Source organism: Vulpes vulpes, chromosome 3 (assembly GCF_048418805.1).
Source record: "Vulpes vulpes isolate BD-2025 chromosome 3, VulVul3, whole genome shotgun sequence".
In the NCBI taxonomy this organism is placed as follows: Eukaryota; Metazoa; Chordata; class Mammalia; order Carnivora; family Canidae; genus Vulpes; species Vulpes vulpes.
In genome coordinates, this window is record NC_132782.1 from 16,557,194 (window position 1) to 16,842,119 (window position 284,926).

The window sequence follows — 284,926 nt, forward strand, 5'->3', positions numbered from 1 at the left end:
AACAAAAACTCAGTGTGAAAGCTCAGAGATGGTTTGGAGTTGAAGTTTTTTTTTTCCATTATATTGCAACATCCTTATTTTGGAACCATCTAGTGACTAAACAAGACTGCTTTACATGGAAGACCTTGCTGGCTAATTAAGTTGGGGCAAGGTTAATTTATTAACAGTGCCATGAAATGTAAAGAGGGAAGCTAGGAAGTGCTAACAGGAAATAGTTTTTCTGACTTACCAGCAGGAGAAAGGAAGCTGCGTTTGAACCTGAATGCATCCCAGAAGCTGTTGAGTAACTTCACCCAGCAGATGTATAGAGCTGGGCCCACCCCGGAGAACAGTTGTGACCAACCCGCACCAAAGGCCCTTCTAAAGACAAGTCTATCTCATAAGATCTTTGTGGCAACCTCCTTCGGGCACATGAAAACCATACTTCTGGTTGATTTCTCTACTTCCTGCCCCATGTTAGATTCTTAGAAACCAAAAAGTGCTCTGAAGACAGTTGTTCAACAATTCAGAGAATTCCAATCTTACACAATTGCCAGTGCCTGCAACACAGTAACGTACTGCCACAGAACCTTTTATGCAACAAAAATTTTAAGTATTGTTTTGTTACTTACCTGGCTCACTTTCTGTAACAGATTTGGTTGTAGGAAGCCTTTTGGGTTTTCACCACAAATGATTTCAAACCGTTTGTCATGGTAAATTCACTTCCTCTTCCTTTTTTTGCATAGTTCAACTCACTTAAGATGCCACAGTGTGGTTACCCCATATTTTAACACATCAGAAACATAACATATAAATATACTCTGTTGATGTGCACACCGAAGTTTAATTTTTCAGTACTGTTTTCTTATGCGGGAGACAAAGGCAAGAGAAAAATTAAATTTCCTTACGACTTACAGCCCATTGGCAAGTCCTTGAAACAGGCAGAGTAACCTTCCTCTGGGAGCTCAGCTGCCTCAGTGTTGACACTTTGCTAAGGGCAAAGAGCAATCTTAGCCCGACCCCCTCGGATCCTGTGAGTCTGCTTCAAACATATAGAAATTCCTCTGGAAACTTCCTTTATCTCACCCCGCCAAGATAATGTTAGCAATCACCCTCCAAACTTAGAGCCCACCAATATACATCTGAAGGGTCTCATGACTTGAGTTTTTCCTAAACAGTAATCAATAACCTTTACCCAACAAAAACGAGCCCTCTCTGGAAACCTTGTTCCCAAAATACCTTGGAGGCTTGTGCTGTCCCTAACCCCTTCCCAACTTGAAAGTATATAATCAGCTTCCCCTCACACCCCCAGTGCAGCTCTTTCTGCCCGTGGGTCTTGCCCCTGTGCTTTAATAAAACCACCTTCTTGCACTGCAGATGTCTCAAGAATTTTTTCTTGGCTGTCAGCTCCAAACCCCAACATTTCTACATCAGTTTCCACTGACCACTCTTAGTCCAGTATTCTACATCACGAATATATGTGGTGATACAGGAGTTAAATGATGCTCCGTTCCCCTCTCCCTCTCAGTTTAAAGCCTGTCTAACAAGCCCTGCCAGTTTGGAACTCCAGGAATTGATCAGCATCTGCACAAGTTCAGCCTGGCCAGAGGTTGTGGTTTATCACACAAACACATTTCTGGTTCCCTCCCTGCAAACTCCACTCCTTCCAATGCTACCTTCTTGCCACTTGGACCTAACATTGCCAAATTTCCTGAGATCTCTTGGGTTGATATTATCTTCAAATCTTGTAATAAGTCCTGACGTTTGATTTTATCGTATCTTTCTTGCCTGAGTAAGTTAATATGTTCCCTCAAGCGAATAAGAGACATCCTATTAGGCTTCCTTTATCAACATCAGTGTGGTCTAAGGGAGAAGGACTTGGAACCAGGAGATAGAAGATTTCAATTCCAGCACCAGCTCTTTTTATAACTGGTTATGTGACCTTGGAAAAGCAATTTAAGTCCTCTGTTCTTCTAGCATGTAGTTTCCCAACTGTAATAAATATTATAAATCCATTCTGTCCTCATCACTTTTATCATCAAAGAACATTTATCAAATTCCTACTTGGTGATGGCACCTTGCAGGGTGAGGCAGGTAGTCAAGGTCCCTGTTAGTCAGGGGTCTGAGGCAGAGCATTCGAGCTTCATATGAGGCTTTGTTCAGATGAGCCTCTTATCAGCATTTGTTCACAAAGTTTTACTGCTTTTGGAGGAATAAGAAAAACAAACAGGAAAAATCTTTTTTAAAAAATAGCCAGATTTATTTAATATTTTTTAAAAATCCATCCTTTATCTTAAGATTATACCTAATATAATTTTTAAGATTTTATTTATTTATTCATGAGAGACACAGAGAGAGAGGCAGAGACACAGGCAGAGAGAGAAGCAGGCTCCCCGGGGGGAGCCTGATGTGGGACTCAATCCCAGAACCCGGGGATCACGACCTAAGCCAAAGGCAGACACTCAACCACTGAGCCACCCAGGTGCCTCTATACCTAATATTTTATTTTGATATTTTAAAAAATCACTTCTTTTATGAAGTTGTGGTCAGAGTAGATGCTATTTTCTTTTAAGTAGGCTTCATGCCCAGTGTGGAGCCCAATGTGGGGCTTGAACTCATAACCTTGACACCAAGAAGAGTGGGATGCTTAACCCACTGAGCTACGGAGATGCCCAAGTAGATGCTACTTTCTAAAATTATACTCACCAAAATAAGAGATTTTTGCTTATAAAAAACGTTTATCTACAAAAACTTTGCTAATAGTTGAATTCCAAGTCCAACCTCTGGACTGGGCCATATCTCCTTGAGAAAGGGTTTGCATCCTGTCTCTAGAAGCCAACATCTTCTTCTAGACTCTGTGGTGTGGTTTTAGAACATTCTAAGCTGGTTTCTGGGCAGTTGGAGGCCTAGTGTCTGCACTGCACTTGCAGTGTCCAGTGGTGTGGATAAGTCCTTTAATCCTTTTACATCTCAGGCTCCTCATCTGTAAAATAGAGTCAAGAGAGGTGTTGGGAATGGGAAAATTTTCTTCCTCCCCTCTTAGTTCTTTTGGCTAGTTGAATAATTAAGATGACATAAAACAGGTTAACAGGAGTAAAACAAAATTAATTACATACTTACCAAGAATCTACATCAACATGAGAGATTTCAGACAGGCCAAATAAGGTATATAAGTTATCTTGAATGAAGGAGAAGTGGGTATGGGTCTGGGACTTCAAAAGGAAGGAAGACAAATCACAGGAAGATGGAAAAGAGTAAATGTTTGCTAAACAAGTTTACTAGAATATATATATATCATCCTAAAATGAACCATATGCCAAAAAGACATATTTGGGTGGCAAATTTTGCTTCCCTATAGTGTTTTTATCCTAATGAGTGACAAAGACTTTCTTCTTGACCTAACTCTACTCTGGCTCCTCTAAACTCGCAAGGTCCTGACCTTGGGCACTATCCATGAGCCATTAGTCTGGGTTTAGCAAGAACCTTGTTGGGTCAGTTTAGCAGAAAATCCCCCATCCCTGATATCTGATCAAATTCTTCATTCTCTTCCCTGAATATCTTATCACTCTGGCCTGCCTTCAGCAAGAATCCTGTTCAGTCAGTCAAGCAAGAATCCCATAAGCCTTGATGTTTTATCTTAGTAATTTTCCATACCCTGATCTCTACTCTGCTTTTTGGCTATAGGTCTCCACTTGGCCTTGTATTCAGAGCCAGATTTTTCCTTCCCTGCTATAAACCCCATTGTAGTAGTCTTCTTGAGTAAAATCTTCCTTTTAACAAGTGTCATGAATAACTTTTTAAAAGACTTATTTATTTGTTTGAGAGAGAGAGAGTGTGTGTGTGTGTGTGTGTACAGCCGGAAGGGGCAGAGGGAGAGGGAGTCTTAAGCAGATTCCATGCTGAGTGTGGAGCCCGGCTTGGGGCTCTATCTCAGGACTCTGAGGTCACTACTTGAGCTGAAACCAAGAGTTGGCCACTTCACTGCACCACCCAGGTGCCCCAATAATTCTTTTTTTAACATGCATACACAAAGGAGCCTGGATGGTAGTTGCAGTATACATCTTCATCCCTTTCACTCTCCCTTGGTAAGGCACATCTAAATGCCAGGTGAGTTAAATTAATGCTGCTTTTACAATGGTTTTCAAACTGAAGTGACCTCAGAATACCCTCCAGCACTCGTGGATAACAGGTTGCCAGGTCCCATCTAGAGCCTCTGATTCAGTAGGTCTGGGATATGCTGCTGCTGGTGGTCCTGGAACCACACATTAAGAACTATGGTAGGAGAAGAACTTTGAATCCACTAGAATATTGTAATCAACCAATCAATCATTCACAAACTGTACTCATTTGTAATAAATTACTACATTTTGGGGATCCCTGGGTGGCGCAGTGGTTTGGCGCCTGCCTTTGGCCCAGGGCGCGATCCTGGAGACCCGGGATCGAATCCCACGTCGGGCTCCCGGTGCATGGAGCCTGCTTCTCCCTCTGCCTGTGTCTCTGCCTCTCTCTCTCTCTCTCTCTCTCTCTCTGTGACTATCATAAATAAATAAAAAAATTAAAAAAAAATTACTACATTTTGGTTCAACCAAAATGAGTTTGCAACCAACCTCTCAAGGGTCTTCCAACTATAAAATTCTATGATTTTTTTAAAAAAGTATTTTATTTATTTATTTGAGAGAGAGACAGAGAGAGCATGAATGAGGGGGTTGGGGAGAGGCAGAGGGAGAAGCAGACAACTACCTGCCAAGCTAGGAGCCCAATGCTGGGCTCCATCCCAGAGCCCTAGGATCATGACCTGTGCTGAAGGCAGACACTTAACTGACTGAGCCATCCAGGTGCCCCAAAATTCTATGATGTTAAAGTGAAGCAAGACAATGAATTCAACAATTGAAGCCTGGCTCCCACTGCAATCATATCCTCTTTCAATTCTTTCTGGTATCTCCTCCTACCTGAAAACTCTAACACTCAGTGATAAGGACCAGGAATGGCAAACTGTGGCTTAGTTTCCTGTATGAATACAGAACAGAGTATTCTCCTTCACGTCCTGTCAGTTGTGATGAGAATCCTTTATTCACCTCAGGTATCTCTCTAAGGAGATCAAATCTACATTCTGACTTTTCTGGGGCTGGAGAGAGGTCATCCAGCCCTAGCAAAAGCTGCAATTTGCTTTCAAGAACGTCAAGACAGGTACCATAGTGATGCATTGCCCTCAGGTCAGTTTAAGTTGAAATTCAAAAGGAAACAAAGAAAATATAAATTTTATATATAGGCTTTCCTAATACTGGTGTATTTTCTTTGGAAACATTTCAGTCAATTGTTCTTCAGAGGCTGATTGTCCAAAAGAAAAAAAGAAATGTTCCCCTGTGGGTTTTGGAAGTCCATTGGCTTATGGGTCTGCAAGAAGCCAGGAAAGGCAATTTAGCAGCATAGGGAGTGAGAAGTACACTGGGCAGCTGCCCCTCCAACCAGGTGCAGTTTCTCTTAGAAGGAGGCTCTGATAGGGGTGCCTGGGTGGCTCAGTCAGTTAAATGCCTAACTCTTGATCTCCACTCAGATCTTGATCTCAGGGTCATAAGTTCAAGCCCTGTGTTGGGTTCCATGCTGGATGTGGAGCTTACTTTAAAAAAATAAAAAAAAAAAAAGGAGGCTCTGATGGGTGAATTCACACAGTGGAACACTTTATTTCCTCAGGTTTTTTTTTTTTTTTTTTTTTACAACATACCCCACCACTACACCTTTCTAATGGGAACTGATTATAAGAATAATCAATTCTGGTGCCTGGCTGGCTCAGTTGGTAGAGCATGTGACTCTTGATCTTGGGGTTGTAAGTTCAAGCTCCACATTAGGTGTAGAGATCACCTAAAAATAAAATGTTTAAATGGGCACCTGGATGGCTCAATCAGGTAAGCATCTGACTCTTGGTTTTGGCTCAGGTCATGATCTCAGGGTTGTGGAATTGAGCCCCATATAGAGCTCCATGCTCTGTGGGGAGTCTGCTTGAGATTCTCTCTCCTTCTCCCTCTGTCTCTCCCTGCTCTCATGTTCTCTCTCTCTCTCTAAAATGAAATAAATTAGCCTTTAAAAAATGAAATAAAATCTTTTGAAAAAATAAGAATAGTCAATTCATGGTTACTCATTTTTAATTAAAAAAGCTAACATTAGGCATCTGGGTGTCAGTTAAGCATCTGCCTTCTGCTCAGGTCATGATCCCTGTCCTCCACATGGTGGACACTATTATAAGAACTTTCCTCACATTTATTTAACCCTTATAATAGTCCCATCAGTACTATTATCTCCATTTCCCAGACAAAGAAACTCCGGTACAAAGAATTAAATAATTTGCCCAAGGTTAGTAACAGGTAAAGATAGAATTATAATCAACTCTGGCCTCAGAGATGTATTCTATGTTGCCTTTTTTTTTTTTTTAACAGAGAACAACATTTAGATTAATTAAACTCATAGTTCAAATGTTTTATCGAACCACTTGACAATCAGAATGTGTTATGGGTTGAATTGTATTCCCCCCTACAAAAGATATGTTGAAATCTTAACCCCCAGTTTTACAGAATGTGAACTTCTTTAGAAATAGGGTCATTGAGGATGTAATTAGTTACTTCATACTGAAATAAAGGAGGTCCTTAATCCAAGATAACAAGTGTCCTTACAAGAAGGCCATGTGAAGACAGAGACTACAGAGAGAACACCAAATGACTACAAAGGTAGATATTAGGGTTAGGCAGCTGCAAGACAAGGAATGCCAAAGACTGCCAGCAAACCATTAGAAGCTACGAAGAGTCAAGAAAGGATTCTCCTGCAGAATTCAGAAGGAATTTGGCTTTGCCTCAACATCTTAATTTTAGACATCTAACTTCCAGAACTATGGGGACAATAAACTTTTATTATTTTAAGTCACCCAGTTCATGGTTACCTCGTTCTGACAGCCCTGGGAAACTAATGCAGAACAGATAAGATTTTTTCTCCATTTTCTTCACACACATTCCCCCCACCCCCACCCCGCCCCAACTTTCAACAGGAATGCCTTGGAATAGCAGATCCACTTGGTAAGACAAAAGGCAAAAATCTGACTTGTTCATTCATTCAGACAGAGCCTGTCTGGCATGATTCCCAGAATGCTGTAGTTGCTTAATAAATGTGTGTTCATTTGGATGGATTCTTCCAACATTTACTAAAGGACCATTTTTTGTCATGATTATCTAGAAATGGCACAAGTCCTGAAAACCAAGAAGAGGCAGTTAGTCACAATCCTCCTTTCAAATCTACAGATGACTTGATAAGAATTAGCTACCAGAATGTCTTCCAACTATCCCTAACATAAGTAAAAATGACTGTTAAGATTTAATTTCTGTGCCCTCTTGTTCCATTGATCTGTGTATTTTTGCATAGTGGTTCACCTCTTTTCCATTTTCTTGCCCTCCTTTGGTGGAGGTGCTAATGAATGGAGAAAAGTATGAAAAGCAGACAGCAGGAGGGAGAAGTACAACCCCAAATTTGATCATGAGGGCTTGGATAATTGAGAGGACACCATCGTCAAACTGTAGAAAAAGCCCTCTGAACACATTTTAGACACATTAGTATATAATGAAGGCTTATAAAGATATTTTTAAAATGGTTTGCCCAAAGACAAAGCATGAAATGATTTTTTTCTGAAAGTAAATTAAAGATACTGAGTGAAAAGAGAAGAAAAATATATATAATATAGTCTCATTTTTATAAAACAATGACAAAAGTATTTGTGTGTATAAAACTGTTTATGTATATACTGGGGTATAGTTGTTTCTAGGCACTGTCAATGAATAAAGCTGGGTTTTCTGGCATTAGTTTTAAAAAATAAAGCATTCTAATTTATAAATGTATAAGATATTCACCCACTCACTCATACTCCCCTTCCCCAGTAGTACTTCTGTGAGTACTAACGGATTTCCATTGGTTGAGCACCACATACTAGAGCCCCAAGGAAATAAGTTGCATACTAATGTATGGAAAATGTTGGAACATGGAGTGAAAATAAGAAATAAACTTTCATTATTATAGGCCATTGAAATTTGAGGTCCTTTGTTGCAACCATGGAATCTAATCTAACCTGTTACAGTAATTATGCACAAGGAACTGGGCTAGGTACAAATAGTCATTTTATTTTATTTTTGATTTTTTAATTTTTAAAAATTTTTAAAGATTTTATTTGTTTATTTGAGAGAGAGAGATAGCAAGAGAGAGCACTAGCAGCGGGGAGAGGGAGCAGCAGGTTCCCTGCTGAGTAGGGAGGCTGATGCAGGACTCGATCCCAGGACCCTGGGATCATGACCTGAGCTGAAGGCAGATACTTAACCAACTGAGCCATGTAGGCACCCCTATTTTTTATTTATTTATTTATTTATTTATTTATTTATTTATTTATTTAGAGAGAGTGCACACATGAGTAGGGGGAAGGGGCAGAGGAAGAGAAGAGAGAGAATTTTTAAAAAAGATTTTACTTTTTTTTTTTTTTTTTTTTAGATTTTACTTATTTACTTGAGAGAGAGTAAGAGCACAGAGGGAGAGAGAGAAGCAGACTCCCTGCTGAGCAAAGAGTCTGACATGCCGCTCAATCCCAGAACCCTGAGATCATGGCCTGAGCCAAAGGCAGACACTTAATTGACTGAGCCACCTAGGAGCCCCAAGAGAGAGCATTTTAAGTAGGTTCCACAACTAGTACAGAGCCTGACCCGGGGCTCAATCTCACAACCCTGAAATCATGACTTGAACCAAAATAAAAAGTCAGACATTTAACCAACTGAACCCCAAATAGTGATTTTAATAGAAGTAGCAAGAAGTATTAGGAAATTAAAATCTTGTTTGCTTTCACATAAATCGGTAAGATATCAACAAAGCAGAAGACCTACGAGAAATTAAAAACTGGCCAAATTTTCTTAAAGGCATCTGGTACTCAATTCTGATATAATAAGGGCCAGTCTCTCTGTAACAGAGGTTAAAACCCCAAGAGAAATGGAGTAACAAGGGTATGTTTTCCATATAAAAATCACTTTGCTAGAATATGAGGACTCCATGTCACTGTACAGATTTATGAAGAAAACAGAATTCTTAATAGAGCCTCAGGCATCTGCTCCTATCATGGAGGGAAAGCACTCCCAGAAGCAAGTAGACAACATTTGCCTAGAACCTGCTATTATTACACTCTGTGCATATGGTAGCTAAAAACTCATTAGTTCTATAATTCTGGCTGAAGTTGGCAAGCCACCTCCAGAAATATTTCATACAAGCAAAGTGACAGATGGCAATTTCCTTTGTTATAGGAGGAGCTGGTTAGGGTAGTGGTCACACGAAAGTCATCTAGATAAGAGTGAAGCTACTCTTATGTAATTACAGCAACCTGGGATAAGTCAATCGTCATAAAACTAGCCTCATTTTTGTCATCCAAGAATGTATTATTGGTCAAACTTACATAATTTCTTTCAAATAGGATTAAAATATATTTCAGTGGACATTGTGAGGTAGATATATAATTATTTGTAGCAGCAAAAAAGAGGGTAGCCATTTTGTTCTAATTTCCCTACAAAGCTGGAATTCCTTCTGTTAGGGCTGTTTGTTTTCTTCTCCAACATACCATCCCCATCCTCCTTCTTTTAGTAAAAATGCCCCAATGATACTTTGAGGCTCCTGAACCCTCCATGTGCTTCAGGTAGAGCTGACCCTCACTCACATCCCCCTGGGCTAAGTGATGAATATATGACTCAAACCAGTCAAAATACAGTATCTCTTGACCTCTTGATTTATTCAGAGATGGCCATGTGACCCAGAGTGAGCCAATGAGAGCCTTAGTCCAACTCTGTGCTGGAACTGTTCAGGAAAAGATATTCCCGCATTTCCTCGGTGGCCCAGTCAAGCGACGGACTCGTGGTTCCAGCGCATGTCATGATCTCATGGGTCCTGAGATTGAGCCCCATGAGGCTCTGCACTCAGTGGGGAGTCTGCTTGAGATTTTCTCTCTCTCCTTTTTCCTCTCCTCCCCCTACTCTCTTTCTCTCAAATAAATCTTTAAAAAGAAAAAAAAAATCAAAGAAAAGAAAAGAAAGAGATATTCTCTTTCCAATGGACAGAATGCAAGCCTAAATTGTTTTTGGAATCTTTGCTACCACTTCAGGAGAGTCTGTCAGACAATGCAGACATATAGAGGAAAGCAAAATCAAGAGATTTCTGGCTTCATTTTTGTATATATGGGTCCAAATAATCTTGAAACTATCATACTCTACACTTCTTCATTTATATGAGTCAGTAAATTTCCTCTTTTGCTTTAAGCCAGTTGGGTGTTTTGTTTTTTGTGTTTTTTTCCTTTTGCTACCATGAGAGTTCTGACTAATGGACTCACTATCATAGGACCAACAGCCAGAAAAAATAATATAGTCTTCCCTGGTCTTATCTCTATGACCCACTGAACCAGAAACACAAAACAAATAAATCAAACTTCAAATAAAATTTCTTACCAATAAAGTACATTTTCCCAAAGAATCTCAAAGCATTAGAGAATAAGTCCCTGGAGTTGCACAAGGCATCTTGGAAGGATAGTTAGTAAAGTTAAGAATAACACTGACCTTTTCCTGAGGATAATCTATGTGACAAAAAACTGTACAAGGCATTTTATAGCTTTACCTTATTTTTTTTTTTTTTTTTTTTTTTTTTTTTTAGCTTTACCTTATTTAACAGTCACAACTGCTCTATTAAATTGGTATTATTATGCCCAATTAACAGATAGGGCAGTTGAGGTCAGAGAAGTTCATTTTCCTCAGGTAATACAGGTTGTTAGTGATCTCTCCTACATTTACCTCATGTCTTTCTGCCCCAGAATCTGTATTCTTCTAAGCAACATGGTCTGTCTCTTTTTTTATATCCATATTGCCCTTTTTGTCAATATCTCCCTACTTATCCCTTCTGATTGGCCCTTCTCCTTCTGAGGTCCTAGCTGTATGGACCAGAAATAGACACCTGACCTGGGCAAGGGAATTGTATCCACTCACTTGAGAATTTAAATATGAGAGACAGAGGGAAGTTCCACTCAGTGGTAGATTCTTTTTTTTTTTTTTTAATTTATTTATGATAGTCACAGAGAGAGAGAGGCAGAGACACAGGCAGAGGGAGAAGCAGGCTCCATGCACCGGGAGCCCGACGTGGGATTCGATCCCGGGTCTCCAGGATCGCGCCCTGGGCCAAAGGCAGGCGCCAAACCGCTGCGCCACCCAGGGATCCCTCAGTGGTAGATTCTTGAGCTGAATGGCATACATGTTACTTCTAAGACACACTTTTCTAGCTTAGGGAACAATATGGTCGTAAATCTTTCACTTTTCCAATAATTTACTCAAATTCTCATATGTTCTTTCCCAAGATCTCCTCTGTGGGGACTTACCTCTGAACTGTCCAAGTCTTTCAGGGGCTTTCTTGGTACAAAAGGATCCACCCTGTCAAATCTCAAGAACACAGAACTTGAAATCTGATTAGGTCACTTCTAGTAATAGTCTTGTCCCTGATCACAGCATCACACTTCAGGGTTGGTCTTGTGCAGGCTGATGGATGCTTGCCTGTCTTCATTAGCCCAGAGTCTCATTGTTGGCCTCCAAGTTCAGAGTTTTGTTGCTTTGCATTCACATATTCAACACAATGCCGGAGAGCTGGGTCTCACAGGGAAACCAACCATTGGAATTTTGTGTTTTGTTCAAGTCAACAACTTAAATTCACTCTTCCCTCTCAGTGCCATCCTTTTGTGAAACTGTGGTGTCCTATTCTACCAGAGGAGAGAACCTCTTGGTTGACACTGATAGGCTACTGGACTTTAATTCTAAGGAAAAATGGATGGGTGGGTGGGGGTCTCTTCTTTTTCCCAGGAAGTCCCTTCCTCAAGAGTAAAGGGTGCTAATAGCCCTGATATTTGCATAACTAAGGTGGGGGGCAGCATTCAAAGGATTCATTTTACAATAATGAAACTCTGCACCTGGATCAGTTACTATCTTTACCTAAGAACACGGACACCTCTAAAACATTTTCTAAAACTGTATCTTACCAGGCCTCCTGTGCCATCTTGGATCAGAGGCATGATAAGTTAGCTAGCTGAGAGAGAGAGAGAGAGAGAGAGAGGGAGAGAGAGAGACTTTCTGACTTAGCATAAAACTCCCTGCTCTGGGATCCCTGGGTGGCGCAGCGGTTTAGCGCCTGCCTTTGGCCCAGGGCGCGATCCTGGAGACCCGGGATCGAATCCCACGTCAGGCTCCCGGTGCATGGAGCCTGCTTCTCCCTCTGCCTGTGTCTCTGCCTCTCTCTCTCTCTCTGTGACTATCATAAATAAATAAAACAACAACAACAACAACAAAAAACTCCCTGTTCTACTGGGTGTAAGGCCTTGCTGCTCTTTATTTAGGTTCCACACAGGTTAGTGAAGTGCCACCTCTCTTTAGTAGTTCATGTTGCAGGTCAGGTTTATGTTCCAGGAAAATGCAACTCAACAGTACTAAAGGCTAATAAAGGGAGATTGTTTTTATAATAATTAATGGGAAAAATTAATATGCATTTCTAGAAGCTCACTAACTCTTTATCCATTAATTGCCATAAAACACACTAGCATTTCATCGCTTTACATGAATAATAAAGAAATACTAAAAGACTTTGTGTAATCATTCTTGAAAGTGTTGGTGTTGGGATTGATGCAAGAATTTTTTAGTCATTCTATGGAGAACACCAAAATCAAGGACAATGAAAACTTTTTGGTCAAACAGCTGGAATTAGGCAAAAGAGAAATGGAGTAGAGGACTGACTTTATTCTCCACTATCAAGTTTGTATGTCTATCTGGAGCCAAAGGCAGCTGGGTGGGAGACATGCAAGAGTATTTTTTCATAGGCTGGATGGGCCTATCCTTCCCATCTCTATTGCATTGACACACACTTTTAAATTATGAGTTATTTGAACTATATAGAAAAATACAGTGGTTGGTGCCCCGAGCTCGGGACCTTTAGGGAGGACAGATGTGTGGAACCTGCAAAGATCCCAGCGAAATACCCTGACCGGGTTCTGGTGGTTGTGGAAAAAGTCTCAGGCTCTTAGATCGTTGACATTGACAAATAGAAGTGGCTCAGTTCATGTGGATTTTTAAACGTGATTTGTTATTTTATTATACACTTTATAAAAAGTCCAAACACACACATACCCTCCCATTATGGTCAGGAATGGGGCTCACATCTTTAATGTAAACTGGCCACCTTCTAAAGTAGGCCATATAATTGTTTTTCAATCCCAAGATACTTCTCATCCCAACTCCAAAAAAAAAAAAAAAAAAAAAAAAAAGGAGCTGTAAAGGGTATATAAAGACAAATGAGGTTTTCTTGCTCTTGTTACAGTACAATCACTTAAGATGACTAACAAACCATAAGTATAAGAAGGAAGGGGGGAAAAATCACCTTAATTAAGGAATGGAATATGTATGTTACCTGCAAGCAGCGGATGTATTTGCGGTCATTGGCACCTCCTCTAAATTAACTGGTTTGTAGGGACATGGGCACATGAAACAGTGAGACAACACGTGCCAGGCAATTGCTTGTACTTGTTTCCAGAGGGCACATGTTTCCTGCACTCTTTAATAACTAAAGACAAATTACAGGAGGACTTGGCATTTAGATTTTGCCCACTTTGAGAAGCGATCTTCCTGTTTGTGGATAAAACAGTCCCACAGTCCAGCCTAACTGTGGGACAGCTTCATGAGAAGGAGAAAGATGAAGATGGATTCTTGTATGTGAGCTACAGTAGAGACAACACTTTTGGCTTCTGAGGGCCAATGCTGGGCTAGCTGCATCGTTCCTGCTTGTGTAACTTGTTAACAGCGGCCATTTTCAGTTACCAGACCTCTTCACAGAGACCTGCTAGTACATTTGTAACTGGGCTTATTTCTTAATATATTGGAAGGTTTGGTTTCCTGAGGCTAGTAAATTATCATACAGAATTCTATGTTGAATTTTCCTTTCCTTTTTGTGCACTGTCCTCATGGCTGTACTCCAGGGAACTTGTTCCTCTGAGGATTATATTTAATGAAGATATTTCCAGATTAAAGTGAGGTAGGAGGCTATTAAAGTAAATGGGAGGGAGATGATGGTTTTCTTCTGGATTATGTTTGAAGTGTTAAAGCTGGCTAAGTATGAAAAGCAATCCAAATGGCATCCTTAGCAATCAAAACACTTGCTTCACTAGATTTGGGCAACTGCCAATCATATTGGACTGAGCTAATGTCTTTCTCTTTCTGAAACTATTAAGGTATATCACTAACAATAAAACTTCCCCTTATAAAGGCAAAAAAAAAAAAAAAAAAAAAAAAAGAAAGAAAGAAAAGAAAAATACAGAGAATAATTCCCAATAAGTAATACCCAGTATACCTCCAAGCTTTGACATATTTGAACTTTTTGCACTATTATATTAGTTTCCTGGGGCTGCCATAACCTATTAGCACAAAATTGATGGCTTAAAACCATAACAATTTATTCTGTTAAAGTTCTAGGTGCCATAAGTCCAAAACGAAGATGTCACCATGGTTGATTCCTTCTGGAGGCTTTGAGGAAGAATCTTTTGCATCCCTCTCTCCTATCTAGTGGCTGCCAGCAAACCTTGACATTCCTCTACGTGTTTTCTTCCCTTCTCTCCTCTTCAGAAAGATACTTATTGGATTGAGGGCTCACTCTGATTCAGGATGATCTCATCTCCAGATCCTTAACTGAATTACAGCTGCAAAGACCCTTTTCCCAAATAAGGTGATGAACATAGGCTTTTGATAGAACATACTCTTTTGGAGGCCACCATTCAAGCCCAGTATAACTATTCACTTTAACTCTTAAAAATAAAATGGTGCACATATTGTTGAAATTCCCTCCTCAACCCCCTTCTATCTATTTTGCTTTATTCCCACATGTAATAACTATCCTGTGTCACTGCCATGTATGCTCTAGTACTTTTACTACCTTTGTATTCACAAATAACATGCAGTTGTTTCTATACAGACATTACCTTTATAAGACTAAAAGATTTTTATAAATGATATGGCTCAGTATATTTTCTTTGCAACTTGTTTTTTTTTTTCACTGAACCTTAATATTTTAAGATTGATACATGTAGCTTTGATTTATCGCTTTTGACAGTAGTATGAATATCCCACACTTTATTTATACAGTCTTCTGTTGAAAGAGACTTAGTCTTTTATAATTGGTGTATTTTAAACGTTATGGTCATGATCATCCCAGGGTGTATCTCCCTATCCTTATACACATACATATGTGAGAATTTTTTACAGTGAAGACCCTGGAGTGGAACCAATAGGTTTTTTCCACCTCTATTTTTCTATTTCCTAGAAGAGACTAGGTAAATATTAAATGTTGTTCTTAAAGGTTTGCTAATATTAAACTATAAACTGTCAGGGTCTCATTCTGTTTTGGGGATGGATTTTTTTCACTATAGTTCAATTTAATGATTATAAGCATATTAAGGTTTTAAAACTTCCTTTTTAGTTAATTTTGGTCATTTACTTTCGTCTAGAAAATTATCCACTCTGTTTTTATATTTTCAAACGTCTGGGCTTACGGTTATTTATAGTAACACACTCTCTCTCCTAAAAAATAAAATAGATTTTTAAAAAGGAGAGGTGCTTGGGTGGCTCAGTTGGTTAAACTTCTGACTCTGGATTTCGGCTCAGGTCATGATCTCCAGGTTGTGAGATGGAGCCCCACATAGGGTTCCTGCTGGACATGGAGTCTGCTTAAGATTTTCTCTCTCCCTCTCCCTCTGCTCCTCTCCTCCTTCTCCTTCTTTAAAATAAATAAAATATATAATGACATGAAATTGTGGTTTTATAAGGTCAAAATGTTGAATATTGGCCATTTCATAAGATTTAATTGACATAATTTCTTGTGGCTTTATTTTATTTTATTTTATTTATTTATTAAAGATTTTATTTATTTGACACAGAAAGAGAGAGAATGAGTACACAAGCAGGGGGAACTATAGAGGGAGAAGCAGGCAATCCACTAATCAGGGAGCCTGATATAGGGCTGGATCCTGGGACCCTAAGATCTCATGACCTGTGCCTAAGGCAGTTGCTCAACTGACTGAGCCACCCAGGCACCACTCTTATGGCTTTAAATTTTCCTTCTTTATCTGTAATTATAAACTTCTTCCAATCTTAATATCATTATATGTACCTCCTGTATATTTTTAGTTTATCACCAAACATTTTATTAATCTTTCAAAATATGATTATCTCTTCATTTTTTAAGAATTTCTACTTAAAAAATTTCTTCAGGCTATCTTTGAATTTACTCTGCTTGTGTTTCTCCAACTTATTGAACTGAACATGGAGCCATGGATTTTTAATACTTCTATTATCGTATATGCATACATTGAAGGCTATACTCTCTCAGGTGTATCCATATTTTAATAAGTAATATTTTTATTGTCATTTAATTCTACATATTTATTTATATATTAATTTTTCACTGAAAAACAAATTATAAATTATTTAGGGGTGCCTGGGTGGCTCAATCAGCTGAGTATCTGCCTTCAGCTCAAGTCATGGTCCCCAGAGTTCTGGGATCAAGCCCTGCATCAGGCTTCCTGCTTGGCAGGGAGCCTGCTTCTCCCTCTCCTGCTCTCCTTGCTTGTGCTCTCTTTCTTTCTCTGTGTCAAATAAATAAATCTTTTTTAAAAATTTTAAAAATAAGATTAAAAAAAAGTAAATTATTTTAAAATGTATTTTTTAGTTTCTTCAATATATGTCTTATTTATTCATTTACTTGCCATCTTTTTAATAATTCACTTCAAATTTTATTACATTTTTTTAGAGAAAATATATCTTTTTTTTTGGAATTTCTCCTTTTATGGTCTAAGGTATGACTTTTTTTTTTTAAGATTTTATTTATTTATTCATGAGAGACACACAGAGAGAGAAAAAGGCAGAGACATAGGCAGAGGGAGAAGCGGGCTCCATGCAGGAAGCCCAGTGTGGGCTCGATCCTGGGTCTCTAGGATCACGCCCTGGGCTGAAAGCGGTGCTAAACCACTGAGCCACTGAGGCTGCCCAATTGTTTTTGGAAGAGTTTATGTATGTTTGAAAAGAATGGGCATATTTTCATTTTGATGGTAGAATATTGTTTTTACATGAAGCTCATAATTGTATAATTCAAGTCTGCTAGAGGCTTAATGCTTATTTTCCCCATTAGATCTATCAGTTTTGGATAGATGTATTAAAATCTTCTGCTATGATTCAGATTTGTAAAATTTTCTTGTGATCCTGTCCATTTTTGCCTTTTATACTTTGGCTTGGTTATTAGGAATATACAAAGATGGCAGTTATTTTCTCTAAGTGCTTTTACAACATTAATTCCCTTTGCCTCTATTTTGTTATCTATCCAATGTAGGTAATCTGTTTTTCCTTTTTGTTTATTTTTTTAAAGATATTTCTCTTTGTCTTTAATGTTCTGCTATTCCATCATGATGTTTCTAGGTAATTCCTACTTGGAAATCTAAGAGAGTACCAAGACTGCAAAGGTGCTGCCACTCAGCACTCAGCACTAGCTGCCACTCAGCACCCATACCTGAGGGCCCATATCCTGATTTAGTCTTACCTTGAGCTATTGGCAAATTTTGGATTTTACTACTCTGGCTTTGAGCTTTTGCTTCATTTCCAGAATTAATTGTTTCTCATACTATTTTCTTTATTCATTTCTTCCCTGAAAGAAGGATTTACTAGGAGCTCCTGGGTTGCTCAGTCAGTTAAGCATCCAGCTCTTGGTTTCAGCTCAGGTCATGATCTCAGGGTCCCACACTCAGTATGGAATCTACTTAAGATTCTTTACCCCTCCCTCTCCTTCCTCCTCCACTCCTCCTCCCCCACTCAAGTTCACTCTCTCTCTAAAATAAAGAATAAACAAGCAAACAAATAAGTAAATAAATGTCTTCTAAAAATGATTTAATAATATTTTCCCCAGCACTGCTATGTATTTACAGTGGGAAGAGGTGCTTTGTCAACTCTGTTGTCAATATTAATAAATCAGTAAATAAGAAGAGTCTGGAATCTTCTTTACTCTTCTGTGAGATCATGAAGAAGCAATGAAGAGTCAGCTGCTTTCCACTGAGAACTTGGCATTGAGAATCAAAAAACAATATTCTTTCATCCACAATCCCTGCATGACTTAATATCACTGCAACTTAAAAATGTGACAACTTGGGATCCCTGGGTGGCGCAGCAGTTTGGCACCTGCCTTTGGCCCAGGGCGCGATCCTGGAGACCCGAGATCGAATCCCACGTCAGGCTCCCGGTGCATGGAGCCTGCTTCTTCCTCTGCCTGTGTCTCTGCCTCTCTCTCTCTCTCTCTCTCTGTGACTATCATAAATAAATAAAAATTTAAAAAAAAAAAAGAAAAAAAATGTGACAACTTGTATATTAAAATGTATAAAAGTGAGTGATGCTATTGTGAAAGGACATGTTTTATTCACATTTTATAGAGGAAGAATTGAGGCTCAGAAGTTAAGTAACTTGGGACACCTGGCTGGCTCAGTTGGTGGAGCATGTGACTCTTGATCTCAGGGTTGTGAGTTTAAACTCCACATTGGGTACAGAGGTTACTTAAAAATAAAATCTTAAGGGTGCCTGGGTTGATCTAAGCTGAGGTCTTAATCTCAGGATTGTGAGTCCGAGCCCTGCATTGGGCTCCACGCTATGCATGGAGCCTATTAAAAAGAGAGAGAGAGAGAGGTAATTTGTCCAAAGTTACAAAGACTCTAAGTGAAAGAACTGAGATTTTAAGCTATGATTCTGAGACCAAAGCACACACTTTCCCTACTATGTTGCTTTCTAGGAAATTGTAATCTTTATAACAAGAAGAAACACATTTAAAAGGTAAAAACTAAAGAATCAGAATATATATATATAAGGGCTAAACTGTAGTCCAGAAAAAACTATAAAAGGAAGATATCAATGTGGTGTGTATATATATATATATATATCTTTATTCCTTTGGAGAGAAATGAAATAGCTACATGCCAGTTGAATGCATTCCTCACAGATAGAATTACCTGTTGAGTACAGTTTTGGAGGAGCTCACCAGATGGCATTCCAAATGAGAGATGCCCACATGGACTGTGAAGGTATAACGGCTTTCAAACATCTATGTCTGTCTCTCTGGTAAATGACACTGCTTTGAAAGGTAGAATTTTTTTTTTTTTTTGTCTTTTGAAGGTTATGTTCATTTGTAAAGAGAGGCACATCTGCCTTATATTGGATGGATCTGTGTAGACATCAGATTGTATGTGGTAGTTAACTCAATGATATTGGGTGATTCTGAGGGCAAAGATGCTCTAGCTAATTTTATTGCCCCTAATATTCCTATTCTTATTTCTTCATATGACAAAGGGATATGATTTTACAAGCAAATATACTATTTCCTGATGTAAAGTTGATGATATCTGATGTTCTGAATTTTAATTCTAATGTTTTATGCTGTATATAACAGAAAACCCAAATTGAAAGTGGCTTAAACAGTAAGGAATTAATTATTCCATATAGGACTTCTGAGATAGAGTGACTTCCAGAGTGGTTAATTTAAGAACCCAACAGTGTCATCAAAGACTATTTCCATGAAAAATGTGGCTCTTTCCATGTGTTCTTGCTCCTATCCCCAGTGTGTCATTTTTTGTCCTCCTGCTTTTCTCATCATGGTTCCAAGATGGCTGCCTCATCCCCAGGCATCTTTTCCTATACAACAATGTTAAGATATCAAAAAGTGGCAACTTTCCCTCACAATGGCAGAAAAACCTTTCCCAGAAGCTGTTGTAGAAAAGTTTCTTTCAAGTCTTTCAAAAGCAACTTTCAAGTTGCTAGAATTACCTTATACATCCATTCCTAAACAATCAATGACAAGAAAGATGGAATTTCCACAATGGACTTTGCTATCAGAGACTTACTCTTTGAAGCTAGAAAAGTACTCCTTCACTGAGTACATGGCCATGATAAGGGTGAACCAAGTCAGAGTTCTGTTGGTAAGCAATATAGGAGGGAGTGGCTGTTGATAGGCAACTAACAGTACTTGCAACATTTAAGACCTGTTGAACAAGGGAAATGTGCTAACAATGATCAATTATTAGCTTGGTCTTGTTTGAAGAAGGGGGACTATCATTATTTAACCACCAAAGTGCTATGAATGACATTTTGGCTTTAGCCACAAATACATTTTCTTTTTCAGTTCATGAAGCTTGAGTTTGTATCTTAAAATAGTATAGTTTTGCCTGCTCAAAATAGCATCCCCCTCCTTTTTGTTTTTGGTTTTTGAAAATCAAAATTTTCACCACTCCAAACAAATGAATATTTTGGGCACTGCTAACCACTTAACTCCTTCTCTAACCATAGAACTGAGTATGTGACTTAGCATAGCCAAATATACCCCTCTCTCTGCACACAATGATTGGTCTGTGATGAGCACATGGCACAGACTAGGTCAGTGTCTTTCTCAAGATTTGTCTTACTGGAGAGGAAAGAAAATAATACATTTCTGAGAGTTAGTTAGAATTATAAACCTACACACAAATGCAGCCATGATTCTAGATGCGTAGCTACAGCTGTCTTGAAACAATGAGAGCACACGCAGAAAAAAACAGAAGCAAGATTTGGAATAGAGGGGCAGCTCGGGTGGCTCAATGTTTAGTGCCGCCTTCAGCCCAGGGCCTGATCCTGGGGACCCGGGATCGAGTCCCATGTTGGGCTGCCTGCATGGAGCCTGCTTCTCCCTCTGCCTGTGTCTCTGATGAATAAATAAATAAAATCTTAAAAAAAAAAATTGGAATAGAGAGAGGGAGAAAAAAAGGACAGAGACAGGGTAGCATTTAATTCCCTGAACCCCGCATTTCTGCCCCTCTTAAGACTTCGTGATTTGAACTTACAAATTCTTTTTTGTTTTAAGTTTAACTTGAATTAGACTACTCTTAATTGCAACAAGAAGAGTCCTGATTAAATCGTCTTTAATTACCTAAAGTATAGTTGGTTAAACTATAGTAGAGGAGGATGCATTGTACAATCGAGGGACTGTATCAATCAGGATTCAATCAGGAGGTAGAAACCATACAGTAATCTGAACAGATGAAGTTTAACATGAAGAAATATTAATCATAACAGAGAACAGCACAATGAAGGAATGGAATAGTAAGAAGTAAAGGAAGCTCTAAATAATATAGGAATAGCAGCTATAATGGAGCTGCCTCTACCCCAAGGGCTGAGATAGGGTAAATGTGGAAGAATTTCCCAGCCTGACTAGGTTTACAGCCAGACCTTGTTGGAGTGGGTGGGGCAGGCAACTCACTGAAGGGCAGAGAAGTCTCTGTGGTGCCATGTTAGTGCAACTTTCTGAAAATACTGCTAAGAAAAGCTGTTAAAGGAGAGGTATCTTTCTGGAAACATTCCACTACAAAACCACCTGAGTGGGTGCCAAGGGAAGCTTCTGGCTGCAGTGGTCCAGTTCTGGAGAAAACTCTTGTACTGCTGGTTGCCAGAGTTGCCACCTACACTTCAGGAGCCTGCTGCAAGGCATGCAGGAACCAGGAAGGAAAACAATTTCTACCTGCAGTGTATCTCCAGCAGTTCCTGCTGTCAAAGCTTAATGTCCCATCGGTTGGCAAAGAAAAAAATATTTAAAATATTTGAATATTAAAAGATCAGAGCCTGATAGGAATTTTTATTAGGCCCTCTTCCCTATGCTAAAATGAAACTATGTACCCAGAGGTAAAGGAAAACTTTCTGAAGACTTTGTGGAAGAATTTACTAAAATATTCCAAAGACAGATAGCTCTAAATCCAGAACTCTACAGCCTTTTGATTTCCATCTAACCTGGAAATATTCTCCCCGATTTAAAGATGCAAACTAGGATAATGTAACTGGATGGGTAGATCAACGTGTGATGTGATTTCAGTAGAAACCACATTCTTAGAGGAATTGAAAGCAAATATCTTTATATCTTTATCCTACAAATGTTTGCAAGACCAGATATCCAGCTCTGGACATAATTCAAAATCTACCTATCTATCTATCCTTTTTTTTTTTTTTTTTTTTTACAAATGCCAAAGCCTCCCTACTTATCTCAAAAGGATTGTAAGTATTGTAAAACTTCTGGCCTTAGGAAACAAAAATCCCTCCTAGAGGAACTGGCATTCTTTCCCTGTGCCTATGAGATGTAAATGTTCTATGTGGTTTTCTCCAGCAACTCTCATCTAGGTGATCTCCTCGAAATACTAACTTTAGAGAGGTAATCCTTATCAGAAGAAACACAATAAGGGAAGTTGATGCGAATGAAGAATCTAAAGTGTCTTCTCCACAAATAATAGAAAAAGCTTTTGCCATCAGAGCAGGTTAACTTATTCCAACTATTTTTAAAACAGCTAGTGAGCTGGGACGCCTGGGTGGCTCAGTGGTTGGGTGTCTGCCTTGGGCTCAGGGAGTGATCCTGGGGTCCTGGGATGGAGTCCTGCATCAGGCTCCCCTCAGGAAGCCTGCTTCTCCCTCTGCCTGGGTCTCTGCCTCTCTCTCTATGTCTCTCATGAATAAATAAATAAAATATTAAAAAAAAAGAGGAGAAACTCAAGCAGATTCCACTGAGTTTTGCATTATCATACACATCTCAGGATTAAAATTTGAAAATGAAAACCATGCTTACATGTTTACATGTCTACATGTTTAAATGTATCTCTATACATGTGTAGCAAATGTGTGGCATTTTCCACTTGGGATCATATTGTTAAAATTACTTTGTAGAAGAGCTCTGTTTAATTGGCTTAAAGAAAACTAAATGTGTTGGGGCCTGTGTGGCCCAGTTGGTTATGCATTTTGCCTTCGGCTCAGGTCATGATCCCAGGGTTCTGGGATGGAGCCCCACATCAGGCTCCCCACTCAACCCTCCCTATCTCTCTGTCAAATAAATAAATAAAATCTTTAAAAAAAAAAAAAAAGAAAACTAAGTACTAATATGAATTGAATATTTATAAAATTCTCAAAAATATAATAGAAATTAACCTGAATGCTCTACAAGTTCATGTGATATTGGAAATATTTGGTATTAAAGCTAATTTAAGTTTGTTCATTTAATTAAAATAGAAATGTCTTTGGAATTATTAACTTTTTAAAAAGATTTTACTTGTTTATTCATGAGAGAGATAGAGAGAGGCAGAGACACAGGCAGAGGGAGAAGCAGGCTCAATGCAGGGAGCCCGATGTGGGACTCGATCCCAGGACTCCAGGATCACACCCTGGGCTGAAGGCAGGCACTAAACCGCTGAACCACCCAGGGATCCCTGGAATTATTAACATTGAAGGTAATGCAGACACACAACTTTTATTCTACCTGGATTTATTAGTCAAATAAGTTTATGTTATGCCTTTTATGAAGTTTGTCAGCAAGAAAAATAATGGTCTTTATGATATGCCTACATTTAAAAAGTTTCCAAATCATTTTGACAACCTAAAACTTTAAAGTTTATTAAGTTAAATTAAATGACTGATGGCTGATAAAGATCTATATAATTTCCAAATAAGATATAATACTGAAACCTTAATTCCTGAATATAGGCTTATTCATTTTTGGTTTGCTCCTACAGAGAAAATTAAAAAATAATTTATATTAGGAAACATGTCTAATACATTAATACTGAAAAATGTACAAGAAAGTGCATTTCTAAAGGTTACAGAAATAATTTATAGGCCTGCCAATCCGTAGACTGCTAATGTAAGAGATAGCTCGCAATTGTTTTCTTCTTAATTTCCACTAGAAACTAAAGTTTTTAAGGGTTAAGAATTCTAGCATATGTAATTAAAACTACTTGAAATATTAAGGGAAACATCTCTATATGCAAGGATGCATGTTTTCAAAAAGAGAAGGGATGAGGAATGGGGACATGTTTTTGCCAAGGGAAAAGAATATACATTTGTCCCAAAGTAAAAAAGAAACTGGTTATTTCAGAATGGGAAAAGGGAAAATAAAATAGAAAATTATATAGAAAATTGGGAAGAAAAAAAAAAGAAAGAAAATTGGGAAGAGAGGAGCACCTGGGTGGTGTAGTTCAGTAAGTCATGGACTCTTGGTTTTGGCTCATGTCATGAGCCATGTGTCAGGCTCTGCACTCAGCAGCGTGGAATCTGCTTGAGTTTCTCTCTCCTCCCTCTGCTCTTCCCCCTCATGTGCTCTCTCTAAAACAAACAAACAAACAAATATTTCTTTAAAAAGAAAGAAAATTGGGAAGAGAGAAAATTTTTACGTAGTCAAGTTAGCTAAAAATGGAATTTTTAATATAAGGATTTAAATATAAGGTTTAATATCAAGTGTACTTATATAAAACTAAAACTTATTTTTTTCCCTTTTTTAAAAAAGATTTTATTTTTTATTTTTTTAAAGATTTTATTTATTTATTCATGACAGACACACAGAGAGACACAGGCAATGGGAGAAGCAGGCACCATGCAGGAAGCCCTATGTGGGACTCGATTCTGGGTCTCCAGGATCAGGCCCCAGGCTGAAGGTGGCACCAAACCGTTGACCTCCCCCCACCCAGGCTGCCCTTTTTTTATTTTTTTAAGATTTTATTTATTTATTCATGAGAGACAGAGAGAGGCAGAGACACAGGCAAAGGGAGAAGCAGGCTCCATGCACTAAGCCCGATGTGGGACTCAATCCCACATCCCCAGGATCACGCCCTGGGCCAAAGCCAGGTGCTAAACTGCTGAGCCACCCAGGCATTCCTCCTTTTGATATTTTTGACAAATTTTCCAAATTCAAATTCTTTTTTTTTTTTAAATATATTTTTAAAATTTTTATTTATTTATGATAGTCACAGAGAGAGAGAGAGAGAGAGAGAGAGAGAGGCAGAGACACAGGCAGAGGGAGAAGCAGGCTCCATGCACCGGGAGCCCGACGTGGGATTCGATCCCTGGTCTCCAGGATCCCGCCCTGGGCCAAAGGCAGGCGCCAAACCGCTGCGCCACCCAGGGATCCCCCAAATTCAAATTCTAAATGAAGTCCTTTTGATCTCAAGCTAGCTGGAATTTTAAAGAGCATCCCTGGAATATTTCAAAGGATTTGTTCTCCCTCTTCATAAAAGAGAAATACTAAACAAATTGTATGAAAGCCTAGAAATCTGATATGTCCTGGTATAATGTTTTCAGTCATAATTTTACTAAATTATGTTGTTGTTATGTTGTTTGTCACAGAAATAACCAAATGTGTTTGTCAATTGCAATCTAATGAACTCTAATCAGATCTTTAATTGTGGCCATTTTTAAGTCTTTGTCATTTATAGAAGTTACTGTTTTACTCTGACATTTTTTGTGGGTGTGTTTCATCTTCAGAGAGAGATTCATAGAAAGGACCCTAACAAGTACAGATTTCTTATAACTTTAAGATCATCCCATTGAGCTGAATAAGAATTTACGTAACTCTAAAGGAAAACCTGATTCATGAAACTTAACAGCAGAACAAGAGTTAATAACATGGAATTGAATGAACTGATGAGGATAATTATAATTTGTTATGACTTTTTTTGTTATGACTTTTTGTTTGAAACACTGCTGATCCTTTAATGCTTTGTTTTTCTGGATTTGAGGAAATTTTTTTCTCTTTTCTCTTAACCTATCTATGACCTATAGCAATTTGGAACAAAGATGAAATAATTATTTTTCCCCACACGTGGCCCCTCCAGAACTCAGAAACTAAGATCTTAATGAATATTCTTATTTTTCGTGTCAATATAGTTACTTGCATAAATCAATAAGAATCTGTTCTCCTTGTAATGGACACAGTTGGAAACATTGGTTATATTACCAAGGCTTTGGATGGAATGTCATATTTGAAAATGATGTGCATAAAATCAGGTAAGACCAGTTAATTTATTTATTTATTTATTTTTTAATTTTTTTAAATTTTATTTATGATAGGCACACAGTGAGAGAGAGAGGCAGAGACACAGGCAGAGGGAGAAGCAGGCTCCATGCACCGGGAGCCTGATGTGGGATTCGATCCCAGGTCTCCAGGATCACGCCCTGGGCCAAAGGCAGGCGCTAAACCACTGCGCCACCCAGGGATCCCAAGACCAGTTTAAATAAACTGAGGTTGACTTTACAGAGCCAATAAAACCACTTGGAAAAACAGCCTGGTTTCTTACTTACAGAGTTCCTGACAGCTTTTACCAGGTGAGTAAGAGAGGTCATTTCCTGGCAGATGCAAGAATCAGGATATTTGGGAGACCTTGAAAAGAGAGGAACTCACCCAAATTATAGGTATTTCAGGCAAAATCTGAAGGCAAGTCCTTGGCTTCCTAGCTTCAAGAGACTTTTAAAAGACCAATTTGAGATTCCTTATGAAAAGTTTCAGCAAAGCAGATTTAAAAGGGTCTATACAGGGGTACCTAGCTAGCTCAGCTGATAGATCATGTAACTCTTGGTCTCAGGGTCTTGAGTTCAAGCCCCATGTTGGGTGTGGGCGCGTACTTATAAATAAGTAAGTCTATATGGCCAATCACTATTCTTGTTGTACTCGTGTATATATGGGACAAGTTTATCGAAACTAGATTTATTTTGTTTTGTTTTGTTTTTAAATATTTTATTTATTTATTAGAGAGACAGAGTGAGAGAGAGTGCACAAGACAGGGGAGGGTCAGAGGGAGAAGCAGACTCCCTGCTGAATGGGGAGCCCAATGTGGGGCTTGATTCTGGGACTCTGGGATTATGACCTGAACCAAAAGCAGATGCCCAACTGACTGAGCCACCCAGGCACCTCTAAATTAGACTTATTTTGTAAACAAATTTGTATTATTTGGTCATCTCTGGTAGAAATAAGGATGGTTTTAAAGAGAAAAATTATGTTTCAATAGAAACTATAATACACACTTGTGGATATCAGATTCTAGTTCTGTTAATTGTCTTTGAGGTTTCGTTTTCTACCTATAAACTGGACTGGATTCTAAATTTTAGTTTCTCCAAATATCTGGCTACAATTCTCCAAACTAATGTTTCCATTTTCTCCCATCGTTCTGATTTGTAATTACTACAATGACTGCCCTTGAATGTCCTAGGACGGTACTATATCAGTTTTCCTCATTATCCAAATGGAGGCCAATTTCAAAGACTTGAACCTTGGTTACACATCTCACAGCTAAAAAAGGGTCCACTTGACATCTAGTCCTGTGCAGACACCGGAGACCTCTAAATCACATCAACTAGGAAGAGAAGTAAGTGACATCAATGTAGCCCACTTCTACACAAGGTGCTGGGCCAAGACTTCATACTCTAAATAAACATAAAACCTTTTCTTTTTCTCTTTCTCCCCTTTACTCTGACATTGGCCTGAAAAGATAATGTCATCATCTGTATCTGCCAGACCAGTTAAGGGGGATAACTCTCACACTGTTGGATTTATCTCCAAAAACTCTGATCTGTCTATTAACAATACCACCTTAGTGGGAGTGGTTTGTGCCCAGAGTTTATATATTTTTTTAAATTTAAGTTTTATTTGCCAACATATAGTATAACACCCAATGCTCATCCTATCAAGTGTCCACCTCAGTGCCCGTCACCCAGTTACTCCATTCACCTGTCTGCCTCCCCTTCCACTACCCTTTGTTCATTTCCCAGAGTTAGGAGAGACAGAATTTATCTTTGTCTGTGGTGATTATCATTCTCCTTGGGCCTATACATGCCTCAATGACTGGTGTATAACTGGGCAATGTCTCCTAGGTTGCCTAACTGTGCCCCTAACTATTTATAGATAAAGAGACAGCTTTTTTGTCAACTCCCCCAAATTTACACTGTTAAGTTAGAAAAGACCTATCAGGAGACATTCATGATTCAGGATTTATTTCCTTTGCCAGGGCCCTATTTCCTTTGTTAGGAACAGAAGCAAATGAGGCTATGATCAGGAACCTCTCCTGAACTTTTGAAGATATCATAGCATCTGCTACTAAAGCAATGGCTGCCCAATAAAAATCCTTAGGCTCTTTGGCCAAAATTGTTCTTGATCATAGGATATGACTTCACCGTCTTTTAGCTGAGCAGAAGGTATCTGTACAGTGGTGAGTACCACCTGCTACACCTGGATGGATTAACTCTTCTGGGCAAGTTGAAATTCAGGAACATAAGATCACAGAGCAAGCCACATGGCTTAAAAAAGTGACTCAACAAGATCTTACTTTGGCTTATTTTATTTTTTAAAATATTTTTTTAAGGTTATTTTTTTAAAAGACTTTATTTATTCGTGAGAGACACACACAGAGAGAGAGGCAGAGACACAGGCAGAGGGAGAAGTAGGCTCCACTCAGGGAGCCTGATGCGGGACTTAATCCCAGGTCTCCAGGATCATGCCCTGGGCCGAAGGCAGGCACTAAACTGCTGAGACACCCACGGATCCCCTAAAAAGTTATTTTTAAGTAATCTCTACACTCATTGTGGGGCTCAAACTTAAAACCCCAAGATCAAGGGTTGCATGTTCCACCAACTGAGCCAGCCAGGCACTCCTGATTTATTTATGATTGATTTGAGTCTTGAGGACCATGACTTTGAAGTGCACTCTAGACATTGTGAATTATCCTGCTTATAATAATCATAGGAGATCCCCTAGTGAGCTATATTTTCTCAATTTTCTCAAAAGTTTTAAATGTATGTTTGTAGCTGCTAACCACCAAGCAATTGATCTCCCTAAGATTGGAACATCAGAAAAGGAATGATGAGAATAACTGACTTTTAAAAATGTGAACATGAAGTTATGATCTGTGAATACTACAGAAATTCAGCAAAAAATTCCATGACCTGTGAACGCCACACAAAAAATCAGCAAGAACTGCAAAGACTTCAGACTGGTAGCTGGGAGTTGTGCTAATGCCTTAAATTTCGATCACATCTCTCAGTTATGCTGAGAGTCTGATCAAAAAGGGGGAATTATTAAAAAGAGATAACAGGTCCAAAATGGAGTCACTAGGACTAAGCCCCCCATCAGCATATCAAGACTTAATATCTAACCTAATTGCAGTTTCAACCTCCCCAGGAATATAATCTTAACTAGTCAATCTGAAATGATCTGGTCAGCACTAATAAGATTATCGGACGGTCTTTCCACAAAGGAAAGTGACCTTCCTTGAAATACTCCACTGTTTGCTAGAATAACTTCCTTGCCGTGCCTCCTTCTGCATATAAAAGTCTATAGACATTTTGTACAGCCCCTTGGAGCTCCTTTCTATCTGTTAGATGGGATATTTCAGCTTCATGATTTGTTGAATAAAGCCAATTAGATCTTAAAATTTACTCAGTTGAATTTTGTTTTTCTGTAACACTATGTATTAGACATTGTGCAGGATCTGGAGTTGGGTAGCCTGAGTTTGAATTTTCATTTGACCCTTTACTGGTTATGCAGGATACTCAACCATTCCCTTTCCTATTTCTTTCATTTATAAACTGATCATAATAGTACCTCCCTCAATGGTTGGTTTGAGGATTGAGTAAATTAATATGCTCAATTGGTTAGAACAATTCCATTCCTCATAGTAAGTAGCATGGAGGAAGAAAAAGATTTTTAACTCTACCCTTCTGGATTCTTGGCTGAGACATCCCTGTAATAAAAAGTCAGATTAGGGATGCCTGGGTGGCTCAGCAGTTAAAATGTCTGCCTTTGGCTCAGGGTGTGGTCCTGGAGTCCTGGGATTGGGTCCCATATTGGGCTCCCTGCATGGAGCCTGCTTCTCGCTCTGCCTGTGTCTCTGCCTCTCTCTCTCTCTCTCTGTGTCTCTCACGAATAAATAAATAAAATCATAAAAAAAGTCAGATTGACAGTAGAAAAACAAACAGAAGTTTAATAATGTATATATCTTCTGTATACACTAGATAGAAATCAAGGAAAACTCAGTAACTCTCTGAAATGGCCCAGGCCATCACCTTAAATACCATCTTCAGCTGAAGACAAAAGAAAGACTTTGGGGTTGAGGAGTCACTTAACCTGTGAGGTTACCAGGAAGGCACAGTAAACAATGGTATGGTGGCTAAGCAGATTTGTCTCAGTGCCTTCTCCATCAATAAGAATTTCTAGAGATTTGGTCATCCCCCTCTTCCTGGCACAACAAGGAAGATACCCTTATGAATGGAGATTTTCCTTATATGTGTTATATGTCTTTTAAGAAAGGATAACTTCTACTTGGTTTCCAGATCTTCTCCAGTGTCTGTGATTTTTTTTTTTTTTAAATAACCAGCTTCAAATAATCAATATGCCAAAGAGGCATATTTTGGGGTGACAAATTCTGTTTCCCTTCAGTAGTTTTTATTATTAAAATCAAACCCTGGAAAATACAACCACCAGAGGCCTATAAAAGAAGACAAGGCTGAATTATTTGCAGACCCAAACCGTTCTGCGCTCTAATTCTTGACACTTTCCTCTACCAAAAGAGCTTTTCTAAGTGAGTAAAACAAAGAAATAGAGAAGAAAAGTGGACAGATAAAGAGACAGAGAGATACTGCAGTGTTTTCTTTGTCCTTCAGTAACCAAGTGACCAGTTTCTGGTCTTTCCTCCCATGCTCCTAATTAGGTTCTACTTGACTGAAGAACCCACTATTCTTTAATTTCTATAGTGAAGCCTGGGTCAGTGGCAAGAGGAGTCTATACTCTTTAGTTGATGCTTTCTTAGAGAGAGAAGCTCTGTTCTGATTTTATTATGTAACAGATTATTAATAAAGTGAACAATCATCATGTCAGTTTAAATTATGCCCTTGAGGCACTTGGATGGCTCAGTTGGTCAAGTGACCTTGCCTTCGGCTCAGGTCATGATCCTAGGGTCCTGGGATGGAGCCCCACATTGGGCTCCCTCCACATCAGAGTCTGCTTGTCCTTTTCTCTCTGCCCCCCCCCCTACTTGTGCTCTCTCAAATAAAATCTTAATAAAATAAAATAAAATAAATTATGCCCTTCATCCTGACTCTAACCAAAAATTTGCAAAAGATCCTCTCTTTGTCAATTTGCTATGATCAGAAGTGCGCTTTCTGTGAAGCTTTTCCTCCGATTCACAGGCACCAAAATGCAGCAGTGGGATGGCGGAGGTGGTGGTGGTGTAAAAGAGCCTAGAAAAGAGGAGTCCTATGGTAGTGGGTGCAGGGCCTATTTGTAGATTGAAATAAGGAAAGGACGAACTGTACACATTCCAGGTTGTAGAACAAAGACTTAAGAGAAGTGAAGGGTGGATTTTGGCTGAATATAAGGTAAAATTTCCTAATAGAGCCACTCTAAAGCAAATTAGGCTATCACATTAAGTAGTGACTTCTCCAAAGTAGACATGTTCAAACTCAAGTAATAGGTGTTTTTTTTGTTTGTTTGTTTTTTTGTTTTTTTTTTAAGTAATAGGTTTTATAAAGCAGATTCTTGCGTTGGTGGGAAGAATGGAAGAGGTGACCTCTAGGCTTTCTATGAGTCCATGGCATTTGATGATATGAGGGACAGCTGGGTGCTGACAATCTTACAGGGAGCTACTTAGTAATAGTCACTTGTTCAAAGGCTTGGTCATAAATGGATTCTTACTTGGGTATGCTGACTCACCAGACATTGTCAAGGCTCTCATTATTTGATCTTCTCAGCAAACCAAGTATCAATTATTATGCTGCTTTTACAAAGGAAGCAACTGAGGGTCGGAGAATTAAGGTTGCCAATCTTAAATTGAATCCAGTCTTGTCTTTGACGATTGTGTTCTTAAACACTTTACTAAACTGAAACACTGATTGCAAACATGTAAACATATTTTAGACCCTATAAAAAATCAAGCACACTTTAAAGGTAGTAAAACAGGGGCAGCCCTGGTGGCCCAGCGGTTTAGCGCTGCCTTCAGCCCAGGGCATGATCCCAGGATCAAGTCCCAAGTCGGGGCTCCCTGCATGGAGCCTGCTTCTCCCTCTGCCTGTGTCTCTGCCTCTCTCTGTGTCGCTCATGAATAAATTTTTAAAAAATCTTTTTAAAAAGGTAGTAAAACAAGTTTAGATACAAAACGTTATAACTACAATGCCCTTAATAGCCAGTCATTAACAAAATCTCTTCTGCTTTTCAGAAAATCTTCCTCCCCACCCTCCATACCCCCCCAACCCCCTCAGTTTTAAAGCCTCCAGGCCTAAGGCATGCTATGAATAAATCACTCTTTAAAGGTCATCATAGACTTTACAGTTTCTCCTTTTGTGTATGCTAATTTAGAATTTTGAATAGTAAAACCCCCGTGTTTTTAATGACATCACTGTTGTTCTTATATCCTCTTTCCTTGACCCTTCTAGTTCCTGCTTAGAAAAAAAATCATGTTCTTATAGGTGAGGAAATTGTTTTCCTTCTATCCTTTTAGGTTCTGTGGCTAGTCTAAGAATTAAGTTGCCATGAAGCAGATTAATGGAGGGGGGAGGGTTGGATTTAATTAGGGGCCTGGGAGCCTCCTAAAGATAGAAGACTCACAAGTCAGCCAGGTGACTGGGACGGTATACCATCCTGAACTATGAAAAAGGATAAGGATTTGGGGCTTCTGGGTGTGTGGGTGTGTGGAGGCAATTTCTGAGAAGATGGAGGAGGAAAGGCAAAGTAAATAACAGATTTGTTTTGCAGATAATTTGTTATACAGATGATCTCTCAGGTGAAAAAAGTTATCCCTGGTAGTAACTCTCTTCCTTGTCCAGGTACCCTTTTCTAATGGAAATTCCTTTTATAAATCTAGATTTACCCAATACATGGAGAATTTTATACCTACTTTTAGGCCAGGAGGAAGATAAAAAGCTTCTCCTAAGACTTCTGGGTCTTCGTTCTCTGCAGTTCAAAATAATCCACAAGCCTGAGTGGTATGTTTTGGGGTAGCATGTTCTGAACACCTTCACTTTCCTTTTTGTTGTTGTTGGTTTTTTTCCTTCTACCAGTGTCCAAAGTCTGTCTAACCAATTTGTTTTGTTCAAACCAGGAAAATTTGTTCTAGTAACTGAGTTACTAATTTGTTCAATTAACCTCCTCCTTTCATCACTTCTCAATTAGCTGAAGTGTGTTCTTTGCTAAACCCTGCGGTTTTACAATCTGCTCTGGTCAACCTGCATCTTCAAAGAGACTTTTTTTGCTTAATCAAAAATACTTTAAATGCTTCTTAATAAGATAGAACCATTTAAAAATAAGTTACACATGCTAAAGGTACAGGGCTAGGTAGTCTATACACCTCACTTGATTTATAGTCTCAAAAATGATGCTGTCAATAAAAATGATTTCAGTTGAATCTGATTGTCCCCTTGGAAGCCATAGAAAGGAGATGAAGCATCTGACAAGGGCCTGAAGCCCATGATTTAATGAATGCTAGGAACTCATTAAAATGAAAGAAGTGAGAAACTGGAAGGAATTTTAAAAATCAACCAGAGACTCCATTTCTTCTACTTCACAAGTAAGAATAGCAACCTCACACTCCACGGTCAATAAATCATATATTTAATGCTGAATAGTGTGTAGTTTTCAAAAATATATGTAATCCAAATAGTAATTCATCACACACAACTTCAATTTTCATGATAATAACATAAGAACACGCTATAAAAAGTCTTTTTTAATATTCTTCGTAATTTGTTCCTTATTTTTACCATAGCAAAGCAAAAATTGAAGGATCATTATACCTCAAGCCAAGGAACTGAAAACAATTTCTAAAGTAGATTTTGAGAAAGCTTCCTGGGAAGGTAACTTTGAGGAATATTTGGGCGAGAGTTTTGGGCACATTGTTTAGGAAAGTTTGTTTCATTGTCTAACTTCCTAGCTTTGTAACTAAAATTAGTGGTGTTAAACTGAGGTACTATAAAAATACATATTTGGTCTTTGCCCTTAATTCCTGGCACTGGATCTCTTTAAACCCTTGGAATGTCCTGAGTGGTGGGAGTGTCTTTTGTGGTTCATAAGAAGCCCCTTTTAAACATATCAAAGTATATGCTAATGAAATGACTCCAGGTGGGAGCCCCTAGATAGCTTCACGATGGGGACTGGTCCAGGAATGGCCAAACCTGTGATTAATGCCTTGGAACTTTCAGTGTCCCCTCCTTTCTAGTGAGGGGAGGAGCTAGAGATTGAGTTCAATCACCAATGACCAATGATTTAATCAATCATGTCTACTTAATGAAACTTCAATAAAAACTCTTGAACAACGAGATTCAGAAAGTTTTGAGTTGGTAACATCAATGTGCTGGGAAGGATAGCATGGCAGCTCTGCACTGGCACACACTCCCACCTCCACAAGCATTCCTTTTGCATCTCTTACATTTATCTGTTACCGAGTTGTATCCTTTAAAATAGACCGGTAAACATAAGTAAAGCTCTTTCCTAGGTTCTATGAATTGTTCTAGAGAATTATCACACCTGAGGGAGGGTCATGGGAACCCCTAAATTTGTAGCCAAGTTGGACAGAAGTGCAGGTAGCCTGGGGATCTAGGATATTTGACTGGCATCTGAAGTGGGTATTCTTGTGGGACAGAGTGCTCGGAGTGATTACGGAATTGAGTAGAATTGCAAGACACTCAGTTGGTGTGCGATGGAGAATTGGTGTTGGAATAATGCATTTGTTGTTGGAAAGAAACCAGATTTGGTGTCAGAAAAAAATACACATGGGCATATGCAAGATTAGGATCTATTAAATGTTTGTTTCCATGCAAAAATTCATATGTTGAAGTCCTAACCTCAACTGTGATGGTATTTGGATATGGTAAGTAATTAGGTCATGAAGGTGCTGCCCTCCTAAATGGGATGGGATTAGTGCCCTTTTAAGAGGATGATGGTACTAGGGTTTTCTCTTTTAGCCACATGAGGATATAGAAAGTCAGCAGTCTGCAACCTGGAAGAGGATTTTCACCAGAACCTAACCATATTAGCACCCTGATCCCAGACTTGTAGCTTCCAGACTGTGAGAGAGAAATTTCTGTTGTTTGTAAGCCACCTAGTCTTTGGTGCTTTGTTACAGAACAGACTAAGACAGGATCCATTTTCTCCCAATTGGTCAGATGATGCTACATCACAGCACTTGTTAAACTGTGTTGAACTGCTTCTTTCTTTATCTGACCTCCTAGACAGGAGCACTTGAAAGTGTATCTGTGTTCCAAAGCCACACATAAGGGGTAAATGTAAGTTCTGTGGGCCTAAGGCTTATAAGTTTGGGGAGGGGAGAATCCTTCAGTAGAATACAAAATTAGGTGGGAAGAAATCACAGCAAATTACAAATATTAAGACCTGATTAGGGGATCCCTGGGTGGCGCAGCGGTTTGGCACCTGCCTTTGGCCCAGGGCGCGATCCTGGAGACCCGGGATCGAATCCCACGTCGGGCTCCCGGTGCATGGAGCCTGCTTCTCCCTCTGCCTATGTCTCTGCCTCTCTCTCTCTCTGTGTGACTATCATAAATAAATAAATAAATAAACAAATAAATAAATAAATAAAAAGACCTGATTAGTACTGTAAAACTTATAAAAATGAAATCTTTTTATTTAACTGCCCAACAACTCTATAATGCATTTTTTAAATTAAAGATTTTATTTATTTATTTGACAGAGAGTATACAAGTAAGAAGAGAGGCAGGCAGAGGAGAGGAAGAAGCAGGATCCCCACTGAGCAGGAAGCTGGACATGGACTCAATCCCAGGACCCTTGGATCACGACCTGAGCCAAAGGCAGAAGCTTAACTGACTGAGCTACCGAGGCGCCCCTCTAAAGTGCATTTTTTCCTACTTTTTTGATTCATACTTTTTGATTGCCTCTTATGAAAACAGTTTAGAAGTTCATTTCCTACATAGGGATTAGAAAGATAGTTCATTCCTAAACTGGGATGGCCAGCAATAACTGAACTATTCACAGAAATGACTGCCAACCACATAAAGGTATCCCACTAAAACCAAACAAAATGTATTCCTAACTTAACTTCCCTTAGATGGGTCCCTGAAGTGACCACAGACTTTCTAAGGCCATCAGACACACGGGAAAATTATGATATCAGACTGGAAAGAGATAACAGTCTTAACCAACTGTGGTTAAAATATTTTACTTTTGCAAATTTTGCAAAAACATATGATCACGTGAATATATTGCTAGATGCCCCGTGAAATAATGAGTCCTTGAAAAATCCAGATTTTTTACTTCACAACAAATCCTCTTCCTAGCACAGTGCCAGGCACAAAATCAGTGCCTAATAAGTACTCGAAGAGTCCATCAGTGAAAGAAGTCACCTGTGTGCAGTCTGTCAAAGGGTAGTAACTACTACATGAGTGGGGAAGGCAGAAGTAAACGCTTTGAGTTCATTATTCCAAGTCAGGGTGTGTCTGAGCTTTCCTTTTACTTATTTATTTATTAAAAATTTTTTTTTTGCCTTAAAGATTCCATTTATTTATTTATGAGAGACACAGAGAGAGAGGCAGAGACACAGGCAGAGGGAGAAGCAGGCTCCCTGTAGGGAACCCGATGTGGGACTCGATCCCAGGACCCTGGGATCATGCCCTGGGCCAAAGGCAGGCACCAAACCACTGAGCCACCCAGGGATCCCCTGAGCTTTCCTTTTAAACATTTGTTCCAATGTAGTAAATAATAATAATAATAATAATAATAATAATAATAATAATAAGTTCCTCTGGTTGAAAACAGTGAAGTGATTAAGTCCCAACAACTCTGAAAATAACTTTTGCAGCACATACCTCGTGTTCTCTTCTTGCTGCATAAAAGCAAAGAGAAGGCTGGCAAATCTATTGGAAGATAGGGACTTTTTCCACATCCCTCCTGCCCTGATTCTGAATATCCCTTTAACTGCTTAGCCTCATCGCCCTGGTGAGTATCACCATAATTTGGGACAAAGTTTTTTAAAAACTTTGATATGATAAATTCTTTCTCATCTTCAGATGAGGGCTTAAATTTTATATTCATCAAATAAAAATATGAAAAGATTTTTTTTTTAGATTTTATTTATTTATTTATGAGAGACACACAGAGAGAGATTGGCAGAGACACAGGCAGAGGGAGAAGCAGGTCCATGCAGAAGCCTGATGCGGGACTCAATCCCGGGTTTCCAGGATCATACCCCGGGCTGAAGGCAGACGCTAAACTGCTGAGCCACCCAGGGATCCCCTGAAAAGAAGTTTAAAAAATTTTTAACTGGCACTTAATAGTCACCATCAGGAAAAGGCCTTCACAAACTATTTAGGGAACACTTCTGATCATGAAAATAAGAAACATTTTCATAGTTTGAAAGAGTAACTTCAAGAGTTCATATAAAAACATACTCCATCCTAATCATATGGGCCACCTACATCCTAGCTGAAAAATGAGCTATGTGCTAATATTATGGAATATGTCAAAGGTCTGTATTGCTGTGTAGATTATGGTTTCTTTTATAGCCTCAATTTTGGGTTGCACCTCAAGTCATGACTATGGGGACAAATGGTTGTGACCTCACTGGGAATCAGACAGGCGTGTCAGACTAACAAGATCAAGTCCAAAGTTGGAGAAAAGTAAAGCTAATAAATATAGGCTATATAATGGATAAGGGGTCACAGAAAGAAACACTGGTAACATACCCAAGTTAGACATGAGTCCTGTTGGATGTGTATCTATAGTTTCTCCAACATTAGGTAGTCAATTCCCCTTAAAAATTCTACATAGGGGATCCCTGGGTGGCGCAGCGGTTTGGCGCCTGCCTTTGGCCCAGGGCGCGATCCTGGAGACCCAGGATCGAATCCCATGTCGGGCTCCCTGCATGGAGCCTGCGTCTCCCTCTGCCTGTGTCTCTGCTTTTCTCTCCTCTCTGTGTATTCTCATGAATAAATAAATAAAATTAAAAAAAAATTCTACATAGGAGATATTTACTATTGCTGGGATGGTTACTCAACATCTGAAACTCCTTGTGTTTGGGAATGAACATCATTTTATGAGTCTTAGTGGGAAATGGTGCTTACTTCTCACTTGAGAAGTAGAAAATCCAGATGCTCATTTCCCAGTTTCCTTGCTGGGAGGTTGGGTCACACAGTGGGCAAAGCTAATGAGAAATACCTGTCTTAGACTTTGAATCAGCGATGGGAAACACACATATTGCCGAGAATCTTTGTGTGTGTGTGTGTGTGTGTGTGTCTGTTGGGGGATGGGGAGTGGCAATGTCACCAGCTAGACCACAAGACCCTGGCCTTTACTGTCCACCTGCTTGAACTCACCTTTGTCTTAACATTTTCCCCTGAGCTCTTCTTTCTGGGTTTCCTCTTAACTCAGACAAATGCAACCAAAAACCACCCCCCAGGTGATGGCAACTGTCCTGACAAAATCTCCCACTGGCCCAGACCACCTAGATGGTTGGAGCTAAGCCTGTACAGATGGACCATGGAGTGACCTCTAGAATGACCTACAACTACTTTTACTTCATTATAATACTAATATCTCTGCCCAAGGAGACAGGATGAATAATACAACGTTTATGTATAGACATTTCCTTAAGCTGTGTATGTGACCTTATGCCCGCCTCTACATAGGATGACAAGTCTTCACTATCTAATAATCATTCTAACCCTAAACAAAAGAAACCCATTCACCCTCTGTCAGGGAGTCATGGTTTTGGAAACCATTCTCAGCAATCTCCTTACTTGCTACAAACAGAAGTTTTCTTTGTGTGACAACTCAGCCTGATACAGTTTCTGACTCACCAAGGAGCCAACTCAGGTTGGTTTGGTTACATCAACAGTAGCAACATCAAGTGGGGGGGGGGGGGGGTAGTGTTTGATGACATGGTTTTTTTTTTTTTTAATTTTTTTTTAAATTTTATTTATTTATGATAGGCACACAGTGAGAGAGAGAGAAGCAGAGACATAGGCAGAGGGAGAAGCAGGCTCCATGCACCGGGAGCCCGACGTGGGATTCGATCCCGGGTCTCCAGGATCACGCCCCGGGCCAAAGGCAGGCGCCAAACCGCTGCGCCACCCAGGGATCCCTGATGACATGGTTTTTGATGCAGCAAACAAAGCCAGAAGAAAAATTACTCCATTTCCTTACTACCTACAGCCCACTGACAAATCCTTGAAACAGGCAGAGCGACATTCCTCTAGGAACTCAGCTGCCTGGATGTTAATGCCTTGCTAACCTTAGCCCAACCCTCAGGGTCCTGTAAGTCTACTTGAACATATAAAAATTCCTTTAGAAAGTTCCTTTATCTCTATCCCCCAAGATACATGTTGGCAATCACCCCCCAAGCGTATGACACACCAACATACATCTGAAGGGTCTCATGACTCAGGTTTTATTAGACAGTAATAAATGACCTTTTCCCAACAATAGCTAGGCCCTCAAGGTCCTGGAAATCTTATTTTCAAAATTCCTCAGAGACTTACGCTCTCCCAACTTGAAAGTGTCTACTGGGCCACTCATGCCCCATTGCAGTTCTTTTGGCCCACAGGTCCTGTCCCCATGCTTTAATAAAATAATTTTTTCTTGGCCCGTTCGCTTTGAACCCTAACGTTCTTTCCTACATCAGTTTTGGCCATGGTCCTGGCTGCTTTGTGCCCTCCTTGTTCTTACCCATTTTTCAAGCCTGGCAATTGTAGGAATTATTCAATATTGTTTTCAAAATTTTTTTCTCTCACACATCCTTGATCTTTCTTTCTTCCTTTCTTCTTTCTTTTTCTTTCTTTCTTTCTTTCTTTCTTTCTTTCTTTCTTTCTTTCTTTCTTTCTTTCTTTTCTTCCTTTTTCTTCCTTTCTTTCTTTCTTTCTTTCTTTCTTTCTTTCTTTCTTTCTTTCTTCTTTCTTTCTTTTCTTTTTTTTCTCTTAAATCAGCCAGAAGGGGCATCTGGGTGGCTTAGTGGTTGAGCATCTGCCTTTGGCTCAGGTCGGGATCCCCAGGTTCTAGGATAGATTCCCACATCAGGCTCCCCGCAGGGAACCTGCTTCTCCCTCTCCCTGTGTCTCTGCCTCTTTCTCTGTGTCTCTCATGAGTAAATAAATAAAATCTTAAAAAAAAAAAACAAACCAGGGATCCCTGGGTGGCGCAGTGGTTTGGCGCCTGTCTTTGGCCCGGGGCGCGATCCTGGAGACCCGGGATCGAATCCCACATCAGGATCCCGGTGCATGGAGCCTGCTTCTCCCTCTGCCTGTGTCTCTGCCTCTCTCTCTCTCTCTCTCTGTGTGACTATCATAAAAAAAAAAATCAGCCAGATTTAGTTTCTGTTTTGTGAAACTTGTGACCAAATTGTAGCTGTGACACCTTGGTCACAAGTTAACTGCTATTTTAGGGGGCTTAAAGGGCACTTTGAAATTTTGAGTAGTTCTCTTTAAGTATTTAAACATAACTTCATTCTGCATTTTAAACCAAAAAAAAAATGTTAACATCTATTATGATCATTGATCCTCATAGTAACACTTAAATATTATTATTTAATTGTATTAAGAATGTATTAAGAATAAGCATGTATTAAGAATACAACTTTATGGCTTAGGAAACTGAGGCAGAGAACCAAAGTGCTCTGCCGAAGTAACAAAACCCATTTCATGGCAGAGCTAAGAATGCTAAAACATAGACTTAAAAAATAAAATAAAATAAAAATAAAACATAGACTTATATCTTTCTTTTTGTCTTTAATAATCTTTATTGTGAAAGAAAAAGAAAAATGGAGAGAAAAGTGCAGCCTCAACTCAATTCATATAAAGAGCAAAAAGGTAATGACCAGTGTCAAAATAGTTCCTTCTGTCAAGGCAGCCCCCAAACTCTGAAACCAGAAGTCACCAGAAAAGGGCTTTTAAGTTCCTCACTTGTTTTACTGCTAAAGACCCAAATCAAGAGATTCCTCCTTTTTCTGTGGCCAGCTTAGATTGTGACCAATGGTGGAGGGCAGTCACCAGATAACCAATCATCAATTCTCTCTGTTTAAGAATGACCTCTGTAAGGTTATCTTAAGGGGAGCAATTGCTGCTAAAAACACAGCCATGAAGTAATCAGAAAGGCTTTTTCTAGCACAATTCCCAAAGGAGATATTTGTACCAAATAACATATTTAAAACAAACCTACTCTGAAGAATACATTTCAGTTCCCTCATAATGCTTCTGCTTTATATAAAACTCAACTCTGTAAAGAGTAACTTGAACAATCATAGCTCCCAGGATATCAACCCCAAAACAGTAATGTGCATTTAATGAGAACCTCAAGGAACGTTCCTTAATTTGGAAGAGGTGCTGTCTACAGGCAATGGTTGTAGTTATTGCAGGCAACCACTGAGAGTTCAGCTGTTGTGTTAAAAATAAAAGGTCGGATTCCATCTTGGAGTTTCTCACAGATGATGTTCTATTCACTCTGACAAATAACAAAATGCTTTGGAAAGTTAATTCTTTTGTGTACACTGCTTTAATTCTGTTTTTTTTTTTTTTTTGTCTAGATTTATTTTTAAAATGTATGGCTGCTCATTTATATCCTGTATTATCTAGCCCCAGATAATGAACGGCAGCCTGAACGAAGCGTCCATAGCAACTGCTGCCTCTGCTTGTCGCTGGAGGGCAGGGGAATGAATAAGTCTAGCAAAAGGGAAAGCCGATTTTTTTTTTCTTTTGAATAAGCTTTTTATTTTAAAAGAATTTTATATTGACAGGATTATTGTGAAGATGGTACTAGGAGGTTCCACATACCCCACACCAAGTTTCCCCTATTGTTAACGTCTTACATTAGTACATTCGTTACAGTTAATGGACCAAGATTGATATATTGCTATAAACCAAAGTCTGCCATTTAGTCGGATTTCCTCAGTTTTTTCCCCTAAAATCCTCTTTCTATTCCAGGATCCCACTTAGGATGCCATATATTTAGTTGTTGTGTCTCCTTAGGCTTTTGGCTCTTAGAGTTCCTCAGTCTTTCCTTGTTTTTGATGACCTTTTGAGGAGGACTGGTCAAGTATTTTATAGAATGTTCCTCTAATGAGATTTGTCTGATATTTTTCTCATGATGAGACTGGGCTTATGGATTTGGGGGAGGAAGACCACAGAGGTAACGCGTCATTCTCATCCAATCATATCAGGGGGTACATACCATTAACATGGCTTCTCATGTTAATGTTAGGGAAGGCTCACTCTTTCTCCCATTCCTCGGTACTTTTCTCTAGGTCCCCAAATAACACTGACTTGCTTTCCCTTTTGCTTATTTAATTATTGTAATTTCAAAAATAAAATTGAAGATCTAATATTCAAAGGTAGAAAGAGTCCCTAATGCAGTCAGGAAGTCTATAAATTGCAGACCTGCACCCAAGGAGAGGCAGGGACAGACCTTTGTGTCTGAGCCTCTGCCTTCTCATTGTTCCCCTGACAAATCAAATCACCCCAGACTGATGAGACTTCTCACATCAGAATATAAACCAGGTGATACTGTCAGTAAAGGACAAGAGGAACTGCCAATTGTGTCAATCATATTGTCCAGAAGATTTTTATATGGCTTTGGTTTAGCTAAATACAGTTGTAATCCATTTCTGTTGCTAAGCATCTTATTTTTATTAGGCAAGTTACACTATTTGAAATGCAAACAGAATCTGGGTTTTGTAGTGTAGTGCCTGGGAAAAGAAAGGGGGGGCGGGGACTAAATGTCAATGACTTTGGTCAGTTTGAGCTTCCAGAATAGTGTGGTACAGTTTCCTAAATCCACCTTACAAATGAGTCCAGGGAATGACCTGCTTTCATCTTGCAGCCTACTTTATTTTATTGCCATCTCTGTATGTCTTATTTCACATATCTTTCCTGTCAGCTACAGAAAGGCTGAGCTATGGCTATGGCTGCTGAGCTCTGTCTATCCACAGTCATGTGGCTCAGGTGACAACGAAACAAATGGCTCACTCAGATGAGCAAAGGCTCTCCAGAGCAGAGTAATCTATAGGAGAGGGAAACAAAAAGCTATTTAAAATCTTTCCTCATGAGAAGACTCTGGAAATATATTAGACAGTACAAGGAGTCTATGGGTTGCTAAAAATTGCAGCAGGTGACCCAGGGAGGTTTATGTAGAAAATTCTTCTCTGGCAGTTGAAGAAAAGCAGAATGGGTATTTGTCTATCTCAGTGGCTTAAGAATAAGCTTCTCTTAAAACAAGCATAGACTAAATGTACTAGTGTTCTTAGTTGCAAATGAGAAACCAACAGTAGGCTGTTTGAGCAGAAAAGGAATGTTTTTACAGAGGTCAGCAAATGTGACCTGCCATTTATTTCTGTATGGCCCGCAAACTAAGAATAACTTTAAAAGGGTATTTCATGACCCATGAAAATTATATGAAAGTCAAACTTCCATATCCATAAGTAGAATGTTATTGGAGCACAGGCACACTTATTTGATTATATATTTTCCATAGCTGCTTTCCTGCTATATTGGCAAAACTGAATAGTTGGGACAAAGTCTGTGTGCCCCACAAAACCTAAAGTATTTACTAATGCCTTAGTCAGTTTGGCTGCCATAACAAAATACCATAGACTGGCCTAAACAAAGAAATTTATCTTCTCAAATTCTGGACATGAGAAGTCCAAGATCAAGGTGCCAGCATGGTCAGTTTCTGGTGAGTGTTCTCTCCTGCGGTTGCAGACTTGGTTGCCTTCTTGCTGGTCCTCACATGAAAGAAAGAAAGAAAGAAAGAAAGAAAGAAAGAAAGAAAGAAAGAAAGAAAGAAAGAAAGAAGAAGAGCAAGATCTCTGGTGTCTCTTCCTATAAGGGCATTAGTCTGGGCCCCACTCTCATTATGCCACCTAAACCTAATTACCTCCCATATCCCAATTTGAAATATCATCATTTTGGGAGTTAGGACTTCAACATATGAATTTTCCAGGGGACACAATTCAGTCCATAATCCATTCTATAAACTATCCCTTTACAGAAAAGTTCTGCTAATCCCTGTATTAAAAGATAGCAGGACACTCACAAATTCTCCTAGAAAGCCAAAGCATCATGCTACACTGTCAGAGGCAACACAGCCAGTAAATTCACAAAATCATATTGAAAACTGGCTCAGGGAGACTCCACTTCCCCCACCCTTAGGTGCTGCTAGTACTTCCAACACCAGGCAGTAGACAGAACTCTAGGAGCCTTAGCACTGCAGCCTCTGTAAACTGGAATGTTGCTCTTTGCACATCACCAGAATAGATGCAGCCAGTGCCTGCTACTTTCACACAAACTTTTGACTTAAAGTCTGGTGGAGATGGAGGTGGTTGGCTGGCTCAGTCAGAGAAGCATACAACTCTTGATCTTGGGGTAATAAGTTTGAGCCCCATGTTGGGTATAGAGAATACTTAAATAAATAAATAAACAAACAGACAAATAAACTTGAAATAAATAAATACTTAAAGTTCTTTGAGAGTGGATCTGTTTACTGTGTTCCAGATCATGTGACTATGTTACCTAGAGCTGCAAGGGAGGCTGAGACAATGAGCATCTGGAGGTGCAGTGATTTTTGCAGTGATGGGGGTAGGGAACCCATCATGTGAGGAATTTCCTAAATATGTAATGGTACTATTTGGTAGCCAGACACAGTGTTAAAATGACTTGTTTCTGCCTTGTTTTCCCTTTACCATTTCCCCTGATGACTATTACTCTTAAATGAACTCTTGTTCTCTTTGGGAAGTATCCCCATGTGGCATCCCAATATTTGACAAGCCTTCATGGATCTAGAGATTGTTCTTGACAAAATGAGAAGTGGGATAAAGTCGGGCTCAGTGATAAGGAACCCTCCTTCAATGGCAAGACATGCTTCTGTCTCTCCCTCCTTTCCTTTCTAAATTCTCTGCACCAGAGATGAGCTGCTATCAGTCTTTACCACTTTGGAATTAGGATTTTTCTCCTCTCTCTGGGCCAGAATTTACTTTGATTCTTTCTGACCAAAACAACACAGACATTTGGGGATAACTAGACCAAAAAAAATCAGGGTTTTGCATTCCCTTTATTCTCTTTAAAATCCCAGGTTAGGTGAATTTCCACTTTGTAGCCAAGGTGGGGTAACAGACACCAGCTTTGACTTTGTGCCCCGAACAACCAAATTTCCTGACTTCCACTAAAATGACAACAACAGTGACAATAACAACAAAAACCCAAACCCACAAAAACCCACATGAAATATATAAAACAATAGGTTTCAAACACTGGACATAAGGCATTGAAAGATTCAAGATGAGCCCTATAATCCACGTAACTGGTCCTCACAGAGAGAAAGAATGAGCTTACTGCCTTGGGAGAATTTCTAGGTAGCAGGTACTGGTACAGGTACGGAGATCCTGGGAGGAGTATGGCCCACTTCTGGTGCTGAAAGTCCTGGTTGATCAAGAAATCTAGTGTTCCGGGGAGGAAGGAGCTCCACAGAGAGAATTCTGGCAATCTGCAGAGTCCCTTTTGAGTGCTAAGCAGAATACTCATCAGCCCATGTCAGCAAGAGAGCTGTCCAAGGCTGGGGAAAGAGCAATCTTCCGATTGGAAAGAACAGTGCTCATTGGTAACACAGGACCAGGAATTTTGCCTGCTTCCACCAGCTATACTGGTAAACCTCAAAGTTCAGAGGGCATTTAGGAGAGTATAAAGTAAGATCTTAATGGGGAACTGGTCCTACTTAACAGAACTTAGAAGCAAGATAAAAGATACTTAAGCTCTTTCTAGGTAACTTAACTGTATCCCGGAACAAAGTTTAAAATATAAGAATGCAAAAATATCCAGCACCTAAGAGAGTAAAATCACAATATTTGCATCCAGTTAAAACCTACCAGGCATCAAAGAAGCAGGAAAATACAACCATAATAAGTAGAAAAACCAACCAACTGAAATTGATGCAAAACTGACAGGAATTAGTGACAAGACGTTAAAACAGTTATTATTATATTCCAGATGTTCAAAAAGTTAAGCAGATACATGAGAAAAAAAAACAAATTTCTAGAGATCAAAAAACATCTGAGATGAAAATTACAGATTAATGGCAGAAGAAAAGATTAATGAACTTGAGACACAGCAATAAAGATGAAACAAGAATGAAAGAAAAGAGGATTATAAAACAACAGAAAGAGAATCAGTGAGACCACTTCAAGCATCCTCATATACATGTAATCAGTGTCCCCAAGTGGGGAGAGGGACAGAAAAATTATTTGAAGAAATTATAGCTGGAAATATTCCAGCTTTTTTGAAAACTATAAATCCACTGATCCAAGAAGCGCAATAAATTCCAAGTACAAGAAATGTGAGGAAAACTACACTAAGATACCTCAGAATCAAATTGCTCAAAATTAGCAACAAAGAGGAAATCTTAAAAAAAAAAGAGAGAGAGAGAGAGAGAATCTTAATAGCAGTCAAAGAAGAAAAGACACATTATGTATAGAAAATCAAAGATAAGAATGTTTCCTTATGGGAAACAATGCAAGGATAAGACAGTGGAACAAGATCTTTAAACTGTTGTAAAAAGCATTGAACTATGACCCAGAAATTTATACCCAGCAAAAATATTTTTCAAAAGGTAAGACAGAACAGACTTTTTCAGATATACAAAAACTGAAAGACTTCATCACTAATAGACATATGCTACCATAAATTGTAAAGGAAATCTTTTAGGTAGAAGAAAAGTAACACCAAATTGAAATATGGACCTACATAAGAATGCAGAGCAATAAAAATGGTAACTATGTGAGCAAATATGTAAGATCTGCATTTTTTAAGGTTTTTTTGTTTTGTTTTGTTTTTTTGTTTTTGTAAAGTCAATCCTCAACATGGGGCTGGAATTCACGACCCAAGATCCAGTCACATGCTCTAGCAACTGAGCCAGCCAGGCAACCTGTAATATTGTTTTTTTTTAAAATTTAAATATCTTTAAAAGATAATTTATGGCTCAAACAAAAATAATAACAATGTATTGGGGGGATTCTTATGCATGAGTAAAACATGCAAAAACATTCTTTTTAATTGCATACAAAATATTTGCCAACATGGACCTTAGCATAGGTCTATTTAACAGGTCTCAATACATTTAATAATTTAAATATATTTTCTCTGCCCACAGTGAATTTATATTACTAATCAAAAAGGTCACAAATATTTGGAAATTAAATAACATGCTTCAAAGTAACCCATGGGTCAGAAAAAGAGTCAAAGGAGAAATTAGAAAACTATTTGACTTGGATGTAAATACAACACACCAAAATTTGTAGAGGGCTACTGAAGATGTACTTAGAAGACAATTTATGGCTCCAAATGCCTGTACTAAAATAAAGGACTCAAATGAGTGACTTCACTTTCCACTGTGAGAAACTAGGAAAAGAAGAGCAAATGACACTCAAAGTAGGCCGAAAAACAATAATAATAAAGATCAGAGTGGAAATCAATGAAATAGAACACAGAAAACCAATAAAGAAAAATCAATGAAACCCAAAGCTGGTTTATCATCCTTATTTGGAAATAGAGTCTTGTAAATGGGATTTGCAGAGCTTCTATCTGACAAAGGACTTGCACGTAGAATATATTTTTACAAAGCCTTCAAAGATCAATAATAAAAATAAGCAACCCAATTAAAAAAATGATCTGGAGATTCAAACAGACGTGGACGGCAGATAAGCATATTTTAAAAGATGGTCAGCATCATTAGTTATTAGGGAAATGCAAATTAAAACCATAACTAAATACCATGATACATTTACTGAATGGCTAAAATTAAAAAGATTGATCATACCAAGTGTTGACAAGGAGGAGAAAGAACTTGAACTCTTCATACTGCTGGTTGGAAAACGGTTTGGCAGTTTCCTAAAAAGTTAAACATACACCTACCATATGATCCAGACATTCACTCCTAGGTATTTACCTTAGAGAAAATAAAGTCTATGTAGACTTATACATAAATGTTCATAGCATCCTCATGTGTAATAGCCCCAAACTGAAAACAACTCACATGTCCATCTATAGGTGAGTGGATAAACAAACTGTGGTATATGTACCCAAGGGAAAACTCCCCAGCAATAGAAAGGAATCAACTGCTGATATACTCAACCACATGGATAAATCCCCAAATAATTACGTTGGGCAAAAACAGCAAACACAAAAGAGTATGTACTGCATGAGTTCATTTATATAATATTCTAGAAATTCAAACTGACGTATAGTTATAGAAAACAGATTAGTGAATGAGGAGATGGGCAGGTACAAGAGGAAAAGATTATAAAAGGGCATGAGTAAACTTTTAGGGGTGATATTTAAACTATCTTGATTGTGGTGATGATTTCTTGGGTATAATTCATACATCAAAACCTATCAAATTGTGCATTTCAACCATATGTTATTTACTGTATGTTAGTCATACCTAACGAAAGTTGAGGTTTAAAAATAATAAATATCAGTTATTTTAAAAAATCAATGTTAGCCAGTCATCACCCATACTGTGTCTGACCTCCTCACTCTTTGAAGTGGGGATTCTTCATTCATCATAATGGTTCATGCCCAGAACTGGTAGTTCTTTTGTGGAGTTTGCTCTGTTCTCTTAGAGCCATGTCTTTGCAAGCCATCCAAGGTGATAGGAACGGGTGGGGGCCATGATGTTGAGCTTTTGTATTTCTCTCTTCAAGGCAGAAATTGAGGACCCTTGGGGTCTTCCAATCACAATTTTCTTATCTCATTTGAGTGGCTACAGGCAGGTTTCTTTGTTTTATTTTACAGAAACGTAAAAAACAAGCATGATTCCTAAACAAAGTAAGATATTTGAAGATGTTCTTGTCCCTCGATACAGATATAAAGCCCTATCTCGTGAGAAAGGACACAAAGATTCATACGTGCCTTGCTTGAGAACAAGAGATGTCTCAGTTTGGTAATCTCATCTGCTTCCCATGAGAAAAAAGAATTTTTACAATGAAGTGTCAGAGGGTCTTCAGCCTCCATGGAAGGGATTTTCCTGAGGGGATCCCTTAACAATCTTCCTGTGTATTTAAGCCAATATCTTCTACCTCCTGGGGTACTTTGCCTTACCTCTAACTGTGGAATAAAAGGTTTTGTCTTATTAAGAGATTCTGAGGCATGGGGAGAATGGAAAGTATTTTGGTTGGTGGGGGATGAAGTCACATGGTTGCATTCTTCCCTGGATATGATGAAATCATAGGGGAGAAACACTCAAGGTAAAGTACTGTCAACTACCATATTCCAGAGATCATTAGCTTTCCTGAAGCATTCAGTGACTGGAGCAGATAAACTGCTGGCAATAGATGGTAAGGACCATAAAGCAAATGAGTTCAACTTTGTAGGCCTTATTTCTCCATTCTTTCTTTTCTGGATTTGTGGGTGCCCCTTTAGCCCCCTTCCCTAGCAAAATTTCCCAAACCTTGGCTGCCTCCCAAGCTTCAGAGTCACCTCTAACCCATCAGGCCAAGTGGCAGGCTACTCTGCAATGTGATGTGTGTGTGTCCAAAGGGCTCCCACCCAACAAACTTCCCTTCCTTTAGGATGATTCGAGCATTCTTTCCAGTCTTCTGCACACGTGGACTATGTGAGAGGAATCCTCAAGGGGGAATTACTCAGGATTGCAGACGTTCCTCCTGGCAAGTTTCCCTGACAGGGAAAACTGATTGGACTCTGGCCTCAATCAGCTGGATGGGGCTGGGATGTGTTTTGCATGCCCGGGTTCCCAGGATATGGGTTCCTGCTTTGTGAGAGTGAGGAACTGAGGGTCAGCTTTACGGCTGGGGATGTGTGTGAAAAAATAGTGTGTGCATTTTGTATTTTGCCTGAAAATTACTATGGAACTCTAGGGAGACCCTCAAAAATGAATAAAAAGACCATTTGGTCTTTTAGTAAATGTAAGCTCTCCTCATAGGAAGCACCTCAGAGAATATTTTCAAAGGTAAGATCTGAATAAAGTGAAAAGTGTTACTTTTATCTCTATTACTTGATGGGCAACACTAAGCTATTCTATTCTTTAAGGCCTAGTAATCAGTCCCAGAAATTATCTGAGTACAGGAATACTTTAAGTGGACATAAAACATTAAAATAAACTACATCGATCAACTTTCAGCAAAACCCAACTCAACATTTTGTTCCCCCTCAAAAAGTACCTAGTAAATCAGTTTGAACAAAAATGAACCCCAGATGTAATTCAATTGAGAAATAAGTACATAAACATGAAAAATATTCAACAATAAAAAAGGAGACTACAATAAAAGTAGTTTCTTATCTAATCTCTGTCCCTTGTTACCCTGTCCCCTCCATGGAGCATTGTTAACAATTACTTAATCTATACATGCTGTTGATATATACATTGTGTATATACATAGATACAAACACACATACACAGAGCAGATAGATAAGTAGATAGATATATAGGTATCTCTTATCTCCTTTTTTATTATTGTCTTCAAACTTATAGAAGAATTTATTTATTTATTTTAAGATTTTTTTATTTTATTTATTCATAGAGACACACAGAGAGAGAGGCAGAGACACAGGCAGAGGGAGAAGCAAGCTCCATGCAGGGAGCCCGACGTGGGATTCGATCCAGGGTCTCCAGGATCACGCCCTAGGCTGCAGGCGGCGCTAAACCGCTGCGCCACTAGGGCTGCCCCTTATAGAAGAATTTAATGCATCAATGACAGACAAAGATTACAACTAACATGAACATTGTTTTATCAGGCATGGTACCGGAACAGGCGGCATGATCATATTGGGGAAATTGAGTAGAGTTTAGTAAAATAACGATTTTCCAAGTTGCAAGCAGGTTTAAGGAAAACAATAAAGTATAATGCAGTATTCAATGGCTTATCCAGGTTTTGTGGTGTCTAAGGCATACTCAATTTTTAAAACCTTCTTTAAGAAAAGGAATGCAAAATAATTGATGCAAAAACAATTTAGAGGTTAAGATGAGAAAGAAAGCATATCAAATCACAAACCTATAAAACTACAAATACCACATGTCACAAAAGCTAGATAATACCATCCTCATATCACTATTAAACGTATCACATCTCTTTCATATTCTTTTTGGTTTTTGTTTTGCTACATGCTCTTTGATCGCCACTTCATATGGCATTGACATTATCCTCTATGGAAAGAACAGAAAGCTAATTTAGTCTTTCCTCTAACAAGTCTCTTTCTGGATTCTCTACCCTGTTCAGTTGGTCCATGAGTTCCTCCCTATGAAAACAGTCCAGTGTCACAATTGGAAAAATAATTTATAGCACATGTCCTGCCAAGCATTGCTCAGAGATGTTTTTTTTTTTTTTTTTTTTTTTTTTAAGTGCAAAGGCCAAGGCATTTTATAAAGCTAAGGAAATTTAGTCCACCTTCCATGCCTAAGAATGATTTTATCACTCTTATCCCTTCAGGATAAAATCTAAACTTTTCTGCATGACAAATAAGGCTTCTTATCCTCCCATTCCTTCTTACCAATCTGGCCTCATCCCTTATCACCTCCTTTCTACCACCTCCACCTGTTCTTTACGGCATATTGCAGTAACACTCAGCTATCTATTGCTCAAGAACATGCTATGCTCAGTCCCATTCCTGAGCATTTGCACGCAATGTTCTCTCTGCTTGGAATATCCTCCTGAGCTTGTCCACCTGGCAAACCTACCCCATGCCTTCCAGTCACAGATGAAATGCTATTCCCTCGGTACAGCTTTTTTTGACTCCCTCAGACACATGTCAGGTTTTCTTCTCCTTTGTCACTATCCCATTGATACAATTTTCTTATCCTCATCCATAACTTTCTGGAGGTCACAGCCAGAGACTTCTCATCTTTGTATCCAGGTACCCACCACGGGGCCTGGCATGCAGTAGGCATTCAATGACTGTGTTTTCAATGAATGAACACTGAGCAAACTTCTTTATGCCTAGCACTGTGTTAAAATGTTATCTCACTTTTTGTTCATAACAACCTTATGAAGAAGTATCATTATTCTTATTTTACAGATGAAGAAACTGATGCTCAGTGAGTTTAAATAATTTGCCCATAGCTACTTTAACCCAGTTCTGACGCCAAAAATTTATGTTGTTTCCTACATTATGCTATTCCCCTTACAGGTAAATTGTGCAATTTTGGTAGTACTTATGCTAGCTGCGAATGGCATGCTGATCCAACTTTTTTTGAAATAATGTACTGTTCTTCATTCCTTGAGAGATCAAAACCCCATTATGTTTCTGACCCACCCACCCCCGCTGAAATTGTTCTTCTTTCAAGGTCAACAAGTGATCTTTTTACTGCTGAATCCAATGATCACTTTTATCTTTTTGACTCTCAATAGTTTTCTACAAAGTTGACTCTATCTTCATTCTGGAAATAAGTTTCTCTCTTGGCTTTTGTGACATTCTTTCGGGTTGTTTTTTTTTTTTTTCTTACCTCAGTGGGCACTCTGTCTTAATTCCCTTTTCTGACTCTTCTCTTACCTACCTCTAAATACTAGACTCCTTAGAATGAGGTCTTGAACTGGCCCCTCTTCTCTGCCCACTCACTGCCCTAAGTGGACTCATCCAGTCCCAGGAAAGTAGATAGGATCCGTACGCTGCTTGCCAATAGCCTATCTTCAGTCCAGTTGTCTGCTTACACTCATGAGTCCAACAAACGACTTGATGTCTCTACTCAATTGCTTCAGTTTTCATTGGCATCTCTTAGTTTCTCCCCTCAAAGATGTCCCTCTCCCAGTGGTACAATTACTATTTGCTATGTGACAAACCATTTCAAATCTTAATAGGTTAGGAATTCAGACAGGACACAGCAGAAATGACTTATCTCTTAATAAAAATATCTTGGGGCCTCAGCTGGAAAGACTGAGACTGAGGGTGACTTAATAACGCAGGGCTGAAATTATCTGGAGACATCTTTTACACATCTGATTGCTGATCCTGGCTGTGAGTTGGGACCTCAGCTAGGACTGTTAACTGGAACACTTACACATGGCCCCTTTATGTGCCTAGGTTCCTTCACAGCCTAGAGAAGCCTCAGTGTAGGTGGACTTACATGGTGGATCAAGCAAAGTTCGAGCAGAGAAGGTATGATTTTTTATGGTCTAAATTCAGAAGTCCCAGCTTCAATTCCACTGTTACTCTATTGGGAGAAGTAGTCATAAGCCCGCCCGAACTCAAGGAGAAGGGATGTAGACCCCACTTCTCAGTAGGATAAATAGATAAATAGATATCACTTGCATCTCCTAACTGGTCTCACTACTTCCATTTTTGTTCTATTTCAATATACTTTCTTTTAAAAAAATATTTTATTTATTTGAGAGAGAGAGAGAGAGACTGCACATGCACCAGAAAGAGAGTACAAGTGAGGTGAGGGGCAGAGGGAGAAGCAGACATCCCGTTGAGCAGGGAACCTGATGCGGGGCTTGATCCCAGGACCCAGGATCATGACCTAAGGCTGAGGGCAGTCGTTTAACTGACTGAGCCATCCAGGTGCCCCTCCAATATACTTTCAATATAATAGTAAAGTGATCTTACTAAAATGTCCAATCTTTTTCTCCTGCTTGAAAACCATCAATGATTTCCTATAACCACTAATTATAGTGAACTTTATTTATTTTAGTGAACTTTTTATTCACTCTCTCATCACCCTCAGAGCTCATTTACAATCTGTAAGTATAATACTTATTTGTGTACCTGTTTATTTTGGGACTTCTCCATTAGAATGTAAACTCCATGAGGGTCTTTTTAACTGATTTATCTTCAGCACCCACACTGCTTGGCATATAGTAAGTGCTGAGAAAAAAAATTGTTGAATATAATAAATGGATAGGTGATGGATGGATGATCTATTTATCCAATGGCAGCAAAAAGAAAATAAATTTCTTCCTGAGTGCCTTTTTGGTCAAGAAGAAATGATAATTTCCTTAAGAAGTCCTCCCCCCATGAAAGCCAGTCCAGTTCCTTGCCTTCTGAGATTCCCAAACTTCATGAGATTCCAGACATCAGATCCAGTCCTAGAATGTACCTGGCATCTTGGGCCACACTCTGTCCCTAGAGGAGGTAGGCTTGTCAAATGATCAAAGCAATATATCCCCTGCTCTCTCTTAGAGGTATGGACATTATTTAACCATGCTGGTTTTTGGAGCTCAGAGAGATCTGTAATAGGTTTCCTAATATCCCCATTTTTTGTTGTTGTTGTTGTTCAGGTAGCCTTTTAAAGCCAGACCTGACCATCCACTTTTAGATCATCATCTTTGCAAACATTTTGTAATCCCAAACATTCAAAGAAAGAGACACAATGGTTTCCAAATACTTTGAATTCATTACAATACCACATCTATGCATTTTAGTCCCTATTCCTCTAAGAGCTATAGGCATTTTTTGATTTTCCCAAACTAACTAAAGAGAATCAGAATGAAGTAATTTTGAAAGCATTTTTTTGAGAATTTTGTCTATTTCTTTAAGCTTAGTAAACAGCTTTAGGTGTCAAAAGACCAGCACTCCAAATCACCCATCTAAAGGCTTTTTGACAATCACATTCAGTACTAAAGGTTGGTTTACCATTTCATTTGGCCTTATCACGATGTTATTTTTTTTTTCCCTTTTATTCACACTGGATCTTCAGCCAAGGAAATGTACTTCCAGTTTCCATTCAAGGAAGATTTTGTTTTTATTGTTTTTGCTGCACTTCTTTTTCTTTATTTTTTTCTTACCTTATGATAGCTTGCTATGTTCTCTCTATAGTTTACTCTTAAAACAGTATTTAGGCTTTTTACAACTTGCTACCTTTATTGATAACAAAATGGAAGCTTATTTGTCTCTTCCCTTTGAATCTCAGGAAGGATTTGTCAAGTGTGATGTTTAAAAAAAAAAAAAACCCAACAAACCAACTGTATCTGTTTGGCAAAGATTCACTGCTGCATTTGTGATTCTCCTCTCTAGTACTTTTCCTGGGACTGACAGTTTTTTGGTCTATTTCACTGGCTGCTGTTAACATGTTCCCCTACACTGTCTCATTCCCAAAGGTTTGGTAGCAAGTCTGCGATGAATGAGTCTGGTGAACTGGAAAATAGAGTTAACATCTGGATCCCTCCACATTCTCCCTTGACCCATGTATAGGCTACTTCTTATCCTTAACCCTTGCAAAGAGCCAGGCAACTACTCTAATACCTATTCATTTATCTACAAGTGGAGACTGTGAAACCTTTATGAATGCAAAACATGGCTGCCATATGTGGGACTTTTCTCCCCTACATTTTCTCCTTGGAGAGTTTAAGATTTAACTCTCTGATATTTAAAGGATAGTTTTATGGTGAGGAAAAAGAGAGAGTGAATGTTAATGAGCAACATTTTTTATCAATTCTCTCAGGCTTTACCCAAACCATTCAACTATCTTATTTCTAAGAAGAATTCTACAAAGTCTTTTCAGATGGAAATCCTTTGGACTGGTGCCTTCCAGACCAACCTTGAGAACAATTTAACGTGGCTGGGTTTTTATTGTTTTCAGTGCCTTCAAAGAAAGGCAAATATTTACTACATCTGATACTTTGTCTCTAGTCAACTGATTTTCTAAAAAGACAGGGTCTTTTTGAGCACTTTATTTTCTTCTAAGTACTCTGAAAAGTATTCTGTTTTGCAGTGCACTTCGTAATGTTCCATCTGTTCTGATTTTTCAGAGGCTTTTTTTTTAATCTCCTCAGAAAATTCAATGAAAAAAGGTAAAGGCTTTACTGCCAGTAAATTTTTGTTTCTCTTCTTTCTGGGAAAGAGCCAGTTTGAGTTTAAAAATAGACTTGAGAAATGTCTACAGCTTGAGATTCATTCAATCCACTAATATTTGCTCTAGAATAATAAGGAGATTTGATACATCTGAACTAAAACGATCCCCATATTTGTCACCTTTCCATTTCACATCAAATTAAACACCATAGCAGCCTTCTGTCAAAGCAAATTCCATTATGTTAACCACCCCCTCTCTCTTATTTTTAATTTATCCTGAAAAATGTGAAGTCGGCTGTATAGGTCATTCTAGTGTCCTATGTTAAACATTTATCAATTGATGGTATTTATTATTAATTTCCAATAGCAGTTACTGTGGTCCTAGTATCAGATAGCCACTGGAATAAAAATATTGGGGCGATAAAAAGAATGGCTTAATTTTAAAGTTTTTTTTTTTCTTTTTAAATCAGCATTATTGAGGAATAATTGACTACAGTAAAATTCACAAAATTTAAGCGTACAATCAATTAATTCTCATAAGTACATATATTTGTTTAATAACCCTCACAACTGGGGTTACTGTGTGGCACAGTCAGTTGAGCATCCAACTCTTGGTTTCAGCTGGGGTTGTGATCTCAGGGTAATGAGATTGAGCCCTGCATGGAGCATAGAGCTCCATGCACAGTCTGCTTGGGATTCTCTCTCCCTTTCCTTCTGGCCATGATCCTCCTCCCCCATACTCTCTCTCTCTCTCAAATTAATAAATCTTTTTTTTTTTTAAGTTCAAGTTCTTTTTTTTTTTTTAAGATTTTATTTTATTTATTCATGAGACACACAGAGAGAGAGAGAGGCAGAGACATAGGCAGAGGGAGAAACAGACTCCATGCAGGGAGCCTGATGTGGGACTTGATCCCGGGACTCTTGGATCACGCCTTGGGCCAAAGGCAGGTGCTAAACCACTGAGCCACCCAGGCGGCCCTAAATAAATCTTAAACAAAACAAAACAAAACAAAAAAACCCCTCACAATTATGGCATAGGACATTTCCATCAAAGCTAAAAGATTCCCTCCTGCCCCTGTGCAATTCCCTTCCTATCTTTGGGACCAGCCAACCACTAATCTGCTTTCAGTAATTCTAGTTTTGACCTGCCCAGTATGTTACATAAATGAAATTATAGTGTGTGGTCTTTCAGATCTGCCTTCTTTTTCTTAGCATAATGCTTTTGGGATTCATTCATGTTATGTCTATGAGTAGTATGTTCCTTTTAAATTCGGAGTAGTAGTATTCTACTGTATAGACATAGAACATATTACCTATTCATTCATTAGCTGGTGAACATTTGGGTGAATCCAGTTTTTGATGATTATAAACAAAGTTGTTAGGAATACTCAAGTACAAGTCTTTGAGTGAAGTACATTTTCATTTCTGATGAGTGAATATCTAGGAGTGGGATTGCTGGATCAAATAGTAAGTCTAGGGATCCCTGGGTGGCTCAGTGGTTTAGCGCCTGCCTTTGGCCCAGGGCATGATCCTGGAGTCCTGGGATTGAGTCCCACATCGGGCTCCCTGCATGGAGCCTTCTTCTCCCTCTGCCTGTGTCTCTGCCTCTCTCTCTGTGTCTCTCATGAATAAATAAATAAAATATTTTTTAAAAAATGGTAAGTCTATGTTTAATTTTCTAAGAAACAGCTATATTGCATTCCATAGTGGATGTACAATTTTACATTCCCACCAGCAATGTACAAACACTGTAGTCATGCCACATTCTTGACAATACTTGGTATTGCCAGTGTTTTTAAATTTTAGCCTAAATTTTAGTGCCTGTGTAGTGGTATTTTATTGCCATTTTAATTTGCATTTCCCTAATGACTAATGGTATTAAACATCTTTTGATGCACTTATTTGCTATGTTCTTCTTCAGTGACATGTCCTCAATTTTTTTGCCTTAAAAAAAAAACAACTGAGGTTTAAGAGTTCCTTATTCTGTGTATAAGCCCTTTATCAGATTTATATTTTAGAAATATTTTCATCTAAAAGAATGATAGAATTTAGCTAAGTCAAAGGATCTCTGATTAGCTGGTAAATCTAAAATTGTGGCTTCTTGAATTTCTAATGTCAAATGAAAGTTCTAGATATTAACACATTGACACTTTGATATAGACTTATGAACAATGTCAAAAAACTTATATAATAAGATGCTTTTATTCTTTGCCCTAGGAGCAATTCATCTATGCTTATAAAATCAATTCTGAAGTTGCTGTGGGTAAATTCCCATATAAAATGTTTCCAGAGTAAAGTAAATATTCCCCACAGTGGGGATGAATTTAAGTTATGGCAACTCTAATGCTTACAGGAAAAGTAGAGTGTACTCTATGAAGAGAGGCAGATAAAGGACACTTAGGCAAGTTCCTGTATGTGTCCTCTTCTGGTTTTTATCTTACTTTCCTTAAAACATATTTTCCTTCTTTTTCTTAGTAACTTTTAATCTTTATAATTTCAAACTTACAGAAAAGTGACAAGAATAATACAAGGAACTCCTAAATAATCTTTATCCAAGTTCACCAGTTTTTACATTTTGCCCTAACTTACATCTAATTTTTTAAATATTTCATAAAAAAATAAGGCTTAGGTTTTTCTGATATTTTTATTTCCATTTATCTTTAACCTAAGTGGTAGAAAAAGTAGTAATTAACATTCCAGTTTAATGTCCTGGAAGAGGGTAGCCCTGGTGGTTCAGCGGTTTAGCGCTGCCTTCAGCCCAGGGTGTGATCCTGGAGACCCGGAATCGAGTCCCATGTAGGGCTCCCTGCATGCTCCCTGCATGGAGCCTGCTTCTCCCTCTGCCTCTCTCTCTCTCTCTCTTTCAATCTCTCTCTCTCTCATGAATAAATAAATAAAATCTTAAAAAAATATATATCCTGGAAGACAGAGACACAAAGAATCCTGTCACAGAAGTTTGGAGACCCAGCACTATCTATAGCCACCATATGAAGCCAACCACCATTCACCTCTGTAGGCTAGCTTTGCAGCCCATTTCCTGACCTCTTTCTGGTATCATTGGCTCCCACCAAAAGCTCTTGTACTTGACTCTTAGTTTTGATAACTGATACTGTTTTTATTAACCTAATATCTTTTTATAATAGTAATTTTTAAAAAAGATTATTTATTTATTCATGAGAGACACAGAGAGGCAGAGACATAGGCAGAGGGAGAAGCAGGCTCCATGCAGGGATCCCGATGTGGGGCTCGGTCCTGGGTCTCCAGGATCAGGCCCTTATCTGAAAGCAGACACTCAACTGCTGAGCCACCAAGTCATCCCTAACCTAATCCTTTATGTATCCTCTACCATTGGTAAAGCCAACCCAATTCAACCCACCAGGGACCTTAACCCCGGTATGCTGCTTTCTTAAGCACTGACAGCAGGCAAGGTGTCCAAGCAAAACTAGTGATACTAGGTGTCCCAGCACTGAGAATCAGAGAAGACACATTAGTACTGAAAGAACCTTGAGATCATTCAGTACAACTTGCTCATCTTCAGATGAAGACATTGACGCCCTAAGTGATTTAATATTTTATCTGAGGTCACAAGTAAGTTAGTAGCAAAGGCATGACTAAAATTCTGGTTTCATATTTTTTTTCAACAATATAATGCTGCTTCAAATAGTTATTACTACTAATAATTAATTTTCAGGTAAAAAATTCATATATTTGCTCATGGAGTTAACATATATTTATTGAGCATTTATAATGTGGTAGGCACTAGGTATAGAAGATACTTAATGTGCCTTCTCAGAGCTTACTGTCTAGCAGAGAAAAAATTAAAAAGTAATTATGTGAGGAGGCTGGGTGGCTCAGTCAGTTAAACAACCGATATTGGGTTCAGGTCATGATCTTGGGATCCTGGATTAACCCTGCATCAGGATCAGTACTCAGTGTAGAGTCTGGTTGTCTCTCTCTCTCTGGTCCTCCCCCAGCTCTCTCTCTCTCTCTCAAACACACACAAACACATAGACTCCCTCTCTCTCTTACATAAATAAATAAATAAATAAATAAATAAATAAATAAATAAATGAAATCTTTTTTAAAAAGGTAATTACACACAGCAGAAAACAGTACAGAAGTTCCTCAAAAAATTCAAAGCAGCTCCACTTCTGGAATTCAAAGCAGGGATTTGAACAGATACCTGTACACTGTATTAGTCAATTCAAGCTGATGTAACGAAATACCACAGACTGGGTGACTTAAACAACAGAAATATGTTTTCTCTCTTTTCTCTTAAAAGAGAAGTCCAAGACCAGGGTGGTTTCAAGGTGCATTTCTGGTGATGTCTGTCTTTCTAGCTTGTAGATAGCTGCCTTTTTGCTGTGTCCTCATTTAGCCTCTTCTCTGTGTATGCAGACAGATCAAACTCTCATCTCTTTCTCTGCTCTTAAGGACAACAGCCCTATGATTAAAGTCCCACCCTTATGATGTCGTTTGGCTCAGGACATTATCTTGGGGTCCTAGGATCAAGCCCTCTGTTGGGCTCCATGCTCAGCTGGAAATCTGCTTCTCCCTCTCCTTATGCCCCTTCCCCCACTCATGCTAGCACTCTCATTCTCTCTAATAAATAAATCTTTATATTCAGTGAAAGAAGCCAGACACAAAAGGATAGATATTATATGATTCCACATATATGAGGTATCTAGTGTACCCAAATTCATGGAGACAGAGAGCAGAACAGTGATTTTCAAAGGCTGAAGAGAAAAGAAAATGGAGAGTTATTGTTTGATGGGTACTGGGTTTCAGTTTAGGATGATGGAAAAGTTGTGGAGGTAGATGGTGGTGATGGTTGCACAACAATGTAAATGTACTCAATGCCACCGAACTATACACTTAAAATAGTTAAATATAAGTTCAATGATATGTATACTTTACCACAATAAAACAAAAAAATAATTCTGACTTCACTATCTGTCCATACTATGGAGAAACTGGATTTAGTCTTTTCACTTAAAATTGAGAAACAAACAAAACAAAAACAAAAACAAAAACAAAAAACCCTACCAGTGAAGGGTACTACCCCTTTATTACAGACAGAAAATCTGAGGCTTAGATACATTTACAGCTTGCCCGTTATCATAAAATGAGTAAGCATCAGAGCTGTCTCTATAATCATAGCCATTCCTGAGTATAGAACCTGAGTTCCTTCCATTGCACTAAGAAAGGTTCAAGCCAACAATAAAAATTTTTTTAAAAAAAGGAAAAACAGGAAATAAATAAATAAATAAATAAATAAACAAATAAAGTTGAGAAACAAGTGCTCACTTTGGCAGCACATATACTAAAATTAGAACAATAGAGAGATTAGCATGGCCCCATGAAAGGATGACAGACAAATTCGTGATGTGTTCCATTAAAAACAAAATTGAGGCTTCTGGGTGGCCTTTGCCTTTGCCCCAGGCCATAATATCCAGGTCCTGGGATCAAGCCTCACATCAGGATCCCCACTCAGCAGGAAGTCTGCTTCTCCCTTTACCTCTGCCCTTCCCCACTATCCCACTCCCATCCCCCACCCCCACCCCACTCCCACTTGTGTTTTCTCTCTCAAACAGGTAATAAAATCTTTTAAAAATTTGAGACACAAGACAAAGTATGAAGTAATGGTTTTCAGACATTGGACTATGAAATAGTAATCCCTCAGTGAAAAGAAGTAAATGAGGTGATCCCTATGATGGACCTAGTTTAGTACCTAGAGAGTTTCCAGGCTATAGCACAGGGAGAAAAATCCCAAACAGAGCCCAGCAATCTCCCTGAGTTGAGTAGCCAGAGTTGAGAGTTTGGAGGAAGCAAGGTAGACAGAATTCACAGGGCAGAGTGCCAGAGAGAAGAGTTGTATGAGAGAGCAAGGGCTCCAGAAAACTATGGTTCCTTTTCAGTCTCCAGGTAAGTAGCAACTGGACATGTGAATGAGGAACCTACCCAAGTAAGGGAAAAGACCCACCAGAAAGAAGCTTACAATCTTCAGACTTCTCACAGGGCCAGAAATATTTTATGTTCCTAGCACCCAGAGTGGAAAAACTTTGTGCTATACTGGTTATCAAGAAGAATGCTCAGAAGGGTATTGTTCTGGTATGGCTAAACTCAGTACTCTAATCCAATCATGAAAATAAACCAGATAAAATCCAAAAGAGAGGCATCCTCTTATAACCTAACCAGACCTCTGAAAACTTGAAAGGTCATTAAAAACAAGGAAATTCTGGGATCCCTGGGTGGCACAGCGGTTTAGCGCCTGCCTTTGGCCCAGGGTGCGATCCTGGAGACCCGGGATCGAATCCCACATCAGGCTCCCTATATGAAGCCTGCTTCTCCCTCTGCCTATGTCTCTGCCTCTCACTCTCTCTCTCTGTGTGACTATCATGAAAAAATAAATAAAATTTAAAAAAAAAAACAAGGAAATTCTAAGAAACTGTCACAACCAACAGGAACCTAAGGAGACATGACAAATAAATGTTAATTTGGTATGCTAAAAGAATCCTGAAAATAAAAAGTATATTAGGGAAAGAATAAAGAAATCTGAATAAACTATGGACTTTAGCTGATAATATGTAATACTGGTTCATTACTGCAACAAATATACCATACTAATGTAGGCTGTTGGTAATAGGGGAAACTGGATATTGGGGGGGGGGGCGGTGAGTGGAATGGCTAAAATGGGAAATCTCTCAACTGTTTTATTAGCCTTCTATAGTTGTCATAACAAATTACCACAGATCAGAAGGCTTAAACCTTATTTTCTCACAGTTCTGGAGGTGGGAAGTCCAAGATCGTGGTACCTTCAGGGTTGGTTTCTGGTGAGATCGCTCTTCCTGGCTTGTAGACAGCTGCTTTCTAACTGTGTCCTCATTTGGCTCTTCCTTTGTGCATAGGTGTGGAAAGAGATTTATCTTTCCACAGGGCCTCACCCTAATGATGTTACTTAACCTTAATTACCTTCATAAATGCACTATTTCCAAATATAGTCACACTGAGGATTAGAGTTTCAACATATAAATTTTGAAGAGACACAATTCAGGCCATAACAGAAGAAAGAGATAGGAGGACAAAACATTTTGAAGAAATAATGGCTGAAAAATTTCCAAATTTAATGAAAATCCTAAGCACACAGATTTAGGAAGCTCAACAAACCAAAGCATAAGAAACAAAAAGAGAACTACACCAAAGCACACATCAGAACCAAATTGTTCAAAACCAGTAAAAAGAGAAGAATCTTATGGATTTCCAGAAGAACAAAGAATGACAGTAGACCAATCAAGTCTTTGTCTGAAAAAAATGCAAACCAGAAGACAATGTAGCAATGTCTTTAATGTACTAACAGAAAAAAACAAAACAAAACAAAACAAAAAAACAAAATAAAACAACTGTCATCCTAGAATTTTATACCCAGTGAAAACATCTTTCAAAGTGAAAGGACAAATAGAAACTTCTTCAGATATACAAAAGCTAAAAAAATTTGCACCAGTGGATCTACACTAATAAGAGATGCTAAAGGACACCCAGGAAAAAGGAAAATTATACCACATGGAAATCTGGATTGCAAAAGGAAACAAGAACACCAGGAATGGTAACTCTGTGGCTGGATAGAAAAGGCTTTTTTTTTTTGGTTATTTTAAAAAAATCTCCTTAAAATAGAATTGATTATTTGGGGCATCTGGGTGGCTCAGTTAGGCATCTGCCTTTGGCATAGGTTGTGATCCCAGGGTCCTGGGATGAAGCCCCACATAGGGCTTCCTGCTCAGTGGGGAGCCTTTTTCCCCTTCTTCCCTGCTCATACTTTCTCTCTCTCTCTCTCTCTCTCTCTCTCACACACACACACACACACACACACACACACACAGATAAATAAATAAAACCTTGGGAAAAAAATACAGTTGATTATTTAAGGAAAAATTATATGTTGTGGGGGTATGGTATATTATTAAAAGTGAGTTCAAAATAATGCTATGGGAATGACCCCAAGCTATGAAATAGGGAGAACTGTAGGAGTTTTAACTAAAACTGCTTGCTTATTCCCTCAGCTTACAAAATAAGACATTTTGAAGCTCTTTCAGCATTAGTTTGATCACAAAGCAAGGTGATTAATTTCCTCTGATCTTTTTACCACTTATTGCACCCTTAGTATAGTGATCTCTAGGCTTACAATTCCTCTGGAAATAAGACTCCATTTTTAATAATGTCTTTCTGGGGAAAACTGTAGTAGCTCCGAGTCCTATCTTTACTGATTTCAAAAGGTGTCATTTAAAACAAACTTAGGCTTAGCTTCTGGTACAAATGGACTCCTTTTGGGAAAAAAAGGACATGAGATCTGGGTTAAAGATAGGATAATGGGAATGGGTTTGTAAAATGGTTTGCATATTTCCATATTCCCATATATGCCCTTATTGGAAGCACCATTTTGTGTCACTTTTTTACAGTCTTATCTTTTTGTCCTTTTCCCAAGAATATGGGTCTTTTTTCACCAAGTATAAGGCAGACTCCTTGATGGGAGGGACCCCACTTTGGCCTCTGAAAGTACAGAAACTACTCCATAATAGGTGTGGCAAAATGAATAAGGAGAGAAAAAAATGCTTCATGTTTATGTAAAAATAAACGAGTTACAAGCGGTTGTTAGTAGAGATCAGCCCTGTAGGTTGGAGGGGGTTTGGGAAGAAATGAGTTACCATTTGATTGTTTTTTCCAGCTTTGTTGAGGTGTTATTCATAAATAAAATTATAAGATATTTAAAGTGTACGTTGTGATAATTTGATATATGTATACATTATGAAAGGACAGAATATGCTATTTAATAAAATAAACAGGTAACACGATAGTGTATAGTGTGGAAAGATAAATATTCATCAAGCTGAGTGGTGTGACTTTAGATGTTTTTCCTGGTGTGCCCATTTGTATGTTCTACTTTCTTTATAAGATACATGTTTTATTTACAAAACTAGGAAAAATTAAAGTTTTTTTATTGAGTGAAATTCTGGACTCTCATTGAGAATTTGGACACTCAAGAGAATTTTCTCAATTATCACTTAGTTTCAATGGTTCAGGGGTGTTCTCATTTGGCAAGAAGTACGTGAACACATTCCCTTTAATAGAAGATAGACCATTCTTCCAATAGCAGTTTTTGAAATATGAAGCTAAAGAATCCTCAAGAAACCAACAGAGAAGTTCCAGGAACGTTGGAAACAACCCAATGGTCCAGTGAGATTTTATGAGATTTTAAAAGTAAATCATGATACCTCCAGATAATTGGAATATTTGCAGCCATTAAAATCTATGTTCATAGGAACATTTAATAACATGGGAAGATACTCAAATTTTAACATTAAATTTAAAAAATTATATGCAGTGTTATGCTATTTGAAAAGAGACTTATATATGTAATTTAATTTCTAAAAGGAAACAGACCCAAATATTAATAAGTCTTATCCCTGGGTGATAAAAATATGAATAATTTGGCTTCTTTACTCCTTTCTCTGTTTTCAAAAATTCCTACCATGAGTTACTTTTATAATTAGAACACAATGTTATTATTATAATTATTTTTAAAGAAGTTGGCTTATAGAGCTGGAGAGTGTTTCACTGCATGGGCCTTGAAGCAGTATAAATGTAAATCCCAGTTCTGTCAGACAGGCAAGCTACTGTCCCTTTCTGTGTCTCATTTACCTTTTTTAAAAAAAGTTTATTTATTTTAGAGAGAGAGCACAAGGGAGGAGAAGAGGGAGAGGGATAGAGAGTCTTAAGCAGACTCCATGTTGAGTGCTGCACCTGACTCGGCTCGATCTCATGACCCTGAGATTACAACCTAAGCCAAAACCAAGTCAGTCACTCAACTGACTGGGCCACCTTAATTTACTTATCTTAAAATAGAGATAAATGATAGCACCTACATTATAGTGGTTGTTAAGACTGAAAGAGTTAATTCATAATAAAGTGCTTAACACAGTGCCTGGTGGATAGTAAACACCCTCAAAATCAACCTATTATTGCTATTGTTATTATTGTAGGTTAGAAATTCTAACCTCCTACCTATTTACAAGTTCAGTTATTTCAAAAAAGGCTATTTTCTGAGTACAATAACAGATCTCCAGAACTCACTGGGGCCTAAGACAATATTTACTGTAAAAAACCCTAACAATTTTCTTGAGAATCAGATATTTAACCTGCTGAATTAGGCAGTGGAGAATAAACTAGTTAGAGACCAGCCTCTGGTTGCTTTTCCTCTTTCTTGATGACTTTAATGCTGCTGATGTGATCATTGAATTACTCTTGTTTATTCAAAGAATAGAAGGGTAAAAGAGCTCTCTCGGAATTTTTCCTTGATAGGCTCCAGATTTAGAACTGTATCTCCACTTCTCAGAGTTTGACTCAATCCTGTGATCCAAATTTGGGAGTAGAGATTTCATGCCCAAGATCACCCAGGTAATAAGGGGAAGATATAGGATTTGAACTTGTGCCTACCTGACTCCACTCTTCAATGTTCAACTTTTATCTTATAATACTTTCTAACTAAAAGAAGAAAAGCTTAAAGAAGGACATTTTATCCATCAAAATCCAATAGTGGGACATGGAGATGATCAAGTTTGCTTCCTATTTCTTAAACAAATCAAGAGCCAGTGTGGCAGCAGTGCAAAGATCAGCTCCTGATTCTAAAACAGAACAAACTGCAGAAGAGACCTACTTCCTTCATAAAACGGAGCATGAATTATAAAAAAAGGCCCCATGTGCACCATGAATTGGGCTAGAAATCTGTGTCCCGGTGTCATTATCTCAGGGAAATCAATTTTCTCAGTTGAGGCAACAACTCTAGGTGAATGTGTAGAAAGGAGGGGTAACTTGGTGCTCTGAGAGCCTAGAGTTTCTCTACCTCCTGCAGCACTTCTAGTCTGTGTTCTCAACCCCAATCTGTCTGCCTGTTGTCTACATCCTTGCCTGCCCAGTAGTATCTCTTTGATGTGTCTTGTTCCTGCTTCATTTTTTTTTTAAGGTTTTATTTATTTATTCATGAGAGACAGAGAGAGGCAAAGACACAGGCAGAGGGAGAAGTAGGCTCCCCACAGGGAGCCCAATGCAAGACTTGATCTCAGGACCCCAGGATTGCAACCGGAGCCAAAGGCAGATACTCAACCAGGCGCCCCTCGTTCCTGTTTTTAAAGTAGGATGCCATCACTTCTGTGAAGCCTCACACTGCTCTCTGGAGACAGCGAATCATTTTGCCTTCTACAGAGCTTACCAGCTCTGGGCCTGTTCCTTTTCACACTGTGCACAGTTGTTTGCTGTCCTGTCATACCCTAATTAACTCTCTGAGGTCAAAGATTATAACTTTACTTTTAGGTCGATGGGAGAGTAAATTAAGATGATGTAAGGAAAGTGATAGTGTCTGGTACATAATAGGTCCTCAATAAATGTTCTGCTTTGTTGGTTCTCTCACTTGAAGACCCAGGACTTAGTGCAATTTATTCAAGTCCATGGTTACTAAACAGATTTTTCTTTTCTTTTTAAAGATGTATTTATTTATTTTACAAAGAGAGAGAATATAAGAGCTGTGGGGAGAGGCACAGGGAGAGCTAGAAAGAGAATCTCAATCAGACTCTTGGCTGAGTAGGGAGCCTGATGTGGGGCTTGATCCTATGGCTCTGAGATCATGACCTGAGCTGAAATCAAGAATTGGATTCTTAATGGAATAAGCCACCCAGGCACCTCTAGACAGATTTTTCTTGAATGTATGAATGAGTAAATTAACAAATGCATTCCACCTCCTGCCTCTAGGGCAGGCATCCTATCTTACACTGATCTATATCCCCTCAATATCTTCTTTCTTCTATTTATATCCTCTGAAATATCCTTAACAACACTGGTCATATGGCTAGGTACAGTGAATAATTTGATTGATTTTCTCTTGTTGTAGAGAATATTGATAGATTGACTATTTACCTCTGGGACCGCTATAGGAAACATGTCTTCCCATTGTCTGTTCCATCTTGAATAGAATAAAATTGCCAGAGGTCTTACAGACAGAGCTTTCAGTCCCTCTAGTAAAACTTTAGCTTAACCCACTTTCCAAGGTCTGTTTTCCTTTCTGTTTTTTTTTCCTAAACAGTTAATAGCCAATATAAATTCTAGAAAAATAAGCCCTCCAAAGTGAAAACCCTGCTGAAATCCAAGTTTTTACTGTTATGATCCTATACAAGGCTTGGAGAGTCTTATTTATTTTAAATCCCGGTGCCAGGGCAGCTCGGGTGGCTCAGCAGTTTAGCGCCGCCTTCGGCCCAGGGTGTGATCCTGGAGACCCGGGATCGAGTCCCGCATGGGGCTCCCTGCATGGAGCCTGTTTCTCCCTCTGCCTGTGTCTCTGCCTCTCTCTCTCTCCCTGTGTCTCTCAGGAATAAATAAATAAAATCTTTAAAAAAAAAACAAAACCCAGTGCCAGCCTAGTATTTAATACATAGTAGATACTCAAAGAGCATTTCTTTAATAAATAGTCCCCCCCTTTTTAAAAATAGTCCTTTTTAAAAAAATAGGGGGATCCCTGGGTGGCGCAGCGGTTTGGCGCCTGCCTTTGGCCCAGGGCGCGATCCTGGAGACCCGGGATCGAATCCCACATCGGGCTCCCGGTGCATGGAGCCTGCTTCTCCCTCCGCCTGTGTCTCTGCCTCTCTCTCTCTCTCTCTCTGTGACTATCATAAATAAATAAAAATTAAAAATTAAAAAAAAATTAAAAAAAATAAAGAGAAGTTACAAATTCTATAGTATAATTTTGTGATGGTCTTTGGCTTTAAAACCATATATACACGGGAAAGATGAAAAAATAATAATTCACATACCTGGATAGCATTATGCACTTGTAAAAGCATTTTCCCACATGTTGTATAATTTTACTTACATAGCATTAATTGAACCCCTATTGTATAATAGATGATTTAAATACCAGTGTGTCTAATCCTGACAAATCTGTAATTATGATAATGCCCATTTTATAGCTAGATAAAATAAGCTGAGATAAACTAAATGATTCACCAAGGCCACAGACTAGTACTGATCCCCCTATGCTCAATTAAAATGTAAGCTTCACGAGGGCAGCCTCTCTAGCACCTAACATAGTACTTCACATATAGTAGATGCTAAATAAAGATTTGCTGAGGATATGTTGAGTTTGGGTGACTCCAAAGCCTTTGCTCTTTCCATAACATCACCTACTACTCTGTAAAATGGTCTTTTGAAGTATCCAGAGAAAGGAGTACATCTTTTTACACTCATGAGGAACTGAGGTCTTGGGAGATAAGGCTAATTTGCCTATAGCTCACAAGGGTGACTATGCCAGCACCAAAATTCAAGCTTCCAATTTCCTACCACTATGTTTTGTTGGCCAGTCTGCATAAAGGTCATAAGGCAGAGACAAGTTGTGGCCTACTTCCTTTCCCCAGAAAAATCCAGGGAGCCTGTCCTAGAGATACAACCAAGACTTTCTGCCTAAAAACCAAAAAGCATCCTGATGGTGGAATAAAGTTATGTTCCCCAGTAGGTAGGTGGATATTTGGGGGTTACTAGTATATAATAAAAATTACTGGTATATAGTTACTGGTATATAATAAAAATGATACCAGAATCTGGTGTTTTGAGGTGGGGCTAATCTTGTGGTGATGTTCCAACCAGGCAGCTGCTACCTGACAGTAGCCACTTCATCACACAATTTTTTTCCCTCTTAATTGTAACTTTATTTATTTATTTATTTATTTATTTATTTATTTATTTATTATAAGATTTTATTTTTAAGTAATCTCTACACCCAGCATGAGGCTTAACTCACAGCTCTGAGATCCAGAGTTGCATGCTCTACTGACTGAGTCAGCCAGGTGCCCCAAATAGTCATGGGCCTTGACCTTTCCAAGGAAAAGATATGTGTTCAATTAAACATCTTAGGGTTATAAATACCTCATATATATATATATTTTTTTCCAAATAGACATTTTTTTCTTTTTCTTTTTCTTTTCAATACCAAAGAAAACATCCATGCACATCCTACTATGGTAATTGCTTTATCTATTTGCTAAGTCCCAACTGGGTATGTCCCTATGCTAAGTATAGTATAAAGTATGTAAGTAAATATATACATAAATAAGTAGAAGTGTATAATATTCCACATAGCATTAAAGAAGCCATGTAAAAATAGGCAAACATATACCAAACCTATAGACAATCAAATAAACCTATTATTATCTGATCTAAAGGACAATGACATTTTTATAGCTATAGTCAAGGGACAAGCCCATCTGAATGTCATTTCTCTTTTGCTTTCTGTCTTTCCTCTTTTCTTCTGCTGCTCCTTCTTTTTTTTTTTTTTTTTTTAAAGGACAGTTTATTTATTTATTTATTTATGATAGTCACAGAGAGAGAGAGAGAGGGGCAGAGACACAGGCAGAGGGAGAAGCAGGCTCCATGCACAGGGAGCCCGACGTGGGATTTGATCCCGGGGCTCCAGGATCGCGCCCTGGGCCAAAGGCAGGCGCCAAACCGCTGCGCCACCCAGGGATCCCTGCTCCTTCTTATTTTAATCTCTGAGTTTGTTGCTCACTAATCTTTTCAAAGCATCAAAACCCATGGAGATGAACCAGATTGTATTCTGGTTACATTCACCTCTGGAATCCCCAAACTTAAGTTTCTGGTCCAAGCTTGCAGAAGAGCCATACAGACTATGACTGATGGGGAAAGAAGTCATTGGCCTCCCCATCATCTCATGTGCTGACAAAGCCACCAAGAGAGATGATGTGTGATTATCATAGCACAAGGATATGCCTTTTGTAGCTACATATCAGTCCTTGTATTCTCACACTTTCTGCTGTATGTCCTGGCAAAGCTTACTCTGAGGATGCCATGGAGTACTGAAGCTGTGTTTCCTTTGGCTATTGTTCTTTTCCTCATCTCCACACTTAATAACTCCATGTTGGGCAGTGAAATACTTGGCAAATAAAGAAAGAAATCAAGCCTGAGTGCCAGGGGCAGCCCTTTGTCATCAAAAAGGATCTGTGACTATCTTTTGCCCTTCTGTCTCCTCTTCAGTGCACTTCTGCTCCCCTCTAATTTTTCCATCTTATACATCTTTTATTGTTTTCTAAATATAGACATGCTAAAACCTCAGTGGAAAGACCATCTATTGAAACCAGAGTGATAGCAAGTAATGTGCCCAGCAGGCAAATCGCAAAACAAATAGAGGGTGCACTCAGCACTTTTGCTTCTGCTGCACAAAAGAACCCAAATAAGGCTCCTGGAAACATGGGTTGAGTAATCAAGTCCTTTTCCTGGATGTACAACAGCACAGCTTTGGGAGATAACGAATTCAGCTCATGTAATTGTACACCCGTCTAGAAGAGTAAAAGGAAGCACAAAAAGAGAAAAAAGGCGAGTGGGCCAAACTTTTAACTGCTTGCCCTCCTTCTGCACCTGCCATGACTTGCAAACATAATATTGTGTCCCAGCTGGCTACTTGTCCTGAATTCCGAGACCCCAAGACATCCATTGCCCTTGGAATTAAAGAATTACAAATGGAATTTTTGCACCTGCAAATTAAAAAAAATATAGTGAGAGAACTTAGGAAAGATCCTTTGAAACATTTCTATCACCCTTGTCAGGCTGTTTTCTGCCCCCGGTGAATACTAACCAGACATATGAGTAAGGACTCCAGAGGACCATTTGGCTGTTTCATTGAAATTAATTTTGGTTTCTACAGATTAACCATAAAGATACACATTGGTTGCAGGTGTGCCAAAGCAGCATCGGGAAGCAAACCCAGCAAATTTTGCAGAGATGGTTAATGACTCCTGCAAAATTAATTTAGATTGAAATAGGATAAGAACATATGGAAAAAATCAATCATTTCCCGTTTTGAGTGAATATTATTTTAGCATGCATAGATTTGATATAATTTTCTTTCCCTCCCTTAAGCATCAGGATACACTCACACACAAAGTCTTTTTGCAAAAGACAAGGTTTTTTAGGGTTTTTTTTCCTCCCCAGGAAAAAGGAGATAAGTGTTTCATAAATCTTTTTCTTTGTCTAATGCTGAAACATACATCTGGGGCTCCACAGACACTGATAAAAGCCCTTCCAGAAAACCTAACTCTGTTCTTGGGGTAATTATGCTTTTCTAGTGTCTGGACACTGGTTCTGGTTTCCATTTGGAATAAGATCTGGGCCCACTTATTATGCATGTCCACATTAACTGGACAGTTTATAGAATTTAAATGTGAAATGAGGAGAAAGCATAGACGCAATGGCAATAGAATGGAAAATATAAAAGAAAAATATTTTTCAAGTGTTTGAAAGGATATGACTACATTAACAAAAAACCCACAGCCACATGTTCACACTCTTATATTCCCATTTCAAAGCCATCTCCAAAGTTCGGCTCCAGTTTCTCTCGAGGGAAAAGAAACAGAAGTAGGCACACCCATTCTCAGGGATGGGTTCCCAGAGCAGGAGTTACACCAATGCAGTCTCTTCTCCACAGACATTCTTCTAATGTTATTTATAGTTTATTTACCTAGGTTACTTATACCTTGTTCCAGGAAATATTCAAAGTAACATTATTGATATAAATCTTTGTCTATATTATCCACAAATATTTAATGATATTCACTCTTCACTCAACAATATAAATTAAGATTTGTTCTGTACCAGATATTGTTTTGTGTTAGGTACAGGATAGCAGATGATACAAAGAAGGACAAAACTAGTCCCTATTCTTGAGGACCAGATAATTTAGGAATAAAACCTATATGTAACCCCCTAAATTTAAATACAGCAATACTGTTCACACAAAAATGATTTACCATTTCTTTCCCTTTTCACTTTGGGTTTATTTTCACATATACTTATCGGACATCTATTATGTGCCAGGCAGTATGCAAGGAATTGGGGATACAAATTTGGAAACAAAAATCCAGAAAAGAATTTCAAAACAACATTCCACAACTCTAGGGACAGTGGAAAAGAAGTCAGAAGACATTTATTTGTAAATATCTGTGCCAATGGAAGTGGAGAAGAGAACTAAGAAAATACAGAAAAAAAAAATTATTCCTGTGTGGCTTTGGAAGAGATCCTAAATTTTGTGGAGTGCAGGGGGGAAGAGGGAGTGGTGAAGAACTACTGACTGTCTAATTCAGCTTTCCTCAGGCTAATGTTACCACAAATCCCTGTTCCTTCAGCATTCATTAGCTAGGGGTGGGGGTGCTGGTAGGGAAGATTAAATCCAGATTCCAGTAGTAGAGTTCAAATGTTAACTGTACAAAATCCACAAAAGAGACCATCTTGAATTAGCTGTAATTCATACAACGTCAGGAAGGAAAAGGGACAGGAGACAGCTAGAAAAGGAAAGGAAAAGGAAAGCTGGAGTAAAATAGAAGACAGAATCAGATAGTAACAGACCAAAAGAATAGCAGCCTTCTCCCAGTATTGCTGATTAGAATCCTGGTGTCAGCACTTAACCAACTGGTGTAATCAGTTTATGTGCTCCGCCTGCCTTGCTAATCCCCATGGGGCTGTGACTGTGCTCTCCAAACTTCAGCACAGTACCTGGCCCAGAGCTGGCCTTCAGTAAGCGTTGATTAAGTAGATAAGACAGTGAACCAAGTGAAGAAGACAGAAATAAGCATGCACATGTGTTCTGTATGTAGGAGGCTTTAGCTGCATTCCCTAAGTTTTGGTGTGTTGTATCCTTATTGTCATCATCTCATTTCTGACTTCTTTGACCCGTTGGTTCTTCAGGCATCTGTTGTTCAATTTCTACACATTTATGAGTTTTCTAGATTTTCCATAAGGAAAGGATAACATTAAACTACGTCATTTTGGGGATCCCTGGGTGGCGCAGTGGTTTGGCGCCTGCCTTTGGCCCAGGGCGCGATCCTGGAGACCCGGGATCGAATCCCACATCAGGCTCCCGGTGCATGGAGCCTGCTTCTCCCTCCGCCTGTGTCTCTGCCTCTCTCTCTCTCTCTGTGACTATCATAAATAAATAAAAAATTAAAAAAAAATTAAAAAATAAACTACGTCATTTTGGGACACCCAAGATGAACATGATTTGGAGGGGATATGAGGACACAGATTAAACACAAGGTTTCCGGATGACCTCTGCTTAGACTGAACTCATCTCTGTAAACCTGCCCTCTAGCTCTCCATCCAGAGGACACAGATGTGCTCAGTTAGTGCATATTCTTCCAAATTACAGGTGAGAAATATATGTCCAATGACACATGGTGGCAGGCAGGGTGAGGTGGGGCATATAGCAGAATCAGGATTCCAGGGCAGGCCACGAAGCATCATGGCTGTGAGCTTAGATTCAAATTCCTATTCTGCCATTTTTAGGCCATATGATCTTTGGAAAGGTATTTAATCTTTCTAGGTTTCAATTTCCTCATTTATAAGATGGGGATAATAGTAGTACCTATTTTACAAGGTTATTGTAATAATAATCCATATCAAACACAGCACCATAGGAAGCTTTCAATAAATGTTAGCCAGTATTATTGTTAGCACTTTGGACCTGAAATCTGAAGGCTTTAATATCAATTGTGCTGCTGTGCCTCTGGGTCCCTACTGGGTAAAAGAATTAGAGCAAGACATCCTCAGTTTGAATCCTGGCTCTCCCAGGTAACAGCTATGCGACCTTTATCAGATTATTCATCTCTGTCTCCATGTCCTCAATCTCTAAAAAAGGGGTCCAGAACGACCCTCACAAGGATATTATGAGCAGATAAATTAATACAGGTAAATGTCTTTACAATAATGTCCCATCCATGCAAAACAGGGACCCAGTCCCAGCAACAACGAGATTTAATTTTTTGTTAAGGAAACAGACAAGAACCAATAAGGAGACAATGAAACAAAACAGTTACAAATTGTGAAAAGAGCTATGAAAGCAACAAGATAGGGTGGAAATAGAGATTGGGGAGGGGAACCTAATTAGGATACTAGGTGATCAGGGAAGCCTTTCCTGAAGTAGAAACATTTGAGCTGCCAGCTAAAGGAGAAAAGGATGAAAAGGACTGAGAAATATCCTAATCTCAACCTTGCCAAGGACTGAAAGAATAACCTTCCAGGCATAGGGAATGGGAGATACAAGAGGCCAGAAGTGCCTTTCGAACAGAATTCCTAACAATATGTACAATTGCATAATTCTTTAGCATAAATATGTTTACATAAACATGATATAAAATGACATAACATGATTAGATATAAGAACATGGGCAGGTAAACATGCTTGAAACATGCCAGGCATTTCATTGGGCTACGCACATGTGCTACAGTGGCCTCCTAATGCGTACAATTTTATGTAAGTGGACATGTATAGACCTGAATTTTCATAAAAAGACAAATGCAGACCTAAGTCTTCCTAATTAATGATACATTTAAGACATTCAAATAAAAGTACAGAAGAGGCAGGGGGGCTCTTATTTTTAGGCTTGCATAAAGCCAAATTTACCTGGTAGCACAAGTTTATGGTGACTTATTTCCCATGTGTTAAAAATGTCGATATATAACACAATTGGGTATACATGTTGTGTTTAGCAGAGTATCTTGATGATTATATACATATACATATAAGAAGAAATGGCTGTGGAATCACTAAAGTAATTTCACTAAACTCGTAGTGTCACAGAAGAGTTTGAAAAGCCCCAATGCAAAAAGATCCCAGGTGGGAAAACATTATAAATGTCCCCATCAGCTAGTTTCATCTCATTCAGTCATTTAACATTTATTGAGCTCTATGTTATTCTTTATTCTCTGCCCCCTTCTTGCTGTGATCAATTCTCAACTCTTCCCTCTCTTGCCTAGTGCCTTGGAAGGTTGGAGGTGACCTCTTAAGGATGGCATCATTCAGGATCCCTTGCCTTGTGGCTTTTGATTCTCCATAGCCAGTGGGAACATAGCAGAAGATCAAAGGCAGGTTGTCTCCCTGCTTGGTTCCAATGGTTCCGGTTCCAATGACTGGTCCCTCTATAACTAAAGCACCTGCTAGCTGATCCTCCAATATGCCTCAAGTGCTCACTAGCTCTAGAGACATCATCTCCTCTTCTTGTTTAGGCTGAGTGTTAATTGCTCCCCTCTGTTGCTAGTCTCTCAATGCTTCAGCATCCTTTGTGGATTTCCTGCCCACACTTCTGTAAATTGTCCCTTCATTAACATTTCTTCAAAATCCATTGGAGATTTTCTTTTTGCTGCTATGACCCTGACTTGAACAAGCCTCTCTATGTTCTAAACCGGTCCTGTCCAATAAAAGATATAATGGGAGTCACATATATAATTGTAAACTTTCTGGTGGTAAAAGAAGCAGATGAAATTAATTTTGTTTTATTTAACTCAATATATCCAAAAATATATAGTTTTTACGTGTAATCAATATAAAAATGTACTAATAACATTTTACCTTCTCTTATTCATATGTCAGATTCTGACATATTTTACAGCTGAAGCTGTCTCACTTTAAGTCACACTTCAAATGCTCAATAGCCACAGTTTTAGCTACTGTGTTAGGGCTGGAGATACAAAGATGAAGACTACTGTCCCTACATCACAGAGTAGATGGTCTGGTAAGAATGACAGACAAACAAATCATCCCAAAAGAATATAGTGAACACATAATTAGTGATGTGAACAAGATCCTTTGGAAGTAGAGCTCTTTCTAAAGACCAGTGGTGCTTAGAGAGAGGAGATAATAGGTAATACTTGAGTGGATCCTGAATGCTGATTACGATTTCGCCAAGAAAATGAGAGCAAAGAGGATAATGCAAGCAGATAAAGATGCCTTTGCATCTGCTCTAGCTACATCTGCTCTTCTTTGACCCTACACCTAAGATGGATATGCTGACCACCTAGGGTACACTTGGATCTCTCCAGTAACTCTGGTTCAGATTTGGGTAGCTCTCCGCAGTCTTAGCATAGTCTCTGGAATGAGAAGTTTTCAAAGGAAACTCAACCAGGAAATAATGGAGAGGGTGCTTGTAAGATACATGTGTGTGAGGAAAATGCCTGTAAACACACATTGAGAAAGCCTGGAATCATTTTCCTATGGTAATGTAAATCTAGCCACTGATCGGCTTAGCTGGCTCAGGTTCCTGGGCACAAAGCTCAGCTTTATTTTCCTCATTTTATCTGTTTTCTTCACTATTCAATAAGCATTGTCACTGGACTGATATTAACATTTTTCCATTTTGTTTGTTCCAATCCTTGGGAGATGCTTCTTTTGTTGTTGTTTTTCATCTATTGTCCTTACATGAACCTCATTTTTCTAGTGGTTCTGAGGACTTAAAGACCAAAATGGACATTCCCAAAGTCTGTCTTTCTTACATGAAAATCCTTGCCTTTAGCCAAATATGTGTCTTTTCCCATTTCAAAACACAGACTCCCAATACAACAGTTCAAGAAGTTCTATGTCTTGTCTGAGAGACAGTGACAGTTCTCTGCCCTTTGAGGAGAGGATATAACTTAAGTGACAATAAGAAATGGTCACATCTTTCCTGCTTCAACTCTCCTCAGTATACTTTGTTAGAGATTTTCAGAAGATTCACCTGACTCTCCTGAATCCCCCAACTTCTGTTTTCCACCATGAAAGTATTTCACACATAAAACATTAACAAAATAGAGCCCCCACCTTTCCAGCCTAGGGCCTCAAATGAGGTTCCTTTGATGCTCTTTAGGAAGTGGTAAAGTACCCTACTGATCTCCTTGGGTGACTCCATAGTGCTTAAAAAGCTGGTGATATCAGCTTAATAGATTGATTTTGAAGGATACCCAAACAGTAACGGGAGAGAAAAGGAGGATAAGGCACTATTCTTAGATACTAAAAAAGAAGTATGCACTTAACTCGGACAAACATTCTGGCGCCTTTCTGTAGGAACAGAGCTCTGATTTCCAGGAGGTTGGAGAGCTATGGCTGTTTACATCCTTTGTCTGCAGCAGTCAGATGGTATACACTGTAGCCTTATTTTGCTTGTCTCCTTAAATCAACCATAAATCATTTTCAATGCTGAGCTTTCCACAAAAATTCCCTGTGGTTTCTTTTGGTCTCTCACTCCAACTATCATATTGCGATTCCCATTGGCAATAATGTCAGCATCTGTTCTCCATACCAGCACTATTTGCAAATACTTTGAGACCAAGTCCTTGATTACCACTCAAAAGTTCAACTTCTGTTTTCACAGAGCCAAAACACATAGTTTATTATCCAGTTTAAACAGTTTCCTATCCTCATCTGGGCAGTGGACTTCTTCAGTCCTCCCATTACTCATATTATTATTATTTATTGCTTTTTATCCTTTTCCTTCAATTCGCTCACTGTATAGATGATTAACTTTGGTCTTAAACATCACTAACTTTCCCATTCTCAGCTATGCTTCCTTCCCTCCCTAAAGATCTCTTCGTCTAACCATGATATTGTGGAATCTAAATGTTTTTTTTTTAATTTCCAAATGCAATCTATTTACTTCTTTTATAATTCTGTTTAAGTAATCTCTACTCCCAGCGTGGGGCTCCAGCTCACGACCCTGAGATCAAAAGTCATGTGCTCTTCTGACTGAGCCAGCCAAGGATCCTCAAAGGCAATTTATTGATACCACCTTCTTGCTTTTCCTTTGAGTGGTCTAAGTTAGATCTCAGTATGCCAGGAACACACAAGAATCAATTACTCTTAGAGAGAAATTTCCATGGCTTACATCTGACTTTCTCTCATCTCTCTGGCTTAAAAGAGTAACAGTTTTGTTTGTGTGTAATGTGCCTGCATGTACATGGTTTGGTTTTGGTTTTGGTTTTGTGAGTGAGTGTATGTACGTGGCTTGCTTTTGGTTTTGTTTGTTATTTTTCTAAATGACTTGGTTGAACAGTTAGTTCTTCAGTTGAGCCGGGTGTGCCATTCTGAGAACTGTCCACAGTCAACATTTTTTTGCACTACTCCTTTTGCATTGAAGCTGTTTCTGGACTTGTGAGAAAGCACATACCCATACACTCATGTGTGTGTGCATATACACAGAGGCAAAACTCATATGAAAATTAAAACAATGACCTGGGGTACTTTATCAAACCCAGCAGACCAAAGGAGTCACACCTACATTATATAAAGAGCTCTTTTATAAAAGTTAATCAAAGATATGTATGCATTTATGCAAGAACTAGAAGAAATCATATAAATTATAAAGAAATCACTACTATCCTATTATATAACTAATAACAATGCTACTACTAGCACTAACATTTTTTGAAGGTTCTCCACATGCTAGATACTATTCTATATACTTTACATTTAGAAATCCATTTAATCCTTACAGCAACTCTATAGACTGGTACTATTATTATCCTGTGTACAGATGAGAAAATGGAGCCACAGAGAGGTTAAGTGAGTCATCCATGGTTACACAGCCAGATAGATGGCAAAGGGCAAAATGAGATAATTCACAGAAAGTAAATTGCAAGCACAAATGGAAAATATTCAAGACTGCTAGTAATCAAAGAAAGTGCATTAAAACATTAAGTATAATTTCATGCCTCATCTTTGGTGAGGCTGTGGTTAAGCTGTCACTCTCAGATATGGTGGCAACAATGTAAATCAGTGCAAGCTTTTAGGAAAGCCATTTGTCAATACTTATAAACAACCAAAGAGGCTCCCTTTAACTCAGTAATCATACTCCTAGAAATTTATTCTTGGAAAGTTATTTAAACTAAAGTCATATGAATAGAGTTTGCCACAGTATTCTTTATGTTATCAAATATTGAAAACAATCTAAATTTCCAAAAACAATAAATACTTAGGTGAATGGAATATTATGCATCCATTTAAACTATAATTATGAGTGATAATGGTAATATAAGAATGTTATATAATACCAAGTAAAGTAAGCCAGATATAAAATTTTACCTATTTTATGGTTGCAATTATGTAAAACTATGTATACTTATGTGCAAAGACCACAATGGAACATAAAATAATACTTGAGATGTTAGGATGGCATCTTTTCTTTTTTTTTTTTTTAAAGATTTTTATTTATTTATTCATGAGAGACACAGAGAAGGAGAGAGAGGCAGAGACACAGGCAGAGAGAAGCAGGCTCCAAACAGGGAGCCTGCTGTGGGACTTGATCCCGCGTCTCCAGGATCACGCCCCGAGCTGAAGGCAACCACTTAACCGCTAAACCACCCAGGCATCCCTAGGATGGCATCTTAAATCCATTTTTAAATTTAGTTTTAATTGCTTCATAACTGTTTCCATATGTTGCCAAAACCAGAAGTTAAGGAAAAAATAGAAGATGATGTTTTTGCCCTTTGATAATGCAAAACTTACTGAGAATTCAAAGAATCATGGACTTTTAGAGCTGGAATGGACCTTATTGAAATCTTGGTACAACTTCCTAATTTTGCAGTTAAATACTCTGTGGCAGAAAAAAAGAATTTGGAGCCAGAATGTATAACTCAAAAATGCAAATCAGCCTTGGGTATATTTAGGGTATACTTCTCAATGAGAAATTAAATTGTTAGGACCCTGTTTTCAAATATATCATGTCAATAATAAATACTATTTTTATCTAATTCTACTTTATTACAGCACTATCAGCTGCCTCCTTTCCCCACCTGAAGTAAACTATGTCAAAGCAAAGAGTCCTATAATTCTTCACTATTTGGTACACATTGTGCATATTTTTGGTGTTTAAAAAATGTCAAAATATTTATAAAGAAGATGAGTATTTTAGTAACAATGGGAAAGCTGCTAGTCATTTTCCTGTGATGGTAACAGCAGGAATTCAATTAAGATTTGATAAATCAATTAATTGAATTTCACTTTCAAACATTGAAAAAAAAATGTTTTCCAACACTGACTGACTAAAAAGAAATCTATTTAAACCTCTTAAAAATGGGAAGCCTGGTGGCTCAATCAGTTAAGCATTTGCCTTTGGCTCAGGTCGTGATCCCAGGGTCCTGGGATGGAGCCCCATGTTGGGTTCTCTGCTCCGTGGGGAGCCTGCTTCTCCCTCTCCCTCTGTTTGCTGCTCCCTCCTACTTGTGTGCTCTGTCTGCCAAGTAAATAAATAAAATCTTAAAAAAAAAAAAACTCTTAAAAACTGGTTTCTGGGATAGAAATGAAGAATATGGGTGAAATATAAATGTTTACTAAGCCTTGTTGAGAGGTCTTCATATACTCACCTGTGACCACAGAAGAAAAGCATGTCTTCAGGAAGAGACCCATCTGGCAGGTGAAGCTCTCTACTTTTTTTTTTTTTTAAATATTTTATTTATTTATTTACAAGAGACACACACACAGAGCGAGAGAGAGAGAGGCAGAGGGAGAAGCAGGCTCCACACAGGGAGCCCAACATGGGACTTGATCCCGGGTCTCCAGGATCAGGCCCTGAGCTGAAGGCAGCGCAAAACCGCTGAGCCACCCGGGCTGCCCTGAAGCCCTTTACTCTTAAACCTACTTAGATTAGGATAGATTTTGGCTGGGCTCTTTGAAAGGACACATGGAAAATAATAAACACAGGAAAAGGCTAAAGAGATTCTGGAAGTCAGATTGGTGTGGGGATACTAAAGTTGTTCCAGTTGGGGCAGGAGGGGAGTGCTGTTGCAGTTTATATCAATCCTACAAGGCTGATTTGCAAGGAATATGTAAAAGGACAACTTGAGGCTATGGTGTGCTTACTACTGGGATTCAAACACGCTTGGGGAAGAGTGGCTTTAGTACACTGAGCGTCTGGGGCATCAACCCAGGAACACCAACAGCCAAAGTCATAGTGATGGCTGCTCCCACCAGTACCCTATACCTGAGCCTTGACAAATTCAGGAAGCAGCACTGGCTTTGGGCACTGGGACAGGAGGAAGGCACTCTCATTGGGTTTGGTGGAAAACCCTGGGTGCCATTTAATAGAAGTTAAGAGAGCTGTTGACACACTTTAAGGGCTGAAGAAATAGAAAGTAAGACAAAAATAAGGAATAAGAATGGAAGACTTTTTGGGATGCCTGGGTGGCTAAGTGGTAGAGCATATGCCTTTGGCTCAGGTGGTGATCCCAGGGTCCTGGGATTGAGTCCTGCATCAGGTGCCCTGCAAGAAGCCTGCTTCTCCCTCTGCCTATCTCTCTGCTTCTCTTTGCGTGTCTCTCATGAATAAATAAATAAATAAAATCTTACAAAAAAAAAAAAAAAAGAATGGAAGACTTTTAAGAAGTTACTTATACATACAATCTGTAGTTTCAGGGCAGCCTCAGTGGCTCAGCAGTTTAGCGCTGCCTTCAGCCCAGGGCGTAATCCTGGAGACTGGGGATCGAGTCCCATGTCAGGCTCCCTGCATGGAGCCTGCTTCTCCCCCTGCCTGTGTCTCTGTCTCTCTCTCTCTCTCCCTGTGTCTCTCATGAATAAATAAATAAAATCTTAAAAAAAAAAAAAAAGAGGAAAACAACTCATCAGAAACCAAAGATGGCCAGAAGTCAGTGGGGTGATGTATTAAAGTACAGGGTGGAGTGGGGGGGAGGGTAGTAACTGTTAATCAAGAATTTTATATCCAGCAAAATTATCCTTTAAAATGAAGGTAAAATAAAAAAAAATAATAAAATGAAGGTAAAATAAAGACATTCTGTATTTTTTTTTAAGATTTTATTTATTTATTCATGAGAGACACACAGAGAGAAAGACACAGGCAGAGGGAGAAGGAGACTCCATGCAGGGAGCCCAATGTGGGACTCGATCCCAGGTCTCCAGGATCAGGCCCTGGGCTGTAGGCGGCACTAAACCACTGAGCCACGCAGGCTGCCCCAAAGACATTCTTAGAAAAATAAAGATCAAAGATATGTGTTGCTAGCAGACCTGCCTTACAAGAAATGCTAAAGAAGTTCTTCAGTTTAAAAGAACATATCTCAAATCTATATGAAGAACACTGATAATTAACTATGAAGATAAATGTAAAAGCTGGTATAAATTTTTCTCTTATCTCCTTTCAATTGATTTAAAAAATAATTATAAAACCAGTGTTTGGTACCTAACATATAAAAATATATATGATAATAGAACAAAGAGGGAAGAATAATTATAATGAAAGAATTTTACTGGAATTGAATATTAATCTGAGCTAAATTATGATAAATTAAGATGCATATTGTAATCCCAGAGCAACTAATAAGAGTACCTTGAAAAAAAAGGAAAAAACAAAAACAAAAGAATTAAAATTGTTCATTTAAAATATATCTATTTATAGGGTGCCTGCCTGGGTGGCTCAGTTGGCTAAGCATCTGACTCTTGATCTCAGGGTGGTGAGTTCAAGCCCTCCATGCTCAGCACGGAGCCTACTTAAAATAAAATAAAATAAATAAAATAAAATAAATAAAATAAATAAAATAAAATAAAATAAAATAAAATAAAATAATGTATTTAACACATAAGAAGGCATCAAAGGAGAAACAAAAGAACAACAAGAAGCAACATATAGAAAACAGCAGGGGGATCCCTGGGTGGCTCAGTGGTTTAGCTCCTGCCTTTGGCCCCAGGGCTTGATCCTAGAGTCCCGGGATAGAGTCCCGGGATAGATTGAGTCCCACATCAGGCTCCCTGCATGGAGCCTGCTTCTCCCTCTGCCTGCCTCTCTCTGTCTCTCATGAATAAATAAATAAAATCTAAAAAAAAGAAAAAAAAAAAGAAAACAGCAAAATGGGAGGCATGATTCCAACCATAGCAATAATTACATTAAACCTAAATATAGGGGATCCCTGGATGGCTCAGCGGTTTAGTGCCTGCTCTCGGCCCAGGGCATGGTCCTGGAGGCCCGGAATCGAGTCCCACATCGGGCTCCCTGCATGGAACCTGCTTCTCCCTCTGCCTGTGTCTCTGCCTCTCCCTCTCTCTCTTTCTGTGTCTCTCATGAATAAATAAATAAAATCTTAAAAAAATAAAATAAACCTAAATATATTAAATATTCCAATAAAAAAGCAGAGATTGTCAGACTAGATAAAAAAAAGATCTGACTATATGCTGTCTACAACAGAAACATTTTAGATTCAAAAGCTGAAAGCTGGGGCACCTGGGTAGCTCAGCAGTTGAGCATCTGCCTTTGGCTCAGGGTGTGATATGGGGTCGGGATTGAGTCCCCCTGTGAGGAGCCCGCTTCTCCCTCTGCCTATGTCTTTGCCTCTCTCTCTGTGTCTCTCATGAATAAATAAAATCTTAAAAACAAACAACAAAAAAGCTGAATGTCAAAGAATGAGTATGAGCATTACCACAATAAAAACAATTGGGGAAAAAAAGTTCAAGACAAAAAAAATTACAAGAGAAAAAAAAGTACATTTTATAATGACAAGTTAATTCATGAAGAAGGTATTACAATTACAAAGACCTACACAACTAACAACAGAGGCCCAAAATAAATTAAATAAAAGCTGATAAATTGAGGGGGAGAAATAGACAATTTAACAAAAACAGCTAGAAATTTCAATACTACTTATTAATGGATAGAACAACCAGACAGAAAAATTAGCAAACAGAGAAGACTTGAACAGTTCTATCATAACTTAACCTAGCTTGTAGTTTGGTAACATCTCACCTAGCAACAGCAGAATACACATTGTTTTCAAGCACACGTGGAACATTCTCCACCATAGATCAAACGTTGGGCAAAAAATTAGTAAATGATAGCCCGTGGGCCAAATCTGGCATGGCAACAGAGAACACAAATGGCTTACAAAGCAAAAAATATTTATTCCTTAGCCCTTTAAAGAAAAAGCTAATGGACACCTATGGTAAATAATAAAACTCAATTAGTGAAAAAGAACTAAAGACATACAAAGTATGTTCTCTGACAACAACAGAATTAGATATCAACAGAAGGAAATTTGGGAATCCACAGTATTTGGAAATTAAACAACACCCATAGATCAAAACGTAATTAGAAGAGGTTTTGAACGAGGGAACCTGACTGGCTCAGTAGGTAGAGCCTGTGACTCTTGATCTGGGGGTTTTGAGTTTGAGCACCACACTGGGTATACAGATTTCTTTAATGGGACGCCTGGGTCGCTCAGTGGTTGAGCATCTGCCTTTGGCTCAGGGTGTGATCCCGGGGTCCTGGGATTGAGTCCCTGCATCTGGTTCCCTGCGTGGAGCCTGCTTCTCCCTCTGCCTGTATCTCTGCCTCTCTCTCTGTGTCTCTCATGAATAAATGAAATCTTTAAAAAAATCTGTAGTTTCAAGATAATATTCACATATTTAGGTTAAGAAACCTATTCAAATTGAACAATTTTATTCTGCTTTTTTTACACCTCTAAATCGGTTTAAAATTCATGGAATTCTCTGGGATAGCTTCCTTTAAGTCACACTCTAAATCAGTTGTTCTCAATTCTGGCTAAACAAAATCTCTGAGAGAATAAAAACCAACCAACCAGGGAGGCCTGGCTGGCTCAGTAGGTGGAGCAAGTGACTCTTGATCTTTAGGCTGTGAGTTCCAGCCCCATGTTGGGTGTAGATTACTTAAAAATACAATCTTTAAACAACAACAACAACCAATCAAATGCCCAGCATCCTGGTGGATGGATGAAATCGGAATCTGGTGGTGGGACACTGGCATCTGTAATTTTAAGAGCTTCCCAGATGTTACTAATGAACAGCTAAGGTAGAGATCCATTTGCTCTAATTAGAGCAGTTGGACATTTTCTAGAACAGTTCTAGATTTAATGTGTATATAAATTACCCAGGAGATACTGTTAAAATGCAGATCCTGATTTGATAGGTCTGGGGTAGGGATTGAGATTCTGTATTTTTCTTAAAAGATTTATTTATTTGAAAGAGAGCTGAGGAGGGGCAGGAGAGGGGAAGCAGACTCTCCACTGAACAGGGAGTCCAGTGTGGGGCTTGATTCCAGGACTCTGAGATCATGACCCGAGCTGAGATCAACAGTCAGACGTTAAATTGACTGAGCCACCCAGGTGCCGGGAGATTCTGAATTTCTCACACCTCCCCTGGTGATGCTGATGCTGCTAGTTTGCAGACCACCTTGAGTACATAAAGGGTTTAAGAAAATTAAGACTAGTGGTTAGTCACAGAATAGAATGGGCAGAGATAAGCAACCAACAAAATAATGTACTTTTCATTAAAAAGGGCAGAATAGGAAGTATATATGGTCTCTATTATACAATCAAAACTTTTAACTTGATCACCTGATTTACATATTCTTTAGAACCAAGGAAATACTGAAATTGGGGATCCCTGGGTGGCTCAGCGGTTTACCACCTGCCTTTGGCCCAGGGTGTGATCCTGGAGACCTGGGATCAAGTCCCACATCAGGTTCCCTGCATGGAGCCTGCTTCTCCCTCTGCCTGTGTCTCTGCCTCTCTCTCTCTCTCTCTGTCTCACATGAATAAATAAATAAAATCTTAAAAAAAAAAAAAAGGAAATACTGAAATTGGTAGCATGGACCTTTTTATATTTCCCCCTCCCTCCAATGTTTGCCATATGTGACTTCTGGTCATATCTGTTCAAAAGGGTTTCCTGGGAGCGACAACCAAGCTGTAGGCAGCACAGCTGGGAGGGGTCATTTGGATTGCAATAGCAGGGAAACTGAGGTGAGAGATAAGCAAGAATTCTGAAGGGAGATGCAAGGTCAGAAAAAGGAAAATGAATACTCTGGTCAGAAGGCAGGTGGCTGGGAGCTGGAAGAAATGTAGTACCTAGAATTCCAAATTAAGACCCTCAACAAATGCTAAGGTTCTTCCTTTATGTCATGCCAGCACACTGTGTGGAGGAAAGTCAAATGTAACACCTTATAATCGGGTTGTTTTTGTTGTTGTTGTTGTTGAGTTGTAGAAGTTCTTAATATACTTCGGATATTCAGCCCTTATCAAATATATAATTTGCAAATACTTTCTCCCATTTTGTGGGCTACTGTTTTACTATGTTGAGTATGTCCTTTGACATATAAAATTTAATTTTGATGTAGTCTAATTGATCTTTTTGGACTACAAAAAGATTCATTACTTGTGCTTCTGGTGTCATATTCCAAGTAATCACTGCTAAACTTGTGTTATAAAGCTTTTCTCCTGTGTTTTCTTTTAAGAGTAAGTGGCCAGCTGGAGCCAGGCAATTCAAGTGGGAGTTACCACATTTCAGACAAATGGGCATCCATTCTAAGTTGCAGGCAGCTAAAGAGCAAAGATCAAGTCCTATTCACGCTAGTACTGTCAGTGTCCAATTTCTGGTACACAGCAGATGCTTAATAAATGTTTGAATAGAACTGAACATAAGCCAAGGAAACAACAATGACCTTCTGAAATAAAAAATACCCTCAATTCTTGGGGTGCGTGGGTGGCTCAGTCGGCCGAGTGTCTAATTCTTGGTTTCAGCTCAAATCATGATCTCAGTTAGGCTTGAGATCCAGCCTCCATATCAGGCTCTGTACTCAGCAGGGAGTCTGCTTGAGATTCTCTCCTTCTATCCCTTTCCCTGCTTGTATACATGTGTCTCCCCCACTAAAAATAAATATGTAAGTCTAAAAAAAAAAAAAAAAACCTCAACCCTTTATACTTAGGAACAGTTTCTTATGGCTACTTTAAATTATTTATACTACAGGAGGAGTCCATTTTTCCTCCTCCTCCCAAAAGAGACAAAGGCTTGATCATCATCCTTTGGGGGGGAAAAAAAAGTATTCGTGATAGATTAATAATCACTACTTATTAAGCACCAATCATCTCTGGGTACCATGTCTTACCATTTGATGTGCTTTGCATTTTGTCCTTGCAACAATCTTCAGGTAAGCAATATTGTCTCCACTTAATAGTTGAGGACACTGAGGCTCAGAGATTTTAAGTGTTTTGCTTAAGGTTATACACCAGCAGTAGTAAAGCTAGGATTTATATATAAATGGGTCTCATGTTTCTTCTCTGAGAAATTTATTTTAGGGTAAATAAATATATTTTCATCAGCTTCTAATCATGGTCCTTATAAACAAACTATTAGTAATCTTTTATCTGTCTCTAGCCTTTCCCCCAAGTTCTCCATATTCTTTGAGTTTGGAATCAACTCAGTCTTTAAAATACCATTCAATGGGGGAAAAAAATCCACAAGTTTTGACTTCAATAAAGGAATGGGATCATTTCTTTGTTTTAAATCAGTCTAGAAGCTATTAAGCACCTATTCACATATTCACAAAGTCATTTTAAAAAAATGAACAAGTAAAATAAACAATACCAGGAATCCTGGTGAGAGCTGGGTGATGCAGTGTGGTTTTGTGTGTTTAACACAGCCAAACATGTGAAAAGGATACCAGAAAGAGCACAGAGAACCTGGACTAAACATTTTTTAGGTGCAAGAGCCCAATACTGGCACTGGACGCCCCACAGTGGAGAGAGAACACAGGGTTCAGGAAGTGAAGCAGATCAAATACTATGATGTGGAGTTTTAGTCTCCCTGTGGTCTAGAGTCAGGCAGCTCAAGGTATGGGCTGTGGGCAGGTGCTGGTCTGTTTCATTCCCAGCCTGTACAAGGAGGGAAACCAAATAAATTTACATCTGTTGAACCTAATAAAAATCTTAGGCTTGTATATTGCCTATTTTTATTTTTTTCTGCTCATCCCTTCATTTCCAAACACTAGAGCAGGGCATGACATATAGCTGGTATGTACTGGCTGCCTGGGAGATAATAAGGAGATTGCTGGAGAGACGGCAGACACCAGGAAATACAATGCCAGCAACTGGAGGACCTCTCCACCCCCCCACCCCCCCAATAATTCATCTTTGTAAAGCATTGGTCTATGACAGGTTGCAAATGTGTAAAACACAACAAAAAGTAATAACTGGTCCTACCTCAGGTAGTTTAAGAAGTGCTGGTCTAGAGCCAGTTATTCATTTTGCAAGTCATTGTAGAAATGGTGCTTGGCAGAGTTGCTAGACCTCCTGGCCATTTATTACAAATCTAGTAAAGATTTAAGTGTAGTAGCGTTCCCAGGATAAGTCACTGGTAATACCTTTGGAAGCTCACTGTTTTTAGTTCCCAGTATTCTAACATCTACAATGTGTCTGTGCATATCCTGAAGATCGCACCCATCACGAAGGCAGATGTTTATAGGCCAGGTAGGCTGTCACAAGCTTACAGGTTAATGCTGAATAACTACTGATGGTAGGTCTCTCTAAGCAGACTACTCAGCAAGTCACAAAGGGCACAGTAGAGTCCACTCCACATTGCTCTAGCCCTGGCAAATGTGGCGTAGGTTTACTCAACACCTATAAAAGGTTTAGGTAATGCCCACTCATGTTGTTTATTGCCACATGGAGGGACCTATCTGGTCTCTTTAATCCTGCTCCATTCCTGGGAGAAGTGCCTTACAGAAGTGAATTTGGGAAACGAATCAGACATGTTTAATGTAGCCCTCCTTCACTCTCTCCCGGAAACTGTCTACTCTGTAAAAGGCTACAGGGGCAGATCCCCATGAGCAGAGTCCTGAGGCTGTTCAGCTGTTCATCTTGATTCTTGGATTCAGTAGTAGGAAGGCAAATGTTCCCATGTATCCTGAGCCATTTTCTCCAGTATCAGCTTCTCTCAGCTGGCTTACAGTTTGGGCAGAAACACAGAGATATTATTTTGGGGGCCTCTCTCAAATCTTACCAAATGGCAGTGATTGTACACTGAAGCCTTGTTTCAGAGGCTATGTCGGCCTGTATTCTTCACTTGCCTTCCATTACTTTTGTCTCAGAGGATCATAGATCATGATCACTCACTTGGTGACTACATTATACTGATACCTAATCTGTATCTTCTGTTTAGAAGTGAGACCTTCCTCTGCTACACAGTTGAATGAGGGCAATTTTCTGGCTCAATGTCCCCTTCTGCCTATACCTCTCCAGGTGTGTCCCATCTTTTTAGGTTTTTGTTCTTAAAAAAAAAATAAAGATTTTATTTATTTATTCATGAAAGAGAGAGAGAGGCAGAGACATAGGCAGAGAGAGAAGCAGGCTCCCTGGAGGGACTCGATCCCAGGACCCCAGGATCATGACCTGAGCCAAAGACAGATGCTTAACTACTAAGCCACACAGGGGTCCCATTTTGCAGGTTTTTGAAGATCAATAAACACATACTTTGTGACATATCATGATGGAAAACACAAGGGCTCTGGAATCAAAAGGAAGAATCAGACAAAATGAATTTTTTCTCTTCTATAAACTATCAAAAACAAAATATCTTACTAGCATTTCTATAGTACGGTTCAGGTAAACGAAAAAGCTCATGGCCTTTGCAGCCTTCTCATTTCCAAGGCCTCTTTCTTTGGCTTTTCCTGAGCTAGGGCAGGGGGCATTAAAGCTTATAGTCCATTTCTCCGAGATTCAGTTACAAGTCATTCTTGCTATAATTCTCTTTGACTTTGCATTTTTCTTTGGGTCACTGAAGCAGTATTTGGCTAATCTGGCTGTAAACACTGTCCACTTTCTCTAAGCCAGAGTGTGGCTTGGTTCTTCTGGTAGCCTTTCCTGGTGGTGACTATCTATGCAGGACTGAGCTAGAGGAATAACTGAGCCAGATTCTTTGTCACGTTATTAACACAGTATGCCTCCTCAATTAGACCTTTCCTGGGCCAATAGCTTTATCTGTCTGTATTTTCCCCACCCCAAATATGGTATTATATTTGCGATATTACTTTATATTACAGATTAAGTCCTTAAAAAAAGACAGTACTCTACCCACTCCCTTGATGTAGTTAAGATCTTTGTCAGTGTTTTATTTTTTAAAAGATTTTATCTGTTTGAGAGAGTATAAGCAAGAGGGAGAAGGAGAGCGAATCTGAAGGAGACTCCATATGACTGTGAGATGATGACTGGAGCCGAAACAAAGTGTGGATCACTTAACTGACTAAGCCACCCAGGCGCCCCAGTCAGCGTTTTTATTTAAATCACTCAACTCTGCTAGTCCAGGGGTGCCTGGATGGCTCAGGTAAGTGTCTGCCTTTTTAGCTCAGGTCATGATTCCAGGGTCCTGGGATGGAGCCCACTCTTTGCCCTTCCCTCCACTCATGTTCTCTCTTGCTCCCTATCAAATAAATGAAAAAAAAAATCTTTTAAAAAATGTTGCTAGTCCAAACATAATCTAATGTAAAAATGCATTAATATAGAAAAGTATAGGCTTCAGATTTAAAAAGCCTGTCTCTTTGGAAAGTTACTGACCTCATAAGAAACTATGAATAAGTTCCCCAATGTAGGATGAACAGAAAGTAATTTACACTCACATATAAACATAAGTAAAGATACAGTCACATAACTAGGATACAATGTAATGTAAATGTGCCGAAGAGAAGACAGCACAACAAAATTCTAAAAGTTACACGAAATAAGAAAATGTTCAACTGGGTAATAACCAAAATTTCATTAATTCAGCAATCTTGAGGACCCAGAAAGTGAGGTAGCACAAGCCAAATTCATTTGGTGTTGCAGGTCCATCTATACCAGGCCAGGCAACTGGCAATGGAATTCAGAGGAGAGGCAAGCCCACCACGTGTTGTGCAGCACAATATATTGTAGGTAAAATTCAGCAAACAGGGAATTCATTATTGAGAATTTCTCTGTGCGCATGATCAGCTTCTGTGAGCACTTGGAGGAGAGACAACCCTATTAAAATCCCTTTTAAAAAGTTAAAGCTAAATGACTAAACATGAAAACTATGAGAAATGGGGAGGAAGTTATGAGGAAAACGTCAGCTTGCTTATCTAGGGAATGAGTAGAACTTAATTTTCATTCCAGCATGGGGCTGCTGGGTACCCAACTCCTTCCACTTTGGGTAGAAAACAAATCCCCAAGTTGCTCCTTTAAAGCCAAACTTTAAAGACCAGTCAGGAAATGAGCAGCACTCCCGAATGGGAAAGACTGGATCAGTGTTTTTTTCTAAAATAAACAAAAGATCTGCAAAAGTGTTTCCTTGCACTATTTGGCAAGAGAAAGAAGCACCTGGAGAGTGAGTTAGGATGAGAAACCATATAAGAAATGGGAGTAAAACAAGGATGGTTATAATGAAGCTTTGTCTCACTAATCTCCAGAGCCCAAGTGTTCTATTAGGAAACAAAGTTGCAAATGAAGAGACAATCAAAAAGACTGGTTGATTAAGAATACATTCATGGAAAGGATAAATAAAATAAATACTTTTTCTGGATCCTGAATTTCATCTTTCATTTGGATTTTTTTTTAAAACTTTAAAAATATCTTCTAGAGAGTCAAAGTGGAATATATACATTAAAATAAATGAAGGCTGTGGAGGAAGAAGTATGAGCAATGAGAAAAGCAATTATCCTTGGAGACAGAAATTTCCTTGCTTCAATGCAGCATGTGATGCTGGCAATTTCAGCCATTCTCTTTCAGGTGATTTTCAGTGTGAGTACCAAATGCTGCTTGAGGTGACACAGTCTCAGCTCACCTGAGGGACTGGGGCATAACTAAAGATGTATGGAGAGCTATCAGATTCTTTACACCAAACATTCTGTTCAGTACGACAGCCTCAGGAGGAAGACAAGTCACCCTTGGGAGACAGGTAAAAGAAATGAGGCAGCAACTGCATAGTGTTGCCTGTGTTAAATACATAGCATTAACCCCTCCCTCCCAAACCAATGCAAATGACTCAACAAGCATCTCATCATTAATTTTATGAAGTCACACAGTTTTAGCTCTTTTTCCCAATGAAAAAGGCTTAAAGACCTGAAGGCTGAGTACCACTCCTCAATGATTTGGAAACAACCAATAATCAATACATAAAGATTAACTGAGAAAGAAAATTCATTTCTGCTTTTTCTGCAATGAGCTAGGAAGTGTCACATAAAGCAGTAATGGATTGAAAAAACTGCCAAAGAATTTGTGTAAGCATAACAAAACTCAGTTTTCCTGGACCAAACTCATCAGCCCAAGTAGGAGAAATGATGCTTGGGGCTCTTTAGGAGGCAATCAATGGCTCACTTGATTTGGTAGGCAACATCTGATAGAAAAGCATATATTCTCTGGGGGCCAGCTCAACTTAGTGTCTATCTGCTGGAGAAAATAAAAAATAAAGACACAAATCCCTGGGAAGCCAGGGACACAGCTAACTGGACGCTATCTGTGACTATTTGAAGTCCATGAGTTCGTCGAGTATTGATTTTTTCCCCTCCTTATGAAATGTTAACGGGTATTTTTATTCATTCACCTGTGTCTAGCTGTTCCTTACTAAAGGTTAAGCGGTTGTGAAGCCACATGCACTACAGAATCCAAAGCGGCTGTTTTAAACTCTTGAACAAGTTGTAGTGCCTTGCAACTCCAGGGGCAGCTGAGGGTGGGCTCTCTTTGACCATCTGGAGGTTTTAATGTGCTCCATCCATCTCATGCCAACCTGGCTTGCCAGAGTTGGGGTCACGGTGCTCCAAGACACTTCAGGAGGGTACGCAAGAGAGCTGTGCTCTGCAGCCTCCTGGGCCTCTCCAGCAGGTGCACTTGCATTTTCAATTTGATGCTGTTTTTCTTACCCTCTGCAGACACTCATACACAGAACTGTTATTACTTGTTACTGTATGTTGCTGATTCATACTCAGAGGGAAAAGTAATTTTGTCTTCAACACCTCTTCCCTGTCATTTAAGGCATATGTTAATGGAAGACAGATTTTGGCATCCAATCTCCTCTGTAGCTTTGAAGCCACAGTATAAGATGCATTATAAATGAAGATGCAACTGTTATTTTACTTCTATTTATATTTATAACAACACCAAAGCCATCTTGCAGGTACCTTTGTGCCTCTCAAATCCCAAACCATATTCCAAGAAATGCTCAACATTTTATGCTTGAATTGGCATTAATGTGGCATTAATGTACATACAATGTTTTAAAATAAAGATGTTTTCACTCATATTTTATTTCTGACAATCCCTGAATTCACATATTTTAGATTATTCTAAAGCTGAATCCCTTGGAAGACATTTTAAGGGCTTTTTCAGACCGCCCTTTTTTTTTCCCCCCTATAAGTGAGGAGTATGCAAGTGATGGGTGCTGCGCTAGCTGGCTCGGAGGGGAGCCAAGTGAAAGCCTGAAGCCTGAAGGGGGTGGGGTGAGAGCAGAAGTAAACATATGCAGAATGCTGAAAAGAACTGATTGAAAGCTTTTGCTTTGTCATTCTCTCCTTCTTTTCCTTCCCAGTTGGTAACTGTGGACAAGTGAACTTACTTATTTCATAGAATCACTGGATCTAGAATGAGCTGTCACCTTGTAGACTGTCTCATCCAAACTCCTACCCATTGTTATAATTCTCCATTTGATTCAGGAGCTCTTCTTTCCTCCAGCAGCATTCCCAGAAGCATGTGAGGCTATCAATTAAAAGTGTGCTGATGAGACCAGAGGTTTTGCAATCAGACCGTTGTGGGTCCAAACTGTGGCTTGCCACTGATTTGTGGTGACATCCTGGGCAAGTTACCCCAAATCTCAGGGCCCCACTCTTATCTGTTAAATGGTCATAAGGGAAATGAATTCATAGGAATTTGAAGGTTAAAGGAAGTAATAATGTAACATATAAAAATATAGTGTGTAAAAGACTCAGCACTGGTTGCTAAATAAAGAGTAGCTAAGTGGTTCAAAAGGAACTAAGACCCAGGCTTTCTGTTTGACTGAGGCATCTTACTGTCTTTCTCATAAGGTTTCACAAGACCTTTGAAAAAGTTTCTGTTGCTGGAATACTCTGTATGCGGCCTTGTAGATTGTAAATGCTGTTATTAATAACAATACCTCACATATATTCAGTGCTTTAGAATTTACAATGCACTTTCACAAGTTGGGGGGGCGGGGAATACCCACGCCAACCTGTGTCTACGGATGACTAAGGGAGGGGGGCAGGAAGTAGAAGGAGCTGAGGCTCAGCAAGAGGTCTATTAGTGATGCAAATGTGAAGTTATCTGCACTTGTGAGGAGCATAATAAACATTAAAACCAATTAGAAGTAACAATGTATGATATATTCAGGCTTCAGAACTTGGCTCTGATGAGTTGGAAAACCATAGGAACACTTAGCAGAAGAGTGTGGGGGCAAGAATTTAACTTACCTGAAGTTTAACAGTCTAAATATGGGTGAGTTTTCACAAACAAAGGTATAGTAACGATTTAGATTACATAATGGTAGAAACCTCAATGTATTCATAATTTAGAGATAAAATTGAGTCAAGCAAGCAAATAATTTTTCAGAAGTCAACATTTAACTGGGTGTGTTTCAATACGATAAATGGTCATACGAAATGCAAAACTTTTAATAATAGAAACTGTTACCTTGGCTTTCTTACAAACTTCTGAAACAGTTCTTCGTGTGCAAGTTTTTACATTTGGAAAATGGTCAAAAGTGAACTTTTAGAACTGGAGAAAAATGGAGGGTCCATTTTTAATATAGAATATTTCATTGTTTCCGTATTGTAAGAAGATGAAGGAACATCTTTTTCTGTTAGAAAGAAAATGGTCCTTTTGACATTCAGCTCCCTCAGATGAACTTTTAAATATCAACTCTGCCTAACTAACTGGCCCTAGCTTTATGTTCATGAGGAAAAAAATTAGAATTTCATGCAGTTATCAAATATTTTAAACTAATACACAAGCAGATACATTTGCAACACTTCATAATTTTTTAACATCTAGAGGCAATATTCCAAATCAGGTCTTTCTCTCTTTCTTTTCCCCCTCTGCCAAAAGTCATTTTGTCTAGCCACAAACTTTAAGTACGGGGCCTATTTGGGTGGATTAAGCAAGAGAAAGACTGACCAGACAAGTAGAAGACACTGGTAGAAAAGGTCCTACTGATGAGCAGCCATGTGACATAGGAGGTCTATGCTAGACGGAGCCCAAAAGAGCCCAGTTTGTGTCTCACAGTCCAAATTTGGTTGGTGTATTTTTGAAGTTTCTAAAGGTTAACTACATGCTATAATACGTTATAGAAAGACATAAAGCTGAATTTTACTGTGCCAGTCAAAAGCCTGGCTTAAATCTGCTATTTAGGACTGAGAGAGAGAGAGAGAGAGAGTACAATTTACATGTGTGAGAATATGCGAATGATTTTACCTTCTGTTGTTTTTAAAACCACCTTAGGCCATGATTTTTAAGTTGAGACACAAGAAAATCTGCTGGGGTTCCCATAGCAACATTAACTTATCTAACTGCCCTTGTTGTATGTAATACTTTCATTACTAGTTTGGCTTTTAAATGTACACTTTAATTATGAGATACAACTGAGTAAAGAGTGTCAGGTACATTTTAACTTCTGCATTTATTGACTATGCCATGTTTAAACAGAAACCTTGATATTGTATTTCTGAGGAACTGCTACCGAGGCAAGTGTGTGCAAAAAACCTTTATGTGTGGTCTTCCTTGCCGCCCCCATAGATGGTGCCACCTTACTGCATTCCATCCCATATAGGATGCCTCAATGTCTCTAAACATATTTATAACATGTTATGGTAGGATAAAACAGAAACAAGCAAACCTTAGATTGCTCCAGAGTAGAACCCAATGTGCCTTCTATACAAGGCTGTGAGAAGCTGACCCCCTCCCTATCTTTTCCCCACAATTCATCATCAGGAAGGACCCACACACCAAACAGACTTGTCTTTTCCCCATCTACGGAGGGCATATGTTCAAGGACTAGCCTGACACCCACCTCCCCACAGAACATCAAGGCTTCTTCCCCCTTTCTTCCCACCAGCTCACTTCTCTCTCTCTTTGGAACCACCACTATGTGACATGCTGTTTGTGATGGGGCAGCATAACATCCCTCCTCCCTTTTTTTGGTAACAATATTTCATTGTCCTTTGAGGAACATTCCTCCACTCCATACATTCAGGTGGCACCATCTATGAAGGTGGTCTACCCCAAACTGTCAGGAAATGAATCTGTGACTCAAGTTGGACCAATCACATTCTTTTAGAAAAAGGAATTTTAAGTCAATTCAAAAAAGTAAAACAGTGGGAACTGAACTCTTCCAATGTGGCCCTTCAAAGGATTGTCCATTTCTTCCAGATTTTTGTGGCTCATAACCAAAGCTAGCTGAGAAGTACCTGTTTATATATTCTCTGAAATTGTGATTTAGATGCTTGGGATATGCATCTTTTGTTTTGCCAGCCAGATCCTATCTGTGCTCTCTGAAGACAGGGTTGGGTCTTTATTGATTGTATTAGTACATATAATTTAGCAGAATGTAAGTACTCAGTGTATGTTGTATAACAAATGAAAAGCCAATCTCAGAAACTCCATTTTCACAAAGTGCAATTTGCAAGCCAATTTATATCCTTTTTGAGGCAAGGTGGTAAATACATTTTTAATTGGTACAATTTAAGAATTTTCTTGGGTATAATAGTTGTCTTAAAGAGAGCTTACAACAACTTGTACTCCTAAAAATAGCCTGAAAATGTTAGCATGGGTCATACTTCCCCAATTTTAGGACAGGAAAGAGAAACTAAAATTCTATTTCAGACATTAGTCTCTGAATTTAAAAAAAAAAAAAAGGAGTTTTGAGGAAAACAGACAACAACAAAACAAAAAATTCACCTTCATATAGGTCTTGTGGCTTGCCAGGGAAACAAGGAGAGCTGCTTCTCTGCTACTAGATAAGAGAGGAAGAGAGTTTAACTGTGTTAGACTAATGCATAAATAAATGTGTTTTTTTTGCGCTTCCAAAAAATAGCAGGGTATGGTTTCTCAGAATTATCTGACTTATATCAGTAATTTAATTGAATGCTTATAAAATTCAAAGAACAAAAAATGGTTAGGCATAATAAACTCAGCAAGTTTCAGCATATTAAGTTTTGAAAACACAGAATATAGTATACTATTCCAAATAATTTGCGAGTGCTTAAACATAGGAGCTCACCCATGATAAACAGCAGATATACAAATTCTCTTTTCTCCTGATTGTCCTTTCAAAAATGAAAGATTTATAGAAGTCTTTGTATCGTGTAATCCTCTGGTTTGTACCTTAACATGGTACATAGTTCAGCCATGAGAAAGCCAAAGTTAAAACACCAATTTGGAGGTTTTTTGAGTCAAGTGTAATGGTTTCTGGAATTTGCCTTGAACCCACACTCGGTGCATTTTCACTTGTTTTTTCCTATTCACTTGTAAGCGACGATCAACCAGATTTTGCTTCTCGTCTAACCCAGCCTTGCAGAACATATTGTGGACTTCCCCTGTGAGACAAAAATGGCAATCAGATGTATATGTGACTGGGGCATGGTGGTAGACAAGAGGGGAGCAGTCAGGAACAATGGAACATTAATGGAATGACTGACCATCTAAATTTCATTTATACCAAGAAACTCCCTAGAACAAATTGGTTAAGGAAACCTGTGAAACCAAATGGATTTCTTCTACTTCACAGGAATACACCAAGTATAAACAGCTTAACATAGCAGACATGAACACATTTACAATACTACTGGTTGTAGATTTCAATATTTTTAAAGGTGCCCTCTGTTCTGAGTTTTTGTTGGTTTGCAGAGACCCCAAATGGCACATTAAAAAAGTACTCACATTAGTTTGAATTCTGCATTCAAGGATTTAAACACTTTTTTTAAAATGGGAAATTGACAAAAGATAAGTAATTTTCTATGGACTCTTAAAATCAAGTTCTCTCCTTTGGCTGTGGCATGTTATCATTTTTTTCATATCTGGGCTAACAGTACTTCTAAAATGGAACAGACTACACCTTCATTTGGGTATAAGGATGAACAAGTGATTCTTTCAAGCAGTTTCAACTGGAAAAAGATTAAAAGATAAAAAGGCCATTTTCAAGCTATCATGCAGAACAGTTACAATGTGGTTACAGGGTCACCAATGAGAGTTTTCACAGCTAATTATTTTCTCTTATAGATAAGCATACCTTTTGTAAAAAAATATGCTCTGGTACCATCTCCTCGAACATAAAAATTTTCAGATAAGCAATGCCCTAAAAAACATAATTGTGATTAGAGAAACTTAGTATCCCTTAAAACAAAATAAAAATTTGACATAAAATATAAATAGGACATTCTTTAAAACACATGAAAATAATTCCAAACTAAATATACCCCTTTTAAAACGAAGCTGAGTCTTATCATATCTTCCATAGTCCCGAAATAACAGCATTCCTCCAGGCTTCAGTAAGTTGGACAGTCGGTTTATAACGCCTTGCATCCTTTGAAGGCAAAGCAAGATACGGTCTGCAGAAATCTTGTTTTACATGCCACATTTAACCTTCTTCAAGATAAAATAAGGAAAGCTCAATAGGGCCAAAAAAATCTAACTGCAGATGTAATGGCGACAAAACAAAAAATATTTTGTACAGAAAGGAAAAAGGATACCAACTTGCTAAAAGATCAGATTTAAAAAACCTAGAGTAGTAATCACGCAAATGACCAGAGTGCTGACTTCACAGAGCTTGATATATGATGTCAAAGCTGCAATGCAAAACTACATCGATGGTTCCTGGTATTTATATCAAGTTACAGTAGTTCCAACGCAGATAAATACTGAAGTCACTTCATTTTCCTTGCAAGATAAAATATATGGTGGAGTTGTCTCAGATTACACATTTCCTTGAAAACTAGCTCCTTCTCCTTTATTTGGTTCAAAAGTATCCTCATTTATTGTGTTACACCTCAGAGATATCCTTAACCCCTTTCCTTTTCCTCTTCTTTCAGTAGCCTCTCCACAACCATTTGTCATCCAGTTCTAGGTCGTCGTCGTCTCCTTCTTCTTCTTCTTCTTCTTTTTTTTTTTTTTAAGATTTTATTTATTTATTCACGACAGACACAGAGAGAAAGAGAGAGGCAGGGACACAGGCAGAGGGAGAAGCAGGCTCCATGCAGGGAGCCTGACATGGGACTCGATCTGGGGTCTACAGAATCACACCCTGGGCTGAATGAAGGCAGTGCTAAACCCCTGGACCACCAGGGCTGCCCATCTTCTTTTTTTAATTGATATTTTGTCTCCTTTTTGTTTCTCTTTGGTAGTCCTTTAGCACAAATTGCTACCTTAGGCTTGGAAGCAGAATGCTTCCTAACATGCTTAATATTATTCCTCCTGTTAATTCTTCCTGCAGATCATTCATGAATTTTTCTGATTAAAATTATGGTTCTGTCAAATCATCCCTTTGCCCAAAAATGTTCATGATTTTAATCCACAGATAAAATTTCAATTTCTTAGGTGGGCCCTTAAGATCTTCTACAACTGGGGCACCTGGGTGGCTCAGTGGTTGAGCGTCTGCCTTTGGCTCAGGTTGTGATCCTGGGGTCCTAAGATTGAGTCCCACATTGGGCTCCCTGCAGGGAGCCTGTGTCTCCCTCTGCCTATGTCTCTGTTTCTCTCTCATGAATAAATAAATAAAATCTTAAAAAAAAAAAAGATCTCATACAACTAGCCTGGATCTCTCCAACATCTTTCCTATCATGTCCTAATGTGAAGCATCAACTTCTGGCAAACTGTTACTTGCTTGGCTCTGAAGCAGTCCATGCCTTTGGTCATGTGGTTTCCCCTCAAAGAATTCTCTCCTTCTTACTTTCTGCCTATTTAAATTCTGTTCACACTCCAAGCCCCAGCTTAATACTGGGAAGCCTTTACTTTCTTTTTTTATTATTTATTCTTTTCATCTGGCTCCCAAAGACGACCCCTTGTGACTGCTCTCGACTTAATGTTTTTGGTTAAACGTTCACGGTCTTATGTGTGATTATGGGTCAGAGATGGCAAAGATTTCAGATCTCATATCAATGCCGAGTGACTGACATTGGGTGCCTACAGAGCTCGATTGAGAAGGACTCTTAGGGTTCATTGGGAATGACAATCAGGGTACAAAATCAGTTATCAGTGTCTACCCTGAGCAGAGAATGGTAAATGGCAGCCTGTGTGCTAAGTCCTTGCCATCACCGTTTTATCCATGCTACTTAAAGCTTCTAGACTTTATTTTAAAAATGAGAAGTTTGCATCAGTTAATCTGTAAATTCCTTCCAATTAAAACACTGTTCAGTGGAATAAAGGAGTGAAAAGCCAGATTTATGTCAGGTTATGAAGGAAGTAGATAGTGAGAAAATGGAAGCAACTATGAAAAGATAGAAATATAACAGAAAGAGGTGGCATAATTAGATGAAATGCTCTCTTAAAAAACTGGAACATAAGTACATGAAAGAGAAAAAAGAAAAGAATTTTTCCTTGTTTATTTTATTACAGGTTACTTTCACACTGTGTTTATGGCCTTAGGCTTTGGCAATTAAAGAAAACCATATCCAACCCTTAAAAATACTTTCAGGATAAATGTTTTATGTACAGAGAAAAAGATCTTTCTGCAATTATTACTAAAACAAGTATGAAACAAAAATGCAGAAAAGTAAAAAGCCAGATACTTCAAAATGTAGTCATCTCCCTCTGCAAATCCTTTCTACCCAACTATCTTTTAAAGTCTGGGGTTGTGGGTAAAGGCAAGGGTGGGGAGCTCCTTTTCTTCATCAACCAATCTTGCTTGGCTCAGTGCCAAGTTCCAGAACCAGTTCCTGAGAACTGCAGGTGCGAGTGGGCTAGGGGAGATGGACAGGACAAGAATGGGAGAGGGTCCCTTTTCTTTATCTTACTAGGGCCAATTCTGCTATCTTCATCCACCTCTAGATGGAAGGCGAGGAAAAAGAAAAGAAGAGATTAGAAAAAGTATTAATTGCCTACTCTGTGCTTGGATCTGTGGTAAACATACTGTACTTTATTTTATTTAGCTCTTCTTTTGTAGTCTCTTATGGTTTATTCCCATTTAAGCTGAGATCCCCAGACTCAAGGTCTAGCAGAACTGCTTGCCCTTCATTTGTGTGTAGATTTTCCAAGTTGGCAAAAAGCCACTTTTCTAAAGCTTTTGTGGGGCTGAATACACTACCACAGTCCCAAATGACCCTAAAGATACTGTCTTTTCACTTATTATTGCCCTCCTTCTACTCATTCACCATATTTTTAGATCATTTCCATATAGGTAAGAAAGTGGCTAGAGACATGATACATCTGAATTTATCTTATAATAAATAAATAGAATGAACATACTGTGGGATAACAGTAGTCTTTCCAAGACATCTGCTTCTCCTTCTTTTTAACATTCACTTCATATCATGAGAAAATACATTATCTAAACTAATTTCAAGTAGTGTTTTGTGGTCTTATTTGGAATTTAAACATTTCCTGTTAGAGGTGTCAAATAGAAAATCTTGATCTCTATCCACCTACTCCATCCTTTTAACTATTCATTTTTTAAACTATGAAACAAAATACATAGATGACATCTTTTTACCAGTACCTGGATGATGCCAATATTCTGAACAGATTAGCAGAAAGACATAGATAATAGAAACTGGGAGGAAAAAGTAGCTTCATGGAATGTGATATATCTCATCAGGTGCAAATATGTTTCATTCAGATTTATTTGGAAATTTAATTTATCTTTCAACAAACAGAGTGCTCATTTCTTTTTTTTTTCCAGAGTGCTCATTTCTAAATGAGAAGTAAAAGGACTGTAAAGGGTCCTAGAGAATTTCTAATTGCAAAGGAAAAAGCACATATTAACTCAATATCTTTGGGAAAGGGTCATACTCATCAAAGACTGGTTGATGTCAAGTCTGTACCTGCCAGCAGAGAAACTTTCCTGAGGCTGAATCTACTACCACAGTAGAAAACCCAATTTTAAGAAAACCTAAAAATGCACAACCCTTGACACCACACAGGTGCTTTGATACATAAGAGGTGGCAAAATTTTAAGCAAGCTATCATTTTAATGGCTGGTAATATCTCTTTCTGTTTCCTATCTGGACAAAAGCTATGTTGGCTGTTTCAAAACATTGTGTGAACAAAAAATTTAAGTCATAAATATTTAAATGATGGCACTAGGCCAGTCTTAGATTATAAAGGTCCAAGGTTAATCTGGCAGATCTTGAGTACCCTTAATTCCCTGGAGGACTTCTTTAAAACAAAATTTTTAAAGCCTGTGGACAGACCGGTGTGAAACCAGATTCACAGCCCACCTCTTCATGAACATTCAATAAAATACTAAATCAAAGATGTTTGTTTCTGATCACCAAGTACAATTTCCCTCTTGGGAGTCTATTAGGCTGTTCTGAATTTGTAATTTCCTTGAAGCATTGTCACTTTTAATAGGTATGTGTCTTGCTGGAATATGCTCACTTCACTCTGACAGTGATAGAAAGCTCACTAATGAAGCAGTTTGACCAGTTTCTTTCTAAAAGTCTGGAGAAAGAAAAAACTGCATTTAAAAGGCTGCATGTTTTACACAGTGTAGTTCACTAAATAATAAATTCAAGAATTGTCGCCTTTTTTTTTTTTTTTATAGTTCTGAAAACCACGACTGATAAAGGGGGTTTACACATTTGCTTTGCCCTTTTGTCTTCGGTTACCTGTCAGGATGAATAGAAGAGAGCACAAAGACAAGGAGAATCACGTCCAGGATCCCATCTGGAAAAGGGAAGGGTAAGTCCTCATCACAAACGTCATGAACAAAGGCACAACACTGGGCTGCTCTATAGGATGAGTGCAACTATCATGATAAAGGAATACAAAAAAAAAAAAAAAAAAAACAAAACCAAAAAAAAAAAACCGAAAAACAAAACAAAACCGTAGTTAGCAGACTTCTTGCATTTTTCTTAAAATAAAAAGGTCAAACTATATTTCTCTCTAATGCCTTTCCTCTGTAAATTTGAATACACTTTACTTCAGATTCAGTATTGTTAGTTTATTTCAAACGGTTTTAAAAAATTAAGTCTAGCACTTGGACTCGATAACAAATATTCTTCACAATCCCTCTTTAGTTTTAAAAGTTGAGTAGGGCAGGCCTTTCAGTCAACAAGCTGCATTGTCGGAAGCCTATCTTATGTTATTTCAGAGGCACCCAGATGGTCCTCAGCTCTCTCTCCCAGTGCTTATTCCATGCGTCCTTTGGCTTAAAATACAAATATCCTTTACTGGGTAATCAAAAATTAGGCAACAGTAATGATTGCACAACTCTGTAAATATACTAAAAATCACAGAGTTGTATACTTTAAAATGGTGAATTCCATGGTATGAACTATATTTCAATAAAGCTGTTATTTAAAAAAAAATCAGAGTACACACATATTCACACACTCATAATTTGCCTACAAAACAATACCAAAAGGATACATAACAAAATACTAACCTTGATTAACCATAGGACTTTAGGAAGTGTGATTATAGGTGAATTTTATCTTCCTTTTTAGGCTTTTTTTTTTTTTTTTTTTAAGATTTTACTTATTTATTCATGAGAGACACAGAGGCAGAGATACAGGCAGAGGGAGAAGCAGGCTCCACGTAGGGAGCCCGATGTGGGACCTGATGCCGGGACTCCAGGATCACACCCTGGGCTGAGCCACCTGGGCTGCCCTGTTTAGGCTTTTTAGTATTTTAGAAACTGTCTACCATGAATAAATATTACTCTTAGTATCAGAAATTAAGTTCCATGTACTGACTATACATACATTTCTGTTAGCAGAATTTCTATTCCTTTTCCATCTCCTAAAAATACTTTTTGCTAAGGTAATGCTTACTAGCTATTGGGGATTGGTCAAATAAATCCAGGCTCCCCACTGCTTTCCAAACAGTTTAGGACAATTTACATTTATATCATATGCATTCTCAAATTTTTTAAACATCTTTTTTTAGATTATTTATTCATTTATTAGAGAGAAAGAGAACAGAGTGAGAGAGAAGCACACGAGTGGAGGGGGGGAAAGTAGAGAGAGAGGGAGAAACAGACTCCCCACTGAGCCAGAAGCCCAATGTGGGGGTCGATCCCAGAATCCTGAGATCGCGACCTGAGCCAAAGGTAGATGATTAACCAACTGAGCCACCCTGGTGCCTCAAATTTTTTTAATTCAAAATTTTTAATGTAATGAGTGCCTACTATGTGTCAGACTCTGTGTAGGCCTCTAGAGACATAAATATGAATAAGATCACCTTATAGGGAACACCTGGGTGGCTCAGTTGGTTAAGCATCCAACTCTTGGTTTCAGCTGAGGTCATGATCTCAGAGTCCTCAGATCAAGCCCCATCTTGAGATGAAGCCCTGTGTCGGGCTCCACATTAGGCATGGAGCCTGCTTAAGATTCCCTCTCCTGGGGTGATTGAGTGGCTCAATCGGTTGAGTATCAACTCTTAGTTTCAGCTCAGGTCATGATCTCAGGGTAGTGAGACTGAGCCCTGTACCAGCTCTGCGCTCTGCAAGGAGTCTGCTTGGGATTCTCTTCCTCTCCCTCTGCTCCTCCTCCAGCCTGTGTGCATACTCTCTCTCTCTCTCAAATAAATAAGTAAATCTTAAAAAAAAAAAAATTCTCTCCCTCTCTCTCTTCTTCCCTCTCTAGAAAAAAAAATCACCTTGTAGGAGCTGTTGACCCTCTAGGTGTACCTGTCCCTTCAACTTTATTTTAAATTTGAAATTTTAGGGTGATATCTTAGGCACCAGCTGATTATATGATTCCCAGAAATAGTAAGAACTCAGTTAAAAATGGTCACAGATAACATCTGAAACATTTCAAAAATATCACTTCAGCAGCAAATGAATTAGATCCTTACGTGGTTCCCTTTATTTATTTTTCTTTTTTTATTTTTTTACATGGTTCCCTTTAAAGAAAATATGAGGCATACCTTTACTAGTTCCACAGCTCCAGAAGCAAAATCACAACAATAAAGAAAGGACTCAGGAGCATCCCTATGAAAAGGAAACAATTTTTAAATCTAGGATTCATATATGCTCAGGTTACAGATGAAAGGAAACTGTAGGCTTGAACTTGTTAAGCATTTCTTTAATAGAATTTTGGATGACACCTGGCTTGTTGTTTCTTCTTTTTTAGATATTGTCCTCTATAATGGTATTTGGGTGCCTTAGTGCTGCTTCTGAAACAGTACTGTCTCAAATACTTACCATTAACTACAGGGTAACTTTAAAATTCCTGTCCTGGTTTTGAAGGACCTGCCTTACTCTCACATGGGAAACCTCCAAAGCTGTCCATTATCACTGCTCCATCTTCCTCCTGCTCCCCCTACCTCCCCGCAGTCTTTCTTCTGTGCTTCCAGCCAGCAAGGCCTGCAGCTCCTCATAGCTTAGTCAAGTTCTGCCCTTGTGCAAGGACTCTCAGACCCCTGTGTCCCTGATGCTTCCCTACTCCCCTTTTTATGCATACAACTCATTTGGCTCTTGGGTCTCTCACAGAGGCTCCGATGCCCCTAAAGGAATAGGAATATATATATATTTAATAGTATGTAAATACAACTTCTAAAAAAGAATAAGACACTAATATAATAATTCTTAGTTATCTTTTCCAGTTATTGTCAAACATTTATTAAGCTTCATGTTTGTACCAAGCATTAGAATACAAGGTAGTAAATGAAATTGTCTAATAAAATAGTATGAGTATAAATTTTGGAACCAAATAGACCTGTGTTTAAACCCTGAATTTGCCATTTATTAACTGACTTAACCTAAGACTTACTTGTTTTATTTACAAATGTAAATAAATAAAGCGAGTCATTTTTTGGCAGGGGCTGTTTATGCATATGAAAGTCTTGAGTAGTTTTAATTGGCCTCCACTAAACTTACACAAGTTCTGTTTAGCCTTTACCTGAAATTCAGTAACAATGTCTGGACCATGGTGACTCATGGGCACACATATACTTTGAATTATGCGGGCCAGTACTCTTCTTGATTATCCCTCGTATGCTGGTATCAAATAATCTTTGCATCATGTTACTTAGTACCATGTCTGGATCACAGAAAGAGATTGGTATGTCATTAAACAATAATTATAACTATGGTCCTGGCTCTTGTGGGTTTTATAGCCTAGCTGGGGACATGATTGGTTTTATATAGCTTCTATAGTGTTGTGGATAGAGCAGAGTTCCTGAAGTGTAAGTCTTAAGAATTTTGAAGAAGGGGAATAGCATTGCTGAGTGGGTAGAAGGATAAATGGTATAAGGACTTAGAGATGGAAGTTATATGCTAGGGATGAGAAGCAGAGTTGATCCCAGGAGCTCATAGCAGGATGTACAAGTGGGCCTTGAAACATATAATTAGAAGTTCTAATTTGATTCAGGAGACATTTCAAGCAAGGAGGACTACTAAATGAATATGAAATACAAGAACAAATATATATTCCACAAATAAAATCCCATCCAAGCTTAGATTATACTCTTGAATTGCTCCTCGTTGATGGATACTATATTCACATACAATGCACTCATGCTGTGGCATTTGGGATTTGCATTCAATTTAAGATCAGTTAAAATATGATATATAGGATTTGGTTATGACTTGCACTGCTTATCTTCTTCATCTGTCCCATAAAAAAAAACAGTGCTTTACTGCAGCCTATACCCCTATTGTTTCCTACAAAATCCATATATTCATGACTCCTAACTTGCTGGGTGATTGCATACGTTTCAAATGTTCTCAATAAACACTTAGATGCATAGCCCCATGTGATATGGCAAAGGGCAAGGGCTCTGGAACCGAACTGCCTATGGTTTGAATCCTGGCTCTCCTGCTCAGTTTTAAGACCCTGGAATAGTTACTTAATTTCTCTGTAATTCTGTTTCTTCATCATCAAGCAGAGATAACTATGGAATCTAAGGTCATTATGAAGATTGAAGAGATTCATATGTTTCCGGAAAGATGCATAATTCAGAGTAGGCACCTAACAAATATTAGTCATTATTATATTTGTTGCTATTGCTATTATTATTTTTACATTATTATTATTATTATTATTATTATTATTATTGGAAGATCTGCCTCTGCCTTCTAGGAACTTAAAAACTTAAGAACGTATCACGGTTCTATAAAAACGTCTTTGGACACTGGCACATCTAGCTCATTATAAAAGTATGCAGTTAACCTTTGGGGAGTGGTTACTAAACAGCCACAGGAGATGGAACAGTCTAATAGCTAAAGGAAAGCATGTACCATCTGCCATGTGTTCTACTAGTACGGCAGTATGACCTCTGAGACTGAATTCCCACTGCATCACAGCCCACGATGAAGTTTTGTGACCACTCAATGAATTTCCAGAGCTGTTCTGTAAAATCAGCTGACAGCCTTGGCCCTTCTCCCAGTAAGCAGGTGTAAATACCACTACTATGACCACACCACCCAGCCCTCTCTTGGCAGGGGGCTTAAGCATTAAATGATCCTTGGAGAATGATATGACCTCTCAATTCCAGAGGTCTAATTATGGTAAAATATTCTGAAAATGTAAAACATTCATCCTATACTCTCCGAAAGTAATAAAACATAATTTCTTAGATAGGGAAAAAGTCTAATTCTCCTTTTGGAAAGCTAATCACTGGTTGCCTCTTAAAGATGAATTAATTATCTTAGGTTATCAAGCTACATTGATTTTTTAAAAAAGACAGAGCCAAGAAGTATAAGGGAGTGAGGAAGCAAGAGCTTGCAATTATTAGTTGGGAGGAAAAAGTAAAGAGGGAAAAATATAACTGACAAGTGGGAATTCAGAGAGAGGAGTCCATATGTATTGAGCTCTAACTATCTGTATTATACTTTTAAGCCACCTGGAAAATCAGATTAGGGTAAAATAAAATATGCTTTCTACTTCAAGGAATACATACCATGGTTGGAGAGACAAGACTTAAATGACACATTAAATAATACCTTGAGATGAGTCATAAAGTTATTGCCAAAGTCATCAATTTATGTGTTATTGTAAGCTCTGAAGTTACTGGGGTGAAGGAAACTGGCTATGTGGTAATAAAGAACAGGGAATATTGGCCCAGAAATGGGGAAAAAGGAAAACAAAGAAAATAAATACAAAAAGAGAAAGGTCATTCAGAACTGCAAATTGGCCACCATCAGGTCTGCCTGGCCACTTAGCTGGTAATCTAATGGTATCAGGAAATCACTATTATTACATTAGGTTTAGAATAGTAATGAAGAATGTACTGATGATTTTTTGGGAGCTACATCATATAAGTATTTAAAAATAAAGTGTCATGATGTTGGCATTATGTTAACTGTTAAATTGAAGTGGTAGGTATATAAGAATTCATTGTATTACTCTTTTCTGTATCTTTTACATTTTCACAAGGAAAAGCTAAAAAAATAGCATCATTAAAATTTAAAATACACATAGAGAAAAGACTGAAAGGAATTATAACAAAAATGCTGACAGCAGCTATGTGTAGGATGGTGGGGATGATGGGTGATTCCCACCCCACCCCTAATGGAAATGTTCTGCAATGTGCTTATGTCGGTTTTATAAAGGACAAATAATGTGAAAGCTATTGTGTAAACTATAAAGACCATCCATAGGTAAAAGGTGCTAAAAAGCTTTGTGAGGAGTGTCTTCATCATGGATATACTATAACACATAAGTGAGGCGGTGAGCAGGAAAGGCATATCAGAACATCTCTGCTCCTAACATCTACGTCTACCTTTTTGTCTTAGGGTTAGTGGCTATTACTGCTAAACAATTTCAAGTCTAGAGACAATCACTTGACAAAGGGAGGTCTTATTCTGGGTGTGGCTCCAGAAGTAATAAGAAAATAAAATGAGGGTTAAAGTATAAGTTTTATTTTATTTATTTTTTAACGATTTTAAAAAATTTATATATTCATGATAGACAAAGAGAGAGAGAGAGGCAGAGACACGGGCATTGGGAAAAGCAGGCTCCATGCCAGGAGCCCCACGTGGGACTCGATCCTGGGACTCCAGGACCACGCCCTGGCCCAAAGGCAGGCGCTAAACCGCTGAGCCACCCAGGGATCCCCAAAAGTATAAATTTTAAATTCAATTCTGTGTAAAATGACACCTGCATACCTGGAGAAGCAAAGAGATCTCTGAAGTTAAGCGATCCACAGCTTAGTGGAAGGGTCAAATCTCTTGGGCTTTTCTTATTCTCTCATCCACGCACGCATAAGCTTAAAAAAATTATTTCAAACCCATGTCTGTGAAACACTCTTTTCAGAGTAATTCCTAGTTCACATAAAATTAGACACTAAGACTAAGGCAATTCTTTTGAAACTTGCTTTAGTCATTGTTTATATGAGAGCAAGAATGCTACCGGCATACATATGACAATTTTTCCAGAATTTCTTAACGCCCCATATATACATAAAATTTTGTAGGAAAAAACTTTAAAACTTACTGTAAAGTGTTCAAAATTGGAAAAACACTATTTCCAGCACCACAGCCAACCTAAAAAATCGAAAGAATAAACAAATATGAAAACAGGTTAAATTTTCCTCACCAATGTTAGATTTTTTTATTTAAAAAAAACAAAACTAGAAGAAATGTACTGGATGTCTAGGTGTTACAGGGTTTTCTAAACTCAAAAGCAATGAAGTCACAAGAATAATACTGACAAAAATGTAACTATGTAAACATTTTAAATTTTTACACGATAAAACTCAAACCAAATTAAAAGGTGATCAACACACTGTGGAAAAAAAAACTGGCAATAAATATGGTAAGAGGAAATGAGTTCATTTAAAAAAATCAAAGAGATAAATAAGCAAAGGAAATAAACAATACAAAAGAAGTGCAAATGACTTCTAAACATTTGAAGAACTATGTGACCTAGTTAACAATGAAAGAAATGCAAATTAAAATGAGGTATAATTTTCATCTGTCAAAGAGGAAAGCACTTAAAAAAAAGAATATTCTTTTTTTTCCTTCAAAAATTTATTTTTTTATTTGACAGAGGAGACAGAGTCAGAACATAAGCAGAGGGACAGGGAGAGGGAGAAGCAGACTCTTCACTAAGCAGGGAGTCCCATGTGGGGCTCAATCTCAGGACCCTGGGATCATGATGTGAGCTGAGGGCAGCCGCTTAACTGCCTAACAGACTAAGCCACCCAGGCGCCCCTAAAATTAGAATATTCTAATCAATGAGGTTTATGATGAAATAGACATATATTGCCATGAGTTGATATTAACACAACTTCTTGGAAAGTGATTTGGCAATATATTTTAAGGGCATTAAATTTTTAAAATAAATTATGAGCAAGTGGTTCTAACCCAAGATAATAAAATACAGAAATGTCTATACCCACATTTGCTGGAGAAAACCTGAAAACAATTTAAATGCCTAGTATAGTAAAAATAATAAGCAGAATTAAAGTACTTTATGTAGTAAAATATTTTGCAGTCATGAAAATGTTCATAGACAATTTTTAAGATTAAAAAAACTGCTTATGTTATGATATTAAATAGAAACAAAGCAAACCCCCAAAATACAGGTACTCTATAGCTCAACTGCATAAAACAGTATAAACAAAAGGAAAAATTTCAGTGAAATGTTAAGAGTGGTTAACTCCCTTGTATGTGAGATGGTAGATAATTTTTTCTTACCTACTCTTTAGCAAACTCTAATCAATGTATACAATACTACCTTTATAAGCAGAAGTAAGAGATTTATTTTTGAAAATAGGCAGTTCAAGGTCTATACCAGATTACAGCTAATTATGTATCTAACTTATTTCTATTTCATTTAAAAAGGGTTAATAAAAAAAAAGGTTAATAACAGAAAGAGAGAGAAATTAAGGCCAAAATTTTATTGGTACTTAAAACTGCCTTCAAGTTAGAAATGAAAACAAATTAAAAATCACAAATTTAGAAATTGAATATAGATATGAGTCCTTCAAATATTCTTTATGCACAGAAGTATACTGAACACTTAGTTAGATTTGATCATTTTCCCCCTAAAAAATCTGGATTATTAATAAAGCCATATGGAATATACATTTCAAAGTTATTTGCCATTCCCCATCTTTGCCCCAGCAGGACAGTACCTCTAGGATTCTGAAAGTGGCGTTGCTACCAGGAAACAATTCTGTCTTCAGAGGTCCTTTTCTGTGTTCTTTAGAGTCTAGGTTGGAAAAATGTGATCCCGCTTTCCTTTGACCATCTGATGAACCACACCTTTTCTTATTATAATTTTTTTCTTCAGGCATAGTAGGGCAGTGCATTCTTGAGAAACCATTTGCCGCACTGGTTTTTGCATGATCCCATGATAACTCTTCCAACTTCTGTTCAGTTTTTTGATCAACTGGAATAATTTCAGGAAATTCCCTCAACAGCCAATTACGATCTTTGAAAAACTTATTCTTATGAATCTTATAAAATGTGTCCCAGTATTTACTAGCTTCATTCTCAAACTTAACTAAAATAAAGAAAAAAATATTTTACTATGAATTATGTTTATTGTTAGTTACTATTTTAATAACCATATTTATTAAATACTGTTAAATATATTACAGACATTATCATTTATAACAATTACATTTACTATTGAATAATTTTAATATTATAATTTTTATCTGATTTTTTTTTTGTTCTTACAGGTTAAAATTACAGAGTACTGATTCTCTCAAAATGTGTCAATATGTGGGGTATTAAGTTCTATCCCCATAAATGTCTTAATAGTTTGGCCAATAAATTTTTGTGAGGAGTATAATCATTGCAAACTACTTTTCTATAATCTAAATCCTAGATTCTTAATAATCACATTTTTACCAATAATCTATAGGGAATGATACCTCATTTTTAAATTTCTCTATAAATGTGGTTTCAACATGACAAATATCTTGTGCAAATTGATAAATAGACAGGAAACTGCAGAATTATAAATGACATAATCTTAGAACCAGAACAGCCCATTGAAATAATCTACTCCAACTCCCTTGTTTTGCATTTGAACAAAGGACAGCACAGAGATATGAACCCACTTGTTCCAGGTCCCAGAGCCAGTCACAACAGAGCCAGGACTCCTGGAATCCAGGGGCCATTTCGTTCTTCCCCCACCTCCAGGGGAATCTCTTCCTATTGACACATCTAATATGAAGCCTTAAAGAGATATGCCTTTTTAAAAGAAATTGCCTTTTATGATGTTACCCCCTTAGATTTCCCTTGGTCCCAGGGTGAGGGTTAGGTCAACAGTCTCAACTTCAGACAATTCTTAGCTTTTTCCCCTCTCTTTATTTGTACCTTAAATTAATAAAATAACTCACTCACTCCTTCACTCAACAGACATTTCTTAGACACTACTGTGTATACTTGATCCCTGGGTTAAGAATTACTCTCACTCAATATAGACACATTTTTAAAAAGCTTTTATTTATTTATTTATTTATTTGAGAGAGAGAGTGAAAGAGAGAAAAAGAGAGCACAAGCACAGAGGGAGAGGGAGTCGCCAACTAACTACTAAGCAAAGAGCCCAAGCCCAATGTGGGGCTTAATCCCAGGACCCTGAGATCATGACCTGAGCTGGAACCATACACTTAACTGACTAAGCTACCCAGGCGCCCCGGCACAAGACATTTTTAAAGTGCTTTCAAAGAATAAAAAAGGGGTGCCTGGGTAGTTCAGTCAGTTGAGCATCTGTTTTTGGCTTGGGTCATGATCCTGGGGTCCCAGGATTGAGTCCTGAGTCAGTCTCCTTGCTCAGTGGGAAGTCTGCTTCTCTTTCTGCCCCTCCCCCAGCTCATGCTGTCTCTCCTTTTCTCTCTCTTTCTTTTTCTCAAATAAACAAATAAAATCTATGTGATGTCTGGGTGGCTCAGCCATTGAGCGCTGCCTTCAGCCCCATGGCGTGATCCTGGAATCCCAGGATCAAGTCCCACATAGGCTCCCTGTATGGAGCCTGCTTCTCCCTCTGCCTGTGTCTCTGCCTCTCTTTCTGTGTCTCTCTCATGAATAAATAAAATCTTAAAAAAAAAAAACTATAAACAACAACAATAAAGATTAAAAGAGACCTTCTATTGATACAATTTCCAAGATTATGTTGGGTGTCTATGACACAACCATTTGTTAGGGGAAAAAAGATAAAGAACACATGTGTGCATATACAGAAACATAATGCATGTACATACATATTTACATGTATATGTGCAGAATATTTCTGGAAGGAAAATCATGTAATTAGTAATACTGGCTGCCTCTAGTTGTCCAAAAAGGGCAACTGGGTGTCTGGGGGCCAGAGTTTATAAAAGAATTACTTGAATTTTGATCTATATGAAATTACTATCCCCCAAATAAACTAAATTACGAATAAAAACAATGGACTCATTTCTTTCCTAATTTTAAAGAAGTCCTGACTCTCAGAACAAGCAGTTGCCTGTAGTCAGGTTCATCTTTGTTACAGAATCTTGTATAGTTTTCCTTTTCTTTCCATTTTTATCTTTATGGCCTTGTACATGGATCTCCACCCATCTGGCCACAAAACTTCCTTCCCATCAAGGCTGAATTGTATCCGGCAGCAAGACTGCTATAAAGACAGAAACTCCCATCCGTATTTAAGGTCTGAGAAATGAAAGTAGACCTCTGTAACAAAAGAATTATGTGATGTTGAAGTCCAAAACATGCTCACATCTGCACTAATGGAAAGAAGCCCATTTATGGTTAATCTAAAAATGTTACATATTATCTTTAAAATAGTTCTATCTCTACTTTTAAGAACTGGAGTGTACCTGATAAACTGTGTGAGAAAATAAAACAACATTCTGAAATCAGATTCAGGAGGAATTTAGGACACTATCAAATTTCCCCAGGGTTTTCTTACACCTTTTTCCTTTTACCTTAAAAACTCTCTTTGTTAACTCACTCTATGCTGGTAAAAAAAAAAAAAAAAAATTTCTGTTTAATAAAAAGCAACCACCTAAGAAGACATACATTTAATCAAATCTATAGTATCTGAGTTTTCAATACCAAGCTGTGAAGTGAGTTTGAACCTATCAGTAACTAGAATATAGTATTAAACCTTGATTAATTTGTGGAAATATTCTTCTAGGAATTAACTGGGGGGAAGGGTGTAAATAGCAGGACCTCAACTTGAAAGAAAAGATGTTCACAGCAGTGCTATTTAAAATAGGAAGAAGTAGGAAACAGCTCAAAAACCAACAACATAGGAGTGACCAAGCAAGCCACTCAGGTCAAAACACAGTAATTTTTCGTGGCAATTAAAATTTATTTTATTTATTTATTTTTTTATTTTTATTTTTTTTTAAACTTTTTTTTTTCAATTTTTATTTATGTATTATAGTCACAGAGAGAGAGAGAGAGAGGCAGAGACACAGGCAGAGGGAGAAGCAGGCTCCATGCACCAGGAGCCCGATGTGGGATTCGATCCCGGGTCTCCAGGATCGCGCCCTGGGCCAAAGGCAGGCGCCAAACCGCTGCGCCATCCAGGGATCCCGGCAATTAAAATTTAAAGGACAATGATATTAACAGAAGACATTCACACAGATTGATCTATATACTGATTGCAGTTCTAAAATTTATTTTATACTGATTTATAACAATCAGATGAAAATTTAGAGTGATGGTAACAATGTAATGATTATTAGGTAGTTCCTTCTTTTGAAAAGGTTTATCTGTGCCTTATTTACAAAAACAGAATTTTAGTTGAATGCTTCATTCAACTCGTCTACAAAGTTTTCTCAGTTGATGAGGGGTTGAATTTGAGTATCTCTATGTTCAAGGTCTAAAAAGTCTATGTAATTTCTTATTAAGCCCCATGAATTTATGGAGAACATTAAACATTGCCAGTTCTACAAACTACAAAATCTTGGATCAGGTTGCTATCTTAAATATAAGCCCGTACTACTACTGTTTTAATTTCTATAGCTTATAAAGAAGATGAATCTGTAGCAAGGTAACTGGAATCTGGCTCAGATTCCAAATATAGTAAGCATCTAAATTTGACCCTGGATTGCGCAGTCTTTAAAAAGGATTTGATTACTAAGAGAAAAGCATGATCAAGGGCTGCTAACATGTACACTTCTAAGCCTTTTTCAAGTATATCCCACTCTTCAGGAATTAAGAGAAAAAAAAACATAAATCATCATACCCATATCAACAATAACACATACTGTGTTTATTATGACCAGGCACTATGTCAAATGCTTTATTTGAATTTTTTCCCCATTTAGACATATTATTATTTCAATTTACAAAGAAATTCAAAATCAGAGGGGATAGAAAATTTTCCAATGTTACCTACTATAGCCAGGACCTGAACTTCAAAGCTCATGCTCTCAGGTTGCCTGGCTGGTTCGGCTGGAAGAACATGTGACTCAGATTTGTGAGTTTGAACCCCACAGTGGGTGTAGAAATTACGAAAAGAAAAAAAAAAACAACCTTAAAAACCTGTTTTTCTGATTTTGTACTTTCATTATGAAGCATCAAATTGAAATTAAAACCCCAGTATGACATAATCAGTATAATTAAATTGTACAAATAATGCTGATTGGAGTGAACCTTCATAAAAACAGATCAGAAATACAGAATTAAATACCATTTGATTTACAGAAAATATAAACTATGAAAGATTATATGATGAAATTATGATGAACAATGTAAACATAAAATGCTCTATGAGAACAGATCGGGGGATTCCTGGGTGGCTCAGGAGTTGAGCATTTGCCTTCAACCCAGGGTGTGATCCCAGGCACAAGGATGGAATCCCTGTGAGGAGCCTGCTTCTCCCTCTGTCTGTGTCTCTGCCTCTCTCTGTGTGCCTCTCATGAATAATTAAATAAAATCTTAAAAAAAAAAGAGAGAGAGAGAGAACAGATGGGTTTGTGGGATAGAAACAAAACAGAAACAGCACCCAGCATGGGCTAGGGTAAAGGCTAATCGGCTGGAACTTGCTTGCTTGTTCTTTGCTTTTTAAGTTGTGCTTTGAGCAGTTATCTCAATCAATGCTGGCAACTCATAGTTCCCAATAACATGTGACAGCTTCTGGGACACCACAGAAGCTCAATCAAACTCACAGTTATAGTTATGAGACAAGGTAAACACCTCCAGCATATGAGTTAATTTCCTGAACTTTGAAGGTATCTGTGATAACAGGAAGTAGAAGAGCTATTTTCCTGACCATGAGTGAAAAATTTAGTTTCAACCAGCTGTTAGCTTATCTCAAGTTCAGGCTAGTAAAGTCAAATATTTAGTGTGGAGAAATGTGCCCTGTATTAGTCTCGTCCAAATTATTTTCTATTTATTTATTTATTTGCTTGTTTGTTTAAAAATAAATTCTACCCCCAACATGGGGTTCAAATCCATGACCCTGTGATCAAGAGTTACATGCTCTACCAACTGAGCCAGCCAGGCACAACCAACTGATTTTTTTTTTTAACCAACTGATTTTCTAAACAGGCATATTAATGATCAATTTTTCTTGGAGAAGCAGTTTTCTCCTTTCGTTTTTCTAGGCTCTGGATTCAGAGTCAATTGTTCTACACCAATGGCAGTAAAAGGGATATAGTGATGTGTTTAACCACAGACAGATAAAGCAAATTCTCAATTATTCACTTCTTAAATTTAATACTGCTGAGGGGAAGAAAGAATATGACATACTAACTATATTTAAATATTCAGAATTCACCCTGAATCACACTGAATATCACAACTAAGAAATTGAATTAAACCATTTACGTATCTGCCATATATGTGATTAATATTAATTATTTAAAATTACCCTGTTAAAACATAACAAAAAGCAATGTATTTATTTATTTATTTTTAAACACTTTATTTATTTATTCATGAGAGACATACAGAGAAAGGCCGAGACTTAGGCAGAGGGAGAAGCAGGCTCCCTGTGGGGAGCCCGATGTAGGACTCAATCCCAGGACCCCTGCATCAGGACCTGAACCAAAGGCAGATTGCTCAACACTGAGCCACCCAGGTGTCCCACAAAAAGCAATTTAGAGTTATTTTTGCATATCAATTATGCAAACACCTGAGCTCTCAAAGTTGGAAATTTCCACATATCACTGATAAAAGTTCATTGTCTAGTTAAAAAAAAACCTCTTAGGGCACCTGGGTGGCTCAGTTGGTTAAGCATCCAACTCTTGGTTTCACTTGGGTCATGAACTCAGGGCCATGAGATTGAACCCCCTGCTACCTTGGGCTCAGCATGGAATCTCTTTGGCATTCTTTCCCCTCCCTCCCCCCTTCCCCTTCCACTCCTCCCTGCTCAGTCTCCTGCACATATGTGTTCTCAACCTCTATCTAAAGTAAATCATTAAATACAACCTTAAAAAAAAAGAAAAACTCTTATGAAAAATATATATAGCATGTATATATTTATATATATATATTTATGATTTTATTTTTAAGTAATCTCTACACTCAACATGGGGTTTGAACTTAAAACCCTAAGATAAAGAGTTGCACACTCTACTGACTGAGCCAGCCAGGTGCCCAGTGAAAAGTATATTTCTAACAGCACTGCATGAAATCTTTTATTTTTATTTTTATTTTTATTTATTTATGATAGTCACAGAGAGAAAGAGAGAGGCAGAGACACAGGCAGAGGGAGAAGCAGGCTCCATACACCAGGAGCCCGACGTGGGATTCGATCCCGGGTCTCCAGGATCGCGCCCTGGGCCAAAGGCAGGCGCCAAACCGCTGCGCCACCCAGGGATCCCTGCATGAAATCTTAAACCAAGTTGACATAAAAACAAGTACTCTAAATTATCAGCACACAAAATTTTCAACTACTCTATTTTTTTTTTCTCCACATAGGACACTTTCAAGCAGTAAAGGAATTCACAAGGTAAGGTATAGTGGAATTTTCTTACTATTTTGCTGGACATAGATAACTCACCCTAGATAGGTAATTGTTTGGAAGAATATTTTGAAGTAAAAATAGCAGCTGCTTTTGTTATTAAGTTTTAAAAACCCATTACATTTTCTAAATTACCAGCTGAGATTTAACACCCCGGAGATGTTTTTTAGAAAATTGTAAAATATAATCGTGTTAACTCAAAACTGCCAAATGTATTTGCCTTATTTCTCTGAATTAACCTGCTTTTAAAAGAAATAAGAGCTATCATAAAATTTAAAAGAAATTACCAAAAGGAAATGTAGAATTAAAATTATTAATCTCGGCATCTAAGTGAAAGAAAAACTGCTAATAAGAGCTTGGATGTTATACATTTTAATCATAGAAATGAAATGTCAACCAACTCACAGCAAAAGATTATATTGTTTGTGATGCTTAAGCTCTTATTTTCAGAACTGTGAGGGTGTTTCCTGACTTCAGTTCTCACAGCATCTGAGACAATAGGTGAGAAATGAGAAAAGGGAGTGACAGGAGAGACTGACACACACAGAGACCAAAAGAAGTGTGCTAGAGAGTAGGCCAGCATGGGAGAACAACCAGTATTTCCTCCCAGGGCATTAAAATTAGTGAGATAAGATCAATAGACATCGTTTATGCCGTATAACGATCTGCAAATGGAATACTTTGTGATGGGAAAAAACGAGCTTTGTCAGAGACTTAGGACAGAGGCACAGGAGAAGAACCGGGTCAGAGCCTCCTTTGGGTTTTCAAAATGTTTTCTGAGTAGAGCTTTTAAACTGATCCATTCACCTTGACCTGTATTCTTCAGAGATGCTAAATATCACATCAGAAGCCTCACCTAGGGCTTCTGCAACCTACAGGTCTATGATCCCTGGTGGAGCCTGGCTGGGTGGCTAAGAAGGTTATTGACTCTCACTGTAATGTCCTCTCACTCAACGCCATCCTCACGGCAGCCTCAGTTGCTGCTCTATGCAACTGTGCTTAAATGTGATCACACAGTCACCCTCGTTGTGTGGTCCTCTCCTTGGGCTTGTGGCATGTGTGAAGTCCACTGCACTGAGTCGTGCTCCAGGGTGGGGTGGGGACCCAGCAGAAACCTCCAGCACATTAAGCCATTTTATTTTATTTTCTTTTTTAAGATTTTATTTATTTATTCATGAGAGACACAGAGAGAGGGAGAGAGAGGCAGAGACCCAGGCAGAGGGAGAAGCAGGCTCTATGCAGGGAGCCTGAGGTGGGACTTGATGAAGGCAGGCGCTAAACCACTGAGCCACCAGGGATCCCCAACTTTGAGCCATTTTAAAATAGAGTCTTGAGGGCAGCCCCGGTGGTGCAGTGGTTTAGCGCCGCCTGCAGCCCAGAATGTGATCCTGGAGACCGGGGATGGAGTCCCACCTCAGGCTCCCTGCATGGAGCCTGCTTCTCCCTCTGCCTGTGTCTATGCATCTCTCTCTCTCTGTGTCTCTCATGAGTAAATAAATAAAATCTTAAAAAAAAAAAAAAAAAAGGAGTCTTGAGTTCTGCATCTCCACAGCAGCCAGAAAACTTGCTTAGAAAGAGACTGGAGATGCCAATAAGCAAACCAAATGCTTCAAAGCAGTATCATCAGTCCTCTCCAGCCTGCTTTTCCTGCTTCTATAGAGAGAGGCCAGTCACCACCTTTCTATTTCAGTCACACTATGGTTCTGTGGGAACTGTCATTTTCCTTTACTGCGGTTTCCAAGGCCCTAAAATAACCTTCTCATTAGCTTCACTCAAGTTCATTGTTAACATAAATAGGCCAAAATAGGCAGCCTTGTACAGAGCACTCTAAGTGAACATTATCAGCACTGCTCATCTATTTATGTCCTAAACAAATATTCAAGAGAGCATGAAAAAAATCCTTGGTTTTTCGTATCAGGAAATATACTGTAGATAATTTTTAACTTCCTGGAAACGAATTAAGATGACTGATAACTTTTAATTCTGTTTAGGCTTGACGTTCTCTGTCACATCCAGGTGGCCACTAGCAGAAGCTTGAGTAATGTGGAAAATATGTCTGTGCAGCTGCTGGCAAAGAAGCAAAATTATACTTCCTCAGAAACAGTGTGACAGAGTTCCTACAAAGGAATGTGATGTTGGCTGATTTGTAAGCAGAATTGCCACTGGTATGCACCCTCAAATCCAACCCCAACACTCCCTGGCCATATCCCTCTCTGGAACTGCATGGCTGGAGCTCATAAAAATAGAATGGTTCCATTGTGGGTCAGGTGCTCTTCTTTCCTGTCTACCCTCCAGGACACATTCATGCTTAGGATAAGGAAGGAGAATAAGCTCTAATGAATAGCAACAATGTCAGAGGATAAAGTAAGTCATCAATAGTGGCAGAGGATAAGAAAGACAGAAGCGCTCTCTTCACTGCCTAAGAGCTGCCTTATTAGTTTAGTGTCCACAGCTACCTTTGCTTCAAGCCTTAGCTACAACTGTAGACAAAGTCACTAGAATAACAGTTAACTGCCAGTGAGATTAATGATTTAAAAAAAAATGTTATTTATTTATTTGAGAGATACAGAGATAACAACAGAGATAGAGAAAGAACATGAGTGGAAAGGAGAGGGAGAAGCAGGCTCCCAGTGGAGCAGGAAGCCCGACATGGGGCTTGATCCCAGGATCCTGAGATCACAACACAGATGCTTAACCAACTGAGCCACCCAGGTGACCCTGAGATTAGCAATTTTCACTCTGCTTGGTTTGCATAGAGGAATTCAAACATCTTTCCCTAGGGAGTTTCAGAACATAGGATCAATCTGCAAACAAAACTGTATCTCAAGGATTGGCAAACTTCTGTTAAGGGCCAGATAGTAAGTAGTCTTTGTGGTCTGCGTATGGTCACTGTTAATCACTACTCAACTGTGTAGATAGAGCTCAAGAGCAGCAAAAGACAATATATAAACAAATTGAGTATGTCTGTGTTCCCATGAAACTTTATTTATAAAAACAGACAGTAGGTTGGATTTGGCTCCTAGCCCTTACCCTATCCCTAACCCTCACCAACACCTGCTCTATCTAATAGGTACACTGATATTGCTACAAGAATGATTGAGAAATCATGAGGATCAGAACCAAGCTGTTCTGGTAAAACTAACCTAGGGTATTAGAAGTCAGAATAGTAGTTGCTCTTTGTGGGGTCAGAGAGGTTGGGGGGAAGTACTGTTATTGGGACAGAAAATGAGGAAGTTTCTGGGTTAATGGTAATACTCTGTTTCTTGATGTTGATGTTGGGAAAACTCATGGAGTTTTGTGACAATTCATTTAGGAGTTGTGAAAATTTCTGTGTGTGTTTGGTACTTCAATAAACTTTTTCTTTTTTTTAAAAGAAAAAAGAACCAACTTGTTTTGAGGGAGAAATCATTAAAAACAAAACAAAACAAAAAACCAAGGTAGAACAGCTTATCTCAAGAGTTTCTGTGTTGGTCAAAGTGTATATGGGTTCCTAGCCATACAGTCAGAAGGACACAGACCAAATTTCTTTTAGTTTGCTTAAAAAAAAAGTCGTAAAAAACACATAATATAAAATTTTGCATCTTAACCATTTTTTAGCATACAATCCAGTAGCGCTAAGTACATTCACTTTGTTGTGAAACAGATGTCCAGAACTTTTTCAATTTGCAAATCTGAAATTCTCTGTTAAACAACAACTCTGGGTTTCCTCCTCCTCCCAGCCTCTGGTAACCACCATTCTACTTTCTGTTTCTATGAATCTGACTACTTTAGATACCTCATATAAGTGGAATCATATAGTTTTTGCCTTTTTTTGTGACTGGCTTATTTCCTTTAGCATAATATTCTCAAGGTTCATCCATGTTGTAGAATGTGACAGGTTTTTCTTTCTTTTTAAGGCTGAGTGATACTCCACTGTGTGTATATACTACCTTTTGTTTATCCATTTATCTGTTGATGCACACCTGGGTTGCTTCTGCCTTTTGCCTAATGTGACTAGTGTTGCTATGAAAATGGGTGTGTGAATCTTTAAGACCCTATTTTCTTTTTTAATTTATTTATTCATGAGAGACACAGAAAGAGAGAGGCAGAGACACAGGCAGAGGGAGAAGCAGGCTCCTTGCAGGGAGCCCGATGTGGGACTCGATCCCCAGACCTGGGATCACATCCAGATGCTCAACTGCTGAGCCACCCAGGCATCCCCAATACCCTGTTTTAAGTTCTTTTGGCTATATATCTAGAGGTGGAATTGCTAGATCATATGGTCGTTGCATTTAAATTTTCTGAGGAACTTTCATACTGTTTTCCATAGAGGTTGTACCATTTTACAACTTTACCAATTCCACAGTGCCTAAGGGTTCATTTCTCCACATCCTCACCAATGCTTATTATTTTCTGTTTTTGTGATAGTAGCATTAGCTACTATTTTTTAGAAGCCAGCTTTGAAGGTTGACAAAGTCTTACCTCAATTAAACCCTGAATAACAAAAGGGTTCCAAGAAAAGTACCTTGAATCCTTATGAAACTTGATGTTTATCCTAAAAGGCCACAACATTTTGATATTACTTTACCATTTTTGCTCAAAGTATCTGAATTTGTTAAACATTCCTGGCCAGCACAATGCACAATAGCATACTAAAAGATGCATAGTAAGAGGGAAAATTTAAAATTTCCTTGTAGTATCTCCCAGAAAAATAATACTATGATTACCAAAAAAGCCAATAAAGAGTCAATACATAATTTATTTCACTAACTTTGATTCCACTATACTAGAATAGTGGAATTCTCCCAAAAGGAACAAGTGGATTGGCATAGGTAGATGCTAATTACTCTCCAAAGCAATGACACAATTAGGAGGACAACATGTGAACTGAATCAGTGGAGGTCTCCAGAAGTATCAGAAGCTCCAACATGTAGTTACCTACCTTGTTCTTCCAGAAGGACTCGAACAGCTGAGTTTTCCTCTACTTTTTTTCTGGCTGCTGCTTCTTCTTCATCGGACCATTGCATGTGATCCCTATCAAAAAATGAAAAGGTTGTAAAACCTGCTTCATAATTAAGGCAGAACAAGGGTGACGAGGGATACATCTTTCATTCTAAAAATAATCAAAGGCAAATGATACAAACTAATTCCATGCTGAATGAATATATTTTGTGTCAGATGTTTCTTCTGATAGTGCTGGTACAACCCTGGAACTCCTACAGTTCTTCTATTAAAATCTGGCTGTGCTTTAAGTTCCAACCACCTTTTGCAAACGGATGCTGAAGTAATGTCCCAGGAACACTATAGTGCATGATTATTTGGATGGTAGTATGGTTTATTCTATTTTACTCTAAGGCTAAATTTATTTGCCTTTTTGTTCATTTATGAATATGGAATTTTTAAATAGTTTTTAATCTCCTTTTACAATACTTATATTCTAATACTTTGCTGTCAAATAGATATGTTTTAAAATATTTCACACTGGGCAGCTCTGGTGGCTTAGGGGTTTAGCACCACCTTCAGCCCGGGGCATGATCCTGGAGAACCAGAATTGAGTCCCACATCAGGCTCCCTGCATGGAGCCTGCTTCTCCCTCTGCCTGTGTCTCTGCCTCTGTCTCTCTCTCTCTCTCTCTCTGTGTCTCTAATAAATAAATATAATCTTTAAAAATAAATAAATAAAAAAATAAATATTTCATACCCTCAGTCCTTTAAGTAACTTTAGATTTTCCTATTAATTGCCTTAATTTCTGTAAATGGGTTCTTTTTTAAAATATATTTTATAGAAAAAAATAAAAAATAAATATATTTTATTTAAATTCATTTTCCAACATACAGTATAACAACACCCAGTGCTCATCTCATCATGTAATGGATTCTTAACATTTAACTGATAGAATAGTTGATATAGTATTTAAGAAGGTCAACTTTCCAAGATCTGACACCTTCTGTAAGTATTTTCAGTTTCAGAATTTATATTTCCTATGTGAGAAGATATTATTTTCTGCTGCTAAAATGTCTTCACAGAATAGAAGCAACATCTTTATACAAATTAGATGGGGCTTTGAAGGTTTGCTTTTACAAAATTTGTATTTCCTTTTTTGCAATAGGTCAGACTATAAATGAATGATGTAATTTCCTGGAATAGACCAATTTTCTTTCTCTTTTTTCTTTTTAAAAATATTTTATTTATTTATTAATGAGAGACACATACATACACACACAGAAGCAGAGACACAGGCAGAGGGAGAACCAGGCTCCATGCAGGGAGCCTGATGTGGAACTCGATCCCGGGACTCCAGGATCATGTCCTAGACTGAAGGCAGGAGCTAAACTGCTGAGCCACCTAGGCATCCCTAGACCAATTTTCTAAACAACAAAGCCACATTTCCAAAACTCAAGTTCCATGTAGCCTATTGATAACTGTAAGAAAAATTTCTAACATCATTCTTAACAGCTATCTCCCTGATGAAAAAAGGATGAAATATCAAATTCTTGACATGCACCATAATGGTGGCTGGTAAACATTAACTGAGCATTTAGTATGATCATAATTATCATAATGATAATTACTATTATTTGTGTGTTACTAGGCTTTGTGCCAATCATATTACATACATATATGTCTTATTTAATCCTTTCAAAAACCCTATGAGGGGGTTAAAGTCATGCTCCACTTATGTAAGAGGAAACAGAAATTTAGTAACTTACTTAAGGTCGCATAGCCATTAAATGACAGAATCAGAATTCAAACTCAGGCTGGGAATATGGACAGCATATACAGGAAACAACAAAATATTCATTTTGGTTTTTTTTTTGGGTAACTGCAGATGAAGTTGACAAGTGGGTAATAGTCAGATTTCAAATGACCTTAGGTGTGAATTGTTTAGTAATATGTAAGATAAAATGAAGTGGTGGAAGGTGTTAGACTTACAGTCTAACAAACTGTAAGAGAGACTAATGAGAAATCTGTTGCAGTGGTCTAGGAGTAATGAGTCCCAGGACTAAAGTAGTGGTGACAGCAAACAGAAAGGCTGAGCAGAAGGGAAGACACTGTGACAAAAACTGTAGCTGTGACTTAGAGGTTAACTAGCTGCTGGGAGATGAAGAATAGATTCAAAAACGATTCTAAGGTTTTAAAACTGAGTATCAAGGAAAGTGGAGGTGGGGGTGGATAACCAAGACAGAATAAGGAGTTGCTTTGGGTGGAATGATGATAAGCTTGGTACTATTTTGAGTCATGTTTATGTAATCAGATATGAGAGGGTATGTTCCAGTGACCTGACTATAAATATACCACCGAAAGGTGAGAAACTGCCTTCCTTTAAGAAAGATCAAAATTGGTATACTGAAATTCTCAGGAAAAGTCAATGATAATGTTAAAAAAAAAAAAAAAAGGCAGAGTTCCAAACTCTAACTACCATTATTTAAAATAAAACTGAATCATTCATAGCCCAAATAACCATTAAGCAGTTTTGTCCACTTGCTTTAATGAATGAAATTAGAATAGATTTCTAGGAGCACCTTAGCTGGTTCAGTGACTGCCTTCAGCTTAGGTCATGATCTTAGTTAAGGTCCTGAAATTGAGCCTCCCAGTTGGACTTCCTGCTCAGTGAGGAGTCTGCCTCTCCTTTGGCACCCCCCTCCCTACGGCTCATGTTCTCTCTCTCTTAAATAAATAAAAAATATATATATTTTAAATTATATTTATTAATTTGACAGAGAATGAGCACAAGCAGGGGGAGTGGCAGGGAGAGGGAGAAGTAGGCTTCTCACTGAGCAGGGAGCCCAATGTGGGACTCAATCCTAGGATCCCAGGATCATGACCTGAGCAGAAGACAGATGCTTAACCAATTGAGTTGCTTAGGGACCCTTAAATAAACAAAAATCTTTTAAAAAGCCCAGATTTTTGTTTTGACTTATTTTAATATATGTGAGCAATCACATAACTTGGAGCTGGCAATTATATTTTATACTCTGTATATGTAAATACATATAGAGTATTATTAAGTGATAGTTATAATATTAAAGGCAACAAGTAATTTATTGAAAAATAGGATTACTAAGGCTGGGTACAAGTTTCTCATCTATAAATTTCTATAGCATATAAGAAAGAAAATAGAACAATCCATTTCTCTGTAAAAAAAAAATCAAGCTCTGAGACAATAAGAGCATATATGGTCTTTAGCTTTGAGCATTTATTTTAAACTGTTAATTTAACTTGCTTCTTCCTGAGTATTTAATAGATTTAGTTATTTCTTAAATTGCTCTAACTTCCCTACACTGTTCTTTATGTTGCTTCATTTTTTTTTTTTTTTTGTTGCTTCATTTTCTTAACTACTAAGTGAAGGGGAATATTATACCCTAAGCCCCTGCAGAACAGATTTTCCACTGTATAGTTATGGAATCCCCACAGAAATCTATAAAACATTCCTACTGTATTTATGGGGACTTCCTTCAGGCTTGCTGCTTTATGGCATTTTTTTATATTAAAAGAGTCTGAATCACATATACAAAACTCAACAGACAGCAATAAGAATCATTTGGGTTTATTTTTTTTTTTCATTTGGGTTTACAAGTAATAAATACCATTTGAATAGAATTTAAGTATAGAGACAAATAACTAACAAACTGAAGTAATCAGGTATTTAACAACCACTACCATTACCACCGAAGGAAAAAAATGGTTCATACAGTTTGACCTATGAGCTGTGCTTCTGGGAATTGATTGTAATGAAGTAGCTCAAAAGAATAGAGAAGTTCTGTATAGACAAATACCTGTAAAATTGTGTTTGCCAGAAGACCAAATATAATAGCAAAAAAATGGAAACAATCTCAGTGATAGGGTAATGAAAAAATTATGGTAACTTAAAGGAGTATTATGCAGATATTTAAAATGATAAATATGACGTTTATGTGGCAACATGGAAAATGTGTATGAAACAACATGAGGTTAAAACAGCAGATCCTAAAATTATATATGTACCCTAACTAAATTATATACATAACCACAACTAAATAAAATTATAGAGACATTGGGTGAAACAAAAACAAGTATGTTAGAATAGTGGAACTAAGAGATAATGGTCTTAAAATTTCCTTAATGTTGTAAAGCTGCTTCAAACAGAGGTAATTCTTTTTAGGGGTGGGAGAGAGGGGCAGAGGGAGAGGGAGAGAGAATCTTTTTTTTTTTTTTTTTAAGATTTTATTTATTTATTCATGAGAGACACACAGAGAGAGGCAGAGACACGCAGAGGGAGAAACAGGCCCCATGCAGGGAGCCTGATGTGGGACTTGAACCCAGGACTCCAGGATCACACCCTGGGCCAGAAGCAGGCGCTAAACCACTGAGCCACCCAGGGATCCCAGGGAGAGAGAATCTTAAGCAGACTCTGTGCTCAGCATAGAGCCTGGTGTGGGTATTGATGTCACAACTCTGAAATGATGACTTGAGCCAAAATCAAGTTGGTCACGTAACTGAGCCACCCAGGCACCCCTCAACTAGAGATAAAAAAAAATAAAATAAAATAAATTAAAATATATATATACACATATATATATATATTCTTACAAAAAAACTATACTATATGTTTAAGACATATATATAACAATGGTCATTAAAACCTTATATCATCCTTCTTAAGGGAAAATCCAGCAATTCTTACAATAAAAAAGAAGATACATTTTCTTAAAAAAGAAAATTGGGCAAAAAGTACAAAATATACTTTAATATTTTTCCTGAAAACTTCAATTTGAGAAAAAAGAAATCTCAAAAATAAAAGATAGGATTTTGAGTAAGAAGTTTTTACAACATGGCTGGTAGAATTTGTCTTATAATCTTGTAGTAGTCGTAAGTCTTATGACCAGAGTTTGTGAATGTGCATATGTATTTTCTATTCCTTCTATATGTAAAGTATAACTGAATGAGGATTCATTGCTAAGTTGATTGTAGCAACAGTCTAAATAATTGTACATTTGATTTGGTTTGGAACAGTTAAAACACACACACACACAGACTCCAATTGTTTAGCTTGGGTACTAACATTTTTAAGGATCTTACCTACTGAAAACTCTGCTGAATGTGATGCCACACTACTATAATTTTTAATAATCACAAATAAACTAAAGCACTCAGTGCAAGCTATGTGGATAGAATGTTTTTCTGTCTTTGTCATTTACTGTGTATATAAAAGTCTCATTATAAAACAAAATTTAAAGACAAACTTAACAAATTTTAAGTAGCTACTGAATTAGAAATAAAATATGCTTTGGTGGGGGGTGGCACCTGGGTGGCTCAGTTGGTTAAACATCTGCCTTCAGCTCAGATCATGATCCTGGGGTTCTGGGATCAGGCCCCACATCCTGCTCCCTGCTCAGTGAGGGGGTTGCTTCTCCCTCTCCCTCTGCTTGTGCTCTCTATCTCTGTCAAATAAACAAAATCTTTAAAAAAATTAAAATTAAAAAAATTAAAATATTTGTGGGGTGCCTGAGTGGCATAGTCTGTTGGGTGTCCAACTCTTGGTTTTGGCTCAGGTTGTGCTCTCAGGGTCATAGGATTGAGCCCTGTGTCAGGCTCTGTGCTCAACATGGAGTGTGCGTGGGACTCTCTCTTCCTCTCCTTCTGCCCCTCATGCATATTCTTTCTCTCTTTCCAAAAAATAAATAAATCTTTGGGCAGCCTGGTGGCTCAGTGGTTTAGCACCGCCTTCAGCCCAGGGCCTGATCCTGGGGACCCAGGATCAAGTCCCACGTCGGGCTCCCTGCATGGAGCCTGTTTCTCCCTCTGCCTGTGTCTCTGCCTCTCTTTCTCTGTGTGTCTCTCATGAATAAATAAATAAAAATCTTTAAAATAAATAAATAAATAAATAAATAAATAAATAAATAAATAAATATTTAAAAAAAGATATTAGGTAAAGGGAAAAAATGGAGGTTATTAGTTTCAGGTTAAAATTATTTCAATAATCCTTAATTCCAGAACAAAATCATATTTATTATATAGTTATAATAATAATAAATTTAGAGTTTTACTTTTCATTTAAATATCCTAATAGATTAATAGTTCTTAATTTTTCAAGCTCTCTTCTTGTATTGTATGTATATACACACATATATACAAACATTTTCCTATACAGCTATAAAATGTTTATAATTATGACTTAGAAATGCTGAATATGACTTGTAATTTTGGCTATGACAGAGGACATCATAATGGGCTAATCCTCCTACCAAAAACAATGAAAAGAACTGGAAAAAATATATGAAATGAATTGTTTTTAGGCACCGGATTACACTTCAGACTATACACGACTACGATCTTTAAAAAGAGAAACAAAAGGTGAGTCCTCACATTCACCCTGGTTTTCTGTCGGGAACGTGTTCTATACTGTAGTGCAGAGAATGGCTGTCTCACTGAGTGGCACTTTTGTGAACTGAGAATACAGAAATTAGGGTTCTGAGTTGCTGAGGTAATAAGACTCTGCAGTAGAATACTGAAGAAAAGGGGGCTGGACAAAGGGACAGGCTCCTAAAGTCTGCAAGAGAGTTCTCCTATTTAATTAGTGCTGGCTATTCACTGTGACAGGACAGAGTCCACAGGTCCTGATGACAGAGAGGATTCTGGGGGTGAACATAGCAAAAAGAGAACTGACTGGACATAGGCAGTACAGTGCTTTGGAGGTATTAGAATTCTGGCTAAGTCAGAGTGGAGAAGCTTCTCTGAACACCTCCATTCAGTTAAGATCCCAGAAATGCCATGCCATAGGAATAAACCCGCATTTAGTTCAGGACAATATCAAAATAGTCTCACCCTAACAACACCTAAAATTATATCTCACCTTTAAAAATAGAACTACCCTATGACCCAGTGATTACATTACTAGGTATTTAATTTACCTGAAGGATACAAAAATAGTGATTTGAAGGGTGTTTATAGCAGCAACATCTATAATAGCCAAACTATGGAAAGAGCCCAAGAGCTCACATGTTGATCAACAGATGAATGGATAAAGAAAATGTGGTGTGTGTATACATACATATATACATACACATATATATATACACATATATTCATATATATGAATTTTACTCAGCCATCATAAAGAATTAAATCTTGCCATTTGCAATAATATGGATAGAACTAGAGAGTATATTATATTAAGTAAAATAAGTCAGTCATGACCGTATGATTTCACTCATGTAGAATTTAAGGAACAAAATGAAAATAGGGGAAGGGAAAAAAAAATAAGATGAAAAGAGAGGGAGGCAAAGCATAAGAAACTCTTAGTATATGGTGATCCCTGGGTGGCTCAGCGGTTTAGCACCTGCCTTTGGTCCAGGGTGTGATCCTGGAGTCCTGGGATCGAGTTCCATGTCGGGCTTCTGCATGGAGCCTGCTTCTCCCTCTGCCTGTGTCTCTGCCTCTCTTTCTGTGTCTCTCATGACTAAATAAATAAAATGTAAAAAAAAAAAAGAAAAGAAACTCTCAATATATGAAAACAAAAGGAAAGTGGCTTGAGGGTGGAGGGCTGCAGGAGAGGTAACTGGGTGATGAACATTAAGGAGGCCACTTGCTGTAATGTGCATTGGGTTTTGTATGCAACAGATGAATTACTAAATTCTACCCCTGAAATTAATAATACACTATATGTTTCCTAGATTGAATTTAAATAAAATTTTTTTAAAAATTATATCTCACTTGACCAAAAAAGATTTGGCAGTAATTCAACCACTTGTCAGAAAAAAATCACCTTTAAAGTAAGAAAACATAATACAGATTCCATATAAAATATCATCCATAATGTCCACCACAAAATCAAAACTATTAGCATGTGAAGAAGTAGAAAATGTGATCCCTAATCAAGAGACAATGTATCCAGTAAGTATAGACTGAGAAAACTCAAATGTTAAAATAAGTACACAAGGACTTTAAAATAACTTTTAAAAATGTTCAAAGATTTAAAGGAAAAGATGGACAGAATGGATCAACAGATGGGGATACCTCTGCAAAGAAATGGAAATCATTAAAACAAATTCTAAAACTAACCCACATATAATATCTGAAATGAAAAATTCACTGGGTAGGTTTAATAGCTAATGGGCACTATAGAAAGAAAAAGTCAGTGAACTTAAAAGACTTAAAGGTGTAAAAAATTGAAAACAGAGGAAAAAAATGTAAAGAAAAAAAAAAGTACAAGTCTTCATAATCTATGGAATGAAAACAATTGGGTCTAAGAAACACAGAAGCTGAAGTCCCAGTAATAGAAGAGACAGAATGAATAAGAAAAAAACCTGAAGACTGACTAAAAATTTTCTAAATTTGATTTAAAAAAAAAAAAATCCAGAAAGCAAAGCAAATCCCAGGCATAATGCATACACAGAAAACTGCTAAGAAACAAAGATTTTTAAAAATCTTAAAAAGAGCTATTATAGAGAAGGGAAAAGCAATGCAAACATCAATTGACTTCTCATTAGAAACAACGGAGGCCAGAAGACAAATGAGTGACATCTTTAAAATAATGAAAGAACAAAGTCTATCAATGTAGATTCTATATGCAGTGAAAAATATCTTTCAAAGTTTAAAAATAAAAACATTTTCAGATAAACAAAAGTTAAGAGAATTTGTTACCAGCAGAATTGGTAATACAAGAAATTTTAAAGTTTTTTAGGCCAAAGAAAAATGGTACTAGATGGAGACTCAAAAACATAGGGTAGAATAAAGAGATAAAAAATGATAAATATCTGGTAACTTATAAAAGACAGCCTTTTAATACTTTTTCTCAATTTCTTAAAAAATTTCTAGCTATACGTAGCAGAAATAATAACAATGAATTACAGAACTTACAACATAAATAGAAGTAAACTTTATGACAAAAATCTAACACACATTGAATGGATAAATAGAATGATATTGTAATCTTCTTACATTTTATATTATGTGGTACAATATTCATTATTTATTTAAAGATTTATTTATTTTTTTTTTTAGAGAGACAGAGCACAGTGGGGAGGAACAGAGGCAGAGGGAGAGAGAGTCCCAAGCAGACTCCATGTGGAGTGGGGAGCTGACACTGAGTTTAATCCTAGGACTCTGAGATCATGACCTGAACTGAAACCAAGAGTTAGACGCTTAACTAACTGTGCCACCCAGGTACCCCTCACAATACTAATTCTAAGTAGCCTGTATCAAGTTGAGGAAGTAACATAATTATAGTAACACTGTAATCTCTAGGAGTATCATTATCAAAGTGTTAATGGTATTCACTGTGTTAATGGTGTCACTGTTTCAGGTGGTTCATGAAGTCAAAATTATTTCTATAATAATACTATTTGCCTTTTTTTACCACATTGACATTTGCACTGATAGTATAAAAACAGTGGTGGTGCAACAGAGCGCAACTGCCCTAGTATGAAACAAGACAGTGGCACCAAAATGTACTAACAGTCATTGATTCTATACCACCATCCAGTGGGTGGTCAAGAATTCACCATTTTGTTTAAAAAAATCTAATTCACTTAAAGACTGTGCCTGATAGAACAGTAAAAATTATGTTATAAAATAATGACCCTTGAATATAAATGTTTAATATTCTATGTGACAAAATGGAAGGCATGCATGAAGGACTTCTGCTGCATTCTGAAGTATGATGACTGACTTGTAGAAAAGTACCTGTATGATTGTTTGCATTGTGAATGGAATTACCTGCTTTTTTCCCCCCAGGGAATGCTATTTTTAGTTGAAAGAGCAACTGTAGACAAACTATAGTTATTCAGACTTGGTATCCAGTATATCTTAAAAGTAAGTAAAATGAGGGGTGCCTGGGTGGCTTGGTCAGGTAAGTGTCCAACTCTTGATTTTGGCTCAGGTCATGATCTCAGAGTCATAGGATAAAGCTCTGCATCAGGTTCTGCCCTGGATGTGGAGCCTGCTTAAGATTCTTTTTCTCCCTCTCACCTTTGCCCTACCCCTTGCTCTCTCTCTCTCTCTCTTAAAAGAAAGTGAATGAAATGAGCCTACACTTTAAGGAAAATAAGTGACAATTTTTGCTGCCAAAAATGAATTGTGTGTTTTAAAGCAAAAATTAGAATTTTGAAAAGTTGTATCTACCACCATGAGTTGATAGCTTCCCAATACCTAGAGATTTTCCTGATGGGAATAGTGGTGATATTACAAAGGTGACTTTTAAATATGTATAATGTATAATGAAATGTGTCAACATTTGAAAGATTTATATTAAACAGGGAATCAAACTTCTCCAAATTATCCATGAATAATATTATAAAATGATGCAGAGGTAAAATATCCAAAGTACAAGATATATCAATGAATTATAATTGATATGGTTTTTTCCCCCCAACTACTGCTTTTATTTATTTATTTATTTATTTATTTATTTATTTATTTATGAATGATATGGTTTTGTATTTGTATATTGCAACTAAGAAACTATCACTGCTGAGACTTAGTTTAATATCAGGAAAAATACCTACAATTATCTTAAAATGCTACTAAAAAATTCCTCTCCTTTCCTAGCATATATCTGTATGTGGCCAAATTTTCTTCATATAATTCAACCTAAACAACATATCACAACAGATGGAATGAAGAAGCAGATATGAGAATCCAGCTTTTTCCACTAAGTAAGACATTAAAAAGACTTGCAAACATTTAAAATAATGCCACTTTTTTGGGGGGAACAAATATATATTTTTGTTAAAATATGTAACTTATGTGACTGATTATTCTTATTTTACAATGAACTAAATATTTTTAATGTCTCTGTTTTAATTTCTAATATGGAAAAGATCAATAGATATTACATCAGATGAATAAAAGTACTTTCAGGGTTCTCAAAAATTTGAATGAAAAAGGGTTCTAAGACCAAAATTTGGAACTATTTTTCTAGGATAATATGTAAAAATGATGTAAAGATGCATAGTTAAAAACGTAGTAGAGAAAATAAAAGAACAAATGAGACAAAAAAAATTGAAAGATAACTTGATTATATTAATTTACAACACTTATGAGGATTGAATGTTATCTCAAATTTCTCTTTTTCCTTTTTCTTTTCTTTTTTTAAAGAGAGCAAGGGAGGGACAGAGGGAGGGGAGGAGAGAGACTTGTAAGCAGGCTGCATGTCCAGCACAGAGCCCCACATAGGGCTCAATCTCATGACCCTGGCATTATGACCTGAGCTGAAATCAAGAGTCAGATACTTAACTGGCTGAGCTACCTAGGCCCTTCTTCTCTTTTTCTTTTTTGATATTATTTTAATAGATATAAAAAGGCATGTTACTGTTTAATTTGTACCTCTTTTACAGTTGTCTATTTCCCCAAATGTTCAGTGTACTTCTTCCTAGATCAACTTTCCATGTCTACTGTCCATTTATCCATATAGCAAAAGGTTTTAATGTTTTTCTAACAATAACAAATATTCTATATGTTAACTTTGATATATGGTAGTGAAAAATCATTTAGCTTTTGTGTCTCTCAGTTTTAGTATTAGTAAAATAAGAGTTATAATTCTCAAAATGGTATATAATTAAGTACTTTGAAATATAATTATCCTCTTTCTTCAAACCTAAAATACCATTATTTTCTGTACCATTAAGAAGGAAAAAACACTCCAATTAGATACATGATAAGATGTATCATGATTTCAGACATGCTAATCAGTGAAACAAATGTGAGCCTCAGATGAATGAAACACAGTTGTTATAGGTATATCAGCTAATAATTTAACTAATTTCAATTAAATCTTTTCTACTATTGACATTCACTTATGCTTATGACTCCTGGCTGCCTACTTTTCTTTTTAGCTCTCATAAACATTTCCATAGACTATTTTCATTAGTGTATCAGTTTCTTACTTAGGAATGACTTATAAAAGATACACAAAAAGAAACAATGCCTTCTCACTTCTGCATACATTGGAATAGAGATCACAGCTGCTGGAAGAAACCAATACCCACTTCCCTCATTAAACATTTATTGAGAACCTGTATCTTTCAGGCACTGAACTGTGAACTGGAGACATAAAGATGAAGAGATTTTGGCAAAACTCAAAATTGTTAATGAGAAGAGGAGTCGTAATCAGTTATTAAAGAATAAAGAATTTATCAGGTACATAGCAAGATGGGAATGGGTACATAAAAGGCATTCTTTTAAAAATTCAAATAATACTAATGCATATAAAATATAAAGTTTAATCTTTAGCCTCTCATTCTCATGCCCATTTCTGAGATAAATACTTATCAGCATGATGTAAACATTTCCAGGCTTTTCTCTATATGCATATAAAAACAAAGATTTGTATACACATGTAGCACATGTACAAGAGTTCCTTAATAAAAATGAGACATACTATTTTTCTGCAACTTGCTCCTTTTGTTTAATGACATATCCTAGCCATCTCTTGATATCAATATACATGGATCTCTCTTATTTTTATTAACTGGTACATTATTTTCCAATGTATGGATATAACCATATTTTTCATTATTGTATTGAGGTATAAATGACACACAGTAAACTGCACATATTTAAAGTGCACAAACTGATAAGTTCTGACATATGGAAACACTCATGAAACTATCACTACAATCAAGATAATGAATATATCCCATCATACTCAAAAGTTTCCATGTGTGGCTTTATAATTTCTCCTTTCCAGGCTTTCCTTTCTTTCTTTTTTTAAAAAAAGATTTTACTTATTTACTTCACAAAGAAAGAGAAAGCATGCATGTGCACAAGCAGGGGGAGCAGTAGGAAGAGGGAGAGGGAGAAGCAGGCTTCCCAATGAGCAGAGAGCCTGACACAACATGGGGCTTGATTCCAGGCCCCTAGGATCATGACCTGAATCAAAGGCAGACACTTAACCAACTGAGCCACCCAGGCATTTCTGGTCCTCCCCTTCCTTCCTTTTTTTCTTTTCTTTTTTTTTTAAGATTTTATTTATTAACGAGAGACATAGAGAGCGAGGGAGAGAGGCACAGAGACACAGGCAGAGGGAGAACAGGCTCCACGCAGGGAGCCTGATGTGGGACTCGATCCCGGGTCTCCAGGATCAGGCCCTGGGCTGAAGGCGGTGCTAAACCACTGAGCCACTGAGGCTGCCCCTTTCTTATCACCATTCTCCAACTCCACTGACATCCACTGGTCAGCATGCTTTCTGTTTCTATATATTAGTTTACATTTTCTACTATAGTACTAAGAGCATAATATATACTCTTTATTTTTAGTTTTACTCAGCATAATTATTGTTTTTTTTTAAAAGATTGATTGATTGAAGATAGACAGAGAGAGAGAGAGAGAGAGAGAGAGAGAGAGGCAGAGACACAGGCAGAGGGAGAAGCAGGCTCCATGCAGGGAACCTGACGTGGGACTCGATCCTGGGTCTCCAGGATCACACCCTAGGCTGAAGGCGGCACTAAACCGCTGAGCCACCAGGGCTGCCCTATGTTTAATTTTTTAAGAAACTACTAAGCTGTTTTCCAAAATGGTTATACCATTTTATATTCCCACCACTAGTGTACAAAAATTCCAGTTCATCTACATCCTCTCCAACACTCAGTGCGGTATTTTGAATTTTAGCTATTATGATGTTTGTAGTAGTAGTTCATTGTGACTTTATTTTATTTTTTAAAGACTTTTTAAAAAAATTTATTTATGATAGTCACAGAGAGAGAGAGAGAGAGAGAGAGAGGCAGAGACACAGGCAGAGGGAGAAGCAGGCTCCATGCACCGGGAGCCCGATGTGGGACTCGATCCCAGGTCTCCAGGATCGCGCCCTGGGCCAAAGGCAGGCGCCAAACCGCTGCGCCACCCAAGGATCCCTCATTGTGACTTTAATTTGCACTTCCCTAATGACTAATGATGGTTGATCATCTTTTCATGTGCTTATTATCCATGTATCCTCTTTGGCGAAGTGTCTGTTCAAATATTTTGCCCATTTTTGTTGGGTTATTTGTTTATTGAATTTTGAGAACTTTTTATATATTTTCATTATGAATCCTTGTTTACTAAATTTGTGAGCTTTTTATATATTCTCATGAGTCTTATATTAACAATAAAAATGAGCAAATTATTGATACATGCAACAATACAGATAAATCTTAAAATAATCTTAGTGAAAGAGGCCTGACAAAAAAGAACATACATATTGTGATTCCCTTTCTTTCCACAAAATATTAGAAAATGCAACTAATCTATAATGCATGCGATATTCTTTATCCTTCCTTCTTTCCATTTCTACTTTTCTACAGATAAATTTCCTTGACATCCAACCTCACTTAGAGATCCATTTATCTTTCTCTGTAAACTCCAGTTTGAAGTCTTAGCATTATATATTTTCTCCACTTTCCTATATATTTTTGAAAGATTTTATTTATTTGCGAGAGAGCATGTGCTCGACAGAGAAAGAATGAGTGGAGGGAAAGGCAGAGGGACAAGCAGACTCCCCACTGGGTGGGTGCCCTATGCAGGCCTATCCCAGGACCCTGAGATCATGACCTGAGCTGAAGTCAGATGCTTAACTGACTGAGCCACACAGGCACTCTTCCACTTTCCCATATTCTGAGGGTAACAGAGGTGGGAAAGAAAGGGGAGACTCTACTGAGTAGTGCACAGCCTTTAATGAAGGTGTGAATCTGCTTTCTCTTTTCTTTCCTTCCTCCTTCCCTCCCTTTCTCTCTTTGAGATTCATGAAGTCCTATATTAATCTAATTCACTTATCTAATTAAGATGTGTCCTATTCCTAAGGAGGTTTCTTTTGGGCTTGGGATAGTGCTCTCAATTCAGTATGGAACCCTGGAAAATAGTGAACCTCAGGATTTCTCTTGCTCTGTTGAGACCTTAAATTCTGTGACCATAGGCAAAGCCATTTATTTTCAAGGGTTCTTTCTCAACCTTTGCCAGGGCTACTAATGAGTATGAGTAATGATCTGTCTGCTGACCTTCTTTTCCTGGTACTGCTTCTGAGAGATGAAGGTGAGGTTAGGAGCCACTCTGAGCCACATGAATCTATAGTTTCTTTCCTTGACCACTAATTCTCCATGTTTATGGACTTTTGTGGTTGCTATTGGTATAGTTCTTGCTAGCTTTTACTACTTCTTATTCATTTTCTTGGAGAAGGAACACTTTTTTTTCAGATTCATCCCATCTTTTTATCTGGAGAATTCAGGCTTCTTAGTGAAATGGGCTGGAGTTCCTTTAGAGCAATAATCATTTCCTCTCTTAAGTCCTCCACAGAACTTAACCTAGTGATGGGTACATGTCAATATACAAAAAAGGGCTGGAGATAAAAGATATCACTTCATGTTCTATAATGGTCAACTCTAAGTATTCTGAACAACAGAGCCTGATTAGCGTTCCTAAAATACTTCTCTTGTCACACCATTCACCTGCTTTCTTTCTTTTTTTTTTTTTTTAAGATTTTATTTATTTATTCATGAGAGACAGAGATATATAGAAAGAGGCAGAGACACAGACAGAGGAGAAGCAAGCTCCATGCAGGAAGCCTGATGTGGGACTCGATCCCGGGTCCCCAGGATCATGCCCTGGGCCAAACGCAGGCACCAAACCACTGAGCCACCCAGGGATCCCCTCACCTGCATTCAAAATGTGAAACTTCCCTTTTCAATTGGGCTGGTCCATTTGCTTACTTTGAAATACATTTCATGTATTCTCAAATGCTCATGCTACCTCTTGTCTAGAACAAATAGTCTTCACTATTCAAATCCTCCTCATCCTTCATCCTTTTTTTGGGGGGGTGGGAGAGATGAGACAGTTTGAGAAATAAGCTTTGGACAGCTTCCTAATCAGAATGGAGCTTAAGGGTCCACTCTTTGGGAGAAAGGCCATTATGGAGGATAAGGCCACCAAGTAAGGAGGGAACAGCATGGGAGCTGGTACCAGGAGTACCTGTGCTCAGCAAGTACTGACAGAGCCTGGAGTGATGAATGGAGCATCCACCTTAAATCCTACCTACTCCATGAAATTTTACTAACTTTTCTTACATCCTCATCTTAGGAATCCTTCCTATTCTGAAGCTCATTCCTGTGGTCCTCACCTCCTTCACTGTATGACCTCACATACTCTATATTACTTATTTATTCATTGATATATCATTCATTGATATATCTCAATTCTCCAAATAATAATAAGAACACTTATTTCAGTGAACACTTACTAAGAGTTCTAAACATTTATTTCCTTTACTACTCACAATACACATGAAGGAACTTGCTCAAGTTCACATAGCTGGAAAGAGGTAGAGTCAGGATTTATACTCAGATTATTTGGATTCTGATGCCTATATTTACCCATTATATTAACTCTCAGTCTAATAGTAAACTTCTAATGGATATGAATTGGATCTTATATTGATTCACTTATACAAACACACGTATTGGGTGTGTTTATATAGGGAATATAGCTATAAAACAGATATAAACTAAGAAGACTAATGCATCACACAATCTAATAATGACAATAAAACAGATACATAAGTAATTTAAGTACATGTTAGAAAATGATAATAATATGACAGCTAATTCTTCTGTGTTATTTACTATGTGCACACATTTTACATTGTATATATTAATTTAATCCTTACAATAGCCTTTTGAGGTAGATAGTACTATCATTATTCCATTTTAAAAATGTGGAAACCAAGGCACAGAGTAACTTTCCAAGTTTAGACCACTAGTCAGTCTGTGCTCTCAATATCTAGATGACCTCTCATGACAAATGTTATAATGGAGACAAAGAAAATACTTACCAACTGTATTAAAGAACTATATGAAACAGAGTAAGAGGAATCAAATAATACATATATAAGGAAAATTCAGACCATATAATAAGAAAGATATCTTGATAACTAAACTCTGTTAGAATTCTGTAAACAGTCTAGTATTTAAATGGGTTATATAGGGCAGCTCAGGTTGCTCAGCGGTTTAGCGCCGCCTTCAGCCCAGGGTGTGATCCTGGAGATCTGGGATCGAGTCCCGCGTCAGGCTCCCTGCATGGAGCCTGCTTCTCCCTCTGCCTGTGTCTCTGCCTCTCTCATGAATAAATAAATAAATAAAATCTTAAAAAAAAAAATGGGTTATATAATAGGAAGTCATGGTGTAGCATATAGGTCCTATCTTGGATCTACAGAGAATGGTTTAGCTCAGTATTTTTAAACTAAAGGTCATGATCCTTTTAGTGAGTCATGAAATCAACTTCATTAATCTAACCAACACTTAAAATGAGAAAGAAACAAATGGAGTAGAATAGAACAAATGGAAACTACTAATGAATGTCTCACATGGTAAAACCACACAAGAAACTTTCGTTCCTGTTTCATATATATATGCATATATGTACATGTACTGGTCCATAACATAAACTGTACTTCTTACTGTGGATCATACTAAAAAGCTTGAAAACCACTGGCCTATGTGATTTAGTCATACAGATATATATATATATGTGCTTATTGCTTCCTTATAAATTTCAGGGATCCCCTGAAAAATTCCTACACACTTAAACCAGGAATGGTATGAAATAAGGAACAAGGGCAGCCCTGGTGGCTCAGTGGTTTAACACCTGCCTTTGCCCCAGGGTGTGATCCTGGAGACCCAGGGTCGAGTCCTGCGTCGGGTTCCCTGCATGGAGCCTGTTTCTCCCTCTGCCTCCCTCTCTCTGTGTCTCTTGTGAATAGATAAATAAAATCTTAAAAAGAAAAAAAAAAGAAATAAGGAACGATTTTTCCAAGTAACTGTAATTTGCTCAATATAGACAGATCTCTGGGCCATGTCTCAAAAGCACTGTGAACATAGTTTCATGTCAGTGTCCCCCCAAATGAAAAATTGTGCTAAATATAGTTAAAAGACTTTAAGCAGAATGTAAAATGTTTCTGTCACTGTGGAAAACAGCTTAGCAGTCCCTCAGAAGGTTAACACAGTATTATCATATGATCCTGAAATTCCATTCCAAGGAATTAACTGAAAACAAGGACTTAAAAAAGTACATGTACATGCATGTTCACAGCAGCTCTACTTACAAGAGCCAAAAGGTGGATACAGCCCAAATGTCTGGCAGTGGATGAATGGATAAACCAGTTATGGTATATAGATATATACATATATACATATATACCATAACTGGTATATACATATGATGGGATATTATTCAGTCATAAATAGAAATGAAGTACTGACACATGCTACAATATGGATGAACCTCTAAGACATTAAGCTAAGTGAAATAGCCAGACACAAAAGGTCACATATTGTATGATCCCTTTTATATTAAATATCCAGAAGAGGTGAATCCATGGAGCTAGAACACTGACTAGTGATTGCCAGGGGCTGGGGAACTGTAGCATGAAGATAAACTGCTTAATGTGTAGGGGACTTTACTTGGGGATTGATGGAAAGATTTTGGAAAGAGATAGAGGTACCAGTTGCACAAAATCATGAATGTAACTAATGCCACTGAAATGTTCACTTTAAAATAGTTACTTTTATGTTATGTGAAATTCACTAAATTATTTTAATTTTTATTTTTTTAAAAGACTTTATTTATTCATGAGAGACAGAGACAGAGAGAGAGAGAGAGAGAGAGAGAGAGAGAGAGAGGCAGAGACACAGGCAGAATGAGAAACAGGCTCCATGCAGGGAGCCCAACATGGGACTCAACCCCGAGTCTCCAGGATCACACCCTGGGCTGAAGGCGGCACTAAACCGCTGAGCCACCTGGGCTGCCCAACTAAATTATTTTTAAAAAAGACTAGGGCGATGTAAATACCACTCACACAAATATACAGAATCTGGAGGGTAATTCTTTCTCAGGATATTAGAAACTGAATAAAAACAGGTACCTTTTTTCCTCAAAAAAATATTTTAAAAAGAGGGTCATATATAAATAGTACTAACTACACTAGAAGCTAAATGGAAAAATAAATTGTAGACAATTCTACATCTCTGAGAGAAAATTGACAGGTATAATAGTTTTCTAGAAACACTATTTATTTATTTATTTATTTAAATTTATTTATTTAAATATTTTTTTATTTATTCATGAGAGACACACACACACACACACAGAGGCAGAGCCACAGGCAGAGGGAGAAGCAGGCTCCATGCAGGGAGCCAGACACGGGACTCGATCCCAGGTCTCCAGGGTCAGGCCCTGGGCTGAAGGCAGGCGCTAAACCGCTGAGCCACACGGGCTGCCCCTAGAAACACCTTTTAAAAGTCAAAATTCAGCAAGAGAAGAAACACTATTCTTAAATACAAAGGAGAAAATAAGGAAGTCAGAACTTTTGAACAGAACTTTGGACTTGAAGGCAGGGGAAAGTCACCCAGTCTTCTGGTTTTCAGTTTAATTTACAAATCTTCTCTTTAAGAAAAAACAACCCCCCCCTCAAAAAAAAACAACAAAGCAACAAAACAACAGGTGCATGAGGAGATGATAGGAAGCAAATACTTTCCTCTTCATTTGGAGAAAATGATTTTTATTATTATGAATCTGCTTTTGGAGAGAGTTCACTATAAGTATCCTGGCACAGGCTGTGTAACCTTTAAGAGGAATAGGTAAGGCTGTGGAGGAGGATAGCGATCGAGACTAGATCAAAGTTTTTCAAACTTTGATTTTTTCAAACTTTGATCAAAAGAACCCTAAATATCCATGAGGCCGCTACAGTGAGGGGGATGGGTTGGGGGTGGGGGGGGATGGGAGGTGGAGCAGTTGATGCCCCCAGGCCTCTATACCTACTTCATTAAGACCAGGTTTGTTTTTACCTTTTAAATATTGGGATTCCATGTTAGGACTTCACTTGGAAAAAAATTCTGCTGCTAACGAAGAAGTTTGAAAACCACTGAACTAGATCAAAGATTCCTAAACCTGGCTGCTCAACAGAATTACTAAAAGAGCTTTTTCAAATTACAAATTCCTGGGCCATACCTCTAGACCTAGTGAAATAATAACTCCCCAAGGGATTCTTCTGCAGCAGCCCAAAGTGAGCCCACAGTGCCTTCGGAGCATTGACCCAGAGGACCCTTGCTTTCCTGAGAGCCTAGACAAAATAGAAAGTAAATGGGTAGGCAGGAACCTTGAACAAAAGAGCTGGTGGTAGCAGCCAGAAAAAGAACAGACGGCTAACTCACTAGACTCTAATGAAGAATTAAAAAATGGTAAATGAAGAGCTTGCCTAGGACCAGAAGTTTCTGTGGAGGTTTAATTGCCTGGCAATGATCTCACAGCCTACTCCTAACTGTCCATATTGATGATGGCAAGCAAAGTGGTCTAAATCAGCAACAGTCTGAGAAAGTATAATGTCACCCATAGGTGTAATTCAAAATTTTCTAGTAGCCATGTTTTAAAAAGCTAAATTAAATTTTAATAATATATTTTAATTCAATATATCCAAAATAATATCAACATGCAGTTCAGTATAAAAATTGCTAATATATGTTACCTTTCCTTTTTTGTACTTTTTTTTTCTTCAGCTAAGACAGAAGAAATGATTTATTGTACATGTGTTATATTCAGCCAAAAATGAAAACAGATTTATTCCTGAAAGTCACAGGTCCAGGGCAAAAGACCAAAAGGGACTGTTCTGGTATAAGCAAGGTGGGTCTCTCAAAGGTGGTCCCTGAGATCAGATGGTGATGGATGTTCTAGAACATAGGTATGCAATCCAACAATTTGTACCAGCATCCCTGGCCTCTGGCTTTCCTTATTTCTGCTCCTGTGGCTCCCATGGGTACACAAGCTAGTGGTTTACTTGGACCTTTGCCTCATCTTTCTTCTTTTACATTTCAGCCTGCATGTTTGCTTCTTCCTCTACTTGGCTCTCATGGTACAGAGGTTTCCAAGAAGGTGGCGATAAGGTTGAGAGTGCCTGTACTAAGTCTTCAAAATGTTATAGCACATTTCAATTCAGACTAATCAGGTTTCAAGTGCTCAATAACCACATCTGGCTAGTGGCCACATATTGTATAATATGGAATGAATTAATCAGTTTCCATTAGTCACTTAGGATCAAAACTTCATACCCAAATGCTTCCTTTTCCTTTATTCTACAAAAGCATCAAGATCTATTTATTTTTCTTTCAAAATCTCTCTCTCAGCACTTTCCTGCTTCTAGTTCTACCTGCTGATCTGTCTAGTTGGTTATACTGTTAACCAAATACATGCACAGCACTTAATAGCCCATGTATAATGTTATTTCTCTTCAGTGGCTCTGTAATGCTTTCCACTTCAGCTGTGAATTCAAGAATTCACACAACCTTGCCCCCACCCCCACAACTGGCCTATATCATTCCAACTTTATCACTTACAAATCTCCTCAGTCTTTATTTCAAGTAAACTATCCTGTTCATAGCCTTTTGCATACGCCTTACACTTCTTTCTGTTTTATGACTTTCTACCCACCAAGAATGCCCTTAACTCCAGCTTTGACTCTCCAAGTCATTACTTCACAAATATTTATGTGTCAGGCACTGTACCATGTACTGGAGACAGAATTTCTCCATTTAAAGAATTTTTCCTTCATATATCAGTTATATGTCAATAAAGCTGAAATTGAAAAAAGAAAAAATAAAACCTTCCAGTGCCAAAACACAGTGGTTTTGCACTGTTGAGTTGCTCTTACAAGATATATAGAATATGGGATCCCTGGGTGGCGCAGCGGTTTGGCGCCAGCCTTTGGCCCGGGGCGCGATCCTGGAGACCCGGGATCGAATCCCACGTCCGGCTCCCGGTGCATGGAGCCTGCTTCTCCCTCTGCCTGTGTCTCTGCCTCTCTCTCTCTCACTGTGTGCCTATCATAAATAAAAAAAATTAAAAAAAAAAAAAAAAAAAAAAAAAAAAAGATATATAGAATATATGCCTTTTAAGAACACATTGGGCCCTTACAGCTTGCTGCCATGTATTGTTTATTATCATTTTTTCCCTGTAAATAGCTATCTTTCCAAATAGAAGATAGATTTCCTGAAAGCACAGACTAGGGTTACACGAGTATGTTTTTCTTGGTCTTAGTAAGCAGTGGATACTGAAAACACATTTGCTGATGGACAAGTACTTGTAAAACGTGGAAGGGTCTGCAGGGCAGGAGGAAGGATCTACCTAAAAAGAGCCTCCCTTCCCACAATATGCTGGCAAGTCAGGACCAGAGGTGAGCAGGGATGGTCTGCAAGAACCCCAAAGCTGAGGAAAGCACCTGGGAAATGTCATTTTTCCAATTCTATTTGCAAAGAAATTCAGAATTAGCAATACTAGGATCAGTTGCCCTGCCTTTTGGATCTCAGTAATACTGATCAACTTTAAAAGTCCTTTCTTGGCACAAAATGAAGATAATACCACTGTTAATGTTTGTCATACATTTATAACATCAGATGTCAAAAGATAACTCACCACATGTTGTGTTCAAAAACTTTGGCTGGGTCAGTTAAAATCCTTGACCCCAGAGGGACCACTGGGTGATTACCACTTTGGTATCTACGTGGCACCTTTCTTATCCTTAGACAGGAAACAGAATTTCTCCAAATCACATTCATCCTAAACAGTACCTGGAAAGTTACAAGTGATTAATTAATCAGTATGGATTACACAGTGTATTATTTATCTAATAGCCAAAAACTGGTCCAAAAGGTTTGCAACCTGAGAAAAGACATGAAAACCAAACATTTTTAAATAAAAGGTAAGCATGATAGCTTCTGTCCTGAAGTATTTTCAGGCTAAGAGAAGGAAAATGAATATTTAGAGTGTATACCACTGCCTGACATTCTTCATAAGTCATAGCCTTGACCAACTTTGCTTTGTTTGGTATTTGTTCATTTAATTTCTAGCACACAGCCAAAGTATGTCAGCCCAGAATCTGAATTTTGTGTATTAAAAGGCTTTTTAAAAGTGATTTTATTATTTTGGTTTGGGAGTTTTAAGTGAACATATTTCTTGGGAATATTTCATGACCACTCAACCAAAAGCCCAAGTACAGTAGTAGCAGAATAAGAAAACACACCTATTAAGTCTCCTTCTCTAGGCTAAGCTGAAAAATATGAAATTTAGTCAAATAATAAGTAAATGCTGAAGATATGATCCCAGCAATTCTCAATTCTTTTATTTTATTTAATTAATTTATTTTAAAGATTTTATTTATTTATTCATGAGAGACAGAGAGAGAGAGAGAGAGAGAGAGAGAAGCAGGCTCCAAGCAGGGAGCCTGACATGGGACTCGATCCCGGGTCTCCAAGATCATGTCATGTCCTGGGCCGAAGGTGGCATTAAACTGCTGAGCCACCTGGGCTGCCCCCAGCAATTCTAACAACCATGTATACATATATTTGTAAGAATAGTTAGTAACACATGTGTAAAATAGATTTCCCTGTACAAAATATCTACAATCCTAGCTCAAGAGGAGAATCATCAGTTGGTTAGTCAAGTCCATCCCCAATTCTGGAAGAACAACTTAAACATTTAAAGAGTATATTACTTTAATTATATATTGACAAATATGTTGGCTTACAATCCTTATGGAAAAGTATCAAAAAGAAGCTCTGAAGAGTTTACTTTTTCTAATAAAAATCCATCGTACAACTACTCTGCATTTCATCCCCATTGTTGTTCATCGTAACATTCAGCCTAATGCTGTAAGCTGCCAGGTAGAAACAGATGTTAAAAGGTATGTATACATAATGCACATTAGAGACTATCTAGGTACTATTTTCTGTAAAAATGACGTGTATTGTACATCCTTTATCAACTTACTGAAAGGCAATGGACTTTAAGGCTGTGATTTCCAAAACAAACTGCAGAATGTCAAAAACATCTCATTGTGCTTTTAAACGTAAAATTCAAGATTTTTCTTTTGGAGGAAAAAAAAAGGCCTACTTATACACCAAAAAGGCCATAATGGTTCCATTCAAATGTGACTAACAGTGATGAGAAACAAAACACTGAATAGCTAGTGCAGATCTCCTGTTTCTTGTTTGTTTTTCCTGCTCTGCTAAATGCAAGCTCTTTGGTGGAGGCAAATGAGATTAAATGCTCTGCCTACTACTACCTTTCCTCTGATATGCCTTTGTTCTTTTCTCCTGCTTGTGTTCCATGGAAGACTAACAAAACCCTACCTGCACAATTATTTTTAGAGCTCTCTTTCTGCAATGAATATTATTCATAAAATCTGTATGCTGAAGAGCAGAAACTGATTATACCTAGAAAGAGACAATTCATGCTCAAAAGTATAAAATGATGTAAATGTTTTCCACCCAGGAAAGCCAAGTCAAAACAAAATTTTAATCTTCAAATAATCATGTGATACTTATCTCTATCTATACAGAGAAGAGGAAGACAGGGAAAAAGAAGATATGAGTTTCTCTCACCATAAACAATCAAGATTCTCCACAGGCAGCTGTTTAGGCAGCTGTTTTTCTAATTAACTCCAAAAAACACCTTACCTCATTTTTAAATTATCCGTAACAGTCACATACAGCCTTGCATTGTTCTTTGTCTTTTTTGTTATATAAATGACACATTTATGTAACAAATACATTATAGAAAAACACATAATAAAGTTATATAAATGTCTTCTCAACTAAATTGGTGCTTCTAAGCACCAAGTTGCTTGTGAATTAATTGTTTGATTGATAATACAAAAATGATACTCGTCTAACATAAATTTAATGAGAAGGAAACTACTTCATATTTTTCAGGGTAGCTCCTAAGATCCTTACAGTGTAGAAGAAGGAAGTGACAGAAGAGTGTGACAGGATGCAGGCAGTAATCCAGTTACACTGATTACAATTTAAAGGTGTATGCTTTATGTTATGACTATCATGTTAGCTTAATGTCTACAAAGTCATGGCTCAATTTTGTGATGGGAAAAGAAGAGATAGGCAGGGTCAACCCCAAATAGAATTCTGGTAAAGAAAGTTGATTTCTGCCACAGATATTATTTGATATTTGCCATAAGTTACTATTTGCATAATGAAACTGTATAAATAAGTAGGTTTTTTTATTTGAAATAAAGAAGTATTGCTAAAAATATTCCATTCACCCAGAAGAAGACAGAAAAGGAAGCACAGAGAAACTAAAAATGAACAGGACAGTTAGAAAACAAATACTAGGATGGCATATTTAAACCCAACTATATAAGTAATTACATTAAATGTAAATGAGTTGAATTAAAAGACACAGACTGTCAATTTATATGAAAAAGCAAGACCTAGTCATATACTGTCTATAAGAGAAGCACTTTAAAACAAAGAGATATGAAACAAATGCAGCATGAGAAAACTGATGGAGCTATATTAATAGTGTTAAAAACAAAACCACAGGCCCAAAAGGGTGTTGCTTAGGTTAAGACCCCAAGTCAGTAGAACACGACTTAATATCTAACCTAACTGCAGTTTTAACCCCCCAGGAATGTAACCTTTAACCAGTCAACATGAGAATTTCCTGGTTTGCACTAGGGACTGACCTTTCAGTTCCTCTTAAGGAGGGCAACCTTGCCTACAACAATGGATTCTTTGCTAATAATTTTCTTTTTTCCACTCCCTCTTTACCTTTAAAAAACTTTTCCTTTCTGTGGCCCCCTGGAGCTCTTCTCTACTCGTTTGATGGGATGCTGCCCAATTTGTGAATTAGTTAACAAAGCCAACTAGATCTTTAAACTTTGAGGTAGCCCCGGTGGCGCAGCGGTTTGGCTCCGCCGGCAGCCCAGGGTGTGATCCTGGAGACCCTGGATTGAGTCCCACGTCAGGCTCTCTGTATGATGCCTGCTTCTCCCTCTGCCTGTGTCTCTGCCTCTCTCTCTGTCTCTATAAATAAATAAAATCTTAAAAAAAAAAAAAACTTTAAAAATTAAAAAAAAAATTTACTCAGTTGGGGCAGCCCTGGTAGCTCAACAGTTTAGCGCTGCCTTCAGCCCAGGGCCTGATCCTGGAGACCCAGGATCGAGTCCCATGTCAGGCTCCCTGCATGTGTCCCTCTGTCTGTGTCTCTGCCTCTCTCTGTGTCTCTCGTGAATAAATAAATAAAATCTTAAAAAAAATAAATAAATAAAAATAAAGTGCTTCTCTTTAAAAAAAAAATTAAAGTGCTTCTCTTATAGGAGCATAATGTTGGCTCTTGCTTTTTTATCTAAACTTTAAGAGTATCTAGAAAGTTCCTAAATATTTAGAAATCAAGCAAAACACTTCTAAATAATCTATAGGTCAGACTTATATGAGTTAGTAAATCTTAAGGTAAATTAGAAAATATGTTGAACTAAGTAACAATGAAATCTTAAACTATCAAAATTTATGGGAAGCAGCTAGAGCAATGTTTAGAGGAAACTGACAGATTTAAATGTTTCTTTCAGAAAAGAAGAAAGATCTCAAATCAATGATCCAGTTTCAATCTTAAGAAGCTAGAAAAATAGGGGCACCTGGGTGGCTCAGTCGGTTAAGTGTCTGCCTTTGGCTCAGGTCATGATCCTAGGGTCCTAGTATCAAGCCCTGCTTTGGGCTCCCTGCTCAGAGGGAAACCTGCTTCTCCCCCTCCTCTCTGCTCATGCTCTCTCTCTCTCGCTATCTCTGTTGTTATCTCTGTCTCTTTCACCCAAATAAATAACATCTTAAGAAAAAAAGAAGCTAGAAAAATTGTAAATGGAATGCAAAGTAAGTAGAAAGAAGGAAATAACAGAAACTAAAGGCAGAAATAAATGAAATAGAAAATGGACAAAACAGGGAAAAATCAAAGCCAAAGCTGATTCTCTGAAAAGATTAATAAAACTAATAAGCCTCTGGCAAGACTGGTATCAAATACTCGTGTTTCAGAAAAAACAAACTTCTAATAACAGGAAAAAAAGAGGAGACATCACCACAGACCCTACAGACATTGAAAAGCTAATAAGGAGGTATTGTGAAAAATTTTATTTCATTTATTAGAAGGGATAAATGCCATCAAAACCAATTTACCAATAATTACTTATGAAAACAGCACAAGAAAAAAAATTCAAATAGTCCTAAATTTATTAAATAAGTTAAACTTGTAATTAAAAGCAAAACAGACATCACACCCATTAGGATGGCTACTACTTAAAAAAAAAATGTATTGGTGAGGATGTAGAAAAATTAGAACCATTGTGCATTGCTGGATGAAATGTAAAATGGTGCAGGTGCTGTGGAAAAGAGTCTGACAATTCCCCAAAATAGTAAACATGGAATTACCATGCAATTCAGCAATTCTTCTTCTGGATATATATCCAAAATAAGTAAAAGGAGGGACATGAAGAGATATTTGCATCCCATGTTTACAGCAACATTATTCACAATCGACAAAAGGTGGAAGCAACCTGAATGTCCACTAAAAGATAAGTAAACAAAATGACATATATGTAATATGGAATATTATTCAACCTTTAAAAAGAGGGGAATTTTGACACATGCTACAACATGGATGAGCCTTGAAGACATTATGCTAAGTGAAATAAGCCAATCATAAAAGGAAAAATGTTGTATCATTCTTCCTGTATGAAGTTCCTAGAGTAGTCACAAATTTATAGAGGCAGAAAATAGAAGGTGGTAGGCTGCCAGGAAAGGAGAATGGGAAGTTAAATGTTTAATGGGTACAGAGCTTTCGTTGGGGAAAACGAAAATGTTCTAGAGATGGATAGTTGTGATATTTATTTAAAAATGTGAATATACTTAATGCCACTGAACTATATACTTGAAAAAGGCTAAAATGGTAAATTTTATGTATATTTCACAATAAAAATGAAATAAATAAAAAAACCTGCCTACAAAGAAAACTGCAAGCCCCAATGGCTTCACTAGTGAATATCAAACACTTAAGGAAGAAATAACACCCATCTTACAGAAAACAGAAAAGAGAACACTTATCATTTTGTTTCATAAGGCCAACATAACCCAGATAAGTAGTAAAATTGTATGATGTAAAGGTAATGAATATTGACCAGATGGTCACAATGCAGTTTTTCCTAATAGGCTTCTCATTATAGTTTCAAGTTAACAAGTGTTTGTCAGAAATAAAACTGGAGGATATCTAAAAGGGAGAAACCTAGGTAAGAGTCTTCTAGGCATGTTTTAGTGTGCTTTAATTGCTAAGGCTGATATTTAGTTCGAGTTCCTTCAGTTCAAAGCAAAGAAAAATGAAGGTAACAAAAAATCTCCACAAATCCTTATTTGGTATTTGGAAAGTTTTTATTTACTGTTGGAAGCACCCAAAGAGTTTTGTGGTCCTCATCCTTCATCTAACTTAGCTCAGACTAATTCTACCATTTCAAATTCCAGTCCATACAATCAAATGGTATTTCTTTCTCTTTCTTTCTTTCTTTCTTTCTTTCTTTCTTTCTTTCTTTCTCTTCCTTCCTTCCTTCCTTCCTTCCTTCCTTCCTTCCTTCCTTCCTTCCTTCCTTCCTTTCTTTTTTAAGATTTTATTTATTTATTCATGAGAGACACAGAGAGAGAGGCAAAGACACAGGCAGAGGGAGAGGCAGGCTCCATGCAGGGAGCCTGAGACCCAGGATCACACCCTGGGCTGCAGGCAGCACTAAACCACTGCGCCACCAGGGCTGCCCTCAAATGGTATTTCTTTTACTTACTTTGCTTATAGCTTCCCAACTGCAGCTCATCATCCTATAGTGGTTCTTCTTATCAAGTCCTGTCAAGGTCAAAATGAAACAGAATGAGCATGACTTTAGGACAATGGCCCTCTGAGATTTCAATGCCATGACTCGGTCATGAATAATTAATTGGCTACAAAAAAATCACAAAGGAAGAGATTCAGAAAGGAACTGAAGCTCATACAAATATCAGAGTGACAGAATTTCATTATCAATAACATTTACTATATTTATTAATTCTAAGCATACAGAAGTATGCCATGAAATATGGACAGATTTCCTACTAGCTTAGATATAGCTAAGTGTGCCCCTATTTTAGAATGTGAAAAAAAGCGCAAATATACATAATGAGTCCACATACAGGTTCCACATACAGTATGACAAGCTGAGGAGAAGATGGTTTTAATACTACTTTTCTGGGCTCATCATTACCACCACAGTGTGCGTAGCAAAAGAAGCAGCCCTTGGTATAGGAGGTTGCCTTATGAGGAAGAGATCTCTGTTGTATCTTCAAATTTTGGCTAGATGCTTTGCTTTCTACTAAAATGGATTATCTTTTCACAATGATTCACCTATCTGTCTTACCATACCAACAAACTATACCATGTTCTACCAGAATATGTACAAGGATATTTCACATTACAAATATGAAAAAATGTTTAAGTAACTACAAATCTAACTTTTGCAGGATAATAGTTTTAAGTATATTTTAAATAAAAAGGATAATTTCAGTTGAAGGAAATACTTCATACCAAATTTTGAAAACTGAAAGTCTTTAAAGAAGAAAAAGCCCAATCCCAATTTATCTTTCATATAAATCTCAACTAACAAAGAAGTCAAGTATTAGCCATGTGTGAGGCCCTATTTTTTTTTTTTCTTCATTTCAGGGTGAGGACAAAGGGAAAGGGAGAAGAGAATCCTAAGTCGGCTCCATGCCCAGCACAGAGCACCACATGGGGCTCTATGTCACAACCCTGAATTCATGACCTGAGCTGAAATCAAGAGTCAGACGCTTAAATGACTGCACCACCCGGGTGCTCCTGTGAGGCCCTATTCTAAGCACTTTACAAGTATTATCTTTTTTTTTTTTTTTAGTATTATCTTATTTAACCTTGATTTCCCTATAAAGGGGTACTATTTTTATACCCACATTACAGAGGAAAAATCCATACAGGCTGACATAAACTAACATGCTTAAGGTCACTCAACCCACAACTGATGATACTTTAATTTGAAACCAATCAGTCTACCTGGAGAGTTCACACTCTACCTTTTTTCTTTAGCTTTCTTTTTACATCTTTGTTATTCACATACATACAATTCATCCATTTGCCTTCCATTTTTGTACACCACACATACAAGAAGGCTCATAGCACTGATTCTGTAGTCTTGGCTGAAGTTGCTAATTTGCTGTAACTCCTTAAAGGAGACCAAGAATTCTTTCTCTCCCTTCACCCCCTTCATTTTTCTTCTCTTGGACCTTAATTAAATAGCAAGCAATGCCAATGGGAGTCAATAGTCCCCAGATTTAGGAAAGCATAGTTATTTTTTCCGGTATTCGAATCTCAAGAGACAACGTGCTCTTGCATCACCTAAATAATGGAACATTTTATTTAATACTGGTCTTCTACTTTTACATAGCTAAGGAGTAAAAGCAAAAAAGGACTTACTTCCATTCTACTATCCTGAGCTTGATCCTAAGACTCCTTTTTCACTGGGCAGCCCGGGTGGTTCAGTGGTTTAGCGCTGCCCTCAGCCCAGGGCCTGATCCTAGGGACCCAGGATCGAGTCCCATGTCAGGATCCCTGCATGGAGCCTGTTTCTCCCTCTGCCTGTGTCTCTGCCTCTCTCTCTCTCTCTCTCTCTCTGTGTGTGTGTGTCCCCCCCTCATGAATAAACAAAATCTTTTTTTTTTTTTAAAAAAAAAAAAGACTGCTTTTTCACATCTCAATACTACTAGAAGAGCACCAAAGAACAAGAGCAAGTAGTACTGTTGTTTGTGTGAGTCTATAACAATTATCCTTGGAGCAGTCAGCTGGCTCTGAGCAAAAACTATTTATTTGGCTCCCCAAGAATGATTCCCAGTTGTCTCAGCTCACTGAAATCTCAGGGAAAGAAACCACTGTTGATCACACACTAAATGTCTGCTTTTCATTTAAAAGTTAACTCCCCTTTGATGTTTCCTAGGTTCTGAGCATCTTTTAAATAAATAAATTTGTGAGACATTTGTGTTTTTATCTTTGTAACTGTTTAGCTTTTCTTCTCAGCTGGAAGCTGGTACAAAGGTTTCATTCAGAGGAACAAACATCATCTAGGTAAAACTGCACTAACATTACCTGAGAGGCTAGCATTAATGAGAGCAAATTAAAGTGCTATTGTTATACTGTTTTTGGATAGTGAAAGCCTACAGGTAAGAAACACTTAAGTATCAACTACACTGCAGTGAAGACTGAAACTTCAATTAACCCTGGCAATTTCGGAGAACTCCAAGGGTGACCATCTGTGAGGCAAACAGCTCAGAAAACGCATACATCTTGTTTTCATCTTTCTTTGGATGATTATAATTTCAGGGTATAAATAAGGCTATTAGCAAGAACAGAACAACAACAATAATTACAGTAAGTATTTGCAGAGCACTTTGATCACACTATGACATCGGTCACTCGGCAGCTTCAAAATGGAAAGCTCATGCTTAGTGTCTGCTCACCATGACCACCCATAAAGGTGGCCACACCATGTACTCACTAGAGGCTATTGGGACTCACGAGTTATTTCTTTAAGGATTTCATGTCAACCCATCTCAAAGCAGCCTCAATCCTAAATATCTGAAGGATATACTATTCTAACTACTCTGGAAGTTGTTTCCAAAATCATGATGCTGGATTAGAATGAAATCTGTTCTACTTCATCCACCTGGCATTTCACATTTGTGTGCACTGTAGTAACTTATGGAGGCATTAATCAGATTTGGTGCGCAGAGAAAGAGTACTAAGTTACATGCATACTTTATTTATTTATTTTTTTAAGATTTTATTTATTTATTTGACAGAAAGAGTAAGCACAAGCAGAGGGAACAGCAGAGGGAGAGGGAGAAACAGGCTCTCCACTGAGCAGGGAGCCTGATGTGGGGCTTGATCCCAGGACCCTGGGATCACGACCAAAGCTGAAGGTAGCTGCTTAACTGACTGAGCCATCCAGGCACCCCTACATGCATACTTTATATGCTATTAGTTCTTATAAGTTTTAGTAAAAAAATAAATAAATAAAAAAATAAAAGGGCACGTGGATGAGATTAATGTAGTTCATCCCTTAATGAGACTTCTGCTTTCCTGTTCATTGCAAATGTCTCTATCCCCAGGTATACTAGATGGCAGGAGGTACTTGTACCTGTATGCAGGATTTACCCTGTCATGTTTTGGACTAATGTATCAATAAGGCTGCATTGTTACAAAATGGAATATTATAAAAAATTTAAATCATAAATTGTTGTTAAATATAAAGAATATGAAATATAGAATTAGTGAGTATAGGTGTCCAAATGAACATAATTTCAAAAGAACATGGAATTTAGGTAGGCAGAAGTGATAGCACTGTGTATTCTATTTTAAAGAACTACAACTCTTATAACTTGCAAAAAACCAAGGCAAACTGTACCATGGACTGTCAGGGAAAATTTTGACTGCAAAACCACAGGAAGCATGATAGTTAGAAAAGAGGCCAAGAAACAAAAGTAAAATTCACAGAAATGGTATGATTTCTACACAAGAAGACAAGCTGAAGTCTCCAGAGCAATATGGAATTCTCTATGATTTTAGAGTGGGTGGCCAGAGCATGTTACATTCCTCAACAGATGAACCTATGCTTTCTACCTATAATAGTGAGGTGCTGCTCCCACTGGGATCACTCATTTTTCCCTCTTGTCTTGGAAAGTCTTCTTGGACTGGTCCTCTGTCTTTCCTCAGGCCTTTTATTCAATAGGAAACAGATCCCTGGTTTCCTTGCGGTCTTGTGATTACTTGGAGCATCTGTGATTATTTCAACATCTTGTTCTCATTCAAAAGATTTGTCTTCCTAAAAACTCAGCTTCCCAATTTTTCTTGCAGCTGCAATGGACAAAGTACCAAGTTCTGGCTGACAGAAGTCTGCTAAGGGGCTGAAGTCTTTGCTTCCCTATAGAGGGAAAGGATCCAGAGGATAGCCTGCTGGCACACACTTACCCTACCTCTTTCCTAAACTTAGATACAATACAATAGAATACAATACAATACAGGAGTAAAAGGGTCTGATTCTTGATGGCATCACTGAATAGGTAAACCAATGGTAATTATCACCTTCCCTCTGGAGTTTTTTCTAGGTAAGAAAAATAAATCCTTGGGATGCCTGGGTGGCTCAGCCTTTGGCCCAGGGTGTGATCCTGGAGTCCCAGGATCGAGTCCCACATCGGGCTCCCTGCATGGAGCCTGCTTCTCTCTCTGCCTGTGTCTCTGCCTCTCTCTCTGTGTGTCTCTCATGAATAAATTTTTTAAATCTTAAAAAAAAAAAAAAAAAAAGAAATCCTTATATTATTTTAGCTACTACTAAATTTTCTGTTATTTTTCATCTAAGAGGGTTCTAACATACAATATGCACTAGTATTAAGTCCTGGGAATCCAGCGACAAATCCATTTGGTTTCTGCCCTCAAGAAACTTACCATCAAGTGAAGAAGAATGAATGGCAAAGAAAAACTCCTGATACATGTGTGGCAGAGGTGAGTACATGGTACTATTAAAGCATAGAGGAGTGAATGATTCAAGTCTACTGGTAGTGGCCAGGGAAAGTTTCCTGGTGGAGGCAAAATCTGTGCTAGGTGTAGAGGAATGAGTGGCAATATTCCAAGGAGATAAGGAAAAAACCAGGGTATCTCAGGCGAGGGACTGACACAATTAAAGACAAAGAAATGTGAAAGCATATGCTATGCCCAGGAAATAAAAAGTAATTTGGAAAAAGATGCTAACTAAAGTAACTTTAAAAATGAGTTAGTCTTTATAACTAAAGGCAAGAAGAAGTGTAATAAGCACTGCATTCCAGTTGAAAAGGGGTTAACAATTCTGAAACCACTATAAAAATATACCAGAACTGAACAATTAAGAAACAGATAGTAGATGGTTGGGAACTGAGTTTCTCACTCAGAGTGGAAGGTTACAAACAAATGAGGGGAGAATGTTGGAATGATCCACACGATAATAGATTAGAATCAGAATCATCAGTATGAACTAATGTTTAGCTTAATATAAATACAGATATTACATGTAGAAATATTTGTAGATATGAATATACACAAGTTAGTACACACACATATATTTCCTTACTCTGTTGAGAAGGCCTAGAAGCAATCACATCCCAGTAGCAGTAAGCACATCAAGCAACTAGATCTTGGTTTCTAATACCATTGTCTAACAAAAGGAACTAGGGCTCTTTGGAGAAACTAATGCTGCTAGGACTGAGGCAGGGAATATACAAGATGAACCTGTAGTATCCTTTAGTGCCAGAAAGTAAGGAAGTGCTCAAAAAGAAAATCAAACAAACAAAACCCAAACCCCACAATGACAGAGGTATGTCAAAGGGACACATAAGCTGATTGAAAGAGCTCCTCATGGCCAAAGCTGAAACATTTTGAGCAACAAAATAGTTTTGGCTCATCACCCCCCAAACAAAACAAATATCTGTATGTTCATGTGAATATAAATGATTGACTGAATAAATAATAAATGAAGGAAAGGAGACAAATCTCCCAAGCAGAAGAATTCCAAATAATTTATGTAGATACTCTACCCTAAAGGAGGTGGACCATAACTTCTCATTCCGTAAGTGTGGGCTACACACTACCTCAGTCAGGTGATCAAAGTTTTTTTTTTTTTTTTAAGATTTTATTTATTTATTCATGAGAGATAGACACACACACACAGAGGCAGAGACCTAGGCAGAGAGAGAAGCCGGCTCCATGTAGGGAACCTGATGTGGGACTTGATCCCAGGACTCCAGGATCATGCCCTGAGCCAAAGGCAGACGCTTAACCGCTGAGCCACCCAGGCATCCCTAGGTGATCAAAGTTAATACCAACAGTGGATGTCATGTTGACAGCATGTATTCTCAGTATGATGTAATGAGAATAGCACTTTGCCTCTGTGTTCTTCTTCTTCCCCCAAGCCCATAACCTCAGTCTAATCATAAGAAAAACATCAGACAAACCCCAATTTTGGAACATTCTATAAAATATAAAAAACTGTACTCCTCAAAACTGTCAAAGTCATCAAAAAGCAAGTTAATCTGAGAAACTGTCAGGGCAAAGAGGAACCAAAAGAAACATGACAACTAAATGCAATGAGGTTATTGGGGTGCCTGGGGTGGTGCAGTTGGTTGGGCATCCTTTGGCTCAGGCTGTGGTCTCAGGGTTCTGGGATGGAGCCTCCCAGTTAGGTTCCAGCTCCACATGGAATTCAGCTTGGGATTCCCTCTCCCTCTGCCCCACCCCCTGCTCATACTCTCTCCTTTCTCTCTCAAGTAAATAAATAAATCTTTAAAATAAAAAAGTAAAATGTGGTGTCCTGAGATCTTAGAACAGAAAAGGGATATTTAGGTGAAAACTAAGGAAATCTGAGTAAGCCATGTGCTTTAGAAATGTATCAATATTGGCTCACTGATTGTTTTATATATATATATGTACATAAAAGTATGATATATATATATATCATACTAATATAAGATGGTAGTAATATGAGAAACTCAGTATGGAGAGTATGGTAGCTATACTATTTCCACAATTTTTCTATAAGCTAAAACTGTTTTAAAGTTAAAAGTAGGGATCCCTGGGTGGCGCAGCGGTTTGGCGCCTGCCTTTGGCCCAGGGCGCGATCCTGGAGACCCGGGATCGAATCCCACGTCAGGCTCCCGGTGCATGGAGCCTGCTTCTCCCTCTGCCTGTGTCTCTGCCTCTCTCTCTCTCACTGTGTGCCTATCATAAATAAATAAAAATTCAAAAAAATATTTAAAAAAAAAAAAATAAAGTTAAAAGTATATATAAAGGGGATCCCTGGGTGGCGTAGCGGTTTGGCGCCTGCCTTTGGCCCAGGGCGCGATCCTGGAGACCCTGGATCGAATCCCACGTCGGGCTCCCGGTGCATGGAGCCTGCTTCTCCCTCTGCCTGTGTCTCTGCCTCTCTCTCTCTCTCTCTGTATGACTATCATAAATAAATAAAAATTTAAAAAAAAAGTATATATAAAAAATTAACTTTGTATGCTTATAGCCTATAATGTGAAGGGCAGGTAGGGGTGGGGAGGTATTTATAAGACTGGAAATATAGGCCAGAGACAGATAGCAAGGAATCTTTATAACAAATTAAGCAATTTGAATGTCTATTTTTCCTTCTTTCTTTTAAGATTGTATTTGTTTATTTGAGAGAGAGAGAGAGACAGAGCGCACGCAAACGCACAAGTAAGCAGAGAGGCAGGCAGAGGGGGAGGGAGAGAAAGCCTGATGTGGGGCTTAATCCCAGGACCCCAGGATCATGACCTGAGCCAAAAGGCAGATACTTAACCGACTGAGCCACCCAGGTGCCCATTTTTTTTTTTAAAGATTTATTTATTTACTTGAAAGAGAGAGAGAGCACTCAGGAGGGAAGGGCAGAGGGGAGGGACAAAGTGAGAGAGAGAGTCTCAAGCAGACTCCATGCTGAGCACAGAGCCTGAGGGATGAGTGGTGGGAGGCTCAATCCTATGACCCTGAGATCACAACCCCAGTCAAAACTAAGAGTTGGAGGCTCAACCGACTACATTACCCAGACACCCCTAGGCAAGTTCTATAGGCATTGACAACAACTGAAGAGTTTTAAACAGGTGAGCAACATGATCAGATTTGTATCTTATAAAAATTGTTATGATGGTTTTATACCACCAAACATGGAGTCCTATACCAGACCAGAGAAAATCAAAGCTCTGGGCCTGTGCATGTATAGCTTTTAAAATCTTCACATGTGATCCTGGTGCACATCAAGTATTGAGAACCACTCCTATACAGAACTGATTAAAGGAGAGCTCCATATAATAAGAATTTGTCAGACATCATGGGAGCCAGAGAAGACAATTTCATGAGAATTAAGGAAGGGGCCAAGTCAAGACACACTTTAGAGGCAGAATCAATAGATTCTTTTGAAATGACTAGATATGAAAGCAGGCTGAAGCCAAATATGCAGGCTGAAGCCAAACATGAAAGAAGATTTTTAGCTTGGGTAGCTGAGTAGAGGATGAGATTATTCAAGACAAAGTTAAGAAAAAATGTAGATAATGATGGGATGGTGGTAGGGAAGAGAAGATCATAAGTTCAGTTTGCAGGGCACCTGGGTGTTGCAGTTAGTTAAGCGTCCAACTCTTGGTTTCAGCTCAGGTCATGATCTCAGGGCTATAAGACAGAGTCCCACACCAAGCTCTGCACCTAGTACAGAATCTGTTTCGGACTCTGCTCCTCCCTGCTGCATTCTCTCAAATAAATAAATCTTAAAAGAAAAAAAGTTCAGCTTGCACATGACAAATTTTAAGGATCTCACAATGTATTTAAATGGACATTGACAATAAGTAGTTGGCAATTTAGGTAATTGGTAGGTGCTAGAGATGTAGATTTGGGAGACAAGTCACTGGTTTACAGGTGGTAGACAGGAAGTCACAGGTGTTTTGATTCTGGCTGTGTCAGCAGAAGGCAGAGTTGAGGAATAAGCAGGTCAATGGGGTACAGAAGGTAGTAAACGTAGAGGACTATGATAGGCAATGGAAAGGAAAAGACAAATTGGATCACATCCTGAGGTGTTGCCTCATCAAATAATAATATTTGTTAAGATGCAAAGAATCTTGAGTATTTTTTTGTACAATAAGAGAAAACTCATTGTTGAAAAAAATAGATTGAAAATACTGGAAAGAGATGGACTGTTGACAAACAAGTTTTAAGAAATGGGAGGAAGAGAAGGGAAATAAGTACACCAAAAACGTGTTAACCATGTAAGGTGTCAAGAACAATCTCATTCTCTTGTGAGTGAGAACAGGTGAGTTTGCAATGGAAGGGAAGACTGTTCAGTGAGTCCTTTCCCAATGTTCTCTTTGTGCAAAGTAAGAGGCTGCAAGGTAGGGAACTTGAGAAAAGGAAGAGCAGAGGAAAAAAAAAAAAAGAGAAAAGAAAACAATATTTGAATAAAGGAATGTTAACAGCTAATTGGCCCATCTGAAGTTGCAACTCAAATTAGCAATCACTTATTGGTTGCCTCCTGAGCACTCACTCCCCACTAACAGCTCATGGATTTGAGATCTTTGAGTTTGTAGAGATATGGAGACATGACCAGAACCAAAGATGGACTATTTAACCTATGCTAAACCAATCAGTACATTCCAAACCTATGGGCAGAGTGATTTAGAGGTACGTATGTGACTAATAAGCCTGTCCAACAGAGCATATCTTAAGTCTACTGCTAGAGATTTGGGGACAAAGATGGTTTCTTTGTACCTGCTATGCATGAAAGAGGAAGCATGAGGCCTTAAAGCTGCTGAAAGCTATTACCAGTTAGCTCCAGGCTGCCTGGATGATTTAAACAACAGAAATTTATTTTCTCACAGTATTGGAAGCTAAAAGTTCAAGATCAAGGATCAAAGTTGGTTTCTGGCGAGGCATCACTTGCTCACTTATAGACAGCTGTGTCCTCACATGACCTTCCCTCTTGCATGCCTGTGGAGTAAGATGTCTCTTTGGTGTCTCTTTTCTTATAAGGACACAGTTTTATTGGATTAGGGCCCTACCATTATGACCTCATTTAACTTCTATTACCTCCATAAAGGTTCTATCTCCAAATATGGTCACACCAGGGACTGGGGCTTCAACATATAAATTGGGGAGGGGTAAGGGTGGGTGCGGGGGTGGGGGGTGGGGGGTGGGATACAGTTCAGTACATAACAAAAGCCATCTTAGAGACCTGAGTGGGCCTGGCCTCAGGATGATACAATTTTAGGATGAAATTAACTCTGAGGAAGGAAAACTTAAAGGATAAAAGGAAGTTACGTGCCATTGTTAATAGCTGGATTGAGGGGATCCCTGGGTGGCTCAGTGGTTTAGCACCTGCCTTTGGCCCAGGGCGCGATCCTGGAGTCCCAGGATCGAGTGCCGCATTGGGCTCCCGGCATGGAGCTTGCTTCTCCCTCTGCCTGTGTCTCTGCATCTCTCTCTCTCTCTCTATCATGAACAAATAAATAAATAAAATCTTAAAAAAAAAAAAAATAGCTGGATTGAGTTTCATTTGAAGCCCATCCCACTTCTGGCTTTTTCAGTTGTGGGTTTTTTTTTTTTGTTTTTTTTTTTGGCTTTTTCAGTTATTAAGCCAATATATCCTGTCAATTATTTAAGCCAATCTGAGTTTTCTGTTATTTGCAACCAAAGCAACTGGATAGACCCGCTATATGATTTCCTTTTACCATCTGGCAGTCTGGGGGCAATATATTTGTCTTTATCTATATTAGACCTGTCCAGGCTGGTAGTACCTGGAGCACCTGGATGGCTCAGTCAGTGGAGCCTACAACTCTCGATATCAAGATTGTAAATTAGAGCACCATGTTGAGAGTAGAGATTACTTAAAAATAGAATCTTAGAAAAGAAAGAAAGAAGGGGATGAGAAGAGAGATAGAACATACTGGTGAGTAATTAGGCCTTCTGAATTTGCTAACCTATGTCACTTAGTAACAAAAACAGTAACACTGTAACAATGAGAAGGAAATCCTGCTTTGAATGAGAAGCTCTTAAGTGTGGCTAGAAAGAACCACAAGGTTATAAACACCTATGAAAGAGAAACACTTTAGCATGGACAAAAGCTAAAACATGGACTGCCATTCACCACCTCATTTTAACCTTCTTAAGGTCATGATAATAGATCTCCATCCCTTTGCTCTTCAGGAACAATCTCCCACTGGACACATCTATTAACACAGGATTTGGGGCACCTGGCTGGCTCAGTCAGCAGACACTCAACTCTTGCTTGATCTCGGAGTTCTGAGCTTGAGCCCTGTATTGGGTGTAGAGATCACTTAAAAAACAAAACAAAAAACCCACACACACATTTAAAAAAAAAAAATCAGGGTTTATCAAACTGAGGTCCTAAAACAATTTTTTTAAATTTTTATTTATTTATGATAGTCACACACACAGAGAGAGAGAGAGAGAGAGGCAGAGACATAGGCAGAGGGAGAAGCAGGCTCCATGCACCGGGAGCCCGACATGGGATTCGATCCAGGGTCTCCAGGATCGCGCCCTGGGCCAAAGGCAGGCGCCAAACCGCTGCGCCACCCAGGGATCCCCAAACAATTTTCTTTAAATCATGTTTTTATTATGATAATGATCTAAAAATAAAAAGGAGCAAATGTATCACCGCCACTTGATTTCAGTGTCTATGTTTGCATTTATGATCTTGTTGGCAACAAGCAGCACAGATATAGTATGCGAATGATGTGCCTGAGTACACAACACAGTAAAAGGTTCTGCAGCGTTTCCCATTGAGACAAGTGGTGAAGGAATTGAGAAGACATGCAGTACACAACAGTAAAGATGGGCTGAAGTCAAAAGGAAGCTGTGTGGTGAGGTCAGTACCTTGCTAATAATTAGAGCTGCAATTTAGTCACATCGGCAGTCACATTATGCTATTAATATGAATTTTATTGGCTTTGTGATGATATTTGTACTTATTTTGATTTTATAGTTGAATAAGAGCTCTGTGCCTGAGGAGCTTATACCTAGATTTGTGTAACAATATAAGTCAATTTAAGTCAACCCAGGGGTCTGAGATTTTCCCCCCCTTTCAATGGAGATTTATACATTTTTCAATATTGAGAAATACTATTATTAGGAGATTCTGTTCCAGAGAATTCTCCGCCTACTCCTCAAAATAGCTGAAATACCCCTAAAGTAGGGCAGAATCACCTCAAGCCTTCTTCTTTTTAAGATTTTATTTATTCATGAAAGAGACAGAGAGAGAGGCAGAGACACAGGCAGAGGGAAAAGCAGGCTCCTTGAGGGGAACCTGACACAGGACTGGATCCCAGGACCCCTGGGATCACACCCTGATCTGAAGGCAGACGCTCAACCACTGAGACACCCAGGCATCCTGTACCTCAAGCCTTCTTGGAAAGCAATTTTAGGTGAAAAGGCAAAAGGTTTGGATTAAGTTGAATCCAGGTTCTGTGACTTACTACCACACAATCTCTGATATGATATTTAACTTCTGTTGGTCTTGATTTCCTCAAAATGTGGCTAATAGGATTATTTTGAGATTTAGGAAGGTCACAAAAGGTGACCTATGTAACATATATATGTAACATGGTGCTGGGTGCATGGTAAGTGCTCAGTAAATTTTAGCTGATATCACCATTGTTATCATTAGTCTGGTTCTTCTTACAACTTCCCCAGGGCTTCATGAACACACCACAGCATCAAGCTTTCCACTGTGCTTCTTAATATAAACAGTCTTAAAGTAGTCCCAACTTCCCAAGAAGGTAAAAGACTAATTTACCAGTGAAATGGGGAAGCAGAGCATAAAGTGCTGATTGAGGCTATAATCAGCCTCAAGTTCAAGTCATGGTCCAACAATCTATTAGCATGACTTGTAGAAAAGTCACTTTGCCTGAACCTATTGGCTCATTTGTAAAATGGAGATAATTCTTAAGTTACAAAATTCTTGCACAGAACATTATAAGCTATGTAGTGCTTCACAAATGTAAAGTTAGATTATTATTCAGTGAATTCCAGAAACATTTCTAAATGGCACCTATTAAAGCTTGAAAAGGAAAAAAAATATATCACACAAAACATTCCCACCTCCCACTGTTGAGCAATCAGGTATTGAGATGGTGAATTAGAACAAGCCAAAATAAAAGGAACAGTCAAGCCTTTTACTTTACTGCAACAGTGCAAGCAAGAGGCAAAGAGAAGCACCAGCTCTCTAATGTTCCATTTTTCCCTGTGGAATGGCACTGGGTGAGGATCATGTAGATGCAGCACTGAAAGGGGAACCTGTCTCCTGCCTTTTTATGGATCCATGGGCAAGAGGGAGTCGGAGTTAGGGGAAGAAGAGCTAGGGAGCTAAAGTGGACCAAGTATCTCAGCAGCAGTCCTTATTATTGTGCATGACTGCCCAGGGGAGCTTTGACTGCAATCCCTCCAGGAAACTGCAATGCACTGGCTGTGGAAATGGTAGCTTCTTCCTATGAGGCCTTCCAGGAAAAGTCTTATAATTGCCTATGGTCAGGCCTGAAACATCACACATAGCATTCTGATCTGAAGCCAGGCTTCTCACCCAAAGAAATAAAGAATACATTCTTTAACCAAACATATAATAACCTTATTCCAAGAAATTATACAAACTAAAAAAATCAATACATTTAAGATTGATTTTCGAAAGCCAATGAATAATAATGTCACGGCAAGTTACTTACAAATAATTGAGAATATTATATTCCTTTTTTTAAAAAGACTTTATTTTTAAGTAATCCCTACACCTAACATGGGCTTGGATTCACAGCCCTGAGATCAAGAGTTGCATGCTCTACTGACTGAGCCATCCAGGCATCACAAGGGAATATCACATTCTTAACCTCCAAGGATCACACCATGTAGAGAAACCTTAGTAATCTCCAACCTATAGAAGGTCTTATTTCTTTTTTTTCTTTTTTTTTTTTTATTTATTTTTTTTATTTTTAATTTATTTATTTATGATAGTCACAGAGAGAGAGAGAGAGAGAGGCAGAGACACAGGCGGAGGGAGAAGCAGGCTCCATGCACTGGGAGCCTGATGTGGGATTCGATCCCGGGTCTCCAGGATCGCACCCTGGGCCAAATGCAGGCGCCAAACCACTGCGCCACCCAGGGATCCCGAAGGTCTTATTTCTAATATAATCTGTAAGTCAGTTGTTAAGAGCTCAGAAACACATTTTCTATGGAAATATTTTAAATGGTGATTAAGATACAGGCTAGCCCACACATGCTTTTTAATCCATAATGTAGATGAAAAGAAATTTGTTTGTTTATTTTAGATGTTCTTAGAAAACTGGCAAATTCCATTTTCCCAACAGTTGAAACACTGCCAATCCATACTGCCTGGGGCAACTTGAATCTTATTTAATGCAAAAACAGTATGATTAAATGATGATTCTTTTAGAACAATAACAACAACAAAAAACACATAAAACCTGCCAGCCATTTCTTTGCCACCTGGTAACATAAGGTGCGTCTATAAAGTGATGCTGTTTAACTAAAAAGTAGGCTTGTGGACCAAAATAAGTGTTGACCTTCCAAGTAAGTCACTTTGAGAAATTACTATGTATTCCAATAATATACATCTTTGAAATTCCATTTTCAGATAATGTCCTCATAGCAGGCTTATTCTTTTTTAATTTTTATTTTTTTAAATTTAAACTCAATTAGCCAACATATAGTGCATCATTAGTTTCAGATATAGAGTTCAGTTATTCATCAGTTGCATGTAATACCCAGTGTTCATCACATCATGTGCCCTCCTTAATGCCTATCACCCAGTTACTCCATCTCTACACCCTCCTCCCTTCCAGCAAACCTCAGTTTCTTTCCCATAATTATGAGTCTTTCATGGTTTGTCTCCCTCTCTGATTTCTTCCCATTACATTTTCCTTCCCTTCCCCTATGATCCTCTGTGGTGTTTCTGATATTCCTCATATGAGTGAAACCATATAATAATTGTCTTTCTCTGATTGGGGCTTATTGATTCTTTTTCATATCCTCAGTGATGGCCCATTCTTTGCTTTAGGATAATATTCCTTTTTTTTTCTTTTTTTTTTTTTTTTGCATAAGCTATTGCTCTTTTTGCCATAAATGTATGAACTCCCATCATAACCAGCTTGGAAAGATCATATTCATTGAGATATAGCTTCTGGTATGTTCTGTTTCCTTAAACAGTCTGAAACAGTCATACCTCATAAATCAAGTTCACACAGTACATACTGTACTACCACAAATGATAGTATCCTTTGTGCTTATTCTTTTTTAAGAAGCCAAAACTATCTGGAAATATGTGCTGAATTTTTTTTAAGTTTTTTTTTTTTTAAATATAGATAGCAAAAGTAGAAAATATACAGGGGAAAAGATTCTTCTTATGATTACAACAAAAATAACACGATATGCCTAGAAATAAACTTAGCCAGAAATATACAGGACGGATACAAAGAAAGCTATACAACTCTACAGAGGGGCATGGAAGATAATTTTAATAAATAGGAAGACAGTACATGAGTTCCTGAAGCTAAAGATTCAATATTGTAAAAATGCAAATTCTTAACAAAATCATCCATAAAATTAAAGAAATCCCACTCATAATTCCAAAAATATTTTTGAAGAACTTGAACAAATAAAAGTTCATCTGGAAGAATAAACATACAAGAAGTGCCAGGAAAATACTGGAAAGGAAATAGTGATGCTACTTGTGGTGGGGTTGGGTTAAGGGGGGTAGGGAAGTGCTTATCCTTCCAGACATTATAGTTCATTATAAAGCAAGTATCTTAACCATGCCTACAACAATGCCAGCATATACAGTCAAAGTAGTGGAACAGGATGGATAGTCCAGAAACTAGTCAAAATGTATGTAAGAATTCCATTTGTAATAGAGCTAGTATTTCAAGTCAGTGGATTAAGCTGGACTATTTAAAAAACTGTATTAAGAAAATGGGTTATCAGGGAGGCTGGCTGGTTCAGTAAGAGGAGCACGTGACTCCAGATCTTGGGGTTGTGGGTTTGAGCTCCCCATTACATGTGGAACTTATGAGAGAGAGAGAGAGAGAGAGAGAGAGAGAGAGAGAGAGAGAGAGAAAGGAAAGAAAAGAAAAAAAAGAAAAGAAGAGAAAAGAAAAGAAAAGAAAAAGAAAAGAAAAGAAGAAAGAAAGAAAGGAAGAGTGGAGGGAGGGAACGAGGGAGGGAGGAAGGAAGGGGCACTTGGCTGGCTCAGTTGGTGAAGCATGTGACTCTTGATCTCAGGGTTGTAGGTTTGGGACTCAATGTTGGGCATAGATTATGTAAAAAAATAAAATATAAAAAAAAAGAAAACAAAAAAGGGCTATTAGAAGGAATAAAGTTATATGCCTATGTTACATCTAACACCAAAATAAATTCCAGATAAGTTAAAGTTTTTAATGTAAAAATACTCCTGAATAAGCCTAAAAAGCATAGGTGAATACTTACTAAAAAGTGGGGTAAAGACCCTTTTGAACATGATACCAAAACTATGAAGAAAAAAGGAAAGAAAAAGACTAATAGATTGCTTATTAAAATGTATGGGAAGATATGCTACAAAAGACCCTGGTAGAGATACCTGTAAAACACTACAATGTATTACTACTGATATATAAAGGAATGCTCAAAAAATACTAAGGAATGCTTAGGAAATACTTAGAAAAGACCTCAGTATAAAAATGTGTCAATGCCATCAACAAATATTCACAGAAGAAATGCAAATGGCCACCAAACACTTAAAAATATTCATCACACTAATAAGAAATGTCTTTTAGGGACACTTTCAACTGCAAGTAACAGAAGATCCTATCCAAACTGGCTTAAATAATAAGAGAATATTATCTCTCCTAACTGGAAGTCCAGAGGTTGAGTAAGTTCTAGGCATGGTTTGTTTGTTTGTTTGTTTGTTTCTTTTTTTTTTAAGATTTTGTTTATTTATTTATGAGAGACACAGAGAGAGGCAGAGACACAGGCAGAGGGAGAAGCAGGCTCTCTGCAGGGAGTCTAAAGTGGGACTCAATCCCAGCACCAGGATCATGACCTGAGCCAAAGGCAGATGCTCAATCACTGAGCCACCCACATGCCCCCTAGGTATAGCTTCTTCTTTAGTTCTGTGACGTTACTAAGAACCTGGGTTCCTGCCATTTCTCCACCCTGCTCTTCACAGCATCACCTTCATTCTAAGGCTGGTTCCCTATGACAGTTATAAAATGGTCGCAGCAGTATCAGCTACCACGACTAACATGGCAACATCCAGAGGAAGAAAAGGACCATTTCTTTCTTACGTCTCTTTTTAGGGATGGGGAAATTTTCTCACAAGCTCCTCAACAGGTTTGCTCTCAGATCTCACTGGCCAGAACTGGAGGTCACAGATTATTCCTACATCAGTCTCTGGTAAGAGAATGGGTTCCCATGATTACCTTAGACTAGAGGTTCTCAGTATGTGGCCCAGGGATCCCTTGGGGCCCAAAACACTTTAAGGGGTTCTGCAAAAGGTTAGAATGATTTTCATAATAGTATCAACATACTATTATTTGACTTTTTTACAGAGGTGGCAGTTGCATGGATGGTACACAGGCAATGGTGGATAAAACTGCTGGCATCTTCATCTGAATCAAGGCAGTCACACCAAACTGTACTGTAGGTAGTAACTATTTTCTTCACCAACCATGCAATGACAGAAAGAGGAGGGAAAAAGCCACTTAAGCATATCCTTGATGAAGCAATAAAAATTGTTTTCATGGAACCCCATTTCAACTTTAGCATTTTCTCAAAAACAAAGTAAACCTTACAGGTAAACAACTGATGCCATTTGTTGCCATTAATAAAATTCAAGCTTTTAAGCAAAAAATTAGAATTCTAGAAAACCTGTGCCTACCACTGTGAGCTTAACAGCTTTCAGACACTTAAGTACTATTCCAATGAGAATAAGGTATTTTTGATATGGTATAATGAAATGTGTCAACATTTGGAAGATCTGCACAGCTCAGTGAACCAATATTTTCCAGATGACACACATGATATCACAAAATCATGCCTGGGTAAAAGATCTATTCATAGTGCAAGACAACCAACAGATTTTAATGTAACAGTATGAAAAGTTCACTGACACGGTTTTATATATTAAATTGCAGTTAACTCATAAGAAACTACCATGTACTGGAATTTGGTGTAGTATCCAAAAATATTCACATTCATCCTAAGAGACTATTAAAGTACTTCTCCTCTAACTACCTACATTTCTACATGAGATCAGATTTTCTGCATATACATAAATCAAAACAACATATAATAACATACTCAATTCAGAAGTAAACATAAGAATCCAGTCAAAAAGGTAAGAGGATTAAGAGGTGCAAACTTCCAGTCATAAAATAAGTCACATAGGCAAAAAGTACAGCATAAGAAATATAGTCAATAATATTGTAATAACATTGCATGGTGAAAGATGGTAACTACACTTATCACAGTAGGTACTGAGTAATGTGCAGAATTGTTAATCAATACATTGTACATCTGAAACTAATATAGCATTGTATTTTAAGTATATTTTATTTTTTAAAGATTTTATTTATTTGATTGAGAGAAAGTGTGAGCATGAGTGGGGGGCAAAGGGGGCGGGAGAAGCAGACTCCCCACTGATCAGGGACTCACTCCCCCCTTATTCCCTGACATGGAGCTCAATCCCAGGACCCCAGGATCATGACCTGAACTGAAGGCAGATGCTTAACTGACTAAGCCACCCAGGCGCCCTGTTAAGTATACTTAAAAAAAAAAAAAAAGATTTCAGTCATCTTCTCTTAAGCCAAATATTAAGGAGATTTGCAAAAATGTAAAACTATGCTGCTCTTCTCATTAATTTTTTCTTTTGGAAAATATTTTTAATAAAAATGATATTCATGCTAATATGCGATGGATTATTATTCTTAAATGACAATAAATATTTTTATTTTTTCTTAGTTTTAATTTCTAATTCCATAAATATTGATAACTATGATCCCTATAAACAAAAGCTCTTGGGGGTACAATTTTTCAGTGTCAAGGAGTCCTGAAACCAAAAAGTTGGAAAACTACTACCTTAATTTTCTGGGGTGACATGGAGAATGGAAAGTCCACTCATTCTTTTTAAAAAGAGTATGATAGCTTACTTAAGTATTTGACTTATCATTTTGGCAACGTGAAATGATGTACAAAAATAAGCATCTGTACACATTGTCAGGGGAGATGGCACTGAGAGACCTTTCCTGAGGAAAATTTGGCAATACCTATGAAAATTCTTTTCTTTACGTGGGAGAGGGGCAAGTGGGAGAGGGGCAAATGGGAGAGGGGCAGAGCCCATGTAGGGCTTGATCTCACAACCATGAAATCATGACCTGAGCTGAAATCAATAGTTGTATCCTTAACTGGCTGAGCCACCCAGGCGCCCCATACCTATGAAAATTCTTAAAGAATAAATTTGATGGAAAATTCAATTTCTAGAAATATATCCTAAGAATATAATCAGAAGGATATAAGGATTTGTTACAGCATTGTTATACATTATCTTGAAAAACTCCAAACCATCTAAATATTCATCTTAGAAAACTGACTAAATTCCATATAAGGGAAAATTATGTAGCTACTTTAAAATGTTGATTAAAAACCTAAATTTATTGATATGGAAATAAGTTAATTATTAAGTGGGGAAAAATCAGGTACAGAATAGTATCTATAGTAAGATCTGGGATCCCTGGGTGGCGCAGCGGTTTAGCGCCTGCCTTTGGCCCAGGGCACGATCCTGGAGACCCGGGATCGAGTCCCACATCGGGCTCCCGGTGCATGGAGCCTGCTTCTCCCTCTACCTGTGTCTCTTCCTCTCTCTCTCTCTGTGACTATCATACATAAATAAATAAAAAAATTAAAAAAAATAGTAAGATCTCATTTTTAAAAAATTAATATGTAAAAAAATTAATATGTATAACAACAAATATACATATGCATAAAAAAAGTCTGGAAGAATTTAGTTTTCTCTGATTAAAAGGCTCAAGGAGACCCTTCTATTTTTTTCTTACTATGTCTCAAAATGTTTTTTTTTTTTTTTTTTTTGCTTTATAAGTAAACTCAAATAATTTTTATACTCAGGAGACATAAAAATATTTTTACAATCACTAGTTATATAAACTCTATACAATATCTACAAGTAGAAAGTCCACACTTGGAAAGGAAGGAAAGAAAAGATGGTATGGACAATAGTGATAGTAACACTAGAAAAGTGTCAATATTTTTTTCTAGTGGTCACTCATTAACATGGAGGAAAAGATGCCAGGGAATCTGCGAGAGCTTGGTAAGCGAACGCAGACAGGGTTCTGTGGCCAGTTGGATCCAGGACCAAATACCCTAGGGCCAAAAAAGTTCAGAGAAAGACAGTTTTAAAATACTCCTACTTAGCCTGGGTGGCTAAATAGGTTAAGTATCTGCCTTTGGCTCAGGTCATGATCCCAGCCTGCTTCTCCCTCTCCCTCTGCCTGCTGTTCCCCCTGCTTGTGCTCTCTCTCCCTCTGCAAAATAAATAAATAACATAAAAAAAAAAAAAAAACGACAACTCCACATAAGGCTGACAACTACAGATGCTCAGAAGGTGGGGGCAAAGAACCATGAAAGGGAAAAAAATTACTGGAAAAGGCAAAGAGTAGCAAGAATACCATATTCCAGTTACCTACAAACTTCCTATTCAGCAACTATGGCAGGTACTTGCCACATTGTTGTCTGTCATGGCTGCTCTCTCTTTCCGTTGGTAATTGTGTTTTTGGTGTGCCAGAACCTTTTCATTTATCGTGCCTGTTAATTATCAGACAGCAAACACAGATGATACCAGTCAGGTCTGCCCAGCCTAGCCTCTGAGGCCAGCTCCAGGGAAAGCTCGTGCACCCTCTGCTGGTCAGCTCCACTCCAGGACAAGAGGGTCTCTGTCCTAAGGAGACCACAAACTAGAGGGATACACTTGTGTTCTCTATATACCTAATGTCAAGTGAAGAGTTTGGAAACCATTTTCTCAAACTGCCATCTAAAGGAAACCATTCCAGATTAAAACAATGCCTTCCTTTGTTACACAAAAGAAAAACATCATAAAAACTAAAGTGCTGGGCAGCCCGGGTGGCTCAGCGCTTTAGCGGCCTGACCCTGGAGATCCAGGATTGAGTCCTGCATCGGGCTCCCTGCATGGAGCCTGCTTCTCCCTCTGCCTGTGTGTCTCTGCCTCTCTCTCTCTCTCTCTCTCTCTCTCTGTCTCTTGTGTATAAATAAATAAATAAAATCTTAAAAAAGAAAAAAACTAAAGTGCTGTGAGAAGATATACCACCAAAGACATGTTAAATTCAAATGATTTCATCTTATTACATAATTAAGTAAAGGTGTGCAACATCTAATCTGACTATAAACTTTCATTAGAGTTTTAGTGTGGTCAAAAACCTGAGAAATACTATAACAGTAATATTTGTACACGTTTTATGAGTTCCAAAAAGCTCGCACCTTCATTTTCACACCTAATCCTTAACAACATCCTGTAAGAAGGGAGGAAGGCAGGACAAGCATTTTAGTTATCACCATTTTACAGATGTGGGACATGAGGCTCAAGGACGTTACATGAGTTGCCCTGTTCACACCTACAAGACCCCATACCATGTAGGATTCCTGACTCCGAATTCTATATTCTACTCACTCAGTACACCCAAGCTGCTGATGTTTAAGGAGTTTTGTATAGAGTTAGTATGCATTTCAGGCATAGAAGTAAAAGGCATAAAACATGTTTTTATATAATACATTCCATTTTGTTTCAATTGTCACAAAAATTTTAGATGCTGATGCCTAAATCTGAGGGATTTGTACTGTAGGCAGTACTTTGTCCTAAAAAAACATCAATTTAACAAGGCCAGTGGACATTTTAATATATCTACTGAAAACCAAATAAAATTAACTTCAGAATTTCTATATGTGGCATATAAGTACCCATAAAAAGTAAATCCTGCTAGGCTTTGTAACTTCGACATTCACTCGGTCAATACTATTTATACAACATAAAACTGGGGGTGGCAATCAAGTTCTGGCCCTGCTTTCTCTTGAATCTTCACAATCTTAATAATTTCTCCCTTATGAAAAAAGTATTATAGATACTGCACTGTTGGAGTGCCAAGCTAAAAATCAGTATGCTGAAGAAAAAAAGAAAGATTGAATAAAATTCAGCTATAAACATAACAATCCCCAAAACTAAAGATCAAAACAAAATAGTAATGATAGAATTAGACATTTATATAGCATTTGTTATGTGCCAGGCATTACTCTAAGTGCTTTACATATAACTCATTTAGTCCTCCCAAGAACCCATTTAGCAGATAAGCAAATGAGGCACAGAGAAGTTAAAGTAATTCCAGTTACTTAGTGTATCCAAGTTGCCATAGTTAGTTATGTTGTGAGGCTGGGATCTGAACCCAGGTAGGCTGGTAACTGAGTTCATCTTAACCACTAAAGCTATGCTGCCTCTATATAGTGGTGTCTACCATATTCCTATTGCATTTTTAAAGCAAACTTTTAATTTTAGAACAGTTTTAGATTTACAGAAGAGTTGCAGATGGTACAGAGCACTCCCATATTCTAATATAGTTTCTTCTTTCTTTTTTTTTTTTTTTTAAGAGAGAGAGAAAGCATATGTACATACAAGTTGGGGGCGGGGAGAGGGAGAATCTTAAGCAGGCTCCACACCCAGCACGCAGCCCATCTCGGGGCTTGAGCTCACCACCCTGAGCTCACGACCAGGCACTTCTCTAACATAGTTTCTAACATATTATTAAAATCTCACATTAGCATGGTAATTTGTTACAATTAATAAGCCAATACTACTGCATTATTATAAACCTATAACAATTTATCCAAATTCCCTTCATTTTCATTTGAAGTGTTTTTCTCTCATAGAATTCCATCCAGGGCACCACATTATGTTTAGTGATTAGGTCTCCTTAGGCTCCTCTTTGGCTCTAATAGTTTCTCAGAGTTTCTTTGTTTTTGAAGACCTTGATGATTTTGAGCAATACTGATCGGGTATCCTATAGAATGCCCCTCAATAAATATTTATGAGATATTTTTCTCATGATTAGATTGGAGTTTGGAATTTAGAGGGAAAAAAACCCCACAGAAGTGCCATTCTCAACACATCATACCAAGGGTATCCATGATACGAACATGACTTATCATGGGTTCATGTTAACCTTGATCACCTGGATTAAGTGGTGACTGAAGTTTCTCCACTGTGGAGTTATCCACCCCCACCCCTTTCCACAGTGTATTCTTTAGAAGGAAGTCACTGTGTGCAGCCCACACTTAGGGAGTAGGAAGTTATGCTCCACCTCTTTAAGGGCAGAGTATACACATAAATTATTTGAAATTATTTTGCATAGGAGATTTGTCTCTTCTTTCCCATTTATTCTATCATTTGTTTCTATCAGTATGGACTCATATTTGTTTTAAACTGTGGATTAGAACCCAATACTACTTTATTGCTCAAACTCTTCCTGTTTTGGCCATTAAGAGCTCTTTCTTCTACCATTTCTTTCTACATTTAGCTCCTATATCCTTCTGACATACTCTCGTCATTGTGTTTTTGTTTTTGAGCGCTTCCTTACTTTCTGATACTTCAAGATATTGCAGGCTCGTGTTGCATATTCCTTGACCTGGTCCCAGAATTAGCTATTTCTTTAAAGAGTGTTTGTTCCTTTTATTGGGAATAGATGAGGTACGTGGTGTGCTCCTTGCTACTAGATTGCTTGTAGGCCCTGTCAACTAACAAAGGAAGGACATTTATGTGGGTATATTAAACTTGTATAAACATGTCTTTATAAATGTTTCTAGGGATCCCTGGGTGGCGCAGTGGTTTGGCGCTTGCCTTTGGCCCAGGGCGCGATCCTGGAGACCCGGGATCGAATCCCACATCAGGCTCCCGGTGCATGGAGCCTGCTTCTCCCTCTGCCTATGTCTCTGCCTCTCTCTCTCTCTCTCTCTCTGTGACTATCATAAATAAATAAAAATTAAAAAAAAAATTTATAAATGTTTCTATATGTATCCATCAATACCTATAGCAAGCTAAAGTTCATACTTTATCAACTAGAGTACAGTGCTTATGTACAGTTCCTATTGCCTCTAGTTTTAGTCTTATTTTCAAAGTTACTTACGTTAGTATCTTTTCCTTGGCCCCTTTCAGTGAGGTTACTGCATACATTTGTAATACAGTGAGATTCTTTTATCAGTCTGCCCTCCATCCTGAACTCTATTTCCCCTTATATATTTTTAAAATTTGCCCGTGTCAAGATTTAATCTTTGTGTTGTAGAGCTCTATGGATTTTAACAAATGCACAGTGTCATGTATCCACCATTCCAAAATCATGAAATAGATTCATTGTCCCCCAAAAATCCTCTGTGCTATCAAATCAACCCTCTCCCTCCCCTAAACTCCCTTTTGGTTACATTTCCCTAACAGAGAATGTACTCAACATCACTGCTTCTCCTCATTTTCCCTTACAACAAGATGTTCACATTTATAAACTCACGTAATTCTCACTTCAATCCTGAGTATTTCCTCTCACCAGATGATTGAATGAAACTCAGAGAGAATAAGTAGCTTGGTTAAAATCTCACTAACTGGTGGTGTTGGCACTACAACTTGTGTCTTTTGACTCCTGGTATGATGCTCTTTCTACTACACAACAGTGCTTCCTTGTTTCCAGCTGGTAGGGGGATGGTTATTCATAGAGATAAGAAGAAGAGAAAACAGAAATGGTGGTAGTGATCATATCTTACATTAATGGAAGCTTTTACATTAAAAATATTGAAATGGAAAAAAATAAAAATAAAAATATTGAAATGGAATTCTAGTTCTGGTAATTTGAACTGATCACCCCAAAAACCTTTCTGTTGTAAAATACTCCCAAAGGCAGAATAAATACATTAAAAAAAAAACCATATATATATATATATATATATATAGTTAAAAATACATCACTGAGACAACAAGAAAAAAAATCCTCGGAGACCAAAAGCTAGCAAAGGTCCAGAAAGCTGAGTGAGAACTAAAGTGACCAGCTGCCCAAATCCCACAATGTATAAAAAAAATATATATCACAAAAACTTATTGAAATAAACTCAACCTAGTTTTAACGTTAGAAAATATATTTAAGTAATTGACTACATTATCAGATTTTTTAAAAATTATATTATTACCTTAGCAGATTCAGAGAAAGTAGCTGATGAAATTTAACACCCATTCATGATTAAAAATCAAATATACAAGACTTTTAGCACATATGGAATGGAAGAGAATTTCATTAATTTGATAAAAAGTAGTCACCAAAAACTTACAATGTTATCCTAATAGTGAAATATTAGAAGTATTCTGTTTATAGATATGAATAAAACAATAATGTCCACTATCACTGGTTTTATTCAACACTGCATTTGAGGTCCTGGCCAGCACAGTGAGAAAAGAAAGTATAATAAATGGTAACATTTGAGAAAGAAGCAACCATGTCATGGTTTCCTGAGGACACGATTATTTACATAGAAAAATCCTCTAAGCCTTACGAATGACTTTTTTTTTTTAAACAAATGAAAATTATTACTACTAAAGATAAAGTTTGGCAAGGTTGCTAAATAAAAGACCAATATACAAAAAGAAAATTTGCATTTTTATGTACTAGCAAAAATATAGTTAGAAAATCTAATTTAAAAATTTACCATTTATAACACTGACCAAAAATGTAATATATTTAGGAAGTTTGAAATATGCAAATCCTTCAAGAAAAAAATTATAGAATTTCATTGAAAGACACTACAGATCTAAATAAATGGAGAGACATATGGTCTTCATAAGTAGGATAATTTGATATGGTAAAGATGTTAGTTCTCTTCAAGTTGATATACAGATTTAATGCTATACCAATCAAAATTCCAATAAGGTTTTTTATGGAACTGAAGCTGATTTAAAAAGGTATTTGAAAATGCAAATGGCAAAAAAGAATTAAGATCCTCCTGAGAAAAAGGAATGAGGTGGAGGAGTGGACCTACCAGCTCTTAAGCCTTACTATGAAAGTGTCAAGTATTAGCCCAGGAATAGAAATAGAACAGAAGAATAGAATACAGGGCCTAGAAACAGACCTGTGAATGTGAACTTGGTATACAATAGAGTTAGCACTGCAGATCAGTGAGGAAATGAGGGTCCTTCAAAAAATTGGTTCTGGGACAAATGGTTATTCATGTAGAAAAAAAATTAGGGATAATAAATGGGTGTTTAAGCTGCTAAATTTGTGGTTAAGTTATTAGACAGCAATAGAAAAGAAATACACTCTTTAACATGTATAGCAGGAGACAGGTTTAAGGATGTCTGTAGCAATATTTTTGTATTCTTAGAAAGAATAAAAAACTTGAAAGGAAGAAAAACCCAGCCAATGAAAATGGATAAACTGTAGTAAATTCATACAATGAAATACCATATGGCAGTAAAAATAAATGAAATGAACCACAGGTACTTTGTCAAGTGTAATATTGACCAAAAAAATAGGCAAGTTGTAGAAGAGTATGTATATATACATATATATAGTATAATTCAATTTATATGATGTTCAATAACACTCAAAGCCCAACAATATTTTACTTTAAAGAGAAAAGAGGCATCTGGGGACCAGGAGAGGCACAGAGGAGATGTCAAAAGTTGTAGGTAATGTTCTGGAGTTTTTTTTTTTAATAAGTTGATGATAAATATATGAGTATTCATTTTATAATTATTTATATATTATGCTACATTATCTATAAGTGTTTTTTAAATAAATAAAATAATTTAAAAATAAGAATAATTTATAAATTTTACTATCAACCTTTAAACCTGTATCTTTCTGGATATTTATTTATTTATATTTATATTTATTTATTTATTTATTTATTTTTAAAAGATTTTATTTATTTATTCATGAGAGACACAGAGAGAGAGGCAGAGACACAGGCAGAGGGAGAAGCAGGCTCCATGCAGGGAGCCCGATGTGGGACTCGATCCTGGGACTCCAGGATCACGCCCTGGGCTGAAGGCAGGTGCTAAACCACTGAGCCACCCAGGGATCCCCTCTTTCTGGATTTTATATATGCATGAATGTACTTCATGTTCAAATAAATATGAAAATATACAGAGAAAAGGAAACATAAGGACTAAACTTGGGGTCAAAAGCCTCGATAATTTAAAAATAAATTTCCAAAAGTGATTCTCACCTAAACTACACCAATTACTTGTTAACTGGTCTATTTCATTCCTATAGAGAATATCCTTTCACTAGTGATTTTTCCATCACATTACCATGGTCCCACATGCTATGATTCCTGACCCTTCTGGGACCTGATTTTATATCCCTCTTTCCACATATCCTAACCACAGAACAGATCTTAACATTCCTTAGCATTAATGTCTAAAAAGCTGACATGTACATTTAAATAAAATATAGGTGTTGTTTCATAGCATAAGTAGTTCCTTGTTTATCATTTGTTCTGGGGAGTTTTGGGATGCTTATTTGTGGTTCTTATATTAAGTCTTATCAACTCTATTTCCAAAATATATCCTGAATCTGTTCACTCCTTTCCATTTCTCCTGCTACCATTCCAGTCCAAACACTATCATTGCTTACCTGAACCAACTGAATAATCACCTATCTCCTTGTTTCCATTCTTGTCTCCCCACAGTACATTCTCCACACTATAGACATAAATATTTTATTACAACACAAATTAGATCATGTCACTCTCCTTCTTCAAATCCTCCTTTGGCTTCCTATGACCACAGAAAAAATCCAAAATTCCTTCTAGCCTATCTCTTTAAGTTCATCTCCCTCATGCACATTAAAGAGCCACACTGGCCTGACAGTTTTAGAAAAAACCAAGGTTGTTACTGCCTTATGGACTCAGCATTCAAGCATCTTTCTGCCTGGAGTACTCTAACCTCAGTTCTTTGCAGACTGACTCACCATCATCATTCAGAGCTCAGCACAAAAAGTCCAATCTCCAAGAGGCTTTCCCTGACCACTCTGGCTAAAGCAGAGCTTCCAACCATTCTCTATCAAGCACATCACCTTGTTTTATCTTCTTTACAGTCCTTATCACTATCTGAATCTTATTTTTAAAATCTATTTATTGTCTATCTTCCTCCACATGTAGGAACCTTGTCTATCCCATCTACTATTATACCCAATGCCAAAATAGTTCCTAGTGTGACGTACATGAAAATAATTACATGATCTTGTGGTTTTGGGTTCAAATTTGTCTCTGAACAAATGTTCAATTTAATAACCTGAATGCTTTATTTAGTTATACTATGCTTCTTTAAACAAAGTATATGAACAAAAAGCATTTTATTAACTCCTGAATTCACAGCTCTTCTTATCTTTAAAATACCATGGTAGGGGGGCCTGGTAAGCTCAGTCAGTACAGCATATAACTCTTGATCTTGGGGTCATGGGTTCAAGCCCCATGTTGGAAGTACAGATAACTTAAAAAAATAAACTTAAAAAATATTTTTAAAATTCCATGTAAAGATGATTAAGTAATCTGTAAACACATAGGCATAGACTGAAAAAAAGAAAAAAAAACACCAAAAAACAATGTTTTATGTCCCAAATTGAGAAGTTATTTTCAAATCCTGAGCTAGGGATATCTGAGCATGGCATTTTACCTTCAACAAATGGAGAAGACATCTACTTTATGGGTAGAGCTATTGGGGATTAAAGTTTTTATTTTTTAAGATTTTTATTTATTCATGAGACACAGAAGAGAGAGAGGCAGAGACATAGGCAGAGAGAGAGGCAGGCTCCATACAGGAAGCCTGATGTGGGACTTGATCCCGGGACTCCAGGATCATGCTCTGGGCCAAAGGCAGGCGCTTAACTGCTGGGCCACTCAGGAGTCCCAAGATTAAAGTTTGTAAAAAGTTATTTCTTCTTATGAACATTGTGGTTTCCTGATGATTTTTTTTCCCTGCCAATTTAAAGAATAAAGGGAGACTAAATCTGCATGTAGGTTAAAAGTACTTAGTTGCCAATAATACTGTATATACATTGTCCTTAGAATAGTCCATTTATTCAACATACCAATGCATCTTTAGTATACAGCCTAAAATGTGGTCACTGCACATGTATATTGAATGAATGAATGCACTACTCTAAAAACGATAAATTGGGGGGCACCTGGCCGGTAGAAGATGCAACTCTTGATCTTGGGGTTGTAAGTTCAAGCCCCATGTTGGGTATAGAGCCTACTTTTAAAAAATAAAACAAAAACAGTATGTTGGGAAGATAGACAAACAACAATTTTAATACATTGTTGCAACCAATGTATGCAGAGTAACATGTTAGAAGAGACAAGACTGTAATTAAAGTGAAGGGGTCAGGGAAAGTGTCTTGAGTGGAGCTGTGATACCTGGAATGAGTTATGAGATAAACAGATGCGAGAAGGAAAGGAAAGGAGCTACAAAGAAAATTTGAGACGTACAGATACATTGGCTTGAACAAGTGAGCATCATGTCAGAACCACAACAGCAAATGTTAAGGATGGACAAAGAAATAAGGCTGAAAGTACGGGCAAGCTGCAGATAACAGAATCCTTGCAAACTACATTAAGGGATTCAGATTTTGTCTTATAAAGCATTTATTTGTACATGGGATTTGTACATGTAGCCTCAAGGCTATGTTTCTCTTAGAGAAACCTTTTATTTTCAACTTGATAAAAATCAACAAGAACACTCTTTTAAAAGGATATGCTGAAAAAGAAAAAAAAAAAATAAAAGGATATGCTGGATCATCTGAATAGCCACCTTTTAACTGACTACTGTCCTAAGATTTCAGTTCACATGTTTGTGTTTAGCCGCACTGGCAAACCATTGGTGCCATTTGTCAATGGCACAGGTTAATGAGAAAGAAATGGGAACTACTTCATGTAAATGATGGTGTTTGACAAGTGAAGGTCAAATGAAATCATGACGTATTGAACAAAAGAAAGCTTGGCAATGGTTTAAAGAAAGAAAAGAGGTGTAGGCAGTGAGTAATCTCTACACAAATACAAAATGGACAGATCTTCTGTAAGGAAGCTATGCTATAGAGGACTGTGAACATTTGCTTTTAGAGCATGTTAGGTTCAGCAAAAACAGTTTCATTGGTAACAATGAATAAGTATTCATTTGAATTTACTTGTTTTATAATTGTGCTTCCTTTAACTTATAACTGGGAGTTACGGTTGTGTAAGATATACAACATAAGGAGTTTATATATAGTTTTATATTTGCATGTCTTTAACATACTGAAAATACTTTAAGTTAACAATAGAGAATCCTGGGTATCTACTCAGGCTTGAGAAATTCTGTTCTGGGTGATCGGGAATCACTGAAAGATTTTAATAAGGAAATGACAAATTTGTTCTTTAGAAAAATCACTGGCAGCAGTGTGGAAGGTTAGGAATTGAAAGTACTTAAGTAAGGCAGAAAGAAGGCTACTTAATATAATATTATGATAAAATGGCAGGGCCCTAAGTTTACTTAGGGGATATAGAGAGGAGATGGATAGGAGTTAGAGTCCAAAGGACTTGGTTGTGGGCGAGCAAAGGAGGGGTAACCAGGATGCCTGCCCTCTGGGGGACTTTGTGGTAAGATAAAGACAAACAAGTGAGGATGAAGGGTAATGAGAAGAGAGAGATGATGCATTTAAAGTCAGCAATGATTTGAATTTCATTTCATCCAAAGAAAATCCAGTTCCCTTTTCTGGGTTCCAGTTTTCTCAGTGACAGCTGCATTCATGAATTACCAAATTAACTATTATAGCGCGCTCTAAAAATACACATAGCACTCCACAGTATGCTGTAAATAAGTCATGAAAAATCAGCAAAAGCCCAGGCCCTGAAGGAAATTCAGCAGGGTTAAAAGGAGATGTGACCTTTTTTTTCTTTTTTCCTGAACGCTTAAAATTGTGACCCAGCGCACACTCACCCCGTATTGTACTCTGCTCTGTACTCTGTCGGTCGGATGTGCTCACTCCCTCGTCCACGCAGGATCAAGGGGTAGCGGGCCCAGCCCACGTGGGAGATGCAAGGACACCACCTTCAAGGGACACGCAAGGCAGCGGGGCACACCTAGCGCAGCAGCGTAGCGGGAACGTTGACCCTACAGGCAGGGAGGGGTAGTTGACAAAGTCACCTTTTACAGAGAGGAATCAACGTGGAATATCTTAGTCCAATTAGAATGCAAACATTTGGGATTTTATTAGCAAAAGCAGAGGGGAGAAAGAAAAAAAAAGAAGAAAAAAAAAAAGGCGAGAGGAAGGAAAATACAATTATTGAGAAACCAGCCTGTGTGTCCCCGCAGGCCACAGAAGGGCAAGCTCTGGAAAAGAGCCTTTCAACACTGGTTTGGTGGGCAGGCCAGCATCTTCCGCCACCAACTCAGGGCATCACGTCTATAGACCCAAAATGTCCAACGTGCGACTGAAGGGAAAGCCGCGGGGCGTACCTTTAGCACGGACGCTGCTTTGGGAGGGAGGGGGTCGCACTCGACACGGCCAGGCCCCCCTCCCCCCTCCCCAGAACGAAAGCCGGGAGCCGAGGGGCGTGAGGGTACCGGGGCGGCACGGTTCGCACACCGAACCGAGACCAGGAGGCGGCAGCACAGCGCCCCCGACGTTCTGCCCGGCGCCGCGCGCAGACCCGGAAGAGAGCACCAAGCCGCCCTACTGCGCAGCCTCCGCCCGGCCGGCCGGCGGAGCTCGCGTCCCGCTGCCTGATGGGAGTTGTAGTTCTGGGAACTGGGCAGGCTCCCTCAAAGGGCTCTGGGAACTACACTTCCCGGTGAGGGGAACTGCTCCAGCAGGCCGCGCGTTTGCGGGGGGCGTCACACCGCCCGCACCGGGGTGCAGGGCTGCAGGGTGTTTGAGGGGCAGGCCGGAAGGGGGTGTCCTTCCCTTCACTCTGCGCTCAGGCGGTGCCGATTCCGCCTTACCTCGCCCCACTACCGTGCGCTCCCTGCCCGGCGCCCAGTGTCCGCTTATCCTGGGCCCCTCAAGGAGCTGGGGCCTGGAGGTTCGGAGGTAACGGCCGCTGCTTGGCGCGGGAGCGAGGGCCCCCCCCCTTCGGCCCAGCCAGCCGCGCACCCGGCCCTCGCCTCCATGGGCCCAGCTCAGAAACCCAACGTGTGCCGCCAGCTCAGTCGCCGGGCGCTGGGCTTCTTCTCGCGGGACGCAGGCGTGGTGCAGAGGACCAACCTGGGCATCCTGAGGGCGCTGGTGTGCCAGGTGACCGCCGGCGGCTGGGAGTGGGGCCTAGGGCAGGCGGGCCCCCGGCCGCCGAGCCTCCCGCTGGGGTGCTGTTTTTACGCGTTAGAGCCCCCTCCCCCTTTAAGAAGATGCCATGTCTTGGGCTGGGAAATCCAGGCCCTGAACCCGAGGAATTAGTAAATAGCTATTAATAGAGCCGCCAAGTGCTTGGAGTTTTAAGCTTCTTACGTCTTCCTGCAAACCATCTTCCTAAAATTTGGTACCCCCCCCCCCCCCCCCCCCCGCTTCAAACGTGAGGCCCAAGCGAGGAAGATGCGAACATAATGTTTTAAATGACCTACTTGAGATTGCTTTGAAAACTGTGGGTTTAACTCTCTCCCTTAAAATTGGTGCACGGTAGAGACTTGAGTTATTATTCCCTAAACCAAAATTCCTTATGTCTTTCAGGAAAGTACTAAGTTTAAGAATGTGTGGACCACTCATTCTAAGTCACCTATAGCCTATGAGAGAGGAAGAATATATTTTGACAATTACCGGTGCTGTGTCAGCAGGTATCTTTTTGATGAACATTTTTGCTGTAATTGACCTCACTAGTTTTTATCTTAACTAGTTTTCATAGAACCACATGCTGTCTCGGTGCCTAATGAAATAGGGGAATGGAAAAATGAGCTCAAAGTAAGAGTAGATGGTAAAGTGGATGTAATTCTAAAGTTTTGTTAAATCCAGAGGTGGAAATTTTATCTTTGCAAATACCAATTTAAAACGAATTTACTGGGGATCCCTGGGTGGCGCAGCGGTTTGGCGCCTGCCTTTGGCCCAGGGCACGACCCTGGAGACCCGGGATCGAATCCCACGTCAGGCTCCTGGTGCATGGAGCCTGCTTCTCTCTCGGCCTATGTCTCTGTCTCTCTCTCTGTCTCTCTGTATGACTATCATAAATAAATAATAAAAAAAATTTTTTTTAACGAATTTACTTTATTTTTTATTTTTTAAGATTTTATTTATTTATTCATAGAGACACAGGGAGAGAATGAGAGGCAGAGACACAGGCAGAGGGAGAAGCAGGCTTCATGCAGGGAGCCCTACGTGGGACTCGATCCAGGGTCTCTAGGATCACGCCCTAGGCTGCAGGCGGTGCTAAACCGCTGCGCCACCGGGGCTGCCCAAATGAATTTACTTAAAAAAAAATAAAATAAAACGAATTTACTTTATAGTGCAAGTGAAATGATAGATTGCTCAGGGTATAGAAGATATCAGAGTCAAGGGAACCAGATATCTAATAAGTTAGGTTCTGCTCTAGAGAAAAATTTATGCTTTGTTTTGGAAGTACTTGCCTCTCCTTAAGAGAAAATTTCAAACTTACTTCAAAGAGAATCTCCACATACTCATTACCTAGATTCAAAGGTGATCCAGATTTTGCTGCATTTGCAGCATTTGCCCCATGACCTCCTTTTTCTTGACCTTTGTACTAAGTATTTTTTTTAATATTTTATTTATTTATGAGAAACACACAGAAAGAGAGAGAGGCAGACACACAGGCAGAGGGAGAAGCAGGCTCCATGCAGGGAGCCCAACATGGGACTCGATCCTGGGTCTCTAGGATCAAACCCCGGGCTGAAGGTGACACTAAACTGCTGAGCCACCTGGGCTGCCCATCCTTTTGTTCGTTTTTTCTTTCATTCTTTGTCTTCTCTGCTTTTATTTATGTTTTATTTTTTTTCCTTCTCTGCTTTTAATTGAGCATTTTATATGATTCTATTTTCTACCTACTTTAGCATATCAATTATACTTCTTTTTAGAAATTTTTACTCATTGCCTTAGAACTTCCAAAACATATTTACAACTAATCTAAATCACTTTCAAGGGATGCTCAGAGGTTGAGCATATGCCTTTGGCTCAGGGTGTGATCCTGGGGTCCTGGGATCGAGTCCCACATCGGGTTCCCTGTGAGGAGCCTGCTTCTCTCTCTGCCTATGTCTCTGCCTCTCTCTCTCTCTCTCTCTCTCTCTCATGAATAAATAAATAAATAAATAAATAAATAAATAAATAAATAAAATCTTTAAAAAAATCAGTTTCAAGTAGCATCATACCTCTACATGGGTAGTGTAGTTACCTTATAATAGAGTATTTCTAATTGTTCCCTCTTTCCTTTTATGTTGCTGCCTTCGTTTGATCCATAGGCTATATTCACTGAATGCCTTGTTGCTGTTATTATTGTGAACAAATTTTCATCTGTTAAATCAATTAAATATAAGAAAAATAAAGGATTTTATTTTACCTTTATTTATTTTATTTGAGAGAGAGAGAGTATGTGCACACATGCACATGAGCAGGGGGAAGGGCAAAGGGAGAGGGAGAGATCTCAGGCAGACTCCTTGCTGAGCATGGAGCCAGATTTGGGGCCGGATCCTAAGAGCATGACCTGAGCCACCCAGGTGTCCCTATTTATTCCTTTAAACATTCTTCTTTTTAAAGGTAGACCTATATCGTCTTTTTTCCCTTTGAAGTTTTTTGAACATTTCTTGTAAGGCAGATCCACTGGCAACACATTCCCTCAATTTTTGTTTGCCTGAGAAAACCTGATTTCTTTTTGACTTTTGAAGGATAACTTCTTGGGATACAAAATTCTAGATTGGGGCAGCCCTGGTGGCGCAGCGGTTTGGCGTCGCCTGCAGCCTGGGGTGTGATCCTGGAGACCTGGGATCGAGTCCCACATCGGGCTTCCTGCATGGAGCCTGCTTCTCCCTCTCCCTCTGCCTGTGTCTCTGCCTCTCTCTCTCTGTGTCTATGAATAAATAAATAAATAAAATCTTTAAAAAAATTCTAGATTGGTTGGGTATGAAATAATGATTTATAAGAAATATATATTTGGTCATTCAGATGAAGATCTATTTCTCAGATATATTTGGTCTTCATCTACAGTTACTGAAAATGCTTTAAACCCATAAAGGTAAAATAGGTGTTTTGTTATTAATGAAGGTAACTTTCTAACCCCACCCAAGAGTAAGGGCTTTTTGCCAGTAGAACCAACCGTGTGATTGAGGGGTTGGAACTTTCAGTCCCAACCTCTGACTTCCAGGCAATGGAAGGGAGCTGGAGGTTGAATCAGCCAGTGGCCAGTGACTTAGTCAAACATAACTATACAGTGAAGCCTCTGTAAAACCGCAAGAGGACTGGGTTTAGAGAGCTTCCCATCAAATTAAAAGAAACTAAGGAGGTGGTCATTGGAACCCCAATCTGTATAGGCCATGGATCAGAAACACAGGGGTTTCACAGCCTGGGGGTTTGGTGACTGGCATCTGAAGTGGGGGGGTGGAGGGCAGTCTTGTAGGACTGAATTCTTAACCTATCGAATCCGATGCTATCTCTAGTAGGTAGTGTAAGAATTGAGTTGAGTTCTTGGACATGCTATTGGTGTCTTAGAATTGCTCAGTGTTGTGTGTGGGAGAACCCCCACCCCTCATAATGGAATTGGGTCCAGGAGTCTTAAAAGACTGGGGTGAGGGGCATTGTTTCATCACTTTAAATATTTTACTCCATTCTACTTGCTTGCATGTTTGCTGAAGAAAAGTCCAGTATAACTCTTATCCTGTTCTTTAGATAAGTTGCTTTTTTCCTCTGGCTTCTTTGTTTTTTATTTTCTATAGTTAGAAATAATATATACCTAGGTATAGGTTTTTTGGTATTTATTCTCCTTGGTGTTCTGTAAGCTTTTGTGGTTTGGTGTCTGTGATTAATTTTGGAAAATTCTCAGCCATTATTCAAATATTTCTTGTTTTTCTTATCCTTCTAGTATTCCTAGTATACAGGCTTTCTAATTGTCCTTCAGTTCTAGGATATTGTATTCTGCTTTTATCACTTTTTTGTTCTAGTTTGGGAAGTGTCTATTGACATATCTTCAAGTTTTCCTTGGCTGTGTCTGGTCCACTGATGAGCCCATCAAAGACGTTCTTCATTTGTGTGGAGTTTTGATTTTTAGCATTTCCTTTTGATCTTGTTTTTAGGTTTTTTTTTTTTAAGATTTTATTTATTTATTAATGAGAGACACATTGAGAGAGGCAGGCTCCATGCAGGGAGCCCAATGCGGGATTCGATCCTGGGACTCCTGGATCATGCCCTGGGCTGAAGGCAAACGCTCAACTGCTGAGCCACCCAGGTGCCCCATGTTTTTAGGGTTTTTAATCTCCCTGCTCAATTATCCATCTGTTCTTATACATTATCCACGTCTTCCTTTAGAGCCCTTAGCATATTAAATATAGTTATTTTAAGTTTCTAATCAGTAATTCTAAAATCTCCACCATATCTAAGTCTGGTTCTGATGATTGCTTTGTCTCTTCAATCTTTGTATTTTGCATTTTAGCATGTCTTGTAATTTTTTGTTGGAAGTTGTATGTGATATAAAAGGAATTGTAGTAAATGGGTCTTTAGAGTGAGATTTTATGTTTATCTGGCTAGAGATTAGGCTGTGTTTTCTGAAACTATAGGTGCCAGAGGCTCAAATTTCCTGTAGTGCCCTTGTTTTTGTTTGCCTGGTACTGACTCAAGTGGCTTGCTCCTGCTAAGCGTGGTTCTTGGTATTCACCTCTCTTTCTAGTTTTGGGGGCAGCAGTTTGGTCTGTAATTCGTAATTCTCAGATAGAACTAAAAACAGTTGTTGATTTTTTTTGTTCAGCTTTTTTCTTGACAGGAGTGATGACCTCTAAGTTCTTTGCATGTAAGATCAGGAACCAGGAGTTAGAGAAGATAATTTGAGATTTGTTCTGACCTGAGGAGGGATCCTGCCAGCAATCTTTTTCTGAGTCTCTCTGGCAAATTAGCCAGCCTACACTTTAGCTTGTATGACCAGTGAGTCTATAAATTTCTTCCCATTTGCCTTTCACGACAACCTCCACTGATTTTGAGAGTGCTCTTAGGCTAAAACTTATCCACGCTCTGTTGCAAATGAAAGTCAGTTCCTTTAGGAAGAGAATAGTGCTATCTACTTTATGGCCTACTTCTTTGCCCCAGGCAAAATCTTCAAGCCAAGGGTTTAGAGTTGGTACTGGGGGTGTAGGGGAATCGTGGCAGGCTCTCTCTGAGGGACTCCCCTATTCTAAAAGCTAAGTATCTAGAGTTGAGGCAGATATTAGCCTCAGATTTTCTTACGTCTCTTACTGTGAAACCACTGCTTTATGAGGTGGGCTAAGGGTAATCAGAGCCAATGTATTCTTAGACTTGCCATGCCAACGTACAGTTGGGGCTAGGTGGAAGAAGGAAGTCCCATTCTTGACTGTACTTACCCAGGATGCAGCCTCAGCAACAAGCAGCTGGGAGCTACATGAGAAGTGGTGTCATGATGGACCCCCAAGAAGGTGGCCCTCTGGAAGCTGAGGATAGAGGGAGTCCTGTGCTCTTGGCCATACAATTGTTGAATAGTTTTCATTTTGGTGAGCTAAAAGTGATAGGGAGTGAGCACATCCTATTTTAAACATCATAGACTCTTACTATTCTTACTGAACTCTAGTAGATTTTTTTTGGATACATGTTTCTTTGTTTGCTGTATGCTCTAGGACCATTTCTAGAGACTTTAAATAGTTGTCCTTTTATAGTGTTCACCAGTTTTCCTGGAGAGCATGCCCTCAGAGCTCCTCAGGCTATCATGTTGGAAGTGACTATCTAGACATTTCTTTATATGATCATAATGTCACTACCACACCTAACAAAATTAGTAATAATTCCTTGGTATTTAATGGTATTTAATAACTTACCCAATTTAGAGGTATCTGCTTTAATTTAAAAAAAGTTAAATCTGAGTAGGTGGCATTGGTTGGTGATCTAATAGTAAATAGCTGGAGTTGTTTACTATGGCATTCAGGGGTGTTATACTCATAATTTAGAATCACATATGAGCTTCCTTTCATTCCTGTGAAATTCTATTTGTTTAGACCTTTGAATCAGAAAATCAAAGGTGAATAAAATTGTCACTCTGAAAATTGTTTCTAAATAGTAGTTTAATTTTAAAGTTCAGGGATGCCTCGGTAGCTGAGCAGTTTGTTTGCCTCGGTAGCTGAGTTTGCCTTCAGCTCAGGGCATGATCCTGGAGTCCTGGGATCAAGTCCCACATCGAACTCCATACATGGAGCCTGCTTCTCCCTCTGCCTATGTCTCTGCCTCTCTCTCTCTGTGTGTGTCTTTCATGAATAAGTAAATAAATTCTTAAAATTTTAAAGTTCATCAGGTAAAAAAAAGGAAAACACCTATGATCATATCTCAGTAGTAATCAGGGAAGTAGAAATTAAAGGTAAGAGGCTATTTTTCACATAAAAAATGTAGTGTTCACTACTGGTAGAGATAAATACTTTTTCAACCTTTCTGAAAGAGAATGAGGAGAAAAAAAAAAACCCTAAAGGTATTTCATTTTTTACCCACTAATTTTCATCCTGAAATAAAGGGACTTTATCTAATTTTCACTTTACAATATTGGAATAATGGTTTATGGACTCCATGGAATTCAGCAGAAATATTCATAGTAAATATTCAAGGGTAGAGAAAGAATTCAATATAATCCAATTTTGGAAAATAATCTGCAGGAAAGTATATATATATATATATATATATATATATATATATATATAACAAAAAACTGGAGGAAATGAACCAAAATGTTAATAATGGTAATTTTTATAATCTTAGAGTATTATAATCTATTTTATTTTTCAGATTTTCAATGAATTTTATTGTGAATTCTGTGATCAGAAAAAAAAAAATGTTAACATTTAATTAAGGAAAGCAAAGTAGCAAGCTATATCTTGATATTCCAAATCTCTGAAAGAAAAAAGTCACTTGGCATTGAGCAAACACTGTCTCAGTTATCAAGAAGAATAATCACTCATTTTTCTTTTTTCCCAGTGTTGCATCAGAGCCAAGAAAACTTTATGAAATGCCAAAATGTTCCAAATCAGAAAAAATAGAGGATGCATTATTATGGGAATGCCCAGTGGTAAGATTTGTTTTTACAGTATTTGTTTCCAACACATTTTTAGCCTAAAAGAACTGATTATTGTTAATATATAAAAGAATAAAGCTTAAATATCATAGTGATCCTGACTTTTGAAATGAGTCAAGAATAAGTCAATCGGAGAAGGACAAACAGTGTATGTTCTCATTCATTTGGGGAATATAAATAATAGTGAAAGGGAATATAAAGGAAGGGAAAAGAAATGTTGGGAAATATCAGGAAGGGAGACAGAACATAAAGACTCCTAACTCCGGGAAACGAACTAGGGGTGGTGGAAGGAGAGGACGGCGGGTATTGGAGGGGAATGGGTGACGGGCACTGAGGTGGACACTTGACGGGATGAGCACTGGGTGTTTTTCTGTATGTTGGTAAATTGAACACCAATAAAAATTAATTAAAAAAAAATGAAATGAGTCAAGAAAAAAATTATATTCTTTGCTTATTTTTTCTCATGAAATAATTTCTATTTTAAAAAATTATACATCATTATAAGTGTATTTTAAAATTTGATGCCATTTGTAAATCTTGAAAACTAGAAAAAGTTATGAACTGGTTAAAAGTTTTATAAGCAATATAAGCTAGTTTAGAGTTATTCTCAACGTTTAAGAGATCATTCTACCGATTTAAGAGATCATTCTATCAAAATAAAATATTTATTTAGGGCAACAGTTATGTTACATGGTCTTTGAAAGTAGATTCCTCCATGAGTCTTGTTAGGAGAGTAATAAGTCAAAAATAAAAAATAAAATAATAAAAAGTAAAATAAAATAATGGGCTAACCTCATTCTAGCAGACAAACCAGCATTGCCCTGGTACGCATTTTTCAGAACACTGTCTTCATAAGATGATAACATCTTATAGTTGCTAGAGGATTTGAAAGAATTGAGTTGTAGACAAAATGAGTTTGGTATTCTGAGCTTAAAAGGTGAAACAAATTTATTTATAGAATTACTTCTCAGAGTCCTGAATAATATTTAGAATAATACTAATGTTCATGGTGATTGTCAAACCATTTTCCAAAACTCTTGATCATACAACTTCCTTTTTTGAAGTATATTTCTACATATTGGTTTTGTATGGGATTAGTGTTTTAAGAACAGCACGTAGGAAATACTGTAGCAAATTATTCGGGTCTTTAATCTTGCTGGTTGTTTTTTTAGAAGAAATAGAACTTACAATATGTGACCAAAAATACTGTTTAAAGGCTAAGAGGCTCTGCTTTGAATTTACTGTTAAAATTCTTTCTCTTGGGATCCCTGGGTGGTGCACCGGTTTGGCGCCTGCCTTTGGCCCGGGGAGCCATCCTGGAGACCCGGGATCGAGTCCCACGTCGGGCTCCCGGTGCATGGAGCCTGTTTCTCCCTCTGCCTGTGTCTTTGCCTCTCTCTCTCTCCCTGTGTGACTATCATAAATAAATAAAAATTTAAAAAAAAATTCTTTCTCTTTTTAAATACTGTTGTTTTTATATAAAATTATAGTTTTCCAGAACTGCTGCTTTCTTTTTCCCTAGACACTTACTCTTTTTAAAAAGAGACACCTTTTTAAAAATCAGAAAGCTTTAAATTTATATTTTTTTCCATAATTTCTTCTTGAAAGCTGAAAATAACTGTAAAGCCTTTTAACCTATTTTCATTTGTGGGGCAAGGAGGATGACAGATTTCTTAATTGAAAAAAATTTTGAAGATACCCGTGCAAAAACACCAGAAATTTAGAGCAATCCTTGCAAAAATAAAGCTTCTAGTAACCTAACTCCTATTCTCACTTCTCTTTAAACATTTTTCATTTGAAGTTAAGTAAGATTTTCCATTAAGAAAAACTAAGAAGCGTATCATATTGTTGTTGACATACTGATGTGAAACCATGTTTACGTCATCACTCTTCTTTCTTTCTTTCTTTTTTTTTTATCACTCTTTCTGAGACAATGTGTAAAATACAACTTTTGGTTTAGGAAAATAGTTCAGACCTACTACATATGCTATTTCAAATTCTTCTTTTTTAATAGGCAAGATATAAATAGTGTATTTTTTAAATTTAAAATCTCTAGGAGATGATACTTATATTAGACACCATACAATAAAAATATTTACATCATCACGTGATTTTAGTTTAAGACATCCAGTAGTTAATAAGTTTACACACACAACCAAGAAACAAACACAAAAACCTTGTTTCTTTCCCTAACATTTGAAAGGGAAGACAGATCTTTAAAAGCATGTGTAAAATAACTATGCCTTCATTCTTTTCTATTCATGTTTCAGTCTAAGTGAATACTACATTAATTTCAACTTTCCTATCCTTAACTTTCCTTTTAGAACTTTGTTCTTAAGGACTTCTGGATGGCTCAGTTAGTTGAGCATCTGATTCTTGGTTACAGCCCTTGGGGTTGTGAGATCAAGCCCCAAGTGCAGCTCTGCACTCAGTGATGGGTCAGCTTGGGATTCTCCCTCTGTCCCTCCCTGCTCTGCTCTCGCTCTCTCTCAAATAAATTTTTAAAAAGAGAGAACTCCCTTTTTATTTTACAAATCAAAGTAGAACTCCTTGTTTCTCTTTCTTTTCCTGCCTTAGACTTCCACCTTGTGGCAGCTGCTCAGTGGCAGGTATGCCCAAGGTAGTATTCCCTCCCTTTTTGGGGGGAGTAATTCATTGGCGACAGAGAATATCTTTATTTTTTTTTTTTGAGAATATCTTTAAAACCAGGCCCATTTTCTGTTTTTCTTTGGCTGCCTTGATTCTGCATTCTAGCTTTTCATTTGGAGTTACGGTAGAGCCACAATCATGAAATGATTTGTCATTTTGCCATTTTGACATCTATCAAAAGGGAAAAAAGCCTTGGAATAAAGAAGCAATAGGGAGAGGGGGGACCTGAGCTGAAATCAATAGTTGGACACTTAACCGACTGTGCCACCCTGGTGCCCCAAGAAACATCGATTCTAGCAGATGACTTATGCTGTTATACCTGGTTTTAAGAACTGTTATTATTATATTGTTGAATTTGTTGAATTATGTAATGATAATTAATTCACATTTGTTGAATTATTTAATGATAAATAATAAGTAATAAATTATTTCAGGTACTGTTTAAACATTTTATGTGAATAAACTCAATAAGTTAATGATGAAAATAATTTCCTACAGTCTCATCTTTCCTTGTCTTAATTCTCTTATCATTGTTGAATTTGTTGAATTATGTAATGATAATTAATTCACATTTGTTGAATTATTTAATGATAAATAATAAGTAATAAATTATTTCAGGTACTGTTTAAACATTTTATGTGAATAAACTCAATAAGTTAATGATGAAAATAATTTCCTACAGTCTCATCTTTCCTTGTCTTAATTCTCTTATTTGTGCATTCTTAATATTCTTATCTATTTCTTTAAAGTTTTAGCTATTTTCTTTGGACATAGATTTCTGCAGATTGTTCATGACTAACCAGTTTCATTTTTACACCTTCTATTTTTTAGGGGGAAATACTTCCCAATCCATCAGATTATAAATCTTCACTCATAGCACTGACTGCTCATAATTGGTTATTTCGCATATCAGCAACTACTGGAAAAGTCCTTGAGAAAATATATCTTGCTTCATATTGCAAATTCAGGTATTGTGACTTTATTACTCAAGATTTTATTAAAATATATAAAATATTTATTAAAATATATAAAATATATAAAATAAAATTTGAGACTTGTGGCCCAAGAAATTTCAAGCTTTTTTTTTTTAAGTTTCCCATTGTATATCTGAATCTCAATTTATAAACTCATTCTTTCTTTCCTCATGATTACATTTGAAAATCTGCGGACACAGACCCTTTATCATTTTTTTTTGTATCACTCATAAGTAACTAACCTATAATAGTTGACAAATATCTCTCCCCTCTTTTTTTAATTCCCGTCTGCAAATAGCATTTTATATGTAGGTTGCATTTTATGTTGGTTTTCCTGAAGGCTAGTCTGTTTCAGTTAAATCATTGCCTAGTGCAGTCTAAGAACTGTCTTTTGTTTGTTGTTTTTTTTTTTTTTTAATTTTTATTTATTTATGATAGTTACACAGAGAGAGAGAGAGAGGCAGAGACATAGGTAGAGGGAGAAGCAGGCTCCATGCACTGGGAGCCCGATGTGGGATTCGATCCCAGGTCTCCAAGATCGCGCCCTGGGCCAAAGGCAGGCGCCAAACCGCTGCGCCACCCAGGGATCCCTGTTTTTTTTTTTTTAAAGTAATCTCTACACCCGATATGGGGCTTGAACTCAAGACCCCAAGAACAAGAGTCATTTTCCTGACTGAGCTGAGTGTCCCTAAAAACTGTTATTTTAACTTAGTAGTTGTATGTGTTTTTATATGTATGAATATAAATATTTGGAGTGAATATATGCATATAGAATGTGAAAGTAACATTTTTAATGCTTTTTATGATATTAATGTCCATTTTAATGTAGGAATGGATTTTTTTTCTAAATTTTGAATAGTGTTTGATCAAACACAATTTTTATTCATTGACACTCTAGAAGGATTAAAACTATATTTTAGTAGAAATAGATCCATATAAGGATGTAAAGAGAATTTTTAAGTTGTTTCTTAAAAAAATTATTTTGCTTTTATAATTGAAACAACTAAAGAACTGTTTATGAAATATCTATTATATTTTGATTATAAGGAAACTGACTCAAATGCATAACCTTTCTCTTCATTCTTTTACAAGATACTTGAGCTGGGACACTCCTCAAGAAGTCATTGCAGTCAAGTCAGCTCAAAACAAAGGCTCAGTATTGGCCCGGCAGGTAGACATCTTTAAATATCAATAAATAAATCTTTAAACATCAATAAGGTGAGAAGTTTGTTTCCAGAGAAAATTGTCTGCAAATTTGTTAGGAAATAACCAATAATCTTGGTTTCTGAAGAATGGATAAAAGTTGCTTACCGTAAACTTAAGAAATACCCTTTAAACTACTCTGGAGAAGTACAGCAGATTATTTTACATTCCATAGTGGAAAGAAAGTGACAGAACCTTATTCTTCAAAGTAAGGGAGCTATCTGTTTCAAGCAGAGAAATCACTCAAACTTTAACTATTGGTAATTTTTTCTCATTTCTCATAGACATGACAGTGTAATTCTACTTTCAGATGATGTGACCATTATAATTATGTGTCTTTTGATTAGGCTCTTTATTATTAAATTCCAATTTATAATATTTATATTATATTAATATAACAAAAGTATGACAATATAATTGTGTATTATATATGTTAGAAATATATTAATTTATAACATTTTTAATACAGAAAATATGTTTTATTATGCAGTATATAAAATGTTTTTGTTGAACAGTATATAAAATTTGTTTTGTTGCTAAGAAATATTGATTGATGGGGTGCCTGGTTGGCTCAGTTGGTTGGGCATCTAGATACCTTTGGCTCAGGTCATAGACTCAGGATCCTGCGATTAGACCCTGCATTGGGCTCTCTGCTCAGCAAGGAGTCTACTTCTCCCTCTCCTTCCGTGTTCTCTTTCTCTCTCAAATGAATAAATAAAATCTTTTTAAAAATTCCTTTAAAAAAAGAGAAATGTTTACTGTTATGTTTATTTTTTTTTTTTTTAATTTTTTAAGTAGTCCGTATACCCAGTGTGGAGTCAGACTGAGCCACCCATGTGCCCTCATGTTCTATATTTACTGTTAGAGACTTTTGTGTGTATATACATGTGTGTTGAAGGGCTGAAGGTTTAGTGGACGTATTTTGACCATGTATGCTTTCTTGTTTGAGAAACTTTGCAATGTTCATAAATTGAAAACATCCACATAACTGTATTCTAGGACAGATGGATGTTTTCAACTCATGAAAACAGTGTTTCTGAAATTCTTTTGAGAACTGCCTATAATTTAACCTTTCCTTTCAGGCAGGCATTCAACAGCCTGTTTTGCTGTACCTTGCAGTGTTCCATGTTTTACCTTTTTCACTCATAGGGATTCTGGAGATCAATAAGAAGGTCAGAACTTCTTATTTAATTGCAATATTAATTTTTTGATAAAAGATGTAATATAGTTGTTTATTTATTAGATGTTTTGATTGCAAATATTCCCCTGGCTGTAAAAAGCTTTCTGATCTAGTTTGTTTCATATCAAAATACATGAGAATGTTTCATTTACGAAGAAAGCCTAATCATCCTTTCATCTTTCTGCATGTTTTTATGCCTTTCAAGTGGATAGTGTTGAATACCTTTGGTGTCATTAACAAACCTCTACTTTATAAAATTATGAAATGAGTAAGGTGGGTTTTTTTCAGAGGGATATTTCAAAGCTTGTTAAAATGACCATTAGGAAGATGAAAAGCTGCAACAAAAAGAATCATTTTAATTGCAAAGTATAGATCTAAAACTTGTTTTATGATACATAAACAAGACTTATAATTAAATATATGACTTTTCCAACTCATTCAGTTATAGGTTTTATTCTTGTCATTGTTCCTGATTCATGGTCTGTTATATGGGAGAGAAAAAAGGACATATTTCCTTTGAGTAAAAGAATCAATAGCCTTCTACTTTTCCATTAACAAATTGTTACTTAGTCTGGGTGGATAGTTATTTATTGGTGTTTTCTACTGGTTTTTAATTATGCACTTCCAAGTATTACTGAGGCCAGATCTTCAGGGTCCACTAATAGTCATTAGCAAATAAGATGAACATATTAAAAAATTTTGTATAAGTATAGTATACTAAACTACATAAAGGCCAATGAATAGTATCAGTTACTTATATACTGTTTTATGCCAGGCATTTTGAGTAGTTTATAACTTTGTAACATACGGTGGGTTCAGTTTGGAACTTAAGCAGCTACCCAAGTCCTACATAAATAGAGAAGCTGGAATTAGAACCTAGATTTGACTCCAAAGTATGAACCAATTTTAAAATAGAGTGGCAACTTTATTAGAGGACTCATTATTTGAAAATATGTTTGAATTACACAAGTCCTCCTTTTCAAAGTGGAAAACAAGGATCAGCAAATAAAAAATCATGAGCTAGTCACATCAAAGCAAAGCATAATTATCCTTGTAAGAGATGACAAAAAAACGCAACTTATGAATTTAATTATTTTCTTTGTGCGTGTGGATTAAGTAATTGTATATGCTTATTACAATCTAGAACAGGAATGAACACTTAGCTAAGTCATAAATTGTTTCTATTTATTCTTTGATAATAATTGGAGGGATTTGGTTTTGATTAGGGTTAGTTGGAATTGAAGCGTATGTTTCACCTACTATGTATAAAAGACTACCCAGGGGCCAGACTCAACATATACTTTAAGCTATTTATTGGGGTAGTAAATCTTCACTAATTTGTCTTGAGTAGGAACAGAAACAGATTTTCACTTAATTTCCACTTGTTCTTTCATTGCTATGAATATTTGTCTATGTTGGCTTTCGTTAAATATTAAATAGGCACAGAATCAAGTTTTTTTTTTTGGTGGTGTTTATCAGAGCTTTGTGGAGGATTATGACAGGATCCAGCGCATAGAACAAAAACAGAAAGGGAACAAAGAGCCAAAGCCACACTCAAGGTTAGCCAGGCTAAATGTCTCTATAAGTACTTGCTTGATCTTTAACACCTTTAATTTTTATATGACTAAAATATCAAGCAGTATTAGATATTTAAAGAACAAAATAATGATAAAATTCTGGAGTTGGCTATTTCTCATTAGAAGTACTTTCTTAGATCCAATCTTTTCACTTTTTAGCTAAAAACTAAGTTTCTTTATAAATAACATTTTAGCATGAAGAATAGGTCCCTAAATTCATTTACTCTACTACACACATCCTGCATAGTAGAATTAGATGGTCTCAGTGTATGCCTATGTCCATGAGGAATAGGACGTTATTAAAAGATATTGAAAAAACTGTAGAACGAATGGATGAACCAAATGAATGGTGCAGAATCATTTTGATGGTTAAGTGCTACACTCATTAGTGCTTCCTTTTGAGACTTTAGTGGCCTACAACCCTAATGACACTTTAACTTCAAGTCTCTAAATTATACTTAAATTATAATGGTAGGTAGCTGTGTTGTAGTGGTGACCTGAATATTAAGCAAATGCACAAACCACTGTGAACACTCAGAGGATTGGCCTTCTGGTCTTTTCTCAGGTGATATCTACCTTTCCCCTCAGATTTTCGGGAACGTTACAGATGCTACTTTGTCTCATGGAATACTGATTGTGATGTACAGCTCAGGACTGGTCAGACTCTATAGCTTCCAAGCCATCACTGAACAGGTAGAGAAGACTGAAATTTGCCATATTAGAATAACTCGAGGTTTGGACTGAGGTATGATTTTTTTTTTTTAATGAAATGCTTTTAGAGTAAGGCACCTGTGTAGATTTCAACTTGACAAAACTATACAAATGCGGAAAGACAGAGTAACCTTTAAAAGAGGGGAGGGAAGATAAACAGGCCCTTGAATAAATAAAGATATTTTCTCTGTCATATACATGTGAATTTGATTCTTTTCTCTCTTCAGACAGCAAATAAATAGGTGCTAAAGCCACCATTTTTGTTTTGTTTTGTTTTTAGTTCATGCAACAGAAACTTGACTTAGGGTGTGCATGCAGATGGGGTGGGACTGCTGGAACTGTAGGAGAGGCTCCTTTTGGCATTCCTTGTAATATTAAAATCACAGGTATGGCTACAATATATATAGCATTTTTTCACCTTAAAAAATAAGTGGTCATATAATTATTTATTATAATAATCCAGATGTTTCTCATAATTTAATGATAAACTCAATTCATTTTACTTCCATACAGCGTATTCCTTGTTACTGAATAGGTGTTAACAAAATCTATCAGTTATTCATTGAACTGGGGATACTGAGTCTGTTTGACTTTGAATTAGGGGAAAGTGAAACCCAACATCCCTGATAAGAAAGACACAGATTAAACTTATCATAGGAAATATCTTTTCAGATTCTCAAATATCAAAAAGTTACATAACAGGGTTTTTAAAAGTATAGAAGTATATAAAAATATGACAGGATACTCATTTATTGTTGGAATCCTTTGTGGAAGACAGTTTGTCGATACATATCAAAGTTTTCAGTGTATATACTCCTTGAACAATTCCACGTCTAGGAGTTTGTATCAGATATATTCACATGTGTACAAAATGACAAACATACAACATTATTTCTAATAGCAAATGTTTGGAAGTAATGTGTAGATTGGTAGGTGACACTAATATATCATTATTTGGCTGTATCATAAATTTAATTGTTAAAGATTTTTTTGCCTTGGTATAGAGCAATTCCCAGTGTATGTTATTAAGTGATAAGAAGGAGTGTAAAATTATATATAAAAAGCTTCATTTGCATAAAGAATTCATGTTCACATGTTAAAAGTGTACGTATAAGCATATACTTTTACATTTGCTTAGACTATATGGAAGTACACCCAAAAACCTGATAAACAGTAGTTACCTCAGAGGGATACAGGTGAAAGAAAGACTTAGTTTTCCTTATATATCTTATGATAATTTTTGAATGTGGTGCTCACGTTACTTAACCTTTGCCACAATGTAGTTCCTTGTTTATGCACATACACACGCAGCTCCTTGAAATTTCAAGAATTTGACTTACATACCATTTTATGGATGAATTCTAAAATTGTCAAACCAATTACTAGTTTGGACATATGGGTTGTTTTGATTTTCTGTAATTACGGGTAACATAAGAATACTCCTGTAGCTATCAGTGATTCCTGCCTGAATCACTTAGTTAAGGTGGGGGGCAGGGGGGAATGGCCACTTGAAAGGATTTTGACATTCCTTCTGCCTTTGCTAATGGACATTTTTCTATAAATAAAGACTTTCACTCATCACCCAGGGATGAACTATAATTTCTCCCAAAAAAAGTCAAAATAAATACTTATTCTTTCTCTTTAATTAACAATATTTAAATAAGGAGTTGGTTTAATAGTCACTTCCCATGGTGGCAAATATTTTAGAGGTCAGCACACATAGACTCATGGATTTTTATGTCACCAAAATTACATACAGTCATTATTCTTAATGATGTTCAAATTGCCCCAAATTTGGCCAATGAGAACTCCATTATGACATACCCATAATAGCTTTGGAGAATTTCTTTGTTTTCTGGAACAGTGATATATCCCAGGTATATCTTTTATTTTCCTTGTCCAATGATCTGACAAGGAGCCATTTTAGTAGAGAACACATCATCATTGACTGTGTTAGTTTCCTAGAGCTGCTGTAATACCACAGACTGGTAGCTTTAAACAACAGAAATTTAATCTCTTAATGTTTTGGAGGCTAAAAGTCTGAAATTAGGGTATTGGCAGAGACGATTTCCCTCTGAAGATTCTAGGAAAGAATCCTTCCTTGCCTCTTCTAGCTTCTGGTTATTGCTGACAATCCTTGGCATTTCTTGCTTTGTGGCAGCATAATTACCACTTTTTCCTGTCTTCACGTGGCCTTCTTTACTCTGTTGTCTTTGAATCTCTCTCTCTCCTTATAAGACCACTAGTATGGTCTTATCCAGTATGACCTTATCCAGTATGACTTCTGCAAAGACTTTGTTTCCAAATAAAGTAACATTCACAGATACTAGGGTTTAGGACTTTGATTTATCTTTTTGAGACAGTTCAAGGCCAAGATCTAGTTGTGTTCAGTGCAATTGGTTGTCTTTATTTTTTGGTGAACAGAGCTGGGAAATATATTAAAACAAAAATTCATTAGCTCATTCTCATACTTCCAATTTAATTGTTCTTCGATTCTATATTTGTATTTCTTTTGACTCCCACTGAACTTCTTGAATGCTAATAAAATGTTATCCTCTTATATATGTGATAATCTTAAAATAGCCATATCCGTGCTACCACTAAAAGCTGAAGTCTGGTACGAAGGTTTAGATATCTCTGAAGTTCCTTTTGTCCTTAGTGTACAGTCCTACAGAGTAATGTGTTCAAAAATTATTTTAAATTATTTTTCTATATGATTAGATTACCAGCTTTATGTAATTGGGTTCATTTGTTTTAGTTTGTTTTCAATTTTAGGTTTATTTTTCCCTTTTGACTTTATTCTTAAACTTGTAAAATGTGTGTATATTTCAAAGGTCAAAAGATATATAAAAAGGTCAAAAGATATATAAAAAGATATAGTCTGAGAAGTTTTGTGTCCATACATAGTCCTTTCATTCTGTTAATGCCCTCCCCCTATCCTAACCTGTTCATAAGTCTCCATTACTTTTAGTTTCTAGGTTAGCCCTCTGCTGTTTGTTTTTATAAAAATAAGCAAATGTATGTATGTATTCTTTAAATATTACCTTCTTTCTGGGGATTCCTGGGTGGCTCAGCAGTTTAGCGCCTGCCTTTGGCCCAGGACGAGATTCTGGAGTCCTGGGATCGAGTCCCACATCGGGCTCCCTGCATGGAGCCTGCTTCTCCCTCTGCCTGTGTCTCTGCGCCCCCCCCTTCTATGTCTATCATGAATAAATAAATAAAATCTTTAAAAATAAACAAACAAACAAATAAATAAATATTACCTTTTTCTTATACCAAATGCAGCCTATCGTACGCTCTGTACCTTGTATTTTCACTTAACATGTATCTAAATTTTTAAGCATTTATTTAATAGAAATACATAAGATTACTTATTTTTCTTATTGAGATAAAATTGATACATATAACATTAGATTAATTTCAGGTGTACAGCATAATAATTTGATTTAGCCCAGGACAAGTCCTTTCCCACTTGCTAGTAATTCTTCATAAATCAGGATAATGTCTAAGGCTAGACATTAGGAAAAGAGGGATTCTCGATGGTTTTATCCCTTAACCATATTTATTCCAGGAGCTACTTCTATAGCTGTAAAATTACAAGTAGAGGCTTTAGACAAGCATACAGTGGCTACTTAACCAGACCCAACATGCAGTCATCCACAGATTCAGAAGATGGTCCTCCAAAACCAACTGGTCCTTTATATCCTGACTGTAGCTTAGGAAGGCCCCCTGGCTCCAAGAAATAACAAGTGAGCTCTTGTGTTTGTTATAAATGGTTCCTGGATGCCTTTCTTCTGCATCCTGTTGTTTCTTATCTTTTTTGATAATAGACATTTTAACAGATGTGAAGCAATATCTCATTGTGGTTTTGATTTGTATTTGCCTGATACATTCCCTATATTTTGAAATTAAAGAAAAATAATGTCCTATTATAGCTGTTCTTTTATAAACCATACAACATTTTGGACAATTTATATTAAAACTCTGAAGTATCATTGCTTGACCTTTCACAGACTCAGAGCCTTATTAATAATAATTTTCTTTTTAGTGCCTCTCTTTCCACAGTCTAGCCTGTAGGAGCCTCTTTTGCTAGCTCTTATTCTTTTAACACTATACTGACATCCTTGTAAATATCCTTTATAGCAATAATTGGATGGTTCAGACTTCCTAAAATTTCTTCACTACAAGACATGAAATCAGCTACTCTCAGAATTTCTAGGACTCTTTAATTGAAAATAGTATTAGAGATCAAAATTTGGGCTTTTGAGGTTAGTGGGGACCCATCAGAATTGTGATGAACAGAGTCCTGCTGCTCTTTTGGGTCCATTTTTAGCAACTGCTGAGAAAAGTATTTCTTTTTAAACACATCATTTTTGGATTGACTTTTTCCCCTATTGTTATATCTATTTTTTATTCTCTATAACATATACCTACTTGAAATTTTAGCCCCAAATTCAAACTCTAATTATATTTTTTCTTTTTATAATTTTTTCTTCATTCATCATCATTTGATAGCTACCATATTATCACATAATGTTTGTACTTCTTTCATAATTTACTTACTGATATTTTTTGCCCAGTTTTCTATTGGGTTCATATTTTTCTCATTAAAAAGACTTCTTTATATAATAAGAGTATTACTCTTTTCCTAAAAGGTTTTTAAAAAGTACATTAAGTATAGATGTTACGTTTATCCTTGTCTCTTTCTCAGAACTGTCAGTTTGTGAAATCACTTTTCATTATTTTTCTCTTACATGTAGCACCAAGTAGTAAATTATCCTTGTGAAGAGGCCTAATAAAGTACATGCTTCTATATGTAACATGTGGCTCTTATGAATGGTCTTCCTAAGGCAAGCCCCTTTACTGACAATGATGGCCTCATAACCAAAAAGTGAACTCTTTTTTTTTTTTTTAAGATTTTATTTATTTATTCATGAGAGAGAGAGAGAGAGAGAGGCAGAGACACAGGCAGAGGAAAACCAGGCTCCATGCAGGAAGCCCAACGTGGAACTTGATCCCTTGTCTCCAGGATCATACCCAGGGCTGAAGGTGGCACTAAACCGCTAAGCCACCTGGGCTGCCCCAAAGAGTAAACTCTTAAGGTAGAAGGGTTAAAAAAAAGAGTCATAGATTAACCACCTGCCAAAACGGACTATGTGGTGTTTCCCATGGGCTGCCCAAAAGATATCTTGGTGTTCTAAGATATCTTAGAACTTAGGACTATGTGGTGTGTACCTTCCACTTACACATTTCCCTAAGAGTAAATCTGTTTTGCTCTACTTAAAATTAGTTGCCATGGAAGAGAAGAACTAAGAGGCACCAACAGACATTTCTTTTATGGTATATGACTAGATGCACCTAAACTAGTTGGGACGCCTGGGTGACTCAGTGGTTGAGCATCTGTCTTTGGCTTGGGGTGTGGTCCTGGGATCAAGTCCTACATCGGGCTCCCTGCAGGGAGCCTGCTTCCCCCTCTGCCTATGTCTCTGCCTCTCTCTGTGTGTCTCTCATGAATAAATAAAATCTTAATTAAGAAAACAGTAGTTAACTTGTCTAAAGATGATATTTATAGTAGTGGCTAACCTTGAATAAATTTCCACTGTAACAGGACCTATCCTAAGTAGTTACATTCATTATGATTAATATCACTTCTACCCTGGAAATGTTAAGACTGCTCTCATAAAGTTTGCTAAGTATAACCTGTTAGTCTGGAATATGGAAGATTGCTTCCTCACACCTGAAGGAATTATTAGACTTAGTTACCTTTTAGGATTGTTATGAGTGTTGGAAATAGCATCTAACCCAGAGTCTGAGACATACATGCCTAGTAAATGGCAGCAGCTTTTATTAGGTGTACTTTGTACACCCATCGTAAACACCTTCAGCCCATTTTTTCTCTCCACTCAGCTGCAGGTCACACATACCCTGGAAACAGATGTCTATAATGTTGACCTCATAGCATAATTGTTGCCTACTAGTCTTCTCTTTTCTTATCAATCAGCCTCTTTCCTGATTATATTTTATTTCTTGAGCATAGTAATTCTTCATTAATGGAAATTCATAAATGGTACATGCAAAGAAGGGTTAAATCAGTTTATGAATGAATATTCCAAGGCTACCAGAACAGAGAAACTAATAAATTCCTTTTGCCTGTCTCTACAGACACACCACCACTGCTCTTTGAAGTGTCCTCTCTGGAGAATGCTTTTCAGATTGGAGGCCATCCTTGGCACTACATCATCACACCTAATAAGAAGAAACAGAAAGGAGTTTTCCATATTTGTGCCCTAAAAGATAATTCCTTGGTAAATCATGAGTGATAGACTTCTTAGTAGTAAATTTGTATCAGAAATTCTTTATTTATTTTCCTAAGAATTTCTTTTTATTTGTTTGTATTAATAATTCATAAGCAGTGTTAGGTACAGAAGAATACAAAGCATATAACAAACACTTATGTGTACTATCAAGAATTTAAAAGCATTAAGATTTGAAAATTCTTAGAAACCAAAGATTTCTCATGAGCTCTCTGCAAAGCATCTTTGAAGCTCCATAGTGGGAATTATTGATGGAATATGTTCAGGCTGCCTCTGAAATTGCTGGTGCAATATGTAGTTAGTTTTGTTTTTTCATGGTTTGCTGCTATTAGCTTTCTAGAGCAGAACCAGGTAGAACTCTTGATCACAATGTAAGGCTTGAAACACCTTGAGTTTTCAAGAACACTGTTAAGTTACTTATGGCAGAATAGGAAGAAATGCTGCATGGTAAGACAATAGAAATTTCTACCCCTTGAATTAATTTTTCTTTATTTTCTTTTTGAAAATATTTTAGGCATGATTTATCATTTAATTTAATTTAATTTAATTTAATTTAATTTAATTTAATTTATTGAGAGCCTAATGTGTGCCAGGCATGGCAGCTGGGGACACATTCCCTTCCCTCAAGTTGAAAGTACACAAGTAGATAAATAAGATGCAGTCTCTTAAGTATAGTGATTAAGAGACGTGCAAAAGAGTGAGTGCACAGGGAGTGGTGGAGGAGTTCTTCCCTGTCTGTTTTGTACTGCTGAGTTAGTGTAGTTTATTTCTGGAGCCTATATATTTGATATATCAAATAATCTGACTTTTCCTGAAGCAGACTCAGCTCATTTCACACCCATCTCTTCCAGAATCATGCTCAGTCATTGTTGGACTCGGTGACTTTTAGTTACAGGCCACCTTTCACCACGCTGAAGATCAATACGGTCTTGGGTCTGGTTATCTGTTTCCATTGATTTTGCTACCAGGGAACACTGTGTATAGTGTCTTCTAGTTTTCTTTTGTGGGGACGTTGTTCTCTTTCATTTTTTCATTTATCTATCACATGTGGCAGCTCCTGTTTGGCCCAGCCCAATGACATCGTCTTTTACAGTGGCCTCTCTAGGGGCTGTTTCTGTCATGACAAGTCTGTGATTTATCACCTCACAGCCACTGAACATGCTTCAGCCACCAGGATGCGTCGCATCTCTCTTTTATTTAACTTTTATATAAGAACTGGTAATACATATTAGTGCATGTGTGTATAAAATGGCCTCCAACATCTGTATCTAGAATGCCTGTCAAGTACACTCCTTCCGTAATAACTGATTATAGCATCTAGTCAAATCTACATTTCAACATATTCATAAATTGCCAAATCCAGAGGAAGTTTTCAGTCCTTTCGCCAGATAGTTTTTTGCTGTAATGACATTAACTTAAGGATGCATATGCCCATGGCTTACCTGCCTGTCAGAAGAGTAAATAACCCAAACACATGCAGCCAAACTGAAGAATTCAGAAAATGTTTCATAGCTTTCTATTAAACTGAGCTTTAAAATCTAGCATTCTGGGATGCCAGGGTGGCTCAGTGGTTGAGCGTCTGCCTTTGGCTTTGGGCGTGATCCTGGAGTCCTGGGATTTAGTCCCACATCGGGCTCCCTGCATGGAACCTGCTTCTCCCTCCATCTATGTCTTTGCCTTTCTCTCTCTCATGAATAAATAAATAAAATCTTTTAAATAAATAAATAAATAAATAAATAAATAAATAAATAAATAAAATCTAGCATTCAAGCACATAAAAACTGCAGAAGCTGGCAATAATGCTGCCTTATATTTAACACAAAGATAATATTTCTTTTGCATGTTATAGTAATTATCATAAAGAGAATTGTCTAAATAAAGATATGTGTGGTATGCACATGTTTTATATTTTAAACAAAGGGGCATTTGGAGCTAATGCCATCTTGGACACGTTAATTTCAGTGGTTGCAACCAAAGTGCCTAATTAAATTGATTCCCTTATATGTATAATGTAATAATACTGCCATTCCTTTTAAAAATTATTAGAATACTTACAAAATTCCTGAAAAATTTAAAACATTTACTAATACAGAAAATGTGTTAAATTCCTTTTTTTTTTTTTGAAAAAAAAAAAGCATGGCATACAAAGCACTTATGACATAGTACCCCACCTACTTCTCTAGTCGTTATATTTCTTTTGTAGGAGCCAAAATTAAATTTTTTATTCATATATATGCATATACATGCTATATGGATTAACATTGTGGTGTTTTGGGTTTTGCCATCTCTTCTTTTTAGCCATTTTGTGCTCATCCCTTGAGGCTTGTGTAAGCTCTGTTTTTACTTCATGGAATTCTGCTCACCTGGGTTGAATGCTTGATAATATCCTATGCATGGCTTGATTACTTTGTTTTTTTTTTTTATTTATTATTATTTATTTATGATAGTCACAGAGAGAGAGAGAGGCAGAGACACAGGCAGAGGGAGAAGCAGGCTCCACGCACCGGGAGCCCAATGTGGGACTCGATCCCGGGTCTCCAGGATCGCGCCCTGGGCCAAAGGCAGGCGCCGAACCGCTGCGCCACCCAGGGATCCCCCGATTACTTTGTTTTCTACACTTATTTCTGTTTATGTTTCTGCTTCCCTTCCTGATTATGAGCTTTTTGATGGCAGGGGTTATGTTTAGTTCATATAAGGTACAAATACCTAGTTTGATATTTAAAACATAGTGTTCTGTCAGTATATGCTAATGAAATTGGTAAGTTAATGTTTTTAAAACTTTCCCAAGTATCTAGTAAGAAAGGTGGTATCCCTGCATTTTACATTGTAGAAATTAAAGAAATTTAATGAAATGAATGTATCTATGTTGGTAGTAGTTCCCAGTGCTCCTGTGTATAAGGTAAAATATTTATGTACATATGCAACCCTATATCACGGAGCTATCTTTTTCTTTATTTTAATGTCTAAATGTCCTACGATTAAATAAATCTCTACTTGCCTAAAAGGCTAAGCATTATTAGACCATTTCTTCATTATTAGAGGTTAATGTCTGACTTCTCCAAGGAGATTATATGACCTGTTCTGAGATTTTAGATTGGGTTGCATGTTTTTCTTTGTGCGTTATAAACACTCCTTTTGACAGTTTACTGGGGATAGGCAAGGGAGGCAGAAGTTATAGGGAACTGTGTGTGCATGATTATACAGAGTTATATCATGGAACAAGTCCTTGGACCTCAGAATCAGAGCAGCTGTTTAGCACGTGTAAAACATTGAGGAAATGATTCATCCTCGTATATCAGTTTCCTCATCAAAGTGAGGATAATAATATATGCTTTGAGTGTTGTTAAATGAAATGACTCTAAAATATCTACTGCAGTGCCTGACACAAATTGGATACTTGAAATATAATAACTGTTAAGTTACTATTCCTGAGATAAATTGTATGGTACAGAGTAAATGTTCTGGATTTCTCAAGTATGAGTGTCCTAATTCAATTCTTTTACGTATTCCAGTTCAACTGTTGATATTTTTTCTTCCTTGTACCTTTGATTTACTGATCTATCACTGATGTTAAATTTGAAACTTATTTTATTTTCCCTTGTTCTTTATTTTCAATATTTTTTCCCAACTTCAGGCAAAAAATGGGATCCAAGAAATGGAATGTTGTTCTCTCGAATCTGACTGGATCTATTTTCATCCTGATGCTTCTGGTAGAATAATACATGTTGGCCCAAATCAGGTCAAGTGAGTATTTTTATTAGTTACTTTAAAGTGAAAAGTAGCTTTTTGGAAGCATTTATTGACATATTTATTTTTGCCAGCTAACTGTTGACTCAGTTGTAGAAATAATTAGCTTGTTATAGTTGGTTCCTTAGAGACTGGCATCTAGAAAACTTGACTTGATTTCTTTCAGCCTCATCAATATTCTTTGTAGGTATTACTCTTTGTTGATATTACATTTAAATAAATTATTTGATGAATGACATATGGGTAAAAGGAGATTCAGATTGGCTTGTCCTCATCATGTTTTAATTCTGCAGGATTAATGAGAGATGATTTGTCTTTGTTCTGAAAGACAGCTTCAGTGCTAAAGTTATTTTGCTTTGTTGACCTACATCTACCATCAGGTTGACCTTTCCTTCCCTGAAACACTCTTCATATAGCTTCCCTGACACCTCAGTTCTGAATATTTTCCTCCCTCTTTGATGTGTCTTTCTTAGTATGCTTTCATGTTCTTTCTCTTCTACCCACACTTTAATTATTGGATGTCCTCAGGATTTAGACCCTACTTTCTTCTCACTCTTCATTCCCTTTCTGCATGATTCTATTTATTCCCTTGGCTTCAAAAATCATGTATACTCCAAAACTCCAAAATTTATGTCCTATCCCAAACCTCATCTAAGCTCATGCCAGAAATCTGGAATTCAAAAGGGAACACTTTTTGTCTTTCATCAGTACATATATTCATGTGAATTTTCTCTCTCTTTCTCTCTCTCTCAGACACACCCCACCCATATATCCCGTGAGTCCTTTTTTTTGTGTTGTTTTTGTTGTTACTAAATATTTCTTTTTTTTTTTTTAATTTTATTTATTTATGATAGTCACACAGAGAGAGAGAGAGAGGCAGAGACACAGGCAGAGGGAGAAGCAGGCTCCATGCACCGGGAGCCCGACGTGGGATTCGATCCTGGGTCTCCAGGATCGCGCCCTGGGCCAAAGACAGGCGCCAAACCGCTGCGCCACCCAGGGATCCCTGCTACTAAATATTTCTTAAATCTGCCTCTTTCTTCCCTTGGCCACTGTCACCATGTTGGGCAGATCATTGTCATCACTAGACTGGACTATAGTAATAGCCTATTTACAGGACTTCCAAGAATCCAATTTTGTACTCCTTAAGCCTGTTTTCTTCTCCGCAAGGAGAGTGATTTTTTAGAACCATTAACAAACACAAAACCTAACCAAGTGGATTCTGTTTTAACCTTTTTATGGCTTCTTGTTCATGAGATAAAGACCAACATATACTTATCATGGTCTGAAAGACCCTCCTCCCACTCAGTTTTTACTTCAGTCATGCTGTCTTTTCAGACAGCCAGGGACCTGCTTCCTCTGAAGTGTGTTTCTGCTCTCTGTTCCCTTGCCTAATTTCTATTCATATTTCATCCCCAGCTTAAATATCCCATTTTCATAGAGTCCTTCCCTGATACTCCTTGTTAGATTAGCTCTCGCATCATATCTTCATTGCACCCACTGTGTGATCTTCCTCTAACACAGCAATTTTAATTAAATATTTGTTTGATTGTCTGTTTAAATATCTAGCTTTGGAGTCATCAGCTCCATAATGACAGGGAAAGAATCTGTTTTGCTGATACCTATAACCCAGTACTGAGCATAGTGCTTATAGCACAGAGTAGGTGCAAGTCTTAAAGACTATAGTTCACTGTGGTTCAGCTTTAGTAAACCTTTTAATGTTTGTTGCTATCCACTTTTTTTTTCTTTCTTTTTTTATTTTTTTAAGAGCAAGAGAGAGGGAGAGGGAGTTGAGGGGCAGAGGGAGATTGAGAATCGTAAGTAGGCTCCACTCCCAGTGCAGAGCCTGACCTGGGACTTGATCACACAATCCTGAGATTATGACCCCAGCTGAAATCAAACATTGGACACTTAACTGATTGAGCCACCCAGGCGCCCCATTACCCACCTTTTAATAGTAGTTTGAGCTTATGAAAATAAGGTCCACAAAGAGTGTGTGCCCTTTTGCCAGGTTCTAGAAGATAGGCACTTTTAAGTATTGGCACTAATTAAGATAACAAATTGAGTAATTTAAAATATAATCTGATTTCTTTTTTTTTTTTTTAAGATTTTGTTTATTTATTCATGAGAGACACAGAGAGAAAGGCAGGGACAAAGGGAGAGGGAGAAGTAGGCTCCTTGCAGGGAGCCCGATATGGGACTTGATCCCCAGACCCTGGCATCACACCCTGAGCCAAAGGCAGACGCTCAACCGCTGAGCCACCCAGGCATCCCTAATCTGATTTCCTTTTCTCTGGCAAACTCTAAGGCTTCTGGCTCTCCCTGGCCACAGTAGCTGCTTCTCCCTGCCCTTCTCTGCCTGCATTGAGCTTTGAAAACTTTAAGCTTTGAGAACATTGGGCTTTTGACGCTTGTTAATGCTGTGAACAGATTTGCATGGGCGGTGAGCAAATTTTCTTTTTTTTTTTTTTTTGCTTAATAAGCTTGATCCATGAGACCATTTGCACTCAGAAAACCCAAATCTTTAAATATAATCCTAGATAAAAGTTATTAAGTAAATTGTAGTTTTTAAATATTAAATTAAATATTACTCTTTCGTGAAAACTCTTAGTTCAGGTTTAGTTGCTAATCCAGTCTGCCTTATAGTTAACTCTGAGTGTTGTTCATTGATATCTCATTCTATCTTCAGAAGTAAAAAAATGCCAATATCTACTATAATGCCATGTTAAAGCAGATATGTTAAAGACCTGTTGCAGGATGACAGTTAAAGTTCTTTAGAGTAACTTTCATTCAGCCAGTTTGGAAGATGGCTTAAGCCTGAGGAAGCTGCTTCATTATCTGCTTCAGGAGTACCTGTTGTCACAGGTTTTTCTGTTTAACAAAATATCTGAATTTGAAGGAGTTTGTGGACACTAAAGTGATCAGACATTAATATTTCAAACTCAACAGGAGGAGAGGAGAACTAACTCAGTGTTGTTCCTGTAATTTTCATTTGTTGAGTTTCATTTCAGTATTTCAACTTTGGCACTTTGATGATGTGTTGGGTCTCAGGTTCTTAGAATGTTTTTTCCTTTTTCAGAGTTTTAAAGCTAAATGAAGTAGAAAATAATAGTGCCCAGCATCAGATCTCTGAAGATTTTGTCATTTTGGCCAACAGGGAGAAGAATAAAGTAAGCCAGGAATACTTTAAATTTCTTTGTATCACTGTCTATTTGAGAATATAGTGTACAAATGTGTTTGTCTTTTAGTGTGGCTGAAAAGAACAGCACAATAAAAGCCTGGGTTTTTTTTGTCTACATAGGTAGCTGATCTTAGCCAGCCCCATGCACAATTGAGATTTGAAAAGAGTTGATTATATTGAGCTTATTTTGAGCTTACATTTTGCTAATTTCTGTTTCCTTTCTGGGTTTCTATTGATGAATTTTTGACCTTTGGGTTTAGTTAATTGTGCACACTTAGAGTAGGTTGGGGTAGATATGAATCTTTAAAGATCACATACCATGCTTTAACTCTAGATAGTTCTTTTCCTTTAGTGTGCAAATTAAGAACATGAAGAAAATTATGCAGAGAGAAATTTCCAAAAGCAGATCCACTGGAGTATTGCTGTACTTATACTATAGCAAAAATCAGAAGGGCGAGTGAAGTAACAAATCTGTAACATTTGTATTTATTGTTTGCCTATTTTGGTATTTTATCCATAAATTTATTATAGTGAAGTATTTTTACTAATTGGTGGATCAGAAATCTGATTCAGATTTTTCTCAGTAGAGGAAAGAATTGTAGATGTTAGATAAGGATTGGTTATTTAATGAAATTTAGTACAGTTTTGCTATTTATTGCACATAATAGGACTCATCTTTTTATTTCTTTCCATATGATAGAATGAAAATTTACCCACTGTTACAGCTTCTGGACGGGTGGTGAAAAGAACTTTTAACCTTCTGGATGATGACCCAGAACAAGAGGTATTATTTTAACCAGAGATAACAAGCCAAACTAGTGTATACTAGCCCTGTGATTTTTAAATTATGCTTTCCAGACTCTGGGGTAGAGGTTGGGGGTGAGTAGTTCCATGCAAACTTCATTGGTAGGATTGTGCATGGTATTTCAACTAGTCTATCCCCATCATCCTCTTTTTTTTTTTTAAAGATTCTTTTTTTTTTTTTTTTAAGATTCTATTTATTTCCTTGAGAGAGAGAGAGCCAGTGAGAGAGAGAGCACAAGAGGGACAGAGGGAGAGGGAGAAGCATGCTCCCCAATGAACAGGGATCCTAATATGGGACTCTATCCCAGGAATCCAGGATCACGACCTGATCCGAAGATGGATACTTAACCAGCTGCCATCCTCTCTTCTCATACTGGAATTATTCATAAGATTTGGTTTGCAGAAAGATTCATAGGAGTGAAATAATTAGAAAACAACTAACTTATTGTTTTGTTTTGTTAATGAGCACACTTTCTAGGGAAATTTCTTAATAGAAAATATTTGAATTATATCTTGATGACCTTATGGCTTTTGCTTTATTTTTTACTTCTGAGACGTGGGTATGTTTGTTAATCATTGTGAGCTAGGGAAGAAGGGTGTGAGGGTGTGATAAATTAGTTCAGCCTCTGGCCTGAACTTGACATCTCCAGTCACTGAGCTGATACACTTTTATCCTTTTCTTTTAAAGAGGCATTGAAAGTTCTTATGAAATGAACTGACACGGGTCATGCTTCAAATACATAACTGTTGCATGAATACTAAATCTGTTTAGACCAGATAACTGGGTTGATTGTGTGATCATTTCTAGGTAGAAACATTAGAGTGGCCTTCTAAGGATGGTTTTTAAAAATATTTTTAAAAGGTTGGAGGTGACCTTTTTGTCACCTTTTGACCAGTATGTGGCTAATCTCAAAAAGAAATAGAAATAGGTGTATATTTATTTTGTAAGATATATTTTATAAAAAATATATATAGTTTTATATAAAATCATATATAAAGTAAATACATGTATATTAATTTTTTGAATCATAGAAATCTATTGAGAACAAAGCAGAAAGCTCCTGTATATAAAACTATATTTGAGAAAGACAAACTAAAATTACCAAAACGTAGCAAAAATAATTTACAAGGAGAAGATGGTAGCAAAGAGAGAGATATTCTGGATCAAGAGATTAGAAAACAAAGACTTTTAGCCTGTAAAGGAGAAGCTGAAAACTAAAATCAGTGACACCCAGGCAAGAAGGCTACTCTTTGAAGTTTGACCAAGGTAATATTAAGGCAAAAGTAAATAAAGAGGAACCACATATAATAAATCTCTGTAAATTTTTATGTCATGGGTAGTAAAAGCAGAAAATATAAATAGATTAAAAAGCAGTTTGACCAAATGTGAGTGAATGATTAATATATGGTGATTCAAAGAAACTTGCTATGCCTGCCAAAATGTTCCTTCCTGTGGTCCATCCCTGGATGGCTGGCAAGGATCTGCTTCCCCTGTGAGGCTGTTGGGAGTCCCAGGTTTACTTCCTTAAACAGAGTTTGAGGTTAGAGTTTTCTCTCTTAAGTCTTTACCACCATTAATCATTTCCAGCTAACTACTCTCATCCCAGTCCTATTCCCATGGGTTGGATTTCAGTTCCTAATTAATATTCTTCTGCAAGTACAAACAGCCTTTTTTGCTTTCTTTAGAGAACCAAAACATTAAAAAAAATGGCAAATAGAGTCATAAATAGTATGTGATAAGCTATCAGTTCTTCTTAAAATGGCTTGTGTTTCTCTGGGTAAGACCATTCTGACAAAGTGGGTAGTTTTTAGATTTCAGAACTGAACTTCATATATTTAGTCCTATCTGGGAACCAGTGAACATACATATCAGAGGCAGCAATTGAATACCTCTTTTGAATTTGGAGAAGTTCTAGTTTGCTGTCATAATAGAAAATTTTAGCAGTACTTTGGCTGAGATCTACATAGACTTGGTTCTGTTAGAATCTGTAGGATACTGCTTAAGGTCTTCAAATCTTGGGACTTTAGTAGGCAGAAATTAGAGACACATTTCTACCTATGCTCTCACCCATTCATTCTTTCTTTGTTTTTAAAATAAGTAATAGAATAGTTAAACTACAAATAGAAATAACCCTAACTAGATAACTGGATTTTGTCCCTCTTCTCTGCCTTATCCATCGATTCCCTGAGACTTTTAAAATTGTGGACTATGAAGATGAGCTGGACTTGCTTTCTGTGGTAGCTGTTACTCAAATAGATGCTGAAGGAAAAGCTCACCTGGATTTCCACTGTAATGAATATGGAACTTTACTTAAAAGCATTCCACTAGTGGAGTCATGGGATGTGGTGAGTAGAATGTAATACAAAGTTGTAAGAATTTTCTTACTAAGTGACATTTGTTGAAATAGGTGTTACTGTGTTCATGTCAGTCCAGGGTTATTTATACCCGGAACCACATGAAAGAGGATATCATCCTGCACGACAAAATGAGTACTTCTTAAGCCTTCCTTCCCTAGGAACTAGAGGATGCCTCCTTTCTAGAGGACTTAAAGATAAAGTTTTATGTTTTATTCTGAGACATATTATTTCCTTACCATAGTCTTTGTTTTTGTTTTTTTTCTGTAAGTTTGGTAACATTTTTAAAAATGGAAGTATGCTGTATTAAATCCCCCCCAATATTTAATAGAGTTGATATCTAAGCATGTAGGGTTTCCAGGCACTCTTGGAAATATTTGTCTACTTATTAAATTATTATAGAATATAAAAACTATAAGGAAGAGTAGCCATTATTTTATCCAATCTTTTGTTTTTTGAGTGGAGTACCTGAGAGGTTTAGCAACTTGCCCACTGTCACACAGTGAAATAGCAGTATAGGCAATAGAATCTGGGTGTTCGGACTTCTTCAACGAGGGCTGTTTTCATTTTCAACATTTTGTGTAATACTTTTCTTATAAGTAATCTGCATATTCATAAATAATGAAAATAAATTATTTCAAGCAATTTTTTGCTTCCAAGTATATATTTGAAGATCCCTAGGATAGGTGCTGTGACATTTTAGTGATATAATTATGAATATGGTTGTGTGAAGAGGAGATTTCATTTGACTATGTTTTTATTACAGACATACAGCCACGAAGTCTACTTTGACAGAGACTTGGTACTACACATAGAACAGAAACCCAGCAGGGTCTTCAGCTGCTATGTTTACCAGATGGTATGTGACCCTGGGGAAGAAGAAACAACGAACAGAAGTTGTGAAAAAGAGTGAGATAATTTTAAATTTTGACAAGTAACTTATGAGACTTTTAGCCACACACCCGAGCAGCTATGTTCAGTCCTCCTTTTTGTTATCTGCATAGCAAGTTTTCCAGTATGTTGACTTCAGATGACTGTGACTTCCTTTTGAAATTCTTGCCATATACAGGGTGATAAGGACTTCAATTTATGGAAAGATTTTTTTAGAATGACACCCCAAGAAGTCTAGCATTTTAGAGCTTTTAGCTAGGGGATGATACAAATATAAAGTGTTGGGGAGCACAAAAGACAAGTTAATTTCAGTTTTGGGGGGAGGGTTATTGATGGAGAGACATTTAACATGGTTCTTAAAGGATGGTATGGAATTTTGATAGGTCTCTAAGCAGGAGAGACAAAAAAGAAAGATGTAGAAGATATAGAAAGAAATCCCCTATCCTCTATACCAAACTTTGCCTAAGGGTAAGAAAAGAAGTCTGTAATGGAATACTTTTGAGCCATAAATGTATCATCACATTTTTCTAAATCATATATATGTATATATATGTTTTGTATTTATATGTTGCATTAGGAATTGGCTCTAGTTCCCAGATTATCTTTTCTTCTATGATTTTATTCTCTTGGCTTGGTATTCCCATTGATTATTTATGTTTCTATCATAGACTAATATAAAAGATTACAAGAAAACTTTAAGCCAGATTCTTTTCTGATATGTAGCTTGTTCAGCTTTTAATACAATTAAAAATGTTGTACTCATTTCACCGTTCTGCTTATTTGGTGGGTTTTCCAATTCTGCTTAGGCAGTATTTTCATAACCATGCAATAAGATAAAGAAAGGTATCCTGGATCCCACCAGTTCTGCTCCTTGTAGAAGAGTATAGATAACATCTCAATTCCTACTAGTGTGTGTATTGACTGATTAGTTACAAAAGACTTTTGTTTCTATCTTAGTTGTGAAACAAGTATTTTTTCTTCTTTGTTAGGACCAATCTAAATATAATCCTGAACTCAGATAATCATTCTTCAGATTGTTAAATAAAAGCAACCTAAGGGAGAAAGTTGTTTCTTTTTGCTTCCTGTTTGAGAAATCCATTGCTGCAATCCACATGTTCAGCACATTTCTCTGATTCAGCCTCAAAAGAATAGTAAAAATAGAAGAGCAGGAAACAGCAGTAAAAATCATTGCTGATTCAAATTTAAGGTTAAAATACGGGATTGTAGTTTGGATGATTTACATTAAAATCTTTCCGTTTTGTGGGGCACCTGGGTGGCTCAGTTGGTTAAGCGTCCAACTCTTGATCTCAGCTCAGGTCTTGATCTCAGGGTTGTGAATTCAAGCCCCATATTGGGCATGGAGCCTACTTAGGAAAAAAAGAAAGTTAAAATCCTTCAGTTTTTCCTTTGATTTTGGCTTGATCCCATGTTAAGAATGATGTGAATTTTGCCCTTTTCTGGCCTTTGAAGTTTCTAGATAAATTTCAGGCTTATTATGTATGATCAACAGGGCTGAGGAGAGAAGATATTAACCTATTCCAGACATCAAGAAATTAGTTGCAGAGTCCATAAATTTAAAAGAAATAAAAGGAACAAATCTAAAATATAACTGTCTTTTGCACGATAGAAAAGAAGATTGCTAATGTTTTAGAATAAGGGAAAATATTTGTATGTGGGCTAAAGATAGATCTTTCTGAATCTGATCCTAAGTGTGATAACCATTTGGGAAAGTAAAAGTGATTACCTTGTGAGCAAGACAATAAAACTGTCTTCATATATTAAATTCTAATACTTCTATATCTACTAATTGAAAAATCCATTCTTGTTTTATGTATCTTTAATAGTACTATTTAATATAATATTTGAAGCTTTCAGAGCACTATAGAGACATTATTGGGGTTTCAGAGCAGTTGAATAGTTATAATGTGTTGGATATTGCCCCAAACTTCCAATTAGACACTAACTATATGTAAACAGTCATACCCAGTGAATTTACATCTTGAAAAATATATCTGGTAAGAGGTAATAGATTAAAAATACCAGAGAAAAGAAAGAAACCAGTGTTGTATGAGTTTCAAAGCACATGCAGTGCTATATAAAAGCAGAAAGCCTACTCTCTGAGAGTTTTTAAAAAAGGGATATCCTAAAACTTGAGTCCTGTCTGGTTTTTAAAAAAAGAAGTTTGAGTTTGCCCTTCTCCTTTAAGTCATTATCTTCCTTTTTGATGAATGATAGGAACTCATCTGCTCAGAAAGGTCTGAGAACTAGCTAAGTTGCTTAGCTGCTTTTTAGGCTGGGGGCAAGTAGGAGTGGGTGGATAGAATGCTTCTAATTGAGTGATGAACTGACCACTGAGAAACTCCTAATGTTTCACCACTGCCAAAATCGAACTAGACTTGGATCCACACGCATATGATCCAGGAAGGAAATGTCCCTTATTGTGAAAGACCATAGGGCACTGTGGGCAGTGTAACAAACAGAAGGGTTACACCCCAACTAAAAGGACAAGCTGTTCTACGTAGTTTCAGCCAATTGTAAACAGTATGTGGGAATGTGGGCTGCATGATTGTTAACAGGATGGTTGATAAAACTATGCCAAAAAGTAAAAGATAGTAAAGAATGTGGAAAATTTGTGAATAACACACATAGCAGTACAGCATGCTTCCTAAAAAAGTATGGGCTTTCCAGCTTCCCATAGGGGCATGGCAGCGGATCATTCTGCCACTTGCCAGGTGTGACGCTGCCATTCTCTTAGGTTAGAAAGAAGTGGCAGTTAATACTCTCCTGGCTCCTCCTTAACCCCCTGCTGTCTGCCTGACTGTTTTAGAGTCTTAAACTGGGTGCCCACCTACTTAACCAGCATTAGCGATAGGTGTAAAACACTATGGGTAAGATTTCTGAGTGTTTAATGCAAAACCGAATGAAGCAGTATAGCTTCTTTCAGCAGGTCTAGATAATACTGATAAGAAGTGTATTTCTGCATTTCGTTCTTTGTGATTCTGCATTCTCACACTATCAATATAGTAAGATTATCATTCTTTGACTTTCTAAAACATTTCTCATAGTTTGAGGGAAAACAAATCCTATTGTAGTTGCTATTTGAACTACCTAGTGAGATGATGTTCTATTTAAGCAAATTAAGGTATCCACATTCTTCCACCAATTCAATGTTTTGTTTCTTGTATGTACTTTAAAAAGAAAAAAAATATAACTTACTATTGAGTGCTTTCCATCTGCCAGTCACTGTGATACATATAAAATGAATTGGCTTGCTCAACATTCAGAATAATCCCTATGAAGTATGAACTACCATTATTCTTCCACATTTTGTAAATGAGGAAAGTGAGGCTTATAGAAGTTAATTTGCTCAAGATCCTACAACTAGTAAGTGCAGAGATAGGAAACACCTAGATTTGTTTGACACATACTTATGCCAGATTTCCTCCAAAGATCTCAAAAAGCAAATGATGTTATTTTATCTCATATATAGCATACTGATAATGATTATACTGGGTATAGGAAAGTGCTTAATGTTCTTAAATGATGATTGGATGTCCAAATTTTGGACAAAGTTTGGATGAGATACATTTGGCCTATTCACATAGGTAACCTGATATAAAAGATGATTCTTTTATTCAGTGGTTAAAAGTAATTTTTAAAAAAGATACAAAATACAGTACTCTCATCTTGTTTATGGGTGATAATAAACACCAGTATTAGTAATTACTCTTAAGGTAACTTGGCTTCCTTTTTAAAAAAAAAATATATATGTATGTATGTATGTATTTATTTATTTATTTATTAGAGACACAGAGAGAGAGAGAAACAGGCAGAAGGAGAAGCAGGCTCCATGCAGGGAGCCTGACGTGGGACTCGATCCTGGGTCTCCAGGATCACACCCTGGGCAGAAGGCAGTGCTAAACCGCTAAGCCACCGGGGCTGCCCTTGGCTTCCTTTTCAATAATGTTTATAGTTTCTTACCTTTCTTACCATGCTTATGTATGTCATCTAACTTTTGAAATTTCAGGGAAAATTCTAGGGCTAATTTCTGGTCTTTGTATTGCTATAAAACCTACCTCTATCTTACAGAAGGAATAATTTATTACAGGCATAGGATATATATTAGAAAGATGAACTGAGGGCTTTTCTCCATCATTTTCATTATGAAAAAATTTCAAACATACAGCAAAGTTGATGGAATCCTACAGCAAATACCCAAATATCAACTTCATGGATTCTAAATTTTGCTCTCTATATTTTATTACTCATCTCTCCATGTTACTTTTATGATGCATTTCTTTTTATATATATTTTTTATTTATTTATTCATGAGAGACACAGAGAGAGAAAGGCAGAGACACAGGCAGAGGGAAAAGCAGGCTCCATGCAGGGAGCCCGATGTGGGACTCGATCCCAGGACTCCAGGATCATGCCCTGGGCCGAAGGCAGGTGTTAAACCACTGAGCCACCTGGGCTGCCCCTATGATGTATTTCAAAGTAAATTGCAGACATCAGCATGCTTCCCCCAATAATTCAACATGCATGTAAGTAGAGTTTAATGTTTAGTTTTAGGTTTTTTTTTTTTTTTTTAAGATTTTATTTATTTATTCATGAGAGACACACACAGAGAGAGAGAGAGAGAGGCGGAGAAACAGGCTCCATGCAGGGAACCCGATACAGGACTTGATCCCTAGTCTCCAGGATCAGCCCCTGGGCTGAAGACGACACCTGAGCTGCCCTAATGTTTAGTTTAAAAAAATTTTTTTTTTTTAATTAAAAAAAATTTTTTTATACACTTACATACAATGAAATGCACAAAAGTTAAAAATAAGCTTGCTGAGTTTTTGCAAATGCATTCATCTGTGTAACCCAAAACCTTTTCAAAATTAAAAACACAGCAGTCATTCCAGAAAGTTTCCTCATGTTCCTTCAGAGTCAATCCCTACCTCACCTATCAGGTGTTAACTACTGTTCTGATTATTTTGCCTCACAGATTAAATTTGCCCATTCTAAAACTTTATATGAATGAAATCATAAAAAACAAAATGCTTCCTTCATTCAGCATGTTTTTGAAGTTAATTCATGTCACATGTACCAGTGATTCATTCCTTTTTATTGCTGAGTAGTCTTTTGTATGAATGTGCCAGTTTGTTTTTTCCATTTTCCTGCTGATGGACACCTGGGCTGTTTCTGCTTGCTTTTTTCTTTCTTTCTTTCTCTTTCTTTCTTTCTTTCTCTTTCTTTCTTTCTTTCTTTCTTTCTTTCTTTCTTTCTTTCTTTCTTTCTTTCTTTTTCTTTCTTTCTTTCTCTTTCTTTCTTTCTTTCTTTCTTTCTTTCTTTCTTTCTTTTATGAAAAAAGTGCTCAGAACATCTTGGATATACTTTTTGTGAACATATGTCTATTCCTCTTGGGTAAATATCTAAGGATGGAATTGTTGGGTCCTACGGTAGACATATGTTTAGCTTAATAAGGGTCCTACCAGACCCTTTTTCAAAAGGATCATGTCATTTTACATGCCTGCAACAATGTGTGAAACTTCCAGTTGCTTCACATTTTCTCCAATACTTGTGGTTGTTAGTCTTTCTAATCTTAACATTTATGATGAATGTAAAATCTTTCCTAGTTGTTGCTTAGATTGTTTCTACTTGCCCCTAGCAGCCCTCTTGTCAAGTTACCCTCTTTATCTTTTTTAATCTCACCCCCACCAGGAACTGCTAAAAACATTCTTTCTTCATGATAATAATTAAGATAACTCAAAACTCAGCTTGAGTTATTCTTTCTCAAATATAGAATAAATTGTCATCAAGGAGCTCTGTTTCCTTTAGTGGAGACTAATAGAGAACAAACCTGGGTTGCTAATAGTACATGTTAGAATGACTTACTGGAGCTGGACAGGATGGCACCAGACAGAAGCTCCGTAAAACATTGTAATAAAACAGAAAATGGGATTTTTCTTTTAAAGATTAGAAGTTCATGTTATTTGTAAATCAGATGAATGTTTTTTTAAAGACTTGTTTGTTTGTTTGTTTATTTATTTAAGAGGGAGCACACACACTTGCAAGCACGGTTGAGGGTGGTACAGAGGGAGAGAATCCTCAAGCAGACTCCTCACTGAACTCAGACATGGGCTTAATCCCAGGACCCTGAGATTATGACCTGAGCTGAAACCAAGAGCCAGATGCTTCCCAGAATGAGCTACCCATGTGCCCCAATCAGATGAATTCTTGCTGTAGTATGAAACCATATTAATATTAAATAAACTTTATCATTTTCCCCAACAACTATATTGGATATTGAAGTGTTTTTTTTTTTTAAGATTTTATTTATTTGTTTATTCATGAGAGATACACAGAGAGAGAAGCAGAGACATAGGCAGAGGGAGAATCAGGCTTCATGTAGGGACCCCAGGATCATGCCCTGAGCTGAAGGCAGATGTTCAACCACTGAGCCACCCAGGTGTCCCTCACTGTGGCTTTAATTTATATTTCCTTATTAACTATTGATGATAAGCACATTTGCATGTGTTTATATGCCATGGATAAATTTTTTAATTTAAATTAATTTTATAGTCCTAAAAACTGTGTTCATCTTACAGAAAATATGTGCTGTGTTTTGGGAAGGGTGGGGAACCATAGTACAAGCCTCATCTAAACTAGTAATGTGTAAATTTTACATTTCTTAACAGTTTTTGAGGTATAGTGGACATAAAACAAACTGCACATATTTAAATTGCACAATCTGGTAAGTTTTGACGTGTATACAGCCATGAAACTATCATCACAATTAAGATATTAAATACATTCCTCATCCTCAAAACGTTTCCTCTTGGTTCTTTGTAATAACCTTTGCTTCTCTCTCCTATCTTCCCAAAGCAGCCACTAATCTGTATCTGTTGCTTTAGATTGGTTTGCATTTTCTGGAGTTTTATATAAATGGGCCCACACAGTAAGTACTCTTTTTTTTTTTTTCCTGGCTTTCATTCAGTATGATTATTTTGCGATCCATCTGTATTACAGTTCATTCCTTTCTATTGCTTAATAGTATTCCATTGTATGGTTATAACCCACAATTTGTTTATACATTTACCTGCTGATGTACATTTGGGTAGTTTCCAATCTTTGGCTACTACAAACAAAGCTACTATGAACACATAGTACAAATTCTTTGTATGACATTTGCTTTATTCCGTTGGAAAATACCAAGGAGGAAATGGCTGGGTCATATGTTAGATTATCCTTACTTTTTTTTTAAGATTTTACTTACTTATTTGAGAGAGAGAGCGTGTGTATGAGCAGGGGGAGAAGGAGAGGCAGAAAATCTGAAGCAGACTCCACACTGAGCGCAGAGCTTAACACAGAGCTCAATCCCATGACCCACAAGATCATGACCTGAACCAAAACCAAGCAGATACTTAACCAACTGAGCCACCCAGGTGTCCCTATGCTTAATTTTTAAAGAAATTTCCAAAATGGCTATGCCATTTTATGTTCCTATCATCCCATCATCAGTACATGCGAGTTCCAGGTGCTCTATATCCTTGCTAACACTTGTTATGGTCAGTGTTTTTAATTTTAGAGAGTTAGCTTAGGTTATATGGTGTGAAATATGGATCAGAGTTCTTTTTTTCTATATGGATATCCAATGCAAAGGGGATACTATTACGTCTTTCACCATTAAGTATGATATTAACTGTAAGTTGTTCATAGGTGCTCCTTATCAATTTGAAGAAGTTCCTTACTATTACTAGTTTTCTGAGGTTTTTATTGGATATAGATGTGGAATCTGTCAAATACTCATTCTGCATCTATTGAGATGATCATATGGTTTTTAGTCTGTTAATATGGTAAGTTACACTGATTTTTTTTTTAATGCTAAACCAATCTTGAATTCTTGGGATAAATCCACTATCAAGTGGATTTTCTAAATTTTCTTTTCTTGTTTTAAAATTTTATTCACTTGGCAGAAAGGGAGCATAAGCAGGGGGGCGTGGCAGGCAGAGAGGGAGAGGGAAAAGCAGGCTTTCTGCTGAGCAGGGAACCTGGTAAGGGGCTCAATCCCAGGACTCCAGGATCATGACCAAAGCCAAAGGCAGACACTTAACTGACTAAGCCACCCAGGTACCCCGGTACTTCTAAATTTATTTAAAAAATTTTTAAAAGATTTTATTTTATTTATTCATGACAGACACAGAGAGAGAGGCAGAGACACAGGCAGAGGGAGAAGCAGGCTCCACACAGGAATCCCTGGTCTCCAGGATCATACCCCAGGCTGAAGGTGGCGCCAAACCACTGGGCCATCGGGGCTGCCCAAATTTATCTAATTTTTTTTTTTTTAGATTTTTTTTTTTTAATTTATTTATGATAGTCACAGAGAGAGAGAGAGAGAGAGAGGCAGAGACACAGACAGAGGGAGAAGCAGGCTCCATGTACCAGGAGCCCGACGTGAGATTCGATCCCCAGGTCTCCAGGATCGCGCCCTGGGCCAAAGGCAGGCGCCAAACTGCTGCGCCACCCAGGGATCCCTTATCTAATATTTTAAGTCAGTTTTTGCATTTCCACTTTTTCATGTGTGTCATTTCCACAATAATGAATTCATAAAATTTACCATTACATTTGTACTGTGGTACACATTAATTGTTTCAAGTTCATTACATTTAGATGACTTTCTTCCTTTATAAATAATTTCCAGACATTTTTGGACCATTTGCCAAATATTTCATTCTCATATTAACAGAATTTAGCAAGTTAGGACTTATAACCTTGGAGAAGCTCTGGGCATGTTGCCAGCCTCTCCCTGTCTTATCTTAGCCAAGAGAGTTCATATACTAAATAAAATTATATCTGACTTAGAAAGTCAGTTTATACCTATTGTGATCCCAGTGACCTGCCTGAACCCATTTAGTTCAATACACTTTGAAACTTTGGTGGATTGCCGCAGAAGTGATGAAACCTAATAGTTTGCTAAATTCATAAAGATGACAACCAGTGAAATGAGTGAAATGGAAGACCCTGTACCTGCTCAGATAATATGCATCCATAAATTGATCTCTCAAATGAAATTTTCAAAAGAAAATGATTTATCAATAAATTCTTTATCAATTCTTTTTTCCAGTAAAAGTTTCAAGGCTCAATTAAAGATTTTTCTTTTTCTTTTAAGAGGACATCTGCTCGAGATCCCTGGGTGGCGCTGCGGTTTAGCACCTGCCTTTGGCCCAGGGCGCGATCCTGGAGACCCGGGATCGAATCCCACGTCGGGCTCCCGGTGCATGGAGCCTGCTTCTCCCTCTGCCTGTGTCTCCGCCTCTCTCTCTCTCTCTCTCTGTGTGTGTGTGTGTGACTATCATTAATAAATAAAATAAAAATATATAAAAAAAAAAGAGGACATCTGCTCAAGTAGACAATCATTTCTGAAGTCTATTTTGAACATTTTTTCTTTGAAAAATCACAAACTGGGCAGCCTGGGTAGCTCAGCGGTTTAGCGTCGCCTCGGCCTGAAGCGTGATCCTGGGGACCCAGGATCGAGTCCCATGTCAGGCTCCCTGTGTAGAGCCTGCTTCTCCCTCTGCCTGTGTCTCTGCCTCTGTGTGTGTGTGTGTGTGTGTGTGTGTGTGTGTCTCATGAATAAATAAATAAAATCTTTAAGAAAAAAAAATCACAAACTCCAACAGCACAACTTTTCAAGCTTTATCTGTAAGAGAAACAAGACTGGTTAAAGCATGTAAAAGAATTAACAATTTAAAAGCCATTCTAATACTTAATTTTCCTGTCTATAATCTCTTTCTCTCTTTAGAAAGCAAAATCAGTGAAAGTTAAAGCATTTCCAGCTCCAACTTATCCCACATCTAAACCTCAGTTATTACATAATTTCTGCTTCAAAATATGCTGACACTGTATCGTGAACTCAGAGGTCCTTGAGACCACTACTACATCTAATATAAAGTCCCAAATGTCACTTATTCAGTTTGTCTTGGTTTCCCTTACCATCTGTATTCCTGGTCCTATGGTTTCCATATCAATTTCTGCCAGAAAGTCTTGGTTGCCTCTGCCACTTTGGCTGCCCAATTTTTCCCAACTCTATTTTCTGAAGAGACTCTCTTTTCCATTAGATTTTCTTTCCTACTTTGACCATAGAATTGAGGGGCCATTTCTGGGTTCTGTATTCTGTTCCATTGATCTATGTGTCTATTTTTGTGCCAGTACCATATTGTCTTGATGATCACAGCTTTGTAATACAGCCTGAAATCCAGAATTGTGATGCCTCCAGCTTTAGTTTTCTTTTTCAATATTCCTTCAGTTACTCAGAGTCTTTTCTGGTTCCATACAAATTTTAGAATTGTTTGTTCCAACTCTGTGAAAAATGCTGGTACTATTTTGATAGAGATTGCATTAAATGTGTAGATTGCTTTGGGTAGCATAGACATTTTAACAATATTTGTTCTTCCAATCTGTGGAACATTTTTCCATTTCTTTGTGTCTTCCTCAATTTCTTTCATGAGTGTTCTCTAGTTTTCAGAGTACAGATCTTTTACTTTGGTCATTTATTCCTAGGTATCTTATGGTTTTTGGTGTAATTGTGAGCAGGATCCATTCCTTGATTTCTCTTTCTGCTTCTTCGTTGTTGGTGTATAGAAATGTAACAGATTTCTGTGTGTTAATTTTATATCCTGCCACTTTGCTGAATTCCTCTATCAGTTCTAGCAATTTTTTGGTGGTCTTTTGGGTTTTCTACAAAGAGTATCATGTGGTATACAGACACTTTTGAGAGTGAAAGGAAACATTACTGATCATTATACCTGGACCACTAAGTACAACTAAATGCTTCAACATAGACGAGCCGTGGAGAAGCCACATAAACTGCACCTCAGAGCAGTATGGCAGGGACAGGTTAGTGAGAAAGGGGGAAGACTTTATCCTCAGCTCTAATCTGCCCCTCTTCAAATGTTCAGACATAACTCCCCTGAATTTCCAAATTAAACAAGACAGAATTCACCTTGACATCAAAGGGCAGGAAGCAAGGGGAACTCAGCAATATGATAAGAGTTTAGGTCCTAGCACTGGCAGGTTGTGCTGCCATGAAGTTTGCAGAATCCACACAGAACAGAGTAGGTAACGGTGGCTGGAATAAGAGAGGAGTAAGGCCAAGAGTATCTGAATTTGTGCAGGATGTCTGAAAAAAGGGAGAATTGGCAAAAATTTGTAAGAAATTAGATTTCTTCTGTGTGTTTGAATCCTGGTCTGCTTTATATCCAGGGAGTAGGGCTTATGCCAGAAAGATGACAGAGGGCACTAATCAACAAACTCAAACCTAGAGAAAAAGACATTAGCCTTATATCAAAGATGGTTAAATGAATGTACCTTCTGTATTTTAAGTTAGAATAAAATGTTTACAGATTATATATATCTTTATATATATCTTTATGGTTTACTTTTTTTTTAAATTTTTTTTTAAATTTTTATTTATTTATGATAGTCACAGAGAGAGAGAGAGAGAGGCAGAGACACAGGCAGAGGGAGAAGCAGGCTCCATGCACCGGGAGCCCGACGTGGGATTCGATCCCGGGTCTCCAGGATCGCGCCCTGGGCCAAAGGCAGGCGCCAAACCGCTGCGCCACCCAGGGATCTCTATGGTTTACTTTTTAATTAACTGTCCTACCTTCTTCAATAACATCAGATAATAGAGTTTCTTTATTCTTTTTAAAAGATTAAGCCTTATTGATTTTTTAAATCTTTTATTTTAATGGGGGGATATTGATTTTTTTATGGCAGCCTTGTTGGCTGTAATTCACATACTGTAAAATTCACCTTTTCAAAGTGTAGAATTCAGTGGTTTTTAGTATATTCACAAAGTTGTACAGTCATCAGCACTATCTAATTTCTAGAACATTTTCATAATCCCAAAGAGAAACCCCGTATACATTAACAGTCGTTCCCATTTCCCTCCCCAGCAACCCATAGCAACCACTAATCTGCTCTATGGATTTGCCTATTTTGCACATTTCACATAAGTGGAATCATGCAAAATGTGGCCTTTTATGTCTGGTTTCTTTCAGCATGATGTTTTCGAAATTTAATCTGTGCTGTAGCATGTATTGGTACTTCCTTCCTTTTGATAGTCAAGTAATATTTCATTGTAAATGTAACACATTTTGTTTATTCATCTGTAGATAGACATCAGGTTAATTCCAATTTTTACCTATTATCAATGCTGCTATAAACATTTGAATACACATTTTTTGTATACACATTTTTATATAGATACATGATTTCAATTTTCCTGATAAATACCTAGGAGTCGAATTAGTGGATCACATTGTAGCTCTATGTCTAACTTTTTGAGGAACTGCCAAACTATTTGTTAGAGCAGCTATACCATTGTGTATTCCCAACAGCAGTGTATGGGAGCAGTACCACTCCACATCCTTGTCAACACTTGTAATTTTCTGTTTATTACAATAATGCTAGTGGGAATAAGGTGGTATTTCATTATAATTTTGATTTTTATTTCCTTCATGATTAATGATGTTGAGCATTTTTTCATGTACTTATTGGCCATTTGTATATTTTCTTTGGAGAGATATTTACTCAAATCCTTTATCCATTTTTTAAAAAGATTTTATTTATTTATTCATGAGAGACAGAGAGAGGCAGAGACACAGGCAGAGGGAGAAGTTCCTTGCTTCCCGCAAGGAACCCGACATGGGACTCGATCCTGGGTCTCCAGGATCACGTCCCAGGCTGAAGGCAGTGCTAAACCGCTGAACCACCCAGGCTGCCCCCCTTTATCCATTTTTAATGAGATTATCTTTTTATTGTTGAGTTATGAGTTCTTTATATATTTATATATTTCTTAAAATATTCCAGATACAAATCCCTTTTCAGATAATGTGATTTGCAAACATTTTTTCTCATTCAATGGGTTGTCTTTTCTCTTTCCTAATGGTGTCCTTTGAAGCACAGTTTTTAATTTTGATGAAGTTGGGGCACCTGGGTGGCTCAGTGGTCGAGCATCTACCTTTGGCTCAGGTTGTGATCCTGGGGTCCTGGGATTGAGTCCCACATTGGGCTCCCCACAAGGAGTCTGCTTCTCCCTCTGCCTGTGTCTCTGCCTTTCTCTCTCTCTCATAAATAAATAAATAAAATCTTTAAAAAAAATTTTTTTATGAAGTCAATTTTTTTAAAAGATTTTATTTATTTATTCATGAGAGACAATGAGAGAGAGACAGAGACACAGGCAGAGGGAGAAGCAGGCCCCATGCAAGGAGCCCGATGTGGGACTCGATCCCGAATCCTGGGATCATGCCCTGAGCCAAAGGCAGACGCTCAACCGCTGAGCCACCCAGGTGTCTCTGAAGTCAAATTTTTAATCTATGTTTTCTTTTGTTGCTTGTGCTCTTGATGTTATATCTAAGAAACAATTGCCTAGATCTAAGGTCATAAAAATGTACTCTTATGTTTTCTTCTAAGAGTTTTTGGTTAGCTTTTACATTTAAGTTGATTATTTCAATCTATAATCCTGAAATGAATGAAATTTAATGTTAACATTACTTATTTTCTTACTCCTTATTCCTCTTATGCAGGAAAAGAAGTGATAGTTTGATTCCAAGCTTATTCACAACTGCAAGGCTTGGGACTGCCCTGGGAAAAGTGAGGATGAGGGGTATGAGGGATGTTGGCTGGGAGCCCATTCCCAGTAGGATTTGGTGAGAGAAACAAGCACCAGCTGCTGGCTTACTTAGAGCCTGGAGGAATAAGATTTCATCTGTTCCTAAGAGGACGTGTGAGAGAAAGATACTGCCAACATACCAGTCCATTGCTACTAACAGGGATTATCTCCTCCATAATTCTTAATGTTTCCCCTAAATTCAAGTGGATGTGGTTTTCACATATTCCTACAATGAGCGAATTCACACATTCCATGATAGAGTGAAATTAATACCTGTTATTTCATAAATATTGGTAGCAAAAGTAGTGACAATGCTATAAACTTACTTGGCTTTTTGAGCAATTAACTTTTTCTGTCTCAGAATCTTAGAATTTTAACAATGTACTATGATAAATACCTCATGCCCATTTTGAACTTAATAGACTACACAGAAGTATCTAAGAATACTTTTTAGTTATTTCAAGGACAGGCCTGCTGATAACTACTAAAACATTTTGACATAGCAACCTCTGTGCCTATCTCTTGAGTTTGATCACTAAATTCATTAGGTGCTCTATCTACAAAGAGCAGCATTGTTTGTCTTGTTTTAAATATTTTATTTATTTATTCATGAGAAACACAGAGGAAGAGGCAGAGACATAGGCAGAGAGTAAGCAGGCTCCCTGCGGGGAACCTGATGCAGGACTCCATCTCAGAACCTGGGACCATGACCTGAGCCAAAGGCAGACACTCAACCACCCAGCCACACAGGTGCTCAAGAGCAGCATTGTTAGGGTTGCTTTTAGTGACATTGGAATAAAACAAGATGTATTTTAATAACTACTGACACCAGCTACAAGAAATGTATGTTATACAAGGAAGTGTAGCTAGTAATAAAATGTTGTTGTTAATGAATACTATAATTACAGTAGTAGTATACAGATTAATGAAATAAGACTTTTTGTGTCCGCTGATGTTAATCTAAAATTCTGATGAATCAGAAATTCTATATTTAGATGAGTTCAGAAGTACATAGTCACTGACACTCATTCTAATAATGTCATTCATGAGTATCTTGGACATGTACTCATCTTCGAAGTTTTGAAAAATATATTGGTGATTCGAGGAGAATCAACAGATTTATCAGGAGGGAGAAGGATTTGCAAAGAGTTGGGGTGTTTTGTTTGTTTTTGTTTTGTTTTTGAGCAGAACAGTCCAGACTCATGAGGAACGGAGAGATATCCTTAATGCAGTAGGGACCCAAGGTGTTGGAAGCAGTTGGAAATGACCCATTTGGGATTGGATTGTGTCAGGGTATGACTGAGAATAGTAAACCTAGGATTCACAGTTCAGTGGAGCTTCTTGTCCCCATGTTCTTTATCATAGATGGAACTTAATTTGAAATGGTTTTTTACAGTGTCTTTGCCAGATTTGGATCTGCATTTTAAGAATGGAGTGTAGATCTCTTCAAAGAACCAGTTACTATGGGCCACCATGTCTCAGTGTCCCTTAGATATGCCGTAACAGGGTACCACAGCTCTATTGCAGTGACAAAATTAAAAATATTTGAAAATGAAAAGTGATTTCTCTCTCACCCTCTTTTTGGATCTATCTCTGGGCTTTCTCTTTCTTATGCCTATCTTTTACATTCAGAGCCACAGTCCACCTGGAATTGATTTTTGTTTTTGTGAGATGGGAACTAACTCTCTTTTCTCCCTTTTTGTAAAAAAAATCCAATCAATTCAGCACCATAAATTCCACATTTGTATTGATACTTTTGTCATAAATTATATGTCTATATATGGACTCTGTTCTGTTCCATTGGTCTATTTGTCATTAGTTTGGCCAATATCACACTGTATTGGTTACTGTAGATTTATAATATATCTTAATATCCAGTAGAGTATGTCCTCACACATTTTTCTTTCTCAGGAATGTCATGGTTACTCTTTACCCTTGACATATTCTGTGCCTTACACTCTTGAATCTATTTGTCAATTCCACAAAAATTAATTCACTGCAATTGTGATTGAAATTAAATTGACCATAGATAAACTTAGAAATGACATCTTTACTTATTTTGAATCTTCTAATACATTGACCTAGTACATCCTTCCATTTATTTATGTCATTTTCAATTTCTCTAAAAATGTTTTTAGGTTTTCTGTATTGAGGCATCACACATGTTTTTTTATTGCTAGGTATTTGATATGCTTTGATTCTGTTATAAATGGTATTGTTTTTGGGATGCCTGGGTGGTTCACACATCTATGAGTATTTCTATATTATAAATTCCTAGAGATAGACTTATTGCATCACATCCCCCATACAAGTTACATCAATTTATATTCCCACCAGAAATGTAGAGGCATGCCTATATTCTCACCAAATGCATTATAAAACTTTTGATATTTATCTTTCTAATAGGTAAAAATGATATTTCATAATTTTGATTTGCATTTTTTTACTTTGGCTGAGATTGAATATTATACACCTAAGAGAAATTTTTATTTCCTTTTCTGTGAACTATTATGTTTCTAGTCTTTGCCCTTTTTTCTGTTGGGTTTTCCAGGTAATTCTTAAGAATCAGATAGTTTGCAAGGTCTTATCACTTTACTGCTGTGTTTCTATTCAAGAGAACATTGCTTACAAAATACTAAAATATACATAGGTTATTTGCTTGGTGCAATTTTAGAGAAACATACCAAAATGCCTTTTGACAAAGTATATATGTAGTGTTGCAATTTCAGTATTTCATTGAACTCATTAAAAAGATTTTATGGGAGTTGGAGAAAAAGAACTTTCAAGGTACTCATGGAATATTAAGCAAAACTGATCAAATGCTGCACCATCGAGCAAGTCTCAAGTGTCCCAAATGTTATTCTTTACATATGGAAGAATATCTTTTCTTTCGTTTCCTACCAAGAACCAAGCTTATGTAGATTTGCTTCTGCTGAACTTTTAATCCAGTCAATGAAGTTGTGCATCATTTATCTGAAATTTAAATTAGTGTGTAAGTCTGAAGTCCTAGAATAGATAAGATATCATGGACTTGAAAGTATCCAGGTAAAATGGGCAACAGATTTTCTTATCTTATTTCTTTTGCACTTAAAGTTAATTGCACCTTCTAATGATATTTTCGTGGTAGGAAATTAGCCCAGCTTCTTCCACACCCATAAACTTAAATATAACTAAACCTTAAGAATATAAACACTAATCATTAACTAAGTACTTTGCTAATTGAACTGAACTCTGTATCTGGTTTTAAGATTATAATAATCGTAAATTCCTTTGGGAACCTGGATGGCTTAGTCAGTTAAGTGCCTGACTTGATTTTGACTCAGGTTGTGCGTGATCTCAGGGTCATAAGGTGGAGCCCTAAGTCATGGCTCTGCGCTCAGCCAGGCGCCTGCTTCTCTCCTTCTTCCTTTCCCTCTGCTCCCCCCACCCCCACCCCGCTCGCACTCTCTCTCTCTTTCTCTCTCAAATAAATAAATAAATAAATAAATAAATAAATAAATAAATAAATAAATCTTTTAAAAAATTCCTTTGGAAGCAACCGAAGAAAGGATTTTCTTATCATCCAGGTTTTCCAGTTTAGGAAAACAGGATATCTAATGCAAAATATCTTCAAAATAAAGCAAATTCACACGTTACTTTCAAGGCTTTTGACATCTTTGGAGACACAGTAACATATTTATTTGACCAATAGAATATATTTTTATACTTTCTATGCTTAAGCCATAATTCTATTTTATTAAACTGCACAAGGATTTGACAATTCACCTTCAGAATATAAGTAAATAGCCTTAATACTATGGTTAGAAAAGCTGACAGTTAACCAGGTTGTTAATTTTGCAATGCATGTACTCTTTAGCACTTGCCCGTGAAAAACTCTGACATTTTAAACTTTGGGCCATAGGTAAATGCCATTTTTTAAATATCAAATTGTTTTAGAATTGGAAGAATTCTAAAGATTTCTAAAGAATTCCTAGATTTATTCCCCTACTTAGTCATAGGTGAAAAGTGAAGCACAGAGAGATTGTGGCTTGCCCAACAGATGAAAGCAGTTCAAATACACAGACTTTCTTTGTCAGTTGGCTTCCAGCATAGTAGCAGAATTATTCTAAGTTTCACTTTTGATGCACAGTAGATGGCTAGTGATGGAGACCATCCAAGGGAAAAAACCTCTCATTCTTTGGAGTTGGATTTTGGTAATGAAGGGGACATAAATTATTCTAGTGCTTACAGAGAATCAGCACTTGAAAGGCTCACACCAACAAATATCCTTATCCCCCGAATCATACCACTAGAATCAATATAAAGTTCTAAATTTGATTTTGAAAAACTATTTAAGGTCAGAATATATGAGTATATTCTTCTCAGTTTCAATGCCTATGCTGAACCACAGAACTAAAGCTGGACTTCCAGATCATTGTACATTTCCATAAAAGACCTTCCTGTTTAACATGGGTGAGTTATGCAAATTCTCTCAGAATAAATTTTAAAGTTAACTTCTGAAGGATACGAAATAAAATTGTATCTTGATTATATATACTCATTGTACTCATCTAGTGTACATTTGCTCAAGTAATAGAGAATTTATTTTTTAATTTTTTAAGAAGATTTTACTTATTTATTCATGAGAGACACAGAGAAAGAGAGAGGCAGAGACACAGGCAGAGGGAGAAGCAGGCTCCATGTAGGGAGCCCAATGTGGGACTCCATCATGGGACTCCAGGATCACACCCTGGGCCAAAGGCAGGCACCAAACCACTAAGCCACCCAGGCGTCCCTATTTTGAGAATATGTACATATTATTATATCCCCAGACACACATCAGAAAATATCTGGAAAGGTAAGATATATGACAAAATGATGCTAGTAATTTATGGAAGATGGGATTATAGGTGAATGTTTTGCTTATTAGTTATCTTTATTTCCCAGGTTTTTTTTTTTTCAAAATAAATATTATTGGGGCTATTTTAAAAATTAAAAATACAGTGACGCCTAGGTGCCTCAGCGGTTGAGCATCTGCCTTTGGCTCAGAGCGTGATCCCAGATTCCCGGGTCCCACATTGGGCTCCTTGCATGGATCCTGCTTCTCTTTCTGCCTGTGTCTCTGTCTCTCTTTCTGTGTCTCTCATGAATAAATGAATAAAATCTTTTTTAAAAAATTAAAATACAGGAAACAAGAAGAAAAATTAACCCAGGTTTCTATGATAGTGATCCTAACCATCTTATCATCTGGATTCACACACCTTATCCCATATTGTGTCCTGTCAGAGAGCCTGAGCCAAAAGTATGGGCATAACTGACTAGGGAGCTGGCCCAGAGTTCACTCTCTAGCCTGTAGCGTCCATATGGAGAATTCTATCTTGTGACCCGCTGCATGGCAGCTGAACTCCAACATAATGTCTTTGACTATGTCATTGGCTGCTTGGGACTGCCTTACAACTCCAACCCTGGGTTCCATCCTGAGAGACTAACCTCCTTTCCAGATATTTGGCAGGAATTTGAAGATGAACGTAACATTCTCTTCAGGCGAAGCCTGCATTCCCTCCATCCCCATTTGCTAGGTGCTCTGTATGGATAGACGTTTTTGTGATTTGTTCAGCATAACCAACCACCTGGACTACCTGGACCTGCACGTACACAGGCAGACTAAGACTATTGTTTGTAAGACTCATGCTGTGTGAATAGTTTAGGAGCCTAATTGTTTAAAATATCTGAGGGCACCTGGTGTCTCAGTCAGTTGAGTGTCTGCCTTCAGTTCAGGTCATGATACCAGAGCCCTGGGATAGAGCCTCTGCTTCAGCTCCCTGTCCAGTGAGGAATTTGCTTGAGATTTTCTCTCTCTCCTCCTTCTGCCCACCCCCTACCCCCCGACTTGTGCATGCTCCCTCTCTTCTCCACTTTCTCTCAAATAAATAAAATCTTTAAAAAAACATACTATCTGGCCTCCAGGTCAGCAGAACTGGCCATTCTGTATGGACACCAAAAGCTACAAATCTTGTCTCACATCCCCTCTTGCTTGCTTGTTCCAGGCTGGGCTGCCCACCCTCCCTGCCCCTGAATGGAATCCAGAAGGGGAAGCAGACACTGTCTTTTAGCCCAGGTTCCTTGAAAAATATAGAAACATGATAACATGGAAGAAGACCAGCAGCTTCTAGGACACCTTCTCCTTGTGACCAAGAAGACAGCAAAGGCTGAGAGTCTGGGAGGTGGATACTGACTTGTGATCAATGATGGAAAGATGGGCACACAGTATATGTATCATCTGCACATTCACATACTTGGGGGCCGACAGCTCCAGTGGCCTCCAGGTTGAACCAACCAACTGACCAAGATCGCCAGACCTGGATGCTTGGAGGGTTGGGGGGAAAGGGATGCTAATAAACTTGCTCTGCCTCAGAATACACACACACACACACAACCTTGCTCTCCCTCCAAACAGCGTGTAGGCAAATAGATGTTTCATTTTTTTTTTAAGATTTTATTTATTTATTAATGAGAGACACAGAGAGAAAGGCAGAGACACAGGCAGAGGGAGAAGCAGGCCCCATGCAGGGAGCCTGATGTGGGACTCGATCCCAGGTCTCCAGGATCACGCCCTGGGCTGAAGGCAGTACTAAACCACTGAGCCACCTGGGCTGCCTCCAGATGTTTCATTTCAAACCATATTATTTGCCCTACAACTATGGCCCTTAGGAGTATGGTCAGTTGGAAGTCTCATCTGAGGCTCCATCCAGGCCTCTCAATCAGGACTCCAGCCTGGCTGTTTCAGCAGGGCTTCCCCAGCTAATGAGGTTGGATGTTGGAAGTACCTATTTTTTTTTAATATTTTATTTTATTCATGAGAGATACAGAGGGAGAGGTAGAGACATAGGCAGAGGAAGAAACAGGCTCTCTCAGGGAGCCTGATGCGGGACTCGATCCCAGAACCCCAGGATCACTACCTGAGCCAAAGGCAGATGCTCAACCACTGAAGTTATCCAGGTATCCCCTGTAAGTACCCAATTTGATGTAAATCTGCCTTATTCTCATTTATTGCCTACCTTCATCTATGTGTAGATTCCTTTCCTCTTCTGTTTCTATTAGGTTTTAATAATAATAATAATTATTATTATAAAAAAAGTTTTCTTTCCTTTTTGAAACTGAAACATGGCTGTTGTGAATCTTTTGCAGAACACTAGGATAGAAACGTAAAGAGAGCTCTGGTCTTTGTTTTGTTCACCAATATGTTCCAAGAGTCTAGAAGAATGCCTGGCACATGATAGATTCTCAATACAGAGAACTAATTTCTTCTGTATAAGAAATGGCTTAGTCTTTTACAGAGCACACAAAGTAGCAATCTCTTTATATTCTAGGACAAGGATATCTCCTTTGCTTTCTTCCTCATTCTCCATCTACTCTTATTGCATCTCCTGGAGGAGGATTTCGGACTGGTTAGTCAGAAACTTGGACAGTGATTAGGTTGAGTTTTCTAGGGACAGAAAGTTCAAAGAAGTTAGAGCTCAGTAAAAGGTCAGTTGGTCTTCCCCTAATACCTTCCTTCTACATTCTCTCTCACCCTGTGGCTCCATTCCTGCTTCCCCGCCCCAACCCCCACCGTTGCTAGAAGTAGGTGCTGGGTCTACTTTTCCTCATATCTGAATTGATTACAGGTGCAGGACTCAGGTTTAGTATTTGGAGGGGACTGAGCATTCCATGAGGATAGAGACCTTGTCAATTTTTGCTCTCAATTATGTTCTCAGCACGAGAATTATGTTCTCATGCCTGGCCGTTCTCTCCCTCGCTTTGTTTCTCTGTCTCTTGTCTGTCTCTGTCTCTCTGTCTCATCTTTCTACAGAGAGAGGTCGTTTTAAATGAATGAATGTGGAAAAATAGACCAAACCATGCTTTGGATAATTTGGGAGAAAGGACACTTCCACATGATCTAGCTTAGAGTATCAGATTACTACTCTGAGCTAGGGGGTCAAAATCAGCTCAGTGTAAAATGCCACTTTACCTTCCATGTGCTGGTCATTGAACTGGGCATATAGTTCCATCAAGAACCTTGAAGTTTTACTGAGTTCTCTGATCATAATATCATTTAAGAGCCTCAAATCTCATCCTATTTCCCAATATGAGTCAATTTTTTTAAAAAGTTACAGCATTTATGAGAACTAGGGTCAGGCATCTTAAAGGAGACCGTACAGGATACATTCTATAGAACCTTCGAAAAAGCTTACTGATTTGAGATATGGAGCCTTGGAAAATTACAGATCTCTGTCCCTGGCACTAGCTAAGCATCTGAAAGGGTCACAGCTGGCCAGGCTATGGTTCAGTTGTGATTGTCAGGTGCTAGGCTCCTTGAGGTGGAGCTTCTTAAACTATAATGTGTGGATAATCATCCCCTACAAGTTTATTAAAAGGCAAACTCTGATTTAGTAGGACTGCAGTGGAGCGTGAGGTCCTGCATTTCTAACAAGCTGGTCCATGGACCACACTTCGAGTAGCAAGGACCTAGAACACTGACTCCCTCTTCTTCCCATATGCAAGAATTGCTCTTGCCTTACTCTAGTAGAGCAAAAATAGTTTTTGAAAGTGGCAAGCTATTTAGGTTTATGTCTGTTTAATCACTTTCTTTTTGATAAAACTAATATCCAGGTAAAGTCCTTTCCTTTAATATATGTTAAGCAACTACCCAGGAAGAGAGTGAATTTTTATTTATTTGTAAAAAATATTTATTATTATTTTTTTAGAGAGACAGAGTGAACATGAGAGGACGAGCAGGAGGGGCAGAGGGAGAGGGAGAGAGAATCTCAAGCAGACTGTGCACTGAGCACAGAGCCTGAGGTGGGACTTGATCCCAGGACACAGAAATCACGACCTGAGCCAAAACCAAGAGTTGGACGCTTAATCTACTGAGCACCTAGGTGCCCCCAGAGTGAATTTTTTTTTAATCATCTGTCTCGGGGATCCCTGGGTGGCTCAGGGATTTGGCACCTGCCTTTGGCTCAGGGTGTGATCCTGGAGTCCCGGGATCAAGTCCCGTATCGGGCTCCCTAAATGGAGCCTGCTTCTCCCTCTGCCTGTGTCTCTGCCTCTCTCTCTGTGTCTCTCATGAGTAAATAAATAAAATCTTTAAAAAAAAAAAAATCATCTGTCTCTTCTTCTGCAGAGGCTTGATTTTGAAATCTTAATCTACTTAAGTATCCCAGATTTTGATCAGTGTAAACGTAACAGAATGCAAACCTGTGAGAAGCTAGAATATTATTTCTTTGTTTCCAGCATAGTTTAGGGTGAGCACATTGCATATTAAGCAAGGAATCTGATTTGCAACTAAAGGACTCCTTTTTCTCAGCACAATTTTTTTTAAAGATTTATTTATTTATGATAGAAAAAGAGAGGGGGCGGGGCAGAGACACCAGAGGAGGGAGAAGCAGGCTCCATACTGGGAGCCTGACTTGGGACTTGATCCCGAGACTCCAGGATCACGCCCTGGGCCAAAGGCGGGCGCTAAACCGCTGAGCCACCTAGGGATCCCCGTCTCAGCACAATTTTTATCATGCCTATCATTCCTCTCTTTTTTTCTCAGCATTATCTCATCATTCTTATGATTTTTTATTTTGCTATATCAAATTGACTGCTATTTGGCCAAAAAAGATCTTATAATTCATTTCACGGTCTTCTCCTTATTTATTTTACTAAATAAAACTGTTTATTTAGAGAACTGAGAACTGTTATTACTGTTCAGGGTGGCAGTAAACATGATTATATTTGCAAAGAACCCATGAGTCAATTTTAGTTGCTTCTGATTTGTCACTACTCAATCAGACTGGAAGGAGTCATTAGGCAGAAGAGGGCTCATGCGACCACCAGATCCTACCCTACAGTGTGTGAAAAGAAAAGGTCAGAAATCAGAGCATGACATTTTTGGGGAACACTACAAATAATTCAGGATGGTGGCAGTCGAGACTACTGGAGGGGAGTCGAGAGAGATGAGGCTCATTCAGAAAGGTCTTGCAAGCCATGCCAAGGAAGTTTTCTTTAAACCTGACGCCACTGAAAGATTTAATCAAGGGAATGTGCTCAGGCTTGTATTTTTGGATTATCTTTTGATGTAGTGTAGGAAACACATAACCCGAGGGAGGTGTGGCAAGACTAGATGCGAGAAAACCTATTGCATGGTTGTTTGCTTATCTAGGTTTGATAATAGAGCTGCTGGAATTAAAGTATCGGAAAAGATGGAGAGAAATGATTGGATTTCTCAAGGGGTAAAATGGACCCATTAACTGGATGTAGGGGCTAACAAGGGAAGGCAACCTCAAAAGGCAAGTAGTATCCCTCTCCCTAGTGATATGTGAAGAACATGGAAAATAGAACGTCATGTTGTTCTCATGCTCAGCAAAGAATTAACATGTATTATTTCCTAGTAAATACTTCCAAAGCTCTATGTTAAGAATTTATTGTGGGGGATGCCTGGGTGGCTTAGCAGTTGAGCATCTGCCTTTGGCTCAGGGCGTGATCCTGGAGTTCTGGGATCGAGCCCCACATTAGGCTCCAAGACACAGGCAGAGGGAGAAGCAGGCTCCATGCAGGGAACCCGATGTGGGACTTGATCCCAGGACTCCAAGATCACGCCCTGGGCCAAAGGCAGGCGCCAAACCGCTGAGCCACCCAGGGATCCCAATAAAAATCTTTAAAAGAAAAAAGAATTTATTGGGAAGTAAAAATTACACAAAATTTTATGTATTTATTTTAAAGATTTATTTATTTATTTATTTATTTATTTATTTATTTATTATTTATTTATTTATTTTAGAGAGAGAATGCACAAACAGGGAGAGGAGCAGAGAGAGACAGAAAAGCAAAGTCCTTGCTGAGTGCAGAGCCTGCCGCAAGGCTGGATCATATAAATCTGAGATCATGACCCAGACCAAAACCAAGAGTTGAGGCCTGACCAACTGAACCACCCAGCTGCCGCTAAGCAAAATTGTATGTAAATGGTCAAAGGGGAGGAACAAGTAATCACAAAAGAAGAAATACAAATGAGCAATTAATAAATGATAAATGCTACATTGTATAGTGCAAATTATAATGAGATAGTATGTGATGTCCATCAGATTGGCAAGCTTTTTTGGGGGGAAGGGGAGGGGGATAAGGAGAAAGAATCCCAAGCGGGCTCCATGCCCAGGACAGAGCCCAACACAGGGCTCGATCTCACGACCCTGAGATCATGACCTGAGCTGAAATCAAGAGATGCTTAACCGACTCTTTCTGAGCCACCCAGATGTTCCCTAAACATTTTAAAATACAGAACAGGGATCCCTGGGTGGCGCAGCGGTTTGGCGCCTGCCTTTGGCCCGGGGCACGATCCTGGAGACCTGGGATCAAGTCCCACATCGGGCTCCCGGTGCATGGAGCCTGCTTCTTCCTCTGCCTGTGTCTCTGCCTCTCTCTCTCTCTCTCTCTCTGTGACTATCATAAATAAATAAAAAAATTAAAAAATAATAATAAAATAAAATAAAATACAGAACAATGATATTTATTGGCAATGATGTGAAGCCACATGATCATACAGTTCTGGTCAAATTGCTGTAATCTTTTGTAGAATAATTAAGCAATTTGGTTAAAAAATTTTAACCTAGTAGTTTCACTTTTAGGAATTTGCTTTAAAGAAACAACCAGAAGTTATTTATGTATAAAGACATTCATGAAGGCAATTTTCTAGAAGTGAAAAACTGTAAGCAACAGAAATGTCAATCCAAAAAACAGGGAATTTATTAAATAAATGATAGGGGCAGGCCAGGTTGCTCAGCGGTTTAGCGCCCCCTTCAGCCTAGGGCGTGATCCTGGGGTCTCAGGATCGAGTCCCATGTCAGGCTCCCTGCATAGAGCCTGCCTGTCCCACTGCCTGTGTCTCTGCCTCTGTGTGTGTGTGTGTGTGTGTGTGTGTGTGTGTGTGTGTGTGTGTCATGGGGGAAATAAATAAAATCTTTAAAAATAAATAAATGATGGGAGTTTAGCACAGTATCTACAAGTGCAGAAATGGAGCCAAACACTTGAGTTTGAATCTCAATTCCACTACCTCCTTGCTGTGGGAACTTGGGGAAGTTGACTACCTTCTGTGCGGCTCAGTTTCCCTATCTATAAAATGGGATTTTTGTAAGAATCAAATTATTTCATACATGGAGAGTTCATAGAACTCTGCCTGGGGCATACTAAATTGTCAAGAAGCATTAGTAATTCTCATGGTTTTAGTATGACCATCAATCATCCATACACAGCGTGATCCATATGGAATATGATCACTCCATATTGATAGAGGATGAAGGAAGGTTAGGTCTCCACCTGGGGACCTTGATGGTGGTAGGAAATTCTGAGTGTTGGGAGTTCTTGTACAAAATGTGGGTGCTAGGAAGAAGAATAGCCAAGAAAAGAGGAGAAAAGTATAGAAAGAGGGGGCAACAGGATACCCATGACAAACAAGTTCTGTGTGACACTCTTGCCTGGCCTGGCAATGCTTATAGAACACATCTGCCAGACCATCAGTAAATAAATACTAAACAATTAAGGGACAGGGTTTTATTATTGACAAGTATGGCACTCAGGACAGCTCAGCATTTAACAATAGCTCTGGATTAAGAGGATGCAAAGTTTTTCTAGGTTGGCTTTCCAAGAGATGTATCAAGTTCTTCAAGTGTTCTTTTTTACAATCCTATCACAGTAGGATGGTGACTATACTTTGTAAGATGTGAGTTGGATTTAGCCTTCCCCCGGATTTCTGGGTAAAAAAAGCAAAAATAAGCTTCAGAGATCATTTAACTCAGGGGTTCTCAACTTTTTGTGTGCCATGGACTCCTGTGGCAGGCTAAATAAAACCTATGGACCTCTCCTTCGAATACTGTTTTCAAATGCATAAAATATTTAAAAATAGGATTACAAAGAAAACCAATTACATTTAAAAAGGAGTTATCAAGGGACCCCTGGCTGGTTCAGTGGTTGAGCTCCTGCCTTTGGCTCAGGATCGTGATCCCGGGGTCCCCAGATAGAGTCCCGCATCAGGCTTCCTGCATGGAGCCTGCTTCTCCTCCTGCCTGTGTCTCTGCCTCTCTCTCTCTATCTCTGTCTCTCTATCTCTCATGAATAAATAGAATTTTTTAAAAAGAAGGTTGATATGGAAGTGTTCTAGAACATTCCTTCCCTTGCTAATAATTCTCTGACTTGATCTTAGGCTAAATAAAATCTTAAAAAAAAAAATAAAAAGGGGTAATGATAATAATAATAGTAGAGTGCTTTGTTATTGATGCATTAATAAGATCTGCTGCAGGTCTAATAACTGCTGTCACTTTAAAAAATGCTGAGCATACATGATATATTGAGATGTCTATAACAACTCTTAATGAGACATAAAAACAGTGATTTCTATTGGTGACAGAGTCATAGTCGCTACAAATACTAGTGGGGTTTGCATCTCCCCGCCCCTGCCCATCCAGATCCTATCCACAGACCCTGATCTAGTTCCAAGCCATCCTGTCACAGATTAGCAAACTGCAGCCCAGTGTTGGGCCCCTGTAAATTATCTAATTATATAGCAAGTAGTAGCAGATTGAAGCCCCAGAGCAATGAATACTTCCTCATTCCAAACTGCTTCCTGTTGACTGAGATCTCAAGAATCTAGTCTTAGAGGCAACATATAAATGACAGAGGCCAACCAAAATTATTTTGGAACAAAAATAAAATTGGAACTTATATTTTCTTTTTCTTTATTTTTTTTAAGATTTTATTTGTTTATTCATGAGAGACACAGAGAGAAAGAGGCAGAGACATAGGGGGAAGGAGAAGCAGGCTCCATGCAGGGAGCCCGATGTGGGACTCGATTCCGGGTCTCCAGGATCACACCCTGGGCCGAAGGCAGGTGCTAAACTGCTGGGCCACCCAGGCTACCCTGCTTTCTCTTTTAAAAGAATTTCTAACAGGGGTGCTTGGGTGGCTTAGTGGGTTGAGCGTCTGACTCTTGGTTTCGGCTCAGGTCATGATCTCAGGGTTGTGGGATCAAGAGCCCTGAATCCAGCTCCACAGTCAGCCGAGAGCCTACTGGGATTTTTTCTCTCTCTCCTCTGTCCTCCTTCCTGCCCACCACCACCCATTCTCACACACTCACTCTCCTTCTCTCTTTCTCAAATGGATGAATAAATCTTTTTTAATTAAAAAAAAAAAAAGAACTTCTAACAGAAATTATAATCTCTTCCTGAAATCCAGGTCAGTTTAAGCTGATTGCTGACAAAATTTATTTAGCCTAATATTTGATCAAGGAAAAGAGCCTCTGTGCTCTACTTTCAGAGTTCAGTGATTCCTGAACTTCAGTGATTCCATGATTCCTTCAAACTTCAATAAAATATTGAGATCCATTGGCCAAAATTCGATAAATATATTTCTGAGACCTCCTGTCTATGAATTCTCTTAAAAATATTGCATAACTTAACTCCTATTATTTTGAAGGCAAACAAGGAAGCATCCCATAAAGTTCTCCAAAGGTAAAATGATGTTTGGCTACTCATAAATAATAATGTAACCCAGTTTTTCACATACTTTGATGTCCCATGAAGTCCCGTGTACTTCTAAAATCAGGTTGAGGGACGCCTGGGTGGCTCAGTGGTTGAGTGTCTGCCTTTGGCTCAGGGTATGATCCTGGAGTCCCAGGATTGAGTCCCACATCGGGCTCCCTGCAGGGAACCTCCTTCTCCCTCTGCCTGTGTCTCTGCCTCTCTCTCTCTCTCTTTCTCTCTCTCTCTCTCTCTCTCTCACATGAATAAATAAAATCTTTTTTTTTAAAAATCAGGTTGATATGGAAGTGTTCTAGAACTTTCCTTCCCTTACTAATTCTCTGATTTGATTTTAAGCTCTCCAATCTAATCCTCTAGTCAGGTAGTCCACAAATGTGTTCTTAAATGCCTTTCCTCTGTCAATAATTGTCCTAGATTGTATTTCTTCTTAACTAATTCCTAGAGATAACAATTTGCCTGCCAGCACACCTCCGATGTGTAGATCAACCACTTGTAGTTGATATGTAGTCCATCTCCCTACCCAGCTCTTTTATCAAATTCTAGTATTTTCTGGGTATCTATCCCTTGCCCTTATCACTACAGGGCCAGGTCCAAGACAACTGGGAATCTCCCCTATAAACCACCACCCACAGAAATTATTCAAAGTATCCAAACATAAGTTTGTTCTACTTGCTTACCTTGCCTCTCCCATTCCTTCCCCCAAAAACCACAGTAAAGGCTCCAGGCTGCTGTTCCCCTTTCGGCCTGCTCATCTTGTTTTGGTGCTTTCCTGTATGGCCCTGCATGGCTTTGCAGGCATTTAGGACTTCCAGGGCTTTCTGTTCCTAGGGAGCCATGAATATAAAAAAGTAACTTCTTCCTTCATGGCAGTCCTTTTCATGTCTGTTTGTTGAATGCACTCATCCACAACAAGTCTCAGCACATTTTTAGACACAAACCCTAAAAGAGCAGCAGCAAATAAAGTAGACCAAATCCTCACCTTGAAGTTTGTATTTTTTTGGTCTGGGGTTTATAAGTTTGTGTGGGGAGGAGGGCTATAGAGTAAATTGAACCTAGGGATGACCAAGACCCATTATTTTCTTCTTCAGCTGATTATTTCCTGCTAACCTATGGAGTAAAGGTGGTTGATGATATTTGGGGAATCAAAGAATTGAATCCTGGGATCCCTGGGTGGCTCAGTGACTGAGCTCCTGCCTTCGGCCCAGGACATGATCCTAGGGTCTCAGGATCGAGTCCCACATTGGGCTTCCCGCAGGGAGCCTGCTTCTCTCTCTGCCTGTGTCTCTGCCTCTCTCTCTTTCTGTGTCTTTTGTGAATAAATAAATGAAATCTTTAAAGAAAAAAAAAATAATTGAACCCTATTTCCCTCTTTCCTGGACAAAGGCCAGACTCTGCCTAGACTAAGCTCTACCTACTAATGTCTGGACTGAGGAGATAGGGCCAGAATAGGGTTCTTGTAATTTTATTTTGCCAGATGATTAGGAGAAAGCAAGATGATTAGGAAGAGTTACTAATCCCTTTCCCATGTACTTCTTGCCTCACCAAACTCCCAAACTCTCCTGGGATGATGATGGAAGCAATTTTAAAAATTAAATGAAGGGTCAGTTAGATCTCACAGAGCAGGATAGAGTGGGCAAACAAAAGTAATGCCTTGATCTGACCAATCCCCCTCTAAACCCTCCCAGCCATCCATGGGGAAGAGGACCTTACTGAGTTAGGCCTTTTGCCTGGGCACCTCTTAGAGTGATTTCCTTACTTCCTCTGTTCTCCCCAGGTATCTTCCTCTTCTTGTGTCTGCTTCCCAGGCTGGTGTACCATTCGGCTCCCTCAGGAAGAGAGTTACTTTCTACGTCTTCCCAAACTGGGGTTCCTGAAATGAAATCTGTCTTTACTCCAGCTCTGCCCTCTTGGGGCAGGTAAACTCTAAGAGCCTCTTGAGAGGTAGTAGAGGCTGATTTCACAGCCAATCTCCCCACAGCCAGAGCTGGAGCTAATTTCCTCATCAGTTCCCTTAGAGGAGAAACATCCCAGCAAAGCAAATATTTGTTCGTGTTTTTTTTTTTTCCACAAAGACAACATAGTCTAGCCTCACATGGGGAAGTATATTCCTCTCATCAACATGGGTTTTTGTTTTTTCAAAGTCATAATCCTTGCTTTATTTTGCTACGGAGCCTTTGACCACTGCCTGAGCTTGGTTATATCATGGGTCATGGTGTCAGCTGTGAGTCACTGAGACAGCTTTCTGATCCCCAAATCTCTTGTCTAGTAGAAGGGAGAACAAGATGTGAGCTCATTCCTCCTGCTAGTGGTTTTTTTCTTGTTTCATGTTATTTCTCCTTTCATAATATGTCCCAAGAAGGCATAGATAATTAGGTGGGGCTAGGATAACAGTAGTATTAGGTGAGATGATTTTTTCACTTGTCTGTCAGGTTCCTGCAGGAAATAGCTAATTTTCACAAAGGCTTAATTGAAGACAGTGTATGAAGGGAGTGCTTACAGAGGTCCAGGCAGACTTAAGAAAACCCAACAAGAAGTGGTGAAGACGGGGGACAAGCAAAGCAAGGTGGCACTCAGCACTACATGTAGGCCTGTGTAAGCAAGTGGGTATGGTGTTACTTGACCCTGGAAGAATTACAGCCATGGAAGAGGGGTCACTCAAATATTGTTGTGGCAAAGAAATGCAACCACTGCAAAAACCATGGCCTGGGAAGGGGGCACTGAGAGAGAAATAGGTTGATCTCTCTTTCTTCCTGCCCTCTAATCTTCTTCACTGCATTGGCCAAAGCCAATTGGAAGCCAGTGGGCAAGGAGTCTGCCAGGGCAGAAGGCAAGGCAAAAAAGGATGGAGAATGGAGAGGTAAATAGAGTAACCAACACACAGTCAATATTTGAAAATTTAAATAATGGCGCACTTACCCTACAAACCCAACCTCTCAAACCAAACCTGCACCAAAAGAAATGCAACATTACCTTATGGAAGTTCGATAGATAAATGGCATATAGGACACGTGGTTTCTAATCTCAGAATGGATGGGGTTTGGATTTTCTTTGCCTATCCCTTCATATCCTATCTCCTTACTCTGCATTCCATGTCTGTCAGGGACAAAACAAAACAAAACAAAATCTATGTCAACATGTACATGCCTGAAGCATCACAGGTTTTTAGGAAGGCTATCCTGTGCTGTTCATTGCCCCACCTCCACCCCCTCATCTTTTCCCACACACATCAGGAATCGGTTTTGATAGCATTGCTAACAGATTATCTAGTTTGACTTTGGTGGCAAATTGTTTACCATCTCCTAAGGGAAACTTCTAGTATTGAACAACTCTTGTTTTAAAAAGTTGTTCATATTAAGCCACAATATTTATTTAAAAATGTTCCTCTTTCGGATGCCTGGGTGGCTCAGGAGTTGAGTGTCTGCCTTCAGCTCAGGGCATGATCCGGGTCCCTGCGAGGATCCTGCTTCTCCCTCTGCCTGTGTCTCTGCCTCTCTCTCTGTCTCTCATGAATAAATACATAAAATCTTAAAAAAAAAAAAAAAATTTCCTCTTTCAAGTAGCAAGTTTTATCACAGTTAGGTCCTTAAAGGATGTTGAGAAACAAATAGAGACTGGGCTTGAAAATTGCCTGAGCAGGGGATCCCTGGGTGGCTGAGTGGTTTAGCGCCTGCCTTTGGCCCAGGGCCTGACCCTGGAGTCCCAGGATCAAGTCCCACATTGGGCTCCCTGCGTGGAGCCTGCTTCTCCCTCTGCCTGTGTCTCTGCCTCTCTCTCTCTCTCTCTCTCATGAATAAATAAAATATTAAAAAAAAAAAAAAAGAAAATTGCCTGAGCAGACAAAGCCAGTTTAGTCATACAAGCAAAGCTTAATTTAGCTCATTTTGTAAGACTAATTTGACAGAGGTCATTTCTTGCTTATGCCTCTGGAAATCATAACCAAAACTTCAACTGTTTCCCAAGATTGACACAAGATAACCACTGATCAATTTCCTATCTTTTATGAAAATTCTAATATTAAAACCAATCACTGTAAAAAAAAATAAAGTCACTGCTGTCTCACTACATAAGCTGCTTTATAACAATATACCTATGCCCCTGAAACTCATTCTGTTTTGATTTGAATGCTCCTAGTTTGCAAACTGTCTTTGCTGTGTGCCCAGTAAATAAACTTTTATTAATCACTACTTCCATAATTCATTGGTTTTCTGTTCTTTCTGAACTTTTGACAAGAACAACTTTAAAGCTGAAATCCTCTCAGTTTAGCTTGTAGCTTCAAGATAATTCAACACCATCCATACCATTCGGCCATGTTTTCATTCTCCTGAGATGTTTTGTTAAATGGAATCTGGAATCCCAGAGATTCTTCCTCTCATTCTTCCTGCCTGTGAGGTCGCTACAGGAGGGCTGGGTCCCTCAACTCAAGGCCAGAACTTCATTGAGACTGCCCTCCTTGCACAGCTGCCTCTCTGGATTCCAGTAGCCCGCTTCTCTTTTTAGGCCTGGGCTCTGCAAAACCCTTGTGGTTTCCTACACCCTGCCCACAACTTTGTAAATAGTTCCTGTTCATTATTAAATTGGCCAGTTGGAACGCACCAGCTATTTCTTGCCAGGACCCTTACACACTTGGTAGGATTCATTTACTGAGTAACTACTATATCCCAAGGAAGAATAAAATGATAAATTAGACAGTTAATACTCTCAAGGGGGCAGCGTGGGGAGTGGAGACAGCCACAGGAACAGATGATTGATTATGTCACAACTTGATAAATGATGCAGAGAGGCATTGGTTGGGGAGGTGGGTGAGTAGAAGCATAAAATATTTAGAGGCAAGGGCAGATTCAGAGAAGTTGTCTTGGTGGAGACCTGGTCAGGAAAATTTAGAGGCAAGGGTGTGGGTAGAGTGGTCAGGAGCTGGGTGAGAAGTTTACAGCCACAGACATCAGGGCCAGTCAGCGTGTGAAGGGATGAGAGGGGAGGAGGGTCAGGCGGGGCCAGACTATAGAAAGCCTTGTCCTGCAGGGAGGGGTCCTTCCTTTCCATTTGTTTATTCCCCCTCTCTTTCTCCACCAAGGGAAAAATAATGACATAGGTGAAGTCTGCAGCCTCCTACTCATAACCCTTAATCCTGCCCCACTCTCAGGACTTGACACTCCTACTTCTTTGGCTTGAAACCGGTCTTTTCTGTTGAAAAATCACTTGCATACACCACCTGCACATCCGAAGGTCTTTCAAAATGGCAACAAGACAATATGGTAAACCAGTCCTTGGAGATGAGTGCATGTTCCCAAATGCATTCTAGACGCCCTAACAGCCAGAGCCACCTTTTTTTAAAAAAAATAATAATTATTATTTATTCGTGAGAGACAGAGAGAAAGAGAGAGAGGCAGAGACACAGGAGAGGGAGAAGCAGGCTCCATGCAGGGAGCCCGACGTGGGACTAGATCCTGGGTCTCCAGGATCATGCCCTGGGCTGAAGGCAGGTGCTAAACCGAGGCGCCACCCGGGCTGCCCCCACCTTTTCTTTAACAGCAGCAGACAACAGCCTAAGGGAGAAGGGTGACAGTGATGCTGGCAAGAGGGTAAAGAGTGAAGCTTCACTAAAGTGGGGCTTTGGTCCAAAGTAGTCTGTGTAGGTGGGCATTTTTAAGAGCCACTATTTATCACGCTGTCTAGGCAAATCCAGGGCGCAGGACCTATGTGTCTTCCCTCCCTACAGCTCAAACTACAAGTGGTTTCCTTGCGAGGCAGAGCCTCCTTGGCACATTCCTGCCCCGCCTGAGCACAGCCAAATGCCCAGGGCTGCGGCTCAGGAGGCTTCGTTAATCAAAACCATCACACGGCCCCCTCCCCCTCCTGTTTTCTCAGAACCTCGCGTGAGCACCGCTGCCTTGGGCTGCCCCCAAATGAGTAAGAGAACAGGGCAGGGCTCAGGACGAGCGGTGGGGGATCCCCGGGTGGCTCGGCGGCTCGGCGCCGCCTTCAGCCCGGGGTGATCCTGGAGACCCGGGATCGAGTCCCGCGTCGGGCTCCCCGCATGGAGCCTGCTTCTCTCAATCTCTCTCTCTCTCTCTCTCCGTCTGTCTCATGAATAAATAAACTTTAAAAAAAATTTAAAAATGAATCAAAACAAGCGGTGGGCATGGAGTCCTCCAGGCGGACTGGCTGGTCGCCGCCCGCAGCCGTCCGCCGAGGAGGCCCCTCCCCCGGGCGGGGTCGCTCCGGAGTCGGCGGCCGAGTCCCGCCCCCCGGCCGGAGCCCTAAGTCGGCCCCGCAGAGCGCGAGCGGCCGCCGCGCGGGGCATGGGGCGCTGAGGCCATGGACGGCTACAGGGGCTTCCTGGGGCTGCTGGTGTCGGCGCTGCTCGTCGGCTTCCTGTCCGTCATCTTCAGCCTCGTCTGGGTCCTGCACTACCGGGAGGGGCTCGGCTGGGACGGGACCGCGCTCGAGTTCAACTGGCACCCGGTGTTCATGGTCACTGGCTTCGTCTTCATCCAGGGCATCGGTACTGGGCACGCCCGGGGGGCACGGGGGCCCGGGGGGCAGCGGGGCGCCGGGGGGCAGCGGGGGCACCGGGGGGGCAGCGGGGCGCCGGGGGGCAGCGGGGGCAGCGGGGGGCAGCGGGGGCACCGGGGGGCAGCGGGGCGCCGGGGGGGCAGCGGGGCGCCGGGGGGCAGCGGGGCGCCGGGGGCAGCGGGGCGCCGGGGGGCTGCGGGGCGCCGGGGGCAGGGGGCCGGGACCGCCCGAGACGCCCTGCAGGGGGCGGCTGACCCGTACGGCCGCCCCACTTGGCGGACTCCTCGCCGCGAGTGCCCGGGGCGCCCCGCAGGCATCCCGGGCCCAGCACCCCGGGCCGAGGACGGAGGCTGCAGCGCCGCGCGTCCCCACCCTGGGCCCCTAAGCCCCCCAGTCGCCCCCGGCCCCCGAGACGCCCGTGAGGCCTTGCTCCCAACTTTCTTCAGGGCTGCAGATTAGGAGAGGAAGGCAACGGGGTGGGGTGCGGGGGGGCGAGAATTTGCCTTCGGTCCCATCCTCAGCCCCGGGAGAAGGGCCGCGGCAGCCGACGGCCGCGGGCGCTGAAGCCTGGGCTCTGGCGTCGCTCCGCCCAGGCCGTCAGGGTCGGGAAGCCGCCAGGCCCCCAGGGGGTGTTGGGCCCCCCGCCGGGCCCTCGGACAGCCTGGAGCCCAACTTGTTGGCGTGGCTGCGCACCAGCGAACTCCCCCTGCGGGGCTCCCTGCGGGGCGCGGGCCCCCGGGATGCTGCTGCCTGAGCGCTGAGCCCTGGGCCCTGAGCCCTGAGCCCGCCCTGGGCTTTGCTGTGCACGCTCCGGGCTGAGGCTGACCTGACCCGGAGGGCGGGCCCAGCTGGTGGCCGACTTTGTTTTTGCTTTGGGGATATAACTGACATAAAGCATTACGTGTTTCATGTGTGTGACGTGGCCATGTGTATGATTACATATAGGATTTATATAAATCGGGATGGTCACCTCAAGAAGTCTGGTTAACATCTACCAACTCACATAACTACACACTTTTTTTTCTTGTGATGACAACGTTTAAGATGTACTCTGTTAGCAACGTTGAAGATCTACTTTCCTAGCAATGGCTCAAATATACAATATAATGTTATTAATGTAGTCCCCGTGCTGTACCTTACATCCCCAGGACTTATTTTATAACTGGAAGTTTATCATTTGGCTTTGTTGTTGTTGTTGTTGTGTGTGTGTGTGTGTGTGTGTGTTTTAAGATTTTATTTATTTATTCATGAGAGACAGAGACAGAGACAGAGACAGAGAGAGAGACACAGGCAGAGGGAGATGCAGGCTCCATGCAGGGAGCCTGATGTGGGACTCCAGGATCAACCCTGGGCTGAAGGTGGTGCTAAACCGCTGAGCCACCCAGGGATTCCCCTGGAAGTTTACCTTTTGACCACCTTCACCCATTTTGCCTGTGGGCCCTGCGCCCCCCCCCCCCTTCCCTCTAATCCCTGGCAGTTTTTATTGTGGTTGTGTGCTCAGTGTCCTAATGTTTCCTTCTTGGGCTGATTGGCTGGAGGAAGCTCTAGCTAGTGGTGCAAGCAGACAGCATTTATTTGTAACCACTTTTCAAAAAAATGAAGTCAAGGCCTGGCAGATGGAGTATTTAGAAGAAGGTAGAAAGTGGTGGGCTGGTGTTCTATCTCAGAAGGTAACGGACTATAAGTGTAAAGGCTTCAGGAAGAGGTGCCCACCTCTAGATTGAAACCTCTAGCCTTGTCTCTGAGCAGGCTGCCTTTTCTCCACCAGTATGTGGCTCTCCAGAACAAACAAATGAACAAAACTCCAACCTCATTCCCAAATAAAAGACTTTTGTTTCCGTGCAAAACTTGTGCTGCAGGCGTCCCGCAGGTGTGGCCAGCATCTCCCCCTCCCCCCAAGTAGTGGCAGACATTGCTACTGCTTGGTCCACCTGGTTTGCAATAGGCGTGGGGGTGCGAGTGCCATCAGCCAGCCAAGTTAATGTTACGTAAGCTCCAGTTATTTTGCCATGGACCTAAAATGAGAAAAACATACTCAAGTTCCAAAGTTGCTGTCATCAGAAACACTCTTTCCTGCATGGTGGAGCCCATAAGTGTGGCCAGAGCTGTCAACATCTTCTGTTTGTTCAAAGAGTCTCTTGATCTCTTCCAACTAGACTTTAGAGCAGCTCCTAATACCAAGAAACTTCCCAGAGTATTCTCGTAATTGAGGGTAAGAGAAACACAGATGGTATTAGTTGTTTCCTGACTTATCAAAGAGGAGATGGTCACAAAACAGTTGCTAACGTTCATTGAGTGCTTTCTGTATGCCCACTAAGTGCACTCTTTCACAGGTATGTAAGGATAAGTCAAGGCACAGAGCAGTTAAGTACCTTACCCATGGAAGTGATATGTTTTCAGTGGCCTTATTTTCAAGCTTCATTTCTCTGCCTTTATGGCAATATGCCTACTTCCTGCAAAATATTCTTAAGAGGAGCAAAAAGCTTCATCTAAAATACACCTTAAAATTTGTTATTGGGCAGCCCGGGTGGCTCAGCGGTTTAGCGCCGCCTTCAGCCCAGGGCGTGATCCCGGAGACCCGGGATGGGTCCTGCATGGAGCCTGCTTCTCTCTCTGTCTGTGTCTCTGCCTCTCTTTCTCTCTTTGTCTCTATGAATAAATAAAATGTGTGTGTTTTTTTTTCATTGTTATTTGTGTTAGAGTCCATTAGAGTTTTCCTAAAAAGATTTCTAGTTTCTCTAAACTTTGGGCTTTTCTTAATCTGTTTATACTTACTTTTGGGCAAAAACATGTAAATGGTGGATGCCTGGGTGGCTCAGCTGTGTAAGCTGAGTAAGTGTCCTACTCTTGATTTCCTCTCAGGTCATGATCTCAGGATTGTTGGGGATTCTGCTTAAGATTCCCCCTTCCCCACCCCCACCCTCAGCAAAAAACATGTAAATGGATTTTTTTTTAATGGATATTTTGGAAATTTTCATCTGTTGCTTTTGTGCAAACCTTGTTTTCTTAAAGCTTAGTTACTGTATTTCTATTAGTTTTGGAATGTTTGTCCTGTCAACACTCCCCATCCTGTTTACTATTTGGATTCCAGACTTGCAAAGCACTTTAATCAGATAATGCCCTTAATTGACATAAACATAAGCTTTTTCCTACCTACAGGCGCATGCATAGTACTCCTGAGTTTTTGCAAATCTTGCTGGGCCAGCATCTCCTCAGATCCAACAATAGAAGGTCTTCAGTGGAAGGATGTACAGTAAATAGTTGACTTTGCAGGCCAGGAGGGAAATACATGTTACAGACTAACCATATTAACACAGGCTTTTTTTTTTCTCCCCTGTGTAATTGTTTCAGGGAGGAAATTTTTAGGTTTTGGTGTTTCAGATCTCTAGTAATGCACATGATGCAATTGAGTTTGTCTGTGATGCACAAATATTTAGAGATAGGAAGGGAAGGCTAAAATATGGTCATTAAGCATAAAAAGCCTTGCAAATACAATTCCCAAACAGTAAACAATATTTAAAACCATTTGAGAACAAATAAGAGACTTGGGAAGCACCTTTAAGAAGTAAGCTCTGGAGTAAACATAAAAGTTACAAAATAAATGTGTGTGCATGGGGTACACGAGGTACCTACACACGGGAGCCCAAATATATTTTGGGAAATAACACGGGAGCCCAAATATATTTTGGGAAATATATGTAATTCTAAAATAGAGTATGACAGAGATAGGATATCTAAAACAAAAATTTAAGCTAGTGGGGGGTATCTAGTAAACATGAATGAGGAAGAGTTTCAAAGAGAACTTTAGAGGAGGCTTTGTGTTTCTCTAAAAGGAATGTTTCCCAGGAAATCAGAGAAACAACCCTTGAAAAGAAGGCCACAGAAAAGATTGAAACAAATAAACCCTCTCAAAGTGGCAGTTGACCTTTTAAAAGGTTCAGCAAGGTGGAATGTGTTATTTGGCGAAGGGTAGAAAATTCAAGTGTATAAATTTGGTGAATAGAAGTCTCAGCAATTCTATACTCCTTCCTTTTCCATCTGCTTGCTGTATAAACTAAAGGGAGAGAAACTGAATAGTCTTAATTATCTCAGGTTGGCTTTGTGAGAGAATAGAACTACATTTCAGTAACATTTAAAACAAAAAGAAACTGAGTATTTCTTTTTTTTTTTTTTTAATTTTATTTATTTATGATAGTCATACAGAGAGAAAGAGAGAGAGGTAGAGACACAGGCAGAGGGAGAAGCAGGCTCCATGCACCGGGAGCCTGATGTGGGATTCGATCCCGGGTCTCCAGGATCGCGCCCTGGGCCAAAGGCAGGCGCCAAACCGCTGTGCCACCCAGGGATCCCCGAAACTGAGTATTTCTTAAAAGGCAGTTGGCATATCCTATTAATACATCTAAAAGTGACCAAATTCCACGTCAACTTAAGTGTATTTGCAAAGGCTCTTGGGGTAGAGCCTGGCAAAGAAAGTGATGGAGAAAGTGCCGCAGACACTCCAAAGTCAGCCTTGGGGACACCACTGATAATAAAACCTACCAATTGTAGGTAGGTAAAGGGAGGGTTTTTACAGAGCATAGGCACACAATTCAAGGCAACCCAAAACACATTTCTTGTTATAAATAAATGCATGCAGATCTCTTTGTAACTGATGAATGTGTTTTAGAAATGATTTTGTTCACTTTTGTCTGACACCTAGAATGACCCCTAGAATGGCAGATGGTAGGCCAATAAATAGTTATTGGATGAATGATTGGTTCTGTACCATCATTAAATTGTTAGTAACAGAATGCAGTTCTACTCATTTGTAATGATAATAATAGCATCTAAAGTAAAAGTGCCCTCCCTTGTCCCTCAGTGATCATCCTGTGTAGCCAGTTTGGCAGCACTGATTTGTTAGAGAAGAATGGGCATCATATTATATTGGAAATGCATTGTTATTCTAAAGGCCTCAGGCTCATGAGTACTACCTGTGCCTCGTTGCCTACGGAAAGCCATCAAATCTCCCCTTTTCCTTCTGCATCATTAACTTTCACCAGCCATTGGATTATCTCCAACATGTTACAATTGCTATCATCTTAAAAACAACCATACTCTTAACCCCATGTTCCCCCTTCAGCCACTGTTTCAATTCTCTGCTTGCCACAGAACTTTTTGGAAATTTTTGTCAATACCTGCAGTACTGACAAAAAAATACCTCCTAATTCCTCTCCCCCATTCTCTCTTGAACCGACTGCAGTCAGGGCTTTCACTGCACTGCTTCACTGAAATTGCTCTTAACGTAGTTACCACTGGCAAGCACTTTGCGGATTCCAGTGGTCTATTCTCAGCCCTCATCTTGCCTGATCAGAAAGCAGCATTTGGCATAACTGATCCCTTCCTCCTCCTTGAGACACTTCCCTCACTTGGCTTCCAAGACACCCAGCACTCTTGGCTCTTCTCTCCTCGCTGGCTGTGCCTGTCAATGTCCTTTGCTGGTTCCTCCTCATCTCCTCGATCCCTTAAATGTACAGTGCCCAAAGCTCAGTCTTCTGACCACTTCTCCTTTCTTGATGCACTCATACCCTTGGTGATCTCATCCAGTCTCATAACTTTAAACACCCATCTACTCACTGAATCTGATGTTTATGTCTTTGGCCTGGACTTCTCCCAGGAACTCCAGACCCACGTACCATCTGTCTACTCAAACTCTCTATTTGGACGTCAAATAGACATGTCCAAACCTCAACTCTCCATCTTCTTCACACCTCCAAAACCACTCATCACCCAGGTTACCCATCTTAGTAAATGGTAGCTTCATACTTCTTAGACATTCATACAGTCATCCTGGATTCCTCATTTCCTATCATACTTTTCATCCAATCCCTCAGAAAATTGAATAGACTCCAAACTCAAAATACAGTATTATCCAGACTCTGACCATTGGCTGTTTTAGTTATTTACTCCTTCATTGTCTGTCTTTTACTAGAATGGAAGCTTCCTTGTCTGTTTTTTTCACTGTTGTATCCATGGTGCATAGAATGTTACCTAACATATAATTGGCATTCCATAAATATTTACTAGGGGCACCTGAGTAGCTCAGTGGTTGAGCATCTGCCTTTGGCTCAGGTCATGATCCCGGGGTCCTGGGATCGAGCCCCATGTTGGGCTCCCTGCTCAGCGGAAGTCTATTTTTCCCTCTCCCCCTCACCCCCCTCTCCATGCTCGTGCTCTCTCTCTATCTCAAATAAATAAAATCTTTTAAAAATTGTACTAAATTAAACCAAGGGCCATACCTACAAGGATGGCTTGTAAAGTACATATGTGAAGTGGTATAGTATCCACCAGAGTGTCTTTCTGTGTTCAACTAAACATTCAGAAACACAAGACTGCCAAGACCATGCTGGGCACCAGCATACTCAGAAGGATGAAGGACAGGGACCAGAGCTTCCTGCCAGGGCAGCATTGAGTATCCTATTTCAGTGGGCATCCTTTCTGCAGTAGTTCATGTAGCAGCCTCCAGAAACTAGCCTCTCTCCACGATAGTTCAGACACCAGGAGATGAGAGTGGCAGTGGTGGGATCAAAGCTTAAGTGCCCCATGCCCCACAGGAGCCAGTATCTTTTGTAATACTCTAGAGATCTGGTTTCCAGTTTCCTTGCAGGGGATATACAGTGAGCTGAAGAGTGCCCCCCCCCCCCCCCCGATACATCCAACTCCTAATCTTATAGACCTGTGAATATGACCACAGTGTCTGCAGATGTAAAGTTAAGGATCTCAAGGCAGCGGTTTAGTGCCGCCTGCAGCCCAGGGCCTGATCCTGGAGACCCGGGATCGAGTCCCACATCGGGCTCCCTGCATGGAGCCTGCTTCTCCCTCTGCCTGTCTCTGCCTCTCTCTGTGTGTGTGTCTCTATGAATGAATAAGTAAAATCTTAAAAAAAAAAAAAAAAAAAAAAAAAAAAAGATCCTGATTTAGAGTGGGGCCTAAATCCAATGACTTGTGATCTTATAAAAAGAAATGAAAGATCTAGAAAGATGTAGATAGAGAGGGGAAGGTGATGTGAAGATGGAGGCAGAGATTGGAATGATGTGTCTACCAGTAACCACCAGAAGCTAAGAGAGAGTTTTGGACTGGATTCTGCCTCAGAGCCTCCAGAAGGAACCAGTCCTGCCAACACCTTGATTTTGGACTTCTGGCCTTCAGAGCTGTGGGCAAATACATTTCTGTTGTTTGAAGCCACTCAGTTTTTGGTAATTGTTATGGTAGCCCTAGGAAACCAACACAGGATATAAGGGTTATCATTGCACCTTGGAAAGCCCAAAGTTTGGCATTCTTATCAGGTATTTATAGATTTTTTTTCATTGTTTCTCCCAGTCCATATACAGTTTACCAATCGGGGTCACTTTTATCATAAATGACATTGCCTAATAACATTAGTGTGAAGCCGCTGATATCTGTTTATTAGGACAGTTAACCAAAGATCAGATTCTCATGCAAAGGAAGGTAAATGCTGTGTGTGTGTGTGTGTGTGTGTGTGTGTGTGTGTGTGTGTGTGTGTTACAGGTGGGGGGGTACTGTAAAGAATTGGAGAGTGCCTAGTCTGGACAAAATAGGAAACCTCTTAGCTACAGCAGATTGTGGCTACATGGGGATGCCAATAGTGGCTAGAGCTTCCCATTATCCAAGAGAATCCAGATTTTTAAAAACTGGTTTGATCTAAAAGTAAACCAGCCGCAAAACCAAAACAAAACCCGTAAACATTGTGCTGATCAAACAAAACAAATCTATGGACCAAATCCAGTCCATACCTTACAGTTTACAGGTGACTTCTGCTGGAGCGTTCTGTCTTAACTTTGTGGGGTTTAAACATTTTCCCTTAAAAAGTAGAACAATTAGATCAAAAATCTGTTATAATTTTTTTTCCTGTAGGAACTTTCTTAAAAAGTCAAAAAAGGCTTGGAAATAACTGTACAGACTTTGGCTGTACTTTTCTAAGTCCATTCATTCATTCGGTTTTCATGTATCATACGATTTAATTAGCATACATATATTAAGCACTTACTGGATGCCAGACACTGTGTAAAACAAATGAGTAAAATATAGCCTTGTCTACAGGCTGTACTTACTTGAGTTTGTTAGAGCTAAGTTACGATTTTCTTTTTCTTTTTTTTAAAGATTCTATTTATTCATGAGAGACACAGAGAGAGGCAGAGACACAGGCAGAGGGAGAAGCAGGCATCCTTCAGGGGGGGCCCAATGAAGGACTTGATCCCAGGACCCTGGGATCACCACCTGAGCCAAAGGCAGACCCTCAACCACTGAGCCACCCAGGCGCCCCAAGTTATGATTTATTTTTTAGGAAACCTGAGCCCTGTGTATTTAGAGCTGGCCAGGATTTGAAGTTCAGTTCCTAATTTTAGAGATCAAATGGTCAGACAAAGAGGTGTTGTCAGAATCAATACTACTTATAGTCTGTTATAATATTGATATGAGGTGTGAGAAAATATACTTGCTGTCTCTAACAGTGCAGGATTTCTGGATATTTATAAATGTCTAGCAATTAATTGACTTTTTCTCCCTTCATACACTATTTTGTACAAAGTGGCTGCCTTTGTGATGGTTTCAGTGACTTTAAATAGATACTTAAGTGCCAAGATACTAAAACAAATCTTCCAAATCATCCAAATCACTTCCTGCATTTTGATTTTTTTTTAAGATTTTATTTATGTATTAATGAGAGACACAGAGAGAGAGAGAGAGAGAGAGAGAGAGAGAGAGGCAGAGACACAGGCAGAGGGAGAAAAAGGCTCCATGCAGGGAGCCCGACTGAGTCCCGGGCCCCCAGGATCAGGCCCTGGGCTGAAGGCAGGCGCTAAACTGTGGAGCCACCCAGGGATCCCCATTTTGATTCTTTAAAGGTTTTTAGTTTCATGATAGTCATGTAGTGAGACAGTCTGAATACACAGGCATGTTTCAAAGCTCAGATTATTATTATTATTATTATTATTATTATTATTATTATTATTATTATTTTGCAGTGGCAGATAGATTTTACTGGACTGGGACACACTGGGGACCCTCACCCATGACACAGAGTGGGGGTGAGGTTGAAGATAAAAATCTAATGGGTCACTTGTGGTAGAACCACAGAGTCTAGCTGTGCTGGATGAAGGGGAGCCGAGGGCCGGGTTTTAAGCACTTGGCGTCCAAGCATCTGGCCCTGTCAGCCACATGAGGGTGCCTCGGTGACCGTCCTCAGGCTCCCCTGCATGCTGAGCTGGGTTCCTGTGGGGACAGTCAGGCTCTGCGCAGCTGCTGACCGGGTGGTCGGGGCGCCCTGCCCCTTTCCTCAGGTCACACTTGGTTGAGCTGCAGGAAAGCCGCTGCTCCTCTTCCTCGAGGGCCCAGAGCTGCTCCTGCAAAATCAGGATGTGTTCCTCAGGCTCCTCTAGTGACATTCTCTCTTCCGTGTCTTTTTCCTTCCTTCTCTCTGGCTCTTCCTCATCTTCTGTTCCATCATCGCGGCCACATCCCTGCCCGGGCCCCGGAAAGCTTGGGGGGCGCCCCAGGAGGGCGGGCATGGTGGCCCGGGGCGCCCCGCGCAGGCCCTGGCTGCCAGCCCTCCAGCCCTCGGACCTCGCGCCAGGCGGCCCCGGGCGAAGCCTGCCCGCCCCGCCCCCGCCCGCGGCTCCTGCTCCCTCCCCCCCACTCCTGCCTCCCCCCCCCCTCCCCGCCCACGGCTCCTGCCCGGTGTCCCTGCTGCTGCGGGGCTGAGGCTGAGGCTGGGCTGCTGCTGCGGCCCCGGGGGGCCTGGCGGGCTGCGCCTGCGCAGTGCGGGCGGGGCCCAGGCTTGGGGCGCTTCCAGGTTCAGATTCTCTTTGCTAGCCAGTGCCCCAGTCTTTCCAAGAAGATCCCTTTAAAAGGGTTCTCTGCCTTTACGTGTAACCTTGAGGTCTTTGTACAGCCTGGTACATGGCGGGGGTGGGGTGGGGCACGGGGAAATTAGTTGATAATCCTGCTTGGAATGTATACCAAGGGTGTCAAAATAATACTTTATTCAAAGAATTAAGAAGTGTAATGGATATATCATATTTAGGTGTTTTAAACTTGCAGTGTACTTCAGGGCGCCTGGGTGGCTCAGTTGGTTAAGCATCTGCCTTGAGCTCAGGTCGTGATCCCAGATCCTGGGATGGAGCCGCTATAGGACTCCCTGCTGGGTAGGGAGCCTGCTTCTCCTCTCCTCCCCGCTCGTGCTCTCTGTCACTATTTCTGTCTCTCTCTCAAATAAATAAATAAAATCTTAAAAAAAAAAAAATAAATTAGCGCCTACTTCAAACAAACCACTTTTCTTTTATTTGGGGGTTCACTTAAAGCTTATGTAAAGTCGTCAAGTGGGCCCAAGTGTAGGGTACCTGTTACTTACTTGAAAGGATCCTTTGGTCTTATACTAGCTGTAACACTTAGTTCAGCAGTACAGATTGTCTTGAGTTTTTGACTTGTGCATTTTAAAAGAGGATCTGCTCAATTTCTGGGGAGATATGACAATCAATGGACAAAATAGACATGGTCCTAACCTTCATGAATCACAAGACTTAAACACAGAAGAACTAGAGTCAAGTTGTTTTCTATGTCTGGGGACATTCCTCCTTCCAAGTACCCCTCTCCACATTCTAAATTTGCATTACCTGCCATAAGACAAACCTGCATATAGATAGTTCTGCAATGGTATGTGGATGGAAAACCAATGTCAAACCAGAGATTACATTTTATGTATTTTTATTTTTAAATATTTATTTATTTATTTGTTCATGATAGACAGAGAAAGAGAGAGAGAGGCAGAGACACAGGCAGAGGGAGAAGCAGGCTCCATGCCGGGAGCCCCACACGGACTCGATTCCGGGTTTCTAGGATCGCGCCCCGGGCCGAAGGCAGGCACCAAACCGCTGAGCCACCCAGGGATCCCTAGAGATTACATTTTAGATAGTATATATTTTCACATATTCATGAATTGATGAAGCAGTGAGGACCTGAGAAATTTTCTAATAATTAAATTCAATTCCAAGTTACTGTATTTTCACCTTTATTTGTCCAAAAAATTATTACACATGGGTGTTGATTTCCTTTTTCCTTTCTTCCTTGCTTTCTTAAGTTTATCACAATAGCATACTCCACTGCCAATGATTTTTCTTTTAAAAAGATTTAAAATTTGCTTCTCACATATATGTGTTCATGTTTCCCTTCATTTTCTGGGGGTAAATGATCCTTGCCAATGAGGGCCTCTAACAGAAAACCCTTGTTTCAGTTACAAGTAGCTGTTTGATGCCATTTCCCCTCCACACGGGCCCATGAGACCTTTTTCTTCCTTCTCGCTGAACCTCAGGAATGGTGTCTAGGTAAATGCCAAGCCAAAGAAGCAAGATATAGTTAAATTCTGTTCTCTAGGCAGTTTTTATAGTTGTTAAGGGTAGGTTCTTGTTTAAGAAATGTGGTTCAAAAATAAGAAAGAAGAAAGAAAGAAAGAAAGAAAGAAAGAAAGAAAGAAAGAAAAAGAAAGAAAGAAAGAAAGAAAGAAAGAAAGAAAGAAAGAAAGAAAGAAAGAGAAAGAAAGAAAGGTGGTTCAGTCTGTTAAGATTGGCCTTTCCTTCGAAGTCCACCATAGTTGGCTTATTTTTTTTTTAATTTTTTTTTTTATTTATTTATGATAGAGAGAGAGAGAGAGAGAGGCAGAGACACAGGCAGAGGGAGAAGCAGGCTCCATGCACCGGGAACCCGATGTGGGATTCGATCCCGGGTCTCCAGGATCGCGCCCTGGGCCAAAGGCGGGCGCCAAACCGCTGCGCCACCCAGGGATCCCTAGTTGGCTTATTTATACATTTTTAAGAACATTTAAACACCTTATGCAAATACAGCATTTTGCAATTATCCCTCATTTATCTAAAGAGCATTTTAAATATTAATCAACTATGTAACAGAACTTCTTCAAACCCAGGATAAGCAGAAAACCCCATGCCTCACATGAGAGGCTCTCCAGTTTCCACAGGCTGCCTGCTTAGTAGAGATTTATTCACTGTTAGGTTTGTGAGCTTACAAAAATACTGTTATAACTGTAAAACTATTAGGTACTCTTTCAATCATACAGAAAGTAACATAACAGATCCCCATGTATTCATCACCCCAATTTTACAGATGTTCTGATTTTTGCTAAGGTAAAAATTTATAAACTAGAACTTAAAGGTAGTAGGAATAAAAGATAATACAGGATGATAGAGGGAGGGTAAGCATTCTAACTGAACAAGAAACTAAAAGAGGAGATTGAAGAACTTTGAACTAGATCCACAGACTGAAATACCATAATTGCTTAGACTTGTGTGAATCAGAGGAAAGCTCCTCTCCTGCCCTAGAAGCCTCTAAGGGCATTCTTCTCTGGTAATAGAACAATAGGTATTATTGGTAACCCCAAATCATCAATAAAAGGTTAAATTGTGTTCCATTTATGCTACTGCTGGAGAAGGAAAGTCAGTGTGCAACCAATCTAAAAACATTGGAGTAAATGTGAAAGGTTCAAAAATCCAGTTTTAATATGTAAGGGGGAAAGATTTTAGTTATATTGCATTCTTCTGTGATGCCCATTGTCTTTAGAAGACACAACATGAACACACTCATGTACTCGGATCATGGAATGACATCCCAAGCATCTGAGAATTTTCCTGGTAACCATTGTAACTTAGTTACAATAACTACTCTTGACTTCTAACATCAGAGGTTAGTTTTGACTTTGGAAAAATTTAATATAACAGGATCTAGATTGGGGAGAAAAGGTTGTTGTAATATATTGTTCATCATTTGCCTTTCAAGCAAATGTCTTCCAAATATTTCCTTTTCACATGTAGATGTTCAAGTTCCCTCAACTAAGACGAGGGCAATCCCTGGATGATAGGATGATGATGACAATGATGATGACAAAAATAATATTAATTTTAAAACACTAATTGAGATTAAGCAAGCTACTTACCCTCTCGGTGCCTTAGTTTTCTCCTCTAGATGATGGTAATAGTAATTGTACCTTGCTCACAGAATTGAGGTAACAATTATAATGTAAATGTAAACATGTAGAGCACTTAGCATGGTGCTTACTATGTACTAAGGGCTCAACTGTGTGTGTGTCTGTGTGTGTGTGTGTGTAATAAATGAAGTTGACCCAGAAGAGGGCGAGATGTGTTATTAGATTTTTTTTTTTAAGATTTTATTTATTCATTCACGAGAGACACAGAGAGAGGCAGAGACACAGGCAGAGGGAGAAGCAGGCTCCTCGGGTGGAGCCTGATGTGGGACTCGATTCTAGGAGCCCAGGATCACAACCCAAGCTGAAGGCAGAAGAAGCTCAACCACTGAGCCACCCAGGCACCCCATTAGATTTTAATATTATCCACAATTTTATTTTACTACTACATGATCACACAGATGGCAAAAGGCTCCACTGTGTGGATGAAAGGTCACAAAGTCATTGGGTAAAGAGGCATTTGCTTTCCTTGGTAAGTAGAAAATCATATATGGTATGCCACTGAATCAGAGGAGAAAAAGCATAAGGAGAAACCATGTGGCTGAGTTGACTCCAATTTTATTTCTAGACTTTGATCAACCCGCAGAAAGTGTTTTATTTTTTATATTTTAAAGATTTTATTTATTTATTTCACAGAGAGAGCACAAGCAGGGGGAGTGGCAGGCAGAGGGAGAGGGAGAAGGAGGCTTCCTGCTGAGCAAGGAGCCTGATGGGGGCCTTGATCCCAGGACGCTGGGATCATGACCTGAGCTGAAGGCAGACACTTAACTGATTGAGCAACCCAGGTGCCCCAAGAAAGTGTTTTACATTTATTTAAAAAATATGTATGGGGGGATCCCTGGGTGGCGCAGCGGTTTGGCGCCTGCCTATGGGCCAGGGCGCGATCCTGGAGACCCGGGATCGAATCCCACGTCGGGCCCCCGGTGCATGGAGCCTGCTTCTCCCTCTGCCTGTGTCTCTGCCTCTCTCTCTCTCTCTGTGTGACTATCATAAGTAAATAAAAATTAAAAAAAATTTTTTAAATAAAAAAAATATGTATGGGTCATATAACACAAATAAAACTAATGAAATCTGAATTAAGTCAATGGATTATGTTGATGTTAATTTCCTGGTTGTGATATTGTGCTGTGGTTACAATTGGTAACACCATATGTTACCAGCTGTGTGAAGAGTATATGGGCTCTCTTTGTATTATTTCTTAGAACTGTATGTAAATCTATAATTATCTCAATAAGAGTTTTTTTTTTTTAAAAACATACTAATGGAGCTACATCCTTTGAACCCAAGACTGTTCTATGCTCAAGGTTCAAGGAGAAACAGCAAAACATATTCCTGCCCTCAGAGAGGATGAAGTAGGAATGAGAAGGGACTTTGAACTAGCTTTTAGAAGTATAGGGGCACGTGAGTGCACTTACAGGTGGATTTTTTTAAAGATTTTATTTATTTATTCATGAGACACACACACACACACACACACACAAGAGTGAGGCAGAGACACAGGCAGAGGGAGAAGCAGGTTCCACATACGGAACCCGAAGTGGGAATTGATCCTGGTTCTCCAGGATCACTTGGGCCAAAGGCAGGGGCTAACCACTGAGCCACCCAGGGATCCCCTACAGGTGAATTTTTTTAGAAAGATTTTATTTATTTATTTGACAGAGCACAAGCTGGGGTGGGTGGTGGTGGGGGGGAGGGAGTGGCAGGAAGAGGGAGAAGCAGGCTTCTTGCTGAGCAGGGAGTCCAATGTGGGGCTTGATCCAAAGACCCTGTGATCCTGACCTGAGCCAAAGGCAGACACTTAAGTGACTGAGCCACCCAAATGGCCCTACAGGTGGATTTTTTTCGATAAACATTCTCTACAGCACTGTAAATGTATTTTCCTTATGACTTTCTTAACATTTTCTTTTCTCAGGACGCCTGGGTGGCTCAGTGATTGAGCATCTGCCTTTGGCTCGGGTTGTGGTCCCAGAGTCCTGGGATTGAGTCCCACATCGGGCTCCCCACAGGGAGCCTGCTTCTCCCTCTGCTTGTGTCTCTACCTCTCTCTCTGTGTGACTCTCATGAATAAAGAAATAAAATCTTAAAAAAAAAAACTATTTTCTTTTCTCTAGCTATTTCATTCTAAGCATACAATATATAATATAATACGCAAAATATGTGTTAATCAACTTTATGTTATAGGTAAAGTTTCCAGTCAACAGTAGGCTATTAGTAGTTAAGTTTTGGGGGAGTCAAAAGTTATATGCAATTTTCAATTGTGTGGGGGTCACTGATACTCCTAACTTTGCTCAAGGGTTGAGTGGTATAACTTTGTTTAAGGGTCAACTTGTCTACCTGGTTGTACTAAATAGCTTGAAAAGATTGACTGAATATAGAAATGATTATCCTAAAAGTCTCCATGTCCTCAAGGAAACGTAGCCAATCAACATTTATGAGATATCCATATATGCTCTAAAATTAGTAAGTAGCAATCCTTCAGATTTTGGATTAGATGAAAAGAATACTATCTTAATGGTGAGGACTGTCAAGTGTTGTGGAATGGAACCAAAGAACAGGAAGAGTGACATCCTGTGCTGAAAGCTTTAAAGAGGCCGAATTCACATCTTTGTAGGTGTATATGTGTTTCTGCCTGAGATGGATTAGATAGTCTCATATGTTTTTGTGATCCTGTGAAGTTCTACATATTCAAATTATAAATGTCTTTAGTGGGAATGTGCTCTCCCCGCCCCGCCTTGCTGGGACTAAGCAATATACAGGATACACTGCTGATACAATAGAATCCATCTTCCAAGGAAATATTCTTCAAACTTTTTCAACCTGCCATACATTTTCAGATCTCTAAATTTTGCCTGTACTGGAGGGTTGGGAATAAGGATGGGCAAAGACAGGATATTGTCTTCAGAACAAAAATTAATTGCATGCTGGCTAAGGTGATTATATGATTGCTTAAACCAGGACACTTAAAAAAAAAAACAGGCTTTCAAAAATGTTTTTGTTGAAGTCTAATCTACATGCAAAAATGTATATATATAATATATAGCTTGATGAATCTTCCCTCAGTAAATACCTATGTAACCAGCACCCAGATTGAGAAACAGAATATTAGCAAGAAGATAGAAAAACCTTGTATGTTCCTTTCCAGTTACTATACCCCTCCTCACAAGGGCAACTACTATCTTGACTTTTCTTATTGCAGAGATGAATTTTGCCTATTTTTAGCTTTCACATAAATTGAATCCATACAGTATATACTTGTTTATGTCTCATTTCTTGGCATCGGCATTATGGGTTAATCCATATTGTTGAATGAAGTTGTAGTTATAGGTCATTCATTCTCTTTGTTGTGTATTATTCCATGGTGTGAATATATGACAATTTATTTATTCATTCTATTAATGATGGTAATTTGGGGAGTGCCGAGTTTTTGGCCACGACAAATGGTGCTGCTAATAATATTCTAGCGCATGTCTTTTGGTAAACGTGTACATATTCCTCTGGAGTATGTACCCAGGAGTAGAATTGCTGGATCATATAAGTTTAGCTTGAATAATTACTGCTGGTTTTCCAGAGTGTTTGTTGTCATTTAAACTCCTGTCAGCAGAACATGAGACCTCTCTGCCTGCTTCACATCCTCTCCAATACTTGGCATTTTTCATGTTTAGCCATTCAGATATATGATAGACATATACTCATTTGATTTTAATTTGCATTTCTCTGTTGACTAATGAGGTTGATATTTTGCTTATGTTTGTCTCTATTTTTGGATATAATTTTCTTGTAAAATACTTGGGTAGACTCTTTTGTCTATTTAAATCTTTGTGTGTATTTTTCTATTCCTTAGTCTTTTCTTGTCAAACTAAGACACACTTCTATGAAAAAAACAGATCATAAGATTAACAATTTAGTTTTGGATTTGTTGAGTCTGGGATATATGGAGGCATCTATATAGAGACATCCTGAAGCTGTTGAGTTATGTGGGTCTGGAGTTCAGAAAAAAGTTCTGGGCTGGAGATATGAATTTTGGAGTCCCTGCCATGTGGGTAACATCTCAGTAAAAGAGTGAGGGAGGTCACCCACAGAGAAAAAGTCTTAGATCTGAGCCTGAGAGCCACCAGGGTTTGTTCATAAATTGGGAGTAAAGAAGATAAGGGCCAAAGAGCCCAAGAAGGAACTCATGAGAGGCAGGGAAAAGGGGAGAAGCAGAAGCCAAGTAAAAAGGGTTTCATGGAAGGGGGGGTGTTCAGTGCATTGAAGTGTTCTGCTGGTGTTGATTAAAAATAACAACACCACATTCTGTCCCCTTTCCTCCCTTTCTAGCCATCATCGTGTACAGACTGCCATGGACCTGGAAATGCAGCAAGCTCCTGATGAAATCCATCCATGCGGGGTTACACACCGTTGCTGCCATTCTCGTAATTATCTCTCTGGTGTCTGTTTTTGATTACCACAATGCCGGGAATATCCCCAACATGTACAGTCTACACAGCTGGGTCGGACTGACGGTTGTCATACTCTACATCTTACAGGTCAGTGTCTCAGGGTCTTTATAAACATAATATAAAAAGTCAACCAGCTCTGATACCTTAGATGTTTTCTGTATATTCATATTTCTTGGAAATCATCTTCTCGTTCCCCCAACTAGGCCATTTTGTTTCCATTGTGAGTATTCTTGCTTGAGGGGCCACCAGAACCACAGAATTCTGGCTTTAAGCTCTAGTGTGAGATTGTATTTATTTATTTATTTAGAGATTTTATTTATTTATTCATGAGAGACAGAGAGAGAGAGAGAGAGAGAGAGAGAGAGAGAGAGAGAGGCAGAGACACAGGCAGAGGGAGAAGCAGGCTCCATGCAGGGAGCCCAATGTGGGACTCGATCCTGGGTCTCCAGGATCACATCCTGGGCTGAAGGCGGTGCTAAACTGCTGAGCCACCCGGGCTGCCCACTGAAGACATTTTTATTAAGTTAAAAAGACATTAGTGCTTGCCACCTTTGTCATTCAACCTTCTTTTAGAGATTTTAGCTACAAAATAATTTTTAAAAAACTGTAAAAGTAATAGAGAATTTGTGACCTTTTTTCAGTTTGCAGATCGTGTAATGTATGCCTGGTAACCCAAGAGATGACTTGGGTAATAAGAGCATTTGGAAAAGTGGCTGGCTATGATAGCCACTCATAATTCAATAACTTTTGCTTAAACTAGAAACAACTACTTAAATAAGTAGAATTCATTTATAATATGGATATATAAATTATACCTAGGAATAAACTGAACAATGAGGATATAAAATATATAGAATATGTAAAATACTATGAAATCTTTTTGAGAAAACATGGTATAGATACCATGTTAATAATAGAGAAAAATTAATATAAGAGTATCTTTCACTCTTCAACCATATTTATGTTTAATATAATTCTGAGTTTAAGCCCAATGGGAGTCTTAAACTTGCAAAGCAAATATCCAAGGATAATCAAAAAAATTTTGAAAAAGAAGCAAAGGGAGATCTGCCTTATTCAAAACAAGTTATTAACATGAAAGTGAAAAAATATAGTCATGGAAAGAACAGAAAGGACAGAAACTGTCCAAGTACGTATGAGAACTTTTCCTATGACACTATGGTATTTCAATTTAGTAGGGAAAGAATGCTTATTTAGTAAATATTACTGTCATAATTGGTTATCCATTTGGAAGAAACTAAAAAAAAAAAATCTGTCAGGTTTCTTAAGTTAAAAGTAAGAGAGGAAGCAGTGTCTTTTTGAATCAAGACGAATTCAGGTGGAGGTTCTTGGAGCTGCCACTTGTGGGTAGAGAACAGGAAGTCCCACTTCCCTGGAGCAGCAGCAGCTGCTCTCTTGCTGCTCGCTTCCAAGGCCATGACAGCCTGCACTTCAGTCCCAGAGTTTAACTGTGTGCGGACCATGCACCGAGTCTGTTTGGAGTTTGCCTCCACCCAAGAACAACTCAGAACCAATCCTACCACAGAGTATGAAGAGTGCGGGCGGGAGAGATTGGCAAGTTCAGATCCTCTTACCTTAGCATCGTAGGGGGTTGGCTTAGCTTCCATGTCTGGAATTAGCTGCCAAGTGAAGCCAGTGTCCGGGTGGTTTCGGTAAATAAAGGAAGGAGGGAGGCAAGGAACAAAGGCTACAACCAGAAAAGGCTGAAAGGTCTTCCTTCTTCCTCATGTTTACCTATGGATTATAAAGCATTTCAAGTGTCGAATTCTTTTCTACTTGTGAGATGTAGCCTCTGGGGCATTTTAAAAAATAACAAACTACCAGAGGTCCAAACTGTACTCTCTCGGGTTGTGTTCTCTGGATATCTGACCTCTGCTTCTCTCAGCCCGTTGCCAGGAAGGAGATAAGTGGTTCCTGAGATCCTTGAGCCTACCCAGGAAGGAGAGGGCCCATCTTTCCTGAGTCCATAGATTAAACTCAGCAAAAATGTATTTGGGTCTGCTTGTACCTTAGGTGTTCTCTTGACCAAGGCACTTGGGTTGGACCAGCTTGGATCATCTGATCTGCTGCCTGCCCCCTGCCCAATTCTCCAGCCCCAAAAATAGAATCATAGGAATGATTCCCCTACAAAGCAAAGATCCTATATATCTCTTTTGAAGAAGAAATTAATCTGAAATTTCTTAATGACAATCTCCCCCCAAATTTTGCTGACATATCTTTTCTTTTCTTTTTTTTCATCTTTCTGAGATGTTCCTTCTCTCTGCTTCCAAAGCATCCTCTTAGAATAGTTCTCAAAGTCTGATCCATGGAACTCTGGGTGAGGTGTGGGGAAACCAAGATTTTCAGGTGGTCTTTCTGTTCAGAGCAGTTTCCATGATACTAAGATAGTATTTATCTTTGTCTCAGTTTCTTACAAGGGTTCAGGGGACTTTTCCAGAGGCTGCATTATGTGTGATATCCTATAGAACTGAATGTGGACTGGGTGACGGGCATAAGGAGGGCACTTGATGGGTTGAGCACTGGTTGTTGTACTATATGTTGGCAAAAAGAATTTAAGTAAAATACTTAAAAAATTAAAATTCAAAAAGTTAAAAGCGGAAAAAAAAAAGACTGAATGCAGAGACAAATAGAGGAATCCAATGATCCACTATTAAAATGATTTACAAACATGCCACCTGGCTTGCTGTTTTTTTGTTTCACACCATAGAGTTATTTTTCTGTAAGACATGTTATTTATGTAAATATGTAGTGAATTTATTATCATTGTTAAATGAATCAGTATTTTTAGAGGTTTCAGCTTTAATTTCTAATATGATAAATACCAAAAGACTTAACCCATATAAATAAAAGCTCTTTGGGGTTCTCCATTTTAAAAGCCTTATTGTATGTATTTAGAAGTTACAAATCATGATAAAATTAACTGTTATGATTCTACCATCTAACCTAATTTAGAAAACAGAACCTCTACCCCCTCCTACCTCAATCCCATACTCTCTACTCACCTCAACCTCTAGGGGTAGCCATGCTCTGGAAGTTTTTCCATCATTCCCTGTTTTTCTTTATAATCTTACTGCATGCCATGAATCCCCAAACAAAATGTTTAATTTTGCTTTTTTACTATTTAAAAAAATATTCTCTTGATATTCATATTCTGTTGCAACTGTTTTTCATTCTACCGATTCAACTATATAGATTCCTCTAGCTGTACTCATTTTTACTTTTGTACCCCACTATACAAGTATGTTATGAATTTACTTATCCATTCTCCTGCTATTTAGACATTTGGACTATTTTCAGTTGTTTTCTGTTACGAACAATGCTTTATTGAACATTCATGAACACATTTCCTGGACCTCAATGCAAAGGTTACTCTGGGTGTATATTCTTGAGTGGAATATATACTCAGCCTAAACAAGAAATGCCAAACCGTTTTCCAATTTGGTTGATCCCAGTGTGTACCTGCCAGCAGCATATAAGAGTTCCCATAAGTCATATCTTTGCTAACTTGCAAATAACATGCATTCTCTGCAAACTTTTTAATTATTGCCAAACTAGTGGGTTTAAAAATGATGTCCTTTTGTGGCTTTAATGTTTATTTCACTGGTTATTCCTGTTTCTCTTCTAAGAAATCTCTGTATCTTTTGTCCATTTGAAAAATGAGGTTTTTTTCCTTTTCCTTGAAGATTTATAGTTCTGTGTCAGATTCCTTTTCATTTATATATATTGCTTATATATATCTTCTGGTTTGAAGCTTATATTTTCTCTTTTGTTAGTATTTACTGACAAATGGAATTCTCAATTTTAATGAAACAAATGAATCTTTTCCTTTAAGGCTATTATTTTTTATTTTGTTTTGGTAACTTGTTTGTGAGATCTTCCCCACTACTGAGGTCAAAACAAACCAGATTCTCAGGTTCTACTTCAGAACTGCACAATCAGAAACTCTGGGTGAGGGGCCTGGCAGGATGTGCTCACAAGCCCGTCAGGTGATTCAGAAGCATGCTGTTTGAGATCAGTTTGCCTAAGAGAAAAGCTTGTCTGCTTTAATCTGTTAATATAGTCAATTATGTCAGTAGATTTTTCTAATATTAAACTTGAGTGAATTAAAAACATTTTTAAATGTCTCAAGACTCTCTTTTGCTCTCTGAGATACTCAAGTTCTTATCTTTAGTTGTTTTATTTGTGTGCTAACTAGGCTTCTCAGAAAGGTCATTTCACAACTTAATGACTTTTGTTAGCAGGAGGAAATCCAACCTCTCACTTCTTTCTTGCTCAGATCCAGAGAGCAAGTAGTGTTTAAAAACACAGGATTTGCACTCAGGGAGACCTCAGTTTGAATCAGGTCCCTCCAATTGTAGCTGGTGACCATAAGACAGATTATTGAACTTTTCTGAACTTAGTTTGCTCACCTCCAAATTAAGGCTTTTGATACATCCTTTACAACATCATAATCAAAGCCAAATAATGCACGGAAATGCTTGCCTCAGCTTAGCATACTGGAGTGACACGAATCAGCTATTGTTATTAGAAGTATAAGTCTTGTGGGAGGCTCCTTTGTGACCTGAAGATGGCATTTAAAGTTTTATTTCTATTATAGATCCTAGACACCTTCATGATTGAGAACATACATTTTATGGCAATGAAATTTTGTTCATTAGTCCATCAATGTATTCAACAGTTAAATACGTATTGTATTTTAGATTCTTTGGTAGGCTCTAGGGGATGCATTGTTCCACAAGACAAGCATGGGAGAGAAAGGGAGATTGTGAATGTTGGGGTGAATCTATAGCTATGTCTCTGCAGGTTGCAAAGCCCAGCTGGAAAATCGAACACCAACTCTATTGTAATTGAAGGAAGGAGGGAATTGTTGGCTTGGGATGCTTTTTTTGGTTTGTTTTGTTCGGTAGCAGAGAAGTGAGACTGTTTTTCCCATGAGGTGGTAATAAAATCATCTGATAGTAGAAGGCATAGAAGACAGCGAGTAGTTTAAGGAAGAGGGAACATAGAGGACCAGTTGAGAAGTGGGACAATAAAAAGATTGTTGAGCAGTGTTGAAGTGCTCCTAACTGTAAACATCATAACCATGAATTTATAGTGATGTTATTTAAGTCTAGTAGTACCTAGTAGACCAGAGATAGTCCTGAAGACGGCTGAGCCAGTGCTGGGATGTTGCCAGGGAGATGGGATGCAAGACAGTACGGCAAGGAGATGTAGGATATTGACAGGGGAATGTAGTGTTCAATTGTGTATTGTCTCTCTTAATAAACAACTGTGGACATATTCTAGTTGCTGCTGATTAGATATTTTAATCCCAGGAATAAACATGCTTATAACATCTGGAAAATGGCCTAAGACAGGGCTTCTCAAAGTATGGTCCCTAGAACAGCTTCGTTAGCATCGCCAGAGAAATTAGAAATACAGATTCTTAAGTTCCATTCCAGACCTACTGAATCAGAAACTCTAGGGATGGGGCCCAGCAATATGTGCTTTAAGTGCAGGAATGAGTGAGTATATAAAATAGCAGAAAAACGAGAGGACTTCCATATAATAATCTGTAAATCATTTGATTGCTCATTAAATCCAACTTTACGGTTAAAAAAAGAAAAAGCAAATCATACCTAATACAAAAGCTAGCTAGGCAGATATTTCCTAGTTTCATTAATGTTGTTTGCAAATAAAAGCTTTTTTAGGTCTCAAAGTTCACACATATATTTTTTTTAAACTCATTTGTTTCATAAAGTGAGATAAAACTGGAGTAGTAAAATACATTTGTAAATGAGTAGATAATAATTAGTAATTAACTGAGAAAGCCCAGGTATTTACTATAGGAACTTTAAAAGTAAACTTTTATTGTCTATTTCCAATTATAAAAGTAATATAAATACACATTAATTTTCAAATTTATAAAATACAGAAAAAATAAAGAAAAAAACAAATATCATTGATAATGCCATAATCCAGACATATCATTATATTTTGTTTTATTTCCTTCACGCATATATTATGCCTATGAATATACATTTAAAAAATTTTTTTAATGTAATTGGGGTCATACTACATATTCACTTTGATATCAAAATAATAATTTTTAAATGAAATTTTATTCTTCTTTAGCTCTCTTAAGAACTCCATTGTGGTGAAGAACAGCTTTCTGTAGGTGATGGTTCCTAAACACTGGAGCACTTTGTTTGCCAATAGTTGGCTCTTAATACATGTTTGAGAGTGAAAGTAATGGAAGATTCCACTGCCTTCACTTTTAGGGGGTTTTCCAGACTGCGGTTAACCCATATCTCTGAAACAATTCAGGTGAATCAAAAGCAGTGGCCTTCAAACTTTAACATGTATTAAGAATTGCCTGGGCATTCCGTTAAAAAGCAGATTCCTGGGCCCAACTTGCAGAAGTTCTGATTTAGCAGATTTGGATATGTCCCAAGGGATCTCTTTAAAGAAAGGTGCAAAAAAAATAAAAAATAAAAAAATAAAATAAAGAAAGGTGCAAGTGTTTCTGATGCAGGTCTTCTATGAACAACACTTCAAGAACCACTGACTTAAAAGGACAAAGCTGTTCTGTTTCAGTCCACTAGGTTTTGAGCTACCATACTGCTTGTAAGATGGTAAAAAGGAAATTAAGAATGATTATTATGAATTTTTTTTTGATTATTATGAATTATAAATCTTTGTAAGTTGTTATAAATTTGCATCATTTGGAACACTTTTAATCAAAGTTAAGCATTCTGTAATTTTTTCCTTTCCTTTTAAAACTAATTTTCTTTTGCCAAAAAAAAATATTTTTTTAATAGTGAAAATAGCATTATAAGGGGAGTTAAATTGCATGGGGTTCAGTAAGCCAATTTCTGGCAACCTACATGTTTAGGTCATTGAACCCTACAGGATTACAAGAGGCACACAGGATTTCCTTGAATCCTGAAGAAATAAGAGAAAACAGAATCTTAGGAATGAAGAGTCAAGAGAACAGAAATATGGAAAATATGTATTTCCATGAGCAAGTCACATAAAAAGTGTGATGACTTTACTCACAGAGTGTATATATGCTGAATCTTTGGTGGCCACTTACCTGAGCCCCCTTTTCATGGAGAAAGCACAACCTGAACATCGGGATGCTTGCCCTTTGATACTAATGAAATCACTAAATGTCACTGAAGGACAATTAATGACATTCTGAACCACCAAGGGGGACCCTCTGTACCATTTCTTATACACTCAGGCATTTGTGACAATGAGTAGACAATAAAATATGCACACCAGCCTATCGAATGCATTTTTTAACTTCCATTCTTTACCATGTCCCAGAAATTTATTCTAAATGTGTTTTAGGGTTTCACACCCTTTCTGCCTTCGTTCTTCTGGTGTCCCCCAGAAGTCCTTTGATCTCAGTCAGGAAAGATGAGCCGTGATGTTGTGTTTCTCCCTGTTCTCCCTACTTCTCATACTTGTTTTGTTTGGGTGGTAGGTCCAAGGTAAGTACCTGAAAAAATGACTCTTTAGATTCAGTAGCGTAGTGGTCACTAAATTATCTTCACTCTCTGGGGGAGAAGAGAACAGTTAATGGGCTGTGGGACAACAAAACAAATTGAAAGTGTCACCACACATCACTTACATAGAAACCTTGCTGTCCTCTACAGAGAAGCATCCCATGAGGGATTTAATTGTCAAGGAATTGGAGATAACCTCTCTGCAGAATTCATTATTTCCTCATTAAACAAGATTGTCAGCCTCTTGACACATACCATTTTAGGTTGAACTGACTAAATGTATCCTATCGTATTTGGTTTTAGTGACTTGAAAATCTTTACTTCCTTTTCTACTTGGAAATAGATAAAAACAAACAAGAAGGTACCAGAATGTTCACTGTAGCTTTGTTAATGATAAAAAAAAAAAACCCCAGAAACAGGAAGGGCCCCTGAGTGGCTTAGTGGTTGTCTGCCTTGGGCTCAAGTTGTGATCCCTGGGTCCTGGGATCAAATCTAGCATCAGGATTCCTACGGGGAGCCTGCTTCTCCTTCTGCCTATGTCTCTGCTTCTCTCTGTGTGTCTCTCATGAATAAGTAAATAAAATCTTAAAAAAAAAAAAAAAACTAGAACCAGGAATATCCATAGAGAACTGAGTAAATTCCCAGAATTTGGCCATTAAAAAGAATAAACCAGATGCACATATGTTAATGTGAAAAGATCTCTAAGACATACTATTAAGGGAAAAAAGAAAGGTGCAGAACAAGTATGTATGTTAAGATGCCATTTACACTTTAAAAAGTCTCTTTTTGTACACACACAGACACACACATGCTTGTATAGGCATAGGGTTTTCTAAAAGGATATTTGAGAAAGTGGTAATAGGTGTTGCCTTTGAGTAGTTGAACTGGAGCAGAGAAATGAACTTTTCATCTTATGCCCTTGGTTCTATAGGAAGGCTTTTCCTTTTGCACATAATTGTTTTTATAATAATAATTTTAAAAGTAGTTAAAGCTTAAATGATAACCTTTGTTCTTGTTGATGTTCAGCTTCTTCTAGGTGTTCTCGTCTTTCTGCTTCCTTGGGCTCCACTTTCACTCCGAGCACTTGTCATGCCCATGCATGTTTATTCTGGGCTTCTCATCTTTGGAACAGTGATTGCAACGGTACTTATGGGAGTGACTGAGAAACTGATCTTTGGCGTGTAAGTTGCATTTTCTTAATGTTATATTTGAGCTCTAAAATGTTAAATACTTATTCATTGGAAAGATGTGATTTAAACATAACAAAATTTTTAATATTAAAAATGTATTCATTAAACATGTAATATAGCATTAATAATGCTTGGAAGAAGGAAAAAAAATCCAAAAAAATTATACCACTCCTATAAAACAACTAGTTTTGAAGTTACACATGCCCTTTTACTCTTTCTGATGTGCATGTTTTTTATATTAATTGTAATTATGATGCACCTACATTTTTGTATCATCCTTTTCCCAATTTTTAAGTGCTATATTATTTTCAGACTTTTAATTTTTAACAATTTTACACTATTTCAATTGAGTTATTTTAGCATATCTTAGTTTCTCCTTAATATCAAACTTCAAGGGAATTTACATAGAAGGTGTGTCAGTGTGCTTTTTCTCAGCAGATAAATTCAAGACTGTTTGACATGTTGTATCACCCTATTTGTAATTGAACACCCTTTCTCTTTTTTGTAGTTCTGGATACAGTACATTCCCACCAGAAGGTGTTTTCGCAAATACCCTCGGCCTCCTGACTGTGGTATTTGGGGCGCTCATATTTTGGATAGTCACCAGACCACAATGGCAACGTCCTAAAGAACCAAATCCTATCCTTTTTCAGCCAAATGGAGGCACTCGGGAGGGAGCAGAAGGCTCAGCAATAAACTTCAGCCATGTCGACCAATCAGATTCAAAATTAAACAATGAAGTAGCAGCAAAGAAAAGAAACTTCTCTGTTGATGAGGCTGGACAGAGATCTACCATGTAAAATGTTACAGAGATTCGGCCATGTAACTTCACTTTTGAAAACTAGCTCTACAGTTTAGCTTCTCCTGTTTAGCCCCCAAGATGATTGAGCTCCGCAGAATCAATATTTATTTTGCTCATAAAGTAGGATTCCTTTGAAGAGTTGGTATTGATTAAGGCCTATGAACTTACCTAAATTGGAAAAGAGATGATCAGTGTACATAATAGAAGATATAAATTGTGGTTATGTTACCTTTCTTGAGGATCTTACATAGAACAGGTGATCAAAATGTGTCTCTCAAAAAACAAACAAACGAACCAAAAGCAGAAACAAAAATGTGTCTCTCGGTTGGTAAATTTCATTAGTTGTCAGCATCTCTGGTCTCTTGTCATGCAGTCATTTCTTGTTAATTCTGAGAATCCAGTCCTAATGTTTTAGAATCAGATCTGGGGCAGGGTTTATGCTACACAGATAACATGAGTGGAGTACAGAAAAAAATTTAGGAAAGTAACTGGTTCCCTTCTCTCAGCACCTGTCTCCTGCTCTGTCCCCAACTAGTTTGGTCTCAGATTCGCCTTGGAGACCAGGATTTCTATTAGAGCATTTGGGAGCTGTGACTGAGCCAGAGATAGCTAAAGAGATCTTTTCTTGTCACACCTGGAAGTTTTTCTGAAACTCAGCTTTGTCCCAAAGCTTCTGTGGGGTTTGGTGCACTTTATAACTCAGATTCTAAACCTAATTAGAATGGAATATGCCTGAAAACTTACGTAGCATAAACTGCTTCACACCCTCAAAGAGCACTTTTCCCCAAGTTTCTGTTTTTATTTTAGAAAGTACTTACTTGGCACTTACTACATGCCAGACACTGTTCTAAGCACTTTTTAAATATTAACTCATTCAATCCTCAAACTTTACAGGTTAGGTACTATTATTATCTCCATTTTACAGCTGGGAGATCTGAAGCTGAGAAAGGTCAGTAACTTCCCCCAAGGGCATATAGCTCATCAGTGGTAGAACTGAGATTTGTCTCTTGGCTGCCTGACTTCTCAGTTCACGTCCCTAACCACTTCACTCTGGTACATTTTTCTATTATATACTAGTTTGTACGTACTCGGACTCACTGCTCGATAAATCCCAATTGCTGGAGTGCAGTGGAGTTGTTAAAGTTTACCCTCTGGCTTTTTCCAAGGCAGATTAACCAAGGAAAGGCAAATAACCAAGGAAAGGGGCCCCCCCACACCTGTAAATAGAGATGGCACCCTGCCGCAGCCAACATGCCATGGCCCAACTTGATGCCCCTTTGATCTTAAAACTATGTCTTGGTAACGAAGAAAACTTTGGGCAAGAACATCTGTAACTTCAAGATTAATTAATTACGATATTTGTTCTTCAGCATCTTAGCTGCTGAATAGCTTTAGGTTTGGAGATAGAAGAGACTCACGTCATGGTCTGCTCTTCCCAGTGGCAACAGCTAAGGTCCTTCCTGATTTTGGTGGAATTTTAGGGGATATCTGGAGCTTTGGGTTCTTAATAGGGAATTGAGACTCAGAGGTGACATCTTTTGTGCATGGAGACCTCTGTCTAGATTCTGGGCTGACTTAAATGAAAACTTAGAGTAGTGAGGTGCCTGGGTGGCTCAATCTGTTGAGTGTCTGACCCTTGGTTTCGGTTTAGGTCATGATCTCCTGGGTCATGGGATTGAGCCCTGCCTCAGGCTCCGTGCTCAACAGGGAGTCTGCTTGAAGATTCTTTCTCCCTCTGCCCCTCCCCCCACTCATATGCATGCACATGTGCTCTCTCTCTAAAATAAAGAAATCTTTAAAAAATATCTAGAATAGTGCCTATGCTGAAATGATGCTTTTTTTTTGGTTTGGTTTGTTTGTTTTTGGTTGTTGTTGGTTTTTGTTTTTTTTTGTTTTCTGGTTTCTATGCAATTTTAAACTGGACCCTTTTAATGTGGGTAAAAACTTTACAGTTTACACCAAACACTCTTAACCTTTTTGGTGTTTAGTGGAGTTCTTTTTAAGTTAAGTGGTAATTAGCTGAGACTGAATATGAGTTTCACTCCATCATATCCATTAAGCTTCACAGCTAACCATTAAAGATTCCCTCACCAAGACACTCTTCTTAATTCTATTTCCAAAATTGATAAAGGTGTCATAAGTATGCCTAGTGCCTGGCTCAATGCCTGGCACATAGTAGGCACAATTAAATTCAGTATAGGTAGAGCATGCTACAATTTTGGTGTCAGGTAGAAGGAGTAATTGCATTGTCACACACAAACATATTTTTGATAAATGGATGTTTCTTTAAAGGTGCCCAAAATTCCAGTTTTTTAGGGGGAAACGAGTCTGCGACAGCACCAATGATCAAAGCTGCCATTCCATTTTACAAAGGCCAAGGAAGAAGTTACTAGTGAAAAGTTAATTATGGATTTGGCATGAGAATATTCTACTCCATTGCAAAGTATTTGAGCACTCATCATCTCAGCCCTTTATTTTCCCTTTCTTGTGGGCTAATGTGAGAGCAATCTGGTGGATATTATAAGAGCTTCTTTCTCAACCTTTATGAAAACAATGCATAGTAAAATATATCTAGAAAACCTTTCTGAGACTCTTCTTTTAATGGGCTTTTTATTCTAATGGTAATTGTACCTTTATCTTTCAAAAGCTGGTATTTCCTACCTAAAGGCATCTCTCCCCAAAATATCTCATTAAAAAGTCCACAAAAAGAAAAAGGGAGAAGAAAGCTTTAGGTATCATTTCCAAAACAGTGATTGAAATCTTCCCAAATAATTATAGCTTGTATCATCAGCAGCGGTAGTCTGGCTTGGCTTACCCCATAATCTAATTTCGGGGCGGGGGGGACTTTATTTTAACACTCCTCTAAATCAACACTAAAGCCTTTTCTCTGGAAGGGCTTCTTGAGAAACTTAAATGAATATGCTTTTTGAATTAACGTTCTCGAAAGTGTACAGCTTCTTGTGCTTCTCAGTGGCAGGCTTGAATTCACCCTCTGGAACACTTTCCTTTCCTTTCTTTGTGTGGTTTCATTTAATCTGTGCTGGTTAGAAACAGCATCTCAGACCTTAACAATCAAATGACAAAGAAGGTAACTGGACTTTTTAAGTAATACTGACAAGTGGTTTCTGTTTTCTAAAGGACAAAATAAAGAGGATGTCTTGTTTTTAATTAGGCTCTTTTCCCTGCTGAGCTGAAAATTGCGGTGACATCCCCGGTTGACCACAACTGCGGTTGACCACAACTGCCTAATCTAAAAGCTCAAAGAAAGAAGTAAAGTGTTATGCTAATTTTATTGCAGTATGATAGAATTTTTATCTTGTTATGTCCTTTCTTCGATAACTCTGACAGGAAACTGTAACTGCTATGTCTCAGAGCTGCACATAGGAAAGTATGGAAAAATGAAAACTATTATTCTTTATTCCTTACAAGATACCTGAAAACTTTTAAGTGGAAAAGATTGCTATATGTTTGATCTTGCCTTCTTTGGGAAAAATATTAAGTAGCCCAAACACTTAATAATTTTGTAGAAAAAATATGCATCTATTTTTTCTTGACCTGGTTTTATACAGTAATAAAAGTTATTTTGGAAGCTATTTGTGTGTGTTCACCGTTTGTCCAGGCTGCAAGGTGTGGTTATTGTTCTGAAAGTTTCTGTCCCGTGGTTTTTTGCTTGTTTCCTTGTGGAAAGAACATTTTTTAACTTTTATTGAAGTGCAGTCAGGGTTTTGTTTTGTTTTCTTTTCTTTTCTTTTTAATAAAGTGTACTCTGACTACCATACCTTTTCCATTGCTGGAAGGATGAGAGAGGATGGTTTCAAAACTGCCGTGGTAGTCTCTGGGCCGGATCTGAACTGGAACCGTCCTTTAGTGCAGAAGGGACCCATAGGTTTAGGCAACCAAAGCAGATTCAGTTTAAGTTGGAACAGCGTGGAAGGAGGGCATATTTAAAAAGCCAGTTATTACAAAACTCTGTGTTTGCAGTAACTCATCCTTGAGAAAGTACATAACTCACTATGGGTGAATTGTTGGATTTTTTTTTCCAAATAAGAAAAAAGGAGAAGTCATATCTAAGTAGTGCCAATACTCGTTCAATCTTAATTTAACTACTCATTTAGCCTTTTTTTCACCTACTTTTTGTCTCCTGAGAAATGTTTTTTTTTCCTTTTTCTCCTTTTTGTCTCCTGAGAAATGTTAATGGTGTTTTATATTGTGTAGTTGTAATAACACCATAATATTATATACACTGTTATGCAAGAGAGCTATAATATTATGAATTGAATTTTTAGTTACAACATTATTTGTCATCAATTTATATTATTGATTTCAGGAGTGTTGGATTTTATTTCAACTTGATCTTAATTGGCAAGTACTTTTGGTAATTTATAAATATATGACTCAAGTACATTAATATGTAATTTTATATCTGTTAGCTCATTTAATTTAATTTGCAGTTGTAATGGACAATTACATTGTGTGCCATGCCTAGCCTTCCCTACCACAGCTCCTTTTTACTGACTACATATCACCTGTGTTTCTTTGGCCACAGCTAATTGGATGAGAGTGGGAGATAACACATCACCCGTATGTAGCCCCTCCATAGCTGACCAATGCTTAGTGAAGTGGCCTGGTATGAAATGAAAATGTCCTCTTTCATTTTATTTCAGATTGAAGAATGAGAATTTCAGAAGATTTCGGTTCTCTCCTTTCTAGGAACGTGGAATTGGGAAAACCTCAAGATTAAGGCAGGGAGAACAGAAGTTAATGGAGCTCTGAGGAGATCTAGATCAGGGATTAGGAAACTGCCTGTAAAGAGCCAAATAGGTTTTGTGGACCACATGGTTTCTGTGGCAACTCCTCAACTCTGCCATTGTAGCCAAAAGAGGCCACAGACAATAGTAAATGAATGAGTATGACTATGTTCCAATAAAGCTTTATTTACAAAAACAGTGGTAGGCCATATTAATCCCAGAGGCCAAAGCTTGCCATTCCCTGGTCTAGACCATTAGGTAGGGCCATGATAGTGCATGACGGGCTGAAATGGTAAGAAATCAAGAACTATGTGGTAAAGAGAAAATACCTATGTGGTAGAGAGGAAGAATTGGCAGGTGATAATAGGAAACACAAGTGGGCAGTGGAGTAGTCCTGGGGAGGGTGGCCAGCTCAAATTAGTGGCAGGTACTAGAATGAAGACCCATGATCCTGCTGAGGGTTCTTCAGGGCTGCAGTGGATTTGGTTCCATTGGAACTGCTCCCCTGGGAATTATGGGAGATCTCGGTCTCTTTTTTGGCCCTAAATAGAATTCAGTGCATTAAATACCATGACTCCTGCTTTACAAACAAGGACACTTAGGTTCAGAACAGTTAAATGATTGGGATGCCTGGGTGGCTCAGTGGTTGAGTATCTGCCTTCGGCTCAGGATGTGATTCCTGGGTCCTGGGATCAAGTCCCTCATCAGGCTTTCTGCAGGGAACCTGCTTCTCTCTCTGCCTATGTCTCTGCCTCTTTATCTCTGTCTCTCGTGAATAAATAAATAAAATCTTTTTAAAAATAGAGAAAAAAAGATTAAATGCTTGCTCAAGTCAACCCTGGTGAGCAGCAGTCAGAATATACACACAGGTCTTCTGACTCTTAAATTCAGAATGGTTTTCACTATACCCTTGAATCAACACTTCAGTGTACTCATAAGTTGCTACCTAACAAAACTTTGTATTCTAGAAAGCAAAGACTGATATTGTAAGATAAACCACAACTATTCATTTATAAATGCTAAATGTTTTTAACAAGGCAAAGTGGAAACTCTGATATGCCATCACAATAGATAATCTCCAAAGATGACTGTCATCAATTCCTCTTTTCCTGTATGTACACATGGCTCCTTATACCAGGATTGAAGTCTGTTTCCTCTTCCCTTGAATCTGGGCTGAGCCTTTGGCTTCCTTTACCAATGGAATGCAGAAGCGACATTCTGAGAATCTGAGCCCACACTTTAGGAGAACTCACATTCTACTTCCTGCTCTTGGAGTCCAGCCAGTATGCTGTTGAGGAAGTCTGGACTAGGCCACCAAAAGGCCACCCAAAGAGAGCCTGGAGAATAAGAGGTCATCTTGGATGTTCCAGCCCCAGATGAGCTCAGATGCATGAGAGATTCCAAATGAGATCAGTGGAACTACCCAGTGGGGCTCCAGTCAACTCACAGAATCATGAGAAATTATAAATTATCCTTATTGTAAGCCACTGTGTTTGTGGGAGGTTTGTTAGGCAGCAGTGGATATAATACACCACTTTTATTTTAAAAATATTTTTTTTAATATTTTATTTATTTTTTCACAAGAGATACACACACACACAGAGAAGCAGAGACACAGGCAGAGAGAGGAGAAGCAGGCTCTATGCAGGGAGCCTGATGTGGAACTTGATCCTAGGACCCTGGGATTATAACCTGAGCCGAAGGCAGATGCTCAACCATTGAGCCACCCAGGCTCCCCTCCATCTTAAACGTTAATACGTTTCAAAATGTTGCAAACAAACAAACAAACAAAATGTTGCAAACATCAGGAAATTGGAATGGGTAGACAGTTCACTATCATGGAGGGAAAGCATTCAATATTCTATCATTGACTATGTCATATATGACCTTCAGCAGGTTGTGAAATTTTAATTTGCTGAGATTTTTTTTCTAAGATTTTATTTATTTATTCATGAGAGACACAGAGAGAGGCAGAGACACAGG

General features: G+C 38.3%; 3 protein-coding genes and 1 non-coding gene across 40 annotated transcripts; 3 read left to right on the forward strand and 1 right to left on the reverse strand.

Moving 5' to 3' along the window:
- Positions 1 to 60,924: 60,924 nt before the first annotated feature.
- LOC112916597 (U6 spliceosomal RNA) lies at positions 60,925 to 61,027 on the forward strand. Its single transcript, XR_003234332.1, has one exon. It is a non-coding gene; the product is annotated as a U6 spliceosomal RNA (small nuclear RNA).
- A 33,545-nt stretch (positions 61,028 to 94,572) lies between these two features.
- METTL8 (methyltransferase 8, tRNA N3-cytidine) lies at positions 94,573 to 183,388 on the reverse strand. 33 transcript variants are annotated; one of them, XR_012000310.1, is made up of 15 exons: positions 183,171 to 183,366; positions 182,652 to 182,825; positions 151,794 to 151,852; positions 145,604 to 145,758; positions 123,144 to 123,235; positions 118,628 to 118,711; positions 111,444 to 111,814; positions 109,799 to 109,848; positions 105,288 to 105,351; positions 103,025 to 103,164; positions 98,681 to 98,787; positions 98,494 to 98,559; positions 97,486 to 97,801; positions 97,164 to 97,218; positions 94,573 to 95,067 (listed from the first exon to the last, which is right to left on the reverse strand). XR_012000310.1 is itself a non-coding variant. In XM_072751904.1 (13 exons), the coding sequence occupies exons 3-13, from the start codon at positions 151,824 to 151,826 to the stop codon at positions 97,629 to 97,631; spliced, it is 1,335 nt and encodes a 444-aa protein (XP_072608005.1). In that variant the 5' UTR covers positions 151,827 to 151,852; positions 182,652 to 182,825; positions 183,171 to 183,366; the 3' UTR covers positions 94,810 to 97,628. The 33 variants fall into 33 exon arrangements, 18 of the variants coding, with proteins under 18 accessions (XP_072608005.1, XP_072608012.1, XP_025849847.2 ...); XR_012000316.1 differs by lacking the exon at positions 118,628 to 118,711 and adding an exon at positions 130,525 to 130,640 and having other exon boundaries at positions 94,810 to 95,067; positions 183,171 to 183,336; XR_003234302.2 differs by lacking the exon at positions 118,628 to 118,711 and having other exon boundaries at positions 94,810 to 95,067; positions 183,171 to 183,376.
- Positions 183,389 to 183,403: 15 nt separating this feature from the next.
- On the forward strand, positions 183,404 to 241,207 carry DCAF17 (DDB1 and CUL4 associated factor 17). Of its 5 annotated transcripts, none has more exons than XM_072751918.1 (15): positions 183,404 to 183,948; positions 184,378 to 184,481; positions 190,819 to 190,909; positions 194,396 to 194,532; positions 195,631 to 195,709; positions 196,824 to 196,913; positions 199,087 to 199,191; positions 199,490 to 199,595; positions 205,372 to 205,514; positions 209,158 to 209,267; positions 212,350 to 212,440; positions 213,152 to 213,235; positions 215,446 to 215,601; positions 216,377 to 216,469; positions 240,954 to 241,207. In XM_072751918.1, the coding sequence occupies exons 1-15, from the start codon at positions 183,823 to 183,825 to the stop codon at positions 241,059 to 241,061; spliced, it is 1,623 nt and encodes a 540-aa protein (XP_072608019.1). In that variant the 5' UTR covers positions 183,404 to 183,822; the 3' UTR covers positions 241,062 to 241,207. The 5 variants fall into 5 exon arrangements, with proteins under 5 accessions (XP_072608019.1, XP_072608020.1, XP_025849842.1 ...); XM_072751919.1 differs by lacking the exon at positions 240,954 to 241,207 and adding an exon at positions 236,191 to 236,399; XM_025994057.2 differs by lacking the exon at positions 240,954 to 241,207 and having other exon boundaries at positions 216,377 to 217,565.
- A 9,696-nt stretch (positions 241,208 to 250,903) lies between these two features.
- Positions 250,904 to 281,788, forward strand: CYBRD1 (cytochrome b reductase 1). Its single transcript, XM_025994056.2, has 4 exons — positions 250,904 to 251,200; positions 268,571 to 268,779; positions 277,230 to 277,384; positions 277,902 to 281,788. The coding sequence occupies exons 1-4, from the start codon at positions 251,014 to 251,016 to the stop codon at positions 278,191 to 278,193; spliced, it is 843 nt and encodes a 280-aa protein (XP_025849841.1). The 5' UTR covers positions 250,904 to 251,013; the 3' UTR covers positions 278,194 to 281,788.
- The last annotated feature ends 3,138 nt before the right edge of the window (positions 281,789 to 284,926 follow it).

Bases quoted from the DNA above. Each gene is read 5' to 3' on its own strand.
- METTL8 (XM_072751904.1), bottom strand. From the start codon at position 151,826: ATGATGAGCTGCAGTTGGGAAGCTATAAGCAAA. The intron at 111,815-118,627 runs GTGAGTTGGTTG...TCTTTATTTTAG, and splicing joins AAACAATATAATCTTTTGCT to TTAAGTTTGAGAATGAAGCT. The intron at 109,849-111,443 runs GTACTGTCCTGC...TCGATTTTTTAG, and splicing joins CCACTTTCAGAATCCTAGAG to GTTGGCTGTGGTGCTGGAAA.
- DCAF17 (XM_072751918.1), top strand. From the start codon at position 183,823: ATGGGCCCAGCTCAGAAACCCAACGTGTGCCGCCAGCTCAGTCGCCGG. The intron at 190,910-194,395 runs GTAAGATTTGTT...TCTATTTTTTAG, and splicing joins TATTATGGGAATGCCCAGTG to GGGGAAATACTTCCCAATCC. The intron at 196,914-199,086 runs GTCAGAACTTCT...CTTTCCCCTCAG, and splicing joins TTCTGGAGATCAATAAGAAG to ATTTTCGGGAACGTTACAGA.
- CYBRD1 (XM_025994056.2), top strand. From the start codon at position 251,014: ATGGACGGCTACAGGGGCTTCCTGGGGCTGCTGGTGTCGGCGCTGCTC. The intron at 268,780-277,229 runs GTCAGTGTCTCA...GTTGATGTTCAG, and splicing joins TCATACTCTACATCTTACAG to CTTCTTCTAGGTGTTCTCGT. The intron at 277,385-277,901 runs GTAAGTTGCATT...TCTTTTTTGTAG, and splicing joins GAGAAACTGATCTTTGGCGT to TTCTGGATACAGTACATTCC.